This window comes from Camelus dromedarius, chromosome X (genome assembly GCF_036321535.1).
Source record: "Camelus dromedarius isolate mCamDro1 chromosome X, mCamDro1.pat, whole genome shotgun sequence".
NCBI classification, from domain to species: domain Eukaryota; kingdom Metazoa; phylum Chordata; class Mammalia; order Artiodactyla; family Camelidae; genus Camelus; species Camelus dromedarius.
The window spans coordinates 104642845-104883265 of NC_087472.1; the positions used below are offsets into that span (position 1 = coordinate 104642845).

Below are 240421 nucleotides of genomic sequence, written 5' to 3' on the forward strand. Positions count from 1 at the left end.
TCTTCAGGGCTTTGTAGATATGATCACAGACATTCTGAGTCATGTGAAGATGTACCAGGAAACTGAATTGAAGCTGGAGTCTCCATCTTGAATAAAGGGAGCGAAAGAGAGAGGCGAGAGAGAGAGTGATTTGACCAATCATAGCAACAACAAGATAAATAGTAAGCCATGTGTTTTCAAATACTCTTTTATGAGCCTCCTCCAAATTCCACACGGTAGCACGGGCCAGTGGCATTCCTATTTGCCTTACAAGCATGAGGAAAAGGAGTTAGGTCCCTTGCCCGAAAGAAAACAGCAGGTCACCTAGTCACTGTGCCGCACGTCTGCACGGATGCTGATACGGTAGGCGGGAAATGAGAGCACCAAATCCTAACCACAAGACCACCAGGGGCGGTGGTAGGTGGGAAGGGAAGCTGACAAGGAGTCACTGTGGGCACCAGTCACCAAGTTCTAGTTCTAATCACGCACGAGTCTGGTAACCATGGCTGACGCACTACACCGGTCCCAGCCTCGATGCTTTCTTCTGCACAATTTTGATAATGCTGACTCTGCCTACCTCTATTTCATGAATCCACTGGGGGATTATTTGGCGACAGGTAGAGTGCATCTACAGATGGAGAGTCACAATTGGGATCTCCAAGCAGTTTTAAAAGAAAGACAGGGTCATACGGAAGCAGATATATTAAGTCATAGCAGTTCCCACCCCCATTCCCCCGCCCACCTCCAACTTCATTGCTTTCCTGGATAAAGCTTCTAGATGGGAGGATAGGGGCACGTTCCACACCCTCTCTGGATTTCAGGAATCGCTGAAGCAGAGGGATGGCCATTCACAGGAGAGGAGAGAAGGAGAGAGCCCTGAAACCATACTGTATGTGCTCACGAGAGCAGCAGAAATGGTTGTCCTGCTGGTGTTCCTAGACCTTGGTTTCAATATGGCATGAGAACTGGTTCCTTCTCCACGAGACAGTTTCTGGGCATTGAAATATGCAGGGGTTGTGTAACTGCTACATCTGCTTCTCTTTCTGGGATTTAGATGGGCTTTGTTCACATTGCATTTGGGAAATCACCCTGTGAACAGGTGCCTACCCCAGCTGAACAGGTGAATCAACCTGGAACTTCGTGTGTGCTAAACAGATGATGGCCTTTTTCCACAACAGAAGTTGTTATTTCCTTGTGGACAACATACAGAAATGTGTGCTGGGTGTCAACACAATCAGGGATTACCCAGCTGGCTGAAAACAGTCACGCTCAGAGAATGCTGATCAATGAGCTGAGGTCAACTTGCGGAAGAAGGAGTGGCAGAATCAATGTTTTTATCCACAAGATGGATGAACATCAAGAAAGAATATTCACCAAAACTAAGAGGAGTAGTTAATATGTTGGGTAGAAGAATCAAAACTCAGAAGGATACATATAAGATGTCATAATATTTGTTATACAAACAAGAATTTCAAAGCTCCTTAGGGTCAACATTCTATAAATTCAAATGGAGGAGATATTCATTCATTTAATAAAAACTTGAGCATCTGATATGTTCTGTGCATGGAGGTTAAGCAGTGATGAAGATAAACAAGGTTCCTGGCCACCAGAAGCATCCAATCTATGGGGTGAAACTGACAATAAGAAATAAACACAGTCATGATGAGATCATTTTAAGTAGTAGCCAAGAAGACTGAGAAGTTACGTCCAGCCAAGTAGAAGGAAAACCAGAAGTGTCTGGCTTCCTGGATGCTGAGATAAGAATATGTTTCTAGAAGAATGGAGGCGTCCACTGCCAGAGTCCCACTTTGCCTCCCGGCAATGACAGTTTCAGCAGAATGATGGAGACACAAGGCTTATCAGAGCAGACATCAGGCAGTGGGAAATGAGGAAGTGCAGGCAAGTATGGCCAACTATCCCAAGAGGTTCTGCTAAGAAGGGAAGCAAGAAAATAAGGCAGTGGCTAGAACACGTGTGTGAACCAGTGGGAATGATCCGGGTAAAAGGGAGATATTGATGATACAGGAGAGACAGAAGACTTACTGTAAGAAGAGAGTCCTGGGAAGGAGATGGGACATGAATTTTAAAACCATGTTCAGAAAACTTTCAGACTTTAGCTAGCTACAAGTTCCAAGTCTCATGCGGTTCCTCCAAATATTTTTCGTTCATTAATCAATACATTTCATTTACTCCCACTATAGTCATGGCCCAATGGAGGAGAAAAATACATTCATAAAATCTGAAGTAAATTGCATCTGTGGTAGGTCCTAGAAAGGGGAGGTGGGTGATGCATTGAGACTGTCGATTAGGGGTGTTTGACCTAATGGGGAGGTCAGGGAAGGCTTCCTTGAGGAAGTGAAGCTCAGGTTTTGGGCCAGACGATGGGTGGGCTCTAGCCAGGCAAGGAGGCCGTGGGGAATAGCATGTGCAAAGGCTCTGCATCAGGAGGGTGGGCCTGTGAGAGCAGTGAGGCTGGAGCCTGGGGGATGGGGGCATGCACTGGGAGGTTAGGGTGGGCCTAGGCAGAGCCTCAGAGGCCACATCAAGGAAGTCTTAAAAAATAGATTACCTAGAATACCACTTCACTCCCACTAGGATGAATATCATTTTTAAGAAATGGAAAATAAGTATTGGCAAGGATGCCGAGAAATCGGAGCCCTCAGACACTGATGTTGGGAATGTCCGGTGGTGTGGCCGCTGTGGAGGAGACCAGGGTGGTTCCTCGCCAAGTTAAACCCAGAATTACCACGTGGCGCAGCAGTTCCGCTCAGTACATATACCCCAAAGAACTTAAAGCAAGGACTAGAACAGACACGTGCACACCAGTGCTTACAGCCGTATCATTCACAATAGCCAAAAGGTGGAAAGAACTCACATGACCGAGGGATGAATGGATAAACAAATTGTGGTCTATCCAGACAGTGGATATTTTTGGTTATTCTACCCATATGATGGCTATTCTATTCGTACAATGGAATGTTAACCAGCTACCAAAAAAGGGAATGAAACACTGGTACCTGCTACAACCTGATGCTAAGCGCAAGAAGCCAAGATACAAAAGCCACCTATTGTATGATTCCAGTTACGAGGAAATGGCCAGGGTGGGAAGGGATAAACTGGGAGTTCGAGATTTTCAGATACCGACTGGTATATATAAAATAGATAAACAAGTTTATACTGTACAGCACAGGGAAATATTTCAATATCTTGTAGCTTACAGTGAAAAAGAATATGAAAATGAATATATGTATATCCATGTATGACTGAAGCATTGTGCTGTACACCAGAAATTGACACAACAGTGTAAATTGACTATACCTCTAAAAAAAAAAAAAAAAAAAAAAAAGAAAATGTCCAGAATAGGCAAATCCATAGAGACATAAAGTAGTTGCCTAGGGGGATGGCGAGTGACTACTTAAAGAGTACAGAGTCTCCCTGTGGGCTGGTGAAAATGTTTTGGAACTGGATGGTGATGATCTTTGCACCACGTTGTAAATGTCCTAAATGCCACTGAATTCTACACTTTAAAATGGTTGATTTTATGTTGTGTGTATTTTGCCTCAATAAAAACAAACAAAATACATATTACTCTAAGTATGTAATATGTATTTCAACTCAAGGGAAGAAAGAGTGCCCAGCTAACGAGCTGCAGGCTTACATCTTCGTCGGAACCCACTACTTGAAGAGGAATTTTGCAAAATTAGAGCATGTCTGTTGTAGGACCACTGGGATGCTGAGAGATTTTTAAAACTTTCATCATGAAGAACAGTCAAAGGAACCTGACCCAGCTTAGAATAAAAGGAACCTCCCGCAGCGATAGGTGATAGAGGTTCAGAGGCACACAGTCGCTTGGAATGGAGAACATTTTAACAGTCACATTTGTTGGGAAATAACAGTAGTGAGCTTCCTGTCCTGAGAAATATTCAAAGTTACCGGAATGGTTGACAGCCATGGACAGGACATGAGGGATTCCTGAATGCGGATGACTAGACTGACTGAGTTATAAAGTGCCCTTTAATTCAGAGATTCTGTGACATGTTTACAAGAATCAGTGGGGAGGAGAGAAAGGAAAATTCTAGTCCAAAGCAACATTGTTTTCCAAGAGGCTGCCCAAAACATTGTTACCAGGCCGGTGGCAAGTGTGAGATGGCTAAGAGAAATCATTGTCAGCTAATGAAGATGCTGGGCTAATTAAATAATTTTGAGCTCTGTACATGGTTGTATTTTAAATTTCCTCTGCAAAAGCAAGGACACGCTGTCAAATTGGTTCTTTTCTTTGGTGTTCGCTGTGAGTTCCTGATGCCTCCCTGTGAACTCTGATCTACATTCATGTATGTGGGTAACTGAGCCACAGACCGAAAGCAGACTGTTCCTTGAAAGACCCAAGCATCAGAGGTGGCCAAAATCCAGACTTACGGATTGAAATGCTCAGTACAAACCAAAGGCAAACCACTTGCTGATCTCGCTTCCTCACCAAAAGACAGTGGGAAGTGACCTGTGTTTTAAAGGCAGGATCCGCTTTCAACCAGATTTGAATCCAGGCACTCCCTGCTCCACCGAGATGCTCTGCTGTTTTCTATTTTACCTGCATCCTCCTCCCTTTTAGCTGCGACTCTGACACATGGCAGGATGTGGCCATTTCCCCTGTTCTGTAAGTCATAGCTGGACTGGAGACTGATTCTAAAAGGACCCTTGCTGAGGCTTTGCATTAGTTCCTTGTAGACCAGCAATCTTACAATCCAGGAACATTTTCTATGGATGGACAGATTTGCCATGTACTCAGTATTCAACCTGGGGCACACGACCTCACATCTTCAAGGCCCAGTTTCTTCATCGAAGGAAAGTTGAGGAAAGGTCAGGATGCCATTAGATAACTAGGAAAGTGTGAGAGGGAATCTCCAGACCTCAACCCAGCTCAGGAGAGGACCAGGAGCATAGAGAGCTGGGACACCTCCATCTGTCACCTGCAGGTGACAGGAAGAGCCACTCGAGTCACAAAGGCTCTGTTTTCTCCCACCCTGGGGACGATTAGCTCCTTAAACATCTGGCAGGCAAAAATCACATCTTCTCTTCCATCCCAAAGTTGAACGTGGCAAAATGTAGGAGAAGGCAAAGGTGAACATCTTGGGGTGCTTTTGCCTTTATCTCAGCTTCCTCTCCACGATCCAGGCAGCACTTCCTTGTGAGTCTTCTTTGCAGGCTGCAAAAGGTCCTCCAGCCCCGCCTGTGCTGTCCCCAGGCCAGTTGCAGACCGCCCCTGCCTTGCAGAGCACTGTGCTTTTCATTGTACTTTCCGTCATCTCTTCTTCCATTCCACTCGCCTGTTTTCAGGATGTCTGATCACACGTAGGCATTTTAGAAGACCATCTAGAGTCACACTTAAGATGTGATCTTTAGTCTTCGGGGGCGTTTGTAGTCTTAGAAGATACGCATTTAAACTCAAATTGGTTTTTTTTTTTTCTAATTAAATGATGAACTGTCCAACTACCTAGGAAAGTTATCTTTTGTTAATTTCCTGTTGCTTCTTGCAACATTGGGCTACATTCTATTTGCTTGCTACTCAAGGCCCCTTGACCCGCATCCCGCACCAGTTAGTAAACAAATGAAACAGTGTAATAGAAGAATGGAAATCAGTAACCTCCCTCCACCCTCTAGTAGGGATGCAGAGCTAAGTGAGGGCTCCCCTGCTTGCCTAAAAGAAAATAAGGAAAAAATTTGGACCAAACATTTCCATCCCTTTTGGCACTGCAAAATCTTGGCTTGCCCCGGCTCTAAAGCTGCTTTCTACCTACCTGAGGGACCCCTCAGCATCCGCAAGGTAAAAGGTGGCGATAACAATGGAAACGTCACCAGGAACAACATCCGCATCAGTAGCTACTACTTATTGAGCCCTGATGACAAATGCCTTACCGATAATTCCCTCCTTTAATCCCGGCGGCAACTGTATGAGGTAGGGACTATGATTATACCCATGTCTGGAAATAAGGACTCAGGAGCCCAGAAGGCATAGAACTAAACACCCAGTGGACACACGTGCTTTACTTAAATGTATCTATAGCTAGATTTATATCTGCCTGTAAATACTACATCACATACATGTGGCAACAATTAAATAGAATAGTAGGGCTTGACAAAAAACAATGTCACAGCCCTCCTCTCCAAACTGATGGCCTCACTCCGAAAGGCAGTCTCTCTTAACTCTTTCTTGTTCAGACAAGAAGCCTCTGGAGGGGCTTCTACAATCAAGACGCGGGGAGGTGAGACAGTTTGGATGTGGGTGTGGGTGTTCAGGGTTGTCATCGTGATGGGGAGGGTGCACTATTGGCATTTAGTGGGCCCAGGATGGGTTGACAGGCCTCCTGCAACGCACAGGAAAGCCTTGTACAATGAAGACAGATCCTCATTTCTTGATCGATTTCTCAGTGTCCTCTGGATATTTACATAGATGAAAAAAATCTGCTTCTACGTATCAGCACTTAAGAAATAAGTCCATCTTACATATAAAGAGAAGATATTCTTGGAATGGTTTTAAGAAATGTGGATGCTTTTTCAGGAATACAATGCCGTGTCAATTGAAGGAAGATAGCGCTTTGCTTGGAAACTTATCGAGTTGTTTGCCATTTTGGAACATCAGGAGAAGACCATCCTTGGTATTACCATACATCTCGGCCCGTTGGCACCTTAGCCGTCCCACTCACAGTGGGTCTACAACACGATTGCTCATTTGATGACTTCATTACATCTTCCTGTGGAATCGTGCCTGAGTGTTTACACATTGAGAAAACAGTATTCATTTTAAATTACTTTCAGTTCTTCGCTGTATTACAATTCAGGAGTCATATTGATCTTTTAATTTAGATTTCATTTGTGGAGAGCCAAAGGGGCCTTCTAAATGTTTGTTCATAAATGACATTGGATCTGATGGGGTTGGGAACAGCGGCTCTGATCTTAATAATATGCTTCATTCTCTTTCTTGATTTATCAACTGTAGACAACATCTCCTGCCTCCTTGACATGAATGATGAGGCTTTATGTCACTTACCATATCCCTCCTCACAAATCTCCATTTCTTTCTCCATCAAAGTTTGACTGTCTTTTCTGTTCCCCACTTGAGCAGCCGAGGACATCAGTAGTGCTGCTTTTTCATTCATATTCTCCCCCGTCCCAATTTGTGTCAGTCTGCTTTCATCGGCATATTCAAACATTGTCAAGGTTTGCTAACATTTTCATTTAGTTCTTCAAATGGAACTCAGTATTTTTTTTTTTTTGCTTTGTCCATAAGGTGACTATAAAAGTTGAAAACCAAATTCATGAATTTCCCGTTAGTTTGAGAAAGCAGCCATCTTTCTGGGTGATGGGAGAAAAGGCTAGAAAGGCTAGAAATTGTGCCTGATATGCTGAGAAAGTAACTAAAGTAGCAAGAAGCTGAGAGGAGATTTAAGAATCAAAGATCAAGCTGGATTCTGCCCATTAAGGAGATTTTATCTGGAGAGACAAGAGTCATGAGTCATAAAACAGGAGGGAGTGATTTGCACACATGTGATTAAATACTTAAATACCCCCCAAAAGATCAGAGCAGAGGGTGTGTCCTTCCAGGTTATCATTAGTTGTACTACTGGATGAGGCGTTGAGGGTCAGTAAGGTCTCAGTTTGTATAAAATCAGTTGGAAATATAATGTCATTTCTAATTTAAAATTAAATTATTAGGAGACTGTCTCTCCTGTGGAGTAAGGTACAACTAGATACTTTTCTTTCCCCCGACTATAAAAGTTAATCTTGCTCATTATAAAAGTCTGGGAAAACACAAGAGATATAAAAATACTACTAAAAGCTCCATTAATCCCAGAGAGAAACCCTGTTAATATTTTGGTTTAAGTTAATATATTGATAATTAGTAAGGGTAGGGCCACCGCAATAACAAATCAGCCCCGCAATACATAATGGTTTAAACATAACAGCAGTTTATTGGTGGTTCACATGAGTGTCCAGGTCAGTTCCAGGCTGTCAGTGTGCTGGAGAGGAGTGAGCCTCTGCTCCACAAAGTCATTTAGTCACCCAGGCTGGCAGAGGCAGTTCCATCTTCATCATGTGGTTTCTGAAGTCACCCTGAGTATCAACATCACATTCCAGCTGAGAGGAGGGGACATTCTGTAGGAGTGCAGGGGCTGGAGATTGTGTGGGTAAGGCCTGGAGGTGGTGGATGTTGCTTCTGACCTCATTAGCTATGACTCAATGACTTAGCCCAACCTGACTGCTAAGAAGTCTGGGAAATGTAGTCCAGCTGTGTGGCCAGATAAGACACCATATGTTTAATGAGTGAGTAACAGTCTCTACCATAGTGTATTTCCTTTCAGTCTTTTCCAGTATATATATATATATATATATATATATATATATATATATACAAACACACACACACACACATATATATATATATATATATATATATATATACAAACACACACACATAGATGAAAAAAAATCTGCTTCTAGGTATCAGCACTTAAGAAATAAGTCCATCTTACATATAAACAGAAGATATCCTTGGAATGGTTTTAAGAAATGTGGATGCTTTTTCAGGAATGCAATGCCGTGTCAGTTGAAGGAAGATAGTGCTTTGCTTGGAACCTTACCAAGTTGTTCGCCATTTTGGAACATCAGGAGACGACCATCCTTGGTATTACCATCCATCCATCCATACATATATATTCCAGTGTATATATATATATATATATACACACACACACCTATGAATACAACTAGGAGTATACTGCACATGCAGCTTTTTATTTCTGCTTTAACAATTAAAAAAACCAAAATCTCTGAGCACTTTCCCATGTAATTCTTTCCAAACAAGGCTGTGTGATATACAATCACATAGAGCAGGGTTTCTCAGCCTTGGCACTATTGACATTTGGGGCTGGGTCATTCTTTGTCGCGGTAAGGGCTGTCCTGTGCACTGTAGGATGTTTAGCAGCATCCCTGGCCTCCACCAACCAGATGCCAGTAGCACCCCCTCCCCAGGTGTGACAACTAAAACTGTCTTCAGACAGTGCCAATGTCTCCTGGGGGGTGAAGTCATCCGCGATTGAGAACCTCGGCGTTAGATCAATGATAATTTAGGCAGCTACTTCCCTTTATCACATAGCTATTGCTTCCTTTCTTGTTTTTATTGTTTTATTTGCTGTTACATCTTGCTCTGTGATAAACATCTTTTTACATTAATTTTAATTGAAACAGTCATTATTTACTTGGGAGGGAGTCCCAGAAGCAGATTATTAGGCCAGAGGCTATGAATATTTTTAAGTCTCTTGATACATACTGCCAAGTATCTTTCCAGAAAGCCTCTACCAATTTACTCGCCCACCTGCAAGGTAGTGTTGCTTTATTTTTTTTTTAAGGTTAGTTACTTAATATGAGAAGAATGGTTTATTATTTTAAAATAGCATTTCTTTGACTAGTAGTCAAATAGGCATATTAGCTATCTTTGCCACCTTGTCAATAGTAGCCTTGCTAATTTCCCAACTGCTGTTTTGTTTTTCTTAAGGGTTTTAGGCGGCACAATTGCTTGTTGAAATCAGTCCATGACATTTCCAAAGTAAGTAAAAGGTTCTATTAAAATGTGGCTTTCCTTTGACACTGTGTACACAATTGCAATTAACTTGGTTTTTTATCACAACATCCCGTTGTGACTAACTCCAATATTTGGACAGCTGTTATTTCTTTTCTTTGCTTGGAAAAAAAAAAAGGTCCGAGACTTCTAGGGAAAGACAGAAAGTGGACCAAAGGGTTTACTTTCATCTCGGGGCACAAAACCTTCGAGTTCTTGCTTCCACAGTGGCTGGGTGAGGGCCTATCTTGCCAAAATACTATTTCAGATTGTGTGCCCGAGTCCCCTTCTCTTGTTCTCACCGTCTCCTAGGAGCCTCCCAAGATGTAGGAACCAACCAAACCAATGCTCTTCCCTAAACCAGGTCTTAAATGAACTCCTGGCTGCTCTCGCACACATCTACCTTTCTCTCCCTCTGTCCTTTGCAGGCAATCTCAGTTACTGTCAATTGCAGTTGAATTCCTGCAAACACACGTGCATTCAGGCCTAGTTCAAATGGATTACTTTCCTGTCACAGGAGGATACAAAGTTAAACCTATGAGCTCCCTGCTGTTTTATTACTTACTGCATGAAGATTGGTTAGGAATGCCTGTTTCCGTTGGATTGTGAAAATGAGCCAGTGATCTGCCTAGCACAAATCTCTGTCCTTTTATGCAAAATATTATTAGGCTTTCTAGAGCTCTGCCTTGATAAAATCTTTCCTAATCCAATAAATTTCAGTAGATGAAATGTTTGCCTCCTCCCCCCTTTCTCAGTCCTAAAGCCTCTTTCTTCTGGCTTAAATGTCCCTTAAGTGTACTATCTACTGTTACTGTTTACGTAACCCTCTGTTCAAGTAACACGATGTATTTTCACAACAATAAAGAAGCACAACATAAACTATCTGGGGGGAAGGTTGGGCTCAGAAATGTCTCAGAAAGCATTAGCCGGAGAAAAACTGCAAGGATCTCTGAGCTTTTCTAATACCGTTGGAGACAGGAAAATTCTTCTCTAAGGAGACAGAAGGAATTTAAGACCCGGACACTGTTAAACCATTAATTCACTTGCAGGCTCAAGCGCGAGGCCTGAGCGGCGGGGGCAGCGGTGGCTGGGGCGGGTCTGCAAAGTCTCTGGGAGCCCGCCAGGGGTGGGCTTCCAGGGATCAAGCGGGCGGATTACGGAAACCACCAAATCTGTCACTACCCCAGATGGGAGAGTGCCGCCTGTGCTTTCTAAGTCGTTTGTTACCCACAAGTAACTCAAGTCAGTGTTGGCAACCTTGGCTGCACATTGGAATCACCTGGGGAGCTTCTGAGGCACAGCTGCTTCGGTCCCACCTGCTGAGGCCCTGATGAAAGAGGGTTTCCAAAGCTTCCCAGCTGATTCTGATGTGCGACCAGAATGGAGACCCACTGACTTAAGTAGCCACCCGCAGCCCCCTGTGAACAAAAGGATCCGGGACTGTGGTTTGGGGGCAACGCCGCCCAACACTGGGTGACCTGGGGTCAGCGTCTCGGGCCTCAGTTTATCTGAAGAATGGGTGATGAGTAAGAGTGCAAAGGCCCCTCCAGCTGTGATAGCTCTCTTGTCTGGGACGCAGATTGGCGCCTCCGAGACCCTGGAAGCCCACTGCCCTCTCTGCGCCCACCCGCTGGCGCTTGCCGGTTTCCGCGCCCCTCGGCGCTCGCTCGAGGGTGCCTGAGGAAGCCGCGAGCTTAGCCGCCGCGTCGGCGCGCCCGCTGCCCGGTTGGGGCCCCGGCTGCGGGCGCACAAAGCCCCCGGCGCTGACGTCAGGGCCCCTCTCGGCGCGGCCGGCCCCCAGTGCAGGCGGAGCCGCGCCGCGCTCCCACCCCGGCCCGGAGCGAGGACCAGCCGCCAGCCCAGCCGCCCAGCGCAGCCCGCCTGCGCACGTGCCCGCCGGACCTGCAAACTTGTGCCACCGGCCCTGCCCGGCCCCGAGGAGCCCGAGAGTCTGCGGCCCGCTCCCCGCCCGCCCGTCTCCAGCCATGGGTAAGCCAGCGCGCCGGCCCCGCGCCACTGCCACCGCCCCCTGCCCAGGTGGGGCCCCGCGGGGGTATCTCCGCGCCCCCTCCCCGGCCCGGGCTGGGCGCGGGGGGGGTGGCGCGGAGGCTGGAGGTGGGAGGGGTGTGGCGCAGGTGTCCCGAACGCCCAGGTGCGCGTCCCCGCCCCGTCCCGGGGGCGTCCCCACCCCGGCGGCGCTCAGGCTGTGCCCAGGGGCGTGCGGCTCGCCAGAGGGGCAGAGCGCGGCCCCCGGGAGGGGGAGCCGGGGGAGTGGACGGAGCGTCCCGGGCTGCGAGCTCCAGCTTGGTTTTTCGGGGGTGGTGGAGAGTAGCCTCTTGCCCTTTTCTCGGGACGATCTCCTGTCGCCCGAGCTCCCAGCTCCGAGCCCGTTCCGGTCCCACCCTGCCGTGGTCCTGTTCGACTTCAACCCATCTGAAACAAACAACCCCGTTCCCCAAGCCTCGGGTCTTCCGAGAGCTCATTTGGGAACCAAGACCCTTGAAACCCAGAAGGTGGGAGAGGAGAGGGACAGGATGGGACAGAGGGTGAGTCTCTTTGTCCCCTGTTGCAACTATCAAAATGCGGACCTGGGCGCAGGTGGAGACGGGGTGCCCCGCGGGTTCCAGTGCCCGTTGGGGGATCGACTAGTCACGGTGAAAAAGCTGAGCTGTGGAGATTGCAGATCTCCCACCTGGCCCGGGGCGGATATTAGGCGGCTGGAGGATTCTGTCTGTCACCTCCTGACACCTCCGAAATACTGCCGTCAGCAACATGTCGTTAAATGGGGACACTGTATCGCTAGGAAAACTGGTACAGAGTGCGGGGGGGAAATCAACCTGATCACGCTGCACCCCTGGAAATGTGCCTGGGAAAGGGTGTTCTCTGCCTGCTGTATTATCCTTCTCTAGTGGCAGACAGACTCCAGCCACAAGCGCCACAAAAGCCACAAAGACTGAGGAACCCCTCCGAAGCATTCCTAATGAAGGAGTCAGTGGGTTTAACCATTTGCGGGCCACTGGGGAGAGCTTGGGAATGCCCTGCTCGAGCCCCTAGCCCCCTACCCTACTCCTACGTTCCCTCTGCTGTGAATTGAGTGCTGGGGTTGGGGTGGGAGGGCGGAGGTAATTTTGTATCGATTAACATTTTGGTGAGGGTTAGTAAGGAGGGCCCATTATTTTGCATTTAAAAGGAAGCTCAAAGAATGGGAGAGTTAAACCTTTTTTTTTTTTTCTCTGTAAATCTACTAGGTGATCAAAATATGAAAGGAAAAAAGTTCCCCTTACCCCCCCCCCCCCGCCCCGTGTCATCCAACGGGACAATTTCTTACCAAAAAGTTAGGGAGGAGCTAGGATAAGATCCTTCTAGAAAGGGCAGAATCACGTGACCTGTATCTCTGGTTCCTACTTCTCTTAATGCCCCCACTGAGTAGTCACGGTCTGCAACTGTTTCCGCAATGCTCGGCACAAAGATGTTGAAGTGACACACAAGTGCAGTCTCCAGAAAAGCAGCCATTAATTTTCCTGAAATAAAGTTATTTCTGGTTTTTTGACGCTAGGTATTCGGATTTGCACGGGTCAGAAATTGAGTGTCGAATTACCCCTTGGGGACGGTGTTCGCAATGACTTTCACAATACCCTGGGCTTAGTTGGGGGTGGGGGGGAGGGCGGGTTTATTTTGCAGTAGGTGTGCAAGTGAGATGTGGTTCTCATGAAGCCAGTGCCCACACCGGAGGTCTGTTCTCAAGGAAGTACTTTGTGTCTTGGACAATTGTTGCTTCTCCACTTCAGTTGCCAATTGATGTTAATTTGTGCATGCCTCAATGGGTCTGGCAGTATCCTTGGTTTTAGTTTTGAGTTTTTACGTTAAAGAAAAAAAAGTCCCCTTCATGCCAGAAAGGAAACATACTGATTTCCTTTGGTCGATTCTTAGTAAATACACCACCGGGCCATAAACTGGTTTTATTTTTCCAGATGTAGTTAATTACCGAACATACTTTTATGAATGTTTTAATTGAAATGATTTAACGTTGGGAAAATTCTGACCATTTGTCCATTGAGCCAGACTTTGGTTCTTGTATCAAGTCACTTCCTTAATGTGGCATCAGTTAATATCCTGGTCAAATGGGTGAGGTTTGTGGAAGTAAGAGCCCCTTTGGACTCAAATTTTAAGGTATTCAAAATATCTAAGTTGACAGATGAAATAATGAGCAGTTGTGATGTGTACATTTTTTTCTTTCAATGCATCTTAAAAAAACCATGTTTTTAAAAGTTGTTGCCAATTTAGTTTATTTTAAGTTGCTTTGTTGAGATAAAATTCACACGCCATGCTGTTCACACATTGAAGTGCACAAAGTCAGTGATTTTTAGTATGTTTTCAGCTTTGTTGCTCCCACCACCCAGAAAGAAAGCCTGTATCCATTAGAAATCACTGCCCGCTCACCCTCCCCTGCCAGCCCCTAGCAACCACTGATCTACTTTCTGTCTCTTTGGATTTGCCTATTCTGGACAGTTCATGTAAATGCAATGAGCCGATTGATGTTTGAAGTGTGTTTGCCTTTTCAGTACCTTTGGTGGTTGTGCACAATGGGAAGATGTCGATGTACTGTTTGTATGCAGTACACCACCTAAATGAGTTGAGTTGAAACTAATTATTTCACTGGCTGAAGAGTTCCACATTTGGCCTCTGAGCAAGTGTGCACGCTCACTTGCTCGCTCGCTCGCTCGCTCTCTCCCTCTCTCTGTTACTCTGGTTTTATCCGTTGGAAACTCACATGGCCTAAGAGAATTTTGATGCTGTTACTTTGTTCATAGGCCTGAAGACATACCAACGAAATGAATTCCATGCAGTAACCTCTTAGGAGGCATTTGCGGCGTACCCGCCCTGCTTTCATATGGGCCACATATCCGGAGAGAAGTTCTCATTCTGTTTTATGGGTTGCCTCTCATTTCAAATGAAAATGATGTGTGAGATGATCAGATAGAGCCAAACAGCTAAATAACTGTTTTGATCCATTTTGTGGTAAGGAAGTTTTTCTGAGGATTAGGAATATAAATGCAGGCAATTTCACTACATAGCATTGTTTAAAAAAAAAAACTGGTTTAGAGCAGTTCTTTAACTGTAATGTGTGTACAAGTCATCTGGTGATCTTGATCACAGAACAGTTTTTGATTCTTGGGGCCTGGGTGGGGTCTGAGCTTCTGTGTTTCTAGCCAGCTCCTGGTGGTGCTGGTGTTGGTGGTCCCCAGGGCCAGAAAACCAAGGAAAAGCAGAGCGAGCCTGAGGCCTGGGGTCCTGGCCCATCAATTCCCTGAACTTGCTGCATGATCTTGGGTAAATCATTTTCTTAAGCTCAGTTCACTACACACTAAAAGGATTAAATGAAATTATTTCTTTGGACCCTGACAGATGGAGAAGGATGTAATTTAGAAAAAAAAGGAATGAGAAGGTCATGTGATGCTGGAAAAACAAGAGAAAACAGCTCCCAAATTGTCTAAACGCTGTTTGTTGTCATGAGGCCAGCAGCACCGGCATCATTGGCGGTTGCGCTGGATGCCGACATCTCAACTTGCTCACCTAGTAGACTGACGGAGGATGCCATGGGATTCACCCTCTTTAGGGCCTCCAGCTTTGGCTTCTCCTGCCCTCTTCTCTCTAGAGCTGGCTGCTCCAGAGAGCCTTTCTGGATTCCGTACACGGGGCCCGGGCCACCTTCAGAGGCCAGACTCGGAAGGAAGCGCACACACCGAGGGCCGGTACATTCAGTGCGCACAGCATTTGGTTTGGGAAGTTTGCTCAGGAGTTCGGGTGCAATTGGAGACAAAGGAATGGTATCCTGGTGAATAGCTGGGCAGGCAGTATTCCCAGAATGTGCTCCCCTCCCTCCTTTTGACTATAAAGATCTAGGCTCACCCTCCGGCCTTGGAGAGGGTGCCCTTCAAGCCTCGGGATGCAGACTGAAATTTTGAGTCAGCCTCTAGTCCAGTAGCACGGAGCACTGCTGATGACAAACAGGAAGTAATTAATTAATTGAGTATATTTTTGCTTCAGCAAAAGCTCTTGCCCAAACCCCTTGACCCCTCCAAGGGATTCATCCTTATCTGCTGTATCCGGGGTCAAGCAATTAGATGGTTTATGGAAAATGCCAGATCATTAAAAAGTACCACATATGTGTCTTACACATCGTATGTGACTTTAAACATTAATTCACCAGTATTTTGTTGTAAAGTCAAAGTCTTGGCTTTGAGTGTCAGCCCTAATTGAAATTCCTTAACATCTTTCTTATGTATAAATCACTGCCAGAGTTCAGTGGCTTTTGATTTCCAGTTTGATCCTTTGAAAGTCAAGTGAGAACTTAAAGGCAGTCAGAGCCAACCTGTGTGCAGAATCCTTTTGGACCATCTCCCTCACTCCCCTTAAACCTTTAAAATTGTCTTGCAATGCTTCTGGCAACTCTTTTTCCAAGTGACGCATCTTTAAGGCTTTTCAAAGCCCATCAGCTTGGTTTTCATAGAAATAAAAACTTGCTTTTGGCACTCATTTTATTCGTTTGTGTAATACCTAATGAAATTTCATAATTATAGTAACAAGAACAACTGGTATAAACAGATTTGGGAGCAAATATACCAGACTCTTCTGAGGTACACAGTTCAGCTGGTGGGAGAACTAGTACACAGATGTGCTGGAGAACAGCCTTCAGAAACCAAGTTGTGTGGGCAGTGGGGAGTATGGCTTACGAAAGGAGTGGACAACATGGGGTCACCGGGTGGGTCCATTACGGGAACGTTGGTAAGAACTTCTACTGTATCTTTCAGCCTATATCATCTATTTAATCATTGTAACATGATTTTTTTGGTTACCATTAGTAAGTTTATTAGTGTTTTTAATATGTCTCCTTTTCTGTTCAAATGTCAAGTTTGTTAGGAGCAAAGATTATTTTACTCATTGTTCTTTCCCAGTGTTCATTCAAATAATTGACATGTTATAGGCACTCCACAAATATTTGTTGAAAGGATAAGAGTTTTATTGTAGAAAATGCATTTTATTAAGGTTTGTCTACATTATAAATGCATAGCTTTCAAAGTATGTAAAATTATATTTATGTGTTACAAACTATGATAAACGAGACAAAATTAAATAGGGCAAACGACATTAATTATTGTTTTTTAATAATTAACACTTTGAGCACAGATTTGCACAGAATAGTAATTTCAGAGCTTGAAGTCACGAGAAGTAAATTGATTGCTGTAGGCGTACACAGACACAAAAACAATCGAAAGAACAGTTTGAATGTTATTTCATTACTTTCTTTTTGCCTTTAGCTTTTTTCCTTTGATGTTATAAAATGTTTCCCTCTCTCTGGTGAAAAGTACTTCCTTCTTGTCAGATTTCTGAAGTGCAAAAAACCTTGGAGTGAAACACTCTGTCTCAGTGAAATTCATTATTGCCCTGAGGATTAAAAAGTAACAAGGGTCTTGAGTTTCCATTCTCACCTTGAGTGGTTGGGTTCAACGAATACCTGTTGCTTTGCCATGCAGCTCGCATGTGCCAGTCTCTTAAGTGTTTGAGTTCCTGTTGCATGCCCATCACCATGAAGGCTCTTGGGAATATAAGACAGCGGTTCAGTCAACAAACATTGAGTCCTGCTCAGATGGGCTAGGTTAGGTACTATGTTAAGTCGTGAAGCAAAAATAAATGAATAAATAAATACATCCGCACATCCATCCATCAATAAATCCATCCATCCATCCTAGTCTTGTCCTCAGATCACCACAGTCATTTCAAAGATGCAGATAGACGATTATAATAAAAGTAAATACAAGGTCCTGTCAAATAACCCCCTATGTCTGAGCCGGGGGGAAAAAGGGTAGGGGGTATTTCTGGGAAGGATTTTCTCGGCAGGCAGTTATCTTTGATCTCAGTCTTGAAGAATGAGCAGGATATGACAGCGGGCAGGGTCTGGGAGAGGGCATCCCAGGCCCGGTGTACAGATGTGCAAAAGTAGGAGGCATAGCAGAGGCTGCTGCCTGGGAACGGGGAGGAGTTGGGCGTGGCCTGAAGGTGGGGGAGAGGGGAGAGCTGAGCCTAGAAGAGAGGCCAGGCCAGGCAGTGAAGAGCCAGGCAAGAACTTGATCATTACCCTGTTGGTCACAAAGAATCACAAAGGGATTTTAAGCAGGAAAGTGACAGCTGGAGAGAAGTGACAATCTACCTGAGGAGATAAAAGAAACCTAGACTCTGTAGCTTGTATGACGCTTCTGGTGGAGACTTGTATTTGAAGTGTGTTGAGAACAGGGTGGAAAGGGTTAGGGTACACAGAGGAAGAGAGGAGGCGTGAGCAAGGTTTGCTGGTGGGATCCTGCAGAAACTGGCCTGGCCATAGCAGAGAATGGGTGTGGGGGGAAAAGGGAAAAGTAAGATGAGGGGAAAGGCACTGAAAGCTGAATGGAGAGTAACACGTTTTAATTGATTACAAATGGACACACATAGGTGAATCTTACAAGAATAATTTTAATGTTGTCTGTTGCCTCCTCCCTTTGAAAAGCTGAAGTGGCGGAGAAAGGTGAGCCTTTTGGGGATGGAAAGGATCTCTTCTGGCGACTCCAGAGAGGTTAGGCGTGGACATGGAACCCAGCCCCTGTCTATTTATTTATTTGATTATTAATTTCAAAAGTGTCATTATTTACTCCTTAAATACTTGAAAGAATTCATCAGCGAAGCTTTCTGGGCCTAGAGTTTTCTTCACAGAAATGTTTTACATTATGAATTCTGTTTCTTTAACCGAGATATTACTATTCAGGTTTCTTATTTCTCTGTTTTAGTTTTGGTAAGTTGTGTTTTTCAAGGACTTTTTCATTTTATCTAAGTTATTAACTTTATTGACATAAAGTTGTTCATAATATTTTTGTATTTATTTAATCTTGTTGTCTGTAGGATCTGTAGTGATGTTCTCCTGTTCAACATTCCTAGTGAAGTAGATAATTTGTAGTCTCTTTATTTTTCTTGATCAATCTTGGTCATTTATTTTAAAATTTAGTAGGTTGATACTTACATGTGATAGGTGAGCTGATCACTTAATTGAAAAGGAGTACATTTTCTAGTAATCAGAAAACAGGATTTTAACATCTAGAAGAAAAAATTGCTTACTTGGTTAGAAATAAAATCTGCCAAAGGAAAAAGTACTTAAATTTGATGTTTTGAATTTTACTCTTAATGGCTGTATAACTTGGATATTTGAACTTGGTTGGACAAGATCTATTGTAAACATTCTCAAGCTAGAGTTATTGCTTAGTATCAGCTTGTATATTTGTTTTCTTTAGGACTGTTAAATTCTACAGAGTTTCTTCTCTGGAGCAACTGGAGACAGATACTGAAATGAAAGAAGTCTCCTTTTCTTACTGTTCAGAAAGTGTACTTTTAGATCAGGGTTTCTCAACCTCAGCACTTTTGACATTTGAGGCTGCATGATTCTTGACCGTGAGGGGCTGCCCTGTGCACTGTAGGGTGTTTAGCAGCATCCCTGGCCTCCACCCACTGCACGTCAGTAACACCCCCCTAGTTGTGACACCAAAAATGCCTCCAGATGTTGCCAAATAACAACTATGGGGGAGCAAAATCACCCCATATTGGGAACCACTGCTTTATAGGAAGAGGGATTGAAAACCTTTTGTGTTCCAGAATATTATAAAATCTGACTAGTGGCATCATTGAAGACTTTTTTTTTTTTTTTTTTTTTTTTTTTTTAGTTAATCACTGAAGACTTGTTTGAGCACAGCTACAGAATGAAAAAAAAAAATTGCTGGTTAAAAAGATGTTATCCTTCCAAAAGGGATACTTGATTTTTCTAGCTGAAGGAAGTTTCGTTGTTGTTGTTGTTTTCATAACTTTTTTTTTTTTTTTTACCATCACCGGAGAATCTGGAGATATAACGAGGAGCCTTGCAGACCACGTAATCCACTCTTTCTTTGGAGTAAAATGGTGCTTAAACTAACTTATCAGTAAGAGCAAGCACCTCTAGGAGTAGAGTGTCTGGCTTTCCTCGAACACTTGTTCCGATGTCTAGGGTGCTTTATCTCTGAAAGAACTGAATCTATGTGAAGTTCCTTTTGCTTCCAGTAATTGTTTTCATCATCTTTTGTTGTCTTCATTAAGTAGAAAGGCATCAAGGATCTAGTCCCATTGCTTAACATCCTTAATTACCTTGATCGTCTTTCCAAATTTAGAATTCATCTCCTTAACTATAATTAAATCTACCTAGATTAAGCCTTTAAGGCAACACCCTGCACATTCTGTTTCATCCTTAGAGTCTGTAGTAATGACTTGATTATATTTTTCCATGTGTTTGAGAGATGCAGGAGTTGTAAGAGAAGGGACTGATTTTCCCCCTTGTTGCTCACAGAGATCCTTTTTTGAACAGCCATTCATCCCCCTGCTCGCCCCCATCCTTAACTCTTCCCAGATGGAGACCTTAAGTTGGTGATTTTCGAGAGATTTGAGCATACTTGCTAAATAGTTCTAGTGTAGAGAGGCCGGGAACCTTGGAAGTGAGGGTTAGAAGGGGCCGGCAAAAGCTGCCATTTTGTGTGTGTATCGGGTCTTGCTTTTAGGTTGAGGAATGTGGTGTTTCACAACTCCCTGAAAAGAATGTTTAAATGGAGGCTTTTAAAATGGCAGCTTGAATTCGGGCATCTGTTCCTTCCCACAATGAGCAGCCCTTCATTTTCTATTTTCCTTTTCGTTTTCTTATGCGGCGTATTCTGACAGTATCCATGCTTAAGTGAAGCAGAATTCAGAACATTAAAGAGATGAATTTTCATTCCATGAATTACTGTCATTTTGCAAAGCCGCTATCCTGGATTACCAGGAACTGTTTCAAGCTCTATTACATAATGATATTTTATCGCACATATTTTTAGATGTTTTGTAAGAGGCACAAATATTCAAAAGTCAGTTTCCAATTTGGTATTGAAGTATAATATATACATAAAAAGTGGGCAAATCACAAGCTTCCAGCTTGATAAATTTTTGCAAACTTAACGAGTACACAGATTAATTAGTGGAGTATTACCAGCCCCTCAGAAATCCCCTGCGGGCTTGCTTTCAGGCACCCCGACCGAGGGTAATCGCTCCTGATTTCTGCCAACGTAGTTTTGCCAGTTTGTGTACTTCTTACAAATGGAATCATACAGTACGAACTTTTTTTGGTCTGGTAACTTTTGATCAACATTAGTGATATTATTCTAAAACTCAGTGATGTTTTCCGTCCAGAAAATAGACGTGCTTCTAAACCATCATGGTTAAAATCATTTACGAAATACCATCACGCGTAGCGCTGCTTTAGGGAGTGCATAAACCACTGGCTTCTGCCCTCTGTTCTAAGTAGGAAACATGGACACAGCAGGTGTGAGGAGGACTTTGGAAGTAATGGATGGGAGCTGGGTACATGGAAAGCGTGCATACAGCTGAAGGGATGACAAAGATAAGGTATCCCATTAGGCACCTTGCACGTGGAAAGTACATCACCAAGGATTTTGAATAAAGAGGAAGTTGTAGGTGGTGTGTGTTTACTCAGGATGTTACCAGCGTGAATATTTTCTGGCTTCAGGGTATAAGGATAGAACAGGCGTTAAGACCTCCTCCCAGTTAGTTCCCTGAAGAAGACAGAGTTTTAGGAATTGTCTGAATTAACAGTAGTTAGCGAGCTGTTGGCTAGTGGCTGTGCCAAGTGGAGTGCAGGTCTGGAAAAAGGGTTGAATTGGTTTTATTATCCTGAGAACGTTTAGAAATAGATACACAACTGTTTTGGCCAAATTAACTTTTCTTCTTGCATTATTTGGACTTAGTAATACCCTGCCTTCATTCCTTCAGTGGGGAATTTTGTCATTTTATCGACTGAAGTAGTGATAGAGTTAGCAAACTGAATGCTCTGTCATCACACAGAGCTGGCTTTAAAGTGTATAGAGTCACCACTGCTTCCTCACTCCTGGGGTCAATTTATACTTGAACCGGGAGTATCTGAGCATTGTAGTTTCTCCAAATCTTCTCCAGCATTTGGTATTGTCACAGTTTAAACATTTTCAAAAATCTTACAGGTGTGAAGTGGTGTTTCATTGTTTTTGATGTTGAATTTCCCTAGAGACGTTGAGACTTTGGGGTAGGTTATTGGCCATATGGCTTTTCTCTTTCATTTGTATCCTTTTATTTTTTTCCTCTCAATTTGTGGTGATTCTTTATACATTCTGGATACTAACCCTTAGTTACATATGTTGTCAGTATCATGTTCCTCTCTGTGGCTGATCTTTGACCTCTGTTGAACACATCTTTTGTTGTGCTGAATGTTTTTTTTTTATCATACTAAAGCCCTAATTATCAGTCTTTTTCTTTATTTTTTCATTTGAACCTTTTATTGTTGCCTTGTTTGAAAATTCTTCCTGTCTCCAAGGTCAGGAAGATATTCATTTGTATTCTCTTCTAAAGTTTCTTTTTAAGCATGTTTTTTTTTTCCCCCCAGACTTTATTCCATGGAGATTTTAAGTTTTGGATACAGTATGAGGTAGAAATCGATTTCTGTTTTACAACTGCTATACAGAAACCACCACATACTTAACAGTTTATTCTTTCCCCACTGATCTGGATATAATATGATCTCACATGTATTCCATTTCTCTACTGTACCTGTGCGTACATCTCTGGACTCCATTGCTGTTCATCTGGTCTACTCTGTCAACCATGAGCAAAGACTGCACTGTCCTAAGCAGTAGAGATTTAAAATAAGCCTGGATAGTCTCCTAGGAGAAGGTTTCTTCTCTTGTTCTTCTTTAAAAGAGTCTGAGATGTTCTTCGTTTTTTGCTTTTGGAATCAGCCTTTCATGTTCCACAAGCATCCGTGTTAGGACTTTGAGTGGGATTACCATGAATTTACAGAATAATTTTCATGATAGTTAGCGTGTTCACTGTATTGAATCTTCCATTCGAATACATGGTATATCTTTTCAGACAATTAGATCTTCTTTTACATCCCTCAATAATGTTTCTGCACACCTTTAAAAATATATATGGAAGGTGCCTTATAGTTTCTACGGCTGTTCTGAAAAGAAAAAGTCAGTCGAGGTCAAAACCATTTCCATGGGATGTCATGGTTTCCTCGCACAGACCTGTGACAAATTGCAGCTGAATGTGAAAACTGGTTCGGATTCATACAGAAGCTGCAGGCGAAGCTGGTTCTGCGTCATCACCCACCAGCCTGGTCATGAGAAGTGCAGTGAGGTCTCCTGACTGCAACCAACCCTAGATACATTCTAATCAGACAAGAAAATCCAGCCCTCGATATGTCAAACTGGGATTTCTTGTAAAAGAAAAATATGACCCTATCTACTCCATTACAGAGACCAAGTTTACATTCAAAATGCAAACTCTCAGTTGAAAGAGAAAGAAAGCAAGCCAATTTTCCACTCGTCTAAGAGCCGTTCATCTAAGGTAACCCTCGAATCATTTAAATGCGCCTCTTGGGGAGGTCACTCACGAAAATGATCTTTTCTCGGTCGATTCAGAATTCCTGGGTTTCCCGAAGTAGTTTCATGGAAAATTTTTCCTGGAATATTTTTCCGTAGCTGCTCACCCTGCCAGGGGGAAGCCAGCCCTGGGCTGGCGTGCGAACTTCATTTATTCCGGAAAGCGGTTTATTCAGCTGTCAAATGAGATTACATGTGTGGCTGTTCCCCATCACTTCACAGGACTATTCTTAGTCCTCCTCAAGCCCTCAGACTTTTGTTTATTTATTCGGAGGCAACAGAAATCACAAATGTAATTCTCCTGAAATGTAATGTAAATTCTCCTAGAACAAATCTTTGGAGATGCAGTTTTTAATAGAGGCCAGCCCCCACGACACGGCCCCCGCCCCAGACACACAGACTTCCATACATTTAGATTTGAGTAATCTGGAAAGGCCCCAGTCATTAAGAATCCGTTCTTAAAATTCACTTCTTTTTGTTCCTTGTCTTTGTCTTGGAGTGGTCTCTCATCGTAGAAACTCTCACATTTAAAACTGAAGTCTAAATTTGGACCTGAAAGTCAAGTTCTTTTTATTTTTTATCATCTTATTTTAGCTTTGGGGGATTTGAGCCAAAATGGCGGGATTTCTACTTGGTGATGGACTTGTAGTTTCCTCCGCCTAACATGATGAGTGAGGTATCTTTAAAAAGAAAAAGAAAACTTCTGACCAGCGTAACTGTGCTGTAGTGCAGGTTGTTGGTCAGAAACTTCTGCTTGCTTGGGAGCTTGAAGATGTGGGCCTTCCCACCTGGGCGGGCTCTTAACTCACATGCCCAGAGGCAGTATTTGCAACGTCAGGTGCTCACTCCTGCAAGGACTGGTGAGAAATGGAGGCTTCCGATTCTTCAAGAAGCAACCATGAGTAATTTTTTTTGTTTGAAGAAGAGTTTATCAGACGAGTGATTCTCCACTAGGGTCTATTTTGCGCCCCAGGGGACCGTTGGTGATGTCTGGAGACGTTTTTGATTCTTATAGCTGGGATCGTGGCAGAGTGTGCTACTGGTATCTAGTGGATAGAGGCCAGAGATGCTGTTCAACATCCTATGATACCCAGAACCCACCCCTCCGCAAGCACATAGTCACCTGGCCCCTATGTCAAGAGGGCCAAGGTTGGAAAACACTTAGATTGACCTTTTGAAGTCGCGAAAGATAGTCCTTGCAAACCTTTAAAGCACATAGCCTGTGGGAAGGTTTGGCGTTTGGCCTGAATTAGAGCAAGAGGTTCTAGACACCAAAGAAAGGGACCCAGGTGTAGAAGGAGTTGCTGACTTCAGAAGGTGCCTTTCGGAAGATGAGCCTTCGGGACAAGCCTCTCTCTGAGGCGGACAGCCCTAGTCCTGGAGGTCACTAACTACTGGTGCCAGTGTGTACCTACTTGTTTAATCCAGATGAGATCCACTGAACTCTTACCACAGACAAGGCGTTTTTTTCTGATAAGAAGAATGAAACAAATGATGATTGCATATATGATCTAAAACCGAATCATAATCAACTTCAGAAAATTCTTTTTACTTGGAAGGTTTTATTATTTCAGCCTCTTTCTAGCAAACTCTCAAATATTCCTGTAATAAAAGAAGATCGTGTAGAACATTGTGGTGAACCTCTGCCATTTGATTTCAAGCAATAGATTTAACCTTTTTATTTTCTTCTAAGAGCTGCTAATGAACACTACGATGGCTGGGTTAAGTGTTACATTTCCCTGATACTCCCCAGCATTGGTGAAGATACTGAGCTGAGACACATGAAATAGACACTATCTGGCCATGGGAGGGCATCCAATATGGCGTTCTCATATGTGGCTAGAGCCTCATTCTCATGAGTTTTCAATGGGTACTGGCTTTGGTGTCTAAACCCCAAACCTGGGGTTTCCCTCACAGATCCTTAAGAACCAAAGAATGCTGTCCTTTAGCAACTCTTTTGGTGAAGCAAAGGATTACTTCCCCAGTCTATCTACTATGTAAGTGTGGATTTGTGTGCTGTGTTCTCTCCAGGTGTGTGGTACACCTGTCTGGGTAACTGCTAAGAAGGAAACGGATGAAACTCTCTAGTTACATTCGGTTTGTTATTTCACTCATATTTAAAGAATGCTTCTTGAGAGGTCATTATTGGCACAGAAAATTAACTGTAGCTTCTCTTTGTAGGGACATTTCCCCTTCATATTTTTAGTTGAAATTGATAAAAATATGGTCATTTCCAGCTAAGCATCAAGTTTTTATCTCTGTACAATTGAACTATTCTTAAACAGATTTCTATTTCTATCTGACTCAGAATTTTCAATCCATGCCCCTTACTTTTACATCTTTGTGAGAAAAATCCAGTATCATTTCACATACTGAGGCTCCTACACAGGTTGTTTGGAAGTCTTATTCTTTTGCAATTTTTCACTGCTAAACATTCATGAACGTTACTTGAAGTAAATACAAAGTTGTTCTTTGAGGATGAAATTGAGAATAGAGAAATCCGTATCTTTGTTTCCTAGAATTAAGAATTTATCCCGGAGGGGAGTGGTAAATTGGGAGTTTGGGATTAGCAGATACAAATTACTATATACCGACTAGATAAACATCCAGGTCCTAAGGTACAGCACAGGGAAAACTATATTCAATAGCTCGTAATAACCTATAATGAAAAATAATGTAAATGTATATAACTGAATCACTTTGCTGTACACCAGAAACAAACACAACTTTGTAAATCAACTCCAGTTTGATTAAAAAAAAAAAAACTATCCTAATGTGAAACAGCAAGTAATCAGGACCCTCTTTATTGTAGTACTTATCCTTATATTTGAAAGCAGGTATTTGTTCATGAAAATATTATCAGACAAAGACCACAGAGCCACATACTGGCCAGTCAAGAAACTCCCCCCTTCCTGTCTCCCACCCCTGCCTCCAGTCCATTTGCCTGATCCCTCTTTGTGATGTCCACCATATTGAAATCTCCATGATACAAGGTCTAGCCTCTCTGGACCCACTCCTGAAGTTGAAGAAAGATTAGATGGCTTCTCCAAATGAGTAAACCAAGGGAGTTGAGACGTTAGGGAAGTGAGTGACCATGAAGGAAAGAAAGATCGGCCCCACTGTAGCTCATCGGCCCAGGCAACTGGGAGTTGTCTGTACTTCTGTTCCCGTGAGGAACTGTCTCTGTAATGTCACCGAGAAGGTCTACTGCTTTGTCATTGTCACAGTCAGCTGCCGCAGTGCCTGGAGAGAAAGAAGACGGCTCCAGCTGAGCCCAAGCTCTGAACGTCCACGGTAGTTACTTGCTGCGATGTCGCTGCTTTTGTTGCTGTCCTCGGGGGCATTTTGTGAGACACAGCTTCTTTGACCAGCCTGCTTCCCAGTGTGCATTGTGCCTATTCATTGCCCGAGTGCAGCTGTAAGTACGAGAACCACGGTGGGGAATGAGAGAGTCCTTGGCCTTGAGGAAGAGCCCGCGGTCTGGTGGGAGACATGTACCTCCCACCAGAGCAGGAAAACTACGATAAGATGAAAAGAGAAGAACAGAAAGGTGTTCAAAAAAGCGCTTTCTTCTGGTGATAGAATGGTGCCAGTACTGGTCTGTTTCTCCCGCCTGTATTACCATGTAGGGGACCTTTCTTCTTTGACCAAGCAGCTGGCTACTTTTATGACAGTAAGGAACACATTTCAGATTTCGTTAGAGCTGAATGTCGCTGCTTTTGCAAGTGAACAGCCTGCCGAACACATACTCAGCTGGGGAGAATCAGACCTTCGCAAAAGGGCATTTTCTGAATGTCACAAATGATCATCGGCAGTTGAATGCAATCAGGGATGAAATAGAGACGGTTGGTAATCAAACGGATCAGAAGCACAGGTTGCATCACCAAATAAACCGTAAATGATGTCAGTAACTGTAATAACATAATGGACCATCATCAGAACGTGACACTTCTTTCTTCAGAAGCCTGATGACACCATCACGGGAACCTGCATGTTAATTAAGGCATTGCTTGAATGTTCGACAAATTCTCATCTCTTATATAGTGTAGTCTTAAACTGAATGCTTCACTTAATTGTGCCTATCATTTTATTACCTATGAAAACTTACCTTTAGGGTAGAGGAGATAGGGTATATGTTATCGTTGCCATGGTGACTTTGTACTTAAAATGACAGGCTGTGTCATTCCTTGCTTTAAAAATACCTACAGTTTGATGGCTGTAAAAATCTCTACGAGTCATTTGCTCACGTCCAGTGAGTCACTCCTTGTTTAACTGGCATTTCCGAAAGTAACTTGATCTCAGTTGTCTTGAGAAACTCCAGAGGTTATTACTCTAAAGCACTAACGATATTTTTTAAATTGCCACTGTTAAAAAAATTTGAATGTCTAAAAATAACTTCTGTGTGTCCTGGCCAGGTTTACCTGAGCAAAACAGCCTTACCAGAGTGTGGGGTGGGGAATTGAGGGCCCAGGGGACGGATTGCACGTGGGCGCAGTCTGGGCTGTCTTCAGTCAGCGGCTGTCTTTGAGGCCACGTGCCCACTTTTCTCCTGAGTCCCTTCAACGCTGGATTTGAATGTTTCAGTTGATTGCTGTCTTCCCTCTGCTGTCACAGAGATCCCCTGACAGCCAATCTGCTGCCTGATTTTGCTTATTTTTTAAAAGATGGCATCTCTTTAAAACACACACACGCACAAATTCATAAACGAATATGTGTTCTTTGTAAACTAACTTAAGCATTGCAGAAAGCCGCGGTGGATGGGTGCCCAGGAGTTTTGTGGTAGCTGTTGACCACTCAGAGTCTTTATACTTGACTGTTTTGTAAATGACGGAAGCTTCCAGAGCATTTCAAATCCTGGGTAAGTGGGGAGTAACGATAGATGTAGATGCGTCTGTGCATAAGTTGCATTCTGTATCCTCCCGGGTTATATAAATATGTGTCTGCTCTCCCCCTCTTTTTTAAATATCCTTTCCAAAACCTTGGGGGCAGCGTGGGAAAGAGTCCTGCTTCAACTGTGAGCCATGCTTTCATCCATCTCCGCCTATCCAGAAATCCTTCATTGGCAGAGTGTGTTTATTTCTGTATTAGCATCTCTCTTTTTTTGAGGCCTCAATTAAGTGCCCTTGGTCACTGAGAAAATATAATTGTAGTTTAAAGCCTGGTGAGGCAGGTCTAGAGGCGGCTGCCTTAGACGCCTTGCCTGCTCTGTGCCCCCAGCTGCATCCCGCCCCTGAGGTTGGGCCTGAGCAGCTGAAAATCCCGCTGGGCCTTTCAGAGCCCCTTTGGGGACATTTCAGTGGCAGATGCACTTAATTATTAGGTATATTACAAACGCAGGAGAAGCAGCTTTGACAAGGTTCTGGACTCGGGACAGAAGGGCACTTTGTTTTTTATGAATCTACTTAGTTTTCAAAGAAATCACAATATAGGTGTGTGTTACTCAAGAAACGGAGATGCACAGATATATACCACATATATACATACCCATTATATAGAAAATGGATATGTGATATATAACATACATGTGTGTAGACGGACATGCATGCACATGCGTGTCGTGTATAACATGCGTGTCTACTGTATACGTATGTACACATAGGATATATACCATGTATGTGTACATGCGTGATATATATATAAAACATTTCCTGAGTCTTTACTCTGGGTGGGTGCTGTTCTATGCACCTTACCTGCATCACCCAATGCAGTTCTCACCATTTCACATATAGGGCCACTGAGGCTACAGAGCCAGAAAGTGGCAATGCCAGTAGCCAGTATTTGAACCCCAGCACTCTGGCCCCATCTCTGTGTTCCTTACCAACCATGATCCATCAAGAGGATCTGGTTGGAGGTGATGCAGTCAGGATCAGATAATCGTACGGTTGATTTGCTTGGTTGGGTGTTGGGCTTATGGCCACGGGGAACTTTCAGCTGGTGGTGCGCCTGCCTGTTTTCTTCTCCCAGCACAGGAAAGGGAATCGGGAAACCCGGGGCTCATATGTTTTCATGATCTCAGTGGCGGCACGCTTTTGATGATAGGTCAGATTCTTGGAAAGTGGTCGCAGTTGGCTGGGCCAGATCCAATGAGTAAGGTGAGTGAGCATCTTAAGGACTGCCATTTTAGGACCTAGTAAATTCATGTAAATTGTTTATCGTCTCTGGAAATTCTTTAGCAGCTTGATTAGATGTCCAGTTGCTTAGAAGAACAGTTCCTTATATGTACACTTTTTAAATTATTGTTTTTTTCTTTGTTTTTTGGTGTGAAGTAATTAGGGTTTTTTTTTTTTTTTTAATGAAGGTACTGGGGATTGAACTCAGGACTGTGTGCATGCTAAGCACGCACTCTACCACTGAGCCATATCCTCCCCTGTAATTATTTGGTATTGAAGTATAGTTGATGTACAACATTATGTAAGTCACAGGTGTACAATATGGCGATTCCCAACTTTTAAAGGTTATGCTCCATTTATAGTTAATATAAAATATTGGCTGTATTCCCCATGTTGTACAATATATCCTTACAGCTTATTTTAAACATAAGAGTTTGTACCTCTTAATCCCCTACCTCTGTATTGTCCTTCCCCCACCCTCTCCCCACTGGTTACCACTAGTTCGTTCTCTGTATCTGTGAGTCTTCTCTTTTTTGTTATATTCACAAGTTGATTGCATTTTTTAGATTGCACATTTAAGTGACACACAGTATTTCTTTTTCTGTTTGACTTATTTCACTTAGTGTGTTACCCTCCAAGTCCATCCATATTGTTGCAAATGGCAAAATTTCCCTCTTTTTTTATGGCTGAGTAGAACTGCATCGTGTGTGTGTGCACACACAGATACATACATACATACCACATCTTAATCCATCCATCTGTTGATGGACACTTAGGTTGCTTTCATATCTTGGCAATTAAAAATCATGCTGCTATGAACATTGGGGTGCATGTATCTTTTCAAATTAATGCTTTTGGGTTTTTTTGGATATATACCCAGCAGTAGAATTGCTGGGTCAAATAGTAGTTCTATTTTTAGTTGTTTGAGAAACCTCCATGCTGTTTTTCATAGTGGCTGTACCAATTTGCATTCCCACCAGTGGTGGTTCCCTTTTCTGCACATCCTCACCAGCATTTGTTGTTTGTATTTTTTTTTTGATGACAGCCATTCTGACAGGTGTGAGGTGATACCTCATTGTAGTTTTGATTTGCATTTCTCTGATAATTAGTGATGTTGAGCATCTGTTCATGTTCCTGTTGGCCATCTTCATGTCCTTTTTGGAGAAATGTCTATTCAGGTCTTCTGCTCATTTTTTAATCAGGTTGTTTGTTTGTTTGTTGATGTTGAGTTGTATGAGCTGTTTACATATTTTTTATATTAACCCCTCATCTGTCATATCATTTGCAAATATTTTCTCCCATTCAGTAGGTTGTCTTTTTGTTTTGTCGATGGTTTTCTTTGCTGTGCAAAAGCTTTTAAGTTTAATTAGATCCCATTTGTTTATTTTTGCTTTTACTTCCTTTGCTGCAGGAGACAGATCCAAAAAATATTGTTATGATTTATGCTGAAGAGTATTTGATGTTCTCCTCTAAGGAGTTTTATGGTTTCCGGTCTTCAATTTAGGTCTTTAATCCATTTTGAGTTTGTTTTTGTATATGGTGTTAGAGAATGTTCTAGTTTCATTCTTTTACAGGTAGCTGTCCAGTTTTCCCAGCATGGCTTATTGAAGAGACTGTCATTTCTCCATTGTATATTCTTGCCTCCTTTGCCAGAAAGTAATTGACCGTAAGTGTGTGGGTGTATTTCTGAGTTCTCTGTTAATTACTTTTTATAGAACAAAACACACAGATAATTTCATTACTTTGTTATCACACTAATTATCTGGGACATAGATTTATCTACTATAATGGACCCCCCCAAAAATGTTAATAAGAACTTAAGCATTCCAGAAGTTTCCATCCCTCTGATGTGGAAGTGCTTGGGGGTATGGTGGCTCTCCTCCAAAAAAAAAAAGTCAGAGACTTAAACTCTTATTCTGTCATACTCATGACGTGGCTTTCATGGTTGAAAACAGCTGCTGCAGCTCCTGCCATCACCCTCACATTCCTGCCGGTAGGAAGAAGAAAAGGTTAGGCAAGCCCTTCTCTTCAAGGCCATTTTGTGGAAGTTGCACATGTCACTTCTCATGTCCCAACAGCCAGAACTTGTTCATATGAGCACAGCACCAAACTGCAAGTGATTCTGGGAAATGTAATCATTAGCTGAGCAGCTAGCTAAAAATATTACTGCAGAAGATGGGGCGGCATAGATATTAGAAAAAAGGAAGCAGTGTCTGCTTAAATCATCAGGTTTTTAAAAATCTCAAATGTTGGAATAATCTGCTTTTTTCTTTCAGAATGATGAAACATTTGCAATCCATGTTCCATATTAACATTACAAATGTAAAACTTAAAAAAAAAATCCATGTAGCTTATAACTTACTAAATCCATGATGGAGAAAAGAAAGAGTTTCTGAAGTAGTTGATAGTGTCAACACATTTTGAATAGAAATTCCCTTGTTTTGTGAAATGTTCCAAAATGAAGACTGTAAACAAGATAGAACAAGAAGACACTGAAGTGTTTATTAACATTTGAACAGTGTATTAGAAGGCTGGCTCACCCCTTCTTTTGATTCACATTTTGGCTAGTGTAAATTGAGGAAGGAGACTTTTTATATGTAAAATTACTCTAATTGGAAGTTACAGTCAATACTTGAGGCAGAACCCCACCTGAAGATCAGGTGTAGTGATCTGAAAATACCTGAAGGACTGGGATGTGCTTTGATTGTCTCTCAACCTTGCAGATTTTTTTTATTGTAAATACTCAATACTTTTCACCTAAATAAAAAGTAACTAAGATATATACAGCCATCCCTTGTATGCACAGGGGGCTGGTTCCGGAACCCCTATGGATACAGAAACCTGTGGATGCTCAGGTCCCTTATATAAAGTGGTGTGCTGTTTGGATATAACGGAAGCACATCATCCCATAGGCTTTAAATCATCTCTAGATGACTCATAATACGCAATACAGTGGAAGTGCTATGTAAATAGTTGCCTGCCGGCAGCAAATTCGAGTTTTGCTTTTTGAAACTTTCTGGAAGCTTTACTTCTGAATGTTTTCAATCTGGCTTTGGTTGAATCCTCAGATGTGGAACCCGAGGACCAACTATACTATATTTTCCTCACACTGATACGATAAAATGGATTCAGTGCCTTTTCTCATTGCGCGTGGGGTTTCCTTCAGGCCACGATGTGGACACAAAATAAGTAGATGAAACTGGAAATTTTCCAGATGAAACTTAAAGTTTTCCTCTAAAAGTAACAGTATGGGGAGGTTGTTTTTTTTTTTTTTTTTTTAATGGAGGGACTGGGGATTGAACCTAAGACCTCATGCATGCTAAGCACGTACTCCACCACTGAGCTGGAGCCTTTCCCCTCTCCCAGAGTCATTTTTAAGTAGCCAAAACTGAATCAAGTATAGATAGAAAGCGATGCTTTTCTGAGTGGCGTGCGTGACAGAAAGTGACCGTTTCTTACAGTGAGCCACCTTTCCACCGATGAGAGCAGGAATTCTTGCTAAATTTCCAAAGCTAAATACACCCCCTATTTCTTTCACTGGGTAACTTCAGTTTTCTCTTTTGCCTTCACATCATTTCCCCACCCACCTCCCCTTGTTTAGATAATCCTTCTAGCTTTTTTCCCAAATTTGAGAAAATACCGACCTCCTTCCGGTTGTGTCTAGCAAAGGTTGCAACAAAAGCATCTTGGTCCCTAGTCTTGTACTTGTCCTGTGCACAAACTTCATATAAACATCGAAGTAAGTTCAGACAGTTGGATTTTAGATGCTAATAAAGCAATCTTTGGGGAAAAAAACTGCTTTAAACAATGATGACAATGAAATCTTTTATTGGTTCCACAGTGTTTTGCTCTCGGAACTACAGCGAGGTTTTTCAGCTGTGGAACAAACAGCAGTAGAGCAACTGCAGAAAAGTTGTCCTATTTTCTTTAATGGAAAGCAGTGCTTTCCAGAATTCAGCTTCAGAAGTGGGAAGATAATGTTTTGGATGTTATTCTTGGATTTACTATCAATTCATCCTATAATTATTTGGTGAGATCGTTCACCTTCACCTTGGCCTCGGTTTTCTCAGCTACGAAATAACGAGCATCCTGTGTGGTTGGTGTCTGGGGAAGAACTTGGGGTGGTGAGGTCTTAAACGCTAGTTTACGAGAGTATTTCCAGGCAGACCAGGTGATGGGCTCACATTCGCCTTATCTTGAAACCTGTTCCAGCTCTTTGGAAACAAACTCCATCCTCATCCTGCTAGGAAATGGGCAGTGGCTTTTCTTCTGGAAATATTTTCCTTGACTTTACTCCATTTTGTGAGTCACATATTCCAGTTTATCGCCAAGCCTGCCATGGTGGTTTTGCCAGGCAAATACCCAGTGAGATCGTGGAGATTACGCTTGTATAAACCCCTTGGTGGTCTTTGATTTCAGTAGAGCTTGAGATGCCCTGATGAGCTGTGACCTGAATGTGGAAAAAGAGCCTGGGAGCACATTTGGTTTGAAAAGTAGTTGTAAAAGGCAAAAATGATAGACCGTTCATGGCCCGTCTGGCTGTGTTTCCAATATGATAGTCACTAGCTATTTAAGTTTGAGTTAGTTTAAATCAAAACTTGGTTCTTTAGACACACCAGCCACATTGACTTGCTCAGCAGTCACAGGTAGCTGGGCTACCATATTGGACAACACCCAGCTAGTACATTCCTGTCATCGTAGAACGTTCTGTTGGGCACTGCTACCCTGTCGATCGGCACCCAGGAAAGAACTCATCTTGGGATGGAAGTCAAGAAATAATTCTGTTCTAATGTGAGTCCTTAAAAGCTCTGTGATCTTATCTCTGAAGCATTCTAGGCCTCAGTGGACGCGTCAGTACCAAAACCACCATCTTTGTGTGTTACAATGCTAACATGAGAATCAGATGGAGTAGTGCCATCTTATGGTTTAGAGAGTGGCCTTTGGAGTCAGAGTGCTGGATTTAAATACCAGTTACCCACCAGTAGACTTCTCCAGACCTTTATTTTTTAATCTGAGAAACGGGGACATTGAAGTACCTACTTTGTACGATTGAGTGGTAAATGGTTTCATATATGTACATGTAACACATACCTGGCCCATGGAAAATACTCAGTGTGCAAACTCTTGCTGTTGTTGTTGTTACTATTACTGTTTATTCTATTGAAGAGGATAAGGTGCTATCAGAAGGTTTTGATACAAATGGTATTTTCGGGTTGCTAGTGTTCTGTCTTTTTTTTTAAACCTCTTTGCGCCAGGTCCCATATCGAATATAAATGTGCCACATCCTAGTTTCTTAATGCTTATGTTGTCCTGCATAAATTAAGCCCCTTTGGGGAATAAATTACTGACAACTTAGAATGGCATGCTTAAGGTTTGTTCTTTGGTATTTCAGCTGTATAATTGGTTCTTTGCAAAGGAAATTAAATTAATGAGCTTGATGTCAGTGCTGAGAAAGTCTAGAGCAGACACCCTCAGTGCTATTTATGTTCCTCTCTCTCCCACTCCTTAGATCGTGGAGTACAGTAAATCACAAGGGCCAGTATTCTGTTTGCAAAGGTATTGCCACACTCCGCAGGGTGCACATCCTTTGTCAGTAGGCGATTTGACCGAAAGAGGAAGGTGATGCCGAGATCCAGAACTCCGAGTCCAAACTGTATTTGACACAGTAATCCCCAGTCTCCTGGTGATTCAGGGAAATGCACGCTAACCCAGTGGTTCTCAACTTAGCTCTGCTAATCACCGGAGGTGATAAAATTCTGATATCTGGCTCCACCCTCAGAGATTCTCATGCTATTGTCTGGGGTGCTGCTCGAGCATCAGGACTTTTTAAAGTCCTCGGGTCTAGCTGCCAGGGTTGAGACCCACTGGGCCAGCCTCTACCTGGTGAAATGGAGGAGGTACCTTTTGAAATGTGGCCCGGACGCTGCTGATGAGTGAAGCCATGCCACCCTGGATGGAGGTAGCTGACGGCTTTGCACAGGGTCCTGTCCAGGGCTTCGTTTTCCTTAGTGATCGGAGTCAGCCCCACGGATGTCACGTTCAGCTGGAAGGAGAGAAGAACTCTTAGATGACAGGTGCCAGGGGTGTTATCGACAGGTTAGGGGGCAGGATGGGCGAATGGAGGGGGATGTCCAAGAGGAGGAAATAGGAAAGCCTTTTAGTTACTTTAAATAAAACTAAGTGGCCGTGCATAGGATACGGGAAGCTTAGATACACAGCTGCAGAGAGGTTTCGGTTGACTGACAGCTGCAATGGTCAGGAGTGTGTGCTTCGAAAGCAGCCCTGCATTTTCATCTTGGCTCCACCGTCTCCTCCTGGGTGATGGAGAGCATGTCCCTTAACTTTGCTGGGCTTTGAGCTCCTCCACTTAGTAGGAATAACAAAAGGCACCTACCTCATTCCATTACTGTGAGAATGAAATGCAGTGATTTCTGCAAACTGAGCACAGACTGCTCAGTAAACGTGCTTACCATCAAGTTGATCTTCATCGTCCTGTAGGTGAAGAGCCTGCCCAGGAGCCCCTCCAGGACAGCTGCTGCATGAATAGAAAGAAGTCTCTGGCTGGGGCTTGTTATTCATTGTGACAGGTCCACCATCCTCATGGATGCCAGGGATAGGGGAGACTGGGCGTGGGGTATGGGGGAGCTCTCTATACTACCTTTGCAGTAATTCCGTGAATCTAAAACTGTCCTAAAATAAAAAGTTTTTTTAAAAAAGTGATTGTCAAGGTAGCACTGCCTTATTAAATGGGAATGAGACATTTATTCATTTTTCAACCTATATTTGCATGCCAACTCTGTTCAGTAAAGGGAAAGTTTCCCCTGTTCACGAAGAACCAAAATGTTTTCGTTTTAAGTGTTTCTGGGGCAGAGATTTCTAAGATACATGTGTATGGGGAACCGGATTCGATCCATTTAAAGTTTGTTTATTTAGCAATAATTTTAGATAAAGTTGTAAGAAAAGTACAGAGTTTCTCTATATCCCTCACCAAGCTTCCTCCAACATTGGTGACTTACATAACCGTAGTATGAGTCTCAAAACCAGGAAATGATCATTGGTGCGATAGTGTTAACTCAATGACAACATTTATTTGAATTTCACCAGTTTCTCCTCTAATGTCATTTTTCTGTTCTGGGATGTAGTTCAAGATCCCATGGGGCATTTAGTTATCACATCGCCATAGTCTCCTCCAGTCTGTGGCAGTTCTGTCTTCCGTTGTCTGTTTCGACGTCTACTCAGTTCAAGAGAACTGGTCAGATATTTTGTAGCATGTCCCTCAATCTGCATCCATCTGATGTTGTCTCGTGATTAGATTGAGGTTAGGTGTTTAAGGCAAGAATGCCACAGAACATCTGACGTGTGCCCTTCGCAGTGTAGCATCTCGGGGGACACGTGATGTCCGTATGTCTCATTCCTCATGATATTGACCCTGATCATTTGGTTAAGGGGGCATCTGTGGATTTTGATCTGTTTTTATAAGTATCTTCAATAATGGATGCCGCTCATGTGCCATGTTTCAAATTGTTGTGCTTGGGACGTTTTATGTGTAATTTTCATAAGTTTTTCCTTTTCATCTCATCTGTACTCTCAGTGATGCCTTATCACCATTGTCAGAGCTTTGCCCTGAGAGTCGGTGGATAAAGCAGATAATCAAGCCGTTAAAATTGTGTGTAAAGGAAAAGGGAATAGCCTAGAAATCAAGACTTGGGAGAGTCCTCTGGAAATGAAGTTCATGAACTTCCGTAGGTGTTTTTTTCCTACTCTCTTTCAAAATCAAGTACAATATTTAAACAACGGTTCACTTGAGAGTTAGACAAACCTGAATTGGAATCTAACTTGAAGGTGTCGAGTCGTTTTTAAAGTCATACAAACTTGGATTTGAATCTCGATATCGCCCCTCACTAGCAAGTTATTTAGCTTCTCCAAGCCACAGTCTCCACTCCCAGAAAACCTCCTCTGAGTTGTGGTGAAGGGTAAGTGAGGAGACGGAACAGGTGGGCGGGCACCGTGTCTGGACAGGGGACGTGCCCAGTAAATGTCAGCTGCTTGCTGTGATGTTACGCCACACAGGGCTCTCGTGGCCCCTTAAGAGTTGACAGAGCACGAAAGGATAAACAGTTAGCTTTATGTCCTAATTAGCCTACAGTTGGGCTGTAGAACTAATAGGAGCCCTAGAGGCAGAACAAGCATATGGGCTCTTTTCTGCATTTATCCCTTCCAACTGAAGTGCAGTCAGCTCATTCTCAAGTGTTAGTGCATTTTCCCCTATAACCACCCCATAACTTTGCTAATAAAAGAATGATATCCTGAGATTAGCTTGTTCAAATTGTTCTTTGGAATCAGTTTGGGTAGTAATCTGATCGTTGAAAAGAGTTGATGAACTTGGGGGGGGGGGTGAATTTCCTTCTCGGCAGCTACTCTGTTCTTTGAAGTACTAGATATTTCTAACGGATTTAATCCTCAAATGTGAAGGTCATTCGGCTGGACATTTCTTAAAAAAAAAAATGCTGGATTTGCTCTCTTTCGAGGAAGGTAAGGTCTAGTTAAGTGTGGTTAGGAAAACATCAGCGTTATATGATGGGTGTGCCAGACAGCCACTGAGTTTAAAATGTCATCTAATCATAAATTGTTATTTCAAACTAAAAATCTCTTCAGAGCTTGGCTCTATGAGAAACGGTTTATTTTTAATATGTATCAAATCTTCCAAACATGGTGGCCAATAGAATCCAATTAATCTCCGGCCCCGCCCTCCCCTCCCCCACAATGGGGACATGGTGTCCTAGAAACAGCCAGACCTAGACTAGGTTCCATTTTAGTCCTGAGCCTCCAAAATGGGTCTTTAGAATTAAATTTGGCTATTAGCCCAGATTTACTCACATTTTTAACAAGCATTGCTTTGTATTTCAGCTTCCCCCCCCAGCCCCCAACTCTGTTAACTGGTTAGGGGAGGGGAAGTGGGAGGAGGCACACGAACAAAAAACAAAAGCAGCTGCTAGAGAGAAACCCCAGTGAAAGGGGGTGAAGAAAAACAATTCTGCCACAGCAGCTGCTCAAATGATCAAAAGAGGAAGCCCTCACTTTACATTTGATCGCTCTGAAGTTTTCAAGGTTTATAGCTCTTCTTTCTCTGGGGAGAAATGAAATGAAGTCTGTGTAGGAAGCTGGTAGATTCATGTCTAAATGAAACTGATAGGAGACCAGTGACCCTTGAATCAACATAGCCCTCCGTTTTAAAATTCTGAACCGTTGTTTAATATTCAGCGTCAGGATGAATTTGGAGGTTGGTTTTGTTTTGTCGCATCCCATTGTGTCACGAATGAAGGACCTGGCTGTCTCAGGCCGAATCTTCTCACGTCGTCCAAGATCAAACGGAGGTTTTTTTTTTAAGCTTATAACAGCAGAATAACAAGGACACATGATAGAAAGCTGGGTAAACTGGGGAGGTCGGCAGCATGGTAGAACTCTGATCAATTTTGTGGGATGCTCCACTTATAGCCAAATGCATATATGGCCGGTCTGAAAAATCAGGCTTCCCCAGGGCAACATGAAAGAGGCAGAATGGCTGGCTGGACTAGAAACCTTTCTTGGAGGTGCTCATTTCCATATTGCACAGTTGGCTTATACATATGCAATATGTACATCATTGTATCACTTAGTACCACGAGTGACTTCTGCATTTTACAGGGGAGCCCGCTCCGAAAGGCGATTTTATCGTCGTATTTCAGAAACATTCCGTGTCAGCTACTTAATCTAAGAAACTGAAGAACTAAAAGAAACTCTGAGCAGAGCCATGTTTGAGCAGAGAATGATGTGGTCCGACTAAAGGCCATAGCACATCCTTGAAGCGTCACAGAATTTCATTTTTCGCGAAGGCAGAAGCCGGCCCGGGCTGCAGAAGGCTCCTCTGGCCTCAAGTCTATCTCAGGCCCAGAGATAAACTTCCTGTGCAGCGAGCTCCTGCCTCCTTCAGTTTTAGAGGATTCAGGAGGCCTTGAGGTGGGACGTAGCATTAGATGCTCGCCTCGCCAAGCCCTGAGAACCCACTTGGAATTGTCAGCCCCTTCTGCCACCACCAGAGTGTCAGGCCCGAGCCCCAGCTGGTCCCAGAGGTTTAGAGAACCCCCAGCTCGCTGAGTCTCTCCAGTGCAGGGGTCAGCGAACTGTCTCCGTAAAGAGCCGGTAGCTGGCGTAAGTGCCCACCCGTGCCGTTGGGGGCCAAGGGCCGCGAGGCAGTCCGCTGGTGAATGGGTGCGGCTGTGTCCTCACCGACCCCTAATCTAGAGCACTGGCTTCTTAGGAGGTCCCCACGCCTCCAAGGGGCCTGTGGGGAGAGTACTCTGGAGAAACGGGCATAGGGATCAAATACACCCCTATTTTCACTAACCTCCGACAGAAACAGCATTTGTCCTTGTATGAGTGTGGGCCCCAGACCGCTTGAGCAGACCTGTGACTTCGCCGTTCATAGACGTCACGGCCATACAGGTGCACCTTGTTTTACTGCGCTTCACAGGGATTGTGGTTTTTACAAACTGAAGGTCTGCGGTGACCTTGTGTGGAGCAAGTCAATTGGCGCCATTTTTCCAACAACATTTAAAAAAATTAAGGTGTGTACATTTTTTTTAGGCATAATGCCGTTGCACACTTAATACACTGCTACTGTGTAAACAGAACTTTCATGCGCACTGGGAAACCAAAAAATGTGTGCGATGCTTGATGGCAGTATTCGCTTTCTTGCGGTGGCCTGGAACGGAACCCGCGGTATCTCTGAGGTCTCCAAATATCGTTACACTCGTTGTAACTTTGAAGTTGTACATTATATCCTCAGCACCAGTAATAAAGAACGTACACATTATACACGTCTATATAATTACATATAAAGCTTTGCCTGACATCCGTGTCTTGTTGTGGTCATTTCTGGACCCCACTGTCGAGTCTGAGAAAGCCCTGGGATGGATGCACTGTTGCTCGGTGGAGTCCCGCTACGGACATGTCCATTAACGTCCAACAGAGTGCCCTCCCTTGAGTCTCCTTCCATCCTGATGGAGCCCGACCCTTAGTCCTCTGGGGTTGGGTCACGTGGGCATCTACAGTCCACCCTGTGGCGCCGCAGTGCATGTGCTTGGAGGGCACCGGTAACTGTCTTTGGGATGGTCAAGGCTCTTGGGATAAAGAGACAGGCTTCTCTGTGACTGGATTGGCGTTTGGTTGTGAATGTGGGTCCTGAGCCCTGATCAGGGTGGGAGAGGGAAGCCTGAAATTCTTCTTCTGGCTCCCTTAGTGATTTTCTGCCGGCCTTTGGGCAGCTCCTCCGGTGGGAGCTGCTGTGGCCGAGAAGCAGGAGTGCCGGGCAAGGGCCAGAGACCCGGTCGTTAGCACTGGGACTTTCACTGGCTGGCTGTCTCATGATCTTGGGCAAGCCACTTGACCTCTGTGTGCTTAAGTGACCTTGCTGAAAATGGGGTAATACGCTCCCTGAGGAGTGGATGAGGCAGTGTTGAGAAATCATTTTCCAGGCAACCCATTTTCATTAGGACAGTGGGGGAAGCACGCTGTCTCTTGCTCCCAGTGCCTGAAATGATCAAGTGAGATAATCACTGTAAAGGCTAAATAAATTCAATAAATCCAATGCCCCTTGACAGAATCACCTTTAATGGCAAATGAAGTGAGAGGAAACATTCCTGTATTTAGGCCTGGAGTGTTTCCCCCTTGTTTTGGAAGGTACCCATCGTCAGAAAGGAGTAAAGACCTTATTAAATAGGATCCTACTTGTATTTTTGCTGTAAAGGGTGTGCGTTAAAGATTCTACCTCAGTGATGGCGGACGGAGTCTGCCAGAAACCACGCGTTTGGATTCCTGTTACACCATCACCAAATTTTCAGACCAACAAATGTAACCTTGCATTGTCACCTTTGCTTCTCTGTGACACTTAGCAATGCTTTTTTGAAAGTAAAACTTAAAATCGGAGGTCGTTTAATTTGGAATGAGAAATATAATTAGCAGGCAGACTTCGGCCTGCCAAGCATCCCTTTCTAGGTTGGAAAGGCTCCCTGGGGTCTAAGTTTCAGGACCGGGTTGTGCAGAAAGTCACAGTCAGGACAGTTCACCAAGCTCACAGCCCAGTTCTCGTGGTCTGTGTCCGGCTTCCAGTTCAAGTGCGTGTTCTCTGCAGAAGCATATTTGAATGTGGAGTCCCCAAAACAAGAAAGCAAAAAATCTCAGGATTCTGCAGCATGACCTTGTCTGGCTGGCTGGACTTTAGGAACAAGAAGTCTTCGTTCCTGGCAGGTCTAGGGGAAGAGTGAAACCACGTCAGCTGACCCTGAAGTTCCTTCAAACGCGACGACAGGGGGAATGGATTGAGCAAGAATAATTTTTGTCGATTCACGAGGTTGACTCTTCTTTCTTAGAGGAGGAAGTGGGACATTCCAGACTGTAAGAAAAGAAACCAGGGAGACGAAAGCTAATAAAACCTTGAGGGAGGAAATGAAATTCTCTGTAGGTTGGTGGAAGTGGCCACTTACCCCCACGTCTTCCTGTGTCTATAAACTATCTTAGTGTTTCACATGTTTATTGTCTATTTTCCATGCGTTTTTATAGCCACCTCAATGACCATTCATTTTATGCCAAGGCAGTAAAATCAAGGATGTTTCTGATAAGGTGTTCCTTACCTCGTAGAAGGATAGGGTTATACTTTCTTCATGATTATGAGTCCGTCTGTGTCCAGATTTACATTCAACTGGTATCCTTCAAGCCCTGGCCCAATTCGTTTCAAGAAACATTATCTCATCTTATCCTCAGAGCAACCGTCGTTCAGAGATTTGATAATGCGGCCCAGAGAGGGGAAGGGCCGTTGCAGGTCATGCAGGGCTTTGCATGTAGACCCCTGTCTCTAAGTCTAGAACCCTCTCCACAGCTGCCTCCCACGTTGAGTACGCTGTGTTCCTTTTGTGAATTCTTGAAGTCCATGGCGACTCAGGCAGGGTGTGAAATGCTGTTAGTTTGAAGCACTGTCGTAGGGGAGAAGTGTCCAGAGGCTTCAGACTGGAGCTGATGGAGCAGGTCCTGAATGATCACCCCCTTCAGAAGAAGGATTCTTTCCTTTTACGGAACAGCCAAGATTAAGAAACCAAGCAGTCTGAGAAATACGGTCAGTTCGGCTGTAACTCTTTTTTGAAATCATAAAAGTGTTCTGATGGGATTGATGTAGTAGGTGTAAATGGGGTTTCACACTTGCTCGAGGGGTACTTTGTCCTGATGAGACACTGGGTGAAAGCAGAAAACCATGCCCAGCTGAACGGGGCAGAGTCAGGACACGCTGGCACGCCCACCTCCTGCATCTCTGAGCTGGTCCAGCTCACCCGGCCGCACGCCCACCCCCAGCCTGGGCTGCAACCCTCCCTCCAACTTTGGGTCGCTGTCCGTCCCCTTCTTCATAGTAACCCATAAGCTGCAGCCCCTCTGCCACCCACTCCGCAGGACGCTTCAGCTCTTTATTCAAGGAGAAGTGAAGTATTGATACTTGTATTTATGTATTTCATAATCGTTTCATATGTGTAAAATGGTGTTACCATTTTTATTAGATTTCTGTCTATTTTTATATGTGGCACAGATGAAGTTTTGGAGTATTGTATACCTAACCTCATTTTTGTTCCATAAGACCTGGGTTTTTTTTTTTTTTTTTTTTACTGTGCATTTTTGCAAAGAAGGATGATTTTTAAGACCACCTGTGTGACATTATAGCATTTAAGTTTCCATCTAACTTCACCCTGCTGAATACCTTATTTTGGGGTGAAAATACTCTATAATATGATATATTAGAGTTCAATTTATGACTTCTTCAGAATTCGAACAAGGAATAGATTCATTTGCCAGAAAACCCTGAAATTACTGACATTGAAAAATCTTAGCACTAGAGAGGTTGTTTAATAGGAAAAGAGAAAGCTCACATTCCACCAAACTTACTTTATGCTCGGTTGTGTTGGACACTGTTGATAATCACTGCATCTTGTCCTCATGGCAACGTGCGCAAGTGATGGGGAACTGAGGCTTGGAGGGGGAGGGGAAATTCCTACAGCGTGGAGGTACCCGGGCTGGGATTCAGGGCCGAGGCACAGCCCCTCTCTCCAGAGCATCGTGGACCCCAGACTGTTCTCTCTCCCTGTTCGTCATCGTCTTTCCCGTCCGAACTTGTGTATTTCTGTCTTCTGATGCAAACACAGTACTATCGAGTTCCTGTGGGTTGATAGTGATGATCCATTTACCTAAGACTACATCATGGTCTTAAAAGACTTTAAGAGATCATTTTTTAAATCAGTGTTTCTTAACCTCTTTATTTATTATTACCCCCGCCTCCCCCCACACAAAGACTTTGTAGACATTTTTTTCCAAGTGCCTCCCCCCTCCCTGGGAAATCTTCATACCACAGATGCACTGTATATATGTGTATGTATGTATGTGTGTTTATTTGTGCTTTCTGTATAAAAGGAGTAAGGTTTTATTTGGCCCCTCAAGAACCCATTTTCATCTTATTGGGGGTGATATTGCCCCTGTTGAAAATGCATATCCTAGATCTTCAGTTATGTCAAATAAATAGACCTGCTTTTAAAATTAACATCAGACTATCTGAGAGTGGTATCCTTGAGTTGGTGGGGGACAGTTGTTGGGGTTGAGTTGCCTGTCTTCTTATGAGTGAGCCTGGCAGGAAGTACATGCGTGACTCACAGAGGCTGATCGCTATGAGAAAACCGGGCATAAGAGCGAGTGCCTGATTCCCACCCCTCTCAGATTCTGTGTATGAAAGAATAATAATGAGCACATATCAAACAAAAAACGAATGGAAAGGCATCAGCTGTTGAGTAATAAATGATTCTGGCTTGTCAGGCCATATTTAGCACCTTTAGTTAATGAATCATCTTCTTTATAAGATACTAAATGATAGATTCCAACCTAGGGTGTTACTGAGTAATGCCTCTCAGACTTTAATGTGGGTCACAATCGTCCATCGGTCTTGTTAAATTGCAGATTCAGATTCAGCAGGTATGGGTGGGACTTGAGTCTGTGTTTCCAGCAAGCTCTCAGATACTGCAGTCGCCACTCGTTCAGGGACAACACTTTGAGCAGTGATATCCTAAGAGAACAACGGAGGCAGTTATAAGGGGTCCTCAGACTATTCTCAGAATTTCAGAAAGTCTAAAACAGTGCTTCTCAGCTGGGGGCAGTTTGCTCTCCAGGGGCCATTTGGCACTGTTTGCAGACATTTTTGGTTGCACATCGGTGAGGACACTGCTGGCATCTAGTGGGTAGTGGCCAGGCATGCTGCTAACATCCTACAGTGCACCGGACAGCTCCCTCCACAAAGAGTGATCTGTCCCCAAATGTCACTAGTGCCTAAAGGAAATCCCGCATTTACCCCCAGTGAGGCAGCACAGACTAATAGAAGCGGCCTCTCTCCTGCTTGACAAGAGTGATACTAACCCTCGTGGGTAGCACCAACTGGTGTGGCCAAGCTCTGCAATTGACATGAACAGACATCGCTGATCAGTCTGAATGGGGAAATAAATGAATGGTAATATAAAGAAATGCAGTTAAGTAGATTAAAAGGGAAACACTTGTGTAATCTTGAGATCTGCGGCGAGAGCTACATGTGCATGTAGCAGGGGCCGCTGCTTGAGGAAGGATGAGCCCGCCTGCACACCTCGTGGAGTGTGAGCTTGGGGGTGCTGACGAGGCCGCGCATGCTCGGCCGGCAGGGTTTACTGGCGTGGTATGCGAGTGAGCCCATCTGGACATTTTTGGAACAAACTTGGGACATTCCGTTGGATTCTTAAATATGACTTGCAGCTGGGTAGGAAAGTGGTGCAATATTCTGACCCACAGATTGAAGCTTCTTTTTAACAATAGAAAGAATTCATGGTGGAAGATTTTCCCCTTGAGAGTAACGACTACAGACTGATGCATAGGTCTAGGTGTGCTGATTAAGAAACCAGTCTTGTCTCATGGGACATATGTGTGGTAACATCTGGATTTTTCAATGTATTAATATAATCAGTTTGTATTTGAATCATTTTGCAATTTGCCCCTGAGAGATATTTGTAGGTATATTCTAACTATAGTCTTTCTCGGAGGATAACATGTTAGTCAACTCATGTCAACTGAGTCATCCTCATCCATTCACAGAAGGGAGAAAAGAGTTGTTGGGTTATTTAAGATGATTTTAAAACTTGTTGATCCTGAAGGTGATAAGCATCTAAAACACACAAATCTAACAAATCCTAAGACCAGTGGAATTTTATAGACTGAGCTCAGCTGTTGGTCGAGAATCGCTGAGCTCGTGTGTCATATATACTTAAGAAAATCCAGACTTTTCCTAAGAATAAAAACACGTCTGCTGAACAGGTGACTCCGTCATCTGGAATAAATGTTCCTTATTTTTTTGTTGCCACTGGTAACATCAGGTTAATTAGCTGAATCATCACAGTTTCTCTTGTTTAATTTGTCACATGCCAGACAGCCCTGCCTTCTACCTGTCTCCATATAATTCCTGTGTTAGAGTGAACCTCATGAAAGTGCCAACATGTAAGCATCTTTTACCTACAACATTGGTAATTTCAGGCAGTCCAGTTTGATATGATTGAGCAGTGTGTCTTAATTCTTGTATTTAAACAAGCTTTGATAAGCATAAGGAGTGCTATTGAGGTGTAATTTGTCTTTTCCGATTAGCTGGTTCTGCCTGTTCTGCTTTTCCTCTCTGTACAGGATGTAGTTTCACACCAGTAACACCTTTCACGTGGGGGGGGGGGTGGCACCTCAAACTTCACACGGTGCGAGTCACAGTAGTTTGTTTTGTTATTTGCCAGCCATTACAGAGGTCTCATTTCTATTACTTAATTTTTTAAATGATGAAGTACCTATCTTCTAGCTCTATATTTTTAAAAACTTCTTGTTTATATGCACCATATTTAAGATTTAAAAAAACCCTCTAATTGTATCCCAGCATTTGTAGTCTATCAGCAAGGCCCCAGTATCCCAAGATATTGACAGATATGCTTTAGGAGGGAAAATGGGGATTTTGACGTTATAGAAATATCTGGAACACTGAGATTTTAAAAAATGGTTGCTTTGCTGCTAATCTTCTCAAGTCCATCACTGATGTCCATGATGGAAATATCGATTGTAGCATTTTCCCAAAGATACTTAACTATGGAGTACCTAGTAACATCCCATGATATTAGCAATCCTCAGTGTAGAATCTGGAAAATCCTGTTCCGTGCTTGTCACTTTCCAGAAACGTTTGTTACTAATTGACTGTGATTTCTCCCTCCAGATGATAGCTGTTATTTTTTTTTTCCAGCATTTGGTCCATTCCAAAATACACATGAGCTTGACCTAAGAATTTTGCCAAAGGAATATTATTCCCCTCTAGGGAAATGAAAGCAGCATGTTTCGACAGAAGTTTAGAAATCTTCAGACAGCTAAAAGTGAAAAAGAAAAAGAATCAGGTTATGATGATGTTTGGGGGAAACTGGACTTTCAGGTTAATTGTGGCCACTCTCGGTGCCTCACTGTGGGGCAGGATCATAGCAGGGAGACGCTAAGCGGCTTATTGACTCCTCAGGGCCGTTGCGATTACGTGGGTATATTTAGAAGCTGTAATGGAAGCCGAGATGCCCCAGTAGACACTCTCAAATGAAGATCTCTCCCATCACGAGAAAAAGCCCCAAAAGAAAATATTTGCCTGGCAAGTAACGAAGAGCTCTTTTCTCACCAAAGTGATGTAACATTTCAGGGAAAAGGATGACGGTGACCCCCTTACTGTCACTTGCATCCCTGGGGGCTGAGCAGTGGTCAGAGAGGGTAAGAGAGCGGAAGCGGATGGGAGGCTAGCTCTGGCTCTCCGCTTATATAAACCTCCACGTGTCAGCAAATTTATATGTTATTCCCTTAAAATAGGCTAAAAGCAGCAGACCCTTTTGTGGCAGAGGCAAGATAGAAAATGTACAGTAGTTCCCACAGCAAATTATGATCCAGAAAAGAACCCAACATTGTGTTTCTAACCAACTGTTGGATCTGCTCTATTATTTCTTCTCAGGCCACTTGGCGAATTTTTGTTCAACCCAAGTAATTGGTGGCAAGTGAATGTATGAAGCTATGATTTAGTTTGTAACAAAAAGTTACCCCCCGAAAAGAAAACCCCCTCAGCACATGATTCAACTGTTTTCGGATGAGTATGCTAAAAAGGAATATTCATTTCTAGTCATGAGAGAAATGAAATAACACTCTAAGATCCATGGATGAAAAGAACTGCCTTATACAAACTTGCACAGAGAGATCAAATCCGGGTGATGATTGTGTGAAAGGTGTTTACTGTCTAGCTCATCTGATTAGCCAAATTTCATAGCATTTTCTCTACATTTACTGCAATAACACAGCATGGTATTTTCCAAGTCTCTGGACATAGGAGTCCGGCTCTAGTTTGGAGAGGAAGAGTCTGGGGCATTCATATGGTGGCTGTGGTGCAGGCTTATTTAATCTGTGGGCTTGCTTAAAGGCTTAGTGGGCTGGGATGTTTTGGGGTCACCTGGACGGGATCAAAACGGCCAGGCTTGGCTTCTTTGTCTCCCCTGTGCACTATGGAAACAGTGAGTGTTCTCTGAGAGTTCCTGCTGAGAGAACCGTTCCCTGAGCCATGGTGAGTGAATTTTGGTCTTGGAATTAGCTTTGCTTAACCTCTGGGGAGGATCCTGGTCTAGTGCCAGCATGTTATCTCCACGAGGTCCCGGAGAGACAGACCGCCCTGCAGGGTGGTAGACTGTTACTCTAAATCTCCAGGCGTGTCGAACAACTCCCCGCATCGGAGGCCACCTCTCCCCTCCTTGCATGGCACCCTAATGACAAAGGCGCATACACATGGCACTGAGTTACCTCGGCAGGTGAAATAAACCAGCGTGGTGGAAAGCTTCCCTTCGCAGACTTAGGGACCTTCATTTCATGTGTGGAAGTAAAGACACCAGCTAGTAGGTGACCTCTGGGGTCTGAGCCCAGTGTTTGTCTGAGTAAGTAAGTGTTCCTGAACTTCTCCAAGTGCTAGTTTGGGGACACTTTGGGCAGGCCACCTGGTGCATCCTTATCCATAGGAACGGATGCTGGGGGTTGCATTGTCATGATCTTCTTTAGTGCTTGCCAGAACTTCTTGATGGAGGCTACTGATGGGACTTGTCAAGTTAGTTCACAAATAAAGACTGAGTACTTAAAGGCAGAGACCAGTAACCCAGGACAAAGCACTTTGTGGTCCCTGATTTGCTTCTTCCTCTGCCTGCCTCTTTGGTCATATAGTGTCTGTTGCTTTTCATTAGTACTGGCCCTCAGATACGAAGCAGGGAAAAGAAGTGACGTTTAGGCTAGCGTATTACAGAAATTGTCATCAACTCCAGGAATGTGTTGGTCAGAGAGAAGGCAGAAGCCGATATTTGACAGAAAGCGTGTTGTTTTGTTGTCGATTGTGTGACTACCATGCCGTCTCACTCTAGCTGGTAATTCAGCTGGTTCTTGTATGGCTCATAGGTTAAGGATGGTTTTTATATTTTAAAATGGTTGAAAGAAAAATCAAAAGCATAGGTATTTCACAATTGGTGCAAATTACATGAAATTTAAATGTGTCCATAAATAAAGTGTTATTGCAACACGGCTACACCCCTTCATTTTCATATTCTCCCTGGCTGTTTTTGTGCTGTAATGAGGAAGTCGAGTCACGGTGACTGACTGCATGTGGCCTGCAAAGCCTAAAACATTTACTGTCTGGCTCTTTACCAAGAGAGTTTGCTAACTCCTGATTAAAATGATCCAGAATATGCTTGTTAGATGACCTTGCAAGTGGAGTCACAGTAGAATACATTGGCCAAATGCCTGCTCAGACCAGGGCTACAGGAAGGCATGATTTTTGCGTCCTTGAGTTGTTCAAAGCTTCTGTCATACAAACAGTACCCTCCAGTTTCCCCCAAATTGCTCACTGCACATCAGGTTCACTTAGCTCCCCTGAAAAAATCTTCACCAGACCTCTTAATGGAGAGAAAGTGACTGATAAAATTGTATCTCTACTTTTGAAAGATCACAGGCAGGCCCTCTCTGCCCCCCAGTGTCTGTCAGGAGTTTAGACACGGGAGGTAACGAGCCTCCAGGAGAAAACCACCAGAGTTTAAATTCTGGCCCCAAGTGATGTCTGCAACATGCCCTCCACCTTTCTCCGAGCCCACAAGGCCTTTCGTTTTCCTTTTATGGGGCTTACAGTGTTCAACCGTAAACTCTAGTGATGGGGAGGATCACTTCCTTCCCCCGGCCACTCTGAGAATTTTGTTAAAGGTCTCAGAAATGGATTTGATCACTGATACAAGGGATAGAGATGCATTTTTTTACAAGTCTTTGTTGGCTTATATCTGTATTTCTGGCCACACTTGCCCCTTCTGTAGATGACTTCAGCATTCTCTCCTTTGTGGTGCTGTTCTGCATAGGACACGCCTCTCTCACCCATCAGATCACATGGTGTTACTATTACTTGTTACATGTCTGTTTCCCTCATGAGCCTGTAAGCACTTTGAGGGCAATGACTGTCACTTGTTAAATTTGGTACCAAGCCTGATTCATGAAAAGGTGCGTAATAAACCTTGGTCTGTCTGATGGACAAACGGTCACATGCACATTCAACTGGTGGTTCCGTTCTGCACTTTGGATGGAAGACTAAACCTGTTTCCTGTTTGTAGAAGACCGTTCCTGGAATTTCCTTCTCCATAATTAGAAAAGCTGGTGCATCCTTTTCTGCTCCTAAAAGTTCTAGCCTTAAGCCTACCCTTGGCTTTCTGCTTTAGTGGTAAGACCCAGCAGAGTGATGGGTGAGCTTCCTACCCTCTTGTTAATGCTGAGTTAGCACACTGCACAGCCAAGTGCTGTAAGGAAAATGGAAGTGGAATCCCACACCAGAACTTTCTTTAAAGGACAGGAAACGCAGAAATGCATTTTAAGGTTAAAACTACATTTTCATGACACAAATCAGCGAACAGCAGATCCACGCTTTCTCTTCCTCTTTCATTGCCTCAAATTATCTTGACCCGGTGGGACACACTTGAGTAGAACGTGCGAGAACAGAGCCAAGTTCACCGAAGCGGGATGTACAGGGTGCTGCGCTGGGCACAGGAAGGAAATACTGACACCTCTGCATTTATTTTAGAATAACGAAATTAAGCTTATGTATATTTATTAGATATACTTCTAGTACTTTTATGTATATTTATGTATATTGGGAATATATGAGCTTTTATTTTTAAATAATAGGGGAGCTTTTTTATTTAATAGTAAAAATTGGGGGGAACCATTGGAAAAAAGAGTCAAAGTTATTCCTCGCTAATCTTTGTGTGCTACATATGAGACCATTGGTTTTGAGCAGAAGCCTCAGGAAAGAGGCCTCAAGTTCTTTGTGGAACCAACTGGTACCCCATGGAACCTGCCAGAGCCTCAGGTGTGTTTGCGAGCTGCTCAGGGAGGGAGGGAGGGAGGGAGGGAGGTCACCATAGATGGCTCGTAGCTTCTTGAAAATTGAACAGACCAGAGCTCTGTACTTGAACTGGGAGAGAAAAGGGTATCGGAAGGTATGTAAATGTGTAAATGGCACCTTTGTGGGTTTCATGAGAAGCTTTCCCATCACCGTTGCATCACTGGAGATAACTTTTGAGCTGGTTTTCTCCCCAGAAATCGTGCTGTATAGCCACCGTCCAACAATCCACCGTTGAGCTGAGGGGACTGAGCTAAAGGGAGGCAAAGTAGCGTGCTCAGTCTTGGACTTGGGCGTGTGTGCTTCTGTGAGTGAAGGAGGAAAGATTTTGTTGTTTGGAAGGAGCCTTATAGAGAGGGGATCAAAATGAAAACTTTCTCCTGCATCTACCAGGTAAACATTAATACAGACCCTGGTGTTTGTCTGAAGAAGTGAGTGTTCCTGAACTTCTCCAAGTGCTAGTTTGGGGACACTTTGGGCAGGCCGCCTGGTGCATCCTTATCCACAGGAACGGACGCTGGGGGTTGCATTGTCATGATCTTCTTTAGTGCTTGCCAGAACTTCTTGATGGAGGCTACTGATGGGACTTGTCAAGTTAGTTGACAGATGAAGACTGAGTACTCAAAGGCAGAATGGTTACATCCAAGCTGTGCCTGGGAGGTGCTTTAGTTGGCAAGGAGATTCTCCGAACCCTTTTGGCATGTCAACGTTCAGCTAACCAGACGGCTGCTGCTGTCTTGAGCGCTTGCTTTTACTTCTGAAAATGGTTTCCAGAGAAAGCAAGCCTGTCATACGCAAGGACTGTGCAGGACAGGAGGTTGAAATGTTCGTTTTCCTAGCCCTGGAGTGTGGGGTTTCCTAGGCACACAATTCGCTGCCCAGATCTAGATCACAGCCCAGAAAGAAAAATGCCCAGTGCATGGTAGGCAGAATTTTCTGCCTGTGGACACCGACAAGGCTGCATTGTGGAAACAGAAGCCACTCGGATTGTTCATTGTTCTCTGGCTCCTACTTTGGCAGCCAGAAGCGAATTCATTATGCGGTGATTGGCGTCCTTTTCTTCTGTTTATTTCATGCCATGAGTACAGTAATGCATTCTGTGCTCTCTGCAGCCTGTTACTCTGCCTCTCACTGTTCTAGTCACATCTCCTCGCCTCCATGCCTCCAGCCCCGCTGCTTTCCGAAGCCTGGAGACAAGCAGGCTCGGGAGTGCCTGCCTTAGGTCGTAAGAAATGGTTCGCGGCTCAGTTTCCCTCAACTCGGAGAGAAACGCACTTTGTTCTCACATCCAGGCCAGTCCAGCCAGCCAGCAAATGTTTCTTAAGCACCCACGATGCACACAGCAGGGTGTCCAGCCCCCTTTGGGGGACTGCAGGCCCGGACAAAAGTCCACAGTGGTGAACATGCCACATTCATCCCGTGGCATTCCCACCCCCCGGAAGTGTGGCCCCTCGGGCTTGGAGGAGGGAAATTGAGAAGCAGCAATTTCAGAATTAGCCTTTGCAAGGTTTTTGTTTGGTTTTCTGGATTTAATCTGAATGCCTTGTGCAGCTGGGAAAAAGAGATAAGCAAGACTACTCACAAGGCAAGGTACTACTTGTTATGAACTCAGGAGCAGTTCCCAAACTGGAATGTGCATTTGAATCCGTGGGAGATCTAGTTCAAATGCAGATTTGGACTCGGCAGGGCTGCAGTGGGGCCTGAGGCCAGCTGGAGTATCAGGCTCTTGGGCAGGGGTTTTCAACCTTGGATGCACGTGGGGGTCATCTGGAGAGCTTTTAAAACTACTGAGGCCCTTATATCTGGAGGAAACTCCAATTTGAAAAGACACATGCACCCCAGTGTTCATAGCAGCACTAGTTACAGTAGCCAGGACATGGAAACAACCTAAATGTCCATCGACATAGGACTGGATAAAGATGTGGTGTGCACACACACGAACACAGGAATACTACTCAGCCATAAAAAATAAAATAATGCCATTTACTATACTATACCTCTAGGTCAACATGGATGGACCTAGAGGTTATCATACTAAGTGAACTCAGAGAAAGACAAATACCATATAATATCACTTATATGTGGAATCTACAAATTAATTTACAAAACTGAGTCACAGACAAAGAAAACAAGCTTATGGCTACCAAAGGGGAAAGATGGGAGGAATGAAATCGGAGTTTGAGATTTGCAGACACAAACTACTATATATAAAATAGATAAACAACAAGGACTCGCTGTGTAAGACAGGACACTATATTCAATATCTATGAAAAGAAAAATATATATATAACTCAATCACTGTGCTCTACACTAGAAACTAACACAACATTGTGAATTGACTGTACTTCAATTAAAAAAAAAAACCTGATGCCCGAGCCCCCCCCCCCCCGAGATTGTGGTTTAACTGGTTTGGGGTGTGTAACCTGGGCATAGAGATTGAAAAAAAAAATCTTCCAGGTGGTTTTAATGTGTACTGTGGTGGAGATACCGTGGCTTTGCACACATAGGATGCAAGTTGGTCCTCTTGGAGGGGAGGGTACGTCGTCTTTTTGGGTCCCAAGTGAGACTGAGCCAAGTTCTTCAGCCCTTCAAGAAAGCATCCTTTGAACTCACTGGTTCTTCACCAGGCTCTGGTACTCCCCGCCACATTTGGCCATATCTGGAGACATGTTTGTCACAAGTGGAGAGGGTGCTACTGGCATCGAGTGTGTAGAGCCCAGAGACGCCGCTACGCGTCCTGCAGTGCACAGGACAGCCCCCACACAAGAAGGTGGATCAGGCAGAGGGAGCTGGTAGAAGTTACTCAACTCCTGCCCTCTTCCAGAAAATCAGGCTATGGAACCACAAGCTTTCAATGTCATTTTTAGTTCAAGTCTATGATTGGGAGAGCGGAGTGAGGAATTATTGTTTAATGGTTACAGAGTGACTTCTGGTGATGAAAAAGTTCTGGAAATGGATGGTGGTGATGGTTACATAATATAGTGGATGTATTTAATGCCACTGAATTATAAAGTTCATGTTATGCATATTTTACCACAACTTTAGAAATTCTGTGGCTCTGTGATGACTGGTTGGACAAGAAGCAGCATGTTTCTTCCTAGCTCTTACAGTGGCTTGAAATCATAAGGATTGATGTGATTATTGGAGTGATGCCTTTCCCCACCAAACTGGCAGCTTTAGCAGGGTGAAGACCACATAAGGTTTGTTTTGCGTGGTATCCCAAATGCCTGGCTGTGTTTTCCCGGGTTTTAGTAGGCATTCCACAAGTATTCATTAGATGGATGGATTTACTGCAAGTATACACGTTAACCTCCCTGGGAAGGGGAACTGGCCGTCATCCATTCGCGCAGACTTCGTGTCTTCTGTCTTCTAGCCTCTGCTCCCGAAGGAGTTTTAAGATGGAGAGTTTGTGGCTAAGCACTGTTTTTCTGGTGCTATTCTCTAGGAATTGGTTTAGATTAGAATCACCTGGAGTGGTTTAGCTATTAATGCCTCCGCCCCTCACCGGGGACTCAGGTTCTGTTGATCTGCAGTGGGACGGGGGCATCAGTAGTACTTAATGCTCTCTAGGTAATTCCAGTGTGCACCAAGGTGGAGAGCCACCATCCAGGTCCCTGCTTCTCACAATGTGCTCCTGAGGTCAGCGGCATCCCCAGCACCTGGGAGCTTGTTGGAACTCCAGAATCTGTAGCACTGCCCTAGACCTGTGGGATCAGAAGCTGTGTTTGGACAAAGCCCCCAGGTAATCCGTTTGCATATCCAAGCCTCAGAAGTCTGTACATTCCTTTCTTGCTAATATTCCATTATTCTCATCGGCTTGGAGGGCTGTTGACTTCATGGTGAAATGAATGATGTACATTTCTGGAGGCCAGACAGGGGTCTAAAATGCAAAAATTTTTTGTAGACAAAGAGGAATTGTTACCATCAGAATCAGTTGTGATCCGATTTTAGATCATTGGCTTGGGAAACAAAGGCAAAAACACGATGTTTCTACTTCATGTCTGGTCTTGGTTTTTAAAACCCCCACCAACCAAAACAGGAGTTAAAAAAAAAAAAAGGTTGAGGGGCACTTGAGGAACCAAATTGGGTGGACTTTTAAAATAATCTTGCCCCATGCAGAAGAAAAATAAAAGGCACAAAGTTCCAGCCTTCTCTTCCAGAGAAAAGAATGTGTTTCCTGTTTGCCCTCGCTGACAGCCGGAGCATAATGCTTCAGTGTGTGTGGGGCTGCTGAACAAAGAATATAGAAATGGCTGAGAGGACAGAGTGAAATGCCAAATATTGGCTCAGTTAGAAACCATGTGACAGATGCAACTCCTGATTTCATGGGCCAGGGCGAAAGAGACAGGAATGTGTGTTTCTCTTGCCTCTTTTGAGACTTCGCGTGAAAGACAATCGACGAGAATTCATTTTACCTTCTGGAGTCATGTGTGTGCATTGGAAAATCTGTTATGATGGAAAGCTTTTTTTTTTTTTCCCCCAGTACCAAGCTTGTAACCAGATGGCTTTCTGCCAGCAAGTGGACTTTCCAGTAACCCATGGCTGTGTGGAGAAATGTTTCAAAGCCGTGACGTTTTCCATTAGTGTTTGTCAGGTCCGCATAGGATGTGAGATGCTACTCGAATCAGAGAAAAAATAGACTTCGGCTGCTGAAAGGGGCCTCGGGGATGATCTAATTCAGTGGTTCTCAATCTGTTTTTCTATCCCCAGCCCACCTATAGAATCTAAACCTCTGCCGTTAGGAGCATCGACTCCCTGATGCATGAATTTTGAGGGTGGAGATGTGGTTGTTTGAGAACCAAACATTCCGGGGCTCTGATATGCCCAATGGACCACTGGTTCTCAAACTGTACATTGGTATCAGCTGGAGAGCTTTACAAGCTAGCTACTGCTCGCAGGTTTCCATCCCCAGGGATTCAGATTGAATTGTTCTGGGGTGCAACCTGGTGGACGGTGGGGAAGGGGGACTGTGAAAATCTCCCCAGGTGATTCTAACATGCAGCCAAGGTGGGGACTCGCTGGCTTAGCCCACAGTCCTCTCCCCACTTTGGGAATCGCTGTTTCCACCCTGGGCTTCACCAAGAAGGGCAGTAAGGCTCGTGGGATCACGTCGATGGCAGGTCTGTGATGGAGACCGACTAGTGGGCTTCTGAGACTTTGCTGTGGAGAGATCCGGTACCCTCTTGGTACCAGCGATTCTGGTGTACTCAGACCCGTATGAGGAAGTTCATGCTGTTCACTCCAGCACTCTTACTGTGTCTTCCCCCAAGACCCAGCACCCTCCTGAAGGGGAAATAGGAAGTGATGGACTGAATTAACTCTTTCCACTTTGGTCATCATCATTTGAGCTCGACCTCCCTGCTACCAGCCCTGGAAACAGAGTATTTATCAGCATCACAGTCAGCCCAGATAGGACTGCAGTCAATGTAGCTGGAAGACGAAGGCCACTATTAGAGGGGGCATGTGTAGCTTCGTCCCCAAGTTCCTGCATCAGCCATTGAGAAGAAGGGTTTCTTCTTTCTATACTTAGCTATTATTATCCAGCAATGTCTTAACATAGAGAGAGGTGGGACCCAGAAGAAGTTGTTCTCTTTGGTCCGATGCTGCGAGAGCTGGAGAAGTGATGAGGTCAGCAGAAGAATGGCTGCTTAGGAAATCGTGACCTCTCTCCATGTCAGCTGAGAGAGGAAACATCTTGAAATTTGGATTCTATAGGGCCCTTCCATGCCCTGTAATGTCAGCAGTGCTGGGAGCTTGCCAATTCCATGTCGGTGTTAGAAGCATTTTTCACGTGCTCAAGTGAAGCAGCTATATCTTGATACATACAGTACTATAAACATAAAGATGAAGGAATACAGTATTTAAGGGGGAATGTTTGAAGACTTCCCTGGAGACAAATGCGGTAGCCTGCAAAGATATCCACTGAGTTCCTAAAGGCATTGGGTTAAATTAATCTTTGATTAAACATGAAACTTCAGGATGAGGTTTTGCTTTCTAATTCAGTAGCTTAACATTTGAATACATTTGCATCGGTGCCTATGTAGAATACTAATTTGGTGAAATCTTTTTGCAGTGCATAACCAGAAAAACAGTACATGTTCAATGCTTACACGGTGTACAATTGGCAGAAAGCGGGTAGATAGCAAGGTCAAAACTGCATTTCTGTTGCTGATTTAACAAATGACAAGTGTATCACCAAAGCCTACGATGTTTGTTTTTGTGCTCTTCAGATATTTGTTCTTTTTGTTGTGCATATTTTAGCTTTTAAAGAGATACCAGTTTTTCACTTGGGGCCGTTGTGATGACAGTGGAAAGCAGTGGGGATGAAAAACTAAAACGTCTCAAAATCCAAACATGCAACACTGCTTGGCTTTCCCAGCTAAGGCCAGCCTGGTCCTCAGCCCTGCACACTTTCCCCCTGTCAGATGGTGACGTCGCCGCACTTCCGCCGCTCCATCCATCGCTCTTGTCTGCACCGGTGACGGCTGGTGCGGAGTCCTGGCACTGGAGTTTGTTTACGCAGATGGAGGGTTATAAGCACTTTTGTGTCCCGGGGAAGGGAGGGGGCGCCCCACCCCATCCCAGTCCCCATTCATGCATCCCTCAACCTGCCTCTGAAGACATTGCCGAGGAGGGGTCAGAAATAGCAAAGGACAGGATGAGGGGCTGGTCCGCTTCTAGGGTCCTCACCTGCTAACTTCCCAACCAGACGTCTCTTCATGGTACCGCCACTATTGCAAAACTGTAGGGGTTATTTTTGGAGGTGGCCTCCGTTTGCTGGGGTGAAACTTACCGGGGGCAAAAAGGCATTTAACTTACGCTTCGTGGCCAGCTGCTTGAACAGCTAAGAATTCCTCTTAGGGGGCAAGCAAGATAATGACAATTCAGTGCTTGTGCTAGCTAATATGTTAGTTTGGGATGAAATAAAGGCAAGGAGAAGATTTTTATATGATACCTGTATACTTTATAATAAACCAGTCCTCCATACTTAATACTTAGGATTCACTTATGCAGACTTTATAGAATATACTAGAAAAGTGGTGTATATTGTTTTGTTTGTTTGTTTGTTTGTTTGTTTAATGCCCTGGCCTTTAGTTTCCTCAGGTTGGGGTTTGAACAAACTGAACCCGGTCACATTCATTAGCGAGAAAGACAACCAACCACAGGGGAGGTTCATACTACACTGTTCACTGTGGGAAACTGCATTTGAAAAAACTTCCTAAGGCAGCTCCCAGCCACCTATCCAGACACTAAAGATTGGGGCAGAAGAGGCAAAAGAGTGCCAGCAAATGAAGGAGCAGGGATTCCTGTCCAACTCTGAGATGATTCTCTTTGTGGTGTACGCTCGATATTTATGCAAGTCTGATGCGTGGGTAGGATAGCTTCTCTCATTGTTCTTAATGACAAAATTCCGTGGAATTCGATTCTTTTGGTGTGTATATTTATTTTCCTGTCCAGTTAATTGTTTTTCGTAGAGCATGTGAGATTTGTTTCATGGATTAATGTGGATGAAAATGGGTTATTATTTTTAAAACTTTTTAAAAAATGCCCTGGCCTGGGGACACAGAGTTTAGGAACCAGACTCCCGTACGAACAAGTTGCTGGATTTCTCCAGAAGCAAAATGCACGTAGATGCACAACAAACGTTGTTTGCTACCCTTCCCTTCCACTGGGTTCCCTTTTCCCCTTACATGAGTTCCGGGGCAGGCCAAATGCCCTGGTGTTGCCTCCTCTGGGCCCATCCACTTCATGGATCCTCGTCTCCTATCTTAAATACTGATGCAGGCTGGAGGTTGTGTAGGAGGTTGTTCCTTCTGTCACACTTATTTACGCGTCTCTGTCTCTGGGTCCTTGGTCAGGGACCCAAGCCGAGTTATTTAACTTCTATGGGAAAACTCAGCCCACCTTAATGACATGCTGCATAATTCGGTAGCTCTCGAGGGTGGAGATGTGGCAAGAATATGGAGAATGCTGGTCATTTCTTCTTACAGCATGTTTGCAGAAGCTTTCCGTGCAAGTACAGAAAGATGAGATGAGATGAGATCTGAAGACTCTTTAGGAAGTTTGCCATTATCAATTGCTAGGTCCTTATAAATATGTCCCTCTGTTTCTGAACAGTGCACAATTGCTTTGTGGCCACTAAGCGCAGTAGTCTTGAAATAGAAAAATAAACTGCAGAACATCAGATTAGTCAGTCTTGTGCATTCGGCTAAGGCAAAGGAGGCTTCATGAATCCGTGTGACCTTCAGAATCTAGAGGAGCCTGATACTTGTTTCTAGATAAGAACCAGAGTAAGAAAATGCACATTTCCAACATGAAAAACTATTCGAGATACTTTGTCCGATATCTATTATAGAATATTCTAGACCAGCACTCTCCAGTAGAAATATAATGTGAATCACATATGGACTTTTCAACAGGCTATTATAAATTATTTAAAAAGTTAAACAGGTGAAATTAGTAACATTTTTATTTAACCCAATATATCCAAAATGTTATTTCAACATGTAACCAATATTTTAAAAAAATGAGATATTTGACATTATTTTGCATACCAGGTCTTTGTGAAGTCCAGTGTGAATTTTCAGTTCGAATCCTGCACAATGGTGACATGTGGCCAGTGGCTACCGTGCTGGACAACATGGCTCTAGACCTTCATTCTTAAGTCCAGATAGTGAGAGATGGATAACTAACCAAGTTCCTGGCTCTGATTTAGAAAGATGACTTAAACATCGAGAAGAGGAGCTCTTGGAGAAAACACATGACAGCGAACTTAAACAGCTGGGATTAGGAACTAAGCCATTTTGCACAGGAAAATCTTTGTTTTCATCCAAAGACCACAGTAGGAGAGGACCAATCTCTCAATGTTTCCGTGTGAGTTGGAAGGGCATCTTCCTTCAGCTTACACTTGTGAAAACCCAGCCCCCAGTGACGCTGGGAGGCAGATGGACTGTGCTTCAGGGTTAAGAGCTTGATCTCTGTAGCTACAGTGCCTGGCTTTGAATCACCCTTGCTGGCCTCGTGATCTTGGGCAGATTCCTCATGAGGCCTCGGTTTCTTCCCCTGAAGGCTCAGGCTAGTGATGTAACCATCTCCTAGGTTTGTGAGGATTAAATAAACTAATAGACCCAAAGGACTTAGTACTAAGCGATGGGCGACTACATCATAGTGTTAGCTCGTAAATGATCATCATCCTCATTGAAAAGTTGTTCTGTTGCCCCCATGTCTCACTTTCGACGGGCTAATCTGTTCATTTGATAACTATTTACTTAGTGTTTTCCGGCTCCGTAGTGCTGAATGAGGTAAACGAGAGTCTAGCTCTCCCAGCTGACATTTGGGTGAAGGGAGCCAGGCAGTAAGCAGGCGAGCAGGGAAATGAACAAAAACATTTTAGAGAGTGAGCAGGTTCTTTGTAGTCTCTAGAACCAGCTAGCGTGACCGTGGGGAGCTGGGATGGAGCTTAGATAGGCAATCAAGGAGAACCTCACCGGGGAGGCGACTCTGGAGCTGAGACCTGCACTATCAGAAGAAGCCAGCAGGCGTGGATCGAGCCCGGGGAACAGGCAGGTGGTGACCCCTGCCCGTGGAGAAACTGACATCTCGCATTTCAAGAACCCCAAGCTGACTCATGTGTTTGGGGTATAGACAGAAGGGCGGTAAAGTGGGAGATGAAGTCAGGAAGCGGGTAGGGGCTGGGCCCTCAGAGGCCTCGCAGAGCTAGGAAAAGAGTTTGGAATTTTATTTTCAGAGCCGTAAGAGATGTAGGGCAGTGAAGTGATGGGATCCGCTTGCCTGTTACTATGGCTGTCTGGCTTGGGAGGGTTTCACGGGAGTCGGGGAGAGGGCACCACTGTCTGCTTTCTCCGAGAACCTGAGATGGGGTCCAGCATTCCATCCTTCGCTTTGAGCATAGCCGATTCCCCTGCAACCACGTATCCTCCCACCCTGTGTTCTGAAAGTATCATTTTCTTTTCTTTTAACTGAAATATAGTTGATTCACAATGTTGTGTTAATTTCTGGTGTACAGCATAGTGATTCAGTTTATATATATATATATTCCTTTGTACATTCTTTTTCCTTATAGGTCATTACAATGTATTGAATATAGTTCCCTGTGCTACACAGTAGGACCTTGTTCATTATCTATTTTATATATAGTAGTGTGTATCAGCAAAACCCAGACTCCCAGTTTATCCCTCTGCACCGTTTCCCACATGGTAACTGTAAGTTTGTTTTTTGTGTCTGTGAGTCTGTTTCTGTTTTGTGAATAATTTTTTTAAGATTCCACATATAAGTGATATCATATGGTATTTTTCTCTTTCTGGCTTCACTTAGAATGATCTCCATATCCGTCCATGTTGCAGCAAATGGCATTATGTTGTCATTTTTATGGCTGAGTAGTATTCCATTGTATAAATATACCACAACTTCTTTATCCAGGCATCTGTCACTGGACATTTAAGTTGCTTCCATGTCTTGGCTATTGTAAATAGCACTGCTATTAACATTGAGGTCCATGTATCTTTTCAAATTAGTTTTCTCCAGATATATATATGCCCAGGAGTGGGATTGCTGGATCATAGGGTAAGTCTACTTTTAGTTTTTTCAGGCATCTCTCTATACTGTTTTCCATAATGGCTGCACGAAACTGCATTCCCACCAGCTGTGTAGGAAGGCTTCCTTTTCTCCACACCGTCTCCAGCATTTATCGTTTGTGGATGTTTGAATGATGGCCATTCTGACTGGTGTGAGGTGATACCTCATTGTAGTTTTGATTTGCATTTCTCTGATAATTAGCGATGAAAAGTACCATTTTCTGCTTTTAAAAGTGTGTGGTGAGACCTTTATCCGAACGTAGTCTTCCCTTCAGACTACGATGTGACCAGGTACGTGCTTGCATGTGTCTCGGAGAATCAGCGAGTGTGTCAGCAGAGGTCTTCAGTGTGCTTTGCAAAGGACGGAAAAGAAACCCTCAGAGAAGCTGAAAGTTGCCACTAGTGATTCAAATGGCCAGACTCTGTTCTTGGTGAACAGGAGGCTGGTGCTGAATCCTCGCAAGTGAAACTAGTTGGGAGGTAGAGATGATGGCCTTATGCTAGTGGGTCTCAACGTGCGGTTCCTGGACAAGCAGCACCAGCATCCCCTGGGAACTTGTCAGAAATGCAAATTCCCGGGCCTCTGTCCTAGCAGATCTATTCAATCAGATAATATGATGAGCCCACCAGCCCTTGAGGTGACACATGTCAAAATCTCGGGAACCACTGGTTTTTGTGGATAGAGATGGTTGCCTGGAGTGAGCGGCACCACGTGGCTGAGGAGCAGAGCCCTGTTTCTTCCATGGTCATCTCTTCAAGTCAGTCTGGAGCATTTTGGTAGCTTTTGGAGCCAAGCGTTTAAATCCAGCTCTTTGTGTTGGAGGCGATTCATGTTTTATTTAGGTTCCTCCTATCGGATGCTACTGTGTGGTGGAATATTTACGAGGTTTCTGGGCTGGTTACTTATCAGAATTTTCAGAGTTGTCGAACTGTTGTAATTACATCCTCCCTGAGCCAAATTTAACAGTCCAAATTGGAAGAGCCTCTGGCAGTCCTGATAAAAAGTTCCTCCTGAGAACAACCGGCAGCATTGTATTTGAATTTGAAAACCGTGTTCTCAGTTGCCCACAGTGGACTGTCTATGCTGTAGGCTCTGTCCGTGAGTTTTTCATCCCTGGATGGCACCTGCCACCAGCCAGCCTGTTTGTATGTGCATCTGCTACTTGGTTCTAAATTCCCTGCTTGTCTTACTTCGTTTGGGCTGCTATAGCAAAATCATAGACTGGTGGCTTATAGACAGCAGAAGTTGGTTTCTCACAGTTCTGGAGGCTGGGAAGTCCAAGGTCAGGATGCTGGCAGGTTTGGTGTCTAGTGAGGGCCCCACTTCCTGGGTCCGAGATGGCTGTCTTCCTGCTGTGTCTCGTGCCCGGTGGAAGGGGCAAGGGGGAGGGCTCTCTCTGGAGCCTCTTTCATAAAGGCTCTAATCCCTCTCACGAGCCTTCCACCCTCATGACTTAAGCACCTTCCACAGGCTCCACCTCCTACTGCCATCGCCTTGTGGAGGGGGGGGGGATTAGGATTTCGTCAAATGAATTCGTGAGGGACAAATATTCAGACCATAGCCCTGCTTAAGGAAAGCAGACTGACTTGTTTAGCTGCAGTACATCTCCCTTGAGAGCGGGGTACCAAACATTGCAAAGACTATTGGAAAAGTAAGGGGCGTCCTGCTGTGGGGGCGGTTCTTCCGTTCCCGCCGTGTTAGTTTCCTACAGACGCTGCAACAAACGGAGTGGCTGAAACAGCGCAAACCTGTGCGCCTCCGTTCTGGAGGGCAGAAGGCCGGCAGGGGTCTCGGTGCGCTGGAGTCAAGGTGTCGGCAGAGCTGTGCTATGCTCATTTCCTTGCCCTTTGCATTTTATAGAAGCTACCCCATTCCTTGGCTTGTGGCCATCTTATTCCATTTTCAAAGCCAGCAACAGCTTTAAAGGGGTCCGGGAGTGATCTCTTCTGTCTCCCTGGTCCATAGTTAGGGACCCTGTGATTACACTGAGCCCACCTGGATCATCCAGGCTCCTCTCCCCATTTATTAGCCACCTTCATTCCATCTGCAACCATAATCCCCCTTTGCCTTGGAACCGAACTTGTTCACCAGCTCCAGGAATTAGGGTGGAGATACCTTGTGGGGCTGGGGAGGGGTGACCATGATTCTGCCTACACAGCAGGCCACTGCACTTCCTTGCAGTCTGTTTCTTTACCTATATAATGAGGATAGTAAAAAGCTCCCGCTGGATCTCCTTGAGGATTAAATGGGGTCTATGTGAAAATACCCGGCACAGAGCTGCTCAGTAAATGCTGGCGGCCTTTTGTGAGAGTCTGAAATCTTCCAGCACTTCTTTTGTGTTCCCAAAGTCTCTGCGTTGGTTCTTTGACAAATAACTGCTTCCTTCTCGCTCTCAGATCCCTCTGCTCAGTTCTTTGACACCCCCATTGGTGGGTGGGCCCCCGCCCCCTGCGGAGAGGGAGCGCAGGGGTAATCGTAATCAGAGCATCTGCAAGGGGAAGGTGGAGGAGGGAACAAGCCTTCCTGCGCCAAATAATCTGTGCCTGTTTCCTCCCTACTGTAAACCCTGTCTAGGAAAAAAAACTCCAGGAAAGTGTGTGCTTCATTTGATTTAAAATATAGATATACAGCTTCATTAAGGTATAATTTTTGATTTTTTTCTCTCTGTGCTTTCTAGATTTGTTTCCGCCTCATACCCAGGACCTTGTCAAATCTGGGTCCAGTCAAACCCACTGTGAATGACATTTGGGGGAGGGGAGATTTTTAGCAAAATTTGAATATGGAGGATCTTGGATGATATTAAGAGGCTGTTTTAACTCATGTAGGGAAAATGTGCTTTTTTTGGATGCATACTGAAATACTTAGTTGTGAAATGTCTTTAGAAAAAGAAGCAGAAATGGTGAAGTGATTGTTTAAATACTGTAAACAATCAAGGGAATCAAAGGACCCAGATGACCAGAAAAAGAGTTTCTGAAATGATCACCTTTTTCTAAGTACTACACTGGAGAAATAACCTGGATCCTCAGAGCTTTACCAATTCCAGTCCACCCAATCCCAAACTCTTCCCTGTTTCTATAACTCAGGCTTTATCAGGTGCCCTAAGGAAACGCTGTCCCTCAGCATCCTTGTCAAGTTTATATGCTCCAGTTGCTCTTTGCTGGGACGTAATTGACATTTTAAAGAATGTTGATCTTGTGCCGTTTGTTCTGTTCCCTATCACAGCCACTCTTCAGCTTCTAAAGGAACACATCCCGCTTCTAGATGGAGAGCAGTCGTCTGCAGTTCTAGCTGGTGTGCATTTGCCAGTTGATCTTCCACAAGGGGGCTACTTGGTGGGAGGGTCTGGCCAGGGAAGTGTCCTCTGCTGCCCCCAACCCAGGCCTCGCGATGACGCCGAGACACATAGCTGGAAATTGTGAGACCCAGAAAACGGTCTTGCCCGTGTCCTCATGTGAACTCCAGACTCACCCCGCTGCTTGGGAGTGGAGGTGCTGCTCACACGTGGCCCCAGCAGCCTGTTCACGATTCCGGGCACTGGGCGGGGGTGACACAGCATCGTGGTTCGTGCATGATGTCACTCAGACGTTGCCGGACAACGGGCTCACTCAAGTTGGCCACATGGCACTCTCTGGTGGAGGCTGGGTTCCCCTGAGAAAGCGCCGCTTTCGTCCGCTGACCCCAGTGTTCGCAGGTGGAGGTGCTGTGCTGGAGGAAGGTTCCTTACCCTCCCCCCCCCCCCAGGGTCAGCAGCAGGCCATCTTCAGAAGTGGTGGATGGTTCCAGACCACCCTGGACTATCCAGCTGGATCCATCCCACCATCTGCCGTACACGCCGCTGGCATCTCATTCCCCGGTACTTCTGATAAACAGCTTCACGTTCCCTGTGATGTGATCTACTTAGGCAGGGTTCCTGGGACCACTCCTGGGGGAATGCAGGACCCATGGGCATTCCTCAGAGAACATTTGCAGGTAGAAATTTTGAACCAGTGAGACTTAAAATCTTGAGGACAAAGTTGTGGACATGTTTTGTGTTCACCTCTGTGTCTCCCTTGATGAATAACCAGTCAATAATAATGTATCAGTAACCTTGAGACTTACTAACGCTTATGAGTGATTCCGAAGTAGCATAGGACCCAACCTGTAGTTTGTGTAGAGCTTTGAGGATGGTGCTTATGGCTTTTTCTTTGATCTTTGATTTGAAGAATTGCCTTAGGTGCTATATACCAAGTTAATGTCATTTCTGTGACAAATGAATTACCGTTAGTCCTCTGTCACACTCACCATGGCTTCTTATTGTTCTAGAATCTTTGCTTTTATTCTTTAATTTATTTTTTATTTTATGGTAAATTATATATAATGTAAAATTTACTTTAAAGTATACAATTCAGTGGCCATTAATACTTTTATCCTGTTGGAGAGACATCACCACCATCTAGTTCTAGAACATTTTCATCACCCCCCACAAAAACCCTGTACCCACTCTCCATCGCCTTCCCCCAACTTCTCAACCACTAACCTGATTTCCGTCTCTCGGAATTTGCCGATTTTGGACATTTCACATAAATGGACTCATGCAACACGTGGCCTTTTGAATCTGGCTTCTTTTCACTTAGCTACACGCATGCGCATTGTAGCCTATGGCAATATTTCATTACTTTTTATGGATGAATGCTGTTCCGTTGTATGTTGTTCATCCATGAATTGGCTGATGGACATTTGGACTGTTTCCACCTTTTGGCTCTTGTTAAGAGTGCTGCCACGAACATGCATGTACAAGTTTTTGTTGGAACACCCGTTTTTAATTCAGTGTGGTCTATACCAAGGAGCGGAGTTGCTGGGTCCTGCGGGAACTGGATAGCTCACGTATTGAGGAACTGCCCGCACGCCAGTCCTCCTCTACTGTACCTGCCCCCTCTCTCTCTGATCCATGTTAGGACTCGCATCCACTGTGATTTCTTTTCCTGGTGGTTCCCTGCGGCTTCTGCTGACTTGTGCATCCCACAAAGGCCTCTCCTTCAGCTCCGCCTCAAGAAACTTGACTTCCACCTTTTATATCTTCCTTTGCATCTGCCTATTTCTGTCGGCTTCGGGAATGCACACCCTTCCACCTGCACCCACCTGCAGCCTCCGAGGGATGGAGATGGACACGTGTTCTGTGCTCAGAGGCGCTGGGTACTATTTTTACCTTTCTATTGTTGGGCTATTCCAGTAACAACTGGAGGTTCCCAAAATAGATGGGATTCTGTTGCTCATCAGGCTCAGGTGTTCATTGAAGTAGAGGCATCATAGATTCTACCACGTTCGAAATACTGAAATGTCAAAGACTGAAAAAGTAGGCCAGAGAGGGAAAGGGAATTTAAAGGGAGGGGTTGTGATGCAGGTCGGGTAAAAGTTTTAAATTCCAGAATAATGATAATGGCGTTCATGCCACCTTTGTGACTCAGATCCCATTTAATCTTCCTCTTTTTTTTTTTTTTATGTCGGGGGAGGTCATTAGGTTTATTTATTCATGGAGGGACTGGGGATTGAACCCAGGACCTCGTGCATGCTAAGCATGTGCTCTACCACTGAGCTCTGCCCTCCCCTCTGATTTAATCTCCCTGAAAACCACATGATGCCGATGCAATCATTATCCCCACTTGCAAACAGGGAAACTGAGACACAGGGGGCGATTTAGTCCCTGGCTCAAGGCCACGCAATGCAGCTCTTAAGTGGCAAGGTCAAAACATCTGACTGTAGAGCCAGTGCCTTGGACCCCTCTTCTATTCAACCCCTCAGGTGCTTGAAGACGCCATGCCTAACATGGCATGTATATTTCCTAGGGCTACAGTAACCAAGTACCACCAACAGGGGGCCTTAAACAACAGAACTTTATTCTCTCACAGTCCCAGAGGCTAGAAGTCCAAAAACCAAGGTACCAGCAGGGTTGGTTCCTTCTGAAGGCTCTGAGGGCGAATCTGTTTCATGTCTCTCTCTTCACTTCTGATGTTGCCCGCAATCCTTGGCATCCTTTGGCTTGGACAGGCATCATTCCAGTTTTTGCCAATACCTTCACATTTTCCCTGTGTCTCTCCTCTGTGTCCAAGTTTCCCGCTATTTATAAAACTACCAGCCACTGGGTTAGGACTCACCCTCATCAAGTATGACCTCCTATTGACTTGATTTTGACCGCAAAGAGCCTATTTCCAGTGAGGTCACATTCACAGGTACTGGAGGTTAGGATCTGACCATGTATTTTTGTTACAACACAGTTCAACGTACAACAGGAGATAAGTTAATTTTTCAGCGGTGCACAAGCTCTTGGCTGCTGCCACACCTTGTCCTTTCTGAGGGTGGACCACTGTCATCACTTCCCTACAGCAGCCTTGCAGGAATTACCCACGAGCCTCCAGCGTTCCTGTGTCCCCTTCAGCACCTTCCAGAATGTTGTATATACTCAGTGATCAGTGAATATCTGTTGAATCTCGTGACCAAGAATATGCCATGGATTGTATTAATTTTCCCTAAAATTCATTCTTTTTTTTGCTAATTGTTTTTCCCTTAAGTCCTGGGAAAAATGTAGGTTTTTGTTTATGAAAATTTATGACTTGTTCTTAGATGCAATCTTCATTTGCATCTGTTTACAAACTGTTGAAACAAAGCTTTTGACTGCCTCATCATGTCTTTCTTACCCATTCTTTTTGCGTAAAAATAGTATTAATATATCCATTGTTAATCTCTGGGAGTTCAATTGGAAATATCTTTTTGCACAGTATGTACTATTAACTATTCTCCTGTGTTGTTGTTCAGGGTAAGAAAAGACGATACAGTGTGTCTGCATGTCTGTGTGTATGTGTGTGTGTGTGTGTGTGTGTGTGTGTGTGGTTTTGTTTTGGGGTTTTTTTGTCATTTAAAGAAACTTAGTCTTTTTTTTATTTTTACTGCTGTATTTAATTTTTAAAAGACGAAGTACAGCATCATGAAATGGGAACTTGCTATTTCGATGATGGAAAATGTGGAGGACAGGATACTTTCAGATACATTCTAAAAGGTGATACATTTTAAAATATAAACGTTTGGGTTTTAATCATTCATTAGGCAAAAACTGAGCCACTTGAGTGGTCTAGATCCCTTAAGCACCGTTTTGATGGCACTCATATGGAATGGAGCAGCTGGACGATGACATAATCACAGTCATGATCGGTGCCAGCGGAGGGCTTACGGCGCGGCAGACTTTGTTCTCGTTGCTAAATGTGGGTTGACCCATTTAATCCCAAGACCACCCTATGGAGAGTCATCCTTTTTTAAGAAAACAATTTTGAGATGAAATTCACATGACATAAAATTAACCATGTTAAACTGAACAACTCAGCGACTTTTAGTACATTCACAGAGTTGTACAACTCACAGCCCTAAGTTCCAAAACATTTTTGTCACCCGGAAAGGAAACCCTAGTGTCCTTTTTTTTTTTTTTTTTTTTTCCTTTTTAAGACTCAGTAAAGAGAGACATGGAGAAGACAAGCCCCTTTCCTCAGGTTACCCAACTGGAAGTGATGGAGCACGTGTTTGAACCTGAGCCCTAGGTGTCAAGGCCACTCGGTACCGCTGTTGGCAGATCCATGCTCGAGTCTGAGCTCCGCCTCGCTCCCCGGGCACTGGGGGCCAAAGCACGTGGCCTCTTTAACTTCCTGATCTTCAAATGGAAAGCAGGTGAGTTGCCTGCTGGCTGCTGAGACCTGAGGGCTACTCAAAATTGCCGACACTGTTTCCCTTTGGAATCAAGCCAAAGCTTTTCTTTCTCTGCCAAACTTCCAAACCCCAGCTCCGCAGAGCCAGCCGCACAGCAGGTGGGAACTGCCCTCTGTTCCTGGATGCTCCACATTTCTCTGCGTCGGCACTCTTTCACTCATTGCCGAAGATTCCCAACCCTTTACCGGGGCTAGGCCTCAGGTGAAGCAGCAGAGGTGCCGAGGGGGCAAAAGGCAAGGAGGTGTTCACTCTCCCGGGCGTGCACGCTCTGTTCCTTTTTGTGGCCCAGTGATACTCTGTTGTGTGGCTCTGCACCACATTTCGTTTACCCATTAATCAGTTGATGGGCACCTAATATCTTTTGGAGATTAATCCGATGGCTTTTGGTGAAACCCTAGAGGAGAATTTCCCTTGAGCCTCCCATGTTCTGTGCATCTGTTGCTCCAAAAGATAGACTCTTGGGATGAAGTGTCTACATCATCTCCACAGTGTCCCGGGCTGTGTTGTTTGCTTATATATGTGATTAACCACTTTGGAATGTCTTTTGAATCAAGGCAAGAAATGACCCCAGGGTCATAGAGAGGAAAAAAAAAATGTGGGTTATATTATGTCCAAATCAATAACCACCACTTCAGGGAGCTTCGCAGTGAATCACTTTATTGAATAAGTGTGAGAAAAGAAAGATGCTAGTTGTCCAAGATTGCTGTTGCCAAAGCTTGTAGAAACAGAATCTTTTCTGTGGAAGCAGCATACATTCTCTTCTGTGCCGTGGAATTTCCCCTCGTTTGACCCAAGGGGTAAAGGAAAACTCTTATGCAAGCATCACATTTTAAAAGTTATTCTTTTCTATGTAGGCTGCTTAATAACCAACAATAGACAATTTTATCTAAGAAAAGATGACTAAGATCCTGTACTGCGCTTTTAGTGAGGGCTGATTTACATACCTAATTCATGCTCTTTTCGCCAGAGTTATGGGAAATTAGGAAATGCAAGAAAAACCCAAGACTGCTTTGGGATCTGATTTCAAAATCCTGTAGTTATGTTCAGTTCATTTCGAAGATTACCTTCAAAGCTCAGAAACTGAGTCAACTGTCAACCAACTGACTCTTGGCTGAGGTGTTGACTTTTTTACTTTTGAAATCTAACACTTGTCCATGATTGTTCTCTAAAAAGTTATTTTTAATATAAAACGTTTTCTCTCATCATTTAAATAACTTTTTCCAGGAGTACCTTTACACACACACACGCACACACACACATACACTATTTCATTGTCTCTGAAGAACTTTTCACTTTCTGGAAAGTTCTTTGCCCAAGTGAAATCTTCTCAGCATTCTGATGTCATACCTAGATGTGAAATGGCGACATGTCACAGAATCTTGAGTTCAGAATGAGATGCTATGCTTGGTACTTGTGAGCATAATTTCTGAATTTCCCACCAGTCCTTCTGCCCAATTATTGGACTCCTTGTGGTTACCCTGAACTGCACACCAAACAACAGACACCATCTTGCCTTCGCATATTGGGTCGTTCAGTGTCAGTCCTAATTGGCCTTTTCGTGTGAACATATTATTGAGCTCAAGTTGACGTTTCTGTCACCTCAGCTCTTCAGTCTTCTGTTGCACGTTGCTGATGAATGAATCCCATTACCACCTCCTGTCACCTCCATCGTGAAATCACACGTTTCGTTCCTAAGACCTAAATTTCGGATATGACATTTGTCCCCATGACATTGAACCTTTCCAGATTCTCATTTTGTCAAGTACCTTTTGGCATCCGATGACTTTGTCATCAGGACCAAAGGGAGTGGATTGGCCTCACTTCCTGGTTTCATGTCAACTACAGACTTAATCAAGACAGTGTCGATCACTTTGTTGGAGGCATGGATAAGCATGCTTCAGTAGGGAAAGGGCCAGCCCCACACCCCTCCGATCACTGGACCCTGTCTGACAGCTCAGTACTTCATCAGCACTGCTGGATGCAGCCTTGAGGTCTGTGGAGAATCAGCATCGCTAAAGGTCGTCTCTTCCAAATTCCCTTGGGAACAACAGCAGTTTGAAGGATCTTTATATGTGCCTTGCCTTATCCGGATAGTTCGTGTCTGGAAAATTCCTTCACTTTAATAATAGAATTACCTTCCCAGGAAGAAAAAGGAAGAGAGGCTCATCTTCTTACATCTAATGATCACTGCATCCTCTCCTAAGTGTTCACAAGATGTTTTTTAATCATCTCTTCTAGGCTCTTGACTGGGATGTGTATCAAATTCAGCACTCCACAGTTTTGAAGGCATGTATCTTCTTTTCCTCTTTTGAAAATTGCAAGTGCGTTTCCCCAACTGCATTGCTATTACAGGGGCAGATTTAGTTGTTTTATCTTCCAGTTATCCATGCAGCTGGGGCGTCATTTGTCTTCATTCTAATGTTTAAATTCCTTTAGAATATCTTCTAATCGATTTGGAGCCTCCGTTCTCCCTTCCTGGTAGTTTTGTCTACTCTTTCCTGGCTCAAGGTCATTGTTCTTGTCCGAGAAGTCGGAAGCAGAATGAAGTTGAGGAGATAATCAGGTTTTCTTTTACCTGTTGAAATTGAAACACCAGCCCACGGATTTAGCCCATGACTTCTTGGCTCTTTTCGATCGTGATGTCAGGCCCTGCTTGACAGCTGACAGGTGCCCTCATGTGCCTTTGATCTTTACAACCACCTGCTAAGCCAGTGACTTTCCTCGCTGACTTTTAGAAATTTTGAGGAGTTTCTTAGAATTCAATTCAGAGGAAACAAAACTGAACTTAGACTTGGACAGGTAGGGCTGAGGGACTTCTTCAAGTCTTCATGAAGCCTGTTTGGAGCAGAGCAGGCCCCTCCTGGCCTTCTCACCACGTGGCCTCTGCTGCACATATTGCACACACTCAGGTGCTCTGCAAGCTCACCTTTCTGACTTGAGCCTGCAGAGTTCGTGTTTGTCCTTTCATCCATGCCCTTCTCTCTGTCTTTCATGCCCACTGTGGGGGGGAGGGCGATTCCCATAAACCCTTCCAACCCCTCTGTTTCTCTTGCACTTCTTTTGGGGCGCATTGATGAGCATATTACCAGAATATCATCTCTGAGGTCGTCCTAATCCTCTGAAGCTGCCTTCCGTTAAAAACTCTGACCTGGGAATCAAACCGGCCATTTTCTGAACCTTTGGCAAACCTGAGAGCCGGAACTCCTCCCTTCACTATGCCCCGGATGCCACCCCCCACCGTGCAAAGACACAGCCACTTCCTCCCAAGATTCCCTTCACTCTACCTACTTTGTTTTCAAGGGGGTCGGCATTGGGTCTAGACTGGCAGCCCCCTTTGCCTGCTTTCCACTGGAGGGGATTGGCAGCAATGCCAGGGGAGGGGATTCAGAATTTATCAGCTACTGTGCTTTTCTGCTGAATAAGATGCTCCGCAGATCTGCGTCAGTGATGTGCGTACAGGAGCGTGCGTGTCCTTGGCGAGCTGGGCAGAAGGCTAAGGGTCCGCATTGATTTCTTTCAGATTTGTCAGGTTTCTTGCTGACTTGCTGCGTTCCTTGCACTCCCAAGTGGGGAAGGGAAAACCCCAGCAGCAGATGACCTTTTAAATGTAACTTTATTGATACAGTTTTGACAACTTTTGCTCTTGCCTCCACTAACCTCTCACTGCTTTCCAGAAATAAAGGGGCCACATCCTGCTGTTACACGTTACCAATTCTGGATGTGATAAAACGAGGTACCATAAAGAATGGCTTTAGGAAAAAAAAATTGATTTGGTTACCACATACGATAGGAAAGATGGAAGAGTGCATCATGAATCTTTCTTTTTGGTTTCTTTCACCATTTCATGGCAAACTTAAGGAAAGGGACAAGGATGGAGCAAAGGGAAGTCATTTCTCTGTTGTTTTGCCAAAGGCTTCGTCCCTTTCCTTCTCAAAACGCCACACATCCTGTAGTTTTGAAAACCACTATAATTATCACAAGGCAGCTCTTTCTCTGGGAAGAAAGTGAGTGAGTTTCCCATTAGGAGATCGTGGTTAAAATAATCCATCGGCGCTGGGACCAAGCGTAACTAGAAAAGTACGTTCAAAAGCTGCATTCATTCGGGAGAGAGAAAGAACAACCTTTCTCCTAATGAGCCCTGGGAAGTGGCCAGCATGGGAAAAGGTCACACAATTGACAGTTTGGCGTCTGAATAACTACTATGAGCTTATTTTTGCTCGTGGTGTTGTAGCTTTTGTGGTTTTCTCTGGGGCTGAATCCCTGGTGTCTTCAAACAAAGTTTCCACTGAGCCTGACTATCTTTGAAACCGCTGTGCATTGTGGGGTTGTGAGCTACCATTTTTGTAGGAGGTGGAAACAGTGACTGTGGCATGAGCGAGCCCACTGGGGTGCAGTGCATTTTTATTTCAAGTGGATGGAGCATGTGGATAGGATGTTCGTTCTTATCCAGAAATGAGATGTACTAAGACTCTGAAATTTTCTGATCTTTTGCAGTTTGATTTTCAAAGTTTGGCCCCGGAGGATGATTTGGTGAAACTAGTTAATGTAATATGTGCAAATGTGCGAGAGCCCAGCAGAACTGAGGAGGATACTGTTTCTGAAGAGTCCGCCTGCTGCCTGTCCAAGATGCAGACCTTGAGGGGGTGCGGGAAAGGGGACGTTACTGCAAGGCTCTATGGCTTTCTGAGGGTATACCAGTTTTTAAACTATTTCCACAATCAAAGTCAGAAGTGAAAAAGAGAACTCTTTGGGGCTAATATTCATAATACTTTGCTTATTGGATAATTTCCAAAAGTCCTGAAATGTCCTTATATTTATTATTATTGCTTCGTATTATTTATATTGTAACCGCCTGCCATGTCGCAGGTGCCATTTGGTGTAATGAAAATGATGTTTGGGATTCAAAGCAGAAACCGGGGGAGGATTTTTATGAAGTCGCAGAAGCCAAGACTGCTATCTTGATCAGAAGAAACATTCCCTGACTCCCGCGGGTGCTGTGAGATGTACAGGGGACTCGCCCCACTGCAGGCATGTGACTTCAGAAGAGAGAAGTGCCAGGGTCGTTCCCCCCCCCCACTAAAATCCCCAGCCTGGATCCCGACTACCCTGCCTCTGCCCGGGAGCCATCTTTCATACTAAATCTTCCACTATGCCAGAGTGTCGTAAGATTCCTGTCTGTTTTAAATGACAGTCATATTTTACTCTTCCCAGCAAGGTTTCTGTGAAATTTTTGTGCTCTGTTATTAAAATCCATAAAACTGAAATAACTAAAGGGAAGAAAAAGAAAGAGGTTGATGATGGAAGAAAAAACTCAATTGAGGATGCTCTAGTCTTCTAAAATTCCTTCCTGTATAAAAAGCACCTGGCCAACTAACACGGCTTTTCTTCCAGCTCACTGCGGACTGTTTGTCTCAGCGTGTATGTTAGCGCTGAATGATATTTCAGTTGTTGCTATGATGTGATATCGTTGTTGAGGTGATAAAACATGGATTTCTTTTTAAATCTGGGACTCGAATGGAGGATGGGGAAGAAGAGAGAGGTGAGCCAATAAAAGGGACAATGCAATTGACAGGGAGACACTGGTGAGGTGCTTTGTTCATTTATTTCAGTAGATGTACAGCCTTACTTTCAAATGCTAGCAAATACTCCGTGGGTGGTAGGATCGTGTGTGGCCAAGAGCGTAGTTATAAAAGCTGACATTTATTGGATGCTTACTATTCTAAGCACTTTATACGTATTAACTCATCTATTCCCTGTGACAGCTGCATGGGATAGCAGGGTTCAAATTCTGACTCCACTTCCTAGCTGCGTGAATGTGTGCAACTTATTTGATTTTTTAAAAGTTGAAGTGAAAGGGATTGATGTTAGCACGAAATGAGACAGTAGGCGTAATACATCTGTAATTATGCTTGATAGATTTTAAAAAAATCCCTCAAATATGTAAATAAATTAGCAATGAAAATAAAGTGTTTACACAAAGACTTACAAGTGAATGTTCACAGCGGCATTATTCACAATAGCCCCAAACTGGAAACAACTCAAAGGTCCTTCAACTGGTGAATGGGTTTAAAAAACTGTGGTAGAGCCTTACTATGGAACAGTATTCAGCAACAAAAAAGGACAAACATATGAATACACACGACAGTAGGGAAGACTCGAGACATTATGCTAAGTGAAAAAAGGCAAATGCAAACACACTGTGTGATTTCATGTCTATGACATTGGGGAAAAGCCCAACTATAGCAGCAGAAAGTAGATCAGTGGTTGCCAGTGGGCGGAGAGGATCAGCTGCGTAAAGGGACCCGGAGACTTTGGAAAGAGGAGGGACTGTTCTGCGTCTTGATTGCAGTGATTACACAGCATATTTTGTGTGAATATCTGCATATAATGCATAAAAGATATGCATATAATTACTAAATTTCATCAAACGCGACACGTAAAAAATAGGTGATGTTTATTAATACATGTGAATGATATCTCAAAGTTGCAAAGCACACTTGCTGCAGATTGTAAGGCTGTCTGATAGTACCTTTTCTTGTATTTTAGAAACAGGAGGGAATGGTTTTAACACAGATCCAGTTTGGGGGACTATCTAGATTATTTCAAAGGAGAAATAAAGCAGGTGCTATTGAATGCTCACCATACGCCTGTTTGCCACGGAAGAGACAAAGGATGATGCCAGAGGGACGTGTGCTAGTCTTTATTCTTAGAGAAATTGTCGGGTGGTTCCAGACAGTTCACATACACGAAACCATCAAGGAATCCCATGAGCAAATGGAATTCCAGGTGTGCGGTACAGATAAGTATGGGGGAAGATCAGAAAGAGGGGAGAGAGTTTAGTGGGGAAAGCAGTAGCCAAGGAAAGCCCCTGCCAGAGAGAAGACTTGAAAGAGTTGGATAGACTGTCCCGGAAATAATTGGAGCAGAGATGCGGATTCACACTTGATACTGGAAACCGGTCAGGCAGGAGCATGTTGGAAAGACTCAGGTTGACTCGGAGGTCTGTCAGCTTCACAAATAGGGTTGCAGGGCATCCCTGATTGCCCAGTGGCCTGACGTGCTAGGGTGGTGTGTACTGGGTCTTGCCCTGATTCTGAGTGTCTCCTCCCAACTCGAAGCTCAGTGCCATCACATTGGTAGTGTAAGATTGGCCATGGGGGAGTATTTTCACCAGGGAAAAGGACAAATGCTACAGATCCAGGTCCTCCCACCCCCACTCCACAGTGTTACTGTGTGCCAGCCTAAGGTGGTCATCTTAAATAACTATGAACTTGAGAGAGGGGAGCAAACAGAATGATCGAGAAGTGGATGGGGAGGTGTTAAAAGATTAAAAAAAAAGAAGAAGAAGAAAAGAAAATTACTCCTAAGGGGGATGAAAAGGCGCAAGTATTTAATGCCCAAAGAGAAGAGGTAGGAGAATTTTTGTGTAGTTTCCAAGAGAACCGAAGCAGTCGCACGCCTTTTCACAAGCACAGATGTAATTACCTCTTAACGCAAAATGGGATGTTTGCAGATTTTCAATAAAGGGGGCTCCCTCTGGCCTCAACTTCTTTGAAAAATACACAGCACTGGAATTGTCAACGCATGCAGCGCCAGATCAGGTACCCCCCCCCCCCTTCTCTGGGTCTCCTGGCACTTTTTAGGTTTCTGGCACCCGAAAGGCAGTCATAGTGTTGGAGGAATGAAGTCATGAACTCGTCCTTATCACAGTACTGCTCGCACTGTGTGCTTCCAACACACAAGCTTGCTCTCTCGCTTGTCTCCCCAAAAGCTCCAGAAGAGCCAGGAGTTTTGTATCTTGCTGTATCCTAGCACCTACTGCTATGCTTGTTGAAATCATGAATTTAGGCAATTTCAGTTTTAGATAACATGCAGTGATCGAAAGATCAATTAGACGTCTGTTCAATGAAACCCACCTAACCCTTTCTTAGAATATTAAAAAGAGGTAGCCTGGGGTTGCGTCAAACGCGGCTCACATCCTGGTCTTTCTGGTTGGAGGGCACCAGTCTGCCAACTTTCCGTTTCTTTGTACAATATGGAAATTGAAGCAATTTACTATCAAGGTCTCCCCCAAGTCTAAGACGCTATGATTCTAAGAGGTAAGAAACGTAAGACACTGTGGGCTTCAAGCCATGGGTTCTTTATTGCTGCGTGTAAATTTTGTATATTTTTGTTTGACTTCTTTGCATCAGATTCTTTTACCTATAGAAGATTTACTTTTAAATAGAGTGTCCTTGATTGGATAAATAAGATGTCGTGTGTACACACACACACACACACACACACACACACACACAGGAATATTACTCAGCCATAAAAAGAATAAAATAATGCCATTTGCAGCAACATGGATGGACCTGGAGATTGTCATACTAAGTGAAGTAAGTCAGACAGAGAAAGACACATACCATGATATGACTTATATGTGGAATCTAAAATATGAATCAAATGAACTTATTAATAGAACAGAAATAGGCTCACAGACATAGAAAACAAACTTGTGCTTACCAGGGGGAAAGGGAGTTGGAAGGGATAAATCGGGAGTTCAGAATTTGCAGATACTAACTAATACTATTATATATAGAATAGATAAATAGCTAGTTCCTACTGTACAGAGTACTATATATAAAAAATAAGTAAACAACAAGATCCTACAGTCTAGCACAGGAAACTATATTCAATACCTCATAATGACCTATAACAAAAAAGAACATGAAAAGGAATATGTGTATATATATAACTAAATAACTGTGCTGTACACTGGAAACTAACACTTTGTAAACCAACTGTATGTCAATAAAATTTAAAAATGAAAGAGCATCCTTTGCTTTCCAAACTTCAGTGTCCATAGGATCACCATAGGTATCTTGTGAAAATGCAGATTCTGATTCAGGGGGTCTGGGGATGAGCTTGAACGTCTGCACTTGTACCGGGATCCCAGGCGACGCTGCTGCTGCGGAGTGCAGCCCACACCGTGAGGAAGGCACTGTTTCTTGTCTAGGCTTCACTCTCCTCGATCGATTTGGTTACCGTTACTAACATCCTGTTGGGGCTCTTTAGTTTCTAGAGGCATATAGAGAATTAGAAAACCTTCCAAGGTGAGCCACAAAGACTTGGAGAAGAGCCAGTATGGGCAGAGTTAAAGAGCTGCAGTTATTCAACCCGAGGAAAAGAAGGCTGAGGGATGATTTAATAATGATACGGAAGAACCTCGAGAGTTCATCAGTGGGAAATGGTGGTTAACTGCTGCTCGTGTGTGCTGAGCCAACTCCAGGATCAGATAACAGCAAAAAGAGTTTGGGTTCAGGAACAAGGGACAGGCCTGGAAGGCTGTGGTTTTTCATTTGATGGGGAGAGTTTTGCAGCTGCCAAGGGCCCTGGGACCCATCCAGCTCCATCTCCTCAGTTGCACATGATGAAACAGGTTGAGCGTGACCGTTGTAAGGTCACGGCTGGACCATGTCCACTGCACCACTGCAGTGGAGGATGCGCAGTGGGTTAAAAGATTGGTGCTTGCCCATCTCTTTGACGTGATTTAAAATTGAAGCAGTCTCAGGGAGCCTTCCGGGGTGACGAAAGCATTCTGCTTCTTGCCCTTGGATTTGGTTACAAAGTTGTGTGTGTGTGTGTGTGTGTGTGTGAGTGCATAAAATTCATCAAGGTATATATGTAGGATTTGTGTATGTGACTATATGATGATTCTTCATCAGTTAAAAAAAAATTTACTAGCGTTTTGAAAATGAACGTGCTGAACTCTTAATAACAGCCCCAAATTAGAAACAATCCAAATGTCCTTCAGCAGTGGACAGGGTGTATAAACTTGGCATGCTCACGGAGTGGGTTTCACTGCAGCGGCGAGAGTAAGTGAACTACTCCATTGCAGAGTAACGTAAAAGAATCTCACAAGGAAGTTGTTAAATGGATGAAATCAGACAGGAGAGAACATTCTGTATAATTCTATTTATATAAAAGTCAAAACCGAGGGAACGTATCCGTGGTACTAGAACTCAGGGTAGTGGCCAGCTTTGGCAGGTGGTAGGGGCACAAGGAGGAGAGGGTCTTGGGTGCTTGTGATTATTATTTTTAAATTTGAGGTAGGGAGGCTGTAGCTCAAAGTGATGGAGCACGTGCTTAGCATGCGCAAGGTCCTGCGTTCAATCCCCAGGAAATCCTCTTTAAAAAGAAAATGTAAATAAATAAGTAAACCTGACTACCTCCGTCCCCCGCCAAAAAACATACCTAAAAAAAAATTGGGCATCTCGTTACTGGGGGATAGTCATTTTGTGAAAATAGAGTAATAGGCGTTATGCTTCTCTTTTGCACATCTTATTTGTGTATATTACATTTCAATTAAAGATTAACTTTCAAATGGGACTTTTAGAAGGTTTAGCGGGAAACCTCTTACAAGCCTTTCTACTATTAAGCTCTGATGAGTTTAGTCTTATGATTTATTTTAAAGATGCACAGATAGCCTTCATTAGAAAATGTGTGGTTTCATAGAATCATTAGAAAATTCGTGCAACAGAGAGAAATCTCCTGTACTTAAATCTCAGGAGTTGTGCAGCAAAGAAATTAATTCTATAGTCGGCTTTCTCCCTGAGCTAGTACAGTCTTTCTTTGATGAAAATCTATGAAGCCAGCCGCAGCCCTCAGTTCCTTTTTGGCTCTTTGTCGTTCTATAGAACGAAAAAATGGGGCCATTTATTAAAAGAAGCAGCTTGAAATAAACAGTAATCTTGTTAGGAGGCAGTTTTGTCATGCCAGGCACATTTTCCGGCAGCAGCGCCCAGCGCGCGCCTCTGGGGTTCACACGATGCGCAGTGGTTCACAGCAAGCAGCTGGCCAATCGGAGCTGGTCCCTCCGAGTCGCCAGCAGCCGCGTCCACTTCCGGCCGCAGAGTTTCAGGGCAGCCGGTTAGCTTACCTGGCAGCATCGTGGCCTGCGAGACAGGGCGGGAAGGAGCTGATGTAGCCGGCCCCTGACTGCCCTCCTTGAGGAGGCCTGCTTGCAAGCTTGGCGCTTGGCCGGCGTCTGGGAACTTGGCTGGTAAACAGCTCCCTGGGCGGACGTGAGAAACTTGGCCCTGACTGATGAGGCTGCGTCAGGGCGCCTGGGCCGTCCAAACAGATGGCTTCTGCTCAGCCCCGGGAGCCTGGGGTTTCGCTAGCTTAGGCAGAGGGTGCCTTCATGGCCAGCCTGAGGCTCTCTCACAGCTGCCCTGGGCAGAAGCATCGCACACGTGTTGCGCTTTCGTTGCCGTTGCCGAGGGCAGAGTGCGCCCGTGGGAGCCTTGGGGGACGGAGGGAGGGTAAGGCCGCCGGCGCAGGGATTCCTCCACACACCTCGCGGTCCGATTTGCCTCGTGGTCCGTCTGTGTTGCTGTCATAGACCGTAGCCGGGAGTACAGCTGTGTGCGGGGCCGCACGCCCTTCTAGGCAATCTGAACATAGGTGTGGTCTCAGGGGCTCAGAAACCTCCGTGACTTTTTAAAGCAGTTTTTGCTTTTTTCCAATGAAAATGAGGGTAGAAGGCATCCCCGTGTGCTGCCGGTGGGAGCGCAAACGTGGAACATCCCTTGTTGAGGACGTGTTGTCGGTCTCTCAAAATCAAAAATCCGTAGACCCCTGGACCCCGAATCCCACCTCTGGAAGTGTATCCATATACCCGGACAAAATGATGTTCCTACCGGCTTTTCATTGTACACCTTCCTCCGTACCTATTTCTAACAGCCAAAGACCGTAAACCAGCGTCTGCCTGCAGGGGCCCCGCTAAATCTCTTGGGATACTTCACACTGGGGATTACTATGCAGCTGGGGAAAAGGATGAGGAAGTTGTATGTTGATATGTAGAAAGATTTCTTGTGGGTATTAAGTAAAACACAAGATGCAGAACAGTAAATAGCACACGCTACTTTTTGTGAAGGAAGAGTGGGAGATGTATGTGTTTATTCTGTAACTATTAGAGATGGTGACAACTTCCTTGGTGGATAAATAAGATGGTAGAGACCGGAGGAATGAGAATTCTCCATGTGCAGGTCCTTATGTTGCTTAAAAAAAAATTGAAGTACAGTTGATTTACAGTGTTGTTTTGGTCTCTGATGTGCAGCATGGTGATTTAGTTATACACACACATATTCTTTTTCATTATAGTCTATTACAACATATTGAATATAGTTCCCTGTGCTGTACAGTAGGACTTTGTTGTTTATCCATTTTGTATATAGTAGTTAGTATCTGCAAATCCCAAACTCCCAATTTATCCCTCCCCACCCCCCTTTTGCTTTGATTTTTCCACCATGTCATTATATTGCCTGGTAACTTTTTAAAATTAATTGAAAACTGGGAAGGGCTGACAGGAGGCAGCATGGATGAAGTTTATCCAAGTCATGCCATTGTAAGTGAAAATAAGGGAAATTTTACGTTCTTCAAACTTGCTTTTCTCTTTGCTGCATGAACTATGGCCCACAAGTTAGCTACCTGTTTCTGGAAATAAAAAAGTCTGGCACCCAGCCACGCCTTTTCTATTACCTGTTGTCTGCAGCTGCTTTTGTGCCTCAAGGGCAGAGTTGAGTAGGTGGAACAGAGACCATGTGGCCAACAAAGCCTGAAATACTTACTGTACTACAGTGTTGATCACTTGAGCAACTCCTATGTGACGATAATTGCTAGCTTTCTTGTCTTAATGTTACGAGGGCTGTTAATATAATCCGGACTGATCGGTGACATCCAGCCTGCGGCTGGTTACGTTCACTTGTTTTGCCACTCATTTCTCGGAGAGACCTTACGTTGCCCCCAGTACGCATCTGGCCTCCAGGCAATGACAGTACGCACAGAACGATCCACAGATACTGAAAAGCAGTGTGTGGTTCTGTCAAAATGAACGGGACAGGGTGTGGGGGCCGTGTGAGTTCACAGAATGCCAAACGGGTGAGGAGAGGCATCGTGGAAATCCCAACAGTTCTGTCTTCTCAGCTTCTTTTGACCAGTCCTCCTTCTTCATTCCATTCCTACCTGGTCTAGGCCATCGTCATCTCTGACCTGAATTGCTCGACCTGCTTCCTGACTATTTCTCCCACATCTATTTTTTTTTAATGGTTGTGCTGTCTAATTGACATACCATGAAGTTCCCCAGATTTAAAGACAGTTGAACGGCTTTTAGTAAATTTGACAAGCTGCACAACCACCACCACCACAGTCCAATTTTTGAACATTTCCATCATCCCCATGGTCCCTTGAGTTTATTTACAGTTAATCCCTGCTCCCATCCCCACTCCCAGGTTCCCTGGGGAACCACTAATCAACTTTCTTTCTCTTTGGCCTTTTCTGAACATTTTCTTTAAATGGACTTATATAATATGCATTCATTTATGTCTGGCTTTTTTCATTGAACATAGTGAATTTGAGGTTCATATATGTTGAAGCAGTGCTTCGTTTTTATTGCCAAATAGTATTCCACTGTGTGGATGGACCACATTTTGTTTAGCTGTTTACCAGTTGATGGGCACTCGGGTTGTTTGTATTTTTTGGCTATTATAACCGATGCTGCTATGAACGTTCATGTCTGAGTTTTTAATACATGAAGACCTATGTTCTCACATCTCTTGGGTATATACCTAGGAGTAGAATTGTCATATGGGTGACTCTGTGTTCCTTTTTGAGATCCTTCCATATTGTTTCCCAGAGTGACAGCACCATTTATAGTCTTGCCAGAGGCAATGTATGAGGGTTCTGGTTTCTCCATGTCCTCACCAACACTTGTTATTATCTTTCTGGTTATGGCCATTCTAGTTGGTGGAAAACTATTTGAAATTCTTAGTTCATTTTTTGGTAGATCCCTTAATATCTTTATAATGGCCATTGAATACTCATGTGGTTCCTGGCTGAGAATATAGAAAGAAAATATAGATGTTTATTCTCTACTTCACCTTCTGTGTCTTGAAACAATATAATTAAATAACGGTGAGTTTGTAACCAATTAATATTTAAATCATAGTATTCGTAAAGTTGCTTGAGAAAGAACCTTGCTCTTAAGCAAGCGTTAAAGCTGTAATGTGGAGGGCCTTTTTGGCTTTATTATAAAGTCCAATATTGAAATTACTCCTTTGATGTGATATATAGGAGCTATTTCCTAATGTGCCAGCATTAATCCACTTAGAGCTGAGTGGCTAATGGATTAGCAAACACTTCCATTCTCTATAAAGAAATTGATACTGTGAGGGCCTGAGTGATGACGAGAAACGAGGTTGAATAGAATCATAATTCATGTGTTCAAACTATGCAAAAACATAGGTGGGATTAATATTGCGTTAGAGTTTAGATGAAATATTTATGCCTTGCATTTAGAAATAATGTACTGAAATGTATAAAGAATAAGAATTCTTGTTTAAAGTAGACTTTGAGAGAGAAAATTATTGGCAAATATTAAAATTTGGTCTCTGAATGTTTAATGATATTAAAATTTGTTTGGATTTTTTTTTAATGACTTTATTGTTTTTAACTGATTTCCTGCCAAATTTTTCTGTTCAGCACCTGGAAGCTGGGCAGCATCTTGTGTGTCAGGATGTTTGCAGACATGCCCAGCGGTATTTTTGTTCATCTCAGATAGTTTCATAAGGTCTCCTCTTTATATTATTACCGATTTGGTGACTTGGCATTTACAGTAGCACATTTCTGTGTTTACCACGTGGAAACATGGCAAATGCTGGGCAGAAAAGCTCAATGGGAATAGACATATTGATGGAACAACCCAGCCATCCGCCTGTCTTTGTCCGTTAGTAGCAGTGTCACTGGTGGTGCCCAGAGACAGCCCTCGCCCTCACCAAACACGCATCCGATGAGGCCGAGACACGAGCCATTACTGCGTGTGTTGGCGGCCCACCGCAGTACCGCCATTTGCCTAAAACGTGTGAGTCAGGACTAGGAAAGATGACTAGTTAAAGAAGAAACAGTTAGTTTAAAAAAGAAAAAAGAGTGGTGAGGAGAGGGAAGAAGTCCGGATTGGCTCTGGTTGGTCGCAGTTGGTTTCCTGACCCTTCACTGTACGCAACTGGAAGACAGACATCTGAGCCTCCAGGGGCGTCAGACAGCCTTTTCATGAGTAGTGGGTGTGGACAGAGTGGTTTGGGGTTCAAGGGCGGCCTTGGGAACATGAGTGTAGCACCCAGGAACGCAGATCAGAATTAGATGAGCGGGTCTAGAAATTCTGGGGTGACTGGGAGATGCCATAGAGAGATGCGTGGAAATTCAGAATTCTGCGGAGTTGATGCAAGTATGGAAAAGGAACAGGGCTCGGGGGGGGGGAAGAACCAGAGGTTTAGAAGTCACAGGGAGGCAGCCAAATGGTGGAGGAGGGGCCAGATGGAAACGGAGGGAGGGAGAAAGGAACGGAGGAAAGAGGGTGCTCTCCTCTGTGGAATAGGACCCCTGCCCATTCTCTCCATGGTGCCCCTTCGTGGCTTGGGAGGAATCTTCAAAGAACACAGCTTCCTACATGGAGCAGGGGAAGTTTCAGAGAAAACACACGATGGGGGCCATTGATTTCGGGGTTGCCCTGGGTTCTGTGCAGATGTGTTCTCTTAAAGAACATGCAACTGAAAATTCAACACCTGTTCATGAAAAGTTTTTGCAAAGTTGCTGGGCTGGCTGTCCTCAGTCTTCAGAAGCTGAAGCATCCTGTAGGAATGGTGGAATGCTAAAGATTGAAACAAAACCCTAGCATTTCACTTATAAATGTATAACCGGTAGTACGCTGAAAGCTAAATAACTTTTAGTGGAATATAAATACAAAAAATATATATTGGAGCAGAAAGAGGATTTTTACCCCCAGTTTCCTCTTGCATGGGAAAATAAAATCTATCTTCTCCATACGTGAGAAACCTTTTGGGGATAGGTTGTTGGAATAGGTTGGATAGAAGGCCATTTCATACAAATGAACAAAAATGCTATGAGATGGAAAATGGCAGTGTATTTTCCTAAGTAAATACTGAAAAAGATGGAAACCTTTCAAGTGCTTAAATTTTACTGCAGAAAAGACAACATTCTGGCACATGTTAGGAGATACCCGAATAAGTGAGGCAAGATATAGCCCAGCTTTCTTGTTCTGAATTTATAATGAAGACAATGAGTTGTCTCTTTTGCTTTCTGATTTTTGTGTAGAGTGTAGTCAGTGGTAAAGAATGGTTAGAGAGCTCAAAGCCATAGAGAGAGAGCTCAGACACAGTGTTGAAATATGTTGGTAGGTTCAGGGTGGGGAGGGGGGAACCACCTGTAGCTGCAGACAACTGGAAAATGGTGTGGACCACATCATGAAACATCCTGTCGTACCTAAGTTTGAAGCTCCTTCCAAATCCCAGCATTGACCTCCAGTTCCTTGTGCTCTGAGTCTCTTTGTGTACAATGACTTGGCAGTCATCTTATTGCATCCAGCTGGAATAATAGTGTCGATGCTATTTGTTTAAATAATTCTTTTTTTTAACACCTTTATTGTGTTTTGATTCCTGTACAGTAAACTACACGGATTTCAGATGTACAACTTGAACTTGATACACCCATGAAACCACCACCACAATCAAGACAGCTAACATTTCCATCACTCCCCAAGAGGTGCAAATTTCAGGCTCCTGATATATCCCTTTCTACCCCCTTTAACCCCTGGTAACCATGTTTGTTTTCTATGTCTGTGAGTCTGTTTCTGTTTTGTAGATAAGTTCATTTGTGTCCTTTTTTTTTTTTTAGACTCCACATATAAGTGATATCATATGGCATTTATTTGTTCAAATAATTCTTAATGTACTAAGTTGATGAAGTTGTTAAATGGAGTGTTTGACTTTCATAGGATTTATGTGTGATCAGAGCACCTTTCAACTGTTGGAACATTAAGGCACTAAAAGTTTTTGTCATCTAATGAACATCAGTCCAATGTGAAATTAGGTTTTTCCAGTCACTTTTATTTTAACCAACATTTGTGTTAAAATAGAATTCTATAAAAAATTCTTGGGAACCCCAAGATAGCCAAAACTACAAAGCTAAATCAAGGCAGTGTGGTACTGGCATAAGAACAGACATGTAGACCACTAGAATAGAATTTTTTTTCCCCTTAATGTAGGCACCGGGGATTGAACCCAGGACATTGTGCATGCCGAGCATGTGCTCTGCCACTGAGCTGTAACCCCACCCCCCTGGAATAGAATTGAAAGTCCAGAAATAATCCTTATGCTTGTGGCCAATTGATTTTCAACAAGGGTATTGCTATAGACTGAATGTTTGTGACCACCCCTCCTCCCATTCATGTGTTGAAACCTAATCCCCGATGTGATGGTATTAGGGGGTGGGGCCTTTGTGAGGTCATGAGGTCATGAGGGTGGAACCCTCACCGAGTGGGATGAGTGCCCTTATAAAAGAGCCCCCAGAGAGCTCCGTCACCCCTTCCGCCATGTGAGGACACAAGGAGTCGGCCATCCATGAACCAGGAAATGGAACCTCCTTAGACATGGAATCCGCTGGTGCCCCTAATCTTCAAAATGAGATGGTGGTGACAGTTACAACTGTAGAACTGAAACAAGTGGAAAGGAAGGAATAAACTAAAAACTATTGAATTGTATACTTTAAATGGGTGAATTATATGGTAAGTCAATAATGTTTCAATTAAACGTTTTTGTTTTTTTTTTAAAGCTAGGTTTTGGCTTAATCATACATTTTAACTAGTGAAAGAAATATGTTGAGTAGATGTTAATCATACATTATTTTAAGTTCTGCCCATTGACTCCTATTTTAATTAGGGAAATACGCATCTCCAATTACTGCCATTGTGTGCCTAAGGCTGATGTGTTTGCATAGATCTTTTTGACGATGGAAATAGTTGTTCTTTAATCAGGTCAATAAAACAATTACTGCTGGCAGATGGATGTGCCTCCTGTTCAAGATTGAGGTCATTTTGAGCCCGTGGGCTGCGCAAACTGTAGGTGGAAAATTAAAACCACGTGGTGTTTCTACGCCGCCGATGTCATCTATTAGATATGTAAATTTACACTTTATCGTACACTTTGCCAAATGTTTCCTCTCTGGTAATGAAGTGCTGTTGAGTTACCAATTTGTTAGAAGAGGCGGTCCTCTGTGGTCCATTTTTATTTCTTTAAGATAGAAAAATTGTATTCTTATTTTAAAAGCCATAGGACAGAAGACTTTCAAATGTTCCAGCTGTTATTTGAAAAATCAGTGGGTTCTCATTGAATGTGACCACATCTTTCTCAGATTTGATGAGGTGCTTTTTGCACAGCACCAGAGAAGTAACATGCGCGGTCTGGGTCTCATCAGAAGTTAAAGCCTTTTTGGGAAAAAGCAGATGGACGCTTTGGAGGAAAAGAATGTCAAAACGTGGTAATTTAAGGGGAAATAGACCTGAGGCGTGGTGAGAACCGAGTCACTGGGAGGGTTCCCGCAAGCTGCAGCCCTTGACTGATGCCTTGAAAATGAATAGAATTAGAACAAGTGGATAAGGAGAGGGAAGAGTGAGGAGGAATCTGGTCTAAGGAGCGGAGGCAAGAAGGTACACGTGGGGAAGCAAGAAGGGCCTGGTGGCGGGTGAGCATGGATGGCTTGGTTTGGAGGATGGAGGTCCACGTGGGTCCACGAGAGCCAATCCGATCTGGTAGGCAGGGGTTCCATTGTAGACTGTGGGAACAACTCAATGGAAGTGTTCATTTTGGACAGATAAGCCTTGATCTGGGACTTGAGATGGGAGATTGTGGAGGTTGATTATCAGCTGGACAGCCACGGATACTGTCCAAGCTGCGGCCAGGAGAGATTGGATAAAGAGGCAGGGATGGATTTGAACTACACTCACACACACACATATCTGGCAACTAATCCAATGTGGAGAAGTCAGAGCCAACTAATGTCTATTTTAGAGAGAGAGAGTGTGTGTATATTGTATAGAAAGGGGTTTTATAGCCTTTAAATGATTGTTCCAAATAATATAGTGATGTGGGAATATAGTATGAGTGTTATACAGATGTAGACACGGATGTCCAGAGAAGTAGAAGTTAAATCACATCCCAAGGTGACTTAGCTGGTAAGTGGAGGAGATGAAATTCCGAATGCCTGAAAAATGTAAGTGATGCCTTTGACAGGAGGGAGAGCATTGGGAAGCTGGAAGGGAGGCATCAGATGGGGGTGGAGAGGAATTCAACTTAGCACATTCTGAGTTTAGAAGGATGTGAAATATTTAAGCGAAAATACGTGTATGTGTAAGTCTGTATTGTGTCCATGGCACACGTATGCATGCATGTAGGTGCACACACACCATGGTTTGCGGGTGTGTCATGCGCGTGAATGTATAGACCTGCATTTGTGCACGATGTATATTTCTATGTGTGTATATCGATGTGCATCCAGATATATGCCTGTCTATATGTGAGGTGTTTGCAAATGCAGGTATACATGTGTGTTTGAGCATGTATTGATGCATATATTGTGTGTGCACATACGCCATACACATGCACATACCCAGTATACATCCACGTGTAAATATTACTTAAATCATTTCCATCCTTCTAAAGTTAAAATATTCGAAGTTGAAATCACCTTCCAAATCCCCATCAGAACTTTCTTCATCCTTCATCTGGGTATATATGTACAGATATGTGACTGTCTACACATATATACACATATGTGTGTGTGTGTGTGTGTGTGTGTGTGTGTGTGTGTGTGTGTGTGTGTTGTAAATGAGCCCCTGGCACTTAGACAAGCAACCGTGGCCTAAAATTTAGAATTGAGGAGTTTCAACCTAGAGAAAGCATTTGAATCTAATAGGGTGACTTCGTGACAGAGAGACCGGGCACCTCACTGAGCCTCTTCAGCATTCCGGATGGATCATACGGAGATGGCAGGTGTAGCCAAAGCGACGGAGGAGAGCGCAGGGGAGGAGGAATACCTTCTTACCTGGGCAGGTGTTTCTAGGCGGTGCTTGACTGGAAGTAGGAGCGCAACAAATGTCGTCTGAATGTTTGTCAGTGTTTTGGGTTTTTAAAAAATATTTATTGTGCACATACTAAGCATTAGACACCGAGTTGGGCGGGCGGGGGAAGGGGAATTCTCAGCCCCAGCCCCAGCCCTCCGGGTCCCCGGGCAGGGAAGCAGATCGTGCTTTAACCACCGGCTTAGCACGAGGTGAGAGAGGAAGTGGCTTCAGAGAGCAGGGAGGCTCAGGGCGCTGAGGGTCACAGACCAGGAGACCAGGGCTGAGCCTGAGCGCTGGGGGTGGGTGATGTTCCTCCAGGTTCCCCACGGAGGACAGGACTCCAGCCCTGCTGTGGCATCATCCAGGAGGAAGAGGTGTTTCACATCAACTCATGAGCTATGAGGAAGCAAATGTCTTTGGAAACCTGTCAACCAACTATTACCTGCTTTCTTAAGCTCTTATTTTGAAATCTATCTTAGCACTTTTTTCGTGTGTGGCTCTTGCTTTTGGTGTTGTATCTAAACACCCATTACCAAACTCCACTTCATGCAGATTTTCTCCTATATTTTCCTCCGGGAGTTTTATAGTGTTACGTTTTACATTTTGACCTGTGATCCGTTTGGAGTTCATTTTTGTTGGATGTATACGTCTTCAGTTCAGGTTGTGCATATGAACATCCAATTGCTCCAGCACCATTTGTTGAAAAGAATATCCTTTCTCTGTCGAGTTACCTTCGGCAAAAGTCAGTTGACAATATTTGTGTGGGTCTATTTCTGGGCTGTCTGTTCTGTTCCACTGACCTAAGTGTTTGCCCTTTTGTGAAAAGCACACTGCTTTGATTGATGTAGCTTTATAGTTAAGTCTTGAAAGTGGGTAATGTGAGTTCTCTGACTTTGTTCTTCTTTTTCAGAATGATTTTGGCTGTTCTAGTTTCTTTGCCTTTCCGTAAGAACTTTAGAATTCGCTTGTTGATAGCTACAAAAAAAGATTTTGATTTGATTGCATTGAGCCTGTAGCTCAAATTGCAGAGAATTAAGCTATTGTTTTGAACATTGGTTTTTAAGTTGTTGGACTTGGGGACGTAGAATTAGAAAAGGCCCCAACTGAGAAACCATCCAAGCCGGTGAAACATCAGTTAACAGAGAAAAAGGGCCGGGGCCTGTGCTGTAGCTGGGAAAGCAAGATGGAGGTGGGAGCCATCTTGGGTGGGAACCCAAGATGGAGGATTTGGGGAGGGTGGTCAGAGAAAACAGAGAGAGAAGCTGAGTCAGGGTCAGTGACTGGAGACTGGATAACGTGCATGAAGATGTACTTTGGTCCCAGTGTGGGAAACGCGGGCCCAGGGCAGGGGCAATATCTAAGCATCTAATAAAGGCAGAAGACTGTAGATAGCTCTGTGGGACATGGTTGGGAGGCCGAGCAGATGGCCCCCAACATCACTTTAGGCCACTCCTCACTTTAGGGAGGGAGAAGGCAGGAGGGCTGCTCTCCAGAGCCAACCTTAGCCCGAGCTGGTGCCCGGCTCCATGTTGGCCCTTGGGAGAATGGCAGCACTCCGAATCTCCCCTGGGGGGGGACCTTGAAAACCATCCATCTGGCCACAGGGAAGGAAGTGGAGTCTGCGGGAGGCATTTCAGGTATCCCTGATGGTTCTGGGTTACTGTTAAAGGGCTCAGAGCCCTTTCAAAGAATTGATTCTGAGCCAGAGAAATCCTAATTTCTCAATCCCCTCGAGCTCAGACTCAATCTTTTGGAGAATTACTGTTTAGTGGCACGGAACACAACTCATTTATTTCTTTTGCGACCTCTTAGAGATTTACTAGGTTGATATTTTTAGAACCCTCCAAACGTTCCAGTCTGGTTGGCCGGCCAGTGCCTGTTGCAGCTTTAAGCCCCTCCGTTAGCAAAGACAAAGGTGACAAGGACAGCCTCTGAGGAGGACCAGTGACGTGAAATGATGGCTTGCACTCCGTAGTCAAGTCCAGGGCCGTGGTGCCTTTCAGTCCTCTGTCCCCTTTTTATTAGTGGAGATTGGAAACGTACAAGCAAACATGGCAAGGGTGCCCCCTCTGAGGATTCCCCCTTAGTAAGTATTTACTATAACCGGATTTCTTCATTTTGTCAGTTTCTCCAGGAGGAAGGGCGATGTCAAGCTCCCGAGGGAGAGTGGAGGGTTTGTAATGATTATTTTTTTAATCAAAGAGTTTGATTGCAATTTAGTAAGAGGGAAGCTGCTGATTACTCAGTGGCCCAATAGATATTTTCTAATGAGTTTTGAGGCCGTCTAAGGGGAGGCTTGCTTTAAGAAAATGGGAAAGCGCGCCAGCTGCCTTGGGGGAGGCAGATCCTGACATTCAGACACTGTTGCTAAGAGCAGCCTGGCTCTGCCCCTCCTCCTCTCTCTCCCCTGCTTTTAAAAAGCAGAAGCTTAAAAGCCTCTATTGTGTGGAGGGGAGGAAAATGCTAATTTGAGGCACAGTTCCCCTCCGAGTCTTTTTTGAGCCTGTCATAGCTGAGATATGAACTATGATGAAGAAGGTGAAGGCGGCTTCTGAGGGCTCGGCCCGCATTGTGCAGGGAGAAAGGGGCTGAGCTGGGCGGCCTCTCCAGTCACCCGTGATGGCCCTGGGGGGTGCGCCCCCCCACCCCGGATGAGTGGGTCCCCCTGGGCTCGCTGGCCCCGCCGTCCCCCTCGCAGGAAGGCTCTGTGCTGAAAATGATGTATTAAATGCGACAAGGCAGGGAAATTACGCAAGGGACGGGACGTGGAGGAGGGGGCTGCCACCGCCTAGACCAGCCAAGAGAAAAAAAAAAATGAAAATCAGAGTTTTGAAATGGCAGCAAAAACTTGATTATGCCAAGGTCCTGACTGAAGTGTGATCTAAATCTTTACGCTTTCAAAGCTGGTCTGACCACGGTTTAAGACCTTTGGGGCTGTGTTTATTTTTGTCAAGTCTCTGCTTCCTCCATTGGTTCTCCCCTCGGATAAGTAGATGTGTAGCTAAATTTTCCTGCGTGCAACTGTGATTTTTATGTGGCAAATTTAGCCAGGATTTCTGTACAGTGAGATGACAGTGTTGAATGTGGCATGCTCCCTTTAGCAGCAGGAAAAACCTATTTTCCTATCTGCTCTGAGTGGCTGATTTTTATGTGGGGAAGTGCATTGATTAAATTCCTCGTGGACACATTATAGCTCAGTTAGTATTTTTAAAGTGTGAATTTTATAACTGAAGAATAACACATGCAGTAGCAAACAGCCATTAAGACCTGCAAAAGTGCTTCCAAATTGAAATTTCACACGACTCATTAGATGCGATTCGTATACCTGTCATGTCTACCTGTTGTGTACCCTGTGGGTTCTAGGATTTTATATCATCAAAACTAGAAAATGAATGTTAATTGAATTCTACGTTTGCGTTGAGTACTGGGTAGATACGGATGGTTGTACGCTTTAGGTGGGTAAAGAAAATACAGGATGTCTTTACTGCAGTGGTCTCTAAACATACTTTGTTAAAAAATTAAGCGTTGCATCTTTGTTTCTCTTCCCGATAAATTCTGAAAAGCTCAAACATGATCAATCTTTGCACTTTAAAAATGGGAGGTTCCTCATACCCATGGAGTGTCTGTCATTGGCTAGAAATTAGGGTTAAAGTTCATTCAATTGCCTCTACAAAGTAGCTCATGTACCTGGATGTGCACAGGTATTAAGTGAACGATGCTGTGTGGATTTGCTTCTTTGTTACATTAAGGTCTGGAGTCTTTCATTTGGTGGGATCTTGTTTGCTGGTGTGATAGGTGCAAGCGTTCTCATTAGAACTGAAGCTCATAAACAGCTTCTATGAATCTTTAATGCTGGTTAAAATCATAGCAGACTGATGATCTCGTAGCGAAGAAGCAGATCAGCCACCTATTTTAGTGACTGCTGCTGGTCGCAGGCCCGAGACTTGTCTTGTTCAAACGCGCGTAGATCACAAAGTGATGGCTTAACATGTTTCCTTTGTTTGTTTTTAAAACCTCAACAGGTGGCATAAGATCAGTATGCGTTTGTATGCGTTTCTGAGTCAGCTTCGGTGCGCCTGTAAGCCGCTGCTCCCTTCGCGTCCGCAGGAGCTGGAGCTAGTGCATGTCTGGCTGAGCGTGTTCACATCTAGCAGTGATCGTGTACTTACACGTTTCACTATAAACGCGTAAAGGTTGGATGAAACTGGAGCTAAGCAGACCCCGAAAACCAGACTTCTTGCCCCTGACTTGAAACTCAGTGATGTGCGGAACCCTCGCCGAGTTCTTGGTGGTTCCGGCAGCCTACAGATCATGATGCTACAACTTGGAAAAAAGTATCATATAATGACAGCTTTGAAAAGGCACGTGTAAATGATTAGCTTTTATCGACACTGAAATACAGTGAACACTACATATGGGAGCCAGGAACTGTTCTCACCACTTTGCTACGTTCTCTTTAATCTCCCAGTCCCTTTAAGAGGGTTACTGGTGAGGATCTGAGATGGAGTTGAGTAACTTGCCTCCCAGGTCGAGCTGGAGAAACACTTAAAATCCTGATTTTTACAGGGGAGTCTAGGACTCCCAAAGAAATTGTGAAATTCCTAAACGTATCACAGGGAGAAAACTCCTGCTCCTGACCCGTCAGGAACCCAATCAAGTAGTGTTCTTCTCTGAAGCCTTCCTTGTCCCCAGCCCGCCAAGATCAGCCGTGGCTCCCCCACGTCTTCCTGAGGGTTGTGGGTTGTGTGAGTTCCGGGCAGCCAAGGACCAGAGCCCTCTTGGTGGCCAGTCAGCGACACTGGTAACAGTTGCCCAGGGCCAGATGCGCGGCCTGCACCCAGGAACAAATCGGACACGGAGTCTGCGTTCAGGTGGATGCGCTGTGGTTCCAGCTGCCGTGACAGCGCCCGCACACCGGTGGGTAGGGGATGAATAAATATTTGCTGAATCGGAAGTGAAGGTGTCCCTCTGCTCCGAGGAGCTCCCTTGCTCCTCAAATGAGAAGCCAGTGTAGATACAGAGAGAAGACTGGTTGTTGTCAGGGATGCTGGGCAGGCGGAATGGGTGAAGGGGGTCAAAAGGTACAAACGCCCAGTTATAAGACCCGTAAGTCCTGGGGGCCTGATGTGCAGCATGCTGACTATACTTAGTAACGCTCTATATTTGACAGTTGCTAAGAGAGTAGCTCTTGAAAGTTCTCATCATAAGGAAAAATAAATTGCTGTGTAAGGTGATGGATGTCAACTAGACTTGTGATCATTTCACAGTGTGTACCAATATTGAATCACTGTGTTGTATACCTGAAACCAATATAATGTTATGTCAATCACATCTCAATTAAAAATATTAAGGGCTGATTCCAAAAAAAAAAAAAAAAAAAGCAACACATCACAGTGCCCAGCACAATCCTGGGCATGTGATAAATGTGTGTTAAGTGAACAAATGAGTTACTGACTTAAGTTTTAGAACTGGTTTTAGGTGTTGCTAGTAGTCATTTGCAAGTAATTAAAAAGGAAAGAAAGAGTGGGCCTTTGACGTCTCCTCTGAATTTCCAGCGGTGACCGTTAAAATGTTTTTAATTGAGAAATAATGATGTATCTGGATTTTTGTTGAGTGAGGAAGAGGAACACAAAGGGAATGGAAATGTTCTGGCTGAAAAGTTCAAAAGTTACACTTTCTGGCAAAGGTTTACTGTTTTTTTATTCACAATGATAAAAATAATCATGTTTAATGCTAACAGTTTAAGTTGTGAAATAATGTCTGTCTTTGTCCCTCAGAATGTATTGAAATAAGCATGGGGTTAACGAGTTCAAAATCCGTATCTCATTTCCTTTGAGTACTTCCACTGGGTTTAGCAATAATTAGTAAAAAAAAAAAAAATAACCAAATTACCTTTTTTTAAAGGAGTAAATATACTGGATAATTAGCATATTGACTGATCAACTGTTTGGCGTAAACATGACAAATTACCTGTCAGTTTACCCGTGAAACTGACAGAGCAGCAGGAAAGGTTACACAGCAGATCCCTCAAACACGGTTTTTGACATTTGAAGCAAGCTCATTATCAGGATGGCCAATTGAAAATGTTTAAATGTTCTAAATATATTAGAGTTTCACAGTGTCATGGTCAATTTATCTTGATATGCCAACCGCTAGAATCAGGCACTTAAAAAAAAAAAGCAAAAAATTCATACTGAGTTTGGGATGTGAAGAATTAACCCAAATAAGAATGTGCTTATTTTTCTCCGATTGCAAACAGTAGTGAGCATCTCTCCTTTGGCGGTTTAACAACAACAAAAGCTTGGAATCTCTTAATGCTTTATCATTTTCAGTGCTTTAGAGGCATTTCATATTCCCTTGAAGCATCCTTTCTCAGCTGGGGAACAGATCACACTCGTGTGCTACGGTTATTAGTGAGAAGTTCCAATTTGTTAGGAATGATAAAGCATGGAGATGTGCACTGATTGCCTTTTTTTCTTTTTATAAATGTATGCCTCTATTCTTTTATACTGCTACCACTCCCTTGCACTTTGATCTGCTTTCCTGAGTGGGATCTCAGCCTGGGGGCTGGGAATTGCCCATAATCCTAGGTTTGCCCCCTGAGAGTGGGTGGAGCAGGTGACCATTATCCATCCATTACGCTCTGGCTGGGACTGGTTGACAAGCTCCATCCTGGAGCTTTATTGCCTTCGTGAAGGAGCATTTCAAGCCCCACTCCGGTCTTGCCTATTAATCATAGCAGCTACTTTTTATTGAGTGTTCCTAGCTCCTGTGCAAAGCCCATGGCATGCATTAGGTACTTAACCCACTGGCATGGTTTATCAGTGGCTTTTCATTAAAAAGATAAATTGACATTAACAAGCATTGATTACCAAAGATTTATGCTGTTGTGTGCATTTCACTCTGTTGTGGCCTAATACGATTTACTTTTGTAAGATATTTTGTAAGATACACAAACATGTGTGCATTTCAGATCTGGTATTTCGACCTAATCCCAACAGAATATTTACTTTGATAACTCTGCATCACGTGAAAACAAGAGCTTGTTTGGTTGTGAGTCACGAGACCCAAATCTTTGGCCCTGTCTTTCCTGATTACGCACCAAAAAAGGAGAGCAGAGCTAGACGGTTTGAGAAAATTTCCTCCTGCTTTAGAATTTGGTGTGTGTGTAACGCTGATTTTAAGCCAGGCCAGAAAATCAGGGAAGAATGGAACCAAATTCTTCTCATGGTAGTTTCTGTGAAGAAATTCTAGGTTGCTTGACTCTGGTGGCTTCATCTTAAGTGCCTCGTTGGTAAGATGAAGTGCCTGGCCCTCTTAGGACCCTACGCGGCATTGCCATCTATCTGCATGGTGCAGACCAAGGACAAAGCCCAAACGGCACAACACTAGAAACCTTCCGCTCTGAAATGACATCCATCATTTAGCAACTACTTTGAAAGCACAGTATCCCAGTCTGATTCCGCTTGAGTGTATGATTAAGTGACCTTAAATTTTGTTGATTGCAAGTACAGAATGCAGGCATGTTTTCAAGTATACTGGCTCGTTGCCGGCATTTCGCTATTTCATCCCCCAAAATACAAAAAAGATTTTATCAAATGACTTGTGAGGTCAGCATAGAAGATGACTTTCACCTGACCTAGTCCTCATAGCTTTAAAGAAAAAAATAGATTGCTTTTCACAATACAGTATGTCATTGATGGTTTCCAACTTTCAAAGCCCACTGATTATTTTAGTGGAGTAAAGTAGTGGAGTCACTTAAGTGACTTCATCCTACTTCTCCTAATTTCTATCCCAGAAAATAAACAGAAGAGGCAATTTAATAAAATATGGTATTTGCATAAATGTGAATATATTTTAAAATATGTGGGGCTTGGTCTTTTGTAGTGTAGATTCTCACCAGCAGTAGACTAAATGAAATAGCTCACATTTTTGTGCAGTTCATATTTTATAGCAACCCTGGACCACCCGGCAGCTGATCCAACAAGGCACTGGTTTTCTGTAGAGTTTAATCTGAGGGCATTTGAGTTACAGATCTGCCAATCCTAGGTGTTTCCCTGAAGTAGCAAGAACAGGCATTCTAACATCAGAAAGTAAATTTCACATATTCTCTTGTCAAGCTCCGTACTGGTAAATCTCAAATATTCTGTCAAGCTGCATGTTGGAGAATCATACTCTTCCACAAATCAGTGGTTTTCAGACTTTGATGTGTTTATCAGAATCACTTGGTGTGAGACTGCTTGTTTGGGATGCCCATCGTCCTTCATCTGAGTAGGTAGTTTCAGGAAGGTCACGTGGAGAGAAAGGTGAGGAAACAGGCTGAGAGGTGAGTTGCCCACGTCATCATGACCGGCAAGACAGAGCCAGTGCGCACTCAACGGTAGACATAACTTCCTTCCCCTGTACTGACAGTGAATCTCACTGAACTTCCCGTGCCTCGTGGACCACCGGCATCCTGTGCATGGGGTGCTGTGAATGCTGTACGCAGGGAGGGGGCAAGGAACGCCTAGGTCCCCTGCTCATACACATGTTCCGTTGTCCCATTGGATTTCACTTGCAGAACCCAAGTTCAAAGATCAAATTACAGAGAATTTCCAGACATTGACAGCAGAATGTGAAACCAAGCTTGAGGCCCTTCTGAGAGCGGGACTCTCTGTGAGTAAAAAAAATGTATATATCAGAGGCAAATCTAATTTGATCTTGAGTACCCAGGTGTCAGCACCACCCTCCAGGTTCCAGAAACCAATCTGGACAATTTGCTGAAGAGTGCCCTTGGAGGCACCTCTTTTTTAATCGCGTTCCCTTGTTCATCTCAGTTCCATTGATTTACTTGCAGATTACTCGCAGGCATTGCATCCAAGCTGTACCTCGGCAGGGAGGTCGGGGGCAGGTGTCGGGTAGGGCGTGCCCTTAGACATCCAGTCAGGCCGGGCGAGGGCACGGAAGTGAACCCGTCAGGGACAGGGACGGATCTGGAACGACAGAGAATCAGCAGCTGTTCCTTCCTCGCACCGCCTGTTCCTCAGACCTGTGATGCTGGTGGGAGCATGGAGAACACAGGACAGCAGTGACAGCCCTTCGTAAGCAGCGCGGAGGACGCACTGTGCTGAGACTCTACGTGCAGTCCTTCGCTGCCCTGAGTAACCTGACGAAGGGCCATCTCTAAGAGCCCGTTTAAGAGATGGCAAAGCTGAGGCTCAGAAAGGTCGTGTGGTATAATAAGGTGGTAAATGGTGGAGCTGGCCTGGAAGCCAGCGGGCAAGGGAGCCTGACTCCGCGGATGTTCGCGGCCCCCTGTTTCTTGCCTTTCTGAGCAAGGCTTTGGTGGTGACCCGGATTCTCTGAGTTGGTGCACCTGACCTCCTGGCCTCCGTCGTGGCTTCCTGACTCACGAGTTCCCAGCTTTGACATCCAGTGGCTGACTCAGGACTCAGCTCGGCCTCTGACCGCCTGCGTGACCTTGGCAAGTCCCTTTGGCTCCCTTTGGTGTTGGATCCTTCGTCTATGCGAAGTGGGTGGTTATGCGGGCCTCTCAATGCCGTCGTGAAGGCAAAACTGAAAAAGCGTGGGTTAAAGTTCCTGCAGCAATGCTGGTACAGAGGGACCCTCAGTCCCTGAGTGCTGACCTCTGTCCGCCCCTCCTGCGCTAGCCTCACGTCTCGTGTGGGTGTGCTGGGCCGCTGGGTGCGCGCTGAGCCTGTTCCCTGCACTCCACAACCAGCCCTCTTTGGCCTGCAGCAGGTGGAAACGGCTCTTGAAGGGACCCGGCCAAGTGTCCCTGGTAGATGGTGCTTACAGTCTTTGTGTGATGACCTGGGGATAATAGCAGAGGCTCGTGTACAGAGTGGGAGGGTATCACCGGCCCCTGGGGCTGTTGATGCCTTCCGCTGCTCAGATCTACACAAAGTCAGCACTGTCGGGGGTGGGCCTGGGGGGCGGGTCGATTCCCCAAGAGGGAGGTGAGAGTCTGTGCGCCTGCCTGATACAGAACCTTTACCCAGCAGCCCAACAGCTAGAAACCCTTTAATCCACACATTGACCCCACTTCAGGGAAAGGTGACAGTGACTCCTGCACAGTGAGGAAGTGAGGACAGTGAGGTGAGGACGAGGAACCAGCTGGAGAAGCTGCTAGGCATGAAGAAGGCCTCCTGTAATGCCCTTTGAGTTCTCAGAATTTAAAGGGCCCGCACCATCTTTATTCCTACCCTGATGGGCTCATCCCGTCATTTTCCAACTTCCATTGAGAATTTCCAGAGGGCATATGACTTGTGATTTAACTTTAAATTTGAAAATGTCTGGCTTCCTGCCCCAAAAAGGCCAAAGATGGAGAGCCTTGCCTTCCTTAGGGGTATAACATTGAGGGCCAGTTTGGTCCTAGTTGGTACAAGTCTTGGTCTCCCACCTGTGTGGGAGGCAGGAAAGTGTCTCTCCAGCGGAAGTAGCTGTGATTCAGAGAGGCAGCGTTTATAACTGAGCGCCCGAGGGGAGGACAGGAGGAAGAGGAGACTGCGTGGATTTAACCAAGGAGGTGGGCTTTGGGCTCTGCCTTCCAGGAGAAGAAGAGGAGTTGGGTGGGGACGGCGTGGGCTGGGGTTTTGGCAGATGATGTGAGAAAAATCCCCCAGAGAGCACCCCAGTTCCACCCAGCTTTGAGGTTGAACCACCAGCTCCCTCTGAGTAAGAGCATACCCTGGGCCCTGGGGTTTCTGGCTAATGGAGTAGGGACTGGTGCATGCCTTGCGTACACAGGAAGAAATAGAAACTTTCCCCTTTTTAATCAAAGCCAGTTTCAAAACCCATCACCTGATCCTTGTTTGGGTTTTGGCTTTCCGTGGGGCTCCATCATACTGGGGTCCACTTCTCCCCAGGGTGATGAGACACGCAGGGAGGGAGTTATCTCCCTGGCTCTGCCTCTGGGCTCTGACCTCCTGAAGACTCAGCCCCACTCCTGACCCCAGGCAGTCCGCGCTCAGGGCAAGCTGCCTTCCTTACTGCGATCAACACTGTCGTATCTTCTGTGACATCACCTGTCAAAGGGGCTAACGATCCCTCCCTCCTCAGGCTGTGCCGTGGACTACATCAAGTAACAAGTGTACCCTTCTCAGGGCCGGACAGGTCGCCCCTTTTCCCTCCCTGCCCCCGCCACCTCTTCTAAGATGAAACTCCTTGCATCTTGGGGAACCGGTCCCTTTTCCCTCCATTTCCCCCCAAGAGCTGGCCCTCCGCCTGTCCTAGGATATCCATTCATTTTTTTCTCTACCTTCACTTGCCTCTTCTGAAATCCCTCTCTTTCAACCACCACCGCCTTTTCAGCATAAAATGTTTCAGGATTCTTTTCCTTACTGTGTTTCTCCCCTTACTCTGCCGGCGTCTTTCTTGTGCCCTCCCGCCACTGTCATGTGTCTTTAGAAAGTAGGCTCCCCCTGCTTCCTCTCTAGTCTGCTTTCCATTCTATCTTTCTACTGATGCTGGTAAGGAAAGTGGAATTTTCCCTTTCAGTGACCTTTGCCGAGTCCTGGCCTTCTGGCTGCCTGGACTGTGGACCACCTCTTCCTTCTCAGAAATCCCTCCTCCTCCATAACAGGGTCCTGCCCTAGGTCTCCTGCATCCTCTGCATCCCCTGAGTAGTCCTTCCACTAGAGACCCCTGAATTGGGTGGTCCCACAAGGCTTTCTCCTCTGTGGGCATCTCACCCCTTCCCATGATGGTAATTGCTTCCTCTCTGCTGATAATGCCCAAGTCTTCATGCCCAAACTCAGCCAGTCTGAGCAGCTGCACGGACACTGCCCACGGGGCTTCCAGACTTGGTAGACTTTCTCACTCACTTACCTCACTCATTGTGGGTTGAACTGTAGCCCCCAGAAAAATATGTCAAAGCCCTAAGCCCTGGTACCTGTGAATGCACCCCCACTGAAGTAGGGTGTTTGTAGATGTAACCGACTTAAGACAGGGCCATACTCGATTAGACTGTGCCCTAGTTCAGTGTGCCTGGGGTCCTCACGATAAGGGACACAGACACACAGGGAAAGTGCCATGTGATGGCAGAGGTTGGAAAGCTGTACCTATAAGCCAAGGACCACCAGCAACCCCCAGAAGCTAGAAGGGGCAAGGATGGGTGCTCCCCTCGAGCCTTTGGAGAGGGCTTGGCCCTGCAGACATCTTGCTTTCGGACTTCTAGACCCCAGGACTGGGAGAGAATAATCTCTGGTGGAAGGCCACCCGGTTTGTAGCACTTTGTGACGGCGACCCTAGGAAACTCCTCCGTCACTGATCTCCCCATGTGCCGTCCTTCTAGGAATCCACGCTGAACTCCTGGACTCAGCCCTGAATCCCATCTCCCTCACCTTGATGCCTAGTTTCCCATCACCTTGTTGCCTCGACTGGGTGTAGTGTCTCCACATCTTCTCTGGTGGAGTGCAGTCACCCTGACTCTGGCCTCTCCCGTCTCCTCTCCATCCAGCAAACAGTAGTCGATACAATTTTCATAAAGCAGTTCTGATCGTGTCGCTGTCACTGCAGCACAGATTTGGTGTGCCCCACTGCCAGTTGGAGTGACCAGTTCACTGCATATTGGGATCACCTGGGAAAATTTTAAAGCTCTTGTGCCCACTTCACGCCGCTGACTATCAGACCAGGATGTGTGAGGGCGGCACCCAGGCATCCGCATTTTCAGAGCTCCCCAGATGATTCCAGTGCGCAGCCAGGCCTGAGGACCATGGACCCACAGGACCCACAGGAGGAAATTTAGGGAAGAGAGAGATGTCAGTGGCCCTCAAGCAGGGTGATTTTGCCCCGCAGGAGACATCTGGCAACGCCTCGGGACGTTTGTGGTCACGACTAGGGTGCAGTCACTGGCGTCTCGCGGGTAGGGACCCGGGTGGCTGCCCCGCCCCCTGCAGTGCACAGGACGGCCCCAGAGTGATCCCGCCGTGATGCAGCCCCGGCTGTCACCCGTGCGGACGTTGAGCAGCCCCGCTTTCAGAGATGGGACAGAAGCAGCAGCGCTGGCCTTGACTTTGGGGGAGCGGACAGCTGTGGGCTGCAGCACCGGGAGAAACGCCCCCGCCCCGCGCCCCGCCCCGCGCCCCGCCCCGCGCCCCGCCCCGCGCCCCGCACGCCGAAACCGCTCGTGCTGCGCCTGTGTCCGTCACGTGGCGCCTTAGCCTGCGCCTGCCCAGTGTGTGCTCTTGCTCTGCTTTTCAAAATGAGGCTTAGTGGCATTTTGGCCAGAAGAAGGAGGCTCACCACCTCTCAGATGGCGTCTGCCATCTGAACAGTCACGGTTTTGGCGTCTCCTAAGGAGGATGCTGTCTGTCGCTAAATACAGCCGATTCGAGCGGGAAGAGGCTGGCTCCCGGAGGCTCCCGTGCGTGCCCTGTGATCGATGGCCCTGCCCTGCCTAGGAACCTCCTCTGCCATTAAGGAGAAACTCTCACGATGATGACGGATACTTAGGCAGCATTACATTTTGTAAGAGTTTTCGAACAGTACATCATCCAATTTGGTCATTTCAGCTCTTAGCTTTGTGCTATGAAGGAAGAAGCTCTTTAGCCTTCCCTGTAAAGGGAAGTATAACACATATAGAGGAGGTACTGAGGAAACGCAACAGGAAAGTGAATAATTGAGCAAGAAGAGTAAGGAGTCAAAAGGCACTCAAACCCACGTTGGATGTAAAATTAGAAATTTCATTCTGGTAATGGGAGCAGAGCTTTGCCAAATTGCTAAGGCTTCCGGGAAGGTCTAACGATGGCAAAGACCCAATTCTGGACAATCACATTCTAAATCTCTGGCTCTATGCTGCAGTTTCTGTGTTTTAAACTTAGGCAACATCTTGACCGCAGCACAGAAGAATGATAATTTTGAATATTACTACCACTTCATAGTGTCTTTTTCTGCTTTGAACATAAGATTTAAAAATTCCTGCTGTATTTGTATCTCTAGTCTCTCCAAAGGCTCAGGTATTTGCTACTAGAACACATCTTTGGTTTTGTCTTAGGGAGTAGTGTGAAAGTAAGAGTCACTTAATTTCTGTTAAAATGCAGTTTATTCACAATTCATCCATTCAAGCAGGTGAGGGATTTTCACACTAGAATGTGAAATGAGGTTGTGTTTGGTTCTGGGGTTGCTGCTCTGGGTGTTCATTTTCTTTGATGGGCAAAGAGAAAGGCTTGTACCAGGGCTGGTGAGTCGCAGTGCTAAGAGGGCTGAGTCTTGGGGACAGCCACCGGCTACGAGTTGCCTGTCTTTGTCGGAGGTGGTCGCCATGATGTCTTCCACAAATGTAGTCTTAGCTCCTTACTCAGGAGTGAGGTGAAGGGGCTTCAGGAGAAGGGAGGGAGCACGCATCTCCAGGAGGATGGAGATGGTCCAGAAAGCAGAGTCAATGCCAAGAATGGCAAATGAGGTGAATGGAAAGGGAACGAATGATGCTCTGTCGCCTGGAGCTGCATGGCCATGAGGAGACTCTGTCCTTGGGGACTGAGTGGGAGGTGGACTTGGGAAAAAAATTTCCATAGAGTGTGACAGTTTCAGAGGAATTACAGTTGACACTTGAACAACACAGGTTTGAACTGCATGGGTCCACTTATGCATGGATTTTTTTCTTTCCTCTGAATACCTATTACATGATCCAAGGTTGGTCGGATTTGAAGATTTGGAACCATGTCTACAGAGGGTCAACTGTAAAGGTATATTCAGATTTTCAACTGCTGGTCCTCAGTGCCCCGAGCCCCCATGCTGTTCAAGGATCAATTGTGGTTTGAGGGACTATGGAAACATCTTAGAGATTAATGACTCCCCACTGAGGAGTCATTCTGAGGCCAGGAGAAACCTAAAATATAATTCTGAAAGTTGAAAGGAATACACGTTTGGCTAACTTTACTGATAGCTGTGTGACTCTGATAAGGATATGTAGGTGGATCATTGGAAAACTTGGTGAGTTCCCAACTGACTGAACAATCAGAGTCATGTAACAGGATAGTGACCAGCCTCTGGTATGCTGCAGGTGCGTGATGAAGCTTGGTTGAATGAATGAACGAACCAACCATCCAGTTACCTGACCAGGAGGATGTCCATAGTGGCCCTCACAGGAGTCTCTCACCTTGGTCTTGTTGTGGTTAACACTTCCATCAGCTATTGAGATCACAGGATCATATGAGGAAAATAAGGCAAATTTATGGTACTTGGAGACTGTGATGTTATAGTTTGTAATAAGAAACATATATTTGGCCTTTGTCCTATTTCTGGCACAGAGCTCCTGAAACCATGGGAAATTTCCTGTGGTGGGCAGTGATAAAGTGTCTTTTGTTAATGAAGGGACTTTTGGAACCTAAGGATGGGGGCTGGTTGTCAGTGGAGTCGGCCACGTGATCAGAGGTTCTCGCACTCCCACCCCGACTCCCTTTCCTCCTTTGTCCTCCACCCCTCACGTCCGGGGAGGGGAGAGGGGCCGTACACTGAGTTCAGTTACCAATGGCCAGTCATTTAATCAGTCATGCCTACGTAATGAAGCCTCCATAAAAAACCCACAAGGACTGCGTCTGGAGAGCTACTGGCTGATGAACACGTGGAAATGAGCTGGGAGCTCTGTGTCCTTTCCCCAGACCTTGCCCTCTGCATCTCTTCATTGGGCCTTTGATTTGCAGAATCATATTTTAGGTTTCTCCTGGCCTTTAATATTCTTTTTATAATAAACCCAGTAATCTAGTCAGTAAAATATTTCGATGAGTTCTGTGAGACACTAGCAAGTTAATCATACCCAAGGAGGGGGTCATTGGAAGCTCCATGTATAGCTGGTCCGAAGCACTGGGGACAGCCTGGATTTGAGATCGGTGTCTGAAGTGGGCGGGGGGCAGTGTTGTGAGACGCAAAGAATAATTTCCAGCTCTGGGAGACATTTCCCATCCTCTTCAATCTACATACTCATGTTATTTTCTGGCCCAAAATGGACACGTATCTCAGAAATGTTGTAAATGTTATGTTCTGTTTTCTGTCTGTCTGCGAACCATTTCTCTATCATGTTTTCTTCTGATTCAAGTCATTTCTCATACACACCAATGAGGTTTTGAGGCTGCTTCTAAAGTGATACAATGGTAACTTGTAGAATTGTCACACTAACGGTCAGTCCAAGGAAAAGAAAACGATCAAGTTGCAAATGAGGCAAAAGCGATGAATTGTCTGTAGTTTTTCAAGGTGAAAAGGAGATCAAACTGTCAGTTGGAGAATTTGTGACGATTTTGTCCAATGGTTTTGATTTTGTGACTGTGATACAAAACGAGAGTTGGCCTTAAATTTAGAATGTCTTTCATCTTCTGCCTTCTCACTTCTACTAACACTTAAAAATACTATTCTTGTTTTTTTTTAATTTGGTAGGGTTTTTTAAATTGAAGTACTAAGAAGGAGCTATATTTATTACCTTGTAATAACCTGTAATGAAAAGAATATGAAAAAGAATATATATATATATAACTGAATCACTATGCTGTACACCAGAAACTAACACAACATTGTAAATTAACAATACTTCAATAAAAATACTATTCTTAAGTAATAGCTCCCCTAAATTATTCTATTCTGCCAGTTCTATAATTGGATAATTTTGCTTTTGACTGAATGATTATACTTTCTCAATGAAAATCAGTATTAACAAAGCTAATCACAAATGTCCCCTTTTGCGCTGAATTGACTTTTGTTTTGGTATCATTTCTCTCTTGAACCACTGCTGAGGGAGGACACGCCTGTCACAAAACAGTTGCCACCTTCCTATCTGAATGCACCTAAGCCGTCTTTGCACAAATGGTTTAAGACCATCCTGTTTGGTCACATCATCAGGTTCTCCTGTGCAGGTCAGCTGCATCACAAATGAATCTCTTCCTGCAAGTCTGAAATTTTAGGCTGCCGTTCTTCTCAGTCTCCTTGCCATGAGACAATAAGATCAGATCGACTGTGGCCATAATTGAAGGGGATGGTTGATGGTGGGCGTGGTCTCCTAGGCCGATGGGCAAAGTGAAAAATGAGATGTAAAAATAAAAGAAAATGTTGAAACAGGCTAAACTGGTTTTCACAGTCTTTTCTGGTTTAACAAGACCAGGGGTATTGAATTATCCAAAACTAATGCATTAAAAGATCAGGTTGTCAGAGGCTTTTGATTCAGGATCTTACACTTTTTAAAAAATGTTGAGCACCAAAACCCCCTGACCTGGGAGACGTTTGTTTTTTTCTGGAGGGGGTGGCCTCCAACTTGTCTTTATATGTGCTTCTAAGATGGGTGTTCAACCCAAGCAACTAGCAGACTGTGTTCTCGGTCAGGGAGCCCTTCACCCTGTGCTTATCAACGGCCATCCCTGCATTTGACTTGAGTGTCTATAATTTTTTTAATTGCGGTATAATTGACATATAATACTCTATTAGTTTCAAGTATACCACATAGTGATCCAACATCTGTATACACAGCAAAATGGTCATCACAATAAGGCTAGTTACCATCTGTCACCTTACAAAGCGAATGCAATATTATCGCCTGTATTTTCCATGCCGTACGTGATGTCCCCATGACTAATGTATCGTGTAACTGGAAGGCTGTACTTCTTAATCCCCTTCACCCATTTCGCCCCCTCAATTCCCCTTCCCTCTGGCAACCACCAATCTGTTCTCTGTATCATTCAGTCTGGGTTTTGTTTATTTTGTTTCATTTGTTATTTAGATTCCACATATACGTAAAATCGTATGCTATTTGTCTTTCTCAGTCTGACTGTTTTTCGCTTAGCATACGTGGATGAACCCTGAGAGATCCACTGAGTTTCGATAAATCTTTTAAATAGGGACAATGCAGGTCAGTGGGTCCAACAAATGCTTAAAAAAATGGTGCAGAAATTAGTGATGCTTGGAAACACATGGCTTACGACCATGATAAAGGATTCTGTGCTTAGATGGGTTGACATTGGTCCAGTAGTATCTGGGTAAGCAAGAAGACTTGTGAAACTGACAATCAAAATCATTATTGGTACAGTAGCCTTTCTGCTGAACATTCAGAATGCTCTCGAAAACCGCCTTTTGACTTTGAGTGAGGAGTTGTAAGTAATAAAGCTCCATATTAAAGTAACCACATCCGACAAGAAAAAGCCACTCGATTTTGATTTTTTATTCCAAGGAGCCACCAAAACGCCAGCCAGATATACTTGTAGCATATTATGCTTATTTTTAAATAAGGATGGGTCCTTTTTTATGAATTGGGCTTGAGCTAAAGTTTCCCTTGCCATTATATAACTTAGCTGTAGATCAAGAAATGGGTTCTGTTACTGAATTGCTACACTGCTATTGTTAAATCTGTATTTGGTCTCTCTTCCCCCTTAAGTACTTTTTCTCCGCTTTTTAATATATATATTTTCAAATCAATCTACCTGGCTCGCTAGAGGTTGTGCAAAAGACATGCATTGTTATTAAAGTGTAGTTGATTTACATTGTTGTGTTAGTTTCTCGTGTACAGCATAGTGATTCAGTTATATAAATATCTATTCTTTCTCAGATTCTCTTCCATTATAGGTTATTGCAAGATATTGAATATAGTTCCCTGTGCTGTACAGTAGGTCCTTGTTGTTTTTCTATGTGATATATAGTAGTGTGTATCTGTTCATTGCAAACTCCTAATTTATCCCTCGCCCCTCAGTCCCCCTTGGTAACCCTAAATTTGTTTTCTATGTCTGTGAGTCTACTTCTGTTTTGTAAATAAGTTCGGTTGTAGCCTTTTTTTTTAAGATTCCACATATAAATGTTATCATATACTCGTCTTTCTCTGGACATAGCGAAAAAAGAAAAAGCAAATGGAGACCACGGGAAGTCCTTTGGCTAGATCCTGCCAGGGCTGGGGGGGAAATGAAGGAAAACAAACTGATGCCCGGTAAGGGGGCCCCGTGGGAAAGAGCGAGCAGCTTAGGCGAAGACCTGCGCTCTGCCGAGAGGAACAGGCGCCGGGGCCGACCGGCTGGGTCACGTGGTGGGAGGGGGCTCTCTCCTCTCTCCCGCGCGGCCCCTGCTCTGATGTCACAGATCTGTTCTTTCCTGGGAGAATTAATTAGCATTCACCGCGCGCAGTTGGCGGGGAGAGAGGAGCGCGCCGGGGCGCGCGCAGGAGAGCGAGAGCGCAGCCCGGTGGGGGCGCGGGGCCCCGGGGAGCCGCATCGGGACGCGGGCAGCGGCGCGCGCGCGGGGAGCCTGTTTTATAACCGGGATCCTCGGTGACGTACGGCTGCCGGCTCCTTGGCAGCTGTCTCTCTGGACCAGTAGGCAGAGGGAGATCGACGCCGCCGAGACTTTCGCATCTTGGAAGGGACTGTAATCTTCTGTAGTGAAGAACAGCAGCTCTCAGTCACGCGGGCGTAAATAAGAGCCGGAGGGGAGTCCAAAAGAAAAGGCAGAGGAGGGGGAGAAGTGTGTGCTGGGGGAGCGGGCAAAGGCATTTTTGGTGCATGGTATGAAGCCAGCCATGGAAACTGCCGCCGAGGAAAATACTGAACAAAGCCAAGAGAGAAAAGGTACCCAGGGCTCTGACAATAGCCTGTTTAAAGCTTTCCACTGGGGGGCGGAAAAGGGGGTGGCGGGGTTTGTGCCTCTTGTCAGATAAGCTTGAAACCATCCCGATGGCCTGGCCTCGCTTTCAGGGAGGCTTGCTTCTGGAGGCAGATGTGAATAGATCAGCCCTTCCTCAACCCATTCCCGGTCCCCATCTCTCTCCCGAACATGGTCTGGCACAGAAGGATGTCCGCAGTCTGTCACCTTGGGGAGCAGGATTGGGGAAGCTGTCTTTTCTAATTATTATAATGAGTCATAACTGAGGTCCCAGGCTCCGCATGCTATGTTCCCGGGACACGGACTGCATTGTTTTGTGCTAATGCCCAGGGGAAACGGGAGGGGCACGTGCATTAAATATGCTTTGGTTCCGCTGATGCTATAGAGATTTTGGACATTCTCTAATTTTCTTATTTAATACGAGTGCTATTTCCGTGTATCGGACCCTGACTGACACGTAATAACCGTTTACAGTTGGAGCTTGAGAGAGGGGAAGTCAGCTCTGTAGACTGGAGCTGATGGAAAGGGGTCCAGGGTCTTCTGCTATTTATGACTTGGAGATGTGGGGAAGGAAAATCCACACAGGTCCCGTTCCTTAAATGGAATCTGAGAACACATCCCAATTTTGACATACGGAATGGCTTTTTTGGGGAAAAAAGTGTTTTGCGGGAGGAAGATGGCAGAAAATAGAAAGTAAAATTAATTGGTCGTTTCCTAGATAATGACTGATTCAAGGTCGATACCCCGTAGGATCAGCTCAGCCTCTGTTAGGTTAACAGCATCTCACCGCGCTGTAATTTATCTCCCTCACCCAAAGTTACAGACTCCTAAAGGTGCAAGAACGTATTCTCCACCCGCAGTGGCTCTTAGATCCAAAGTGACCCGTTCTAAGGTGGTTTCTCTTGACCCCGAGACCCACTGACAGTCACTAAACAATAGTCATTCTCCCAGACAGAGGTACAGCTGTGTCTTACTTACGAATGTATAGGTTGAACGGTCTGAAATTGCTGACAGGCAACCATTTTACACCCACAGAAACGGCAATTTCACGTATTTCAGTGTGGCGACAAGCTCGGGAAGAGGCTGCTTGTTTTTGCAGGGAATGTCTTCTGTCCCCAGTACTTGAATATTTTATCCTAAACGGAACAATTTCATTTTTTAAAATAATCGCATTGTATAGTATGATACAATATGCATAACATTTGCCATTTGTAGACATTTTTAGATGCATAAATCAGTGGCATTCAATACATAGCACTTAGATTTTTAAAACCGGTAGCTTAGCTTAATCCCTGCATCAAACCTATCCCTCCCCAACAGCAACAACAGAAACCAGCAAAAAAAAAAAAAAAAAAAAAAAAAAAAAGCCCTGCCTTTTCTTATATGTGTATATTTTTAATTTACATCGATGACCAAATAGCAGTAAGAGAAGCTGTTGGGAATACTTATGAACCTGAGGAACTGAGGTAAAAGTTTACAGATGCATTTCCGTTATGATTAGAGACAGAGCTTGGGGGACACAGACATGTAAGAGCATTGTTGTGAGGAAGCCGACCATAGTTGTAGTAGTTTCCCCCTAAAATCGATGCTTAGTGTACACTTTTTATGAATAAGGTGTTTGCCATTGGCAGATAAATCACTTTGGTCTCCGCAAAAAAAAAAAAAAAGATACCTTTCGCTTTTCTCTCCCAAAGCAGGAAAGGGGCATAAAACCAATGTAAGTTCCTTACTATGTGATTGTGGTTCTCACCATCGTGGATTCGTGTGGAAGGCTACTATTTTTGATCAATTAAAGATTATTTAATACCAAGTCTACAGTCTGCCACTACATCCCTGACAGTCTGTATATGAAAACTCATTAATGATGGTTTTAGAGACAAAATTAGAAGCAAATGATCATTCCTGGAGAAACTTGAAAAATTCCCCAAATTGATAAACACTAGCTGTTTGTTAAGTAATTCAGAAATACCAAGTTTCCACAAGATGGTATCACATGTAAGTACACGACTGAGGAAGAGCAGGGCCAGGGAGTGGATTTGGATCACAGCAGCAGGGACTGTGATCGCTGTGTGACCCACCAGAGATGTTGATCTGGAGGGCAGTTTACCTCCTAAGCTTCACGTAGATGAGCATGTTCACATGCCAGCTACGCAAAGTCAGAGGTCTCGTGAGTGTCATCTTTGTGGTTTCCCCCGTTTGCTCGCCCATTGTCATTCAAGGCACACACAGCACACAGAGGTTTAAAACTGACCCTCCAGCATCATTGTGCGTGCTTGTCACACTAGTATTCCTTCAGGTTAAATTTTAAATTTTTAAAAATCAGTGTTTTCTTTGTTGAAATTAGCACCTAAAATTTTGACACAATTGGAGAATGTGTTATGTAATTCTTGAGCTGGTAGATCTGGGAGTTCCTCGCCCCCCTTTTTTTTTTTTTAAGCCTTTCAGCCAGGGATTTAATTTACTAAATTGAATCCTGTCCATTGTCAGTTCCCACAGAGCTCCTTAGGCACGTATATTTTCCTCGCTCTGTTCTCTCTTTCCCCCTTGTTTCCGTAGTCGGTGCTAGCAGCAGCACTTGTCTCTGAATCTGGAGTATGATGGCCCAGCGACTAGCACCCAATTGCTTGTGAATTAATAGCCTCAGATAATTATTATAGTGTTTACTTAGAATACAAATTAAACTTAGCTTTATAAACTGACCTCCACTTTTTTAGCCGGTGTCCCTTCCCAGGAATTTCGGCAGGACAAAGAAAGCAGTTTCTTTAAACTAAATCAGGGTGACTTTGTTCCTATTTTCAACAAAAAGAATCCAAGTCCTTTGAAAAAGAAGAAGAATGAAAGAAAGCAGATGTGGTTTTGAAATAGTCTCATAGCTTTTGTCCCGGAACACTCCTGGATGGTCCAAATTCACAGGAAGTATTTAGCAGTTATTGGGAATCTGTATAGAAAGCAAGCAGGTTTTCTCAGACGGATGTAAGGAATGCCAAATTATTACAAATGACGGTTTTTAAATCAGAAGCATTAAATTAAATCAGTGTTGAGGATTGAGTAAGCAGATGCAGTGTAATGGAATAAGTGGAGGAAATAAATAAGACAGAAGCCAAGAAACTAGATCACAGTACTCAACATTAGAGCGATGGAGAGTCACATTTCTGTTCATTGCTGTGGAGTAGTACTCGATGTCAATTCATTTGTGAAAACCAGAGCATCTGGAATTGCTGGGAGTGTGTAATCAAGGGACAGGAAAACAATTGAATCAGTTGCTTGATTGTATCAGGGAAAAAAAAGACTCCTAAGTGTCTGTTACGAAAATGATTTTTACTCCCTAGAGGAAACTGGAATCCACTGAACTAATTACGGTCCAGCTAGTTAGGCTCCTATAAATCATTGTGCAAATAGATTTCAGAATTCAAGGTATCAAATTAAATTTCTAACCACGTGAAAAGAAAAATGTGGAAAATCAGAAATAGTGTGTAATTTAAGATAAAGTATAGGGCAGAGTCGAAGCAAGAAATGAGTTAGAATTGTTGACCTGATTAAAAAAGGAGGACAGCCACTTAAATCTGTTTAATCAAAGAGGTCTAATTTCTTAAGTGTTGGGGTTTTTTGTTGTTGTTTGCTTGCTTTTTAGCAAAATATGGGTACTTTTGGCCACTTCCCTCTTTTTTTTTTTTTTTTTGTATTTTGTTTTGTTTAGGAAGAAAAGCATCCCCCTGGGGTGTATGACCTGTGTGCTCAAAACCCAGAGGGACACACAGTAAACATGTTATAATGTTCCTAGTGATGCAAGAATTATCTGCTGTTGAGATTTTTATTGATGTTCTCAAACTTGATTATATAAATATGGTACAGAGAAGGTTTTAGATGCAATTTTTTCCTGTAAGAATCTGCCAAGGAGGACATTTGAAGGGAAGGTGTCTGGGGACTAGGCTGTAGAGAATAGCGGGGCTGGCCAGATGGTGCTGGACATATGTGGTAGGTATGATACAGCTTGCTTTTATTTTTTTTTTTTAGAAAATTTAAACACAAGAAGATCTCAACGAGCCATTTGGCCCTTCTTATCCTTTTATATTATCATTTCCATTAGCATACTTTGAAAGACTTGGCCTTGCTATTTCTTTAGACAAAGAATTCTGACTCGTTTCTGGAAATGTAGATTTGCCCTCCGTGAAACTGAGTGGAAACCTTGAATGCAGATTGTCATAGAAAAAAATCGCATTTCCTGGCTGTTTGGAGGTACAGGTCAATTTACAGGGAACGATGTTAATATCATGACTTATCAGCCTTGCTGTATCTGAGGACATGTGAAGTGGCCAGGATCCCCATGATGTAAACTTCCCCTCACTGGGACTGGTGATAAATTGGATTCTTCCGAGACAGTCTCAGGTGTTTTCCTCCTTGGGGCCAGATGCACATCCATGTGAGATGGTTGACCAGGAAGAGGGATGGTTGTGGGACAGAAAGAAGGTGGCTTTTAAGAGAGGGAGGCTACCAGAGAAGGTATAGCTCAGCGATAGGATGCATACCTAGCATGCATGAGGTCCTGGGTTCAATCCCCAGCACCTCCATTAAATAAATAAATAACACCCCCCCCCCCAAAAAAAGAGAGGGCTGCTGTAATACCAGCTTTATCAATGGACTTGGTGGCTTATCCATTTGTTCGCTTGTTTATTCCTTTAGTAATCTTTCTCTTGCAAATGTCATCCTTCCCCTGTCCTCTCAGCCCACGCCATAGGAGCAGAAGGGGGCTACCTCATCTTAGGGACCATTCTGTGCAGTATAATCTTGGTTTTAGCAAGAAGTTTGCTGATTGGTGGCAGATGAAATAGCAGACGACGAGGCCCAAGGGGAGAATTTGGATAGTTTCTTCAGAGAACGTGTCATAAGAGAAAATACTTCCCTGTTCTGTAGGCTGATTCGATCAATAGCAGTAACTGTTCTCTATATTCAAGCCTTACTAGCTGTATTGATCTCAAGAGTCAGCACACATCATCTGTAAAGGGCTACAGAGCAAGGATGTAGGCTCCGTGGGCCACACAGGCTGTTCTAAGTGCTCACATCTACCGTTGTTGCATGAGGACAGCCATCGATAGTATATAAGCAAATGGGCGTGGCTGTGTTCCAATAAAACTTTACTTACAAAAACAAGTGGCCATCGTCGGCTGACCTCAGCTACATCCTGCAGTGTTGTTATAGTTTCTTTTAATATTGCAAATAATAGCTAAACATGGAGGATGACAGACACAGCTTTCAGAGACCTTGCCCAGTGAATATGGTCTTTCTAGGAAGCTCACTCGTTACCCTTAGTTGCTTCCGGTGATAATTTCCTAGATGGCAGAGAGCATCCCAGTCTGCAGTTCAGTTACTCAGCCTCGTCACTAAATGACATTTTCTGAGTAAATGGGGGCAAAGGGTGTAGACGGCATTATTTGATTTCTTTTCCTCAAGTCCCCATCGTTTGTGTCATACCCACCTTCGGTGACATCCACCTAGCCTAGGTGTCGTACCCACCCTCGGTGACAGCCATCAGCCACCACCGCTCAGCTCAGCCCCGGCCACAATTAGGGTCCGAGATGTCACAGTCTTCTGTGCTTCAAGGACACTGATGGGTCTCCTGCCCGTCTCTCCCTTCTCCTCTCTGAGGGGAACATTTGCAGGCCTCCCTCCGAAGGGCATCAGCCAGGGCCTTCCTGCGTGTGCACATTTTCCTTCTCCTTGACCGCTGCCCAGAATCGATGGTGCTCTACTGCACCATTCAGGCTGAGGCTTCTCCCTGCAATCGGGTGACTCCCTTTTAAGTGATGGGACCCTGTCCTTTTAAACAGACCGTATACTGTGCTCTTGGAAATTTTATAATTTTATATTTAGTGTCTTTATTTCAGTTTGGCTCAGAAATAGAAAATTTCATAGTCATGATTTTCCTTCCCTTTGGATCTCGAGATTTACTGTTGTCAAAGGGCCTTCCCGGAAGTACTGGAAAGCATCCATCCACTTGCTGTTCCCATCTCCACATCTGCGGGAGGAGGAGGAGTTTGATGCTGAATTAAGCGTCTCAGGCATGGCTGCCATGGTTTTCTCAGAAAACGCACTAGCGTTGGGCGGTCGGTGGTTTCTCATTGTCATTGCCAAGCAGCCTGTGCCTGACTGCCCGCATGTCTGGAGACATCCCTGCCCACGTGAGGAGATGAGGACGGAGAATGGATGAATCCTGTGCAGAGAGTCCCTGAGTCACTGTGCTGGGGGACCTGAAGGTCCCTTCCTTGAGCGGCAGGGCCCCCGGCTGCTCCCTTGCGTTCCAGCAGATAGTCCTTCAGCAGACATTGATTGGGTACCAACTGTGTGTTTTGTGCAGTTCTGTTCTTGTCCAGGCATCCTGCTTTTCCTCTTAAATGTCTTCCAAAGTCTTTAAATGTCTTTTAAATGTCTCTCAAAGACAGCTATACTTCGCCTCAAAGCCAAAAAGCTTTCCCTAAAACACCACGTAGAAGAGTCCGCCTCCGCTTCCCAAGCGGAGGTGCCCGGAGGCCGCTCAGGGCTTGTGGAGAGCGGGCTGGGGGTTCAGTGACGGCTGGCGAGGGTTCCAGTGTGCCTGGTCAGGGCATGTCCCTTTAGCCTCACAATGTGGTGGTTTGCCGTGTCCTCCTCCTCAGTGGTCTGAGGTGCCAAGTGGAGCATTGTAACCTCATCTTCTGATGGAATAATCACCCCTCCTCAATGTCAGAAGCATTCTGTTAATCCTTAAATATTTGAAGCACCCCAGAAGACATAGCCCTTTATTAGGTTTTATGGATTCTCAGATATAAACTGGCCACAGCGACCTGGCAAGCTGGGAGATGGCTTTCTCTCCAATCCCCTAGGAAGTAGGAAATTGAATCATATTAGCAGATAGGGAGGGACCCGAGTCCCCAGAAGGCCAGTTGTCACCAAGACCAGCAGCGTTTTCTCTGTAAAGACACTTGGGAGATCACTGGAAGAGTCTTTAATCCAGAACATTCTAGGCTCTGAAGTACCGAGCTTGAATAAGATGAAATGACAGAGAAGACCGCAGATGTCAGTGGGAAGACAGGAGTGCCACCCGTGAGTCAGCAGACCATGGGTTATTGGCCACGCTGTCAAGGCTGGAACCGGGCACTGTTACACAGTGAGCCTGTACTCACTCATGAAGTGAGCTACCTTCGCTCGTGTGGCTGCGATAACTATGTTGCTCTGTGGGTCTGAAAGTGAAGTCAACAGCAAGGGAAATACTAGTCTGAGAAGCCAGATTTTCATTACAAATAGTGTCTGCCCCAAATGAGCATTCTAAGGGGTGGGGGTCGGGAGATGGAGACAATGAGGAAAGAAAAAACGTTGGTGATGTGTGTAAACTGAAATTCAAAACCGGAGGAGCCTCCAACAGTCTCAGTTTGTCATGCGGAGTTGATCAGATGGTACTGAAAGGCTGCAATTCCATAGTGTATTTTGTAAACTCCGAATTTCCTTTAACTGTATATGGTAACGGAATAAATAAAAATGCTGATGTGGAATCTTTGCTGGAGATAGAGACACTGACTCTTTGCCACCTGAAATTGGCAGTGAACAGCAGAGCTGAAATGGAAATTGGCAGGTACCACTGGATGTACCCAGGCTCAAAGAACCACCAGTACCGTCCTGTGCCAACCCTGGGGGACAGGGCTGGCCCCTTGAGCAGTCCAGGTAAATACAGCCTCGGGGCGAATTCTCACAGCAAGCCCACTGTTCTCTTTCGTCTGGGTTGTACTAGTTCTTTCACTTTGCTGCTGTTTCCTGTTTTGCTTGATGCGTTGATTTGTTCCTAGGGGCGTGGGTGGAACTGACCCTTTGAAATTTTTTTCCTCATCTTTCTTTTTCTCTCTTCCTCTCCATTCCACCCCATCTTCCACCTCTTTCTTCTCCTTCCTCCCCGTCTCCTCACCCTCACCTCTTCTTCTCAAAGGGAGCAGCATACAATGAGATACGCCTTTGGGTCAAGTATGAAATTTCCAACGTCTGAGCCAGTCATGGCCGAGGGGTGGGGTCACACATGTCCCTCATGGGAGCAAGAACTGAGCCAGGACACTCGAGGAGCCTGGGCTCTGAGAGGACTGTGAATGTCCCCAAATGTCTTTCTGGCCACACGGTTCTGCACCACTCTGATGTAACATCAGTCATTGCCTCTGAGAAGGAAAAATCAGAGCCCATGAAATGAGGATCGGATACCTGTGTACTCGATCCTATCCGGTAGGTCCACTGGGTTCAGTTTCCAGTGTCCTTGCTCAGGAGGAACACTGGGTCTCTCAGAACGTCTAAGTGCTGAGTCTGGGTGAACTGAGCATCAGCTGATCTGGGGACCCGGAAGCGGAGGAAGCTGGGCCCCCTCTCTCCACGTTCCCAAAGTCCGTGCAAAGTAGCTTCCTTCTCAGCTGAATTAGCTAAAATTCAGTGGTTTCAAGGTAACGTAAAATGTGGATGTAAAGGGATGGTGTTGGCTCAGAGAAACACAAAGGGCTTCAAGTATTGCTATAATACTGTGTGAACCCGAGCATCGTTCCTCCCAAATATTTGCTTACTCTGGTTGCAATAAATCAGAAATAGAAATGACAGCATAGAACCTACAAGTCTAGGAAGAGCTTCGTGGGGTATAATGTAAGACACACACTGAATTACAGAGTTGTAACACCTGTGATTCATTTAATGCAATGTTTTTTTTAAACCGAAATTGTGGCTTCGGGTTAATTGAGGTGAGACCTGCCTTTGGATTTAGTTACGCCTTCCTCCACGTGACGTAGGGCTAGTAGGAGCCAACTCTGTGTGTGCCTGTGCAGTGCTCGACAGAAAAGGTGAGAAGGAAATGACATCAGACATTTGTTCTCTTGGATCCTTTAAAGAATGGAGGGTTCTGGAATCCTGATTTTTAAAAATTGCTGTTAGATGTGCTACATCCGTACAGTGGAATACTATGCAGCTAGAAAAGGGAGTGAATTACGTAGCAGTACGTGCCGCGACGCGGATGAATCTGAGACAGGATGCTGAGTGGAAGAAGCAGACATACGAGAGCAAATACTGTATGACTCCATTTATATTAAATTTCCAGAATTGTCAAATCCAAAGAGACAGAGAATGGATTCGTGTTTGCCAGAGGCTGGGGGACGAGGGGAATGGGGAGTGACTGGTGATGATTACAAGGGATCTTTTGTGGAGTGCTGGAAATGTTTTAAAATTAGATTGTGGTGCTGGTTACACAACTCTGAATGTACTCAAAGCCGTTGAATTGTACACTTAAAACAGGTGAATTTTACATGTACATGTATCTCAATGAAGTGGTTTTTAAAATGCCCACCCCAGCATAATTGTGCAGAATTCAATGGCAGAGAGAAGAGGGGGCAGGGAACGAACAGTGGCTGGTAACATGATAAGAAGGTCCCCAAGTTATCGGAAACTCCTGCTGGAGTTTTAAGTTACGCCTTCATTTTAAGAATGTGTTGGAAGACACTTGGCCAGTTGGAAATTGAGAGAAAAATTAAGCGTCTTTCCTGGATTGGGTGGTAAAGAGCAACCATTAGTATCTTATTAGGAGGAAAGCCCTCTATCAATTGCTCTTATTTTTTTTTTGTTGGCCTTTTAAAAAATTGAAGTACAATTGATGTACAATGTTCTGTTAGTTTCAGGTGTTTAGCAAAGTGATTCAGTTAGTTATACATATATATGTACACACACACGTCTATATTCTTTTTCAGATCCTTTGCCATTAGAGTTTATTACAAGATCTTTCAGTTGCTCTAGCCACTTGTTGAGCAGTCCCCAATAAGGCGATGGAACGAGCCTTCTCTCGTGCTGTTGACCCCGACAACCAAACACACCGGAAGGTGGGCATTGTCAGCAGCAGGGGCTGTTAAGACACATGCAAGGCTCCAGTTTCCTCCCTCAAACCTTTGGGACCACATTTGTTTCAGAATCCAGAAGAGTCTGAGTTTTTAAAGTGACATGGCACGCGTACCGCGTGCTACGCGATGTCACCAGCAAGGTCCGGGTGCTCCCCCCCAAATCCAACACGTTGATCTTTCTGGAGAGCTGGAGTCGGGTCGGCGATGCCTGCAAACAGGCTCTGGGCCGTTTAGGTCAGGTTTGGGCACCAGGGAGATTCAGAGCAGAATGGGTTTTGTTGCCAGAGGAGCTTGACCAACACAAAACAACACACACACACCCCTTAGTTTTCAGAGCTTTGGGAACTCTGGAGTGGTATGGTAAGAAATCGGGAGGACCTTAATAGTACCACGTTGCTGGTGATAATTCAGGTGAGCATTCCACGAACAAGCCAGTTCTTGCCTGAGGGGGAGAAACAAAATCCCTGGACTTGATTTATACCATCGTCTTCCCAAGTGCTGAAACAGTCTCCACCACCTATGGTAGTAGCTGTTTGTGTGCAGTGACCGAAATCATTGGGGAAAACGAGCGCCCGGGGCGCACGCACTGGGGCCGTCTGGCCTGGGGCTGGGCGGAGACCTCACGTAGGATGCTTTAAGGGGTACAGCGCGGGCCGCGGGGTGAGGGGCCCGAACCCCGCCGTGGTATCGCCGTCCCGGCTGCTTGGAGATGCTGCCGGCTCTTAAATCAATGCAGTCGCCATTCTGTTCTTAGATTCCAAACCAGATGATGTGAGGGGAAAAGATAGAGAACTCCATATGGCTTGTGTGTCTTTTTTTTTTTTTTTTTAATTGCAGAATTCTCACTTTCTTTCCAGTGGAGGAGCTGAAGTAAAGAGGTTTTGATACTGGCTGACTGGGAGTTCTTTCCCACAGGAAAGTGCTTGTCCCACCCGTGCGGGTTTTGCGGCGGAGACCACCTCGCCCCACCCCTCCATCCTGATTACTCTCCATTGGACAAGGCAAGGTGGTTCCAGTTTCCTGGTCTTGTTTTCCTTTACTGGTGTCACTTCTCAGTAGAATTGCATTTTTAGGACTTGGATAGTTAATCCTTCACCATGTGTTTCTTCTTTCTTCTCGTTTCATTTTGTGGCTTCCCTGACCAGGTAACATCCATATTTCCTCCAGGCCTACAGGGATGGGAGGCCAGAAGGGCAAGCCATGGGACGCTGCCTTGGGGACCGAGGCCTGAGATTATGGCACTAGTGCAAGAAGGAATGGTTAGGGCCACATCTGCCTTTGACAGAATATTGTGGGTGATGTGTAGGGAACACTTGAGCTCCTGTAGGCTGTTTCTCAGGCCTCAGGGTGTCGTCTGAGAGCACTGAGAACCCTTCTTCCAGGTGTGGTCTGTGGACCAGCAGAATCGGCATCATCTGCAGGCTTATTACAAATGCCGAGTCTCAGGCCCCACCCAGACCTGCTCACTCAGCACCTGCATTTGCCCAAGATTTCCACATGGTTCCTATGCACATTGCGGTTTGAAAAGTACTCACGTAGAGGAAGATCCAAGAGCAAGAAGGGAGAAGATGGGACAGAAGTGAAGAAGTGAATTTACCCTCAAAAGATCTGGAAATCTCTCTGTTGGGAAAAGATGGAGACTGGCGTAGGGGATGGGTCCTCCTCTCCCTGTCTGTTCGTGGAGAGGCATGTGTAAGAATGGCCAGTCAGTGATGCTCTGAGTCCTGGTTACTTTGAAAGGACAGTGACCTCTGATTCTCTTGGCTACTTGTCTGAAAGCGTCCCTCCTCTTACTCCTTTGTTTCAAATCTTGGTGAAGCAGAGTGGGGGAGGGGCAGCGAAAAGGGGACACATTTGTTTCCTTGTGGAAAGAGAAGCAGGAGAAAGTAGTTGATGGGAGCTGAGAGAAATTCTCAGATGTCCCTCGTCACCTTAGTGTAATCCAGTGACATGCAGGATGCTGTCGGTTAGCAGAGGTTATGAGCTCCTGGACCAAGAGTGACTGTGTAGACCCGGGGACATGTCCATGCGGCTTGGCAGTTGGTCTGCCAGCTCAGGACTCGGAGAACCCCCCCTTCAGCAGTCAGCAGGTCCCCCTCTGGCCACCTCCCAGATCCAAGTTGCTCTGATGCGTGGGTTAAGATGGCCAAAGGTCGTTCCAGCGGCCCAGAGACAGTGCCGTGCCACGCCGGGCTAGACCGGAGGGTGCGCGGAGGGCACGGGGAGCGCTGGCGTTTGGCCGGGGGCGTCGCAGGGAGGCCGTGTGTTGGGATTTGGCCGTGGCGCAGCACACGCTGCTGGGCCCCCCGAGCGTGCCCAGGCGTGAGCTGAGAAGCGGCCCCCTGAGGCCCCCCGCCTCCCTCCCTCCTGAGCCCTGCTCGGCTGAGCCTGGGGCTTCTCTCCCATGGGTCCGCTTTACAGAGTGACTCCCGTGGGCATGAGAGTCCCGGGAAGCGCCCTGGGTTTGTCACTGTCCTGTGTTACTGTGTCCTAACCTCAGATCGTCAGGCCACTAAGTTTGAGGTTTTTTCCTGAAAACACTTGAAACGTATTTCGAAGGGGGAACCCTGAATCTTCCTGTGTGCGCCACTGGGCTCCGTCACTGGCGGGTGTGGCTTGTTGCCAGTGGTCTCATGGTGCCATGTGGGCTCTCGGGCGAAGCGCCTCTTCCCCGGAGTCTGGTTGGAGAAACTTTCCAGGTTTACGCAGGTTGGGCCAGAAGCGCCCAGTCTGATGGCTTCCAGTTATTCAAGGGGTTTCAAGTGAAATGGAGGTGAATGGTGGACACAGCGCAGGTGTATTCCAGCTCAGGTCCACGCTGTAGCGTTTCTGAGTATCTTTTAGGGTTCTTCACAGCTTGTTTTCTGCTCTGGGTCAATTCTTTCATTTTCAGATCACCTGCAGTTTTTTACAAAAAAATGTACCATAAAGGGCAGGTGACTATTTTATAGCTTATTTACCCAAGACTATTATGTCAGCCACACACACACACACACACACACACACACACACATGCATGTATGTAATTTCCTATTTATGAATGTTCAGCTTTGTATCAGCGATACTGCTGGTATGTGATTAGCACTCAATTATGTGGCAGTGGCTGCGACTGTCTGGTACACAGAACTCCACTTGCCTTTTGGTCTTCTGTCTATTCCTCAGCTCAGAGTAGGCAAAGAAAGCAGATGGAAAGCAAATCAATCAGCAGCAAGTGTCGATCTGGAGCTTTCTATCAGTAGTGTCAGGTTTTAGGGACACCAACTTGGATGATTCGAAGAAGTGATTCACAGTCTTTTACAAATAGTGACATCTGGTCTTTGCTTCCTTTATGATACCCATGGTGCTATGTTTTTGATTAGAGTTAATTAAAAGTAATTTTATCTTGAACTCTTTTGCCACCCTTAGAGCTAACTGGAGACAGTGAAGCGGTTGAAGCTGTGACTTCAGCTGCTGAAGGCCAGAGTCTTCCTGCCTCCCCGGGCTGTGTCCTTTCAGGGGTCCCTGTTCACTTACAAATAGGTCATGTACACACCCCCGCCCCCCCCCCCCCCCACATGTTTCCATCTCTGTCCAAAGCTTATATAAAACAGCTTTTGTCCTATGAAACAGAAAGCTCTGGGTGTCAGAGTCACTTGGGTGGGACAAAGCTTTCTCTAGGATCGTCATGCTGGCATTTTATCTGGGCACTTCCGTGCACCGTGCTTTTACCCCAAGGAATAACTCTAGTGTGAAGTATCAGGCCGGTAGGAGAGGCAGTGGGATGAAAATGAGCCTTTCCATGGTCTTACGACAACCCTGTTGACATTCATGTGCTCACTCCCAGTGGTAATACATGGAGATGACAGACATTCCTGTGGGACCTTGGCTTAGACGAGACCGGACTGCTGATGCCAGCCACTGCGTTTTTTGTGAATAAAGTTTTATTAGAACCAACCATGCCCATTCATTTGCAGATTGTGACAGCTTTCCTGCCACAGGAGTAGAATTGAGTGGTTGCAACCAGATGCCTCACAAAGTCAAAAATAGTTGCTATCTGGCCCTTTCCAGAAACAAATTGCCAACCCCCAGCTTAGAGTAATTGTGTTCTTCGCACACGTTGCAAGTTCCAACTACTTATGGTAGGCAAGACCCAACCATTTTGCTAGTCACTCATTTTCCTGAGATCTTTTCCATCCAAGATCGCTCACCGTCTCTCCAGGCTCCAGAAGCCTTGCTCCCTGGAGGACCTGTTGTTCAGAGGCTTTGGACCACTAAGCTCGGCCCTTCTTCAGAGGGTCCCTTGGCCTCTTTCAGATTCTTCTGGGAGTGTTGCCGTAATAAGCTGCGTCCTGTGCAATGGATGCCACAGCGCTGTCTTCATCTGTTATTCCACTCAGTGTACTTGAGCTGAAGTTGTATTTTCTGTGATACGTAGATCATTTATGTTTTCGTAAGTGTAACATTGCGGGTCCCTTTCTTTAAGTGATTTTTCAAAGTATGAGCCTCTGATGTCTGGAACCAGAATCACCGAGGGTGCTGGTTAAACATTCAGATTCCCAGGCCCCCCTTTGGGATGGGTCCCAGGAATTTTGTGTGTGTTAATAATCTTCCCAGACAATTCAGAGCCACACCAAAGTGTGACACCCCCCCCCCCCGCCGCTCTATACATGGCAGGTCATAACAATGCCTGACAAAAAAGCTTCTCATTATAACGTCTTTGGTAAAGTATCATTTCAGTGCAAAATACCTTTCTGAAGAGCAGCATAAAGTTGCGATTCAAAGGCAATTTGCATACATATTTACTATCAAGATGCCAAAAGCCAAACTGCAGCATCCTTGGCAGACAGTGAATTTGAAGCAAACTCCCCTCAATGTTTTAATATTGTCATTGCATCTTTGTATATATTTTTTTAAAAGGCAAAAATATTCTATTATAGAGCTGCAGGCAAACACCAGAGCTGTAGCTGTATGTTAGTTACCTATTTTTACATAACAAATTAATCTGAAACTTAGTGGCCAGGAACAAGAACATGCATTATCTCAGTTCCCATAGGTCGAGCGTGTGGGCTCTGCAGAGCTGTCTGTCTGTGGGCCTCCAGCAAGGCTGCAGTTGTTGGCAGGACGCGTGTCGTCGAAGACTGTGGTACCTCAGTTCCTCACTAGCTGTCGTCCCACACCCTCCCTTGATTCTTCGCCGTATGGGCTTTCCCGTATCTCCCTCATGACATGGCAGCTGGCTTCATCAGAGAAGGCAAGTGATGGGTCAGAGAGTGTGTCAGCAGAAGAGAGGGCGCTGGGAAGACAGAAGACGGCCCTGCGAAGCCGAACCAGGGCAGCTAGTCACTGGGTTCAGCCCACACTCAGGGAGGGAGTCACACAAGGGTAGGGATGTCGCGAGCTGGGGGTCGGCACAAATGCAGCGTTTGCTCCCTTAGAGCACGGTCTTCTCTCCTTAATGACAGCAGCCCATTCACTTTCCTGTCACCAAGTAGAGGGGCGCCCACAGGTTCCGTAGCCACAGCGTACATTCCCCTCAGCCCACCCAGGCTGATGTGGCTCCTGCCTTTTGCCATCAGTCCTTAGTTCCCAGAGCGGATTTGCAACCTTTTAATATTCCTAGCATCTTTTATAGAAATCAAACTTAAGAAGCGGGTTTTTGGGTTTGTTTTTTTTTACTTTTTTGAGGTGTAATTGACATGCATAAACTGCACATGTTTTACGTGGCCTGTTTGAGAAGTTTTGACGTAGCATGTGCCCGTGAACCCAGCACCGCCAGCAAGACGGCATGTGCATCCATCTCAGAGTTTCCCGGGAGCCCTTTGTAAGCCCTCCCTGTCCAAGCAACCACTGATTAGCTTTCTGTCTCTCTTGGTTAGTTGACATTTTCTGGAACGACCCTTACGAAGATTTGTTCACATTTATTCTCTCGTCTTTTCTGGCCAAGCCATTGCTATGAAATGTTGTGTGATGCTGACTGCCTCATGGCTCCAAGCTTGGGCTGATTTTTACCCTTCCTGCCTCCATTGACTACGCCCTGCACCCTTCAAATAAAACTCAAAAAGACCCATTCAGCTACCACCTACAGTGGCAGAGTTGAGTTTGCACCCACTCCAACCCAGCCTACACGCTAGCACCGGATTAGGCTTTTAAAAGCATGCCTCAGATCGTGTCACTCACCTGCTCACAAACCTCGCCTCTCTCCCCCTCCCTCCCCGGTATCTGAAAAGTGAAGTGCATGGGGCTTCAGGCTGGCTTGGAGGCCTCCCTACAGGAGGGCCCCACCTGCCTCTCCAGCCTCTGTCCTGACGCTTTCCATGTGCCCATGATAAACGCAGCCACACCCCGAACTCTCCCCACGTGCCCGTCACCACATTGGTCCCGCCCTCATGTTTGTCTGTCCTAACCATGGGACCCGTCTGTTCTAGGTTGTCTCCACTGCTGTCACCCACACACACCCTTTCCTTATCTCCCCATGCTAAACCAAGGACATCGGTCCCTCCCTCAGTCTCCATGTCCCTGAGTCACCTCTCTATTCTGCTTTAACGATTTCTGGTTGGTTTGTGTCCCTCGCCCCATGCCCCAGTATCAATAAATACTGGGAGGGGGAAGCAAACCCCTGCGGCCCCCAGCACAGCGCCTGGCACATAGCAGCAATGTACTGGACACTCACTGAGTTCAGTGGGACCCAGGAACGCACAGACACTGTCACCCAGATGCCCAAGGAGGTTGAGTGCTGCTGAAGCGTAACATTGCAGGGAGGTCTCAAATTCCCCGAACGCCCTACCGATCCACGGGCTCTTAAAACCTCTGTCGTTGGGATTTAGAGCCAAGTTCCCCTACTCACCCTCGGTGTCCCTGGTTCCTTGCACTCCACTTCAGCAGGCTAAGAGCATGCAGGTGGTCCTTAGGAAGAGCAAAGCCAGTTCCCACGAAAGCTGAAGGAAGAGACTAACAAACAAAGCGGCCGGTTCTTCGCTTTGTGTATTTCACCATGTGCGCGTACCTTTACTTTGACGTAGTTGCTTCTCTTCTCCTGCCCAGGCCGTACTGCACATGTGAGAGGCTAATCTATTTTAAAGTGTTCACCGTGTGCCCCAGGAATGAGAATTTTTCACTTAAGATTTTAGGACAAATTTTTAAAAGGATCTGCTGGAAAGTGATCGATTCCCTTTATATTATTAAAAATAGTTTGAAGAATAGTTTCTGCATTCTTAGCATTATATAGTTGGACTTTTACGTCCAGAACTGTAAGAAGGTCAAGAGAGAACTGAGAAGCAACTTATCTACGTTTCAGTGATTTCTCACTCAGCTCTTTTACACAGAGCCGCTCCCCCCTCTGATTCCATGATCCCGCCTTAGTGTGTTGCGCCAGTGGTTTACAGACTTGGGGGTGGCAGGTCCCTTTACTCTCTTACAAATAATTGAAGACCCCAGAAAGCTTTTGCTCATGTGGTTTACATGTGTATTTTTGTATTAGAAATTATAATTGAGAAATTTATTGTAAGTACTAAATTTATTTAATTAAACTAATAATAAACCCATTACATGTTAACATAATTAATGTTTAGGAAAAGATAACTAATTTCCCAAAGAAAATAAAACAAGTGAGAAGAATACTTCTGCTTTACATTTCTGCCACTCTCCTTAGTATCTGGCTTCATATGTGACAGCTAGATTTTTTTTAAAAAATTGAAGTATAGTTAACTTACGGTGTTGGCTTAGTTGCAGGTGTGCAGCAAAGTTAGTCAGTTAGTTATACATAGATATACATCTATTGTTTTTCAGAGTCTTTTTCCATTATAGGTTATTAGAAGCTCTTGAATATAGTTCCCTGTGCTCTACAGTAGGTCCTTGTCGTTTATCTATTTTGCATACAGTAGTGTGTATCTGTTAATCCCAGACTCCTAATTTATCCCTCTCTCCCTCCCTTTTCCCCTTTGGTAACCATAGTTTGTGTTCTATGTCTGGTTTATCAATAAAAGTTCATTTGTATCATTTTTTAAAGATTCCACATATAAGTGATACCATGTATTTGTCTTTCTCTGTCTGACTTACTTCACTTAGTTTGATCATCTCTAGGTCCATCCATGTTGCTGCAAATGGCATTATTTTATTCTTTTTATGGCTGAGTAGTATTCCATTGTATAGCATATGTTGTATACCACGTGTTCTTTATCCATTTATGACAGCTGGATTCGTGCATTCAAAGGCATCTTGGGGTATCTAGTTTTAGGTAAAGTGTATGAAACAAACTGCATCTTTCACAGATATGCGGCTGAAGAGAGAAGAGTTTTAATGGCCGTTTCATGTGTTTGTGGAACTCTTCCTTGATAATACCCCGAAATCCAGCAAGTGGTAGTGTTTTAAAGATCATTTATAATGTGGAATCTGAAATCATATCTACGAACTTTTTGTATTCTGTTCCAGTAAAATCTGTTGCTCTCTTTTGCACTCTGATTGGCAGTGTATTCCAGAATGATTCTGTAACATCACATGTCGGTCATTTGGAAAATAGAGGTTCTCTGAGTTGTGCACATCTTCCAGGCATTGACACATTTCATTATACCATATTCAGAAAGACGCAGGCATTAATGTCACCACCAGTTTCATCAAGAAGTCTTGTCAGTCCTGGGAAGCTGGAACTTTCACTATGAATCACAGGTGAAAGTTTTCGAAAATTGATTGGCAACAGATACTATGAGTGAGTTGTTTTCTTTGAAGGGACAAGCTCATTTAGATCATTTTTGAAAACCATTTTGCCATGTGCCCAAGCCTACCTGGTGTGTGTGTATGTGTGTATGTATGTGTGTGTGGGTGTATATAGAACACGTCAAGTACAGCATCGTAGTTCAGCATCTGCATATCCGTTAGGGTGATCACTACCACGTGTCTAGTTGTCATCCATCACCAGACAGTTGACCCCTCTGACCCATTTCACACAACCCCCAGTCCCCTTCCCTTCTGGTAACTACTCTGTTCTCTGTATCTATGAGGTGTTGTTTTCATATTGCACATGTGAGTGAAATCATATGGCATTTGTCTTTCTCTGACTTATCTCACTTGGCATAATGCTCTCAAGGTCCATCTGTCTTGTTGCAAATGGCAGGAATTCATTCTTTTTTATAGCTGAGTAGTATTTCATTGTGTGTGTGTATGTATATGTATGTACATCATGTCTTCTTTATCTGTTCATCCATCAGTAGGCACTGAGGTTGTTGCTGTGTCTTGGCAATTATAAATAATGGTGCAGTGGACATAGAGGTGTGGGTATCTTTACAAATTAGTATGGTGATTCCTCAAAAAATTAAGAATAGAATTACCAATAAGACCAAAGCTATTTTACTTCTGGGTGTTTATCCAAAGAAAGAACATACAAACACCGTTTTCCGCAGTGGCTGTATCAGTTAAGAAAGTGCACAAGGGTTCCCTTTGCTCCACATCCTTGCCTACGCTCATTATTTGTTGCCTTTTGGATAATAGCCATTCTAACAGGCGTGAGGTGGCCTCTCCTTGTGGTGTTGATTTGCATTTCTGTGATGATTGGTGATGCTGAACATCTTTTCATGTGCCTGTTGGCCTTTATGTCTTCTTCCCAAGTCTTAATAACAACTATAGCTTGTTAGTCATTCTTTAAAAAAAAAAAAAAAAAAAAAAGGTTGTTCCACCAAAAAAGAAAAACTGGTGCTAGTTCAGCTTGTAACTCAATGACACAAGAACCCTTCGGCGTGCTGTGGTAGGCACCCGAAATGCTGTAGGCATCCTTCCCGTTTCATCACACAGAGTTTCCAAAAGGTGTGTACTCAGGGCTTCCGCTTCATTCAAGGTAATTTTGTACTGCGTCGAGGAGAGTTTTAAGTGAAGCTGTCTGTTATTTATGTACTTTTGGCCGGGAGTGCGTGGTGCCGCTGCCTGATTCGCGCTGAGCCATCGGCAGGTTTACGCTGCAAACGTCAACACCGAATGAAAGTCAGTAACATCTGGCGCTGTGACCAAGGCAGTTTGGGCCTCGCAGAACTCCTGATAGAGCCGCAGGGTCTCTCAGGGCTGCACAGATTCCCCCCTTGGAGAGCCTCTGTTCTCTGCCTAAATGGAATCTGCCTTTTGATGGGATCCCCAGGGAACATACATGCACCTTAAAGTTGGGGAACCAGTTTCTCTTTAATGGAGGCCGCAGACTTTTCCTGTAAAAGACCAGATGGTAAATATTTGGCAACTACGCACCGCTGCCTTTGCAACTTGAAAATAGCCACACTCAGTACATGAAGGAGTGAGGTCGGCTATGTTCCAAAAAAACTTTATTTCTGTTTGTATAGCAAAGGAAACCATGACAGCAGCAAAGAAAACCTTATTTATGGACACAGAGATTTGAATTCCATATACGTATATCACAAAGGAAGTCTTCTTTGAGGTCTGTTTTTGTAGATCATTTAGAAACGTACAGAAGCATTCTTGGGTCGCAGGCCAGGTGGAGGGCTGTTTGGCTCATGGACCAGTTTGCTGACGCCTGCACTGTTCGCCAACGTGGGTGCTCATTACAGTCAGTCACCTAGGGGGCTTCTGTTTTTCAGCCAAACCTCTAATGCCCGAGTCCCACCCCCAAGAAATGCTGATTTAATGGGTCTGTGGTGAAGTCTGGGCATCAGGGTTTTCAAATGTGCTCCAGGCAATTCTCTTCTGCAGCAAAGTTGGAGAACTTTTGCTCTGTAATATTTTGTAAACAAAGTCAGATTTTTTTTAAAGCTTTTTTTTTTTAATTGTGGGATTTGGCTGTAACAGTGGTGTCTCAGAACAGGATGGCACATGGTAGCCTTGGAAGGGGGCCCCTCACCCTTGACAGCATGCGTTCCCCGCCATCTTTGTGGGGTGGGGGCTGTCCTGTCCACTGGGGGGTTGTTTAGCAGCATCTTTCGCTTCTGTGCGCTACATGCCAGTAACGCCCGCCCAGTTGCGATGACTGATAATGTCTCCACATGTTCCCTGCAGGGCAAGATCGTCCCCAGTTGAAAACCGCTGATCTGAGCATTATTGAGCGTGTGTGCGAGCGCGTGTGCTCTTGACAGCTGGGTTGTGAGTGACTGTCCTGCACAGTGTAGGATGTTGAACAGTATCCCTGGCCTCCACGCACTAGAGCCGGGAGCACCCCCCACAACTAAAAGTGTCTCCAGACATTGCCCAGTGTCCCCTAGGGGGGCACAGTCACCCCCTGTTGAGAAGTGCTGCGGAAGCCGTCTCCGAAGCAGAGGCGTCTCGGCTGACATCCAGTTCTATTTCTTTTAAGGAGGATGCGCTCCACCTCCATTTGCCTGTTGCTGATTGTTTGAAAGTTGCCGACCTTGGTTATTTCTCCTTTTCTGTTTCATTTTGTGGATCATTAGGAATCAGCAAAGTAACAAGGAGGGCCTTGCGTACAGGGGTGTGTGGGTCGGTGTGTGTGTGTGTGTGTGTGTGTGTGTGAGCGCGAGCGAGCGAGCGAGCGAGAGGGAGAGACATTCATTCCCTGGGGAAGAATTCGAGCCCTTGTGGCTGCTGGCTGGGCCCTTCTTCTGAGACAGCTTTAAATCTGCAGCCAGGATCACAGACAACTTGGGGCAAATCACTGGGCCGTTATGAACTCAGAGCCATGGCAACGGCCATCCGCAAGCCTGAGGACAAAACATGTTTTATTCTGTCGTTCTGCACAAAAGGTTCTAGAGATGCTGGAGACAAAATGGCCATTGAGAGCGAGAGGCACTGATGCGCATTTTTCTCTCCCTACTGTGTGGTGTATTTTTAAACTGTCTTCGGCAAAGGCACACTGGAGTTTTTGTGTGAATCAAAAGTGAAAATTCTCTGTAGCCACAGAGCCTGGCTTCAGGAGGGCTGAAGACACTGACTTGACAGCGTGTGGAGGGGGCGTGGTGGTGAGAGGTATTGAGAATCAGGAGTAAAATACACTAGAAAGCTGAGCACTGAGGTTTGGTGGTTCTTTTTGGTTAGTTCAGTCATCCAAAAAATACTTTCCTTGCCTTTTCTGTCTGGTTCCCGTTACCCAGTGTCGTCATAACTGGTTTGAAGCTTGGGAAAAGTCAGTCTGTGGATTTACGGGAGCGCCCAAGGGAAGCGTTCACCTTCCTTAAGCGGCATCAACTTTTAACGTCTGGTGCCGTGTTGATGCTTAGTACCACATCCCTGTGCAGAAGCATCAGCCTGGCCTGTGACTTCTCATGCTGGGGACAGTCTGAAGCGCAGATCCAGGCCGTCTGTCTGTATGAGGAGGGGGTTACAGGTCTGTTTCCTCAGACCCTATCTATGGTATTGCACTAAAGCATCTTTGATGTGAAACATTCTGAGGTTCACAGTGCTTGCTTGTCTTAGAGAAAAAAAAAAACAAAAAACACAACACACTCTACTTGCTGTCTTTTCAAGACAGCTGAACAGCTTTGGAACATTTTGTTTTTCTTTGTTGCCGCCCCTGGAACTTGCCTTGTGATTTGCAAGTGGCGAGACTAACGGCCAAGCCCAGCGGGCTGCTTCTTAAGGGGAAAACACCAAACAGGGGTGAACGCAAAAACAGGCCCTTCCTATGGACTCAGGACGCCACACCTGAGCGTGGGAAGCTGGGGCTCGGGGCTAGAGATAGGCCTCTCAGACTCGTCTGTGCGCCCCTGGGGGGCTTGTTAAGGTGCAGATGCGGAGTCCGCTAGTCTGGGACGCGGCCCAAAGTGCTGCGTGTCTCCCAAGCTCGTGCTGCTTGTCCAAGGACCGTACTTTGCAAAGCAGAGGGTCTGAAGCACTTTGACCTGATCAGTGATGCACTCATGCATGCTTGACCGCAGGAAGTTTTCATGGCTGTCCAGGAGGGGCTGACGGCACCCAACACCGGCACTCCCGACCTGCGGAGCCGTATAGCCACTCGCCTACCAGAAACCCTCCCTTCAGCCGGCCTCCGGTCACCTGAAAGTCAGCTCAGCGTCTTTGTCCTCACAGCCTCGCCCTCTGGGGTCAACCGCAGCTCAGGGAACACCACAGCACCCGCGGGGTCTAGGTGCAGAAAGTGAGGAGTCGTCCGTGGTACTCAGGAACGCGCTCTCTGACCCGTCACTGTCGTCTTCTTCCGCTGCCTCGGCCCCGGTCCAAGCACCTGCCCGCTTTTCCTGAGCTATCGCGGCGAGCGCCTCCTCGCCTGCACATGCACTTTGTGCCCGTCACGCCGGCCAGGGGGATCTCGGACAACCCCAGTCTCTTCCTCGTGGTTAACGGCGCTCCGTGGCCTCACAGGATCCAGAGGATGAAGTCCAGACTCCTTCGGGCGGCCTGGAAAGCCCTGGGTGGGTCTGGCTCCGCTAGACCCTTCCTGGCCCCGCCCGCACTGAGCCCGCTCTCTGTTCGGGCTGCTTCCGAGCCCGGGAGAGCGCCCTCCTCTTTCCACCACGGAGCGTCTGTTCCTGTTCCTGCGTCCTGGACCACCCTCTCTAACCGTGTCTGATGACCTCAGACTCAGCCTTCGTATCTAAGGGGTGGAACCCGTCCCCGGTTCCCCTCCGGAAGCCTCAGTCAGTTCCCGTGCTTTGCTCCTCTAGCTCTTCTGAGCTCAGGACCACCTGGCTAATGTCTGTCTCCCCAGAGACGGGAAACGCCATCAGAGTGTAGACCACGCCTATGCTAGCGTGCCGTTGAGTCCCCGGCGTCCAGCCCGGTGCTGGGGGCATCAAAGACACTTCGATGAGCATGGAATGTTCACTGATTGATTGAATGAAATGGAATAACCGAATGGACGGACAGCTACTCCCTCCCTCCGCCTGCTGTCCTCACCCGTATCCGTTACCCTGCTGAATGGACAGCCGCAATGAAACACAGCCTTTAGGAGACCTCAGGACCCGAGCGGATGGTCCCAGCAAGGTTGTGGGGAAGAGCTGCTCTTGGCCAGGGGAGCTGAGCTGCGCCTTCAGAGGACCCTGTGCCAGCCGCGTCTTCAGAATGAGTTATGGGTCACTGGGTGTGGATTCTTTGGTTCTGTTGAGAATTACTGTAACAACTGCCTCACTAGCCATGGGTGGGTCTTCACAGCCCGATGCCTGGTATCTGGAAGGCCATCGTTTCGTAGGTATTGTTCAGCTTCTTCTTGTTTCAGGCAGGAGGATAAATTAGGTCCCTGATACTCCATCTTGGCCAGAAGCCAGGAATTGTTTCGTGGAGATAGGTTTTCATTGTCGCGGAATTTGCCTGGTGATCAAAGAAAGAAGATGGAACGGCCGCAGTGAGGAGCCGGCGTGATTCTTTAGGACAGTGGTTCTCAGATTTGCACCTACATGAGAATCATTCAGAAGGCTTGTGAAAACAGATGACTGGTCTACCCCCCGACCCCGACTTTCTGATTCAGTCCTTCCGGGGTGGGACCCAAGAATTTGCACGTTTAATACATTCATAGGTGACGCTGATGCAGCTGGTCCTCGGACCGCACTCTGAATAGCAGGGTTTCCAGATCTGGGTCTGCACACTTTCTCTGTACAAGGGTAACCATTTCAGGCTTTGTAAGCCACATGCTGTCTGTGACAGCGACTCAACTCTGCCACTGTGGGACAGAAATAGGCAGAGACGATTTGTAAATGAGTGGGGTAAACCGTGCTGCAAGAAAACTATCCCCCGGGCTAGGATAACTTTTGGAGCGTTGACTGTGCGATGGGGCCTGCAGTGGCTGACGGCTACCCCGTCCCCGAGTGCAGGGCAGGCCTTTCCCTCTAGCACATGGTAGTCCCCTGATGCAGCGTGATGATCGCTGTAGTCAGGATGATGTGCTAGGCAGGGCAATGTCTGCTTTTCTAGGCTGTATTTCTACCCAACATTGTGAAGTAGAACTAAGGCTACTGTGCACACCCAAAGGTGTTAGATCCCCTACGGACTCCTCTCACACGAATGCACCCAGGACTGGGTCCGTAATTTGCAGGCTCAGTGCAAAAGTGAAAAATCAGACACCCTTCTTCAAAAATTATTAAGAAGAATGTCAAGACGGCAATAGCAGAGCGCGGAAGTAGGTGCGGGGGCCCCGTGAGCCTGTGAGGCTGGCCTGAACACACAGCATCGTCATGGCCGCCGCCAGCACCTCTGCCACGTACTGAGCCGCATGCTTTGCAGGGCGGAAAGGCTGTTACCGCGAGGACACTGACAGTACTGACACCGTACTTTGGAAACATATGTAGGCTTTTCTTACTAACTTTTTGCAGCACTTTCAGTGTCTCTGGGGTAAGTGTGTGGCGTATGACCAAACCGCCCAGTGTTCAGAGAGACCTTACACAGCCGTGGTAGAGATGGCTTCTAGACTTAACATGGAAGGCACAGCGGGAAGGGACCCATTTAGAGATGGCTGCCCACCCCGTGTGCAGTTTTCGCCCTGCGGGTAACTGGTCAGCCAAGCTAGAAGCAGCTCTGTATGGAGCGGTATATTTTCCTGTAAGTGTCCCACATTGTATTTCTGCTCACATTGGCCGGCAGGGTGTGTTCAGGGTTGATCAGTGCATGTGGAACAAGACTGAGCAATATGGTGACTTCTGTTCTACCGGAGCCAGAGGAGTTCTATATTCACAAAGAAAACCATCTGCTGGAAAACCTAAGAGCCTTGGCGTCTGCTGAGAGAGTATGGTTCATTGACATGATTCCCCCAAGTTCTTGAGTCCGTGGTTTTCCCTGCTGTTCTAAAACCAGCCTCACAGCATGGGGTGTCTGAAGTCCATGGGAGAGAGAAATTGAAGGGGAACTTGAGGCCTGATCTAGTGGTGAATTGGGGACCGAGCAGCATTGTTCTTCTAACCCCACCTGTCTTTTTAGCCAAGGAACAGCTGTGATATTTCCTTTGAAAGCGGCAGAATGCTCTAACCCTCCGGATGAAAGACTGCTGTGAAGTGGCAACTGTGGATGTGGAAGGATGAGTTCTGTGGTTAAAGGGCAAGTTGTGCTATGCTGTAAGACCTAACCCTAACTCAGAGGATGAGGAAGGATGTGGGTTTATTAAAGTGTGCAGACACCAGAACTATTCAGAAAGGAATCAGTATTTTCTCAGATTAGGTATCTGTACCCCCGTGGCAGCTGCGTATGCATTCTGCACCCTAGGTCCTTCTGTAGGCAGCCTTTCCCGAGCCCTGTCCACTATGGCTTTTATGTGTCCTCCCGTCCCTCCGTCTGTCCTCCTTACCTGCCCGCCATCCGCTGGCTCTCCGGCAGTCCATGTCTTGGTGCTCGTCACGCTGCGCTCTAGGAGTTCTGTGACTTGTCTGCCTGCAGCGTTAGACTGATCTCCTTGAAGGCAAGTAAGAGGCCTCCCTTTGCATTTGTAGTCCCAGTGCCAGGCCCAGTGCTTCCTACCCTGTCGATCGTCACAAAGGACTGAATTACTGAAATGCAAAGTGAAACTCAGTTCGAACTAAGTCATGACACAGAAAATTGACTATGTGGCAAGTCTCAGTATATCTTCCACAGCCGTGTTCTGCAGTGACAGACTGTTCTGTATGCGTCCTGTCAAGTATGGTAGCCACTAGCACACGTGGCTTTTGAGCATGTGAAATGTGGCTAGTGCACCTGAGGAATTGAATTTTTGAGTTTTTTAAAAATTATCTAAGTAGCCACATGTGCCTAGTAGCCAGCACATTGGACAGCAGAGTCTCAAGGCCCCACATCTCCCTCCAATGAGGACCAGATGTAACATCATTAGCGAGGGACGCAGGCCTTCATCTTCTTCCTAACTTCATCATGGAGGCTGACAATGGGGGAGGTGGCGAATGGCACAACACGTACAGGTCTCTTGTCCCTTTCTGTAATGGGACACATCCAGGGCAGGCATTTTCGTCTCTCTCGGTTTGGGAGCCTGGGGAGAATTTGGACTTGCGTTCCTCTCACCTCTCCTCAGCCCCCAGGTCCTAGGACGAGGTAAGGTTGACCTCCGTCGTCCTCGTTCACACAGGTCTCTCGGGGACGGACTTGCTGGTGAACTTGAGCTGTGCTGTGTGCGCTAGTTCCTATTTTAGGGAGTTCCTAAGTAAGTCAGGGAGATTGGTCTTCATGAGAAGAGCTGGTCATCTTTTGAAATGAAAGGATGCACACTTTCTTAGGAAGGCCTGACGGGTTTTGTTTCCCAGAGAACTGGAGAGAGATCGGGTGGTGTTTGTGGACACCTCTTGGGGTAGGTCGAGGCACATGCTAGTTTAGAATGGGATGCTCACTGTAATGGCGAAGCCTGTCTGCAGTGTTGCACGCTGGGTAGTCAGTCCCTGTGCACCGTGAAGGCCACGTCGGGGACAGAAATGTAGCCACTTAACGCGCTTGCCCCGAAGTAACACGCTGCTCTTGGTTGCTGCTAAACGTCACGATGTGTTCAGGGTTCGCGTTCCCTGCCTTGCCACTTACTTAAGGGTCTGGATGATAGAAACAGGGATCGGAGGTCAGGAGAGGTACCGACATCAGCCAGAGGCCAGCACTGCCCTCCTGAAACGTACATGTCTCTGAACTGAAAATGTCACCTGGCCCTGTCCCTGGGGAGGTCTTTACAGACATCTCCAAGCAAAGTCTATCTTCACAGTGACCAAAAGTGTTATTCTCCTGAAGAATGAAGAGTGAAGTGTGGCTCTCTCCAAGTGTGGCTCTCTCCTTCATTTCACTTCATGGATACTCATTTTGTCCTTTTTGTGTTTTCCCCTTCTGTTCCTTTTCCCTGCTGAAGTCCTTAAGTGCCACCCGCCAGTTTTGGGTCCTTCCTCTGCACGCGCGTGTCCAGGGGGCGGGTGCAAGCCGAGGCGGTGGGCTGGGGGAGGCCTGGGACCCAACAGCTGCAGCTGCCTGGCCCCGGGGAGCGTTCGTCCCTGGGGGGTGAGGGGCTGTCCGACACGGATGCGATCGATCGAGGTGACAAAACGCCCACCAGCTTTCCTAAGCGACCGCCGTGGGGTCGCTGCCGTCCCCTGCCCGCGGCTCTCACAGCAGGGCAGGGGCCGGGCAGCGTGCGGTGGCTTCACCTCGCTGCCGCCTTCCTGGCTGCCTGAGTGGGACGCAGGCTCCTCGGTGTCCCTCCCCCGAGCCCAGGTCAGTCCGGAAGCTGCAGACTGCGAGCTCGTCTGGCTGTGTGTCCGGCGGCCGCTGCGCTGCCCGGCCCGAGCAGGGGAGCCCCGTGGCCCCGGGGAGCCCCAGCACCCCCCCCCCCCAACCCCGCCGCCGGCCCCGGGAGCGCACGAGGGAGGGTGCGGGACTCAGCCACCTCTGCTCACCTGTGGGCTCAGGAAGGCCTCGGGCGCGTAACGGGTGCGCTCTCTCTCCTCCGGGCCCAGGCTGCTTCGAGTGCTGCATCAAGTGTCTGGGGGGAGTCCCCTACGCGTCCCTGGTGGCCACCATCCTCTGCTTCTCCGGCGTCGCCCTGTTCTGCGGCTGCGGCCACGTGGCTCTGGCGGGCACCGTGGCCATCCTCGAGCAGCACTTCTCCACCAACGCCAGTGACCACGCCCTGCTGAGCGAGGTGTAAGTTCCTGCTGCCCTTTGAAGAGGGGTTTGAAAGGCGACCACCCCAGGGGGCTTTCAAGAAGTGTGCTTGTTGGGCAGAGAGCTTTCCAGTCACGCTCACAGACTGCAGACGGCAGCGGGAAAGAGCGCCCAGGGCGCCGCGGGCCTGTGGGACCCGGGGCGGGCTCTCCCGTGGGGCAGGGCTGGCAATCACAGCGGAGGGCGCGGCGGTGCTGTCACCTTCGTGGCCTCCCTTCGGAGGCCAAAGACATCTGTTAGTGATGCACGAAACGTAACGGCGCGGGACCTGCTTCCTTCCCCAGAATCCAGCTGATGCAGTACGTCATCTACGGAATCGCGTCCTTCTTCTTCCTGTACGGGATCATCCTGCTGGCGGAGGGCTTCTACACCACGAGCGCCGTGAAGGAGCTGCATGGGGAGTTCAAGACCACCGCCTGCGGCCGCTGCATCAGTGGCATGGTGCGTGCGCGTCCCTGATGCCTGCTTGTCCGGGCTGCGCCCACAGCCGTCTTCTGCGTGTCCCTCTGTGCCTGCTAAAAGTCCGCTGAGAGTCCGTGATGGAAGTGCTGTGGGGGAAAGCAGACTCCTAAGTTAATTAATTCAGAGCTTTGGGGAAATTTCATAAGCACAGATAGCAAGTTAGAAACGTAGGTAGCAGTCTCACTTCACGTACCTAAAAATGGAATTTGATTTCTGCTTCCAGCAAAAACTCCTCTGTCCTACCCCGGGGCTTGAACGCAGGACCTCCTGCTTGCTAGCCCTGCTCTCTGCCCCGGAGCTACAGGCTCTCGCTAGCTACCTCAGTTTCCCCGAGTCAAGTCAGGTTTATCTCCCCCAGCTGAGGGAGGATGCTGGGTCCCTGGTTCCTCAGCTGCAACCCAGCCTGAGGCACCAGGGATTCAGCATCATTCGTTAGTTGAGGAGTTAAAGGTGAGTGAGGGGGAAACTCTGGTAGCTAGCGAGAGCCTGTAGGTTAGGGGTAGAGAGCTAGGACTAGTAAGCAGGAGGTTGTAGGTTCGAGGCAGGCAGAGAGGCAGAGAGGCAGAGAGGCAGAGAGGCAGAGAGGCAGAGAGGCAGAGAGGCAGAGAGGCAGAGAGGCAGAGAGGCAGAGAGGCAGAGAGGCAGAGAGGCAGAGAGGCAGAGAGGCAGAGAGGCAGAGAGGCAGAGAGGCAGAGAGGCAGAGAGGCAGAGAGGCAGAGAGGCAGAGAGGCAGAGAGGCAGAGAGGCAGAGAGGCAGAGAGGCAGAGAGGCAGAGAGGCAGAGAGGCAGAGAGGCAGAGAGGCAGAGAGGCAGAGAGGCAGAGAGGCAGAGAGGCAGAGAGGCAGAGAGGCAGAGAGGCAGAGAGGCAGAGAGGCAGAGAGGCAGAGAGGCAGAGAGGCAGAGAGGCAGAGAGGCAGAGAGGCAGAGAGGCAGAGAGGCAGAGAGGCAGAGAGGCAGAGAGGCAGAGAGGCAGAGAGGCAGAGAGGCAGAGAGGCAGAGAGGCAGAGAGGCAGAGAGGCAGAGAGGCAGAGAGGCAGAGAGGCAGAGAGGCAGAGAGGCAGAGAGGCAGAGAGGCAGAGAGGCAGAGAGGCAGAGAGGCAGAGAGGCAGAGAGGCAGAGAGGCAGAGAGGCAGAGAGGCAGAGAGGCAGAGAGGCAGAGAGGCAGAGAGGCAGAGAGGCAGAGAGGCAGAGAGGCAGAGAGGCAGAGAGGCAGAGAGGCAGAGAGGCAGAGAGGCAGAGAGGCAGAGAGGCAGAGAGGCAGAGAGGCAGAGAGGCAGAGAGGCAGAGAGGCAGAGAGGCAGAGAGGCAGAGAGGCAGAGAGGCAGAGAGGCAGAGAGGCAGAGAGGCAGAGAGGCAGAGAGGCAGAGAGGCAGAGAGGCAGAGAGGCAGAGAGGCAGAGAGGCAGAGAGGCAGAGAGGCAGAGAGGCAGAGAGGCAGAGAGGCAGAGAGGCAGAGAGGCAGAGAGGCAGAGAGGCAGAGAGGCAGAGAGGCAGAGAGGCAGAGAGGCAGAGAGGCAGAGAGGCAGAGAGGCAGAGAGGCAGAGAGGCAGAGAGGCAGAGAGGCAGAGAGGCAGAGAGGCAGAGAGGCAGAGAGGCAGAGAGGCAGAGAGGCAGAGAGGCAGAGAGGCAGAGAGGCAGAGAGGCAGAGAGGCAGAGAGGCAGAGAGGCAGAGAGGCAGAGAGGCAGAGAGGCAGAGAGGCAGAGAGGCAGAGAGGCAGAGAGGCAGAGAGGCAGAGAGGCAGAGAGGCAGAGAGGCAGAGAGGCAGAGAGGCAGAGAGGCAGAGAGGCAGAGAGGCAGAGAGGCAGAGAGGCAGAGAGGCAGAGAGGCAGAGAGGCAGAGAGGCAGAGAGGCAGAGAGGCAGAGAGGCAGAGAGGCAGAGAGGCAGAGAGGCAGAGAGGCAGAGAGGCAGAGAGGCAGAGAGGCAGAGAGGCAGAGAGGCAGAGAGGCAGAGAGGCAGAGAGGCAGAGAGGCAGAGAGGCAGAGAGGCAGAGAGGCAGAGAGGCAGAGAGGCAGAGAGGCAGAGAGGCAGAGAGGCAGAGAGGCAGAGAGGCAGAGAGGCAGAGAGGCAGAGAGGCAGAGAGGCAGAGAGGCAGAGAGGCAGAGAGGCAGAGAGGCAGAGAGGCAGAGAGGCAGAGAGGCAGAGAGGCAGAGAGGCAGAGAGGCAGAGAGGCAGAGAGGCAGAGAGGCAGAGAGGCAGAGAGGCAGAGAGGCAGAGAGGCAGAGAGGCAGAGAGGCAGAGAGGCAGAGAGGCAGAGAGGCAGAGAGGCAGAGAGGCAGAGAGGCAGAGAGGCAGAGAGGCAGAGAGGCAGAGAGGCAGAGAGGCAGAGAGGCAGAGAGGCAGAGAGGCAGAGAGGCAGAGAGGCAGAGAGGCAGAGAGGCAGAGAGGCAGAGAGGCAGAGAGGCAGAGAGGCAGAGAGGCAGAGAGGCAGAGAGGCAGAGAGGCAGAGAGGCAGAGAGGCAGAGAGGCAGAGAGGCAGAGAGGCAGAGAGGCAGAGAGGCAGAGAGGCAGAGAGGCAGAGAGGCAGAGAGGCAGAGAGGCAGAGAGGCAGAGAGGCAGAGAGGCAGAGAGGCAGAGAGGCAGAGAGGCAGAGAGGCAGAGAGGCAGAGAGGCAGAGAGGCAGAGAGGCAGAGAGGCAGAGAGGCAGAGAGGCAGAGAGGCAGAGAGGCAGAGAGGCAGAGAGGCAGAGAGGCAGAGAGGCAGAGAGGCAGAGAGGCAGAGAGGCAGAGAGGCAGAGAGGCAGAGAGGCAGAGAGGCAGAGAGGCAGAGAGGCAGAGAGGCAGAGAGGCAGAGAGGCAGAGAGGCAGAGAGGCAGAGAGGCAGAGAGGCAGAGAGGCAGAGAGGCAGAGAGGCAGAGAGGCAGAGAGGCAGAGAGGCAGAGAGGCAGAGAGGCAGAGAGGCAGAGAGGCAGAGAGGCAGAGAGGCAGAGAGGCAGAGAGGCAGAGAGGCAGAGAGGCAGAGAGGCAGAGAGGCAGAGAGGCAGAGAGGCAGAGAGGCAGAGAGGCAGAGAGGCAGAGAGGCAGAGAGGCAGAGAGGCAGAGAGGCAGAGAGGCAGAGAGGCAGAGAGGCAGAGAGGCAGAGAGGCAGAGAGGCAGAGAGGCAGAGAGGCAGAGAGGCAGAGAGGCAGAGAGGCAGAGAGGCAGAGAGGCAGAGAGGCAGAGAGGCAGAGAGGCAGAGAGGCAGAGAGGCAGAGAGGCAGAGAGGCAGAGAGGCAGAGAGGCAGAGAGGCAGAGAGGCAGAGAGGCAGAGAGGCAGAGAGGCAGAGAGGCAGAGAGGCAGAGAGGCAGAGAGGCAGAGAGGCAGAGAGGCAGAGAGGCAGAGAGGCAGAGAGGCAGAGAGGCAGAGAGGCAGAGAGGCAGAGAGGCAGAGAGGCAGAGAGGCAGAGAGGCAGAGAGGCAGAGAGGCAGAGAGGCAGAGAGGCAGAGAGGCAGAGAGGCAGAGAGGCAGAGAGGCAGAGAGGCAGAGAGGCAGAGAGGCAGAGAGGCAGAGAGGCAGAGAGGCAGAGAGGCAGAGAGGCAGAGAGGCAGAGAGGCAGAGAGGCAGAGAGGCAGAGAGGCAGAGAGGCAGAGAGGCAGAGAGGCAGAGAGGCAGAGAGGCAGAGAGGCAGAGAGGCAGAGAGGCAGAGAGGCAGAGAGGCAGAGAGGCAGAGAGGCAGAGAGGCAGAGAGGCAGAGAGGCAGAGAGGCAGAGAGGCAGAGAGGCAGAGAGGCAGAGAGGCAGAGAGGCAGAGAGGCAGAGAGGCAGAGAGGCAGAGAGGCAGAGAGGCAGAGAGGCAGAGAGGCAGAGAGGCAGAGAGGCAGAGAGGCAGAGAGGCAGAGAGGCAGAGAGGCAGAGAGGCAGAGAGGCAGAGAGGCAGAGAGGCAGAGAGGCAGAGAGGCAGAGAGGCAGAGAGGCAGAGAGGCAGAGAGGCAGAGAGGCAGAGAGGCAGAGAGGCAGAGAGGCAGAGAGGCAGAGAGGCAGAGAGGCAGAGAGGCAGAGAGGCAGAGAGGCAGAGAGGCAGAGAGGCAGAGAGGCAGAGAGGCAGAGAGGCAGAGAGGCAGAGAGGCAGAGAGGCAGAGAGGCAGAGAGGCAGAGAGGCAGAGAGGCAGAGAGGCAGAGAGGCAGAGAGGCAGAGAGGCAGAGAGGCAGAGAGGCAGAGAGGCAGAGAGGCAGAGAGGCAGAGAGGCAGAGAGGCAGAGAGGCAGAGAGGCAGAGAGGCAGAGAGGCAGAGAGGCAGAGAGGCAGAGAGGCAGAGAGGCAGAGAGGCAGAGAGGCAGAGAGGCAGAGAGGCAGAGAGGCAGAGAGGCAGAGAGGCAGAGAGGCAGAGAGGCAGAGAGGCAGAGAGGCAGAGAGGCAGAGAGGCAGAGAGGCAGAGAGGCAGAGAGGCAGAGAGGCAGAGAGGCAGAGAGGCAGAGAGGCAGAGAGGCAGAGAGGCAGAGAGGCAGAGAGGCAGAGAGGCAGAGAGGCAGAGAGGCAGAGAGGCAGAGAGGCAGAGAGGCAGAGAGGCAGAGAGGCAGAGAGGCAGAGAGGCAGAGAGGCAGAGAGGCAGAGAGGCAGAGAGGCAGAGAGGCAGAGAGGCAGAGAGGCAGAGAGGCAGAGAGGCAGAGAGGCAGAGAGGCAGAGAGGCAGAGAGGCAGAGAGGCAGAGAGGCAGAGAGGCAGAGAGGCAGAGAGGCAGAGAGGCAGAGAGGCAGAGAGGCAGAGAGGCAGAGAGGCAGAGAGGCAGAGAGGCAGAGAGGCAGAGAGGCAGAGAGGCAGAGAGGCAGAGAGGCAGAGAGGCAGAGAGGCAGAGAGGCAGAGAGGCAGAGAGGCAGAGAGGCAGAGAGGCAGAGAGGCAGAGAGGCAGAGAGGCAGAGAGGCAGAGAGGCAGAGAGGCAGAGAGGCAGAGAGGCAGAGAGGCAGAGAGGCAGAGAGGCAGAGAGGCAGAGAGGCAGAGAGGCAGAGAGGCAGAGAGGCAGAGAGGCAGAGAGGCAGAGAGGCAGAGAGGCAGAGAGGCAGAGAGGCAGAGAGGCAGAGAGGCAGAGAGGCAGAGAGGCAGAGAGGCAGAGAGGCAGAGAGGCAGAGAGGCAGAGAGGCAGAGAGGCAGAGAGGCAGAGAGGCAGAGAGGCAGAGAGGCAGAGAGGCAGAGAGGCAGAGAGGCAGAGAGGCAGAGAGGCAGAGAGGCAGAGAGGCAGAGAGGCAGAGAGGCAGAGAGGCAGAGAGGCAGAGAGGCAGAGAGGCAGAGAGGCAGAGAGGCAGAGAGGCAGAGAGGCAGAGAGGCAGAGAGGCAGAGAGGCAGAGAGGCAGAGAGGCAGAGAGGCAGAGAGGCAGAGAGGCAGAGAGGCAGAGAGGCAGAGAGGCAGAGAGGCAGAGAGGCAGAGAGGCAGAGAGGCAGAGAGGCAGAGAGGCAGAGAGGCAGAGAGGCAGAGAGGCAGAGAGGCAGAGAGGCAGAGAGGCAGAGAGGCAGGCGATCGCCTCTTCCCTCCCTCCCTCCCTTCCTTCCTCGCCTCCTCCCTCCCTCCTTTCTTCCTTCCTCGCCTCCTCCCTCCCTCCCTCCCTCTTTCCTTTCCTTCTTTCTGCCTCGCCTCCTCCCTCCCTCCCTCCCTCTTTCCTTTCCTTCTTTCTGCCTCGCCTCCTCCCTCCCTCCCTCCCTCTTTCCTTTCCTTCTTTCTGCCTCGCCTCCTCCCTCCCTCCCTCCCTCTTTCCTTTCCTTCTTTCTGCCTCGCCTCCTCCCTCCCTCCCTCCCTCTTTCCTTTCCTTCTTTCTGCCTCGCCTCCTCCCTCCCTCCCTCCCTCTTTCCTTTCCTTCTTTCTGCCTCGCCTCCTCCCTCCCTCCCTCCCTCTTTCCTTTCCTTCTTTCTGCCTCGCCTCCTCCCTCCCTCCCTCCCTCTTTCCTTTCCTTCTTTCTGCCTCGCCTCCTCCCTCCCTCCCTCCCTCTTTCCTTTCCTTCTTTCTGCCTCGCCTCCTCCCTCCCTCCCTCCCTCTTTCCTTTCCTTCTTTCTGCCTCGCCTCCTCCCTCCCTCCCTCCCTCTTTCCTTTCCTTCTTTCTGCCTCGCCTCCTCCCTCCCTCCCTCCCTCTTTCCTTTCCTTCTTTCTGCCTCGCCTCCTCCCTCCCTCCCTCCCTCTTTCCTTTCCTTCTTTCTGCCTCGCCTCCTCCCTCCCTCCCTCCCTCTTTCCTTTCCTTCTTTCTGCCTCGCCTCCTCCCTCCCTCCCTCCCTCTTTCCTTTCCTTCTTTCTGCCTCGCCTCCTCCCTCCCTCCCTCCCTCTTTCCTTTCCTTCTTTCTGCCTCGCCTCCTCCCTCCCTCCCTCCCTCTTTCCTTTCCTTCTTTCTGCCTCGCCTCCTCCCTCCCTCCCTCCCTCTTTCCTTTCCTTCTTTCTGCCTCGCCTCCTCCCTCCCTCCCTCCCTCTTTCCTTTCCTTCTTTCTGCCTCGCCTCCTCCCTCCCTCCCTCCCTCTTTCCTTTCCTTCTTTCTGCCTCGCCTCCTCCCTCCCTCCCTCCCTCTTTCCTTTCCTTCTTTCTGCCTCGCCTCCTCCCTCCCTCCCTCCCTCTTTCCTTTCCTTCTTTCTGCCTCGCCTCCTCCCTCCCTCCCTCCCTCTTTCCTTTCCTTCTTTCTGCCTCGCCTCCTCCCTCCCTCCCTCCCTCTTTCCTTTCCTTCTTTCTGCCTCGCCTCCTCCCTCCCTCCCTCCCTCTTTCCTTTCCTTCTTTCTGCCTCGCCTCCTCCCTCCCTCCCTCCCTCTTTCCTTTCCTTCTTTCTGCCTCGCCTCCTCCCTCCCTCCCTCCCTCTTTCCTTTCCTTCTTTCTGCCTCGCCTCCTCCCTCCCTCCCTCCCTCTTTCCTTTCCTTCTTTCTGCCTCGCCTCCTCCCTCCCTCCCTCCCTCTTTCCTTTCCTTCTTTCTGCCTCGCCTCCTCCCTCCCTCCCTCCCTCTTTCCTTTCCTTCTTTCTGCCTCGCCTCCTCCCTCCCTCCCTCCCTCTTTCCTTTCCTTCTTTCTGCCTCGCCTCCTCCCTCCCTCCCTCCCTCTTTCCTTTCCTTCTTTCTGCCTCGCCTCCTCCCTCCCTCCCTCCCTCTTTCCTTTCCTTCTTTCTGCCTCGCCTCCTCCCTCCCTCCCTCCCTCTTTCCTTTCCTTCTTTCTGCCTCGCCTCCTCCCTCCCTCCCTCCCTCTTTCCTTTCCTTCTTTCTGCCTCGCCTCCTCCCTCCCTCCCTCCCTCTTTCCTTTCCTTCTTTCTGCCTCGCCTCCTCCCTCCCTCCCTCCCTCTTTCCTTTCCTTCTTTCTGCCTCGCCTCCTCCCTCCCTCCCTCCCTCTTTCCTTTCCTTCTTTCTGCCTCGCCTCCTCCCTCCCTCCCTCCCTCTTTCCTTTCCTTCTTTCTGCCTCGCCTCCTCCCTCCCTCCCTCCCTCTTTCCTTTCCTTCTTTCTGCCTCGCCTCCTCCCTCCCTCCCTCCCTCTTTCCTTTCCTTCTTTCTGCCTCGCCTCCTCCCTCCCTCCCTCCCTCTTTCCTTTCCTTCTTTCTGCCTCGCCTCCTCCCTCCCTCCCTCCCTCTTTCCTTTCCTTCTTTCTGCCTCGCCTCCTCCCTCCCTCCCTCCCTCTTTCCTTTCCTTCTTTCTGCCTCGCCTCCTCCCTCCCTCCCTCCCTCTTTCCTTTCCTTCTTTCTGCCTCGCCTCCTCCCTCCCTCCCTCCCTCTTTCCTTTCCTTCTTTCTGCCTCGCCTCCTCCCTCCCTCCCTCCCTCTTTCCTTTCCTTCTTTCTGCCTCGCCTCCTCCCTCCCTCCCTCCCTCTTTCCTTTCCTTCTTTCTGCCTCGCCTCCTCCCTCCCTCCCTCCCTCTTTCCTTTCCTTCTTTCTGCCTCGCCTCCTCCCTCCCTCCCTCCCTCTTTCCTTTCCTTCTTTCTGCCTCGCCTCCTCCCTCCCTCCCTCCCTCTTTCCTTTCCTTCTTTCTGCCTCGCCTCCTCCCTCCCTCCCTCCCTCTTTCCTTTCCTTCTTTCTGCCTCGCCTCCTCCCTCCCTCCCTCCCTCTTTCCTTTCCTTCTTTCTGCCTCGCCTCCTCCCTCCCTCCCTCCCTCTTTCCTTTCCTTCTTTCTGCCTCGCCTCCTCCCTCCCTCCCTCCCTCTTTCCTTTCCTTCTTTCTGCCTCGCCTCCTCCCTCCCTCCCTCCCTCTTTCCTTTCCTTCTTTCTGCCTCGCCTCCTCCCTCCCTCCCTCCCTCTTTCCTTTCCTTCTTTCTGCCTCGCCTCCTCCCTCCCTCCCTCCCTCTTTCCTTTCCTTCTTTCTGCCTCGCCTCCTCCCTCCCTCCCTCCCTCTTTCCTTTCCTTCTTTCTGCCTCGCCTCCTCCCTCCCTCCCTCCCTCTTTCCTTTCCTTCTTTCTGCCTCGCCTCCTCCCTCCCTCCCTCCCTCTTTCCTTTCCTTCTTTCTGCCTCGCCTCCTCCCTCCCTCCCTCCCTCTTTCCTTTCCTTCTTTCTGCCTCGCCTCCTCCCTCCCTCCCTCCCTCTTTCCTTTCCTTCTTTCTGCCTCGCCTCCTCCCTCCCTCCCTCCCTCTTTCCTTTCCTTCTTTCTGCCTCGCCTCCTCCCTCCCTCCCTCCCTCTTTCCTTTCCTTCTTTCTGCCTCGCCTCCTCCCTCCCTCCCTCCCTCTTTCCTTTCCTTCTTTCTGCCTCGCCTCCTCCCTCCCTCCCTCCCTCTTTCCTTTCCTTCTTTCTGCCTCGCCTCCTCCCTCCCTCCCTCCCTCTTTCCTTTCCTTCTTTCTGCCTCGCCTCCTCCCTCCCTCCCTCCCTCTTTCCTTTCCTTCTTTCTGCCTCGCCTCCTCCCTCCCTCCCTCCCTCTTTCCTTTCCTTCTTTCTGCCTCGCCTCCTCCCTCCCTCCCTCCCTCTTTCCTTTCCTTCTTTCTGCCTCGCCTCCTCCCTCCCTCCCTCCCTCTTTCCTTTCCTTCTTTCTGCCTCGCCTCCTCCCTCCCTCCCTCCCTCTTTCCTTTCCTTCTTTCTGCCTCGCCTCCTCCCTCCCTCCCTCCCTCTTTCCTTTCCTTCTTTCTGCCTCGCCTCCTCCCTCCCTCCCTCCCTCTTTCCTTTCCTTCTTTCTGCCTCGCCTCCTCCCTCCCTCCCTCCCTCTTTCCTTTCCTTCTTTCTGCCTCGCCTCCTCCCTCCCTCCCTCCCTCTTTCCTTTCCTTCTTTCTGCCTCGCCTCCTCCCTCCCTCCCTCCCTCTTTCCTTTCCTTCTTTCTGCCTCGCCTCCTCCCTCCCTCCCTCCCTCTTTCCTTTCCTTCTTTCTGCCTCGCCTCCTCCCTCCCTCCCTCCCTCTTTCCTTTCCTTCTTTCTGCCTCGCCTCCTCCCTCCCTCCCTCCCTCTTTCCTTTCCTTCTTTCTGCCTCGCCTCCTCCCTCCCTCCCTCCCTCTTTCCTTTCCTTCTTTCTGCCTCGCCTCCTCCCTCCCTCCCTCCCTCTTTCCTTTCCTTCTTTCTGCCTCGCCTCCTCCCTCCCTCCCTCCCTCTTTCCTTTCCTTCTTTCTGCCTCGCCTCCTCCCTCCCTCCCTCCCTCTTTCCTTTCCTTCTTTCTGCCTCGCCTCCTCCCTCCCTCCCTCCCTCTTTCCTTTCCTTCTTTCTGCCTCGCCTCCTCCCTCCCTCCCTCCCTCTTTCCTTTCCTTCTTTCTGCCTCGCCTCCTCCCTCCCTCCCTCCCTCTTTCCTTTCCTTCTTTCTGCCTCGCCTCCTCCCTCCCTCCCTCCCTCTTTCCTTTCCTTCTTTCTGCCTCGCCTCCTCCCTCCCTCCCTCCCTCTTTCCTTTCCTTCTTTCTGCCTCGCCTCCTCCCTCCCTCCCTCCCTCTTTCCTTTCCTTCTTTCTGCCTCGCCTCCTCCCTCCCTCCCTCCCTCTTTCCTTTCCTTCTTTCTGCCTCGCCTCCTCCCTCCCTCCCTCCCTCTTTCCTTTCCTTCTTTCTGCCTCGCCTCCTCCCTCCCTCCCTCCCTCTTTCCTTTCCTTCTTTCTGCCTCGCCTCCTCCCTCCCTCCCTCCCTCTTTCCTTTCCTTCTTTCTGCCTCGCCTCCTCCCTCCCTCCCTCCCTCTTTCCTTTCCTTCTTTCTGCCTCGCCTCCTCCCTCCCTCCCTCCTTCCTTCCTTCCTTCCTCGCCTCTTCCCCTCTCCCCCCTCCTCGCCTCCCTCCCCCACGCTCCTCCTTCCTGCCTCTTCCCTTCTTCCTCTCCTCTTTCCCTCCCTCCGTCTACTGCTGTGGGTCTTACAGCTGATTAAAAACCAACACTAGAGGGAGGGAAATGATTACTTTTATCAGATTCACTGTGGGTTAAGCTTGTGTTCCATCCTGGCTGCTGCAACCTTGTAAGAAACGTTCGAGTAGCTGTTGCACTTCTGTCATTTCTCTCGATCTGGAAACTAGCAATGTCTTTTGACAAAGGGCTTCCAGGAGCAATTGCTGTTACGTACCTCTCTCTCTCTCTAATGTGGGAAACTGGTATGAAGGTAGAATTCAGGGGCCCGTGAACGCATCCAGCCACAAACCCAGACTAAGTGGGGGAACTGACTGATGTTTACGAGGGCCAGGAGGAGGCCCTGGCACTAGCTCTGTGACCTTGGAAGAAGGAGGTCATCTCTTAAGGTCTCATCTCCTTGCTACAAGAGGGACCTGCAGAGAGTCCGTGGAGTGGCTTCTGGCAGTGACATCCCCGATCCCATAGCTCTGGAGAGCGCCACCACCCAGCTGCACCCGCCAGCCAACGCTTCTCTGCTCCCTGGTTCCTACTGTGGCCCGGGCTGTGCTCTGACTGCACCCCTAAAGTTCAGCATTGGCCACAAATGCATCATCGTTCCTCCTAGGGGGTGCGCCCGGCCCCGGTGGGTAACCATTCTTTCCCCTGCTCATTTTCTGCTAGTTCGTCTTCCTCACCTATGTGCTGGGAGTGGCCTGGCTGGGCGTGTTTGGTTTCTCTGCGGTGCCCGTGTTTATGTTCTACAACATATGGTCAACCTGTGAAGTCATCAAGTCTCCCCAGACCAACGGGACAGCCGCGGTGGAGCAGATCTGCGTGGACATCCGGCAATACGGTACTTCCCTCTAACGCCCTGGATGACTTGTCACCCTCGGGTGCGGAGGTCGAGCCCTTACTTACTCCATGGGCGTCTGCTCCAGGGTCGGCATCTTCCACTCTGTTAGAAGAGTTTATTTTCTTTCCTTCAAAACGCTCCATTTTCTGGATGAAAACATCACTTGAGGCTCTTAGGTCCTAAAAAGTGTCATTCAAAATTGTTATAAAGTTTCTTTTACTACATACCTGAAAATATAATTTAAAGCTGCTTTATAATGCAGTTCAGTTAAAAAAAAAAAGACATCTGGATAGCCACTATGAAAAGATCCATATTTTTCCTTGAATTTCTTTGCTTTTGTCCCATCCACAATATGGGAGGCAGTATACAAACCAATTCGTTTGCACATCCAACTCTTCGAATCAGGCCTTTTTAAAAAATGACCAATTGCTTAATACAGAAAAAGAGAACATACAGTTCAGCCGTATCTTACAGTCAGCAGAAGGTCCTCTGCAGAAGCCAGCTGTTGGAAACCCGCCTAAACTCATTTTCTAATGAGGGGGGTCCTCACAAGAGGCAGCTAGGGTTGGCTTATTCTGAGAAGCCACCAAGGGGGCCGGTGCCCCTCCTGTCCGTCACTGCAGATTCGACTTCCCTGTTGAGTGACAGAAGGTAATTTGATGAGTGTTTCTGGCCAGGATAGTGGGAAATTCTGTTCTTGGCAGAAACAACTACGGGTAAATAAAGCTTCTCAGTAACTTAAGAGGAAATTACCGTTCTTTCGGAGCTGTTCTGGCCAGGACTACTTCATTCTTGCTTCAAAACATAATACAAAGCTCACCTCAAACTGCCCGTCTCTTCTTATAAAGACCCAGGCTCAACCACACTGTGCTTTATGATAGATTGACATTGGAGACTCAAGTTGATTATTAAAGGGTTTGTAAATGAATATCAAGATGCACATCATTTCCCTATTCTTACATATTTCCTACACATTTTTAGTCATCAGTAATCATTTTTTAAAAAGCTTCAATGTTTGAAATCACTGCTTCCATCATTTCCCGGCCTTCTGAAGCATTAAGACTGACTGTTGGGCCACAGCAAAGATGGAAGGAATAAGGAATTTCTTTTTCTAAATCTGCCTCCTGCCTCCCAGGAGGAGCAGCATTTGAGCCGGGCGTCACACTAAGCACGCCCCTACGGCAAACAGAGCCGCAGCGCAGTGGACGACGTCACTGCGGAGGGGAGGCCCGGGGACACTGACAGACACCCCATGGGCCGTGGTTTTCGAATTTTTCAAGTTTCCAATTGAATTTTCAATCCAGAAGTATTTCTGATCTACTTGTCAAACACAAAAACTGACAAGAGAGAAATCCATATTATATAACAGAAACATAAATTACCTCGTCCAATTGCCATGAAACTTTCCGAGCACAGCCTTCTAATTTCCAACCTGATCTGGGGGCAGATCACTGACAACGAGCTGGAGTAGCGAGGACAGGGACCGTGACATTCACGGGGGAATGGATTTGACCTTGAGCAGGATGCAATGCTGCAGAACAGGAGGCAGCCTCCAGCTGCTGAACTGCAGTTCATCAGTCTCAGCTCAACTCAACAAAGCACAATTTGTAGGGGGAAAAAAATCGGGTTGTTCAGTTCTCTTACTAATTGACTTTACTCTCTTGCCCTCGTGTCCAAATGGGACTTTTTATTCTAAAAAGCTTGTTCTGTGGGGGGGGGGGGTGGAGGGGGGAGCTACTCAACTGCTGAGGAAAATGCCTTGGCGTGCGACTGCCTCGGACCTGGCATCGGAGTGGCGGGGCGCACTGCGAGCCGGGCCGCGGGAGGCGCAGTGTGACTCACGTTCTGTCGCGACCCACCCCGCAGGTATCATTCCTTGGAACGCCTTCCCGGGAAGAATGTGCGGCTTCGCCCTCGAGAGCATCTGCAACACCAACGAGGTACAGCCACCGTGCGGGGGCCCCGGCTGAGCAGCGGGCACTTAGGTCTCCTGGCAGCTGTCGGTGACCCAGGAAAGGGCCCTGTCACATGGCCCTGCCCCTGGAGTGAGGGTCCTTTAAATCAGAGCGCATTCTCTTGTGGCAGTGATTTGAGAGTGCACCAGTCCTGCATCTTGGAAAGTACACGTAAAGGCTTCTCTTTTACCTTGACATAGTTTTGCAAAGTTGGACCTGTGTCACAGAGCACAGGCCACTTTTCAGAGAAAAGATCCCCTGGAATTTGGACAGAAAGCACATTTCAGTTAGGGTTCCAGGGTGAGGTGCTGCGATCTCGTGCTCATCCTTCGTCGGCAGTAAACGCTAGCACACTTTGCTTTAAAAGCTCTCGGCCCGAGAATATTTTTCAGGCATTGCTTTCTAACTGTTTATAAAAGAACATTCTCCAATGCATGAGTGGGAACTGATGTACCTAAGAGAATCTGAACATGCTTTGGAAAGCAATGAGTTACAGAAATAATGAGGGCACTCCCCCACCCCCGCTGGTGAGCGGGTCTAGCCACGATCTGGACTGGCTCACCACCGGGCCGCACAGGCAGGCCCCCAACAGCCCTCCCCACCAGCTGCTCAGAGGGTACAGCCCGGGCATCAGGAAGTGATGCCAGGGTTGCGAACCTGGCCTGAAGCGCATGCGCTCACACCCCGCCTCCAGGACAGTCCCTGGGAGACGGAGGGAGCCGTGGCCGGGGAAGGTGGAGACCCTCTCCTTCCCTGTACCACGCTGACATCGGTGCCCTGTTCTTTCCTAGTTCTACATGTCCTATCACCTGTTCATCGTGGCCTGCGCGGGAGCTGGTGCCACCGTCATTGCCCTGGTGAGTCGCGGCCCCGGGACGGGCCCGTGTAGTCCCCCCTTCCCTGCAGTCCCTTTAACAAGAGGTTTCCCTTCCAGCCATCCCTCCTGGGGCTCGACCTTGGGTAAATGCCCCTGTGCAAACTTACTGCCTGTCTAGGTTGCAGGAAGCACCAGGGTGGGGGAGTCTTTGGCATCAGTTGTAGGTGATGACATTGGGATGCTGTGGAAGGAAGAGAGGGTACCAACCCCAGGACACACGTTAACAGGATGGGCATGGTGCATGGCTGCCCGCTGAGCCCTTCCTTTCATGGCTTCAGTCGTGGAGAAATGCTCCTGTGAGACATGACTCATTCCTTTGCCAACAAATCCTAATTTCCAACGGGAAACACGCATATAGGCCTCCATCCATGTCAGTGGACCTTAGTGGGCCCAGCAGCTGTGTGCTGGAGGGTCTCCTTGAACCCTGAACAGGCGAGCACCCAGCCCTTGCTCCCAGGGGACCACAGCTCGGTTCCTGCCAGCCTCAGCATCACCGTATCTTTTGGTCAGAACAAGGCTCCATAGGGATCAATTTGTTCCTGCTTAAAGACAGCTTTAGTGTGTATGTAGTGGGCTCCCGGCCACCAGCAGCACGCCTCCAATGCCACACGTCAGAGCCCGCGCAGCCTTCTTGCCCTCGGGACGCTAGGCTGCCCTTCAGCACATGAGGAAGGAACATTTAAAGGGCAAAATCACAGAAATGCAGAAACCAGGGCACTAAGTAGATTGCAAAAAGGACACTTGTTTCCAACCTGAGAGCTGCAGGAAGGCGGTAGGGTGTCACCCTGGAGACTCACCTGTTTCCCCACACTCTGCCTGTCTAAACGGCCGTGGCCATGGCTGAGCCTGAGCCCCAGCACAGACGTGGGAGTGACAGAGCGACTGTAGCAGACACAGATGCCAACTCCGCAACCACACAGGCGTGTGTGTGTGTGTGTGTGTGTGTGTGTGTGTGTGTTTAACGGGGGAGGGCTGGCCTTGGGGCTTCCAGAAAGCTGAGATGGCTAGAGCGAGGGGAAAGCTCACGTGCACGGAGAAGACCCTTCCCATCTTTTCCAGCCGTGACATCACCCCGTCCCATCCCAGCCGGGAAAGCAGCAGCGGTCACGGCTTGGTGGTGACCCGCTCTCTGGGCCTGGCTGCTGAGCGGGCGGCTGGGGAAGATGAGAGGGCTCTCCACCTCATCTTTCTCCTACTGCAGAGCCAGCTCTCTCTCATCACTCTTTAAACACATCCAGTCTTTTCCATAAACGCATTGAGAGGACCGCAGAGCACTTAGAGTGTATGGGACACGCCCAGCAGCGTGTGTGCGCGCTGGCCCGGAAGGGAAGGCTCCTCCTGTGAGCGGAAATGTGACAAAAGAGCCACCTTAGGCTCTGAGCCGGCGCCCAGCCCCGCCCGAGGCGAGGAGCGCCAGGGCGCCGGCCCTCACTGCCTGTATCTTACTGTCCTGTTCTGTTCTCTCCCACCAGCTGATCTACATGATGGCCACTACATATAACTATGCGGTTTTGAAGTTTAAGAGTCGGGAAGATTGCTGCACTAAGTTCTAAGTTGCCTAAGGCCAATAGGAGCTTTAGAGAGCTCTACTCAGTAGCGTGAAATCTCACTGACACCCAGACTAAAGCAGAGTCTAGGTTTCTGCAGTTTTGTTCCAGTAATTTGTAAATCGCTCTAGTCAACTCATTTCGCGCGGTTGATTTAATAAAATGACTTACCGTACGTGAACTACAGCATAACGAGATCTGGCTATTTCCACAGGGAGTCAGTTATTTACTGACCTGGGTGAGCATCCACTGAAAAATCATTTTCCTAAGCTTTGCGCAGCATCTCTAGGGGAAGTGTGTAAACTCTGGAGTACCTGCATGTTCCGTTATTTTGACTCGCTTGATACCCAGTTCCAGGGACGAACAGGAAAACACGTGCTGAAGGTGAAGTGGAAGGGAACCGTTGCAGTCTGGAGTCTGTCTTGTCAGACCCTGGAAAATATTTTAGAAATCTATTCTAAATTCGATTTAAAAACTTTTTTTTTTTTTAAAAATTACCTGGCTCACGACCAAATAAAAGCCCCTCAAAGCAGCCAGGTGAAAATTTGAAGCAAAATAACTCATTTCTTAGCTCTGGAAAGAAGGAATTATACATAGTCTTATTTTTACACAACACCCGTGTTCCTTTCAGAGCGCACAGAATTGGTAAGTTCAAAGCGGGGTGTCTGGGTGAGTGCTAACTGATTCCTCGTAGCCACTTCTCAAACTGCAGAGAAGATTTCAGTACGATTTTAATGGGGAGAGAAATTGTGCCTGGATCCGAAAGTCTCAAATATGTGGAGAAGGAAACATGAATTCTAAGGACCTCGAGACGTAGATTTTACAGGAAAGATGAGGAAAACAGACGGGAAACGAGTGTTGGCCACGTCAACTGTAAAGCATGAGAAAGATTTCTGACATTTTGTGAAACGACGTCACGGCAGTTATAACATGAAAAATGTAGTTTCACTGCTAAACCTGTGTTAACGCAGACACTGCATGCTTGGCTTAGAGTTCTTAATTTTGGTCTTGACATTCACTTCATTTTTCCCTGTTAAATACGTAGTTTTATATCATTTACTCAAAGTACACACTGTTCACACTTTCAGGCCTTTGGGGGAACTGGTTTTTAAAGCCACAGACAGGAAAGAGCTTTGCACGACACTTGTTTTAAAATAACCCCACAGCGTGTTTCTGAACTTCTGCATGAGTCTGGAGAGCCACTCCCAGAATGGTGGAAAGCACCCTCTCGTATTGCAGTTTTGCCTTTTCTTAACAGTAACTTTGGCCGTTTTCTTCCGAGTTCATTATGTTTGTGTACTAACGCTCCTTCAGCCTTTTAATACGAAGCGTCCTAGCCGCGCTTGCTGTCCGCGCCCGGCGCCGCCGAGCAGAGTGAGTATTAACCCGAGTAACTGTCCCCCCGACAGCGCAGCGCGTCTAACCTGCCTCGCAGCCGGCCCCGCTTCTCACGTGCTCACTAGCCATCATGCTCACCCTTCTTTTCCAGATCCACTTCCTCATGATACTGTCTTCTAACTGGGCTTACTTAAAGGATGCAAGCAAAATGCAGGCTTACCAGGATATCAAAGCAAAGGAAGAGCAGGAACTTCAAGATATCCAGTCTCGGTCAAAAGAACAACTCAATTCTTACACATAAATGTTTGCCAGAGGGTCTCAGCCGACGAATTCACAGCTCTGACAAATCATCAGACAGCTGGTCTGCAGTACAGATGTGTACCCCACCAAACAAACTCATGTGCAAGTCCAAACACGTCACTGTCTAGCTCAAGCTGCTGGGATGTATTTCTAGGAAAATCTTCCAGTAGGTAAATCTTTTGCTTTGGAACAGATAGCGGAGGTCTTCCGTTGGCCATTTTAAAAGGCAACACTTTGCCAAAACGATGGTTTATCCTTCTGAAATTTGTGGCATGTTCACATTCTTTACTAGAGCAATCTGACTAAGATGGACAAGGGGAGTGAGGCATACTCCTTGATCGGGGCTGTGATGCGCCCATAAATTCAGGTATGCCATCACTCCTCAAATAAATATACCTAAACAGGGAATAAAATGGAATTGATGTGAAGTTCCACTTCTGACCGCTGACATTTATTAAACTGTCACCAAGATAATGCAATTCTTACAATTGACCTTTTTAAAAAAAAAAAAATTAGCTGATTTTCTCCCAAGTGCAGGACATATAATTTCCTGGTCCAATCAAAACTATTCTTCCCAAGAATTCTATAACGAGTCTACTCTAATAATTCTGCCACACCTACCGTGGACGAAGCTGGATGCCGACTGACAAGTCTTTCCAGAATCAATTTCGTAAACTTGATTTCATTTGAGTACAGTGACCAGTTGGCATCATTCTTCTTGAGAAATGTCAGCTCTGCCTTAATGACTATTTGCTTTAACTTTCTAAGAACTTACGTTATAAATAAGAGACCCCAAATCCTTCATAGAATTTTGTTCCACAAATGTTTTTCTTAATTAAAAAGTGTTACCTTATTAAAATGACCGCCACTCTAAACCATTTTTACGTGGTCTGAATACTGAGTTTACACTTTTGTACCAACTATCGAAAACCTAATTACAAACAGGCCACAGACCTTCTACTTTTATAGACTTGAATACCTAAGTAATTTACATGAGGGTTGGTATTTACTTCAGTTTTTCTTATCTAAATCTTACTTTCCGGAAATGATAAAGTTCAGTGTTCAGCAAAAAAACAAAACAAAACAAAAAACAAACAAACAAACCTGCTTGAGTTTAAGCCATCTTCAAAGAAGACTTGCCTTCTCAATTCATTGTGTTGCAGAACATGAAGTGACTGTAGGCGTCGGGTGTTAGTGGTGGTAAACTTTGTGTTGTTCTTTATGAAATGATCCATATAACCGTTGGGTGCATCAGTGCTTTTTATAAGGGGCTGCATACTATAGGGGTAACTATGTATATTCATGTTAAGAATTAACTTGTGGTTTGGCTGTTTCCTGGATTTTAAAACATATACATGTGCAGAAGTGTGTTACAATGAAAGGAAGCATACCTTTATCAGATGCTATTGAAATTGAACATCAAGTATAATATTCAACTTGGATTCTTTTCGTTGTTGTTAATGCCTAAAAATGCCTATTTGGATCTTGACAACTTTTGTGTTTTAATTGGGAGCAGCTCTCTCCTGTGTAGAACAGTTGTTCCAGACTAGCTTGGTGTTTTGTTTCCCTGTTGCATGACAGACTTAAATCTTTTTTCCAGCAGTGGAGGTGCTGTTAAGAGTCCAGTGTTCTAGAAGAGACAGTGTCTAAAGCCTAACTTTACTTTTCTAATTCTGGTAGCTCTTACCAGGACTTTTTGAAAGTTTTGTTTAAGTAGTCTAATATTTTTTATGTAAAGAGCATTAAATTTTGCTATGTACAAATTTTTGTAACCTAACAGTGAATCAATATTTTCTATCAGTGCCAAGGGCTTCCTGTAGTTCTATTCAAGTGTTACAATAAATATTTGTAGATAATAGTCAATACTTGTGTATGCTTATTTTAAAGATCTATTTAGGTGGAAATTGTTGTGGATGTATTAAGAGAAATGAAATAAAATTACAGCTTCATTCACTTGCCTTTTTACCATACATAAATACTCTCTTTCTCTGTCCTCAGTATGGTGTCATTTTTAAACAGCATGCATAAAGACTCCCATTTGTATGGAAATCAACTTTATAAGTAAGTGCTCCATGGTTTTCTAAGCAAGAGCATTCTGAGAAAAATTTTGGAAACAATGAAGAACCTTCATTGTTCATGTTCCATTGGCTGTTTTACAAACCCAGGCTGTAGATCGGAGTTACGCAGCAAGGCAGCAGAGCTCGATGTGTTACACAGGATCGCATTTTATACTCAAACTACTGATCTGTCCACATGAGTAGACATTTGGATTTTCTACACCTGCCCTTAGGAAGCACCACCTTTTGTCACTATTGACACAGGGACATTTCTGGTTGTGACCCTTCGTTCACGCTCAGCAGAACTGTCAGGACCCAGCTCGTATGCCGACTGCCACACTACTTAATACCTTCTGTTTACATCATGTTTTGGGGCTGTTACTTCTTAACGTACCTAAGATCACATACACTATCTTAGTTATTGACAGTGATCCTGCCACAAAATACTGGAACCTCTAGAGGGTGAGGCAGAGATTTTTGCACTTCTCTCGTTATATGTTGTGAAATGATTTTAAAGAAATGAAACAGAAGTCAAAAGTACAGGGACAGGACCTATTCATTTTAAAACCAGCAAACAATACTTTAAGTCCATTAAAAAGTGCGGACCAAAGACTCCACACTAAAACTTTCGGAACAGATCCTTTTACGGCTTTTTAGTGCTCTTAGACTCATAATCCAGGCAAACCCCAGAGATACGGCGGGTTCCATTCCAGACAGCTGCAATACGGTGAATATTACAATCAAGAGTCACATGAATGGTTTTAGTTTCCCAGTGCATATAAAAGTTATGTTTCAATCATAATCTATTCAAGTGTGCAACAGTATGTCTAAAAAAAGTTGTACATACCTTGATTAAAAGATAGTTCATTGCTGAAAATGTTAACCATCATCTTCGTCTTCAGTGCGTCATCAGCTTTTTGCTAGTGGAGGATTTGAAATATTGTGAAAATTACCAAAATGAGATTCAGAGAAACCAAGTGAGCAAATGCTATTGGGAAAATGGCGCCAACAGACTTGCTTGATGTAAGGTTGCCACAAACCTGCTTATTTATTAAAAACATAGTATCTGTGATGTGCAGTCAAGCGAAACACAATGAAACAAGGTCTGTCTGTATTACAAGATTTTAAAAAGAGTCAATCCACCGTGTTATTAGTGTCTTTTCCTAAATGGTGGCCTCTTTTGCTAGCTAATGCAGGGCTAATTTGTCCCTGGGTGTTTGTGAAAAATTAGACTTTGGGTAACTTTTTTCAAAATGAGTATTAGGATGAATCAAACTACATCAAGTTTTGAGGAAAGAAAAATACACATAGAGGTAAGTCAGGTTTGGCAAAAAAGATTGTTTTTCTGAACTGCTCCTCAACCCTCCCGTTTTGACACTGAACCGTGACTGCACCTGCCTGGGGAAGACGGCGGCAGCCGCCGCGGTCGGGGGGGCCTGCGGACGCAGGAGCGGCGAGCCCGGGGGAGCCCCGCACTCGCAGCCTGTGTTCCCAGGCGGTCCAGGTGACGTGGCCCCTGGAGTGCTACACAAAAGAAGACCGGACTTCTCTTGAAACAGACTCTACCCTGATATGGAATATCCAAAAAACTGCTTAGAATTTAAGTTGACTCACAAAAAAAAAAGACAATGAAGAACCAAACCGCAAGCTAGAGAACCTGAAGCACACAGCATCTTATTCAGACAAGGGCTGTGAGAGCACAGGGCGAGGGGGAAACTCAGCAGTACTAGAAAGCGGTAAGACGTTATCTGAGGGATTAGGGCGATGACGGGGACGTAGGGGGCCCCCGAACTCCCCCTCCTCCCATGGACACACTGAATACACCACCGCACAGGGAGCGTATTTTTCTGAAAACAGTCAAAACGCTAGGTGAGCTACTCTTCCATAGCCAGCAAACATGAACCCCGCCCCCGCCCCCCGAAACAGGCAGGAAAGGCCGAGACACGCTCTCACCATAAACCCCACCTGCAGCACAGCCCATCCGGCCAGGTGGGCGCTCCCAACTCCACAGTTCCCCCCGAAGTGCAAAGGGTTTGGACCCCACATCTAGCACCCCAACTTTTAAGACTTCCACCTGAGGAATGGATCCTCCAAACACCTAGCTCAAAGCCAACATGACTTGTGTCTGAGAAACCCCCAGGACTGTAACAGTTCCTCCCCAGCTCTAAAGGACCCACCAGCTCCTAGTCTTTTCCCAGGAAAGGGTCCACTTGTGTACATAAATGCTGCTGCCTAAGTCAGGCTTCTGATGTAGCACACATCTAGGGGCTGCCTGCCTTCCTCCCCAGAGACCAAGGAATCCACTGGATACCTCCTCTGCCTGCTCCCTAGAGCCCGCTCCAGATCACCAGCATCTCCCAGGAAGGAGCTTGTACACACATCTGTGCTCCAGCTGCGGCAGCTGCCACCCAAAGGGCAGGTCCCCAGGCTGGCTCTGATGGCCCAGCGGGCTTGCATTCACAAGTCCTACAGGACTGCAGCCAAAAGCAGTTCTTAACAGGCACAGGAGCACCCCCTGCAGCTGTACACCCAGGCCAAGAGCAGAGGGAGCAGGGAAAACCCCGATCTCCCAGTCTATCCCAGGAAGGGGGCCCAACTACACCTTTCCCGGCTGCCATCTGAGGGTTCAGCTTCCAGTCAACCTGCACCTAGGTGCTGACTGTCATCCTCCCCATTGGGACGCTGACCAGTCTTCACATACCCTCAACTACTGAGAAGCACCCAGAACAAACCAGGCAGCCTGGACAATCCCAAAGGTTTAAGCAACCAGAAGCTTGGACCGGGCTGACTGACAAAGTTCATCTCCTGCATGAGACCACTCTGTCAGCACTGGCACGGGTGGCTGTATTATCTAATATACAGAAACCAACACGGAGGCAGGGAAATGAAGAAACAATGCATTACGTTCCACACAAACAAACAAGGAAAAACTCTAGAAATAGACCTTAATGAAATGGAAATAACTGACTTACCTGAGAGTTGAAAGGAGCAGTCATACAGATGCTCATCAAGGTCAGGACAATGCATGAACAAACTGAGAATCTCAACAAAGAAAATATCTGAAAGTATCAAACAAATCACAGAACTGTAAAACACAATAAATGAAAACTTCAGTGGAGGGGTTCAACAGCATACTAGATTTAGTGAGAGGCCAAGCAAACTTGAAAACAGGTCAATGACATTTATCCAGAGGAGCAAAAAGAAAAACAGCAAAGACAATTTAAGGGACTGAGGTCATCATCAAGTGAACCAGTATATACATTATAAAGGTCTATGAAGGAGACAAGAAAAGGGTCAGAAAGTTTATTGAAAGAAATAATGGCTGAAAATTTCCCTCACACAGGGAAAGAAACATCCAGATCCAGGAAGTCCAGAGAATTTCAGAAAACATGAATCCAAAGAGACACACTGAGACACATTAATTTTTAATTGTCAAAAGCTAAAGACAAGGAAAGAATCTGAAAAACACCAAGAGAAAAACTTGTACAAGGGAACCCCCATAAGACTATCAGAGGAAGCCGTGCAGGCCAAAAGAGTGGCATGACATACTCAAACTCCTGAAACACTGCCAACCAAGGATTCTGTACCTGCCAAAGCTGTCCTTCACAAGTGAAGGATGAAAGGATGCTAATTGATAACAGGACAACATATCAAAGAATAACACTCACTGGTAAAGGTCAATATACAGTTAAAAATACTCTAATGTTAGTGCTCTAATATTCGCATGATAGGGGTCCCAGAAAGAGAAGAGAGAAAGGACCTGAGAAAATTTGGGGAGAGATAATAACCAGAAACTTCTCCAACTTGGGAAAGGAAACAGTCACCCAAGTCCTGGAAGCGCAGAGAGTATCACACAGAATCAACCCAAAGAGGAACACACCAAGGCACATAGTCATCACAATGACAAAAATTAAGGATAAGGAGAAAACATTAAAACTAGCTAGAGAAAAGCAACGAATAACATACAGGGGAACTCCCATAAGGTTATCAGCTGAGTTTTCAGCACAAACTCTACAGGCCAGAAGGGAGTGGCATGGATATATTTAAAGTGATGCAAGGGGGTAACTTACAACCAAGAACACTCTATCCAGCAAGGCTCTCATTCAGACTTGATGGAGAAATCAAAAGCTTCACAGATAAACAAAAGCTAAAAGATTTCAGCACCACCAAACCAGCTCTACAACAAATGTTAAAGGACCTTCTCTGGTCATCAATCCGTAAGAAAAGAGAACAAAAAGAAGAAAGAGAAAAAAAAGAGAGAGAGAGAGAGAGAGAGACCTACAAAAGATTGCTTTGGCTGTTGGGGGTCTTTTGTGGTTCCTTATAAATTTTGGAATTCTTTGTTCTAGCTGTGTGAGGAATGTCGCAAGTATTTTGATGGGGGTTGCACTGGATCTGTGGATTGCTTTGGGCAGTGTGGCCATTTTGATAGGTGTTGATTCTTCCAATCCAAGAGCACAAGAAAGCTTTCCATTTCTTTGTGTCATTTTGGTTTTCAGAGTATAGGTAACCTCCTTGGTTAAATTTCTAGGTATTTTGTTCTTTTTGATGTAATGGAAATGTCTCTGCCGGTTATAAAATTCCAGTTTTTGAAGTTGAAAAAAAAAAAGTGAATGTAGGGCCGCAAATGGCAAAATAGCCTTCCTTTTTATGGGTGAGTTGTATTCCATCACACACACACACACACACACACACACACACACACACACACACACACACACACACACACACTGCATCTCCATTGTCTATTCAACTATTGATGTGCACTTAGGATGCTCCCATATCCTGGCAATTATAAGTGATGCTGCTGTTAATAGCTGGGTTTATGTATCTTTTTGAGTTAATTCTTATTTTGTACTTGGCTTTATTCCTTTGACAACTATGTAAGTTTAAAAAGCTAAAGGTCTAAATGTTTTTAGAAACAATGAACAGTACATATATGTAAGTTAAAAAATATATGTGCAGTAAAAAAAAAAAAATCTATCAAGCCATGAAAGACATGGAAGAAACTTAGAAGACGTAATACTAAATGAAAGAAGCCAGTCTGAAAAGATTACAAACTGTATGATTCCAACCAAATGATATTCTGGAAAAGGCACAGCTACAGAAATAATAAAAATATCATGGTTTCCGGGGGTTTGGGGAGAGGGAGGGAGGGAGGAATGAATAGACGGAGCACAAGGGATTTTTAGGGCAATGAAATTATTCTGTATGATACTACCGTAGTGGCTACATGCCATTATGCATTTGTCAAAGCCCACAGAACGAACAACATTGAGAGTGAGCCCTAATGTAAACTATGGACTTTGGTTGATAATAATGTGTCCATGTGGGTTCATCGATTGTACCAAATAGGCCACACTGATAAGGGATGGTGAGGGTAGGGGAGTATATATGTGTGGGTGGGGAGGGCTATGTGGGAACTCTGTATTTTCTGCTCAACTCTGTTGTGACCCTGAAACTGCTCTAAAAGAATAAAGTCTATTAAAAAACATAACTCTAATGTTGTAATAGTGGTGAGTAAATCACTTGTAACTCTATCATAAAGGTTAAAAGACAAAAGGATTAAAAATAACTATGTAATAATTCATTAATGGATACATGACGTAAAAAGATATAAATTGTTACATCAGAAACAAAATGTGGGGAAAATATGTGAACACAGAGCTTTTGTATATGTTCAACGTTAAGTTGTTATCAGCGTAAAATACTGTTATAAATATATTTTATGTAATTCCCAAGGTAACCACAAAGTGAAAAACTATAGTAGATACACAAAAGATAGATAAATCTAAGCATAACACTGAAGAAGATAATCGAATCACAAAGCGAGAGAGCAGGAGAGGAAACAACAAAGGAACTACAAAACAGCCAGAAAACAATAAAATGGCAAGAAGTCCATAGCTATCCACAGGAACTTTTAGTGTAAATGGACTCAACGCTCAGATCAAAAGATATAAAATGGCTCAATGGATAAAAACAAGACCCATAAATATGCTGCCCACAAGAGGCTCACTCTAGCTTAAGGGACACACCAGACTGAAAGTAAGGGGAGGGGAAAAAAATTCCATGCAAATAGAAGCCAGAAGAAAGCAGAGGTAGCTATACCTCTATCAGACAAAGTAGACTTTAAGTCAAAGGCGGTTAACAACAGACAAAGAAGGCCATTATGTAATTCTAAAGAGGTCAGCTCACCAAAAGGATATAACATTTGTAAATATTTACACACTCAACATAAGAACACCAAAGAATATAAAGTAAATATTAACAAATCTGAAGGGAGATGGCAATACAAGAACAATAGGGGGCTTTAATACCCCACTTTCAACAGTGGACAGATAATACAGACATTAAAATCACTAAGGAAATATTGGACTTCAACTCTTTGGAATCAGATGGACTTAATAGACATTTATGGAACATTCCATCCAACAGGAGAATACACAGTCTTCTCAAGCACACATGGAACATTCTCCAGGATACATCATTTGTTACACCACAAAACAAGTCTTAAATTTAAGACTGAATTTGTATCAAGCGTCTTTTCCAACTACAATGGTATGAAACTAAAAATGAATTACAGGAAGAAAACTGGAAATTTCACAAATATATGAAGATTAAACAACATGCTCCTGAACAAGTGGGTCAAAGAGGAAAGCAAGATAAATCAATAAACATCTTGAGTCAAATGAACATGGAAACAACATACCAAAACTTATGGGATGCAGCAAAAACAATTCTAATAGCGCAGTTTAGAGCAATAACTGCCTACAATAAGAAACTAGAAAGATCTTAAATACACAACCTAAGTTTACACCTCAAGGAACTAGAGAAATAACTAAGCCCAAAGTTAGCAATGGGAAGAAAATAAAGATCACAGTGTAAAGAAATAAAGTTGAGTCTAAAAAAGACAATAGAAAAGACCAATGAAACTAAGCTGGTTTTTTAAAATAAGAAACAAAACTGACAAGACTTTAGCTAGATTAACCAAGGAAAAAAGAGTACTCAAAAGTAGAAATGAAAAAAAGAGACATTACAGCTGATATCACACAAATACACAGGATCACGAGGCTTTAGTGAAGAATTACATGCCAAATACTAGACAACTTAGCAGAAATGGATACACTCCTAGAAACATACAACCTTCCAAAACTGAATCATGAAGAAATAGAACATTTGGAGGTACAAATTACTAGTAAGGAGATTGAATCAGTAATGAAAATTTTCCCAACAAAAAAAGACCAAGTGGCTTCACTGGTGAATTCTATTAAATATTTAAACGGTTAACTCCAGTTCTTCTCAACATCCTCTAAAAAAGAGAGAAGAGGAGGGAATACTTCCAAACTCATCTTACAAGGCTAGCATCAACCCAATACACAAATTAGAGAAGGACACTGTAAGAAGAGGAGGGAATACTTCCAAACTCATCTTACAAGGCTAGCATCAACCCAATACACAAATTAGAGAAGGACACTGTAAGAAAATTACAGGCCAATAAGCTTGATGAACAGAGATGCAAAAACCCTCAACAAGACATTAGCAAACAGATTTTAACAGTACCTTAAAAAGATCACACATCATGATCAAATGAGATTTTGTCCAGGGATGCAGGTATGGTTCAACATTGGCAAATCAACAGCAAAGGAAACCATAAGTAAAATAAAACAACCATCTACGGAATCGGAGAAAACATTTGCAAATGATGTGATGGACAAGGGATCAATTTCCAGAATATATAAACAGTTCACACAACTTAACATAAAAACAAACAACCCAATCCAAAAATGGGCAGAAGACCTAAACAGGCAATTCTCCAAAGAAGACATACAAATGGCTAATAGGCACATGAAAAAATGTTCAATACCGCTAATTATTAGAGAAATGCAAATGAAAACTACAATGAGGTATCACCTCACACCAGTCAGAACGGCCATCATTCAAAAGTTCATGAACAATAAAAGCTGGAGAGGCTGTGGAAAAAAGGGAACCCTCCTACAATGCTGGTGGGAATGTAGTTTGGTGCAGCCGTTATTGAAAACTGTATGGAGATTCCTCAAAAAACTAAAAACAGACTTACCGTATGATCCAGCAATCCCAATTCTGGGCATATATCTGGAGAGAACTCTAATTAGATAGATACATGCACCCCACTGTTCATAGCAGCACTATATACAATAGCCAAGACATGGAAGCAACCTAAATGTCCACTGACAGATGACTGGATAAAGAAGTTGTGGTATATTTATACAATGGAATACTACTCAGCCATAGAAAAGAATAAAATGCCATTTGCAGCAACATGGATGTACCTGGAAAATGTCATTCTAAGTGAAGTAAGCCAGAAAGAGAAAAAAAAACATACGATATCACTCATATGTGGAATCTTAAAAAAAAGAACACTATGAGCTCATCTACAAAACAGAAACAGATTCACAGACATAGTAAACAATCTTATGGTTACAAGGGAAAGGGGGTGGGAAGGGTTAAAGTTGAGAGTTTGAGATTTACAAATGTTAGCCACTATAAAAATATTTTTTTAAAGTTTTTCTATAGCATAGGGAACTATGTTCAATATCTTGTAATAACCTTTAATGAAAAAGAATATGAAAACAAATATATGTATGTATATGCACGACTGGGGCATTGTGCTGTACACCAGACACTGACACTGTAACTGACTATACTTCCATTTAAAAAAAAAAAAACACTGGCAAATCAATGTGAGATACCACATTCACAAAATGAAGGATAAAAATAACATAATTGCCACATTAGATGAATAAGCATTTGACACCATTCAAGATCCTTTCATGATAAAAACTCTCAACAAACTGGGTATAGAAGGAATGTGCTTCAACACAAGAAAGGCCACATATGACAAGCCCACAGCTAACATCATACTCAACAGTGAGAAGCTGAAAGCTTTTCCTCTAAGATCAGGAATAGGACAAGGCTGTGTACTCTTGCCACTTATATTCAACTTAGTACTTGAAGACTTAGCCAGAGCACTTAAGCAATCAACATTAATGATGAACTATCAGAAAGAAAAATTAAAATATACTGCTTAGATTGCATCAAAAAGAATACTTAGAAATAAATTTAACCAGGGAGATGAAAGATCTGTACACTGAAAACTGAAAGACAACAATGAAAGAAATTGAAGACACACATAAATGTAAAGATATTCCATGCTCATAGATTGGAAGAATACTGTTAAAATGTCAATTCTTTCCAAAGCAATCTACAGATTCAATGCAATCTCCATCAAAATTCAAAAGGCATTTTTCACAAAAGTATAAAAAATAATCCTAAAATCTGTATGGAACCAGAAAGTCAAATAAATAAAACCCCATGTAGCTAAAGTGATTTTAAGAAAAAACATAGTTGAATGAATACATGTATATATGTATGACTGAACTACTATGCTGTACACCAGAAATTGACAAAACATAAACTGACTATATTTCAATTTAAAAAAAAAAAAAAGAAAAGAAAAACCATAGTTGGAAGTTTGATACTTTCTGACTTTAAGCTGTATTACAAAGCTACAGTAATCAAAATAGTATGGTAGTGGCATGAACACAGACACACAGATCAATGTTAACAGAATGGAGAGTCCAGAAATAAACCCATGCCTACATGGTCAATTTCCAACAAAGGAGCCAAGAACATACAATGGGGAAAGAATAGTCTCGTCAATTAAGTGGTGTTGGGAAAATTGGACAGGCACATGCTAAAGAATGAAACTTGACCCCTATCTTACACCATACACAAAAATCAACTCAAAATAGATTAAACCCTTGAACATAACACCTAAAACCATAAAATGCACAGAATAAAACAGGGAGTAAATTCCTTGATATTGGTCTTGACAATAATTTTTTTTGACACCAATAGCAAAAATAAGCAAGCTAAATTTAAAAATAAACAAAAAATCCCCAAGTAAATCAAATTAAAATGCTTCTGCACAGGAAAGGAAATAATCAACAAAATGAAAAGTTAATCTACAGAATGGGAGAAAATATTTGCAAATGATGTGACTGACAAGGGATTAATTTTCAGAATATATAAACAGCCTGTACAACTTGATAACAAAAAACCAAACAACACAATCCAAAAATGGGCAGAAGACCTAAACGGGCAATTTTCCAGTGAAGACATACAATTGGCCAATAGGTACGTGAAAAAATGCTCAATACTGCTAATTATCAGAGAATTGCAAATCAAAAGTACAATGAGGTATCACCTCACGTCAGTCAGAATGGCCATCATTCAAAAGTCCATGAATGATAAATGCTGGACAGGGTGTGGAGAAAAGGGAACCCTCCTACACTGCTGGTGGGAACATAGTTTGGTGCAGCCATTATGGAAAACAGTATGGGGATTCCTTAAAACACTAAAAATAGACTTACCCTATGATCGAGCAATCCCACTCCTGGGCATATATCCAGAGGGAACCTTAATTTAAAGAGACACCTGCACCCCAATGTTCACAGCAGCACCATTTACAATAGCCAAGACATGGAAACAACCTAAATGTCCATCAACAGATGACTGGATAAAGCTGTGGTATATTTATATAATGGAATACTACTCAAACATAAAAAATAAAATAATGCCATTTGCAGCAACATAGATGGACCTAGAGATCATCATTCTAAGTGAAGTAAGCCAGAAAGAGAAAGAAAAGGACAAACTTATTTACAAAACAGAAACTGACCCACAAGACATAGAAAACAAACTTATGGTTACCAGTGGGGGAAGGGGATGGGAAGGGATAAATTGGGAATTCCAGATTTGTAGATACTAAATAATATATATATATATAAAATAGATAAATAAGTTCATACTGTATAGCACAGGGAACTATATTCAGTATCTTGTGGTAACCTATGGTGAAAGAGAGTATGAAAACGCATATATGTACATTCATGTATGACTGCAGCGTTATGCTGTACACCAGAAACTGACACAACATTGTAAACTGACTGTACTTCAATAAAAATATATATACAAAAAAATAAGTGAAAACATGATCTAGAAGAGAGGTCTGCACCGCTATGTTCACTGCCAACATTATTCACAATAGCCAAGACACAGAGACAGCCTCAGTGTCCATCAAAGCAATGAATAAAGAAGATGTGGTGTATATACACAACCCTCAGAGCAGTTCTGTGCGCTTTTTGATGACCACACTGGCAGGGTGATTACAGACCTTTTCCAAGATGCTCCCACATTCAAGACACTGGACTGAGTGTACAAATTAAATTTTACCTGGCACAGAGCAAGCACTCAATAAATATTACCTTTTTTTTCATCACCATCTGGGAAAGGTTTGTATTGATTTTCAAGAAAAAGACGTCAAAAGTAAAGACCAGTGGTGGCATCATACTATTTCTAGAACCTAAGATAGAAAAACCTATGTCTTGATTTTCAGGGACTATCAGGAGAGCGCTGGGGAAGACGGCCTCTTGTTTGACCGGTGGTCGCCCAACCATGCAGAGGAAGGAATGCTGCTGAAAATTCCAAAACTGCAGGCCTAGAGCTTGACTCATAAGTTTTCAAGTAAATATCACCTAAGACAAAAATGGGGAAAAAAAAATAGCAGCTCTTTCTAGCGTAATGGAAGGCCTAAGAATGAGAACTCTGTACAGGTGTCACGTGACTAGATTATTTTTCACTTATACACCATAGCACCAACTAGAGTTATGGAAAAAAAATCACACTGGATTGCAAGTGAATTTTTATTGAGAATTTTGTCTTATTACAGAGAACTCACAGGCCTTTAGTTACTTTATCTGTGTACGAAGCTGGGTAGCAAACATGGTTACCAGAAGTCATCTGGTTCCTCCTGAGAAAAACCTGTGAAACTAAATGAGGGAAAGACAAAATTTAAACATTTGTTAACTGCTTGTCAAACTTATTCAGGGATCTTTACGTTTTTCCTTCCCTGTGGGGTTTCTGGCCTTGCTTCCTCTTTTTATGGGTAGCAATTTCACAAGCTAAAAAAATGCAGAGTTTTTTTTTTTGGAAGGCAGTCATTTTGACTGATTCTGTTTCTTACAGGCAGACTCAAGTATCTGAACGTCTCCCCGGCTAGGAAAAGCAGCGGTATGATCGTGGTTTGTGTAAGAACACAATGCTGGGGACACCGTACCTTTCATCTTTGTCACTAGGTGGCAGCGTGTCCACTTGGGAGTCCTCTCTGACCAGCTTTTTTGAACTCTGACACAAAGCGGGGAAAAGAAGAATTCTGTAATTAGATACGTATTAATTCTGTATTTTTGAAATATGCATGTAATTTAAAAGTCTAAAAAAGCAGTGACTTTTAAACATGATGTTTAGAAAAAACATCAAAATTCACTACCTGGAATGTATTCTCAATACCTATGGTACTGCAGACTTATATAAAATATTAGTGTCTCAAATAGTACTAATGAATTTGTTATTCATTCACAGGGCTTTCATTATACTTATTTCTTGTTCTTAAAATAAGAGACACTCCAACTTTTATCAACTTTGACAAAATCTCTTCAATTTTTTACCGAAGCAAAAGTGAGGACATTTTGTCAGGAGTGTAAGATATTTAAAAAGCTTGAAGCTCCCTCTGACCTTTGGAGTTGCTATGGTTTTTACCTTTTTGTCTGCAATGGAGAAGGCATATTCTTACTCCAAGGTTGTCAAATAAAGCACAGAAGCCCTTGGCAGCCCCACCCCAGACGCCGGCCCACGGCACTGGCACCTTATCTGCCGCGTCCTGGCCTTGATCCTGCTGGAGGATTTTCATGTACTTCTCTAAAGGACTTCCACCACCACCAGACTTAGATTTCTCTTTCATTTCTTGAATACTCATTTCGATTTCTTTTTCCATTTCCATCTTCAATGATTCTTCAATTATCCTCTGAAATAGATGGGTACCAAAATAAGAAATACACAATTCCATGTTTTAAATGTCTAAAATGAACAGTAATTTAATTCCTGATCCTTTAAGTACAACCTAAATGTACAACTCATTACTTTTTTAAAAACTGACGTCATTGCTACCATCAAAGGGGCACAAACATGTCATCTCAATGAAGGGAGGGATTAATTTGCATCAAGTGTCCTGTGCTTTAGACCCAGTTAACCAGAAGTCCAAGGACCATCCGGATGGAAGATTAATATACATAGGACTCAGCCGGCGTGTGATGTGGCCAGAGTAATCCGTCTGGACCCGACTCAGGACGCAGACGGCCAACAGAGCACCAGAGGACAGAGGAGGGCAGGCGACCCCGGGAGCCACGTGCCCTGGGTTCCTCTAGTCCCAGCTAGCTGGTCTTGGGCAGGGGTTAGGGGATAGAGATGGGGTCTCTTCTTCCAACCTCACTTACAGTGAGAAGTCCTCCTCGTTTACTAGCTCATTTTCAGGACCAGATGAGTATGCACGCAAACGGGCTTGCCAAGCTACCCGAGCCAGGAAACACGAGGTCCGCGTGACCCACAGCCACGCTCAGGGCTCCTCAGCCAAGGCTTGTCAGCTCCCCGCCACTCCCAGGACTTCGGGACCCACAAAGGACTCACTTCCCGGAGAGCAAGGCACCTGCTGCAGGTGCGGCAGGAGAAGCTAGGACAGAGAACTCACTGGGCTTGGCATTACCCTTTCCTGATCCAGTCTCTCCAGCTCCCGCCGCTCCCTTTCCAAAGCCTCCTGTCGCTCGCTCTGCGTCCTCTCTTCTTCCTGCCTTCGTTCTTTTGCTTGTTGTTCCCAAAGTTTTTCTTCTTCCTTCAGTTCTCCAATTTGTTTCTGATCTACCCCTAGTGGGACATCAAACATAGTCATAAATAATCAGGAGTAGCTTCCAGCATCAGATTTTTCAAACAAACGCGGGACCGGCCAGCAGGGGCCTCACCAAGCCTCAGGGAGACACTGAGATGCCCAGCTAAGATGACCTGCTCTGAGTGGCTGCTCCACCTTCACGGCCTTCGAGCCCCCAGACCACACCCGCCCCCCACCTCACCAAGATGAATTCAGGTCATCTGAGCCATGACGTCGTCCACTGTCCCCCTCTCCGGTCACGTCTCCTCCTCCTGCTCACCCATCTCCTCCCGCCTCCATCCTTTCCAATGCAAGCCCTGCGTTTCTACTCTGCATGCGGTTCCGAGCCCGCCCCACCCTTACGGTGCTGAAGCTACTGTCAGTCCCCATTTACTGACACAGAACTCTGGTCACTCTCTACCCCTTATTCCCAGAAGGACGCCCAAGTCTCTCCTGGCCAGAACAGAACATGACCACCACTCTCTCCGGCTACTCTAGCCGCCCTGCCGTCACCCGGCTCTCTCCAGGCTGACCTCCTCCTCGGGGTTTCAGCTACCTCCTCCTCCCGATCGTTCCCACGCCTCTTCTCTAGTCCCGATCTCTCCCCCAGCCTCACCTCCCGTGTCTAATGGGGTCCCTGCCATCAGCACATGGACATCCCACAGCGCTGGCTTCACACCTGAGGTTATCGTTCCTGTCCCTTTAATCATGCTCGTCCTACGCTATGTCCTCTCAGCCACCAGCTTGCAGAGCCCACCCCCTCCTCCTGCTGCTGCTGCAATCAGGGTCCTTATCACCATCACCCTGGATGGCGGAAATAACAGCGTCCACGCTCTCCCTGGCATCAGTCTCACCACCTACAAGCGCTCCCCCTAGGCCAGCACCAGTCACTTCCTGAAGAGAAGGCCTGGATTTGCTGGGCACTGCCCCTGCTCCGGTGGAGTTCCAACACACGGCAGCCCAGGCTCTGCCCATCTGCCTTTCCCTTTCCGGACTGATTTCTTCTATCACCATCACTTTTGCCTGAGAAACACCGTATGTGTGCCAGCACACTCACTGGTCCCTGGCTCCAGCTGCTCCTCCCTGCTCCTGCCCTCACTTCCACTCCCTCCCGAACCCGGCTGGCTCCCTTCCTCCCACGTCTCCCGCAAAACCCGACCTCCTGCGCAGGCTCCCACTCGGATGCACCTCCGCTCCACGGGCCTCCTGTTCCCGACACTGACAAGCAGCTTCTCCGGCGCCATATCCCCATAGTATTTTGCACCTGCCTTCTCAAAAACCCTGTGTATCTGTTTTCTATTCCTCCCGGTGAGGCCCATGCTTTAGTTATCTGTCTGCTCCTGGAGCTCACAGCAGTAGTCCCGGCAATTCACAGGCTTCATTACATTTCAGTCCCGCTGATGAGTATGCTGACCTTCCTCCTCCAGCTCTGGCCTACAACCTAAGCTTTTCCCCTCAAACAATGCTGAGAAACAGACAAATTCAGAGGTTCCCCAGAGGACTCTGAACCTCTGTGCTGTCCCCAGTTCTAAGTCACCAGCAGAACTGCGTTGGTTTCTCTAACAGGAGCCAAGCTCACAATCTTCTCTCTCTCGTGACCCCGGCCATGGCCTCCAGTACCAGAGGAGGCAGCGGCTCGTTGCCCCGGGCAGAAACGCAACCTCCGCCCGCCCTGCTGGGGGAGAGGGGTCACTCCTAGATGGTGCCACTTTCTCACCTGCAACAGCGGTCTCAGATTGGAATGCAGCTTGGGTGCCATTTTAAGAAGTTGAAGAAAGAAAATATCCGCAAACGATGTGACTAACAAATGCTTAATTTCCAGACTACACGAACAGCTCCTACAACTCAGTAACAAAAACCCCACAAACAACCCAAACACAAAACGGGCAGAAGACCTGAACAGACATTTCTCCAGTGAAGACATCCAATGGCCAACAGGCACATGAAAAGATGCTCAACATTGCTAATTATCAGAGAAGTGCAAATCAAACCCATAATGAAATATCACCTCACTCCAGTCCAAATGGCCATCATTAAAAAGTCCACAAATGATAAATGCTGGAAGGGGTGTGGAGAAAAGGGAGCCCTCCTACACTGCTGGTGGGAATGTAATTTGATGGAGCCACTGTGGAAAACAGTATGGAGGTTCCTTAAAACTAGAACTAGAACTACCATGTGATCCAGCAATCCCACTCCTGGGTATATATCTGGAGAAAACTAACTGGAAAAGATACACGCACCCCAATGTCCACAGCAGCATTTACAATAGCCAAGACACAGACACAATCTAAATGTCCATCGACAGATGACTGGATAGGGAAGTTGTGGTATATATATATGATGGAATACTACTCAGCCATGAAAAGAATGAAATAATGCCATTTGCAACAACATGGATGGACCCAGAGATTACCAAACTAAGTGAAGTAAGACAGACAAAAAAGACAAATATCGTATATGTGGAATCTAAAAAAAATGACACAAATGAAAATATTTATGAAACAAATAGACTCACATACATAGAAAACAAACCTATGGTTACCAAAGGGGAAAGCAGGGGAGGGATAAAGTAGGAGTTTGGGATTAGCAGATACACACTACTACATACAAAACAGACAAACGATAAGATCCTACTATATAGCCCAGGGAACTACAGTCAATACCTTGTAATAACCTATAATGAAAAGAATATGAAAAATAATATATGTATAACCAAATCACTTTGTTGTACACCAGAAATTAACACAACATTGTAAATCAACTATACTTCAAAAAAACCTTAATCCTCAACAAAATACTAGCAAATCGACTCCAACAATGCATTAAAAGGATCACACACCATGATCCCGTGGGATTTATCCCAGAGGTGCAGGGGTTCTTCAGTATCCGCCAATCAATGTGATACACCACATTAACAAACTGAAGAATAAAAACCATGTGATCATCTCAACAGATGCAGAAAAAGCTTTCGATAAAATTCAACATCTATATATGATAAAAACTTTCCAGAAAGTTGGCATAGACAAAACATACCCCATCATAATAAAGGCCATATATGACAGACCCAAAGCTAACATCATATTTAATGGGGAAAAACTGAAAGCATTCCTCTAAGATCAGGAACAAGACAAGGATGCCCACTCTCACCACTTTTATTCAACATAGTTTTAGAAGTCCTAGCCATAGCCATTGGAGAAGAAATAAAAGGAATCCAAATTGGAAACAAAGAAGTAAAACTGCCACTGTTTGCAGGCGACATGATACTGTACATAGAAAACCCTAAAGAAGTGACCAGAAAACTACTAGAACTCAATGAATTTGGTAAAGTTGCAGAATACAAAATTAACATACAGAAATCAGTTTCATTTCTATACTCTAACAAAATAACAGAAAAAGAAATTAAGGAAACAATCCCCATTTACCAACACACCAGGAAGAATAAAATACCTAGGAATAAACCTACCCAAGGAGGCAAAAGACCTGTACTCTGAAAACTGTTAAGACATTGATGAAGGAAATTGAAGACAACATAAACAAATGGAAAGATTACCGTGTTCTTGGATTGGAAGAATCAATATTGTTAAAATGGCCATACTACCCAAGGCGATATACATATTCAATATAATCCCTATCAAATTACCAACGACATTTTTCAGACCTGGAACAAAAAATGTTAAAATTTGTATGGAAACACAAAAGACCCCGAATAGCCTAAGCAATCTTGAAAAAGAAGAACGGAGCTGGGGGAATCATGCTCCCTGACTTCAGACTATACTACAAAGCTACAGTAATCAAAACAGTATGGTACTGGCACAAAAACAGACACATAGATCAATGGAGCAGGATAGAAAGTCCAGAAATAAACCCACGCACTTATGGTCAATTAATCTACGACAAATGCAGCAAGAATACACAATGGACAAGACAGTTTCTTCAATAAGTGGTGCTGGGAAAACTAGACAGCTACCTGTAAAAGACTGAAATTAGAACATTCTCTAACACTGTATACAGAAGTAAACTAAAAATGGATTAAAGTCTTAAATGTAAGACCAGATACTATAAAACTCCTAGAGGAAAACATAGGCAGAACACTCTTGGACATAAATCACAGCAATATATTTTTTGAACCAGCTGTTGGAATAATGGAAAATAAAAGCAAAAGTAAACCAATGGGATCTAATTAAACTTAAAAGCTTTTGCACAGCTAAAGATACCATCAACAAAGTGAAAAGACAACCTACAGAATGGGAGAATACATTTGCAAATGATGTGACTCACAAAGGACTACTTTCCAAAATATACAAACAGCTCACACACTTTAATATCAAAAAACAAGCAACTTAATCAGAAAATGGGCAGAAGACCTAAACTGACATCTCTCCAAAGACAGACAGACAGATGGCCAACAAGCACAAGAAAAGATGCTCAACATCATTAATTGTTAGAGAAATGCAAATCAAAACTACAATGAGATATCACTTCACACCAGCCAGAATGGCCATCATTAAAAAGTCTACAAACCATACATGCTGGAGAGGGTATGGAGAAAAAGGAACCCTCCTACACTACTGGTGGGAATGTAAATTGGTGCAGCCACTATGGAAAACAGTATGGAGATTCCTTAAAAAAAAACTAAAAATACACTTACCATATGATCCAGCAATCCCACTCCAGGGCAGATACCCGGAGAAGAATATAATTTGAAAAGATACATGCACCCCATTGTTCATAGCAGCACTATTTACAATAGCCAACACATGGAGACAACCCAAATGTCCATCAACAGATGACTGGATAAAGAAGTTGTGGTATATACATACAGTGGAATACTACTCAGCCATAAAAAAGAATAAAATAATGCTATCTGCAGCAACATGGATGGACCTAGAGATCATCATTCTAAGTGAAGTAAGCCAGAAAGAGAAAGAAAAATACCATATGATACCACTTATATGTGGAATCTCAAAAAAGGGACACAAATGAACTTATTTATAACTTAGATGACTGATTTCTTGAGTATGTATAAGCACATTTGACTGTCCTTTATGATTGGATTACTGCATTCTGTTCTTATTTTGTGGTTGGCTTTATTCCTTTGTTAACTATGTAATTTTAAAAGGCTAAAGCTCTAAACTGTTCTTAGAAACAATGAACAGTACATACATGTAAATTTTACAACAGTTTTATGTCACAATGAGTTGCTTTTTCTAGAATAAACTTTGTTAAAAAAAAAAAAGATAAAGAAGGAAGAAAAAAAGACCTCCTTCTTTGCTGTGGAGTATACTTTGTGGCTGCACAGTGGCATACAGAAGCTCTTTGGATGAAAGAGGAAAAAAGTGTTTCCATAGGGCACCTCAGAGATACCAAATTTCAGCCTTTTCATTTCCCTCTGCAGACAGATGAAGAGGTGAAATGATAAAGATTGAAGAATTTTTCAACAATCAAAGTGTAACCACACTATTTCATCATCATTTTAAAAGCCGTTATTGGGGAAAGGTGTAGCTCAGTGGTAAAGCACATGCTTATTAGCATGCATGAAGTCCTGGGTTCAATCCCCAGTACCTCCATTAAAATAAATATATAAACAAACTTAATTACCTCCCTCTCCCCCCCAAAACAGTTGGACTATGTATTTTTTTTAAAAGCCATTATTATCACGTACAGCACATCTCAGAGGCAGAACACCTATCTACTCGGCTGGCTTCCCTTATTCTATCATTTTCATTCCCTACTCCAGTCTCTGCTGGAGGTCCGCTCTTCGGTGGCCACTGTCCCTTCTCAGTCCCCATCCCGTTGGAGGTCCCTGGTGATGGCTTCCTGCCTGTCCAACTCTCCACTAGAAGGCCCAGGCAGCAGGGGCTTGGGTCGTTCCCTGCTGGGTGCCCGGCCCCCACAAAAGTGCCTGGCACAGAAAAAGCCCTTGATCAAGTCACGCCAAATGAGTGCTTTCCAGAATGATTTACTCTGAAGTCAGCAAAATCAACCCTCTCACTACCCTGCTTCGGTCAGCAACTCCTCACCTGCCTGAGTGCTGCGACTGAAAGTAAGGAGCTGCTCCCAAGAGGCTCTGCATGGGTTTAGGGGCGGTGTCCTCCCAGGGCTCGGAAAGGGCCAGTAGGCGGTTTTACTTGAAGCATTTACAAGGCTTCCACACTCCGGTCCAAGGAGGAGAGGACCTGGCCGGTGGCTGAGCCCCGGGACGAAGCTCGCACCCCCCCAACGCACGGGCGCAGGATGCGGGGAGTCTGGAGCAGGGAGGGGAAGAGGAAGCGGGCCAGCCCGGAGAAGTCTGAGCATCACTCTCCCACCACCGTCCTCAGCTTTCCTACAGATGGAAATATAAGGGTTCACCTGTCCACTTTTTAAGGCACAAAGGAAGCAAACAGAAAGAGAAATAATGCTAAATATTATTAATGAATGAATACACTTTGTTAGTTCAGACAAAGAAAATCCTACTTGGATAGTGACAGGAGACAGGCCTGGCGGGCACAGAGGCTGCGGCCCCGTCCGTGTGAGGCACGTCGCCCTCAGGGTGGAGGCCGTACATCTCAAACTGCCTGGGCACGTTCCCTGCATCTACGAGAGGCACAAACAAGTGTCCCCTGAGTCCTTAGCAGCAGCAGCAGCAGCAAGACAAGGGAGTAGGGGGCTAACTCATGGCAGGGAGCTTACGTTTCAGCCGAAGCAAGTGGGCTGGCCCTTTCCTTACAGGATTCTAGAAGTTACCATCGCCACTTGCCAATCTATCTGCTTTTGAAAGTTTTCTGAGATTCATTGACAAGTTCGATCTGTTACCCAGTGGGAAAATCAATTCAGTGACAGAAGAATACACCTGCCTTGCTGAGCATCATTTGAATTCGATTTAAATATCCATGATTTAAGAAAGTTAATTAAGTTGGTTGCAAGGATTTTTGCAAAATATCCTAAGACCTCTTGGTTACCTGTTCAAAATACTATTCATTCACGCTTGAAAATGAAGCTCATAAGGCAAAATGACAGGTTAACACACAAACATAAAGACTTCCCAATACAACACAGGGAATGTATCCAATATTCTATAATAACTACAAACGGAGTATCACCTTTAAAAATTGTGACTCACTAGTGGACACCTGTAACATAATACTGTGCATCAACTATACTTCAGTTAAAAAAAAAAAAGATGCTATCTATTTAGTTTTGTTTTTCTTTTGGTGGCGAGAGGTAATTAGGTTTATTTTATTTATTTATATGTTTTTAATGGAGGTGCTGGGTATTGAACCCAGGACCTCGTGCATGCTGCTAAGCATGTGCTCTACCACTGAGCTATGCCCTCCCCCAGGATGCTATCTAAATCAATCATTATAGTATGTAACCTTGGGATTGATTTTGCTCACTAAGCTAATTCCCTGGAGAGCCATGCAAACTGTGACGTGTATCAGTGTTCTGTGCCTTTTAACTGCTGACTGGTGGTTCATGGTATAGACTTACCATAGTTCAACCACTCATTAATTGAAAGGTATCTGGGTTGTTTCAAGTTTTTGGCTACTATGAATAAAGCTTCTATAACCAAAAAAAAGGCTTCCCAAGCTGCAAAGAACCACGGGGCTGGACGACATTACAACCCGGTTTTACACTGAAGCAGCAGGCGCTGAGGTAGAGCAGCGTAAGGCAAAGCCAAAGCCAGCACACAGGTCTCTAGACTCTTAAGCCAATGGCCTTTTCCCTCCATTCTGTAACTAAGGAAGGGTTTTCTAAGTCAGAGGCAATTGATGAAATCAATACAATACAAAGATAGCTTATCTTCATATTCCATAAGGGGGGGGGAGCACATTTTAAGAAGTCATTTGTTTTAAATCTGAGGCAATCCCAAAGCTAATTAAGGATTCACTCATGGGCTTAGCTCCAACTCTAAAATTAGTCATCCTGAGATTTTTAATACATCGAATTCAGAACCTGAAACTCTTTGTGACACAGAAACGAGGCACTGTATCTGTATTTGTGGTTTTATCACAAAATAAAAATGTCCTCATTTATAACTGCTTTGCTTTTGACAACAGTGCTATGTTTCACCAAAACTAAGCTTTCCACATTTTGAACTTACAAAAATAAGTACTCATGGGTGGCGAGGGATAAATTGGGAGCTCAAGATTTGCCGATACTAATGACTATAAACAAAATAGATAAACAAGTTTACATATATATGTACGTACACATATCCCCAAAGATTAAATGATACTGCAGAATAAAGGTAGTGTTTGTTAAAAAAAAAAAAAGTACTCATATGTGAACTTACATTCAAAAGATGATTCAAATTCTTCATTATCCTTAAAAGATAGCTTGTCTGGATTGGAAAATTCGCTTTTGTCTTTAAGTTCCATTTGGTTTTCAAAAAGACTGGATTGGAAGAATAAAATTCAAGAATGTAAAGCTTTAATAACGCACAAGAGCAGAGGGTAATGAGAAGCCTTTTGCAACTCAAGAAAATGCTTTAGAAAATTAATTTTTCACCAACTCAAGAGCATAAGAGCTTATGCTGCACTGTGCCCCCTCCACGCACCAGGCATCGCTCCGAACAGTTAGTGCGCCTTAACTCAGTTCCTCCTGCAGACCGCCTCATGCTGCGAGGTCGGGACCACCGTCATTAACAAAGAATAATGTTGCACTCGATGCTGTTTCTAGGAGAATTTTTTTTAAGAACTACAAAACCAAAAAATTAAAAAATTTGAAGAAACCAAATTCTGCACACGTTTAGCACAAGCCAGCTGAAGGTGCAATACTACAAGCCCAAGTCGGGGCATCACAGTGCCCTGACCCGGCCTGTGTGGGCCCTGTCTCTCCTCTTGGCTATCTCACGGAAGGAGCACTATAAACAAACATGACCCACTTTACGACTAGGATGGGCACACGTGGCCGTTTCAAGTCTGTACAACTGAATCGACACACAGATGCCCAGGCCGGAGCCCAGAACCAAGGAGTCAGGATCTCCCGCCGTGGGGACTGTAGGCAGGAGTCCCGCACGTGACATGAGCCCCAGCCCAGGCGGTACATCGCTGAGCTTCAACACATCCGTGCCACCCTGCTGCAGCAATCGTGCCCTCGGACTCACTACCACTTTATAATTGCTCAATGATTTACAAACTGGAAACTTATTTGCTTATATTTAAGTGCCAATATATTTTTAAATGACTTTCTAATGATGTGTGAAACTGCTTTAAGTTCACACTGAATTTATTTGCTTTTGCGGATTTTGTACGTCTGTTTAACCGTTATAAACCAAGTCTATTCATGGAACTAGACGGTGCTTATCAATACCATAGTACAGATTCTCTACATTTAGTTTAGCAAGGAACGTTTTTTCCCCCAGGTAATTCAGATGAGTCTCCAAGATCACACATCTTACAATCGGACTGCAAATTCCACATTGCCACATGGTTTTTCATGTTACCTAGAAAACCCAAACAAGTCAAGGCTGAGACCTTAGGCAGCCAATTTACCTGGCCTTCTGCTCTGGGGGGCTGGAGAGCGAGTGTCTGGAAAGGCTATGCTGAGACAGGGCAGGTGAAGGCTGCGGTGTCCGGTCAGGACCAGGGACAGCAGCGTGGGACCGTCCCAGACCTACGGGGCAGAGGGAACCAGTGCGAGCATGTTACAAAAGTTGCATGGGGAAGATAGCAATGTGGTTTCTCAAGAGTCCTATCACTTTAAAAATGAACTCTACCGTCCTTGCCCACAGCTGAGTATGAGTGAACGGGATCCAGAGAACGATTCAGGCACCAAAGTAAAATTGCAGTGCTTTTAGACAATAAAACACATAAAGCTAACCGGCAGCAAAGGCAAAGCCACCGTCACTCTCTGAACACCCCTGTGTGCCAAGCAAAATGCTGGCACTTGAGGCTCCATCCCACTGCCTCCCACGCCAGCCCTGTGATGTGGGGAGATGCCCCGGGTCCCCAGGGTCAGAGGGCAGACTCTCCTGGGCCCAACGGCACTCGTAACTCAGGAGAGGTCCACTGAGGAGCAACCCACTTGTGTGCACAGTATCCTGCAACCCCTCTGGCAGGAGCTTACCTTCCAGGTACATTTCACCATCAAGGCTTCTCCTTGCTTTGGGGAGTGGGGTGGAGGAGAGGCGTCTGGAGGCCATGCCCCGGTGGGGCCGTGAGGCCATGCTGCCGGCCACCTCGGAGGCCTCGCTCTCTTCTTCTCTCCGGGCGCTCACTAGAGGCTGCTGGGGGGCAACTCTGTCCTCTGCAAACATCCCCCTCTCAGGGGCCCCCGAAGTGACGCCCTTGAGGCTTTCCAGCGAGCGCAGGGCGGGTGGGCTCCTGTCTGCTGCCAGGCTCTTGGTGGGGTACTGCCTGACTCTCCGATGGTAACTCTGGAAAGCTTTTTCCAAGCGCTCGGCCTCTTGCTCCAGCTCTCTCACCATGGCCTTGGTATTGGCTACAAACTCAAGGTCAGAATCGGGGGAACTGCCCTCTGTGCTGGCGTTTGGGTAACTTGGGATCCTTGGGCTACCGGAGCCTGCCATCAGCTCCTCCTGTCTGAGAGGATTTTTTAAGAAGTCCTCGCCGATGTCAGCACCGTGGGGCACCGTCCTGCCGCCCAGTGATCCGCTGATGGAGCGACTGAACACAGCCGGCTTCGGGTTGCGGTACACTTCGTTCTCCAGGGCTGCGGAGTACAAGCAGATAACAAGAGACATGAGGGAAAAGGCGACACCCAAACCGAAATGTACCGACAAATTTTTTTGAAAAAATCAAAGTCCTAAGGACAAACTAGCACATTAAACAGTTTCTGCAGCCACGGTCCTAACAGGAGTTACTAACGTTGACTGAGAACTTATGTGCACCAGCTACTGCTTCGTATGCCTTCTTTCCTAACACGTGGTGTTGTTTCACCACCCATCACGCACAACCTTGAAATCCTTAAAAAGCTCTGAGATTGGAAAGGCTTTCGTAATTTTTTTGGTGGCAAAGCCTAGCCAGACTTGAACTTGTGTGGTTGAAAACCCTGACCTGAGCTGATCTAAACCCACTTACTATCTTGGTTTATCCCACCCAGCATCAACAGCCGGACGCCTGACTGCACAAGCACGAACGTGCTCCCCTGCAGGCTGCTGCCACACAACTCCCAGTGCGACGGCAAAATCCACAGCTCCCGGCCCGAGTTCCGAGGCAGCGAGGAGGCCATGCAGTCACAGCACAGCAGTGGCTCAGAATTCTCCCTGCTCCCACGTCACTGGTGGGGGACTGAGGCCACCCCAGGCCAGGTCACGCGGTCAGCAGGGCAGAGAGCCGCTGGGGGCCGGAGGCCAAGCCGGCGGGCATATGCGCTGCCCTCCTGCAACGCCGCCTCCACGATGCCACAGGAGACGCCTGCGATGCGTGTGTTCAGAAAGCTTCCAACACCATTCAACTATTTCTCATGACACGAGACTGCCAAACTGCGCAAAGCTGGAACCACAGCAAACGTGGAATGGTTGCAAGAAAACAAGGAACAGGGAAGAGCAGAAACGAGTGAAGAGATCAAAACGAAAGTGGTGTGGAGAGAAGGGGCCACGGGCCTGAGCAGGGGACAAGCAGGTGGAAACCAGGGAAGGCTCAGCGTCAGAAACACAAAGAACCTGTGCTGAGCCTGAAGGCAGCGGAAGAAAGTCTCTAAGCTTCAGCACCCTTGTTAGGAAGCAGGAGGGGCAGACGTCACAGAGCCACAGGATGACACGGGATCAAATGCTGGCAGGGCCATTTCCTGAGGGTTTTCTATGTTCCAGGCACTGTACCGGAGCCACCTCGTTTCACCTTCATCCTCCACGGCCTGGGAGGTTTTATCATCCCCATAACAAAGGAGGAAACTGAGGCCCAAGGAAGTTACAAGGAACATGTTTTTAAGGCCAAGCAACTAACTTAAAAACTGGGGCCTAAAAGCAATTTTCTGATTCCAGCAGCAGTGCTCCTTCTGCCAGGCCAGCTGCTTCCCCCACAGACGTATCCCTGTCAGCGTGGGTATGAAAGCCCTGAAGAGCCCACTGGTCTTGTTATCAGGGTAACAAATATAAAAGGAAAGCCTAGGTCCAGGATCCATCTGGGGACCCCTGCATCACCACCACACCTGTCCTGCGTGGGGTGGGAGGCTCTCCCTGGCACGGGGCACCGGTCAGAGCACATCACCTTCGCTGAGGACCCGGCTGGTATCCCTGAAATGGACGGGCAGGTGGACTTCTAAGACAGCACACATTTCCATGGCTTTTCACCTACTGTGAGAATTACTGAAAATTCAACGAGTAACAATCACTACACTTCCACATATGTTAGAAGTTTCTCACACACACACACACACACACACACACACACACACACACACACACACGTAGGTTAAAACGTCTCTACCTGTCTGCGTTTGTTTCAGTTGCAATTTTAAATCTGTAACCTGCAAAGTTAACCTCTTGACAGAAGCATCGTAATCTAGTATCTGGGCCTTGAGTTGTGCAGAATGCTCAATCTGCAAAAACAGAGAAGGAAAAGCCATCAGTGTGAGACCAATCACCGCTCCCTTCCAAAGGGAACAGTTCGCTCATTGGGCTTGTTCTTTTTTGTTTCTGTTTTTTGGGGTTTTTTTTGGCGGGGTGTGCTATTCTTTTTCATTTTGCCCACTCTGAGCAGCCTGACACCTGTAACACACGGGGCCCCTCTAAGACAGCCACAAGGCACCCAGGTGTCCACCTCCTCGTGCCCCCCCGGTGGAGCAGCTGCTCCCGGGCGCAGGCAGACGCCAGAGAGAGGGCAGCAGTTTCCAAGTCAGGGTGAGAGCTGAGATGCTGCCGCTGCGGGCGCCATCAGGACGCGGAACATTCTGTAATGAGGTGAGCTGGCTGGCCTCTGGACTTTATGACTATTATGAATATAAAGTCACACGGTCACCGGACTGTTCTCTCAGATGAGAAAGGGCATCGTTAGCATCTTAGGGGATCTTGGATGCTAAAATCGACCTGATTTACACTGGTGAGGCGCGTGCCAAGGTGACACGCCTGCAGAGTGGACGGACTCGACCCCCAGACACACGAGGAGCGATACTCACTTCACTTTGCAGCTGTTTCTGCAGCGCTTGCTTGTGGGTTTCAAACTCCTTGTGCTCAAGCGCAATAGCATTTTCTGCTTTCTTTAATTCTTTCTGAAAAACCACCAGCTCGGGAGCTGGCTGAGCTATGCCTACGGAGAAAAGAAAGCCTGGTCATTGCCAACCTGACAGTTTCCCATTTCACTTGACAAAAGCAGTGAAAGAGATTTCAAATTGTTCTTCCTATTCTTTGTACACACATGATGTTAAATTAATTCTATCAAATGGACTAAGAGCAATTCTGACTCACACGTTTCAAAACAACACAGTTTAATGCACATGAATGCCAACGGTACTAGCCTCGAGCCCTACTCCATGTCAAAGAAGCCTTTCAAATCCTCAAATTAACTGGAAAGCCCGCCTCTCCCCTTTACCACGTGCAGAGGCAGAGAAGGAGCATCCTGAGGTCCCATTCGATCCGTGCACCTGTCCCCGGCTCTCAGGGTCCAGGCAAAAATCAGACAGTGTCCCTTATCTGGATCACCGGAGGACTCTTCAATAAAGAGGGACTTCCACGGGGTTCCTAGCCACAGAGGCCGATGTAGTTCCCTGGGCTAGTAACAGGGCCATCCTGCTACTGCTCCTTGGACCTGGAGGGCCAGGGAGGGAGGAATTCCTGGAACTGGAGAGCGCGAGCTGGTGCAGGGTGCAGGTAAAAGGCCATCCCGCAAGCACTGGGGTCTGGCTTGGCTGAGAGGGGCAGGGGCAGCCCGGGGCCACTGAACAGGGACGTGGCGGAGACGACGCACAACCTCGACCTCTCCCCCCACCCCAAGTGCCTGAGGGGGCCCACTGGGCAGCCCTGACCAACAGTCAGAGGGCGAGGGGAGCCCGGTACCACCCGGAGAGGCACATGTGGACAGCTTTAAAATGTTTCTTCTTAGGGACACTACTAGTTATGCAAGAGCAAGCAGAAAGGGAGGAACTCAACGCGAGAATCTTCATTTTATAAAATCTTCCCAATTGACGCCTCCCTTAGAGCAGTTTCGTAAGAGGAAGCTAATCTGAATAAGGAAAACCCGCAAATCAGAAGAAAAGACTTACGGTTTAGGAGGTGCAAGTTTTCATTTTTAATCTCCTCCAGTTGCTTTTTGAGTAATTTATTTTGGGCCTGAAGCTCCAGTTTCCCTTCTTTTAGGAGTGGATAATCGCTCATCTCTTGAACCTTCTCGGTCAGCACGTGGTTTTGCTTTGTTAAGGCTGCACACTGGGCTCTGACAGACTCTAACTCGAGCTGGAATTGGAAAAAGAAAACTTGTATTTTAACAGTGACTTTACAGTACAGCCGCAGCAAAAGCCAGAGGGCTACTCTCTCTCAGCCTGGCGGCACGATGTACTTAAGGTCGCTTGACAGAAGTCGTGTTCCCTGCAACAAGATGACCCTAACTATGACAATGAATGTCATTTTTTGCTGTGGGGCGGGGGCAAGTTCATCCAACTCGATTTATGTAGAAGCCTGTCCTACAAAGCAAGTGCTTTGGATTACCGTCCCATTTTCCAGATGCAACTAAGGACCCAAAAGCCATCACAGATTTGATATATATATATTTTTTTAATATGAAAATGTGAGCCAGATACCAATAATGTGCTGTGAGGCGCTCTCTTTTTCTTACTGTAAGACATCTCATGTTTGGAGACAGAAACCTACCAAGTTCTCAAATAAGTCATCATAGGCGGAAACATTTTATATACAGAACATATTTTAAGTTACTAAGGTCCCAGCTGTGTCCTTTGGACAGCAAGCCCACAAACAGAAATAAAGTAACAGTGGCATGTGGAAAACGCATCTCCGTTTATTTTAACCTGTGAGATCCTGAGGAAGTGATGGGAATTTTACAGGCTGCTGATGGGAAGGGAGAAGAGGCTCAGTAGATACTAATGCATGTCAGCCACCTGCTATCGGCCAGGCAAACCCGTCAGCTCACTGAAGTCCCTCAGCAACCACGGGATGTGGACAACAGCCCCAAGTCCACAGACAAGGGATCCGAGGTCACGGAACTTGCCCACAGGCACATGAGCAGTGACGGAGACAGACAGGATTCAAGGAGGACCCTGGACCCCAAAGGACATGTTCTTCCTACACTTCTCCAGGAGACTTAAGAGTGAAACGAAGAACTGCTGCATCACCCTGTCAGATAATAAACCATCTAAACAGGGGGGAGGGCAGAGCTCAGTGGTAGAGCGCATGCTTAGCACGCATGAGGTCCTGGGTTCGATCCCCAGTACCTCCTCTAAACATAAAGAAATAAACCTAATTACCTCCCCACACAAAATAAAAATAAATAAACAACCCAAACACACCAAAAGGATAACTCGAGATAAATTACGTATGACTGAAATTAAAGTTTCATGTGTTGTCTGACATCGGTTTCAGAAAACCAGCAGGCTGAACAATTACCTCAAGTTCTTTCACACGCTTCACAGAACGATCGAGCTCTTCCTTTTTAAAACTGAGCACTGCAAGCTCCTCTTGCAGGTGTATAGCTTTTTCTGAAAGACAGGGCCGACCAACCACACATCATCATGTTTTCCCAGCGAACATGAAAGTCATTTAATAATTTAGAGCCAGTATGGCAGACCAAATGACCATTATTTCATAATGTAAAATAGCGGATGGGGGGAGGGCTAGCTCCGTGGTAGGGCACATGATCAGCATGCACGAGGTCCTGGGTTCAGTCCTCAGTACCTTCTCTAAAAATAAATAAAAAAACCTAATTACCTCCCCTCATAAAACAGACAAGCAAGCAAACAAACAAAAAACAAAAATAGAGGACGTTGGGTCAAAAAAAAAAAATCAGTGGGCAAGTAAGAAATAAGCCTCATTACTTAAGAGGTGATGGGAAGTTACTTGTAACAGTTGTGTGTGGTGACCTTGCTCCCGCCACACACAACTAACCAGAGTTACACCATCTGCGCAGAGTGTGGGGCCCTCATGCCGACGGATCTGAATTTCTTTAAAGGCAGTTTCTTAACTGGTCTGTTAGGATTCTGTCGTTATTATTTTGTCGTTTTCACTTCATCTAACCCAAGTCTATGTAGATATATCATCAAAAAGTACTTTGCTGACTTCACGATGGTACTAATCCCTAAACAAGTAGTAGTCTCCTCAAGACAGTTGCCAAGGAGCAGCCGTGCACTGGGTGACCTTCTGATCAGTACCAAGGACCCAGCCCTGGCTTAGTCCCAGCAGGTCATCTGAAATGTTCACCAGAAGTTCTGATCACAGGCAAGTCCCCACAGATACACTGAGATGTAAAACAGCTGAAAGACTGACAAAGTCCCCAACTTCCCCAACTTCCCCAGTCTCGGGTTAACGTATACAAGAGTTTAGGAGGTTCTATGTCGAGTTAAAATATCATGAAGCAGAAATAGATATCAGAAGTTAAGAGAAGTAAGAAACTAGGTCACAGGGGACCGAGAAGTTAACATGAAATTTTCCGTCAGTGAAAAATGAAATCTTTCATGGTTAAGAGTACCAGTATCCGATGGCAGTAAGTTGCTGCACCTGCTTGACATCAGATTTGTCAAAATATACTGAAATAAAGTTGGATAAAATCCTGATGATAAATCAGTGATCATTCTAAATATACAAAGGGTTAAACATGAAGGTTGCAAAAACACAGTAAAAACAGTAATTATTTTTTAATTTTGTAAAATTAAAGGGGCAAAAAGTATGTAATTTTGCAGTAAAAATAAAGTGTAAGGTATATACTTTTCGGATTATAGAACAGGCCCAATTTAGGAAGCTAATAACCTGCATCAGAACTGAAAAATACAGCCTTTGGCTCCCGCCAAGGATCACCTTTATTCTGCCTTTCCTCTTCAATCAGTCTATTAGTTCTGGAGATGTACTCCTCCTTCAGTTCCAGTTGATACCTGAGAATCAGAATGATGGAAAATGAGTTCCTATCACTTTCCCAGGCAGACTGCTATCAAAGCAGAAGGGCACTGAACAGTACAAGGCATGAACTTCAAGGTCACTCAAACTTTGAGACCAGTATCCAAATTCCAGACATAAAAGGTCCAGTAAAACCCAGCTGCAATGCTGTAAATTGGGTCCCAAAACTCAAGCACAAGACGAAGGGGCACGTTATTGACGTTACGGAGGGCAGTATTACACCGTTGGTGTCCACTGACACAAAGTCAATTAAGTTCAATTTACAATGTAGACAACAGACTAAATCCCAAAGGATAACAAGGCAGTCGCTTCTAATCCACAAGTCTGGCCTCCCCACCCCCAAGCAGGGTGAACTTTCGCCCTCAGAGGCTGAGCACAGTATTGAGAGCTGTGGCCAACAGCATCGTATCCAGCTTGGCGATACCAAAAGCACATTTTCATGGAATTTTACTTATCTCCACCAGCTACTACCAGCTGACATTCTGGTTCAGAGATGGGAGAAAGGAAAGAGAAGCACTCGTGTGGTTGATATCCTCCAAACTCCAGCACTTGCCAATGTCACATGAGGACAACCAAGTCCAGACAAAGATACCAAACAGTTCCCTACTCCACGGCTATGTCAAGTTCACACACACACTTACATTCATTTATTCCAACAGCTTTACAACTACAGATGCTTCAGCGCTAACTGCTGTATGAGAGGAACTGACATAGAATATGTCAATCAAATCCATCATTTAAAACTGACACATGGAAAAGGTGCTATTTTTTTTTTGTTAGAATTCTTTTAAGGAACAACCTCAAAAAACCTTTGCAAGTAGTACATAATGGACTATCAAGGACAAATTATGGACGAGGCAGTAAAAGGAAGCCAATGATTAAGGAAAACCCAGAGCTGCTGAGTCATGTCATCTCTCCGCCATGAATTCATTTACTCAATAAACGTTAACTGAACACTTACTATGTGCCAGACATCACACTGAGCACTGGAGAGAAAAGTGACCGTGTATGGGCTTCCTGTCTTTGCACAAAGGTATTATTCACTGGAACACAAGAAAACTCAGCCTACAAGAAAGCCACGGTACCACAGTTGTCTGTTTTCCTTTCCCTGTATCATTTTTTGCTTCATATAGTTAACTAGTTTCTTTTGATTCTGGCTTTGCAGACTCTTAAAGGAATGCAAGGCACTCATTCACTGACAAGTACTACAACTACTGAGAATTTATAAATCATTAGCTACCGCCATATGAATGGCAGTGGGAGTCCAACATAAAAGTGACTACAACTGCACTTTTACAGCTGTTCAGCAGTGCAAGCTAAGTCACAAGGCGCCCTCAAAAATTCAACCAAATCACAAGCCCTACGTAAATGTCAGAGAAGCAACAAGTAAGAATGAGGAGGGGTCGCCATTCTCTGTACTGTGTCTTCTTCAAGCTACCTTTAAAACTGGCCTCATGGAAAAGGCTTGAGTGTCACTGAAAACACGTGTGTTTTTAAACAGTAGGCTTTGCCATAAAATATCATCCACATCATTAGCGATGCTGTGTTTTCGTCAACTTAATTCCAACAGGATACTGTTTAAAAAAATGCCCAGCACTTACTTGAGAAGTTCATTCTTGAGCTTTTGGTCATAGGTCTCCTCAATACTCTTTATACTCAGCTCCCGCCGCCTAAGCCCATCAGCCATGCTTTTATTTTTTTCCTCTTGTAGCCTCTGGGCCCTGAAATTAGCAAAAATGGGTAAGGCAAATTAGAACAGTAATACTTGAGGTACAGAATAAAGGGGGGAAAGATAATACGTGTTTTTAGCTCCACAGACTCAAACTGTTAGGTGACTGTGACCGCTGGGAAGTAAACGGAAAGAGCTGGAAGTCTGGCACTATTTGTGAGCTGACCTGGTGAGGCTGGATCTGAACTAGCAGATGGAGCCCTACGGGGACACCCATCGGCACCGGGGGGCGCTGGGGGGGCAGGTAAGATGAATGAATCACACTTATAAAATGGTTGCAAGTTTTAAATGGTCATCATCAATTCAGGGAAGAAAGAATGATGTTATTAGTCACAAAGCTACAGACCAAACTTTGGCTAGCGTACCTAAGGGCTTGGCTCTTCCAGAATACGGTCTCTAAGATCTAACTGACTGGCCCATAGGTATTAAAGGCAGAAGACTCGTCCTGGCATTTGATAATCTACTCACTGAAACTGAAAAGAGTACTGAAAGAGTAAAAGGTAGGTGGGTCCATCAGAACTTCCCGGTACCGAAGGATGGAATGGTCTTTACAGTGAGACCTTAAGTCAAGCACAAAATCAATTCCAGAGCCAGGCAGTCGGGTTCACGGGTACCCCATCGCACCATGATGGAAAGTGCTAGGAACACGGACTAAAAGCCGTGTGTTAGCGCTCTCTGCTGGCTAATCTGGCCAGCGATGGGGCAGTAAACTCATACCTTATTTAGCTCACAATATGCTCAGAAGGGAGGAGGAGGGGAGTGGAGGGAGAGAAGGCATGATACAACCACCAACTATGTAGGCCCACATTTCGTTCCTTCCCTTTTCTCTGCTATGACCGATCTACCTCTTCAGCACTGCCAGCGAGAAAGTAAAGCAGGCAGAGTGGAGAAATCCAACGAACCAAGCCTAGATAACAACATTAATGAAGAGGAAGATCGATCCTTTAATGAAATATGATTCCTGGAGTATCTGTGACAATTAACAGCAGATCCCAAATGGGAAAGAAGGCTCCTTCCCTCAGCTGGAGACTGGTGAGCTTGCTATTAATCCCAGGGAAGACGTGAAGAATGAAACACTGCTGAGCACAGAGAAAAAGCAACACCCACATCACAAGAAAGCGCTTCACCCAGTGTAAGTCAACTCAGAGCCACCCTTACTTCCTTTTCTGGGCAGCAGAGCAGGTAGACGCAGCAGGTCTGGATATGTGGGATTCAGTTACTACGTGCACGTGAAACTGAGACCCGAATGACTGAACAGAAACGCCAAATATATGATCTACTAAAGCGTTATTAGCGTCTACCAACGATCTGTCCGGTCTCACTGTAGCCTGATGACCATGTCTCATCCTGCTTTCCATCCCAGTACCTGATGTTTCAAAAGTGAAACCTGGTCTTTGTCTTACCTTGTGCCTTTTTCCTCTGATAACCTGTGCCTTTTAAAGCTAGGGGACGTCAACTTTCCAACCGAGAGCTCTATCTCGTAGTTAATGTTAGAATATTTAGACACATTTAGCTGTTCTTTTTAATCTCATTCATTCCGCATATCCACAATAAACACACATACTTACAATTCAAAAGCTTCGACTCTCTGCTTCAGCTCTGCTTCTCTGTCTCTGAGCAAATCTATATCTTTTAGTAGAAGCTGCCTTTGAGCATAAATTTGTTTGGCTTCATTCTGTATAGGAAAGCGTAAACTTTTAGCAAGCAAGCTAAAGACAACAAAGGAAATTTGAGCTTAGAACAATTTCACTTTCAAGAAGTTCCAACTCGAGGTGTACGTTTTGCCTTTTCTAGTTACACAAAACTTGACTCCTTCCCCCAAGGGCCATTAAGCTACATTACCCTATATTTCTAACATCCCTTGTCTAATTATTCGACTGTTTAAGTTCTCAGCAAGAAAAAATGGAACAAAATGGACATTCAGCAGTAAAACTTAAAAGAAGAGAATCCCCGTGGTTGTTGTCATCTGCAAGTTTCCAATTCAAGGTCATCCTGACTCAACTAGCATGCGCGCGTGAGCCCTAATAAAATGGCCACGCTTCCACTTACGTGCCCCCTGAGCAAGGACTGCAACATCTATCGCCTGTCATGGACACACTGGGCGCTGGACATACATACAAAGAGGGACAGATATAGTACAGTCCTCATCTTTAACAGGTTCACAGTCTCATCAGGGAGAGAGAAACCCAACAGTCACTACAGTGCGATGACTTCACAACCCAAGTACGTCACAAGTACATCAAGACTCCACGGCAGAACGACGCCTGAAGCAGCCCACCAGTGGGAGTCTGGAGAGGCATCACAAGGGGGCGCCATCCCAGCTGGATTCTGAAGGGCTGGAGGGTCTTATCGGGCAGAGAAGGGCAGGGCTAACCCGAGTGGCAGAGTAAAGGCACAGTGCTTTTCACGAGGATGGTAACCTTCTCCAGAGCCCTCAGAGTGTCAGGTGACTAATGAGGCTTCGAGTCTGTTAACTGGGTGATCTGAGGTCGTCAGTCACCTATCTTGAAGATGATGTTGTTAGTATGAACACAACCCAAGTCTCTCAAACACCGGAGCTTCCGACCTTTATTTTACAGCTAAACCGAGCCCAATTCCCAGAAATGCTGTTCAAAACTCGCAGAGGGGGCGCAATTCCCACTCAATAACTGGGTCTGGGTCTCACTGAGAAGCCCCAAGCAAGGGTAGGTGCTGGGAGGAAGCCTCCCACTTTCAGCACCGCCTGACAGCGGAAGCGCTGGCCGTCCGCAGGTCGCACTGCCCCAGTCCAGGCAGGTCAAGGCGCGCCCTCAGTTAAGGAGCCTGCTTTTCCTGAAGCAGCGGATCCAACCCCTCCTGCTGATGTGCAACCCCCACCATGCGTCAGCCTCAACCTCCCATGCTGCCATCTTCCTGGGGACAAGATCAAAAGGCCACGTGATGACCCTCACACCCCTGGACGCCTCCCCACGGAGGACCTCATCTCTGCTCCTGACAATAGCTGAGTTATGCTTCCCATCTTCCCCAGAAAACACCCCTGCAACTCTGGCCTCTTGGCCCGACCTTATCCTTCCAGCCGTCAGATTCCCCAGACCTGTTTGTTGATGTCTTCAAGACAGCCACATCGCCCTCCCTGCTGCCCGACATGAGCAGCCACCATCCTCTCTGGCTCCCCTCCCCACCCCGCCAAACCCCAGTGTTTTCCATTAAACTGGTTGCCTTTCCCAAGCCAAAGAAACTCAGCTCTCTAGGGATCCTCTCCTGGGGAACCTCTATCCTTCCGCCCTCGCTGACGCTACACACCCTCCCGAGAGCTGCCCCGGAACCCTCTCCTCCAAGCACCTGGTTGGGTCTCCTTCAGTGCCAGGCTGCCACCTCCAAGCTGCTCTCTAAGCCTCAAGCCTGCTGCTTCTTTCGTGTGGGTCTTTCCCTCCAGCCGTCTCGGAGGAAGGGAGTTAGTGGATCCTTCCCCTGGTGCTCTTGACCCCAAGTCCCTACTGGTGACACAGCCAGGAAGTGATTTTAGAATTATTACCTCCTGGTGCTTTTGAATTCTCTCAAAGGTCATCTTTTCCCGAGAAATGAGGGCTTCAGACTTTGCTTGACAAGCTCTCTCGAATTCGTTCCGGACCTCAGCTAATTCCTTCTCACACCTTCTTTTCTCTTCCATTTTAATTTCTGCTATTTCAGTATCTTTAAAGTGCTTCCACTGCCAATTGATGACAAAAAACTGTCAATACCAGTAACTGGTAAAGAAACAGTAACAGATTCTCTCTTCCCTGTTAGGTTCCACATTAATGCTGTCTAAATACATTTCGTCTAATTCATCTTTAAGTTTCATCTCATTCACTGTACCTGTAGGATTCCTTCCAAAGGCGTAAAGAAATGACGTCAATCAGGAAGAAAAATAACATGCACGACAGGATAGCATTCCTTTCATTCATAAAGATTCTAGGTATTTTCCCACATGCCTAAGGTTAAGACATGAACAGACCAGCAAAAACACCACTTTTGGTAACAAGAAGACAAAGCTTACCTTCTGACACATGTCTGCCCGCAGCTGCTGCTCTATTGCTCTCTTATATTCGTTTAACCTGATTTCTAAAGATTCTAACTTTGGATGCTGGGGGTGAGCACCTGCAAACTGATCATCAATCAGCTGAAGCTTCTCCGCTATTAAAAAACAACATGGGAAATTAGGCTAGAGAAACGTGGTCGGGTAAGCAAGAGGCCAGAAATTTGTTCAAAAGAAAGAGTACACTTCAGGGAAAGTGCAGGGAGGTCTGCGATTTATTGTGAAATACATCAAAAAACTAAGATGGACAAAAAATGGACGGACAGAGAAGTGACCAAGCAGGAGTGACACAAACTCAGTGGCAGAAGCGAGGTATACAAGTGCTCACTGTAGAAGTGGTCCTACTTTCCTGACTGAAATTCTCATCCTAAAATGTCAGGGGAACAGAAAACAGTACAATTTAAGTCAGAAAACACTGGTCATCTCTTTCCAGTCTCTAAGCACCATGGTGGAGAGCTCTTTCGCTGGACTTTGCTTAAAGCTGACTCACATTTCAAAACACTGGCCTTAAGAGGAATGCAGGAAACAAAACGGGGGGAATGTGAGAGCACGTGCTTCCGCTCCTGCACTTTACAGAGCAGGAAACCGATGCCCAGACAAGTGAAGCGAACTCCTGAGGGCTGAGTAAGCGCACAGTGCCATCAGTGGGGCTGAAGCCAGGGCTACTGACGGTCTCCCATCCCAGCCGTCCATCCAGTACACCTGCGGTCAGCAAACCAACCCCACGGCACAGCGCACAGCCGGCCCTCGAGTACGATCATGTGCAACACCAACACCGCCAGGAGGACACACAGGGTAAAAAGGCTGGCAGAAGCAGGCTAAAACACTGGCAGGTGCGTCTCTGCTCAGCAAAACTTTAGCTATGGTTTTCCCTCTACTTTTCTGTATTCTCCCAAATGCACCAAGCTGGGGTGCCCAAGACAGGACTGTAGCCACATGTGGCCATCCTGAGTACTTGGCTACTTTTTTTTTTTTTTTAAATGGAGGTACCAAGGTTTGAACCCAGGACTTTGCACATGCTAAGCACACGCTCTACCACTAAGCACTACCCTCCCCGTCATATTGAGTACTTGGAATGTGACTAGTCCAAAATGAGATGTCCTCTAAGTGTAAAAGACACATCAGATACCAAAGACTGAGGACAGAGAGCAAATGTAAAATATCTCATTAATATTTTTATATTACTTTCATGTTGTAACAGTATTTTAAAAATACCAGATTAAATAAATACATTACAAAAGCAAATTTCCCATTTCTTCTTACCTTTTTTTTTTACTGTGGCTACTGGAAAATTTCCAATTACACATGTGGCTTACATTATTGACCAGAGCTGCTCTAGAATAAGCATGTTCTGCTTCTAATGGGACAGAACCTACACCTAAACTGATGGCCTAGTCATACGACACAGTCATTACAAACTACAGGCTTTTACAAGTTCAAGGCACCAGTGCTCTGTAAAAGTGAAGAAGGGCCAAGAAGCCAATTCAGCACGCCACTTTGGCCAGCTGCTTCCCTTCTCTCCTGAGCACACAACTGAAGGGCAGGACACTATCAAAGAAAGACTGTACAGTGGAAAGGGCTCTGGATCAGGGACCGGAAAACTAAGACTCTACTATCAGTCCTGACCCAGACTGAGTGTCGCCAACCTGCTCTTCCTCTGCTGACCTCAGTTTCGTCAACTACGAAACGAACTGATGGGCCGCTGACTTCGCTAGTTCTCTGCAAAGCAGACAGTCTAGGATTTCTCACTTTAGTGACTGTAAAAAAGCAAGCAAGATGCGCACAGGGAGGACCCTCCCAGTCAGGAGAGCTTCAACCCAGCACACAAGAAAGAGGGCCTTTGGTTCCCGCGAGGTTTGGGAAGCACAGCCCCAGCGGCTGTGAAGGGAGGAGCAGCCCTGGAGAGCAGCTCCTGGTCCCTCCCAGCAACGATTCAGAAAAAATGAGTGGCCCTGCCGCTGGCAGCCTACATCCCTCCCAGGCAAGGAACAAACACATAATACGGGACATCTGAACATCTCCTTCATTCAAACAGAAAAGAGAAGAACTGAAATTATGGAAGATGGCTACAATTACCGAGAGAGTCTTTGATGGGAAACGCTGAGCTTGTCTGAGTTTCCATATTGCAGCTCTCTTTAGGCTGATGATAGTCTGCCAATTCTTTCAGAAACTGCATGAGAAAACCTAAAAAACACAACATATAGATTCATTTCATAACTTCCTTTCATTCAACCATTGCTCAATCACTGTTTATGCAATCTTGGTTTTATAACATTATCTTTTTTATATTATGTAACTTTGAAGAATAATTTCTGATGAAAGGTCTTTCCAAGCATGACACTAAAACCTCAAAGGAATAAGGAGAAATAATCATCGAATATAAAAGAACTTATGTAAGGCATGAAATAAAGTCAAAAGACAACAGATACACTGGAAACAAATATTTGCCATAATAGGGAGACAGAGGATCATTTTCATAATATTTTAGAGCTTTTACAAATCAGTAAGAGAAAAACAGGGCAAGCTGTGAATAGATTTTATAGGGAAAAAATTTAAATGTCAAATAAACATGAACAAAATCATAAACAAATGCAAATAAATACTAGAACAGAAAGACCATATTTTCTCGGTAAGTGTATTTATCAAAGTTGTAACCTTAGCAATCTAAGTGTTGGCAAGGGAGTGGGGAAGCAGGCGTGCCCTTTCGCTTGGGAGGGAAATCTGTCACTGTTTATGCATGTTCAAAATGCAAGTGCCCTTTGACCTAGTCATTCCACCTCTTTGAGTTTACACTCCCAAGGGGACAGGAGTGTACACTGCACACTGTTCCTCATGGCAAAAAAACAAACAATAAAACAATCAAAATCTCCATCAACAGGGGGTTAATTAAATACATCCTTTAAAAATAACTAGGCCAAGTATACAGCTAGACAAAGATACACCGGTGCACAAAGAAAGCAAATCACACAACTGTATCTGCCATACGATCCCATTTATGGGTATACATGTTTTAATTACGTATATAGACCTACTTCCATAAACTAAATTCTGGTAGAATAAACAAGACACTTCTCATTCTAGTTATCAGCAGAAAGTGAAATCAGAGAATATGGGCAGAAACTTCTATTCTTCTTTCATTTTATACCTTCCTGAATAGTTTCTAACTTTCTAAGCCATGAGTATAAATTATTTTTGGAGTTTTCAGTTTCTTAAGACAGCTGAATGGACTTCTGCATCAGCCAAGTACAGAGTTCTTCTTTTCTGCTGAAGATGTTAAAACACTGTTTTTCTGCCTCCCCCACTGCACATATAAACTCTGCTCCTTCATCTCCACTGCCTGGCAATTCTTCTGCCTCATCCACCCTCTTCTCTTGACCGTTTGCAGCCGGCCTGTTCTCACCTCACCCCTTCCTGCTGTCATGCTGAGGCCAGACCGTAGCTCCTTCTATGGAACAAGTCAACACTGGGCAGAAATCTTCAACATCCTGCAGTAGATCATCTGCAGAGATGTGCTCTTCCAACGCAGTGTTGCTAACGCCATGCGTCTTCTCCGCTCTGCAGTGCTTTCCGCAGCCCCAATTAGCTCCACTCCCCACCTCCCCTCCACACACACCCCTCCGCCAAGCAGGATTTGTCTAGTGTCCTCGTTTTGCAGTCATTTACATCCGTAGGGACTACTTTATACTTTGGTAATTATAATTCTCTAATTCATTTATATCACCCCATCTTTTGTTTTATTGCTCCAAGTGTTCCAGCCTCGGCCTCTGGGAGCGCTCTCACTGTGGACGTTTTTCTTAAGCACTTCCTCAGGTCCTGGCCTGTAAGAGGCTCCCAGCTCACCCTGCATAGTCACTGCCCCATTCCTGGAATCAACCATTGCTCCAAGGAGCCCTGGTTCCTATTATTCTGGAATGGTTATGAGGAACCGTATCTTAGTGCCCGAAACTGGGCTCGAGGTGCGCTCACTGTGCCTGGGGAAGGGGGGGAGGGCACCGCTCCTAACCCCTCAGCCTGCAGAGCAAGGAGATATGAGCGCACACTAACCCGTGCACACGTACACACCTATAAATATCTCTAGATTGTCTCCTCCTACATCAGGCTAAACATGAGTTCATACTGAGGCCTCCAACTACTCCATTACCACGCGGAGGATCCGCGCCTCCCTCCTGCTCATCCGTAAATTCCCACTCCAACAGGGAAGACCTGGCTCCCGCCGCCTGCTGCCCATTTACCTCATTGCTCACTTCCAGTCTACGTGGAGAACGGTTTCAGAACTGTTCGCCGGGACCCCCACGAGAAAGGACTCTCACCCCGAACGCATCGCCTACGCGCAGCTCCTTCTGCCTTGAGGCTGAGTCTTCAATCCTTCCCGAAGTATGCGAGCTCGGCGTCTTTCCCCCGCCCGCGTCAGTGAGGTTACCCCAGCGAGCTTGTTTTGGCATGGTCTGCATCCCACCCTGAGATCACCGGACCCCCTCTATGTGCATGAAGGTGCACTCTGTGTAAAGTCCTACAGGTTGTGGCAAATGCCCGGCGCCACGCATCCCACCACGACGGTAACGCAAGAATACTTTCCCACCTGTGAGGTCTACGTCTAGGGTCACTTTCACGCATATGAATGTCCAGTTGATCCAGTACTATTTGCTGAAAAGACTATCGTTCCTCCACTGAATTGCCTTTGTCAGAAACCGGTTCACTGTGTCTGCGTAGGTCTATTTTGGGGCTCTCTGTTCTGCCCCACTGGTGTATGTATCTATTCTTCTGCCAATCACAGGTAAGGATTTTCACTTGCACACAGAAAAGAGCCAGTGTCCCTGTTTCCTGCCCAGCTATTTTCTGGGCATCACTATCTCTGAAAGGACAGATGTGGGGTGGGAAGGACGGGTGAGTGGAATCTAGGAGAAGAGTACTCTAACCACGCAACACACCAGCACCCTCAGCACAGACACAGTAACAGAAGACCACAGGCCTCCGTCAGGGGACAGACAACACTTAGGTACAAAGTATCTTCCTACGTGCTTCCCGATGGTCTCAATCTCCTAACTGCGAGCCATCCCTTCACTTGAAGACCACTTCATTTAACTGCAGCTGTTGCACTGTTAGCAAAGAGTTCCACCCAAGTTTACCACGGGGAGTCCTGACACATCTGCAACTCAGTTTTCCTGAGTCTTCCACATTTTACAAGTGTGCTGGCCGAAGCTGCTAAGAGCTGCCAGCCAAATGTCTTTCTGGAGTAGAAAGATTTAAAGAGTGTTTAAAGGTGAAAGGTGACTTTTAATAACATAAACACCTATACGTACACAGATTATTTCACAGTAGCCCTTCAAGCCCTGAGTGTCTTTCTGAAACAGCTAAGCTACAGACAGCAGCTGGTTACCTAGACCTGTGCTGTCCAGTGTGACAGGCACTACTCACAGGGAGCTAGTTAAATTACAATCTCAGTCCTCCAGTCACACTAATCACGTCTCAGGCGCTCAGTAGCCACAGGCAGCTAGTGGCTACCGTACCAAACAAGAGATACAGACGGTCCCATCACCAGAGTGATCCAGACAGCACTGCCTTAGAATCCGGAATCTAGGATCATCCACCAGTCTCCACTTCAGTACTAACCAGCTCCTTTGCAAGTGGTCCAGACTACCGTGTGATCCACTTTACTCATCCGCTGTTGACATCACTCCCAGGAGACCAGGCAGTTAAGTCATGACTGGCAGAAAGCAGGTGCTCAAGTGTTTGCCGAATGGAAACTTCTGAATGAGTGTCCTAGCAGGGGTGGTAGCAGTGCTGGCAACAGACAAAACCCAGGACCACACCAACACGCAAAGGCCATTACATAACGTCACAGATTTTTTTAAAAAGATCTCAAGAACATGCATTACAGGCAGTCGACAAGCTTATGCTCAAAATACAAAGTCCACCATCAAGTGTCACCGTGGCGTGGCACCCACAGGAGCCGTAAAGGGGAAAAGCCCTCAGCCCTCCTCGTGTGTGGGGAGCACACACCCGGTCCCTACCACGTCTCCTCCCCGCGACTCTGCTTTTCTTGTACACAGAATGCGTCACAATACTTCAGTCCCGACACCCCTGCTCACCTCATGTGCAGATTTCCTCCACACCAAGCAATTCTCTGTGACACCAGAGGACTGTTCTACTACTTAACTCAATTCTGACACTGTCTACCTGGAGATGGCATCAGATCCTGTGGGTTAAGGGCTTCAGTCCCACCAGACGCCCCGCCCTTCCATCCCCTCATACATAGATGCACTTCAGGGTTCGGTTAATCTGCCAGAGCAGTTCACAGAACTCTGGGAAATACTTCACGTTTACCAGTTTGTTAAAGGATATGATCACGGATACAGACGAACAGTCACATGGAACAGATGCACGGGGCCAGGCACGGTGGGAAGGGGCCCGGAGCTTCCCTGCCCTCCCCAGGCGCACCGCCCTCCCAGCGCCTGCCCGTGCTCACCAACCCAGGAGCTCTGTGAACCCCGAACTGTGGGGACTGAAGGAGGCTTCATCACACATGTGCCGTCAATTGGTAATACCGCTTTCAACCCCTCTGCCTTCAAGCGAGGGGGGGCGAGGCTGAAAATCCCACATTTGTAACCACACCTTGATCTCTGCGGTGACCAGAGACCGGCCCTCGTCCAGGGACCCACCCAGAGTTGGCTCATTAGAACAAAAGACACTCCTATCACCCAGGAACTTACAAGGGGTTCAGGAGCCCTGTTATCAAGAACAGACGCCAAAGACCAACATTAGAACAAGAGATGCATCTTGTGTTCTTATCACTGAGGGAATTACAAGGGTTTTAGGAGCTGTGTGCCAGTAATTGGGGGCAAAGAAAATATATATATTTTCTATTACCTCAGAGCAGTTATGGACTCTATGAAGGTTATTATCAAAGCCAAAATTACAGTCATTTATCAGGCCTATATCAACACTTAATAAAAAAAACACTACTGAACAGACATTTCATTCTTTAAGCAAATATTAATACTCTGTATATTTTACTCCAGGAGGGGGATACCTAGCATACAAAGATAACTGACTTAAATGTTCCCGTTTTTTTATTTTTGGGGAAATGTTCCCAACAGTGGGTATTTATACAAAGACTGGCTTTCCGTCTGTTTGCAGGGCTCTTGATACTGTCCAGCTCTCTGACTTGAGGAGCTAAGAGCTATAAAAAAGATTGAAATTTGGGAGAAATGATCCACATCTGTCAAAACAGATGACTCATTCTGTTTTTTGAAAGGTAAGGTATTGTCAGCAAGAAAAAAAATCAAATGATTCAAATTAAATTCCCTTTTCTTCCCCCTAAAAATGTTTGGTTTCATACTTTTATAGGAAAAAACATGTTACAAAAATATTCTTATTCTCTAAAAATGAAAGATGAAGGTTCCTACCTTTTTGGTCTTCTTTATCAAATCCTGAAATCTGTAAAAAGAAAATATTTTACCTTTATTCAACTATTCAGTTATAATTAGCAAACCATAGTTTTATGAAAACTTAACATTCCTACCAGTGATTTGTAGAGACTGGATTCAGGGTTGATTTTAATGAGTTGTAATAGATCCTGCATAGTAAATACCTTAAAAAAAAAAAAAGTAAGTAGACAGTTTAACATCAATGTTTAAAAGATAAATGAGGATGCTGCTGAATATAATACTAAGAATCATGCTTCAAATTAAATAAAAAAATAACTGTTCATAATGTAAAATTGAAGCTTTCTTACACTATTGAATAAATTACAATAAACATTAAGGTCAAAAGGATAAAACTTCTCTCTTGATCATGTAGTTAACCTCCAAACACTTCATATTAAAGATGATATGCCTAATAGAAATGACAGAAATGGTTAACGCCCTATAGATGACAAACATCCGAGGCACCAATGAATATACGAGTGAATTCCAGTCTTTCAACTGCAATGAATTTTAATACCTATTGCTTCAAAATGTGAATAAACTAAGTTTTTACTGTCTTTACAACTATGACTGTTTAAAACTATTTTAGATACACTTTAGTCAAACATTTTGGGCAGCTATTTTTAATATATAATTCTACTACAGTATGTTTCATTTACTATGTCTATCCTGAGGACACAGATATTTTCAATTGGTCTTCCTTTGAAGAAAGTATTCTGCACAGCACTTTATAGTATAGAAACCTTCAAGTGTGTGAACTAGACCATTACTGCTATAACTATAAAATTGATGGTTACTTATGCAATAAGCAAAAATTATGAAATCAAATTAGAAACTCAGAGATTGATGGGCCAAAAAAAATTCCTAATGTTGGTACCATTTGGTTGTTAGTGAATGAATACAGCATATTTAAATTTTAGAATTTTCAAATTCTAACATGTTCTTATTTTCTTAAAACATTTGAGTATCAAACTTTTGGACAAATACGACCAAGCTAAACAGTAAAAACACAGGACAACCCCGAGCGCGAACCTTAATGTCAGTTAGGGACTTGAGGTGATAAGGATGTGACCACATGTAGGTTCATCGAGTGTAAAAATGTACCTGGTGAATGATGCTGACAGAGCGGGAGGCTGTGCGGGTATGGGGTCAGGGAGCCCACAGGAACTCTCCCTTTCTGCTCCATTTTCTATCATCCTAAAATGCTCTAAAAAGTTAAGTCTATTTAAAAATTAGGGAAAGTTTGCTATACCTACCTTTAAAATAACAAAGTGTGATTAGTATGTTCAATAGAGTTAAAATCATTAGAAAAGTGGTCAAATGTGTCTTTAACATTTGAGAACTCCACCGATTTTTAAAAATTATTCTTTACTTTTCTTATATAATCACAAAGACAAATACCTGAAAAGACTGTACCGTGACAAAAAGCACATTTTAGAGATCTCGACTGACTGCCCTGAGTTGTCACTTACACATCAAATGACCGTGAGCAAATCACCTCCCCTCTCCAGACCCCAGACCCCCTCTGAAACACACGGAACAGCTGAAGTGGGAGCAGCGGTGCCCAGTGCACAGCAGACATTCAACAGGAACGGCGGGTATGGGTCTCAGACGACGGGGAGTGGGAGAGCAACCCTTGCTCTCAAACACTTAGTGATTCTACACATCACAATTTTTTTTTTAATGCGGAGGAGGTAATTAGGTTTATTTATTTATTTTTTAACAGAGGTGCTGGGGATTGAACCCCAGCTAGGCACATGCTCTACCACTGAGCTATACCCTCCCCGCTACACATCACAATTTTACAAAAGATAAATTAAGACTCCAAGGAATTGTTGGGGGGGGGTATAGCTCAATAGTAAAGCACGTGCTTAGCATGCGCGAGGTCCTGGGTTCAATCCCCAGAACCTCTGTTAAAAAATAAACCTAATTACACTCCCAAAACCCAACAACAAAAATATTCTAAGGAATTGGTAACAATATCAAATTTTATACTCCTTTGTTACATTATGTAATAAATACATGACGTAAATCCAAAGATGAACAAGAAACAGACCCAGCTAGCCAAGGAGCACTGAGTTATTACGCAGCACTTTACTATCATCTGATGAAAAGGCTGCTGGCAGAAAACTCAGAGACAGAAAAGCCAAGATGTTACCTTTTCTTTTGCCAAACCACTTTCTGGAAAGAAAACAGAAAGTGAATACTCATAGCCACATCTTCGTAAGTGATCTGCCACGAGCGAGTTGGAAGCGCCGACCAAGAGGGCGCTCCCTTCCACTGAAATGGACGGGGGCTGCAGGTCCCCAGACAGCACAGGGTGCATCAGTTCGTGGATCAGCTGCTTTCGGAGTTGGGTCTGGATCAAAAACAAAATGGAGCAAGGGGGAAAACAACTTCAGGAGGATTGCTGCACTGGAGACACACAGGTTTGCCACATGAATTAGAACCCTTCCTTTGATTTCCAGAACAGGGCTAGATCCATAGCCCCAAGGCAGAAACCTTCCGCGCTTTATCTGACCCCGTTAGACAAGCAGCTTTCTTTCCCCAGCTGCCAAGCGAACTGGTGATTAGCCCTAAGGCGGGGAGACTCCAATTTCACTGCCCTATGAGCCCATTTCAGCCACTTTTCATCAGGTTATCAAATACAGGAGAAAATTCTGCAACCTCCTCACCTTTCTGCAGACTGTTGGAGGATACGAAAATAATACTGAGTTAAATATATTATAGTATACTGATCAAAATGAAATTGGGTACCCAAAAGGGAAATACCATATACAAGAGAAATCAATAAACCCAAAGAAGGCGTATTAAGATTCACTTTCACATATAGATTATTTACAACTGAAGATACTGAGAAACAGTAATTTTCCTACATATTATAAGTGAGGAAATTTAGGTTCAGAGTGGATCAATTTCTCAAGGTCTTAACATTAGCATTATCATTCATCTCGGTTTTAAGAAAATCCCCTGCTGGACATTTGTTCTAATCTATTTTGCATACAATCTGGAAACATACAACTGGGCTGAGCTTAAGAGTACACTGTCTAGGTGGAGTTCAGCAGTCAGTAACACCTAATAAATCTTATTACTAGAATATAAGCAAGAAACAAACGGAGTTCTTGTCACACCTTTTTTCTATCCTTTAGCTAGAGAGTTGAATAGTATATAATTACCAGTACAGAACAGAACTTATTATACATACGTCTAAAATACCACAGTAAAAGACACTTACACTGAACAAAATATACATGCTTTTGTTCATCTAATACAATTAAGTAACTGAAATAAAACAAGAAACTAAAGCATCCTCCACCAATAAAATTTAGACGTAGTTTAATTAGATCTGTAACATAGTAAAAATATATTTAGACGCAGCTTAATTCTTGAATATGTACAAGCACATCTGACTGTCCTTTATGATTGGATTACTGCATTCTGTTGATTCTGAAAACTGAAAAAAAGCATAAAAAATAAAAAACTGAAAAAAGTTTAGAGCATCTAACAAACAAGTACTGAAACAGGATAAAAATTCAATGAGTGGATAAAAGCAAGGTACAAAGAAAAGAGTAGTGAACTGTGGAATGACATTACACATGAATTTCCATCTTAACATAAAAAGCATGCCATCTAGCATTCGCTAGAAAGAATCCAAAAACTGGCTGGGGCTTTCCAGCAGCCAACGCAAAAAGGGAAGTCTCTTCAGCATTAAAGACTGTAATGTCCCTCAGACAGAAATAAGGACAATTACTGTGGGAGGAGGGGAAGTGGGAGAGACAAGACTTGTGGACCCTCTGCACATCTCTCAGAAATTAACAGAATAGACTCCAAATAAGGAAAAAAAGATTTCATAAACTTCATTTAACAGATATTGGTATGACTCTGTACTTAATCATAAATACAAATTCTTTTCCGATACTCAAATAGAATGTGAATTCGGTCACTAAAAAATTCAATGATTTTTAACATTAGAACTCATCCAGGCTAGTCGCTGAACTGAGAAAGTAATGTAGCTCAGCTGGAGACAGTAAAACTCCACCGTGCCACTGATCACGGTAGAATAAGAGAAACCGCGGGGTCAGCAAAAAAACAAAACACAGTATTTCTCTAGAGGAGGCCGCAGCTGTGAAGTGAGTGAGGCTAGTGTAACCCTGATACCAAAGCCAAACAAGCCTAGCTCAAAAAGGATAATGATTGGTCAGTATCAACTGTGACCACAGACATGAAGTCAAACACCATCAAACTAAATCCAAAGCACAGCGAAAGAGCACATGGCACAGCCAGATGTGAGAGCCATTCCACAGAAGAAAGCGCACGAATGCACTCTGCACTACAATTAAATCCAGGTGGGCTCAAGAGTTAACTGAAAAAAATCAAACCTTTTCTAAGAACTTAAAAAGTTCTCTATTTCTTTTAGTGGAAAAGCACTTACTGAGACTACCCAACAAAAAAGTGAAACAATCAATTTGACCGTATAAAAATGTAACTTCAGTATTTTTAGAGCCAAATTAAAATTGAACGCCGACATAACACTGCCACAAAAATGGAAAATAGGTTAAGTTTCTATTAAAGTAGCTCTTATGTATCAATAAGAAAACACTAGCACCCTAGGGGGAAAAAAAAGGGCAGTAACGTGAACTGCCAATCCACAGAAAATATGTGCAACCTCATTAATAATCAAAAGAATGAATATTAAAACACAAGGGTTTCTCAATCTTAGATTGGTTTAAAACATGTCAGAACCATAATACTGGAGAGATACAAACATTCTCAAACTGCTGGTGGGATACAAAGTTCACCCTCAAACCCCTAGAGGTTAGGGGCACCCTCCAGATGCCCAGTTGTGCATCCGAGGATTCAATCAAGCATAAACAGTATAGTACTATAGTAGGGAGTTTTTGAAAAAAGTCTGTATATAGGTGGACCTGAGCAGTTCAAACTCATGTTGTTCAAGGGTCAACTGTATTACAACCTTTTAGAACAAGATGCATACACCAAGAGCCTGAAAAATGCTTATGCCCTTTGATTCATTAGGGCCACTTCACCTATCCTAGGCAAAAAATGAGAGATGCAATTAGGACTGTGTAGACCTGGGTATAACCTGAATATTCAATAACAGGGGACTGGTACAGAAATTACCCATCCATCCAAAGATGTGCCTGGTGCCAATGAAGTGAGGATTTCAAGAAACTTTTAAGGAGAGAGGAAAACACTCACTATGTAAAACTAAAGAGAATACACAAACTCACACAACACTATGCCAATTAGTGGTTGTATAAGAGATGACTTTTCTTCTTTATGCTTTTCTGTGTTTCTGATGAGCCTGATGTATTTTTAAGTTACAAAAACAATGGACGAGTGGCGGAGGGTATAGTTCAGTGCTGCAGTGCGTGCCTAGCATGCACAAGGTCCTGGGTTCAATCTCCAGTACTTCTATTAAAAGAAATAAATAAAAACCTAATTACCTCCCCCCAAAAAAGAATAAAAAATAATAAATAAAAAACAATGGAGGAAGAGGAAGGAAAAAAACCCAGCTTACTTTTCCTTCCCATTTTAAGTGTAAAATATTCTTTTGAAATATATATAAGTAATAAAAACACATCTGAGCTAATCCGACCCCTTGCTGGTAACTTATAAGGTGTACTAATAAATATTTCCTGCTCCAGTAATTGTATCTTCCAACATATTTGAAAGAAAAAACGTCTCATTCCCCCAAACTATTCTACAGCAAGCAATCCCTTCATGTCCTCTCTATGGTGTCAATTTCCCCCGTTCATGTATGACTATGACTAAACCACTTAATGATTGAGAAATCTGTAAGCCAGCTTTTTAAAACAAACCTAACTTTACTAAAATGTGTTTACTGTTCCAGGATTAAAGAGTTACACAGGGCCAGAACAGCGTAATTCACAAGTACAATCTGCACATCATGCCATTTTTAACACCCAAGACACGGATGTATTTAAATGTGGACTACTTGTTACAGGTGACACTTGTAAAACTGTACAAACAGATACGCCTAAAACTGATACCTTGAGTGTGTCCAATATACCCCGATCCTTAAACGTCTGGTACAGTTTTTTCCGCAATTCATCTTGACTCAACACGTCAGGTTTGGGGGTCATGGTGGACTGGAAGAGAAACCGGTTACGGGTTACCTGGCGGGCAGAAGGGATGTGAATTTCTGTAGACAAACCAGGGCCTCCAAAGAAGCCCTAAGCGGCCCAGGGGGAAGAGGTCTAACGGAAACAAAGGCTCCACTTCCGCCCGCCCGGGAGGGAGCCCGTGCACCTACCTGAGCCACCTGGTGTAGGCTACCTTCCGAGACCGCCCCGCCCCGCCCCGCCCAGGCCACAGTCGGAGACCTCGCCCGGGCGGCAGGCTCAGGCGCAGGGCAATTCCCTGCCCTCAGAGCCATGCTCTACCCGAGGACCGGGAAACAAGCCAACTGAACACCTGCCTCGCACTCCGAACTAGGAACTCAGCCCGAGACGCGCACTGCCTTTCTCCGCGTTCTGATAGGTGGGCAGGGTTGGGCCACGCGCGACTGTCCCCGCGGCTGGAGCGCGGAGGCGGGCAGAGAGAAGGCAAGAAGGCGAGGCGCCGCCTGGAGTCGGCACAGCTCAGAGCTGACCCTTCCCCACCCCGCGGTCCCCCAAACCTAGCCGCGCCCGTCTTGGGTACTACGGCGCACGCCCCCGGCGGTGCCGCGCTCCGGCCGGACCGGAAGCCCCGCCCACGTATCGCGAGAGCGCAACCGGGAGTCTCGCGAGGGCAGCTTCGGGAGTCTCAACGGAAGCGGCGGAGCGCGGGTCTTCCTCCAGAACTGACTGGACGTTTCCGTTGCTGTGGTCTCGCCGCAGGTAGGGGATGGAGCGAGTGGGCGGCTGGCGCTTCAGGACTCTGGGGGACGTTCCGGGCCCCGCCAGACCCGGGTGTTGGCCCTGTCTCTCCCCTCTGCGCGGGCCGGCTGAGCCCATCGCAGCCCACCCGGCCAGTCCACACCACCTTTCAACTTGCAAGCGGCACACGTCCGCCGGCTCGGGGCTTCGCTTCTTTCACCTTTCACTAGGCCATTCAGATAACCTCGTGTTTCCTAACCGCGGCACTGTTGCCGCTTGGAGCCGGAAATTTTTCGTGGTGGGGCTGTCCTGTGCATTGTAGGATGTTGAGCAGCATTTCTGGTTTCTACCATTGGGTGCCGGTAGCACCTCCCCCCGCCCTGGTTCTGACCCCTGACTGTCTCGGGACATTACTAGGTGTCCTCTGGGAGGCAGAATCGCCCCTGGTTGAAAACCAGTGAGCTAAACTTTGACTACCCACTGTTGTGCGTGCTGTGAGGAAGATAGGAGAGCCGAGTCTCCAAGATGCTTAAATCTACTTAGAAAAGGAACCAGTCTCTCGACAAGCAGTAACGAGAACATTGTAGCCAGAGAACTGGCTAAGAACTGAGATGCACTGTAGACTGGGTAAAGAGTTTAGAAAAAGGTGAAGTGGTTCGAGGTGGACACGAGCGGGCACATCTGAAAAGTGTGACTTCATCAGGACCTTGATGGGTACGATTTGGATGGTAGGCATAAGGCATGGGAGGAAGGGGGAAATTCTGAAAGGAATTTAAAAAAATCAGGACCCTCTCAAGAGCAGTGAGTAACCCGGCCTGACCCCAGAACCCCAAGGGTATAAGGTATCTAAGTCCTATAGGGACTAAATCGAGTGTTGGCTTTGTGAACAGCACTGAAGAACACAATGAATTTTGACCCCTGGCCATGAAGGGCTTAAAAAATTTAAGAGACAGCAAGAGTGACAGGACTTCAATAGGACGTCAAGAGCCTGTAGGTTGGTACTGGGAAATAATTTGAGGAGGGATTTGGTTGGACTTGGAAAGATGGATAAGGTTTACGCACGGAATCAGGGAGTGTATTCCAGGCATGAAGAGAAAAGTAACTGTGGAGTGGACACAATCAGAGTTGGAGAGAAAACTTAAATAGACCAGTCAGCTCTAGCCAAGCTAGAGCAATGAGGCTGAGAAAAGCTGTGCAGAGCAACATGGGACTGTTGGTACTTGATCCTATAAGTGGAGGCATTAACACTTTTCAGCAGAATAGTGAAATGATGAAAAATGTTCTAAGATGATGTTATTGTGTTGTAAATACTGTTAAATAAAAACACATCTGTGCCTGAAGACCCTCTTACCCCCACCTTTGGTTCCCAAATTGAATACAATTAGATTAAATGTCCAAAAGCCAGCATGATCTCACTTGGAGGTAGAGGAACTGCTTGTAATATTAACAGCAGAATGTCGTATTAGAGGACTGTCAATAGTACTCGTCCCGCGTATTGCAGTAGACATGTCCTGTGCCACACTAGATTAGTCTTGCAGCCCCAGGTCTATGGAACTACTGAAGCCACCGCTGTGGGGAGCACAGGGAAGTTTTCTAGAAGTTCCTCTGTAGAGGCTTTAAAGAGGTTTGCTGTAAAAATGGATAGCTTTGGAACTCGAATCGATGAGTTGGAGGGGACTTCTAAGTTCACGGAGTTCATCCTCCACTCCGACACTGGTGCCCTTCCAGCCTCCCCTTACACATGTCTGGTGATGGAGGGAGGAGTGGGGCCAGTCATCTCTCTCACAAGGCAGCCCGGTAATTCTTTTATTGTTAACAAAGTTCCCATATATCAACCCAAATGTCTTTCCATGTAACCTCGAAGGAGCAGCCGTAGGCTTGGCCTCCGGAACAGTTTGGACTGAGTCTGTCAAGTCTAGAGTTAGCAAAGACTTGGCACTCATGTAGGCACTGCCCTCTCCTGACCCCATAGCAGACGTGGGTCACTGATCACAGCAGTCTTTCCCGCTGACCACTTATTCTCATTCTTTCTCTGCATCAGTTCCCAGCCTTCAGTACTAGTTGATTAGAACGGGCTCACGAGAGAAAACCCACTTGCCATCCCTAGTCAAATCCCTTTTCCATTTGGCAGCATCCTATTTACAGATTGTACCACACCCCATACCCCACTCCCCCTCGCCCCACCCCCGCTCAGGTCCAGCATCCTCAGTTCCTTCAGTAGCTCTTGTTTCCAGAGCATTCCCTAGCATAGATCCTTCCCTCCGCCCAGCATACACATTTCAAAGTTATTGATCCTTTTAAAACGCAAGTCCCAGAACTGAGTGCGTTCCCCAGAGATGATATTAGTGAAGAGGGATTGTCTTCTTTTAATGCAACCTAGAATTGCATTAGCTTTTTTGACCACTTGACCAGATGGCTGCCTCTGAGCCTGCAATGAATGAAAACGGGTTCTCCTAGATGAACTGCTCTTAAACTACGTTTCCCTCATCCTATTGTGCAGCTGATTTTTTAAGCCCAATATAGGACTTGATTTAAACCTTTTTAAATTCTATCCTGTTCATGTCACCCGTTTCTCCTTGCCGTGAAGACCTTTTTAATCCTAACTTTGGCTTCTAATAAATTAGCTGCCCATAGTATATTATCTTGGGAGTGTGGAATTTGGCTTCATCTCAGTTACTGATTCAAACGTTGAGCTTGTCTAGGTTAAGGTCAACATCATAGTCTCCCTAGAGACCCCAGGCTGTCCACTGACATGGAGCACTTGGTTAACCTTCCAGTCAGCTCTGAGCTGTCCCTCCTTCAACAGATACTGAGGGCTTCCTGGGGCCCCGTCACTGCTGTAGCTCTGAGGATACCCCAGGCCGTCATCCAGGCTACAGGTCTCCAGTTTGTATATATGTAGATAACGCAGTTACTTCAGAAAGTGACTTAATGTGTCCCGTGTTTCCCTTCCAGAACAGGGAGTGTAGGTCTGGCATAACTGGTTCTCATAGAACTGCCAAGTACATGAGTAATAACCCCTTCTTTTTGTCTAGGGATTCACATTAAATGAGGTAGTTTATAGCAAAAATTCCCAGCATGCTGTTGGACCAAAAACAGGCACTTAATACCGATTTCTGTTCTTGTTTTCATCTCTTCAGAAGTACTCAGTTATAGACTAGGAGATGAGCTTTTTTGTTCCTGCAAATGGGAATAACACTGACCTCTGACTGTGGCTTTTTTTCTGTTCCTATGACTTCTCCCACGTCACTGACCAGTATTACCATCACATTTGCTAATCCAAGATATATTATTTGCTGAGACCTGAAGACTTTATTGAAACACACCTATCTGGAGATTCACAGCCTACCCAACCTCCTTTCCTCCACACCTGCTGTGTGAAAAATCACTCTTTGAGAAAGCTTAAATTCAGCAAAGGTGTGCCCTCTTGTTTATGTACAGGTACTTGATATAATGACCTTTCTCCCTTGCTTTCTCCTGATAGTAGCCTAAAAAGGCTTTTGTTTTTCTTAACATTCTACACATTTCAGCTCGTTGCGGGCTTTGGCCCTGCTAATGCCAGCCTCACAGGTTTCTGGCCCCATGTTCACATTCATTACTAGCGAGCACCCCGCTTCTTACATCATGTGCACGGGCTCTTCCACTTCACGGTAGTCCAGAGCTCCCTGTTAATGTCTACTTTTCTCTCTCAGAAGCAGCTCAAGTCATCTTAGCCATCAGACAGCTGTTTTCACTACTGGGAGTCCTGGCCTTGTTAAGGGAGGAGTTCTTCCTCGGGACCTTAACAGTTCTGGCAGCTTCTCACAAAGGTGCTGTTAGGCACTGGAATACAGGCTTCCTCCATCAGGCCTCTGAGGCCCCGAGCGCCTGGGCACTGGAGCTTTCAGAAGGTTCTCTTCCTTGTTAAGGCTACCCTGCCCCGCCCCCGCCCCCGCCGCTGTGCCTCTCGTTCCTGCCTTCTCTTTCCTACATTCCAGCAGCGGCCTCCCAGCTCACTGCCCAGACAGCCCCTCTTCGCAGGGCCATTCTGGGAGCACTGCGCACTTTCTAGGTACAGGGCTGTGTTAGGGGAGGGGGTACTTGCTGGAAAAACACAGCCACCGTTCTTTTCAGTACTCTTATCCCCATGTGGCTCCGAGTTGCTTCACCTCAACGTACCATTGCCTGCACAGCCACCCCCGAACCCCCACCCAGTGCCTTGAAACCCACAACCCATGGTAGGTGAACTCCTTTGGTCCCCAGTCTCTGTAGGATGCCACCTTCTACCTTTTTGCTGACACTTCCTTGAGTATTTCCCTTTTTCTTATACCTGCAGGTTTTTCAACTTTGATATGTGTGTTAGTTTCCTACTGGGGCCAAACTACCACAAACTTAAGAGGTTTAAAACAACACAGACTTACAGTTCTGTAGCACAGCAGTCCGGCACGGGTCTCACTGGGTGGAAGTCCCTTCTGGAGGCTCTCAGGAATACTGTTTCTCCGTCTTTCTAGCTTCTCCAGGCCACCTCACTCCTCGGCTCCCAGCTCCTGGCTCCTTCCTCCATCTTTAACGCCAGCAGCGTTGTAACTCCAGGACCACCCTTCCGTAGTGACACCGCCCCCTGACTTTCTCTTGTCCCGCCCTCGTCCACTTTTAAACGCCCGGGTAATTACACTGGGCCCACCTGAGTAGTCCAGAGCCGCTTCCTGTCTGAGATCAGCTGATGGGCAGCCTTAGTTCCCTTTGCCGTGTAAATTAACATTCACTGGTTCTGGAAATTAGGACACCTTGGTGGGGTTCAGGGGAGCCATTCTGGCTACCATCACATGTTCACAATGGACCTGCTCCTTTTCATCCCTCTTCCCTCCCTTTTATTTCCTTTCTCGGTGAATAGCAGCATCATCTTGAAACTGTGCTTGATCACCTCAGCCAGACGTTTGGAAACATCCCTCATCCTCAGTTCCCCAGTTTAACTCATTGCCAAGCTACCTCCGCACCCTGGAGATGCTTGAAGGGCCCTCATTTCAGGTGATGGGGCAATGGAGCAGGTTTAGAACAGCTCCGCCCTCGCAGGCAGTCCCGTGTACCAGACAGCACGGAATGCTGGAGTGTGTCACCATGGCTCACTCCCTGGGCATAAAAAGCCCAAGGGTTAAAGGACGGTAGACATCCCGTCCTGAGACACAGGGCTTATGCCCTCCCGAGGCTTCCTGTCCCCCCACTTCAGCAGCTCCTTGTCAGAATGGAATCAGGCATTGCATCTCTTTTTATGGAAAGCTGTGTGTGAAATCACTATCGGCAGCTCGTGCTGCCCTGCCGGGCAGCGTGTGATCGACCCTTTCTGCAGTACGTCCTTCAGTTCCCTGCTGTTACCCATGCTGGGCTGCTCCCCCAGACACCGATTTCCATGTAGGGGTGAGTGTGGCGGGGCAGGGGTGGGCCATCTTCCTTATGCATGTCTCCTTTCCTGCTGCTGCTTAAATGTGTGTAGGAGAGAAGTAGTTTCCTGGCAACATTTTTTTGTTTTTGTTTTTTTTCCTGCTGCTGCTGTTTAATGTGCTGAAAAAAGTGAGCCCTTCCCTTGGCAAACTCCAGCTATGAAACCTTCCCAGCAAGAATGAATGAGGTCATTGTTTACTCTGTTGAAATTTCAGGCTCCCATCCCTCTTCCCCTCACTTGTTCTGGAGAATTATCGCCAGTTCGCCCGGGCTTGCATAGCTTTTGTGTCATTCCTGCTTCTCTTGGTCGTCCATTACTTGGTTGTCCATTACTGTTTGGCCTCCGTGGCCCCTGCTGCACTGCCGTCGTGGGGCCACAGCGGCCTCACACAGTGGCGAGAGGACGGCAGGCCAGACGAGCCCACGGGCTGCGGCGTGCAGCCGCCGCCCCAAATAACTTTTCAACCCCTCCTTACTTCATCAGGCCACAGGGGTTGCCCACCTGCCTTTTCCTCCAGTCACGGCCTTCCGATTCCAGAGTTGAAAGTGCCAGCTGTGCCCTGATTTCCTCTACAAAACGTTGTATTCATCAAGGAATACAATTCAGATGTCTTCTGATTTGGTCACAGGTTCTGTGTCACTCCACGGAAGTCCCGGTGAGGCCAGATGAGCCCTGGGGCGCGACGCGCCTCAGTGCCGTTCCCCGAGACGGTGTGCTCCCAGCTAGGGAGACCCCCCGACGCGAGGAGGCCTCACTCGGCCCACATCTCCGTGTGCGGGCGCTCCCCTGTTGTTCTTGGTCACGTTTCCTGAGCGCCTCCCAGGAGCCAGGCACCCTGCTGCGCGCCTTACGGCCACTACGTGGTGTCGTCCTCGGACTCACCCGAGGGGCTACGATTGTCATCCCCACCGTTACCTTGATTTCCGAGAAGGAAACAGACGTTGGGAGATGAAGGACCGTGCCTGGGCTCCTGTTGCTAGAGCTAGACATGAACCTAGCTCTGTCTGATCCCAAAGACCTTGTGCCGAAAATGCATGCATAAGTCCATCCACCCGTCTGTCCACCTGCCCAGGTTCTGACAGTGCTAAAAGCCACAGAATCCTTGATTTCTCTCCCACCACGCCACTTTTTCTTAGTTTTTTTCCTTTAGCAGACCTATTAACCCTAGTTCCAAGACGTCTTAATGCCTCAGAATGTCTTCCTTTTGGGATTATGACATCTTCCATCTTTTCTAGAATACAAAGCTGTTTCTTCCTCTTATGAATGGTGTTTGAAGAGGCATATCCCAGGCTCTTTCATTTGCAGAGTGACATTCACAGCATAGATCCTTTGGGTGGGAAGATGACAAGGACCGCCCAGGCTGTAGATAAATGCCATAGGCTCTCTCCTTTGTGTAAATGACGTGTGTCAGAGTGGTGTTTAGCCTCCTCCAAAGCACCCTTCCTGAAAATGTCCAAGGCAAGCGAATTTTCCCCTAATTAGCACTTTTATTAATCTTTCCCATGTCAGTGCTAATGCTAACCAGTCCAGTTCCGGTTTAGCCGGCTTACGGTAAAACATGAGGGTGTTTTTACGATTTCATATTAGAGGTCTTTCAGTTTCCCTATGAAAATACAGTCCTGGATTCTACAACGCATATCACAGATGAATAATTTAATCTCATGCAAAAGCCATATAGCAGATAAACAACAAGGCCCTACTGTACAGCACAGGGAACTATGTTCAATATCTTGTAATAGCATATATTGAAAAAGAACATGAAAAAGAATATATATATATATATATATATATATATATATATATAAAACTGAAACATTAGGCTGTACACCAGAAATTAAAACAACACTGTGAACTGATTATACTTTTGATTTGTTTTTTTTAAAAAAGGCATATATGTATGTGGTATATTGGAAAGCATGCCAAGCCTTGGGGCCACCTCCTCTGCAATTCAGGCTTAAGTAAATAAATGGCGTTCTTTACTTCCTGTTAACCGTGTTTGGTTTTCAATATTGAGTATTAAAAATATTATTTTCATTTAATTAGGAGCTGTGTATTGAAGACAATGTCTGGAAGCTTCTACTTTGTCATTGTGGGTCACCACGATAATCCAGTCTTTGAAATGGAGTTTTTGCCAGCTGGAAAAGCAGAATCCAAAGTGCGTATGGAACCTTAAAAAAATTCCGTAACAATTGTTATACGTTGTTGTCATGATAAAGGTGTAATGTGATTTTTAGAACTGGGAGAGACCTGGGCAGATCAGGTAACGACGCCACCACGGTTAAATGAGGCCGCCCTGTGGCCCCACGGGTTGATAGAAGCCAGCCAGGAACACCCTCTGAATTGTTTATTCATCCTCTGATTCAGCACACACTTGGCACGTACTGGCAGGATGTCCTGGGGCTCTTTTTCCTGGCCTTTGGCTCAGTGTCACCCCCTGTGGAAAGCTGCTCCTTGAACATACAGAAATATAGTTGACCTGTTGTGGGCCTGCAGGAACAGTTGTCACTGCCTTGAAATGCCCGGAAAGCCCATCTGGCGCAGTGAGTCACGTTGTTCATCAGGACGTACGTACTAGATGCATTTACACCCGGGGGTGTGAAAGGGGCCCCTCCTGCTGCTGCTGCCCGAGACGGGCCGTTCTCAGGCGCCTTCCGCAGCGCCCACTGGCCGGGTGCCCGCCTGCTCTCCGCCCCAGTGCCACCACCAGCTTGGTTGTTGTCAGGGATGGTTCCAGAGGAACAGGCTTGCTTCTAGAACACACTGCCATTCAGAGGAACAGCCCCGTAGAGTCTGGAGGTGGGAGTAGCCGGGTCCCTTCCACCTTTCTGCACAAGGCTGCATGCCTGATAAGTTGCTGACGAGTTACGCTTTCTCCCACCCTCCAAAAATAAGCTTTAATGTCCTTTAAGGCAGGAACTCATGTCTGAGATTGGTGGTGATGGTAATGTCCAGTGTAAGACGCTTCTCAACTATTCAGATCTCGCCACTAAATGTAGAAATTTCAGGTGTTAATCCTAGCAGGTGTTGTCGCTACATTATTTTCCCACATTCACATGAGCACACGGCTCATTAAAACTGTGGCCAGAGCGGGGGAGGGTACAGCTCAGTGGCAGAGTGCGTGCTTAGCATGCACGAGGTCCTGGGTTCCATCCCCAGGACTTCCATTAAGTTAAGTAATTAACTAACCTAATTACCTCAACCCCCAAAAGAGAATTTTGATTGGCGGCATCTCTGTATCAGCAAGTGCTTTGTGTGATACACAGCTCCTTACGTATAGTTTTTCGCTCAGCACAGGGGCCTTGTGGAAGGCGAAGCAGCTCTGCAAAAATCCTCTGCTGCATGACTTGATCTTACTTCTTTTTCCTGCTACCACTCACTTTCTTAAAACGTTTCTGTAGTTTTCTTCTAATCTCCCACGATTGATCATCAGTGTAGAGGAAAACACTGCTGTGAGCCAGACACAAAATGCATCCATTTCTCTGAGGGTTAAAGTGGCCTCGTCATGGTGACGCGAGAGAGGCGTAAACTGGCTGCACAGGGGGCTCCAGGGCCACCGGCAGCCGCCCCCCAGCCCGGTCCCAGCAGCAGCCGCCTGGGCGAGGAAGTTATATTGTTCCCTAGGGCTGCCGTGACAGGACCAGAAACTGGGTCCCTGAGAGCAACAGAAGTGTTCTGTCTCACAGTTCTGGAGGCCAGAAGTCTGAGACCAAGCTGTCGGCAGGGCCGCGCCCCGTCCAGAGCCACTGGGGAAGGTCTGTCCCAGGCCTCTCTCCCAGCTTCTGGCAGTTCTGGGCTTGTGGTGGTCAAACTTGTCCTCAGGTGGCCTTCTTCCTGCATGGGTGTCTGTCTCCAGACTTCCCCCTTTTATAAATACACCAGTCGTTGGATTAGGGACCCACGACCTCATGGCAATTAATGACATCTGTAATGACCCTCTTTCCAAGTATAGCCACATTCTAAGGTACTGAGAGGTACGGCTGCAACATAGGAAGGTGGGGCACACAAATTCAACCTATAACACAGGTGCCCTTTGGAAAACGCATTTTGAGAGTAAGAATTCCACGGGAGTGAGACTGCATTCCAGGTTGTGAGTTCCCTCTCCACATTCTGGTGGGACACTCCCACCTTTTCTAGTTAAGCCTTTTCAGCCCGTGAAAAGGACACTGCCAGCTTTGACAGGACCGTCTCCTGCTGTTGGCGCAGGTGACTGCACACAGTGGGGCTGAGCACAGCCTTCTGCCAGGTAAGCTTACACCTCCAGGAGGCCTCTGCCGGGCTGTCCACTGCTCAGCATGTGTCGCTGCACACGAAACCCCCCTCCCCCTGCCACCCCCACCCACGGCCTGTGCCAGCAGCCGTCCTTCACCACCTCCTTACCCCGGCCTACCGAAGCTGCTGTCCTTTATCCATAACCACGAGTTTCTTCCTGTCTTCCTCCTCAAAAAGATGCGAGCCTCTTGAAAGCAGGATCTACCTTTTTTTTAAATGTAGTATTCTTTTTTCACATGCTTAAATGGCTATAGCATTTAGTAACTTCCTTCCTGCAAAATTAAAAAAATCTATATAGTTTTTTGAATATGTCATTTCATAAGTCATTAGCTGTTTCTATTTGTTGAGTTTTAGATATCAAATTAGAATACAGAAAATGATGTGAAAACACTGAAGATCTTTTATGTCTCATGATAGTAATAATAGAAGTAAAAGTAGAAAGCTTCCCCTCCACGAGGAAGCTGTACAGAATTTAAGAGGAAAGAGTTAGCGTTTTGACACTGCACGGAAATGTTAACCTGCTGCTGCTGGCTGTCACCCAGGACGACCATCGCCACCTGAACCAGTTCATAGCGCACGCTGCTCTCGACCTTGTGGATGAGAACATGTGGCTGTCGAACAACATGTACTTGAAAACTGTGGACAAGTTCAATGAGTGGTTTGTTTCAGCATTCGTCACTGCAGGTCATATCCTTTCCTACTCAATAAAGAGGGCTAATGAAGGGGGGGGGGCAGTAAACCAGCCCAACACGGGGCCTAGACACTAGGCTCTGAGTCTGTAGACTACAAAGTGTCAGGTAAAAATCACCATTTCCGGGGCTTTTACTTTCTTAGGGAAAAAACATCCACTTTTAAAACCGAGTCTCATTTGTAAACCTAAGGTTTATCTGAACCATATCAAGAGTGATTTTATTTTGCAGTTATGTTCTAACTTAAAAAGATTCTGTTCTCTTCAAGGTAAAATTAACCTAACTTTGAACCTGGGTGATGTATTCCACTTTTCGAAAGCAAAATACACTGCGTGTCACTTATCTGAGGACTGTTGTATCAGCAGATTCCTTTTCAGCTTTCATTTCTAAAGATTATACCTTAATTATTTCACATATGAGATTCATTATGCTGCATGACGTAAGGCAAGAAGATGGAATAAAGAACTTCTTTACTGATGTCTATGATTTATACATAAAGGTATGGTATGTTCTGTAACTGTAATAATCTGATTATAAAAAGGGATTCAATTAGGAAAAAAAAAGGATCCAAACTTGACAAGAACCTGGCCTGCTGAAGTACCTCACTGAGACTGCCCAGTTTCCACCTCAGACCAGCTCTCCCCCTGTGCGCCTTGCCCCTGGCAGCGCCTCCCCCAGCACGTCTCCACCACCACGGTCACGTATGGAGGGCAACACGTATGGAGGGCAACAACTCGTGGTCGGCATTTTCAGATCAGTTTCATTCTCCCCCTTTTGGTGCATCTAGTTGATTTTATGAGGGAACCCTAAAGAGAGAGGCAGAAGCGGTCTACATAAGGGAAGCTGCTTCATAATTCTAATAAAATGTCTTCCATCTACTCAACAAATAAGTTACAATGCAATGCATCTAGGTCATAAACCGGTAGGAAGTGATTCATGTGTTATCAAAGAGTCACTCGAGGGGAACAGTGCCACCTGCATTTTGTGATATTAACTGGAGAAAATGAAATAGTAATGAGATGTCAGTGGTTTAACTGCAGTGATAACAGTATATTCTTTTTTTAATGGTTAGGGGGTGGGTATTTCTCTATTTCTCTTTCAATGGAGGTACTGGGGATTGAACCCAGGATCTCATGCATGCTAAGCACACCCTCTACCACTGTTTTTATACCCTCCACCCCAACAGTATATCCTTAATTTAAATGCATGGTATTTAAATGAGATTTTTTGCGTATCAGAACAGTTAACAATCAATATTCCTAGTCAGAAGTAGCAAATACATAGCCTTCTTATACAGACGGACAACGTCAAGTGATGAAGGTATAGAAGTTGGTCACTCTCCTCATTTGTGACTCCATCCAGGACTAATACTCTCACACATGTTATTATGTACCCTTTACATCTGAGGAACTCATCACTTCACCTCGTGCTAAGGGAGAGCATTAAAAACCTGACTTAAAAGCTTGCCTTGCAAGAGTGACTTCTCATAGCAGTGTGGCAGAACTTTTTCTTCACTCTGAGCGAATGGCAGACTTAGTTTGCTTTATGTAGCCAACCGGCCTGACGGACAAACCCCATCTTTATGACAAACGTGAGTGGATGGGCGTTTCACACACAGGTGACCCCCAGAAGTCAGCTGAGCTGACGCAGGCAGCACTGCCCCGACCACAGGTACTTCCCTAAATTCCAAGACAGAAACTTCCGTAAAGGGATGTTACTGTTTAACAATGCAACATTTTCACTGCAGCTGAAAAATGTAGTCTTCAGACTTTTGTTTTGAATGTCTTTGATGACTTAAAAGTTCAAAATAATTTTCTTTTAGGGACCTATGATTTGTCAGCCGTGTTCCTTTGACAAACTCACTCTAATACTTTCTTCTCTCCTAGTTTGCAATGAATCCGTTTTATGAACCCAATTCTCCTATTCGATCAAGCGCATTTGACAGAAAGGTTCAGTTTCTTGGGAAGAAACACCTTTTAAGCTGAATGCAGAAAATTCAGAAATAAACAATGTCACTGGGATGGGGTGTACTCAGGAATGTGTACATTGTAAGTAACTTGATTAAACAGCCAGAAAAGTTTTACTTGTAGCCTCCATTTATCTAAACTTAATGAAATTGCTTTTATATTTAAAAACAGTAAGTTCAATTTCTTACCATTATCAACAGATTGATACTTGCTTGTGAGTGGTGTTATTTACAAAAAGCTCTTTATCAATAATCTTGAAATATTTTTAAAACCTGAGAATAAGCTTTTGGCTTTCTTTGCTCTTATAGCTTGATCGTGATGTAATAACCCAGAACCAAATGTCTCCGTCAAGCTTTGGTAGGCAGATTTAAAACTGAAAGCTTCTGCAGTGGGGAGTGAAGCTGACAGCACGCACATGGGCTTATCAGTACATGCAGAGATGCTCTGAAAACGCACAGGCAGCGTACACAGCACTGCCCCAGAAGCTGAAGCAAAGAGCCTGTGCAGCACCAAAGGCGGCGCGCCTGCCCCTGTCGGAGGCTGGGGACAGTCGTCCTGCCGCTCTAGAATCCTGGGTCCATGTCTGTAAAACAGGAGGCTCGGACCAAAGTAGCAAGCTCTGTTCTTACGTTTCCCTCCCCTCAGACAGCTAACTAAAGACTAAGTGGGCCTGCTGATAGCTGTACTAGTAAAGAGCTGTGGGCAGGGCTAGAATTGTAAAGCAGGAAAAGCTTGCGTTACAGTCACATCTGCACTCTCGGCCCTTTAGGCTGTATACAAGGGGGTGGGAGGGGCCTCTTGTGCTGAAACAGCGTGGCGTCCCCCTGTACACGAGTAAGTGTCCATTGACAAGCAGGTAACATCACCAGGTATTTTCTGTGCTAATTGTGGGCACTGAAGAATTTTGTTCATTCTGAATAACCTGAGCAAGGAATTCTAAGTGTGGTCTTGTATCCTCATGTGAAGTGGCTACCATAATTTTTTGTCCTATTTATTCGATTTCCTAAATAAAGATGTCTGTCCAAGATTATGGCAGTTTGATACTGACTGTTTTAAGTGCTGCTCACCCCTCCACTACTGCCATCTTAGTCCCGTTTCCCCTACTGAAAGTCTGCAGACTAACACTATGCAGAACTCGGATCGCCTCAAACCAGCTGCCAGAGCTTTGGGAGCAGAAAAAGATACTCAGCTAGGAATCCAGGAGTAGTTCCAGCCCCGCTCATTGGAGAGACCCACGCGGATGTACTGTCTGCAGGCTGCTCTGCCCTCCAGGATCGGGGAACCCAGAGGGCGGTGATGCGCCTGCCTGTCCGGAGCAGCAGTGTGGGGTTTCAGCAGGAGGGCGTAGGGTGGGGCGGTTCAGACCCCGGCTCAGCCGCACAACGGCGGTGCCCTGCACACAGTGAGCCTTTCACCAGGCCTGTGATGGTGAGACGGGAACACGGACGCGGGCCCTGTGTGAGTGGACCGGTGTAGTTAAGTATCAGGTTTCACGTGACTGCCTCTGAAGGAGCCTGAAGGCAAGTGATGAGCTTAGGAGTGGTGGGACCTCAAAGGTGGGCCGCACTGGGAAGGCCTGTGCGCATCTACGTTAGCGTTCCCAAAGCGCTTCACGTAAAATGCGCAAACCCCAGTCTGTCCCCTTTCACTTCCTAGGGTGCTTCAGGGGTGCCCGTGTTTTCCACGTGTGTAGACCGCTGATCTCCTGTGCCCTGCTATGCCGTCCTTTCACTTTTTGTCACGACAGCACCTCCTGGTTGACCGTGCACAGTGGTGACCTCTCAGGATCCGCTGACGACACAGATCCACGTTTCGACCTAACACCTCCCTGCCCCACAAGCCGCGGGTGTCGTGGAACTGGCGTGACAGTGCCATGGTCTTAAAGTGAAAGCTTACCCAAGTTTTTATAGAAATGTGAAACACAAGGTTGTGTTCCCTTTGACCAGGGTAGGGAATTTTTCCCAAGGGGGGGAAGGTGACAAAAACATTAACTCATCGACAAATGTGCACTTTGCCATCTTCCACGTGGCACACTGATGGCTACATCGACTGTCACGTGGACATCTGTCCATCTCCCAAGTTCAGTGGTTTGACCTTTTAACACTGAACACTCTCTCAAAGGCGTTATATCCGCAGACAGTGCGAAAGCACCTGTGCCAGGCCGGGTGGCGGGCATCGGCAGTTATGGTGGGGCCCCTCATCCCGGAACAGGGCAGCGCCGTGCTCCCTCGGGGCTCTGCCGCTGCTTCCGCCACTCGTGCCACCACGGTCACCTGCTCTGCTCCCCAGCTCTCGCTTTCTCCCCACTTCTCATCTTTGCCTAGGAAACACCAGCCCATCAAAGCCCTTTGACTTAAACAGAAGAATCAGGTTTCCAGCTACCTTTTGTTGCCTTTGGAAGAGCTCCTCCACCGGTGACTTGTCAGTGCTTTGAAGGCCGAGGCTCCTCAGTCAGGTCCCGTTCCTCCTCCTCCTGTCACAGTTCAGTACCGTGTGGGTAGTCAGCCTCCGTCCACCAGGCCCCTCTACGTCACGGTGTGAAGCCGATCACTCTCCCTTCCATCAGCCTGTCTGCACACACGAAGATACGCTCCTTTGATCGTTTTTTGCTGCCCAGCTCTAGACCTCTTGAACGCCAACTAACCTAATCCCTGAATATTTAGCTGAAAAAGAGTTACGGTGAAGATGCTTAAAAGTTAGAAAAATGACTAAGGTGTTAGTTAAATCCATACAAGTATCGAAATTACACATTTTGTATAAATACCTACACACACGTTATGGGCTGAATTGTGCTCCCCCAAAATTCATATTCAATAGGCCTAGTCCCCGGTCCCTCAGAAAGGGACTATATTGGAGAAGGGGCCTTTAAAGAGGTAATTTGAGTTAAAATGAGCCCATGGGGCTGGTCCCTATTCCAATCTCACTGGTGTGCTTATAAGAGGAAATCTAGACACAGAGAGGCCAGGGGTGGAGGGAGTGCTCTGTGCAGAGGAAAGGTCATCTGCCAGCCACGGAGAGAGGACTCAGGAAGAACTAAACCATATACCTTGATGTTGGACTTGTAGCCTCCGGAACGGTGAGAAGGAGCTCCCAGTGTTCACACCACCTCGTCTGGCACTCACGGCAGCCACAGACACTAACACAGTGCCCTTCCCTAGGTACCAAACACCTAGACAGACCCCCGAGGAGCTGGCGCGTGACTGTCTCCATGCCCAGGGACCGGGTGGCATTGTCCCCTGTCATTTTCAACCATGTGACTCCATCTATTCAAAACACGAACAAAAAATGTACTCCTAATACCCACTGTTGACCAAGGTGTGGGAAACTGGCACTTCAATATACTACAGCTATTTATCTATCAATGGGGAATGGTTTGAATGGAGGGTGAGACACCCATGCAGCTAATAAATGAGGTAGGTCTACTACAGTGGAAATATATCCAGACAGAGGAAGAGAAAAGTGCAAGTCCTAATAATCAGTACACCTGATTTAAAATAACAAGCCCTCTAGAGGAAAAGGAATATATAATATACACCAGTTTGTTAATGGTGGGTTCCTATTTTGTTTTTTGAATGGAGGATTGTAGGTTTTTGGGGGGGAGGGGGAACTGATTATAAATAATGACAACTACAATTCTCTTTAACCTGAGAATACAAAGAGATTTCATTTCCCCAAATTTAAAATGCTAAAATGGTTTGCTTAAAGCCAAATTGTCTGCTATGTTAGGAAGTCAGACTTTCAAAAGCTTAGCTTACTGTAATGATATTCTTTGTCAGTGGTTCCCACACAGTGGGACCAGGGAGAGAACTCTCAATCTAGCTGTTCCAAAATGTACTCCCCGACATGACACCCCCCACCAAAGCATGTCCCTTGATAACCCACCGCCCCACAGTCAAGGGTTCTGTCCTCATGAACACGCAGTCCAGGCGGTGGTGTGCCTCTGCAGGACAGGACTGGCAGGAATGGCACAGCATGTGAACTTGAACTTTACCCACGTGAGAACACAATTTGCTTTATCAGTAAGTCTGTTCACCACGGTAAAATGACAGAAAAATCTCGAGACCAAATCACTAAACACTGTTCAGTGGCAGAGAAGACACTGAATAAACATGACCAAATAAAGACATCTTCATTTCCCCTCCCACAAAGTACAATCCACACGTAGTGCTTCCTCCAAGGGTTGTCACTGCTCTGCTGGAAAGTCAGCTTCTCTGCTGGACGGGGTCACACGTGTGGCACACAAATGACAAGTGATCACCAGAGAGAACAATTGTGATGTAGAATGAAAACGTGAATACGTACATCACTTTAAAGAGAATGAAGTAATAAAATCAAACAACTGCCGTGCAAATGCATTAGATTTTAATCTTTAATATCTAACATTATTGCTTTAGGACACGTTTTCCCTGAACCAGGAACAGAATGCTAATTACATAAAAATATACACATAGAAAAAGTAGCTCTCCATTTCCCAGGGAAAAAACAGTAATTTCTAGAATACTCAAGTGTTTTAATTATAATTAGTCTTGGTCATCTCATGTATTAGCTCTGTAACTTACATATTTAAATTAAACATTATTAGACAACCGTCAGAATTTATAAATGTAAGGTGCCGTTACTAAGTACATAGATTCTCCTGTGAGTGGATGTCCCCCTTCTCCTACCCACTAACGAGGCAGCAATAGGGTTAACTTAGTGAGCATGTGACCCATTGCTGCTAACGCTAACTCTCTCCTCCACCCCGTGCTTATGTATGTGTGTGGGCTGGTTAGGTCGCACGGGCCACCTCTCTGACCATCAACAGCAAGATGAGCTGGCCTTGGGCTTTCGGTGCAGACTGACCGTGTCTGTCTGGATCAAGTGATCTGACCTCTCCTCGGTAGCAAGCACTCTCCGAACTGCTTCCTCAAAGGCCGCTGCGACATTCGTGGCATCTTTTGCACTTGTTTCAAAGTAAGGATAGTCGCCGTTGTCCCTGCACCAGGCTTGGGCTTCTTCTGCAGACACCTGCCGTTCACTTATATCAATCTTGTTGCCCAAAATCACAAAGGGAAAGCTTTCGGGCTCTTTCACATCCGCATAATATATGAATTCTTTCTTCCAGTTACTCAAGTTCTGGAAGCTCTGAGAATCATCAACACTAAAAGTAAGCAGGCAACAGTCAGAGCCTCTGTAAAACGGCGTCCTCAGGCTTCTGAATCGCTCTTGACCGGCCGTGTCCCAGATCTGCATGGTAACAAAATGTCCGTCCACCTCCAAATCTTTATTTAAAAACTCCACACCTATTGTGTGGAAGAGCTGGGTATCAAACTTATTAGTCACATATCTGTTCATTAGAGAACTCTTCCCAACTCCACCATCTCCAAGGAGAATTACTTTAAAAAGCGATGATTTTCCTGCCATTCTTAATCTCAAGATCTTTGATCTCACAAGCCTGGAAAATAAAAAGGTACTGTTATATTCTGTCAGATCTGTACCCTGCTCTGCCTGCCTCTATGCATATGAGTGTCTAAGGGAAGTAGAACACTGAGTGCCAATTCCTTTCTGCACAGGAACACTGATAGCAAAGAGCTGTCATCTACCGAGCGCGCCACCTCCTCCCGGGCACCGTCCGCCGAGCGCACCACCTCCTGTCAGGCACTGCCCGACCAGTCCTCTGACACAGCTGTGGAGGGCTCACGGCTCACTGAGGCTGGCACTCAAGGCCCAGGCCGACCCCCAAGATCATCGTCTCAAGCATTTCTCTCTCCTCACAAGAAACCAGCCCTGTCACCATTAGAGATACAGCAGGAGACTGAAGTGGGCGCATTTCAGTGCCAACTGCAGACAGCACTCTGGTGGCACAGTGACAGTTTCCACTGACGGCTTTCCTCTCGTGCCCGGGGCTTTCTGGGCAACCCCCGCTTACTCTCCACGGGGGCTGGTAACCAGGAAACCAGAGACCGGGCTGACGGATCTGGCTGTGAACAAACCTAAGCCAATGGCTGGGTAACGGACTACTCTCTAAACTGTGAACACAATTCGGAGTTTGCTAACATTAACGTCTGGCTACTAATAGAAGTCAGATATTTCTTTCACATTTTAATTCTTGTGTTTACTCTTAAAATTATGAAAACAGATTGAATGTACATTGCTAAGGTGAGCTTTCTAATTTTTTCTCTGCAGATAATGATGACATTTGAACTGAACAACTCAGATAAGACTTAGGACCTATATAATATGCTTTTCTTAATCAGATTTCTTTATAGGAACTGCTAAAGTCATGTTTTAACTTTGGTGGAGATTATTTCTTGGCTTTGGGTGATCCTTCCAAACTGGAGTATAAAAAAAGACTTCTTCATTTAAAAGGAAAACCGCATCTGAAAGCTGTCCATGACCTTTCCCAGCCTAAAAAAAGCCCTAGAATCAAATACTATACTTTATTCATTATTTTTTCCAAAAAGTTTTTCACCTGGCCCTGCGTACCCTACTTAAGTATCCCATTCAGACAGCTGTAAAATTTTAAGATGAAATGTAAAATATTTCATTCATTCTTCGAAATGTGCCCAAATTTAGAGTTGTTTAGAATAACCACATTCCAGAGAATAAAATGAAGCGAACACAAAGAAAGAAAAAGAAGGGCCCCTCCAGGGAGAGGTGCCGATGTGACACAGCAGGGCTACGGCGGCAGAGAATGTCATGCAGTGTCTTTCCGGGCCGCCTAGGCAGAGGGGAAACGTTCTCCTGAGCGAAGAGAAGCCCGCTGTGGGAAAGGAGAACTGGCTCCTGGTGCCAAAGGCCAAGGGCGAGGGCCCGAGGGCAAGCTACCTGCCATCCCGCAGCCCCCGGGACTCTGGTGACAGCAGTACCTACCTCAGAGCTGCTGGGAAGAGTCACTCAGACACGGACACCGGGGTAGTGGCCCGCCACTGTGCCAGGCTCATTCTAGGAGTGCGGGAGTCTCTGTGGAAGGGACACATGAAGAAGTCTTTACTGGGAGTTGTATGGAGAGGCTTCTTTAAGGCATGTCTTCAGTCAGGTATATCAGCAAGAGTCATGGGCAGAGCAAATGAGAGGGCAGTGGACGCAGACAACTGAAGCCAAAGGATCCTGGTCCTGAAGATCGACTTCAGTGCGAAGGTTTCCGTGCCGACAAGGCGGAGCTGTGCTCAAGCACCAGGAACCTGCAGTCTAAACCAACAGTTCCAACCCCTGCCCCTCCCCTTTTTAAAAGCAAAGGGCATTTTTGTGGGACTTTGGTATAGCAGCCCGCAACTTATACATTCAATCAATGGGAAAAAATGAGACTTCAAAATCTTGACAATTGGGAGTTAAGGATAAAATCACCACCACCACCACCACCACCACCACCACCACGCTAACACTGAGCCCTGTAAGCTCTGCCTCTGCTTCACCACCCTCACTCCTCACCAGTCTCTCGTCACCCCATCCACAGGTGAGGACTGACTCAGAGAGGTGACATTCCTCGCTGGAGGTCAGCTAGCAAAGGCTGGAAGTGCGGTGGATCGGAACACACTGACTGTTAACCCGCAGGCGCGGCAGTCTCAGCTGCCTCTGCGTTTATTTTGGATAAATAAAATGTTTCCTGTTGCTGTTGCAGGTACAGTGCAAAGAAGGGGTCTCAGTGGGAGGTCTTCCAGCGGCTTCCTTTATTTCAAGATCTGCACAAAAACAAGCGAACCTGACAGAACTAGCAGGATTCAGTCTATTGACATGTCTCCCTAAGTTTATTAGAGTCTCCAGAATTTGAACAAGTCTTAAATGAAGTAGGAATCGCGTGGGCAGGACTCTACGGCACCCCTCCCTGCCAGAAGCCTAGCAGTCCCCGCAGCGGATGGGAAAGCAGCTTTGCAAGGAGTACTCAGTGAGTGCCTCCCCGTGCCGGGCACCCAGGAAGCAGGCCGCACCCAGTGCACAAACCCACTTGTGTTACAACTGTAGCAAGTCTTACAAATGAGAGGTACCCGGAATGGAGTACAACTATGCACACTCAATCAAAGGCCAACAAATAGCTTAAATGGTGCAGGGGATCAGCCCCTGTGGCTCCCGAGGCCAGATCAGGCCCAGGTATGAGCATCCCAAGGCGCTGCATGATTCCAGCCATCAGGGGAATGAACTTCTCACCCAACACAATCCTGTAACACAGCCAGCTACTTCCCCTGCCTCTCAGTTAAAGAAAAAGTGGTAACCTCCTAGGCCATAGGAAAACTGGCTGTGTCCACCTGGGTCCGTGAGAGACTATACACCGGTTTCCAGTGTGGGCTGCTCCATGGCAGGGTCTCAGTGACCTTTTCTGTTGCACGCTGTCCTTAGGACCAGCCTCCCCAAGGTCTGAGTCCACAGGAGGAGGGTTTGACCCAGGGCAAGTGGGTCGGACCCCAGGCAAAGCTCAGCAGGAGGAGAGAACTGGGAGAAGGGGGAGGGAGCTGGAACCAGGAAGTGGGACCAGCCGGGGCGAAGGCCCCGCCAAGGCAGCCGCGTGCCCTGGGCTCTCCCAGGGAAGCCTGAGCACCTGGCGCCTGGGGAGGACAGTGCTGTGCAGACGGGACTGGAGGGTGGGGCCTGGAGCCAGCGGGGCCTTAGAAACCACGGAAGGACTGCTGCCTACAAGCTCAGAGTAACTGGAGCCCTTCGACAGCTTCAGCAGCATGCAAACTGATCAGACGTGCAGTCCAGAAAGGTAACTAGCTGAGATGGAAAAGCAGGCTGTGACGAGGGCAGGAGGAAGGTCTTGGGTGGACCTTCCACAGATCCCTTATTCCCTCTCAACTACCAACGGTGTCAGCGAGCTTTGGGATTGAAAACGGCAGCAGCTGGGCCTCCTACCTGATCCTGCAGTAAGGCAGTCACCACGTGGCTCCACGCCTCACCGGCTCCCTCGGAAGCCCTCCTCTTGCCATCTGGTGAGCTCCTGCTCACCTGCAGACGCAGCCAGCCCTCGTCTCCCACCGAAGCCCCTCCCGCTGCACTCCTAGCACACCCTCACATTCCGCTGTGTGTGGAGGCCACAGTGAAGTCAGCACGCCTACCGTGGCTAATACAAACGAAACATGCTCCCTGAAAAGATTCAGTTAATGGAAATGTATTATACCAGACTTTTTTCCGAGTTGTCAGTTTTCTAGACCCTACCAAAAAATACATACTATTCTAAAACCTTTTCTCAAAAAAAAAAAAAAATTAATTAATTAACAAAGGAACATTTGCAAAAACGTTCCCAGTGGGAAAACTGGAAATGACCTAAATGCCTAATTGGGGATGCTCTGCAGCCCCTGAGGAGTCATGGAGACATGGGACTGTAGAAACACCCTGTTAAGTGAAAAGCCCAAAAATGTGCACGCCTTGGTGACACCATGTGAAAGCTCACAGGTTAACATTAAAGTCTGCAAGAAAACCTCAAATAATCAATACCGAGTTCAATCTTCAAAGTTCTGCTTTGGTTGCAAAGTCATACTTGCCTTTTTAATATCAGAAGTATTTTTTAAAGCTTCATTTTCACTTAACGCATAGCTTGACTGAATATTGTAACTGAAATAGAAATCACTATCTTTTAAATTTTCTTCAAATACTGCTATCTGCCAGACTTTAAGGACAAGAGCTTCCTCACTTTTTCCGTAATTCAGATTATATCAAAAAGAACTCAATATAAAACCAAACACACAAGCAACAAAAGAAAAAGTAGGTAAACTGAACTTCACCAAAATTTACAACTTTTGTGCTTCAAAGGACACTATCAAGAAAGTGAAAAGATAACCCAGAGAATAGGAGAAAATATTTGCAAATCATGTATCTGATAAAGGACCTGTATCCAGAATAAAGAACTCTTACAATTCATCAACTAAAAAAAATTAAAAATGGGCAAAAATGATCAGCATTATCCAGCAGGGAAATGCACATCAAAACTATAATGAGATAACCACCCCACATCCACTCGGATGGCTAGACTCTGAAAGACAGACAGTAACAGCTGCTGATGAGGAAGCAGGAAAGCAAGAACCCTCATACACTGCCGGCGGGAAGGCAAAATGGTGCAGCGCTCATGGGAAACAGTCTGCGGTCCCTCAGCAAGTTCCACAGAGAGTTCCCACGTGACCCAGCAATTCCTCTCCTAGCTATATATTTAAGACAAATGAAAACACATCCACACAAAAACCTGTATGTGAATATTCAAAGTAGCATTATTCGTAATAGCTAAAATATAGAAACAACCCAATGTCCATCAAGTGATGAACAGATAATAAAATGTGGCCTATCCATACAATGGAAGATTCATCAACCCTAGAAAGGAATGAAGTAGTAATGCATGCAACAATGTGGGTGGACCTCAAAATTATAACTGAAAGAAGCCACACACAAAAGGCCACATATTATGATTCCATTTATATGAAATGTTCATAGCAGGTAAATCTATAGAGACAGAAAGTAGATTTGTGGTTCTAGGGAATGCTAATGGTATGGGGTTTCTTTCTTTCTTACTTTCTCTTCTTTGAGTGGTAGGGTGGGTGTGATAAAAATAATCTGGAATTAGACAGTGGTGATGGTTGCACAATTTAGAGCATATACTAAAAAGAACTGAAGCATATACATTTAAAAGGTAACTTCTATGGTATGCAAATTATGTCTAAAGACTACAGATACATATTTATAGATACACTCACACATATGGCCTGAGAACTAGCAGTAAGATCCTAAAATTGGATTTACACGCACCACAAATGATCTCCTTGTCCATTCAGCAGTAGCCTTTTCTCTGGCCTTCTCCAACCCCTGCTGACTTCCCTTACTGGTTTACAATAAACCAAGGCAGAGTCGGATCCAAGCATGGAGAATATAAATCTCAAATAGAAATGTACGCATGGATTAAAGGTAGACAATTTTATTGGTCATGGATCTAATTACCTCCATTCTTACAGATAACGAAACCCATTTATTTATTCCTTACTCTTATTATGTAGGATTTTGAGCATGACATTCAAAGAGCTATCCAGCCTCACACACCAGCCTGCCCCAATTATATGCCTACAAGTCACCATCCCCAAACCTATTACACAGGCATTTACTGTCCAGCCTTTGCTCAGGCCTTTACCTTGGACTGGGAGGCCCCTCCCTACACCTCCACAGCTATGAAAATGCAAGTCATCCAAAGTTCAGCTCATGCCAGAAGCCTTCTATGCCCCCTGCAACCTACTCTTTCTCTTCGTTCTCATAATCACTCTGCCTCTATTACAGCTCTCATTCACTGATGCTCTAACCAACTGACAGTTGTGTTTGTGTGTTTCCTAATTAATGTCAGCTCCCTGGGAGGGACACACAACACCTAATGCCATCCATTCATTTGTCCCTTTTTGGTTCTGCAACATCTCACAAAAAGCTTTCCATATGGTGAGGTACCAAATAAATGCTAAATTGAGAACAAAGAGTAAACGACTTCCTCCTTCATTCTTGGTATTCTATTCTTATTTTTCTATCTCTACTTTCTGTTCTTACAATTCTTTGTTTCTCTGTTCAATCAGTTCTTCCTCTATTCTATTTTTGAGGTCCGTTAAAATGTGTGGGAAGGGACAAAAAAATTGATTCTTACTTGAAAATCCAATAAGAAAACTACTTTAAAATTAGTATTATTGAAAGCAACAGGAAATGCAGAAAAATGACGTTACTCTAACAAGCTGCCTAAGGGAGAGTACACCAGGTTTGTAAATTGCTTTTGTTAAAATTTCAGATTTTCAAACACATACACTGTAACGCCTTGACTAGTTCTCACTTCCAAAATCGTAAATTGAATTTATCACTCCTGGTTTAAATTTAGGAACAGTTCTGTGTGTGTGTGTGTGTGTGTGTTTTTTTTTTCCAAAATCACACATTCCTTTTGCACTCACCCTGAATGTCCTACTTAGAGGCACGCCACTTGCTTCATTTCATTTCATAGCTTGGGAAACTGAGGTTCAAAGAAACTAACCAAGGAAACAAAAGCATGGATCACCTCTAAATTATTTCTAGCTTCATGTGAGCCGTATTTATTGTCTTATAGCTTAACACAGGTGTATCTCCCTTAACATCTTAATTAGTTCCATTCTTTGTTTCTAGTCTTTCTGGTGTCTTGCTGAAATATGTGAGCAAGAAGTCAAGGAAGTCATTAAGTCTAATGGGAGCTATCTCTACGGCAAGAAGTCGACCAAAGAAAAAGGAAGAAGAATAATTAAGCAAATACCATAGGAATAAACCAACCTGGAGGCACAACTTGCCACATTAAATAAATTATCTAGTTGGCCACTGAGCATTACCTCAGAGAGACAGCTAGACAAGGAAAAAACTGTGTAAATCAGACGAGGCTGTAACGATGTGAGAGCAGGTCACCCTACTTAAGGAATTCCTTTCCGTAAGTACTCTTATGAAGGTGAGTCATTTAATGATGCTTTAAAGAAATGAATACAATCTTGCTTAACAAGGCACCTTTGCAGTCAGGTATACCACCTAATCATTAACAGTGGTGGAGAGAGTGGGAAGGGAGAAGTGAGGAGAAAAAAACAGATTTGGTTAAGGAACTCAATTTTCTTAAACCGTCTTGAAAGCATAGAGCAGCGTGATCCAAAAGAACTTTCTATGACAATGGAAATGTTCTTATCTGTGCTGTCTAGTGTAGTAGTCACTAACCACATGCAGCTACTGAGCACTTGAAATGTGGCTGATCCAGCTGAAGAACTGAATTTTAATTTCATTTCAATTCATTTAAATATAAATTGCTACATGAGGACTGCACCAGACAGTACAGGTACAAGTTTCCTTAACTGGGAGTCCACGAAGGAGCCGCAGGGGGAAAATGCACCTCCTAGAATCACACGTGAAATAAGGATGAGCGTATGGATGGAAGCGTGTGCTTGAGCTTTTCTACGGAAAGTGTAAAAAAGTTGTATCAGATTCTTAAAGGATATCTGAAACTCACAAAATGATCAATCCACGTCTGCATCATTGGTATATTTCGTGTGATCAATTCATGTAGCTCATAACACCCTAAAGACTTTCTTCTTTACGTGGAGTCACTATTTCCCCATTCTCTCCCTTACCCATAGAACTTTATTAATATTAGACTTTGACCATGAACTGTGACGGTTCAATGAACAGACTTACTCATAGGAGACTGCTAATCCTATAAGTGAAGATAACATTTGGTTCTTTCTTTTTTAAATGAAGTCCTTAAAAGAAACAAGCATAAATCTACCTGTAATTAGACACTTACCTGAAAAAGGCACTTGAAATGCCTGACAGAAAAGAGTGGCGAGAGCTTAAGGCTACACTTTGGGGGGACAGAATTAAAATGCAAAGAAATGGATAAAGGTCACAATATTCCTAGGAATTTACAGCTGGGTACTTCAGGAAGAAGAATGCAGTATGAAAGAAATGAATTTGAATATACATGTTAAGAAAACACATTAAAGCAGCAAAACACAAAGTAAATATGATCTGTAATGATCTGCTATAACCTAAGGGAATCTGGGTTCTGACTCCTCTCTTTAAGTCAGGTAAGAACCCTGGTATCTTTAATTTGGAGTAGAAAAGGATAAGGGCTGGAGAGCTGCCACAGAAGCTCAGGGAAATAAATAAACCTAATTATACTCCCCCCCTCAAAAAAATAAAGGAAGAAGCTCAGGGAAGAGTTAGTATAGAAACACTGCCCACATGACATGAAGCCAGAGCAAGGCAGAACTTTGGCTTTTAGAGAATGAAATAAGAGGAGTGGAATTTCCTAAGAAGATCTATTTCAAGAGAACAGGTATATTTCTGGCATACAGGACTCAACTAGTAGAGGCTCCCATTCAGCAGGGAAGTTGTCACCAGGTCAAAATGAGAAGAAATGTTAGAGTGCTGCAGGCCACTTTCCAGACAGATCACTTCATCCCACTTCTCCAACAATGATGCTCCCGTTTCTCCCTACCAAGGTACTGAAGCTGACTTCGCTTACAAAAAGGTTTCCAAAACAAACAAAAAACAAAACAGCTTTCCAAGCCCAAACTTACTCTGCCATCACCACTCATTTCACCTCTGTGCCTCATCAACCCTCCACCCTGCTCACTAAACGCACATTCCCAACCCCTCCATCCACTTGAATGTCAGCAGAAGTCACAGAGGCCTCCTAATGGCCAATCCAAGGGGTTCTCCTTAGTCCTCATCCAAATGCCCTAAGGCACAAGCAGCCCTAAAGTGAATAAAGAGGAGAGCGCCTCTCTTAGGACTTCACTGTGTATACTTCTAGAAACACACCCTCATGGTTGACCAGTGTCCTCACCAGAGGCCCACCTAGTAGACAGTGAATTCTCTGAGACGTAGCTATTTGTCTGGATGTACATGACATAAAATCTCAGAAGGGTGCCCAAGGCATTTTCTGTTAAACAAATAAGGTAATGGAGGCCCAACTGAAAAAGGGTCTTGCAAGCATCACACTGGAGGCATCAGTGGGACCTTCAAGTCTTAGACAGGACTCGGCCACCATTACTGCCTCTATTAGGTCTAAACAGCCTGCCAGTGACTTTGAAAATGCTTCCTACTTCACTGTCCATAAAACTACTCTGACAATAGGTTCTGCTTTCTCTCCCCCTCACCACCTTAGCTTTCTGCAACCCAGATGCTCCCTTTCCTAACAGACTCTTAAAGGAGGTATATCGCAAGGTTGAAGCCCTTACCTCTTCCCAAACCGTATCTCCCTGGGATATAAAACCAGTGATCTCTAAAGTCCACCACCACCGTCCCGCCCCTTGGGCACCAGACAAGAATTCCAACCCCTTTTATAATATGTTCATCTGGTACCCTGATGGCAGTTCAAATTCAACGTATCTAAAACCAAGCTGATTATTCCCCCCATTTTCAAAATCTCTTTCTTCTGTCTTACCACTTCATTCACGCATACAAGAAACGTGTCCACTTCCCTCCCTGTCTACTGTCATTGTCTTGGTTGCTACAATAACAAACGCTATGACCGTAATGATACTAGCTGCCACTGTTCACTGGATATCTACTAAGTACCTGGCATACAGCACCTTCAGGTCACCTGCAAGTGGGGTACTATCACCCATGTTTTATAGAGCAATAAAGCAAGTTCACACAGATTACGTAACTCCTCTCAGTCTAATTAAATAGGGCAGTTCAAACACGGGTGACCTTCACTCCCACCAAATGACAGAAAAGCTCTAAAAAATGTACAGCCCCAAAAGGAAAACAAGACGGAACAAGTGTAGATGAGAGAAAGATGGAAAGCAAATGGTCCAACAGTGATCAACCCAAGAGAAAGGAAACTTAACTTGGGGAGAAGCAGCTGACGAGGAGACACCGGCCCCAGGGGGCACCAGGCACTTCCTGACACTGACGGAGACGTGCTGGCCTGGCGGAAAGCACAAGGGGAGCCCCCAGGACACCCTCTCTGCACCCAGGGGCCCCTTTCTCCACCAGCAGACCTACTTCCTAAGAAACTATGCAGCAGAAGTTGGGGGCGAAACACTATGGACAACGAAGGAAGGGAGATCAAAGGACAGCGTGCGTAGGAAACCCGGCTGGGCGGGCCATGCCCCACACTGCTGCGCCAGGGAGTCCACTTTCAACATCAGATCACGGCACATTCCTTTCGATGACATCATATCTTTGCGAGGCGGGGTTCTCCAGGGCTGGTGCGATAAAAATCAGGTACTGCACAAATATTAATGTGGAACAGGATATACGGGTAGCAGTTATTTCCTTCCAAATATTTCTGAAATTTTATTTAAGAGTACTGGAACTCATTCTAGAAAATGCTCTGTACTCACTCACATGTGGTCCTCAAGCAGTTCTTCTGTCGTGACTTCCAACTAGACCACATATGTATTCTCAGGTGTGTTCACCTAATCACTGCTCTGATTAAACACACGAGTGTGAAACTGCGGAGACGAGAGAGTCGCCCAGCCACACACCGCACCCCAGGGAGTGCTAACATTTGTGAACCTGTTAAATCATTTAAACACTCTACCTCTGTTAGAGGTCTACAGAGCAAGTTCCAGAAACAGCAATCTGTAAGGCTTTTTTCAGGCTTCTCTAACTGATAACACAACCACTCTCATGAGAACTTACCTGGAAACTGCCTTAGCTTCTGTACCCAAAAACCTAATCCCACTCACAAGAACCTGGAATGAAAACGGTTCGGTTCACACTGAACTAGCAGCTCAGCTCACTGGCGACACTGCTCGGCTATCCTTCACACCTGGGTGGGTACTGAACGTGGCCACGGAATTCAAGTAGCAAGTTGTTCCAGAATGTTTTTCCATCCCCGCCAAACAACACCGTACACGTGTAAGGCATCGAGCCTCGGACCTGTGTTCAGACTCCCCGCAACGAAAACGAGCCAGGTTTGGGGGAGCCAGTGTGAAGCCTCCACTGCCTGCCTCACCCCTCTGTTTCTTCCAAAAGCCACCGCCGGCTCTCCCGGCCCCATGCTCACCTAGCTGTTACCTCACCCACATTCATTTCCAACCATTTATCTTCTCTAGGTTCACGATAAGCAACAGCCTTCTAAGCCCTGGACCCACCACAGTCAAAAATTAACAGAAAGTAATGGAAGAATCCAGAATGTGGAAATACCCACTGTTCAACGTCACAACATGTACAGTATCAAGACTCACGTTGGGAAACGGAGCTTTCTCCTCCGAGTTCCCAAGGAGCCCAGGCGCCCCCCCCCCGCCCCGCCCCTCCCGCGCCCAGGCTTCCAGGCAAGCACGGGCCTGGGACTGCCTCTGCCTCGCACGCCCCCCCCCCCAACATAGGGCAGCCAGGCTCCCCTCCACGCCCACACCTGGGTCCCCCAGGTCTCCTCCCTCGGGTATCCTGACCTTTCATCTGTGTCACAGCCTCCCAAACTCCCTGAGGCATTTCGTGAGTTCACCCCCTCAAAAAGAAATCCTTAATAAATGTTTTCTGTTGATGACCTACTTAGTCATAAGCCCTATTTTCTTGTCCTTGGTGTTGACTAATGAGATTAATTACCTAGCTAGCTTTCAAGTGTTTCCCAAACACACAGGCACACTCCTACCTGGTTTACCTCCTCCTGCTCTTAACCAGCACGTCGCCCGAGGCAGAACCACAGGCATCCCTCGTTTTTTTTTTTTTTGCCCTTCACAGATATTGCAGGTTTTTTCCAAACTGAAAGTCTGTGGCAACCCTGCACGGAGCAAGTTTATTGGTGCCATTTTTCCAGCAGTGTTTGCTCACTTCTTGTCTCTGTGTTGCAGTTTGGTAATCCTTGCAATATTTCAAATTTTCCTTATGATTATATTGGTTATAGTGATCTGTGATCAGTGATCTTTGATGTCACTAATGCAAAAAGATTACAACTCACTGAAGGCTCATATGATGGCTAACATTTTTTAGCAATAGTTTTTTTTTTTTAAATGGAAGTAAAGGGGAATTGAACCCCTGCTGAGCATGCGCTCTACCACTGAGCTATACCCTATCCCCAATACAGTATTTGTTAATTAAGGTATGTACGTTGCTTTTTTAGGCATAATGCTATTGTACACTTAATAGATTGGCATAGTATAAACATAACTTTTATATGCACTGGAAAACCAAAAAAATCGTATGACTCGCATTATTGTGGTGGTCTGGAACGAAATTCGAAATATCTCCGAGGTATGCCTGGACTTGGAAGCCAATAATTTGATGTCTTTACTTGGTGTCATATACTCTTATAGAGATTATAAAGTTCAACCCTCTCATTTCACAAAGAAACAAAGACATGTGGTGACCTAACTTGGCCAGAGTAGCAAGCCAAACACAGATCCAACAAGACTCCTCCCAGGCCAGGGGATGTTCTTCCTGCACCACGTCCTCTGGGTCCTTCCCAGAACAAAGCCCTCCAGTCATAACAGAGCACACGTCCCTTTGTGAGACCCCATGCGACAGCAATCATTTTTAGCTGTATAATTTAGCACCCCCTCTACCCCACAGCAAACGGCTCCTGATAAGAGGCAGAGAAATCTACTCATTAGCAAAGAGCACACTGTCCATCAGCACGAATTAAAAAGCAAAGCTCCTCACAAAAGATGCCATGTTGACCGCATGAATAACACTTTCACAGCGATTCCTCCACAGAGCCAGCCCTCTTTGATGACTCCTCTAGCTCACTCCCAAAGTTCACCTAATAGTTACACCTGCCACAAGAATGAAGCAGTACATATACCGAAGGGCCTAGTCTTAGTTAGGCCTGGTGAAAACAGGTTGGAAAATGCCAGAAAGAAAGAAATAATTCAAAGGTCATTTAAAAAAAATTTTCATCACTTATTTCTTGATTTCAATGATAAAACTATTGTCTACTGAGGCTAAATTTAAGGAAGAATTTTATGCTCAACAAGAACGGCTTCTCTATTTACTTCATGTAAATACTCACGTGTGGTCAACCAACAAAGCTATCAAAAACACATCAACTTTTCCCCATTTCAACTACGTTCGCCCACAGGAAATGCCATGATACAGGTACCTGTGTGTGCGTGCGCAGCTGTTTTGTTTGTTTTTTTAATGACACCTGGTCCCTGACCTTGAGTTGCCTGGGCAATAAATTTTGTTCTAGGACAAAGTTAGAACCTGATCTTATGACTGTAATTAGACTGTAAGCTTTAGGGAGCTCAGAACACCCCACTGCTCTTCATGTCACCAGCACCTCTGTATTAGCAACCGATGGGCTACTCAGAAAATGCTCGCTGACAGTGGGAATAATGCAGAACCCAAACCCCCCCAAGTCTGCTCCGACAGCTCTGAATGACTCGCAAGTTCTTTTTCACGCTTTTGCCTTTGGAAAATAAATTTTTTAAAAAAGGATTCTGTTTTCAGACATTATTTGCTCACTCTTAATCTTTCAAATGAATGAATATGTCTCTTACTCAACGGAACTCTCTTCAAGTTCTCAAATTCCACTCTCCACCCACTCTTTCTTAAAATGAGGAGGTACCCTGAACAGGAACCGACATCACAACTGAAGAGCTACAGAAGCACGGAACACGAGCTCTGGAGTTACACAGACTAGCGTCAAGGAGGGTTTCCAAACCCCAGCACTAGCGACATTCTGGGCCAGACAACTCTTCGTCGTGGGGACTGTCCTGTGCATTAGAGGATGCTGAAAAGCATCCCATGTCTCTACCCAACAGATGGCAGCCCCACTCCCTCCCAGGTGTGAACCAAAAATGCCTGCAGACATTGTCAAATGACCCCCACCCCCCTACATTGGAAACTACCGCTCTGAAGTCGCACAGGCCTGCTCTGAATCCCAGCTCTGCCTCCTCACGACCCGTGACCATGGGAAACAGACCTACTCCTCCTACAGCCCAGCAAATGCTTCATCTGTAGAATGGAGCTAATACCGCGGAAATGCTGTGAGATTTCAATGAGATGATGTATGTACAAGATTCACAGACACAGAACATACAGCACCAGAGTGGCTGCCCAAGAAATGGTAAGAAATGAGGGGAGGCTAAAAATTAACACCTAGAACCAAAGGAACTTATCTTCAGGCCTCCAGAGCACTGTAGTCTCGATGGAAAAGTGGCTGAGAAAGAAGAGAGAGGCTAGGAAAGAGGGAAGAGCACTGAAGGACTTCCTTAGTCTCCAAGAACCCGGCTTGGAGTGAAGGCCAACGATGTTCTACTTAAGATTTCCTTGGTCTATTATAACCTCACAAATGACACACCAAAAATATCCCCAACTCACAAAACTCTCCAAAACAGAGAAGTCACCAAGCCAGAAATGTTCTGTATGAACAGGATGAATTTACTACAATGTCCACACAAAAATACTGAAAGAACCAGCCACCCCAGATACTGAAAATTCGAGACATATAGTGATGATAAGTTCAACGTAAGTGTCTAAAAGAAAAACTAAGAACAGTCTTCTTGAAAGCCCCCTGGCTGAACAGTACTGAGTTTCCTTCATCTCTTCAATTTCGTTTCACTGAACAGTGTCTGAGGTTGCAGGCAATTTAAGGATTTTCCATTACAATGATGTCAGAGACAGAAAGACAAACACGAAAAAAATTTTTAATTAATTTTTGAAGAAAGCAACCAAAATCTATTGACTTTATCAGGCCACCAAAATCCTATAAAAAGACTGCGGTCACGTGACAATTTGGAAACTAGCAGAAAAGTCATTCCTCCAAAGAACCTTGGTCACGGGATGTGTCATCGCTTGAAAAGAAAAAAATAAACCCCAAACAACCTCGACTAATACCTCCACAACTATCTGGTCAGCACTTAACAATTTTCATCTTGCCTCTTTACATACTAAGTTGGAAGAAAGCAAGAAACACGATTCTGAAACCTTAGGCAGAGTCCGAATCCGGTAATAACGCCCCAAACCGCCTCCTGCGCCTAGGACTGGATTTACACTCCCAACGCGCCTCCTGAGTGGTCGTAACACCTTAGCAAATGTTCACCTAGGAAACATGTCAGAGGTCGCCAAAATCAAATCCTGAGCGCCTGCTTTCTCTCCGTGAGTCATCCGGGGGTAGGGTAAGGTGGGCGTGTGGGTGTGTGTCCCCGAGCCTGGGTGGATTCCTCCGTGTGCCTCCCCAGGGACTGCATGTGCCCCCGAGAGTTTGTGTGGATGTGTCCCTCTGCCTGGGTGTTTATGGATCTCTTTCCCCGTGTGTCTGTGTCCCCGCGTGTTGGGGCGTGTGTCCATCTCTCCAGGTGTGTCGGTGGGGGACCCCCGTCCTTCCACCTGCGTCAGGCAGCAGGAGGCAGGGGGCAACAAGCCGCCGCCCCCCGCCCCCGTCCCCGGGTCGGGC

General features: G+C 45.8%; 4 protein-coding genes, 2 long non-coding RNA genes and 1 other non-coding gene across 19 annotated transcripts; 3 read left to right on the forward strand and 4 right to left on the reverse strand.

Moving 5' to 3' along the window:
- Positions 1 to 11413: 11413 nt before the first annotated feature.
- On the forward strand, positions 11414 to 156250 carry GPM6B (glycoprotein M6B). Of its 5 annotated transcripts, none has more exons than XM_031445929.2 (8): positions 108105 to 108555; positions 116162 to 116281; positions 136734 to 136920; positions 137226 to 137382; positions 148204 to 148375; positions 150242 to 150315; positions 151122 to 151187; positions 154244 to 156250. In XM_031445929.2, exons 1-8 carry the CDS (start codon positions 108495 to 108497, stop codon positions 154391 to 154393), a joined length of 987 nt encoding a protein of 328 aa, XP_031301789.1. In that variant the 5' UTR covers positions 108105 to 108494; the 3' UTR covers positions 154394 to 156250. The 5 variants fall into 5 exon arrangements, with proteins under 5 accessions (XP_031301793.1, XP_031301789.1, XP_031301790.1 ...); XM_031445930.2 differs by lacking the exon at positions 154244 to 156250 and adding an exon at positions 152680 to 152817 and having other exon boundaries at positions 108107 to 108555; XM_031445933.2 differs by lacking the exons at positions 108105 to 108555; positions 116162 to 116281 and adding an exon at positions 11414 to 11578.
- Positions 120889 to 152680, reverse strand: LOC135318490 (uncharacterized). Of its 6 annotated transcripts, none has more exons than XR_010379242.1 (6): positions 149758 to 150247; positions 148441 to 149009; positions 136674 to 137489; positions 134612 to 134782; positions 125291 to 132730; positions 120889 to 121365 (listed from the first exon to the last, which is right to left on the reverse strand). It is a non-coding gene; the product is annotated as an uncharacterized LOC135318490 (long non-coding RNA). The 6 variants fall into 6 exon arrangements; XR_010379246.1 differs by lacking the exon at positions 120889 to 121365 and adding an exon at positions 151315 to 152680 and having other exon boundaries at positions 128725 to 132730; positions 149758 to 150588; XR_010379243.1 differs by lacking the exon at positions 120889 to 121365 and having other exon boundaries at positions 128725 to 132730; positions 148441 to 148554; positions 148848 to 149009.
- Positions 156251 to 157279: 1029 nt separating the features above from the next.
- OFD1 (OFD1 centriole and centriolar satellite protein) lies at positions 157280 to 207095 on the reverse strand. 4 transcript variants are annotated; one of them, XR_010379241.1, is made up of 24 exons: positions 206746 to 206893; positions 206483 to 206581; positions 202609 to 202809; positions 200546 to 200614; positions 200430 to 200460; positions 195100 to 195207; positions 192985 to 193121; positions 192484 to 192657; positions 190538 to 190644; positions 188842 to 188961; positions 187145 to 187218; positions 185741 to 185832; positions 184387 to 184576; positions 183304 to 183434; positions 182616 to 182727; positions 180295 to 180900; positions 179721 to 179841; positions 178520 to 178620; positions 176701 to 176820; positions 170086 to 170243; positions 169192 to 169350; positions 168607 to 168674; positions 159422 to 159508; positions 157280 to 157369 (listed from the first exon to the last, which is right to left on the reverse strand). XR_010379241.1 is itself a non-coding variant. In XM_064482555.1 (23 exons), exons 2-23 carry the CDS (start codon positions 206573 to 206575, stop codon positions 168277 to 168279), a joined length of 3015 nt encoding a protein of 1004 aa, XP_064338625.1. In that variant the 5' UTR covers positions 206576 to 206581; positions 206911 to 207095; the 3' UTR covers positions 168176 to 168276. The 4 variants fall into 4 exon arrangements, 3 of the variants coding, with proteins under 3 accessions (XP_064338625.1, XP_064338623.1, XP_064338624.1); XM_064482555.1 differs by lacking the exons at positions 157280 to 157369; positions 159422 to 159508; positions 206746 to 206893 and adding exons at positions 168176 to 168319; positions 206911 to 207095; XM_064482553.1 differs by lacking the exons at positions 157280 to 157369; positions 159422 to 159508 and adding an exon at positions 168176 to 168319.
- On the forward strand, positions 175735 to 175811 carry TRNAN-AUU (transfer RNA asparagine (anticodon AUU)). The gene is given in 2 exon segments: positions 175735 to 175772; positions 175776 to 175811. It is a non-coding gene; the product is annotated as a tRNA-Asn (tRNA).
- Positions 207096 to 207161: 66 nt separating the features above from the next.
- Positions 207162 to 219752, forward strand: TRAPPC2 (trafficking protein particle complex subunit 2). Its single transcript, XM_064482556.1, has 5 exons — positions 207162 to 207313; positions 214755 to 214866; positions 217523 to 217666; positions 218082 to 218168; positions 219556 to 219752. The coding sequence occupies exons 2-5, from the start codon at positions 214774 to 214776 to the stop codon at positions 219652 to 219654; spliced, it is 423 nt and encodes a 140-aa protein (XP_064338626.1). The 5' UTR covers positions 207162 to 207313; positions 214755 to 214773; the 3' UTR covers positions 219655 to 219752.
- Positions 217095 to 222865, reverse strand: LOC135320084 (uncharacterized). Its single transcript, XR_010379248.1, has 3 exons — positions 222683 to 222865; positions 222019 to 222299; positions 217095 to 217252 (listed from the first exon to the last, which is right to left on the reverse strand). It is a non-coding gene; the product is annotated as an uncharacterized LOC135320084 (long non-coding RNA).
- Positions 222866 to 223976: 1111 nt separating this feature from the next.
- On the reverse strand, positions 223977 to 226578 carry RAB9A (RAB9A, member RAS oncogene family). The gene is made up of 2 exons (XM_031445936.2): positions 226489 to 226578; positions 223977 to 225070 (listed from the first exon to the last, which is right to left on the reverse strand). The coding sequence occupies exon 2, from the start codon at positions 225037 to 225039 to the stop codon at positions 224434 to 224436; it is 606 nt and encodes a 201-aa protein (XP_031301796.1). The 5' UTR covers positions 225040 to 225070; positions 226489 to 226578; the 3' UTR covers positions 223977 to 224433.
- Positions 226579 to 240421: the final 13843 nt, after the last annotated feature.

What these genes read in the sequence shown, in the direction of transcription:
- GPM6B (XM_031445929.2), top strand. Translation starts at nt 108,495, where the DNA reads ATGAAGCCAGCCATGGAAACTGCCGCCGAGGAAAATACTGAACAAAGC. An exon ending in TGGCCCCTTGAGCAGTCCAG is followed by an intron (nt 116,282 to 136,733) that starts GTAAATACAGCC and finishes CTCCGGGCCCAG; the next exon opens with GCTGCTTCGAGTGCTGCATC. An exon ending in CACGCCCTGCTGAGCGAGGT is followed by an intron (nt 136,921 to 137,225) that starts GTAAGTTCCTGC and finishes TTCCTTCCCCAG; the next exon opens with AATCCAGCTGATGCAGTACG.
- OFD1 (XM_064482553.1), bottom strand. Translation starts at nt 206,868, where the DNA reads ATGGCTCTGAGGGCAGGGAATTGCCCTGCGCCTGAGCCTGCCGCCCGG. An exon ending in AGAGGAAAGGCAGAATAAAG is followed by an intron (nt 185,833 to 187,144) that starts GTGATCCTTGGC and finishes CCTGTCTTTCAG; the next exon opens with AAAAAGCTATACACCTGCAA. An exon ending in AGAGACTGGATCAGGAAAGG is followed by an intron (nt 169,351 to 170,085) that starts GTAATGCCAAGC and finishes CATCTATTTCAG; the next exon opens with AGGATAATTGAAGAATCATT.
- TRAPPC2 (XM_064482556.1), top strand. Translation starts at nt 214,774, where the DNA reads ATGTCTGGAAGCTTCTACTTTGTCATTGTGGGTCACCACGATAATCCA. An exon ending in CAGCATTCGTCACTGCAGGT is followed by an intron (nt 217,667 to 218,081) that starts CATATCCTTTCC and finishes TTAATTATTTCA; the next exon opens with CATATGAGATTCATTATGCT. An exon ending in TCTATGATTTATACATAAAG is followed by an intron (nt 218,169 to 219,555) that starts GTATGGTATGTT and finishes CTTCTCTCCTAG; the next exon opens with TTTGCAATGAATCCGTTTTA.
- RAB9A (XM_031445936.2), bottom strand. Translation starts at nt 225,039, where the DNA reads ATGGCAGGAAAATCATCGCTTTTTAAAGTAATTCTCCTTGGAGATGGT.